The sequence below is a fragment of the Hydra viridissima genome, unplaced genomic scaffold, assembly GCF_058129835.1.
Source record: "Hydra viridissima isolate aposymbiotic clone 2 unplaced genomic scaffold, HvirCarnegie_v1 scaffold_16, whole genome shotgun sequence".
In the NCBI taxonomy this organism is placed as follows: Eukaryota; Metazoa; Cnidaria; class Hydrozoa; order Anthoathecata; family Hydridae; genus Hydra; species Hydra viridissima.
Genome location: NW_028324315.1, coordinates 1433443 through 1669080, shown reverse-complemented (window position 1 = coordinate 1669080; position 235638 = coordinate 1433443). Strand labels below are relative to the sequence as shown.

At 29.4% G+C, this 235638-nt stretch overlaps 16 protein-coding genes, 1 long non-coding RNA gene and 12 pseudogenes across 33 annotated transcripts; 14 read left to right on the top strand and 15 right to left on the bottom strand.

The window, feature by feature from the left end:
• The first annotated feature begins 8258 nt into the window (after nt 1-8258).
• LOC149877269 (NACHT, LRR and PYD domains-containing protein 9-like) lies at nt 8259-55998 on the top strand. 2 transcript variants are annotated; one of them, XR_016448023.1, is made up of 7 exons: nt 8259-8597; nt 12231-13553; nt 43154-43174; nt 43385-43405; nt 49463-49498; nt 50024-50325; nt 50464-50664. XR_016448023.1 is itself a non-coding variant. In XM_090074178.1 (7 exons), exons 1-7 carry the CDS (start codon nt 8528-8530, stop codon nt 55874-55876), a joined length of 1701 nt encoding a protein of 566 aa, XP_089930304.1. In that variant the 5' UTR covers nt 8259-8527; the 3' UTR covers nt 55877-55998. The 2 variants fall into 2 exon arrangements, 1 of the variants encoding a protein (XP_089930304.1); XM_090074178.1 differs by lacking the exons at nt 50024-50325; nt 50464-50664 and adding exons at nt 55552-55741; nt 55837-55998.
• On the bottom strand, nt 20808-23475 carry LOC149877272 (uncharacterized). Of its 5 annotated transcripts, none has more exons than XR_016448117.1 (5): nt 23335-23475; nt 22873-22992; nt 22355-22459; nt 21009-22222; nt 20808-20912 (listed from the first exon to the last, which is right to left on the bottom strand). XR_016448117.1 is itself a non-coding variant. In XM_090074384.1 (3 exons), the coding sequence occupies exons 1-3, from the start codon at nt 22905-22907 to the stop codon at nt 21802-21804; spliced, it is 561 nt and encodes a 186-aa protein (XP_089930510.1). In that variant the 5' UTR covers nt 22908-23236; the 3' UTR covers nt 20817-21801. The 5 variants fall into 5 exon arrangements, 1 of the variants encoding a protein (XP_089930510.1); XR_016448118.1 differs by lacking the exon at nt 23335-23475 and having other exon boundaries at nt 21009-21621; nt 21692-22222; nt 22873-23237; XR_016448119.1 differs by lacking the exon at nt 23335-23475 and having other exon boundaries at nt 21692-22222; nt 22873-23237.
• On the top strand, nt 51880-52834 carry LOC149877271 (uncharacterized). The gene is made up of 2 exons (XM_090074230.1): nt 51880-51994; nt 52038-52834. The coding sequence occupies exons 1-2, from the start codon at nt 51880-51882 to the stop codon at nt 52832-52834; spliced, it is 912 nt and encodes a 303-aa protein (XP_089930356.1).
• LOC149877270 (uncharacterized) lies at nt 52977-53936 on the top strand (annotated as a pseudogene).
• Nucleotides 55999-59732: 3734 nt separating the features above from the next.
• On the bottom strand, nt 59733-61089 carry LOC149877268 (uncharacterized; annotated as a pseudogene).
• Nucleotides 61090-61927: 838 nt separating this feature from the next.
• Nucleotides 61928-69095, bottom strand: LOC149877266 (uncharacterized; annotated as a pseudogene).
• Nucleotides 63035-64579, top strand: LOC149877267 (uncharacterized). Its single transcript, XM_090073983.1, has one exon. The coding sequence runs from the start codon at nt 63872-63874 to the stop codon at nt 64091-64093; it is 222 nt and encodes a 73-aa protein (XP_089930109.1). The 5' UTR covers nt 63035-63871; the 3' UTR covers nt 64094-64579.
• Nucleotides 69096-71286: 2191 nt separating the features above from the next.
• LOC149877265 (uncharacterized) lies at nt 71287-72635 on the bottom strand (annotated as a pseudogene).
• A 3147-nt stretch (nt 72636-75782) lies between these two features.
• LOC149877264 (uncharacterized) lies at nt 75783-80064 on the top strand. The gene is made up of 7 exons (XM_090074302.1): nt 75783-76713; nt 76755-77286; nt 77383-77792; nt 77850-77927; nt 78076-78563; nt 78663-78808; nt 79122-80064. Exons 1-7 carry the CDS (start codon nt 75783-75785, stop codon nt 80062-80064), a joined length of 3528 nt encoding a protein of 1175 aa, XP_089930428.1.
• A 10686-nt stretch (nt 80065-90750) lies between these two features.
• LOC149877263 (N(G),N(G)-dimethylarginine dimethylaminohydrolase 1-like) lies at nt 90751-91993 on the bottom strand (annotated as a pseudogene).
• A 6952-nt stretch (nt 91994-98945) lies between these two features.
• On the bottom strand, nt 98946-124972 carry LOC149877254 (uncharacterized). The gene is made up of 3 exons (XM_090074314.1): nt 124679-124972; nt 121962-122083; nt 98946-101847 (listed from the first exon to the last, which is right to left on the bottom strand). Exon 3 carries the CDS (start codon nt 99708-99710, stop codon nt 98946-98948), a length of 765 nt encoding a protein of 254 aa, XP_089930440.1. The 5' UTR covers nt 99711-101847; nt 121962-122083; nt 124679-124972.
• LOC149877262 (uncharacterized) lies at nt 101218-104475 on the top strand (annotated as a pseudogene).
• On the top strand, nt 106226-107766 carry LOC145185961 (uncharacterized; annotated as a pseudogene).
• Nucleotides 108816-109813, bottom strand: LOC149877261 (uncharacterized; annotated as a pseudogene).
• On the top strand, nt 110004-112401 carry LOC149877260 (uncharacterized; annotated as a pseudogene).
• LOC149877259 (uncharacterized) lies at nt 115367-117973 on the bottom strand. The gene is made up of 2 exons (XM_090074315.1): nt 116606-117973; nt 115367-116468 (listed from the first exon to the last, which is right to left on the bottom strand). The coding sequence occupies exons 1-2, from the start codon at nt 117098-117100 to the stop codon at nt 116259-116261; spliced, it is 705 nt and encodes a 234-aa protein (XP_089930441.1). The 5' UTR covers nt 117101-117973; the 3' UTR covers nt 115367-116258.
• Nucleotides 116951-118754, bottom strand: LOC149877258 (uncharacterized). The gene is made up of 2 exons (XM_090074301.1): nt 118747-118754; nt 116951-118714 (listed from the first exon to the last, which is right to left on the bottom strand). The coding sequence occupies exons 1-2, from the start codon at nt 118752-118754 to the stop codon at nt 117592-117594; spliced, it is 1131 nt and encodes a 376-aa protein (XP_089930427.1). The 3' UTR covers nt 116951-117591.
• Nucleotides 117258-119957, bottom strand: LOC149877257 (uncharacterized). The gene is made up of 2 exons (XM_090074312.1): nt 119710-119957; nt 117258-119571 (listed from the first exon to the last, which is right to left on the bottom strand). Exons 1-2 carry the CDS (start codon nt 119857-119859, stop codon nt 118795-118797), a joined length of 927 nt encoding a protein of 308 aa, XP_089930438.1. The 5' UTR covers nt 119860-119957; the 3' UTR covers nt 117258-118794.
• LOC149877256 (uncharacterized) lies at nt 120763-121775 on the top strand. Its single transcript, XR_016448079.1, has 3 exons — nt 120763-120828; nt 120984-121537; nt 121733-121775. It is a non-coding gene; the product is annotated as an uncharacterized LOC149877256 (long non-coding RNA).
• Nucleotides 121912-123797, top strand: LOC149877255 (uncharacterized). Its single transcript, XM_090074316.1, is given in 6 exon segments — nt 121912-122445; nt 122448-122471; nt 122474-122541; nt 122823-122887; nt 123091-123197; nt 123609-123797. Coding segments are annotated over 6 exon segments (357 nt in total). The 5' UTR covers nt 121912-122366; the 3' UTR covers nt 123623-123797.
• A 4677-nt stretch (nt 124973-129649) lies between the features above and the next one.
• On the bottom strand, nt 129650-130584 carry LOC149877253 (uncharacterized; annotated as a pseudogene).
• Nucleotides 130585-130637: 53 nt separating this feature from the next.
• LOC149877252 (uncharacterized) lies at nt 130638-133133 on the top strand (annotated as a pseudogene).
• Nucleotides 133134-139953: 6820 nt separating this feature from the next.
• LOC149877251 (NACHT, LRR and PYD domains-containing protein 1a allele 5-like) lies at nt 139954-163849 on the top strand. Of its 6 annotated transcripts, XM_090073835.1 has the most exons (8): nt 139954-140092; nt 140313-140662; nt 141278-144406; nt 145591-145928; nt 149374-150690; nt 154166-154213; nt 161656-161688; nt 163153-163849. In XM_090073835.1, exons 4-8 carry the CDS (start codon nt 145682-145684, stop codon nt 163695-163697), a joined length of 2190 nt encoding a protein of 729 aa, XP_089929961.1. In that variant the 5' UTR covers nt 139954-140092; nt 140313-140662; nt 141278-144406; nt 145591-145681; the 3' UTR covers nt 163698-163849. The 6 variants fall into 6 exon arrangements, with proteins under 6 accessions (XP_089929961.1, XP_089929965.1, XP_089929963.1 ...); XM_090073839.1 differs by lacking the exons at nt 139954-140092; nt 140313-140662; nt 141278-144406; nt 145591-145928 and adding exons at nt 148043-148346; nt 148674-148775; nt 148890-149227; XM_090073837.1 differs by lacking the exons at nt 139954-140092; nt 140313-140662; nt 141278-144406; nt 145591-145928 and adding exons at nt 148043-148346; nt 148674-149227.
• Nucleotides 163850-164678: 829 nt separating this feature from the next.
• Nucleotides 164679-165982, bottom strand: LOC149877250 (uncharacterized; annotated as a pseudogene). Its single transcript, XR_016448074.1, has 5 exons — nt 165855-165982; nt 165518-165697; nt 165168-165232; nt 164907-165001; nt 164679-164814 (listed from the first exon to the last, which is right to left on the bottom strand). The product of XR_016448074.1 is annotated as an uncharacterized LOC149877250 (transcript).
• A 2482-nt stretch (nt 165983-168464) lies between these two features.
• Nucleotides 168465-211451, top strand: LOC149877249 (NACHT, LRR and PYD domains-containing protein 9-like). 6 transcript variants are annotated; one of them, XM_090073834.1, is made up of 6 exons: nt 170732-171639; nt 172007-172344; nt 182639-183958; nt 189263-189307; nt 193489-193509; nt 211357-211451. In XM_090073834.1, the coding sequence occupies exons 2-6, from the start codon at nt 172098-172100 to the stop codon at nt 211362-211364; spliced, it is 1641 nt and encodes a 546-aa protein (XP_089929960.1). In that variant the 5' UTR covers nt 170732-171639; nt 172007-172097; the 3' UTR covers nt 211365-211451. The 6 variants fall into 6 exon arrangements, with proteins under 6 accessions (XP_089929959.1, XP_089929960.1, XP_089929955.1 ...); XM_090073829.1 differs by lacking the exon at nt 211357-211451 and adding an exon at nt 206307-208719; XM_090073831.1 differs by lacking the exon at nt 211357-211451 and adding an exon at nt 197906-198575.
• Nucleotides 211452-211530: 79 nt separating this feature from the next.
• Nucleotides 211531-212046, bottom strand: LOC149877248 (uncharacterized). Its single transcript, XM_090074299.1, has one exon. The coding sequence runs from the start codon at nt 212044-212046 to the stop codon at nt 211531-211533; it is 516 nt and encodes a 171-aa protein (XP_089930425.1).
• Nucleotides 212047-219790: 7744 nt separating this feature from the next.
• Nucleotides 219791-221928, bottom strand: LOC149877247 (uncharacterized). Its single transcript, XM_090073453.1, has 3 exons — nt 221737-221928; nt 221217-221321; nt 219791-221084 (listed from the first exon to the last, which is right to left on the bottom strand). Exons 1-3 carry the CDS (start codon nt 221769-221771, stop codon nt 220664-220666), a joined length of 561 nt encoding a protein of 186 aa, XP_089929579.1. The 5' UTR covers nt 221772-221928; the 3' UTR covers nt 219791-220663.
• Nucleotides 221929-222106: 178 nt separating this feature from the next.
• On the top strand, nt 222107-224591 carry LOC149877246 (uncharacterized). The gene is made up of 4 exons (XM_090073456.1): nt 222107-222229; nt 222411-222645; nt 223061-223165; nt 223298-224591. The coding sequence occupies exons 2-4, from the start codon at nt 222611-222613 to the stop codon at nt 223716-223718; spliced, it is 561 nt and encodes a 186-aa protein (XP_089929582.1). The 5' UTR covers nt 222107-222229; nt 222411-222610; the 3' UTR covers nt 223719-224591.
• Nucleotides 224592-228432: 3841 nt separating this feature from the next.
• Nucleotides 228433-231255, bottom strand: LOC149877245 (uncharacterized). The gene is made up of 2 exons (XM_090074330.1): nt 230749-231255; nt 228433-228717 (listed from the first exon to the last, which is right to left on the bottom strand). The coding sequence occupies exons 1-2, from the start codon at nt 230948-230950 to the stop codon at nt 228443-228445; spliced, it is 477 nt and encodes a 158-aa protein (XP_089930456.1). The 5' UTR covers nt 230951-231255; the 3' UTR covers nt 228433-228442.
• Nucleotides 231256-235638: the final 4383 nt, after the last annotated feature.

The following is a 235638-nucleotide window of genomic DNA, read 5'->3' as shown; positions in this document are numbered from 1 at the left end:
CAAAGTACTTTTAAGGTTCTTCTGACTGCCAGAAGAACTCAAATACCAAGAAACATCCACTTGTAAAAACTATTAACGTCTTCTGCCGAGGCAATTTCTTTAGCTTTTATGATTTTTTTTTGCTTTGAATAGCGTATCTTGTTACTATGAAATTTGTTTTCCTTAGTTCTTCAATCCGACTCTTAAAGCTTTTTTCAAGTAACAGGTAACCTTTGCTTTCTCTAATCTCGAAAAGCTTTTGATTTACATGAAATTCTCTTGCAACAACCAAATTATTAACAAGTTGTAAAAACTTCCCAAGAAATATTGATGCTGATGACCCTCTGCATTTCAAACCATTCCCAGTTCTAATTATAAGCAAAATATATTAAAGTTGTTTAAATATAAAAGCAATTTTAACCAGAATTTCTTTCTTTATATTAAGTTTTATATTAAGCAAAATATTTAACTAATATTAAGGCTAAATTTTATCTTCTGGAATTTTGAAAAGCTTTACACTGATTGTGACGATAAACCTTTCTGTTTTACGTATTAACGAAGTTAACAAATTTGTTGTATAAAAAATTCTTTTTGCTTTAGACCAAGTTAATTGTAATCTCTTTTGATCAGCACACTTTGAGTTGCTCCGTTATTTTACGGTTCTCAAAATAAATGTTTTTTGATGAGGACATTTATTTTGATGACTAAAATTAGTAATGAATGAACAATTATAATAATGGTATTTCTTCTTCAGATACAATGACGGTCAAGATGTTCATGGAATGTTATTTTGAGGCACAATCATTAATAACTGATGACTCAAAAAGGTGAACTGATAAACGACCATGGATGATTAAAATAGATGATGGAAAATCTCCTCAAGAAGTTTCACATGAGAAATACTTCATGGAGAAATTTATTGGCGCAGGATTCAATTGGATGTTTTGAAGGTTCTTAAAAAGATTATATCTGAGGATGAAAAAAACTTTTCATTTTATGTTCGACAAACGTTCGTCAGCTCATCTTAAGACAAGTATTGAAGATCGATGGATGGACACCGAAATATTTTATTGAAGTAGTGTTAATAGACAATGGGAGAACTTTCTTACAAAAGAACGATTTCAAAAATTTCGTCCTCCCGTGGATTCGACTCACTGATAATTTAGGTCTTACCCTTCACCACGATACGAACTTTATCGACGAGATTTAGGAACTGCTTCGTGGTTCGAACTTCAAGCGGTTAATTATCTTTTACCGTGAAAAAGAATTTTATAGCATCGAAGAGTTCTTAAGTGAAAAACATCAAAACATCTTAAATGTTTAACGATTTTGAATGCTAAGGTAAACACGTAAAATGAATAACAAATAATATTGTTAAAATATGTTTATGTTTTTTAAAAGAACTTGTTTTTGCAATAATATTAAACGTAAAAAGTTTTTCAAATAAGTTTTGTTTGTTTTTTATATAATTTTTACAGTGTGTTTTTAACAAAAATTACAGATAAAATATGAGAAACTTGTGTTTCTTTAGGAGTATTAACTTTTGGAATTTATAATACTTATTCTAACCACTGTGAGAATAAGTATTATAAATTCCGATAGTTAATATTTGCTGATTTTCAATAAGTCTTTCATTGTTAACAAAAAAAAAAACAACAACCATCTGAACTGCTTTTCCGGAACAAAACCTAATGCCATTTTTGGTGATGTAATCTGTATAATAATTTAGCATCTGCACTTGGTTTTTTGCTATTTTATAGAACAGTAACGAACAAAGTACAATTTTCTATATCAGTCATTTGAAATAAATTGAATTTATAAAGAAGTTACATATTTAGTTAAACAAAACGATAAGATTCCACAAACAAAAGCGTGATAACTCGCACACCCCAAGATTCTTTGTTTTAATCAAATAAGGTATTGCGCAGAAATGCCATTCCGCTAAATATGAAGTTTACGTATGAATATAACTTTGTCACACCAAAAGCCGTGCTGTTTTTAAGACAAAAGAGATCTTTTAAATTGAACTTCAGAAATTTCCTAATATTTTAATAGACTAAGACAGAACTTGGTCGCTATTCATTATTATCCGTAAAAAGGAACAAATAAACTCCGAAGCAAAGTTTTTCATTTTAGCGTTCTTCTTTCATTCTTTTAAACTTTTCTTTTTTAAAATTTGTTAAAAATAAAATTTAAAAATCAATTTCAATGCGAAATTCCTTGGTGGATAATTATTTGATTCAGAAAGAATTGCTCGATTTCTGATTTTTACACTCACTTTACGAAATTCGATATTATTTGATTAAACTGCGTGTCAGCAATGACCATTTGCATGTAGTAAAGAACCTATGACCATTTTAAGAACAATTATCAACTGAGTTTTATCAAACTGTAGGAGTACATATTCACTTTAAACATTTTAAACTGAATGTCCAGTAATTAAAAAAACATCGCGACGATCTTGTCGTCTCGTCTCGATATTTTCATTTTCACCACCGCAGTGTTTATTCAAGCAAAATATTATTGAATTCTATGCCGCCACTTTTCAGCATTACGGGTGAAGCATTTCTTATTTACTGTCGTTAAAGTTTCACAGCTCAGTAAAGTTTCCACGTTAAAATTTTGCTACGTAGTGTATTTTTATAGCTGAAATTTTACTGTTATTGTTATTATTTTACTGACTTTTTTATTTACAGTTAGTGGCGCTTATTTTTCATCCGTTAGTCAATGGGTTTGCAGAGAGAATGAATAAATTAAGAAAGCAATCACAAAATCTTAAGTAAAAATGTTAAAAGTTGGGTGTCAGTTTTAGATAGGACTTTGTTTGCTCTAAAAACGCATGGAACAACATTTCGTTGTTCAGATGGTACTTTTAAGAAATCTTAAAAGAGATGATAGGAAAGCTGCAAAAATTGTAGCTAGGTCTCATGGCTGGATCCGTTCGAGATTCTGGATGTTTAATCAAATTAAGCATGCTTATTAAGGAATAGTAAAAGGAAGGAGATTTTACAAAAGAAATAATCTCTACATCATCTTAAACCATTTGTTAAAAATGAAAGTAATTCAATATTGTGTGAATTAACGTTAGAACGTGGTATTCAAGATGAATTTCATTGTCACCTCAACCTAATGAAATATCCGTTCAAATATTTTGTTAGAAAGTTGCTGAAAAACAAGGGCCTAAAATCTTGTTATGCCTAATCTTACAGATTGAAAAAAAAAGAAAGATGGTACCATTGAAAATCCACGTATAAAAATCTGATGGATATTGTGTTTTTCCAGCAATTTTATGTTTTTGCTGACAGATTCTGAATGTCACCCTGTATGTGTTTGCGGTCTAGTTGTGAAACACAAATCAAAACCTTGCTCTAGTCTCTTATCAGGATATTTAGTTGATAACATGAAAAGGTATCACAATAAAATTGGAATGACTATAGATAAATATGGGCTACTGATGTAGATATTCTTGGAACTGCAAATCTTATTGGAATTGAAACAGCTCTGTGGTCATTTACAGGACAGAAACTTACATCGCTCAAATATTCAGTATCTACTAAACTCCACTAACTAACATCTTAGAGTATTCCTTTATAAAATAAAAAAAAAAGTTCTTTTGTCACTAAACTTTTAAGTGAGAAAAGCTTATACTAATCGAGAATGTTGTTTGTTCCACTTGCTTTTCATGTTGCTATATGAGTATATTCAACCCTAGTGTAAGTATATGTGAAACCATTCGTCATATAAAAGCGTCAATAACTTATGGCTTTCAGTTATTTGGTGAGCTTGTTTAATATGTTTTTCTAAAGGTAAAATTTTCTAATGCTAAGATATTGCTTAACTTTACATAAAAATTTTAATCTAAATATGACCTGGAAATTAGCCTATCATTTAATATATGCATTGTGAAATAAAACTTTCGTAGGAAGATAAATTGAAATAGTCTCAATTTAATAAATCAAGTAATTCTTGTTTTCTTCTCTTTCAAAATCTTTAAATAAGTGCCTCCTTAGACTACATTCTTTTCACCTACAAACATTAAGGTGGAACACCCTCTTTAAAAATTAAAAAAAACTCTTTCTTTGAATTTTGTTATTTTGAATATTGAAGTAAAAAGTCCTTATTATACTTTTACTATTATGTGCTTTGAAAATAAAAAAAAAGACAATTATTGTGATTAATTTAGTTTCTTACTCCTTAGCAACTCCATTGCAACTCCGTAGAAACCTTTTTTTAAGTGAAACTTTTTCTTTTCAATTTTTTTTAAACGTGATTTTTTAGACTTTCAAGTTTTAATGTTTTATTTACGAAAACGTAAATATCTTCATTTTAAATAGAGCTTTTGTCTTTTCACAGTATGATTATTGATATATCTATGAGGGCTGGGACTAGATTTATAAAAAATAAATAATAAATTAGTTAAAATCTAGTTTATCAAACCAACTCAGGCAATAAATCAAAATCTGTAAGTTTAATGCTGCCATTTTTGATTTACCCAACATTTGAAAAGCATTTTACTTTGTGTCCTTGAGCAACTCTCTTGGGACCATATACCAAAATAGGGTTGCTTTAGTGCAAACTTCATCCAGACATACATGTTTTAGCAAAGGTAAGATTTTAAACAAACTATGCTGACTCAGCATCAAAAAATGCAAATTTCATTTTTCTTTTAAAAAGTTTTAATAGAATTTCCAGGTATAAAAAGTTGATAACAAGCTTTGAACCAATACACAGGTCAACAACAACAAAAAAATTTACTGGTATCCAAAATATTTTAATGAATTTGGGGTATTTTTGGGGTGCTGATTCTGAATATGCTATCAGTTTTGCCAGATTGGCTCAAGTTTTTGATATTTTTGGTATCTTATTTATAGCACTTGTTGGTAAATGCGACGCATCATCTCATTAATTTCTTGGGATTAGTACTTGAACTGAGCAGTTCTCAATATAGTTTTTTGTTAATTAGTGTTCTAAAAGTTTGTTCAAAGCTTGATTTTTGCACTAACTTTATGTTGTTGTCTGTTTTCCAGTGAAAAGCATGAACTCATCAAGAAGAAGTTGTCTTATCGATCCAGACTCATTCTGTTACATTTGTGGTGAATATACAGTGCAAAAACATAGAAGAAACATAACAGACTTCATAAAAAAAGTGTATTTGGCCTATTTTGGGGTTATGCTTGGGGACCAAGACAGGTCTTGGGCACCACACATAGTGTGCAAAGCATGTATCGAATTATTACGAAAATGGAGCAAAGGACAAAGAAAAAGCTTCAAATTTGGTGTTCCAATGGTGTGCAGAGAGCAAAAAAATCTTCATGATGACTGTTATTTCTGTGCAGTGCAAGTGGAAGGATTCAATAATCATAAGAAACAAAAATGGGAGTATCCTAACATGGAATCTGCAAGAAGGCCTGTCCCTCATTGTGAAAATGTGCCTGTACCTGTGTTTACCATGTGACCTGAACTTCCCCCACCTGATGATGATGAAATCCAGGGTATGGAGCTAAGCATTAGTTCTGGAAGTGAACCAGAATATGAAGGAAGTTTCAGAACACCTACGCAATTTACCCAAGGAGAGCTCAACGATCTAATAAGAGACCTCAACCTCTCAAAAAGTGCATCTGAACTTTTAGCTTCAAGGCTAAGTGAAAAAAATTGTCTGACGCCTGGAACTAAAATTACATCTTACAGGACCAGAGAAGAAGCACTTTTTCAATTTTTCTGTGAAGATGACCTACTTGTATATTGTAAATATATTCTTGGCCTGATACTGCAAATGGGTTTACAAGTATATCGTCCTGAAGACTGGAGGCTTTTCATAGATAGTTCTAAAAGGAGTTTGAAATGTGTTTTGTTGAACAATGGCAATCAGTGTGCATTTCTTCCAGTAGCTCACTCAACTAAAATTGCAGAACAATACAAAAATATCAAAATGGTCTTGGAGAAACTGTGCTACCATGAACATTCGTGGCTGATATGTGTTGATTTAAAAATGGTCAACTTTTTACTTGGACAGCAAAGTGGATACACAAAGTATCCTTGCTTCATCTGCATGGGGGATAGTCGAGCAAAACATCAGCACTGGGAGAAACTGATTTGGCCTCCAAGGGACACCTTGACAGTAGGAGCATCAAACATAGTGAACGAATCTTTGGTGGACAGGGAAAAAATCATTCTACCACCACTTCACATAAAGTTAGGATTAGTGAAGCAGTTCGTAAAGGCATTAGACAAAGATGGTAATTGCTTCATGTACATCTGCAGATCTTTCCCTGGTCTTAATAGCGAAAAATTGAAGGCAGGAATGTTTGATGGTCCTCAAATTCGGAAACTCATTAAAGATTCAAATTTTCCTAAGGAAATGAATGAAATTGAAGCTGCTGCATGGTGTAGTTTTGTGTTGGTAGTGAAGAACTTCTTGGGAAATAAAAAGTCAGAGAATTATGAAGAACTGGTACGAAACATGCTATTGAGATTTAGAAATCTGGGTGTACACATAAGCATTAAATTGCATTATCTTCACAGTCACTTGGACAGATTTCCAGAAAACCTTGGAGATTTTAGCGAAGAACAAGGGGAGAGATTTCATTTGGATATTATGGTGATGGAGGAAAGGTACCAAGGCAGATGGGACAGACATATGATGGCTGATTACTGCTGGAATCTACAGCGTGACTGCCCGAATAGCTCACATAGAAGAAAATCATATAAAAAGCGCTTTTCCAGCGATTAAATGTCTCCTATCTTTCATGTCTTGTTCATTTTCGAAGATTACTTTCTAAAACTAGTTAAAATAAACTAAAGTCAACATTTACTTTGTTAAATTTATTGTATTCATGACAATATCAATAAAGTTAATGCGCGTGTAGCAAATTACGTCTTTTTTTTTTCACATTTTACGAAAAATCTCAAAAACTTGAGCCAATCTGGCAAAACTGATGACGTATTCAGAATCAGCACCCCAAAGTTACCCTAAATTCGTTGAAATATCTTTGGCCCCAAAAATGCTGTTGACCTGTGATATAGATTAAAAGTTAGATTTAATGAGAGTGTATCACCTTGAGAATTTCGGTTTACTTGACAACAGTGAAACAGTAACAAGTGCAGCAAAGTTTTAATGTTAAAATCTTATTGCGCAGTATAATTTTTAAGAATTAAAAATTAACATAACACCGGTTTTTCAAAACTTTAACAAGAGTATTAAAATCATGTAAAAAAAGCTGCGTCATATACATATACATAATATACATATACATATACATCATATACATATACATAATACAGTATATGAGGAAAGAAGTAAATAACGTTGATGACACTGAGTATTAAAGATGATATTTAACAAACTGCTGGAATTTTAAAAGTGTTTTTTTACACTAATAAGATGTACATAAAACCCAGATTGAAATACTCTGGTGGCAAGTAGTTTTCGACTATCTTGAATGGCTATATCTTTGTTCCAATTATTTTCTTATTATTCAGGAAGCTATGGTTTTGCAATATCAATGAGTAACAATTAGTAATTGTAAAAATATCTGTTTGATTCCTTTTTAACACTATAGATATTATGCATGGCAAAAGCAGCAACTGTTCAGCAAAAAGAAAAAAACGTTTTAACACTAATGGAAGTTTGTCTTTTTGGATGTTCTTGCGTTGTTTTTCAAAGTTTTTTCAGTTTGTAATTTTACTGCAAGTTTGAAGTAAGGCATGATAGAAGAATTACAACAGCAAATCACACTTGGAAGTCTACACCTTCTTAGGAATGCTTTGGGATTAAAAATGGATAACTTGTGATTTATTATTATTTACATGACAACCATCGCGTAGATCAAAAAACCTTTCATTATTTCAAAGTGAAATATTGATAGATCTTACATCCTTCTAAATGATACTGCTCATAATTTAAAATGCATTAGATGAAATTGGATCATTATAAAAGTTTAAATGTTTGAAAGATAGATTTCTATCTGATAATGGGCGACTTGCAGTGTGAAAATTTTGACCCAAGTGTATCAAAAAGTATATTGAGTGACACCTTAAACTTTGTATTTGACTTTTTATAGTTATTGTAAACATATTGTCCAAATTCTAAATTTAAACAAAACTTTCAACTTTAAGAGGAAAGTTTTTTAAATGTAGAAGACAGAAAATGTCTCATATTTTGAAACATGAGGGTGTTTAGAGCAAGTTTTATGTCGTTCTTTCCAATATAGTGAAGGTTTGGTGACATAAAATTGCATCCAAGGTTTTTCTTTTTTTGTTAATAAATGTTTTCTTATTTAGACATCAAATTGATACATTAGTAGCACTTTCACAAGATCTGGTGAGCAATATTTAGTAAAGTTAGTTTTCAGTTACTAATTGCTGTGACAAGATGGATGAAAGAGTGAAAAAGTTGCTAACTAATCTAGCATCAGAGTAGAAGAAATTTGCTTATGCCACAGGTTTTGGGTACTTTGTTGTAGACTATATTGATTTTGGCAATAAAAGTAATGAATTGAAATTAGAGTCATTTCTAAAAAAGCTCATTAAAAACAATTCATCAAGTTACATGGCTTTAATCGAAAAATCTTTGGCAGATATTGGGAAATTAGATATTCTAAATGAATTAAAGCTGTTGAGTAAGTAATTTTTTTTTTGAATTTTGGAAGGCACATACATACATACATACATACATACATACATACATACATACATACATACATACATACATACATACATACATACATACATACATACATACATACATACATACATACATACATACATACATACATACATACATACATACATACATACATACATACATACATACATACATACATACATACATACATACATATATATATATATATATATATATATATATATATATATATATATATATATATCTATGTATGTATATATATATTTATATATATATATATATATATATATATACATATATTTAAAAATGTATGTATGTGTGTATATATATATGTATAATTATACATATATGTATAATTTATTTCATACATCATATATTTTACATATTATATTTATATAAACTAATTTAGAAAGTTATATGAAACTATGTTATCCTCATAACATTTTGTAGAAACTTTACCACATTCCAGTCATCTTTAGAAAAAGGAGAGTAATTCCTAGCATAAGTAAGATATTTTTTAATTATCAAAGGCATAAAGTTTTGCTTCTTCAATGGTTTTCTCCACTTAAATTTGAGTTTGTACCTTCAGTTTTTTAAGGATCCAAGTGAGATGTTTATGCATTGGTTCTTTAAAACGGTTCTCAGTTATCTTACTGACATCCTACAACTTGGATTTTTAAAGATTTTAGCGTTTTTTTTAATTGAGATAATACTTTCTTTGAATTTGTCTTTTTTCAATCACAGCACTTCTTTCTCTGTACTTTCCATTCGGTCCCTTTTTCCATTTGAATTTAGTTTAAGCTATTCAACTAGCCAAGGAGATGTTTATAATTTTGGTACTCCAATGGGTATAATCTGTTTCTGTCGCAGAAGAGCATCTATTTTAGCCTAGTTAGGTGGGGAAATATAACCTACTCTTCCCATTACATTGTAATTCGATTTTTTAAGTTGGGGAGGTAGCCTACAATAATGTAATTATCTAAATTGAGGTCTTTTTTTTATCAAAATTTACATCTAAAACAAAAAACAAAATGACAGGAAGTTAAATTATATTGTTTCAGATGGAAAGATAGTCTACAACAAAGTATATCTAAGTACATAATTTGAGTTATTACAGATAAAATTAACTGGAGGTATTTCATTTTACATTTATAAAATTTTCTAATCCAAATTAAAAGATTATTTAAAGCTAAACATTTTTTAACAATATCCTTTATCGAAAACGAAAAATAAGTGCCAGCAAGGTAGATAACTCGTAAATAACAAAAAGTAAACAGCCATACCTACTATCTACCTAGTAAATACCAACCAAATGAATTCAAAATAGCTCTCAAAATCTGGAAATTTTTTTTAAGCCAAATAGTATGAGAAAGTGCTGTGTATGCAACAATTCTTTTTGAATAATTTTTAAGCCAACTGGAGTCTCATCTGCCAACATATCCAAAGTTTTGAAATGCTCTAATCTTTTCTTAACATCTAATTCAATCTCAAGAAATAGAAATTTGATATTTTAATTCCTACAAGTTCCTCAGTTATTTTATAAAAAAATTAAGGATAAGTTTTACAAATTCAGTATTATCGATAATAGCATTAAAAACTTGATAGAGATTTGATTGCTGTTATTTTTATTCAATTAAAAAGCAGTTTTCAAATCATTATTATCATAAGGTTCATCATAACACAGTATATGTAAGAATTGCTAATTTGTTGTCTTTGTTATATAGCAACAACTTTAGGATACTCTCATTTGAACAGTGCAACTTGTTTATTGCCATAGCTCCATTAGTCACTGTTCCGAAATTTTAACCGTGATTACTTAAATTAGGTATAAAATTTTTTAATGCGTTTTAATTTTGCCTATAGCTTTCATCGAAAGTACATTTTGAACCAATTTAACTGTTGAACACTTTAGCTGTAATGGCGATTAACTGAACTGATTTTTAAAATCAGTGCATTCAATCTATGTTTCGGATGATAAAATGCAACAATATATCTGCAAATGGGGCTAAAATATCTTAAAAACGGCCTAAAAGCAAATTAAGCAAATACATAAAAAGCATTTGCTAAACTTGAAACAGGCAGTTTTGCAGTAATTTTTAATTTCTCCGACTAACTTTTTTTTTTTTAATTACAGCGCCTCCTTTTTTTTTTCCGTAGTTAAAAGTTAAATATCTTTTAAACTTTACTACCTTTTATGGGCATATTTTTAGAAGTAAAGGCCTTGTTGTACCTTCCAGTCTGCTAATAATTTTTATGATTTTTTGGCTGGTAAAAAGAAGCAGCTTTTGCAATATATAACTGGTTCTTGATGTCTATTTTTATAAGAATAAAATTGACACAAAGGGTTAAAACAGATAAAATTTGTACAATGTTTTTAAAGATGAAAGTGTCAGAAACTAATGACTGCTCATCAAAACATATATATGCATATACATGCATATGTATATATGTTTATGCTTGTATAAATATGTATAGGGATTTAAGCATTAACTTTTCGCTCAAGCGAAAAGTTAAACTAGATGTATTAAATAACTGAACCCGAAATAAATTTTTTTTCAAAAGAAAAGGCAATTGCCTTTTCTTTTGAAAAAAAATTATTTAGGGTTTAATTATTTAATACATCTTGTTCAATGGTATAACTGTTGTGTAGATAAGGTTTAAAGTTATTCTTAGTTAACAAGACACTTGGTGAATTATTTTAAGAATTAAATTTAATAAGGTTCTTTTTGGTTTCTATACAAAGATTTTTTTTTCTTGGTTTTCCCAGAAAGATTTTGTAAAGTCAACTGGTGTCCATTTTACTTATAAATTTGAGCTGTAAAATGGCACCACAGTTACCATTTTACAGCTCAATGTGATACATCAAAAGAAAAGTAATTGATGTAAAAAATCAAAGAACTTTTCTCAAACTTAAAATTGACAGTTGTTCCCTAAAAAGATGGGTATAGACTTTTTCAAAGGTATATTCTCAACTAATGGATCGAATAGACTTGGTGTTGCTATATCATTTTTTTTTTTTAGCATAAGTGAAGCTCTGTAACTTAAAATTCCAAATACTATAATATCAAAAACGAATCATCTTCACCTCTAAATTTATGTTTTTATAATAATATATTATTATATTCTAAAAGTAATTAGGCTTGATTAAACAATATTTACAACCATTTAGCTTACAGAATATTTCTTTTTAACCTTTTTAGTTATGTACATTAAATGTTTTGGCAATTGTGCAAATATTTGATAATGACTTAATTTAATCAGTTAAAAACAACATGTTATTCAAAGTTATTTTATTACATACTACATATTGTATAACATAGTTCTATATATTATAATTTTGATTTGATTGAACAAAATGGACTTCCAAATTTTTTTTTTTTTCAACATTAAAAAAATATCAATAGTCATCAAATCAGCGAAATTCTTATACTTCCTAAGCATACCAAATACTAAAGATTATGTACCATTTCTTCACCCTTTTGGATTTTTTTCATGAAACTTTTGTGTTTGTATTTTTTAATTTATTTATTAATCTACTTTTTAATTAAATCTTCTGTTTATATGTCTTTTTGTTTGATTAGTGTTAAATATTAATTCTACTTTTTAGAAGCAAGTGATATGCTCAAATCTTACTATATGAGTTATTATGGTCACACACAGAGGTTTGGGCAGGTGAACACTGACCTTCTCATGAGTAATGTTGAGTTTGCTTATGTTAATGTGGAGGATATGTTAGCTTACACAGCTTGTGAAAAGTTTGATGAATGGGAATACTTTGTTAAAAAGCTTAATGATAGTAGATATACAATAGTAGCATTTGAAGAAATGTGTATAGTACAACCAAAATTGCTTTTGCTTTCTGGTATTGCAGGTATTGGAAAAACATGTTTTCTTCAAAAGTGTATTTTTTGTTGGGCAAAAGGTTCACTTTGGAAAAACGTTGATTTTGTTTTGTATTTCACGTTCAAAAAGTTTAACGAACTTAGTCATGTTTTAAATCCACAAGAGGTTATTAACAAGTTTTACAAAAATATTCTGAAGGAACTAGATATAATGGGTTCTCAAAAGACTGTTTTGTTTGTAATAGATGGTTTGGACGAATTTGTTCACTTGGAAGAACTTTATAAGTGCATATCTGGAGATTCTAGTAACCTTCCAATTATGTCTACATTAATAGATGTTTTCAGTGGAAGAAACATTAAGTGTGTTTTTGGAGGAAGAGTTGAATCTGTAATGAAATATCAGAGTTTATTTAAAAGGCATAATGATATTTTACACATACAGATCATGGGCTTCAGTAACCTTACAATAAAACTAAGTTTTGAAAGAAGTCTGTTGTGTAAAAATTTGAGAAGTGACTTAGCAGAATTAATCACAAGTTCTCCTGCAGCCAAGGCCTTGTTGTCTGTTCCTTTTTATACAAAGGCTGTCTGCTCAACACTCTCTTTATGTTTTGGTAGTTCTTTAAAAACCATGACCGAAATAAAAACATTAATCTTTTTACACTTAGTTCAACATATCAACAAAACAGCTGAGCCGTTATACCTAGTTATGCAGGAAAACAAGCAGCATATTTTAAATGTGTGTAATGTTGCGTTCAATATGGTAAATGAAGGAAGGGTGAAGGTTTTCGAAGATGAACTAGCCACAGTTCTTGATAATAATGGCTTTGAACCAATAGGTCTAATTGTAAAGTCTAACCTTACTAATGAATATCAGTTTGTTCATCTCTTTTTAATGACTTTCTGTGCTTCTGTTCATTTTTATTTTTACAAAAGACCTCAAGATGTATTACAACACAAACAGTTGCGCAGTTGTTTACCTGTTGCATATGGATTACGTTATGGTGATGGGAAAAAGGTTGTCAGTTTAATTACTCAATTACAAAAACCTATCCATACAGAGAATTATGGACTGAAGGATATTTGTGGTAAGCAAAACTTAATTTTACATTTAAATTCATGTTTTTCCAAAAGACTTTTAAATAATTGAGATGAAGCTAACTGAAGTTTCTATGAAGAATAAAGAGTAGATCATTATTTTGTAGCAATAAGTCAAAATGTTGATTCTCAATATAGAGCATCAACAACTTATTAAAACAATTAAGAAGTTGAAACATCTCGGAATTTAAACCATTCGTAATTCAAACATCAAATAGCCATCTTTATTTGTGTAATCAGTTCCGTTTTCAAGAATGGTAATATTTTTTCTCAGTAATGAAAATAAAATAAACATTTTAAAACTATTTAGTCATTTGTCAGTTAGAGCTAATATCAAAATGAAATATCACAATAGCCTTTTCTATTTACCTTGTTTTTTTACTAAATATTCATGAAGCTTAAACCTTAAGAGTTATATATACCATTGTTTTATAAGATTTTCGATATAAAGTTTTAGTTTTTGTCTTTACACTCGCCATCATATCTTAGAAAAGTGCTTTTGGTACTTATTTGATGCAAAACCCTTAATTTCTTCATACATTCAAGTTAAACCACTTGTTTCTTTCAAAATTAAATTGTAGAATTTGAAGGAGCGCTGTTAATGTAATAGGGACTGATTAGCTGAATTTGGAACAAAATTAGCTTTGCTCTGCTCATGCCACTCCACTTTCTTCATTCTGCTTAGTGACATATGGAGATCTTAACTAGAAAATCATTTGTACTTAAAGCAAATTTCTCATTCTAAAGAAAAATTAAATTGTTTTTAACATCTTTACCTTTAAATTTATTGTAAAATCCCTTTATAAACCAAGTTTTGTCGTCCATAAAGAAGGATTGATTTACTTGAAACAGCATTTTGTTCAACTGTCTTTCTTAATATCTTTCTTTTCACTATCCAGACAGCGTTTTTGTATTTTTTGTTTATGGTATGAAGAAAAACCACTTGATTGAAGCACTTTGTTATTTCAATCAATATTTAGACACTATATAGAATCCAAATAATGATTGAAATAAATTTTTTTTTTTTTTTTCATGAGTTTTTTATTGCAAAGTTATCATTTTTATATGGATCCCATTGATAAAGATTGATTCATGATACGAAATAAAGTATCATTGACATTTCTTGATCTATGGAATGCTATTATGGAATGAGATGAGTCAATCAAGTTCAAGCTATTAATTGCATGTATTTGTATATGCATACTGCAAATAAATGCAACATTACAAATTATTAAAATAAACTGCATCACATTCAAGTATCAGGCTATCAGTAATATACATTGTGTAGAAGCATTTAATGAAAATTTAAAAAAATAACTTGAAACTAAAATGTAAGATTTTACAGAAACAATGAATTTCCTAAAATATGACAATTTAGATGATGATATTTAAAATTAATAGCTTCAACAAATCAAAAACCATGGATATAATTAAAGTAGCTGCTTGTATCAACTTGACTTTCCAGTTCATGTCACACCCAAGTAAAAGTAAGTAATACACAAGACAGTACTGAAAACAGATAAGAAAATCTATACAGTTCCACTTTTGTAAAAAACTGTTTGAAAATCAACACTGCATTTACATATGACAATATGCAGCTAGTATACAGCATGACATACATCAATATTAAAACTCAACTAAACTTTATTACTTCGTGAAGCTCGTGGCATCTTGTTTTAACTATAATGTTTTTACAGTCACAAAATAGTTTGCTAAAAGTATATGCTATCATGTTCTTGTGATAATGTTTTTATCCTATAATAAGTTGAAGAATAATACCATTTTTTGTTTGTTTCATTATTAAATTTTGCTTCATGTTTAATCATGCCATATAGTTTTTTTCTATTTTATTACGTATATTTAAAAAGTCCGTCTATTAAGTGTAGCTAATTTTAAAAAAAAAGTCAAGAGTAGCAATTAAAATTATTTTGATTGCAAAGCTAAATCATAGGTTCAATATATTTAAATAAGTATTTTCAGAAATTTTCTTACATAATTTAATAAGTGCTTTAAATATATTTTCTGTTCACTATTCAAAAAAATGATTTTCTAACCAACCTTTCTGACCCAGTGAAAACCTCTGGTGGGGTGATATATACCTAGAGCATTAAAAAAATCATTTCCCCCAAAATCAGGCATTGGCGTCCGAGAAAGAAAAATGCATTTCAAGATTCAGCATAAAATACGTATTTAGACCCTTTTTCAAATCAATTAATTTGTCATTTTTGAAAATATATTTTAATTTACAAAATATAGTTTTAAATCAAATTTCAATTTAAAGCGTTAATATTTCCACAATAACAAAAAATTACTAAGAAAACAAATGAAATGTTTTTTTACAAAGTGATATTGTTCTAAGAGTGCATTAAAGCTAGTCTTTTTTTTATTCTAAAAGGATCATAATTTTGCTTTGCTCAATCTTAGTCATAATTGTCAATTAGAATGCGAAACGTTTTTTTTTCGTTTGCATTGCATATTGCCAATTAATTATGCACAGCAACACCCTAAAACTTTTTGCCACTAGTTTTATGAGTATTTGACCGTTTCAATTCGTTTAGCAGAAAATTCTGAGAAAAAGCTTGTCTAATTTTTCAAAAACTTTTCATCTGTTTCTTGTCAGTAAAAGTTTCTTGTATTTAATTACTTAAAAGTAAAGTTCTCAAAGATCAAAAATGTAAAATTTGCTCTATTGCACGACTATCAGCAAAAGCAAAACCTGACCTACAGGAAAGTTCTACCTCCTGACCAGTAAAACCCCCAAGTCCCAAAGTATTACAGAAAAAAGACTTCTCTATTGTATTGTAAAGTGCTTCTCTATTATTTAACGAGGTATTTCTCATGACTTTGCAAAAACCAGCCTACACAAGAACTTATTAGAAGTTTCAACAAAAGACGTAGTTACTGCTGACAATGTTATAGTGTCAGTTATATTTTCATCTTCTGCTTCTCCTTATGGAACTGTCAGACTTAAGCAAGCTCAAGGAGGCTCAATCCCAATATAAGGTTTCAAACGACTGTGGCTGGTATTCATCTGGAGAAGTCAATTAATGCAAATTTAATGTAATTAGTAGTACCTTTTTATCAATTACTTATTTTGTTTTTAATGATTGAGACAAGGAATCAATATATATTATTGTATTAAATATATGTATACATACATTCAACTATCTTCTGGAAAAGGGTGTGTTTCATCCAGGTTTGTTGCTCATTGCATAAATGTCAAATGCCTCCTTAAGCAAACCGTCCTAAAGAGAGGTATTTTACAAAACCATCTTGTATAGCTGGGGATTGACGGAGGAGGTGGTTTTCTAAAAGTCTGTTTTGGTGTTACAGACCTGGAGAACCTTTCTCAACTGCACAAAAGAAGGTTCTTGACTGAAAAAAACTCAAAAGATTCCAGGGTAAAACGAAAACTGCTACTTGCTGCGTGTGAAGAACTCCCAGAAACATATTATAATTTCAGGCTGATCTTTGGCTTGAAGAAAGTAAAGGATATACACTTCTTCTTTTCCTGTGACTTAAAACTTGCTATTACATTTTTTGGGATTCAATTACATTCAAATTTGCACCCATCCATTTGGTGTGATATTGAAATACTTTGAAGGTTTCATCTCCTCTGGTGGAGAGGGAAAATTTCCGAAGAACTTTAACAACACCATTTATGCTCTATTCATTGGCTCAACAGATAATCATCACTCTAATAATAGATCTAATCCCCCCATTGAACTGCATCTTTTGCTAGGGTTAGTAAGTCAATTCCTAAAATCACTCAAAGAGGCATGGTCAAATGCTGAGAAGGGGTAAGTTGGACATCCAAACTACACCCAACCAAATGGGTCAGATGGCAGGACCAGAATGCAAAAAGTTACTGAAAAATATTGGTTTGCTCCAACATTTCTCAGAAAGTGAATCTGCATTTAGATCAGGGTTGCCAGCCAACTGGAAATCAGGCCAATCAGGGAAAAGTCAGGGAAAAGTATTTGAGTCAGTGAAATGAAAGTAAAGTCAGGGATTTTCACTTTTTTTGCCAAAAGTCTGGGAAATATAAATTTTAAAAAAAATGAGTAGCCTCCTTGACTGAAATGGCCCACTTCGCCTTTGAGAGGTGAATAATAGAAGAAAACAAAAATTTAATTTATTTTAATATTTTTTTTTGTTATTGTGGTTACAATTCTCCTAAATTCTGATAAAAGTAGTAAATATGATTGCAATTATATCATTATCAAAAGTTTAAAACTTATTTTTAAAATAAATTATTTTTGTATTCAATTTGTTTAACTGTGTACTTCTATGTGAATTATATATATTATATCTATATAATATATTTTTCAACTGTATGTTTATATAGTGTAGATTTTTTCCAGGTAAATAGTTAAAAAACAGTAACAATATTGTCTAAACTAACTTATTTTGACAATGACTGGATCAATCATGAATTCTATCCATCATGGGTTGGCTAAACTAGTATCAATCGTTTCAAAAACTTCTTCAAGCACAGTAGTACCACCTTTCTCTCTATTTATGGCTCAAAATGATGTAACACGTTCTGAAATACTTTGGGCACTACACGTAACTCAGCAACATTTTTCATACAGATCATGTTCCAAAATTAGATTTTTATTTCAGCAAATGTTTTTTGACAGTTATACTGCTAAATAAATGACTATTGGGAAAACTAAAGTGGCCTATAATATTACACACCGACTTGCCCCGTATTTTCATGATCTAGTTTCAAAAGCTGTCTTCAACTCTACTCACATTGTTGTATGTTTTGATGAATCTTTAAATGAAGTTGTTCAAAAAGGACAAATGGATATTTGCATTCGATATTGTGATGTAATGCGTAACCAAGTGACTACAAGATACTTTTTGTCTGTGTTTCTTAGCCATGTAACTGCTTATGATTTGTGCAAAGGTGTTACAAATGTCCTAAATGAAAATCTCAAAGCTAAAATTTTTCAAATATCTATGGTTGGACCAAATGTAAATTGGAAGTTTTTTGATATACTCGATGATGAATTTGGTGAAAAATTTGAAACATCTATTCTTGAAATGGGGTCATGTGGCCTACATGTGCATTTCAAGCAGGTCATAAAAAAGTGAATTAGAATGTTAATGGAGTATCCAGGAGTTTTTATAAACTTTTTCTTGATAGTCCTGCAAGTAGGGCAGATTATCAATCAATTTGTGAAAGTGATAACCCAGTAAACATCGAACAGTTCGCAAGTAGTTGGCCCGATCCTAATAACCAACTATTAGCTACAGTTGGGCCAACAGTCGGCTATTTAGTTGGTACCGTGAAAAAAACGTAACGCTTTTACCAACACTTAGTCAACTGTTTTTAAACTATTGGTTGCCATTAACGGCCCAACAGTAATAAAACAGTTGGTTAACAGTTGGTACCATTACCGGCCCAATTATATGATTTTTTTTCGCGATTTCTTAAATTTATTTTTGCGCTTAAATTGAAAGTGCAAAAGTTATAAATCATGTTTTGAATATTGCTTAATAAAAAAGTATAACTTTGCTTTTTAATATTTTATTTTTTATTTAATAGTGATTGTTTGTAAATCAGATTTTACCAAACAGTACTACTGTCCACTCAAAATATTGTATCATTTATAGATAACTTAGTTGAATACAAAAAAAAGAACAAATTTTTTATCATTACACTTTTATTTCCAGACCATTAAAGAAAAATATTTACAAATAAAGAACTAAAAATATTCTATTATTGTAGTTAATATTATCAAAGGTTTGAAACTAATATTGGCAGCTTTAGTTAAAAACAATATTGTAAAACGCTAATATTTAAAAACGTGGCGATTTAATAGATAATTATTAATAATAATTAAGAAAAATTGGATTTATAAATAAAATCAAGATAAATAAGCTTTTATAAATTTTCAAAAGAAAATAATAACTAAATATTCTTTTCATTGATTAACTGCAACTGATTTTTTATAACGTTGCTTTTCGTCTGTCTATTTATTCGCCCTTCTCCTTGATCATTTGCGCCCTGAAACCATCTTGAAACGATATATATAAATATATATATATATATATATATATATATATATATATATATATATATATATATATATATATAGACACACACACACACACATATATAATATAATACAAATGTCATATATGCTTAATATGAAATGTATATGTCACATTGTATATGCAATTGCATATACCATTTATCTATACTAGCAATAAGCAACCCGTAATACGGGTTATGGTCGGTCTGTTACTTTATAGTGGCTGTTTTCCACAATTTAAAGTTGCGAAACCTTAACTAATAACCTTTTAGAAAAACCCCTTCAAATTAAAAAATTGAACCATCTGTAAAATTAAAATAAAAAGTATGCGGAGGTAAAATAATTTACCAATTATTTAACATTGAGTAATTTACAACTGACAGATCATATCAGTGTAAGGCAGAACCATTTTCCTCGATACTAAGTTCAACACAATATGTTTTTAGCTACTAACACAAAATAATAACACTTTATCATGCTTTATATTGACGAAAAAGTAAGGCTATATTCTTGTTATATTTTTTATAACATGAACTTTAATTAATAAGATTAATATTAAGCGAACGTAAATTATACATGATTTGTTAATTTTTTGGTATCCCCTTGATACATTTTTCTTTAAAACAGGAAATTGTCTTTAAAACGTTAAATGCACACAACCAAATAAATTTATTAAAAATAACTGACAATTATTATATATGGCACTAATCTGACCATTTTTATATATATGTCCTCTGTTTCAATAGCTTTTAGTAAACGGTAATTTACTACCATTTACTAAAAATTCCTTTTGTTACTCGAAATTTAATTCTCATAAATATTTTGACACTAATAAAGGACCTCCCTTCCCCGTTTTTGCCTTAATGGTGGTCAAGAGAATAGTTATTTTTATTAAGAGTAGTCAAGTTTTTGATCAAGACCTTTTACCAGAATAATGAAATGTAAAACAATGATTTACGTGTATAAGAATTTTCGTTTTTTAATATAAGAATTTAACATATATAAAAATTTTTTCTTTCCTCAAAAGTGTTGCAAATGCAAACTAAGCAAATTAATTAGTTAAAAATCTTATAAAATTTAAGTAACTCGATATTTGAAAAATGCGCTAAACTAAAATATTAACCACCCATTTAAAAAGATTCCCTAAATTACGTACAGCAAATTATTAGGCTTAAAATAGAGAAAACTTTAAAAAAATTGACCTAATTGCATACATTTATATCATTTTAACTGACCAAAATTTACAATAAAAGGTAATCAGGTTTCTTTTTATAAATCGTATAAATGCGTCAATCGTAAATCCTAAAGAAAAAAAAAATGGTATTATGATACTATAATTACAACAACAAAAAAACAAAAAAAAATAAAACACCACATAAAAACTGAAAATCGATTTACCTATTTATAGTAACCCATTTTGACATGGCAGTTAATATAAACATTTATCGAAAATGTAACAATAAAATCTGTTTCAAAGTACAAAAGGATTAACAATAGTATATATATTTATATAAAAAAACCAATTTAAGATATAAATTGCATTTTTAGCATTATGTTGTCTTGGCTTTCAGTAAATAAATAAAAGCAGTAAGTACCAATAATGAAACAACCTATAATTCATTTTTTACAATAGTCACCAACATGAAGGTGTCTATTGTTAAAAATGAATACCAACACAAAACATCACAACAATAACATAACAATAGAATATTTACATCCTTGATCCTAAAATCCAGTGAAGATAACAAACCAAATTAAAATATGAAAGGCAAAATTAGAAAACCAATTTAAAGTTAGCTATATCTATCTTTTTACTAAACATATAAATACATAAAAGTATACTTGTTTTTATGTTCAATATTAGTTATTCAATTACTTCAAATTTAGGACATGAAAACATCCTAGATTTAAAGATCAAGGTTGCATACTCTCATACACATTACGCTAAACATTAACAGACATTATAATATTTTTTTTTGGAGAATAATTAAAAAAGGCTAGACAACACAACCTAGCTCCAAAGCAGGTTGACAACACAACCTAAGCAGGTTGACAACACAACAAAGGCTAGACAACACAACCTAGCTCCAAAGCAACTCCGCCTGACACTAAATGCTGCCAAGTCACAACTCTGCTATAAGTACATCGCTTGGCTGGCAAGGTTATCAATCTTGCTCAACATAATGCCAAATCACACCACTTTGAAAACATGGAAACAACATAATTTAAACATATATACAACTATAAACAAATATGGTTTTATATAACACATTTGATTAATAATCTTTTCAATTTGATGAAGAGTAGCTTGTTCAGCTATTAGAAGTGGGACTGAGTGGTGAATGAAATCTTCCATCATAAAAGCTTTGCATGTATTCCAGAGATGTAAAGGATTGTCAGGTTCACAAAAGGTCAAAATAATTGAAAACAACTGTCTAATTTTCTTTGGCATATGTGTTAAAACCGCCTCAGAAAGAGTATTCTGCCATTCAGTGTCATCTTGCAACAGGCCTTTCAAAACACATGCTTCACAAAACGTTTCAAGGACAATACCATTAACAGTATGCACATCCTCCCAAGATGTTGCTCGTTTTGCTTGTAAAAGTAACAGTCTAAGAAAAAACAATTCTCCAGTTGGATTAACTTTATACATTCTTACTATCACCTTATTACCACCCCTTTATCTAACCTTCCATTTACAATGTTTATCATTAAATATAAAGTGATAAGGAATGTCTACATACGAATAGCAATGTACTCTTTCGTTTTCAGTATTTAACTTAATCCATGCCATTAGGTGCATATCACACTGAGCTGCACGATCTAAAGCCATATGTTCTGCTCTTTCTCTAAAATACAATAATTGATTTTCAGGTATGTGTTTACCAAGTCACAGCACTTTAAAAACACGGAAAGAACATAATATAAACATATGTACAAACTATAAGCACAATAAATGTATTTAAATATGTATATAAGGTTAAATATATACTAAAATAAATAAATACCTCATATACATATTTAAACACATTATTAAAACAATTATGTAACACATATTAACACATACACAAACAGTAAAAAAACACTTTACATTATTATAAAAACACATTGATAAAACAACTATAAAGCACTTATTCACACACACATACAAATCAAAAAAGCATATATGCAAACAATAAATGTGTGCAAACAAAAATTCTAAAAATGATGCAAGAAAATTTAAAAAGATACAAAATATATATTTACAAACAATTCTCTTTACCTTCTTTTTTTTCTCATAAGAACTGTAATCTTCATAACAACATTTAACCTTTACATACAATAACATGTGAAATGCATTGTCAGTGTTGGCACAAAATTTTAATTTATTTTTCTAAATTTTCTAAAAAAGAACAAAAATAGTTAATAGCATCACAGAAATTCCAAAGTAGTAATAACCATTTTATGGAAATAGCATTAGTATAACTTTAAATAACTTACATACCCCTGTTTTCCTTCTAAAAAATAAGATAATAAAAACAAAACTGCCAAATGAAAAACTAAAACAAACAAAATATAAACGATTTAAAAAATTAAAATCCTTTCTACTTTATCTAATAAAAATTTAAATCCTTTCTACTTTATCTAATAAAAATTTAAATCCTTTCTACTTTATCTAAATAAAATTTAAATCCTTTCTACTTTTTCTAATAAAAATGTATATACAACTATTTTATATACTTACTTCAATTATAAGATGATCTTAACTATTATTATTTATCTTCATATGATTCTTTATGTAATATATCTAAACTAATAATTAGATTCCAAAAGGAAGAAAGTTTTAACTCGCTTCATGGATCTTTCTCCTATGGCCGCGTGCATTTTAAGAACGCGCTCTTTCAAAGCCTAGTAACTAATGACGAAACGACGACATTAAACATTAATTTTTGTAGGAATTATATTAAGATACTGCTTATATTATGTCAATATTGTATATATGGCATATACTATATGCAATATATACAAAATACATACATATAAATTATTATATACAACATTTATATTAGAATATAACAACTTTTATGCATGCATGTTATGTAAAGGATGTCAGCCAATATTTTAAGCTGGATTTCTCTGACTTTTCCCTGATATTTTCCTGATCTTCTAGCTGTTTAATTTAAAGTTACCGAAAATCAACTTCACAAAAATTGACCAAGATTCATTTAGAAAAATGCTCTTCAACTGCAAAAATGTAAACATTAATACAACCCACACTAAATGTATCATGTAATGATACATTTAATATGGGTTGTATTATTGTTTATATTTTTGCAAGTGAAGATTCAAGATTCGCTTGATGCTAGAAAAGTTCATAAAACTGTTTGCCAAATAAACTTTTATATTACATGTACTATATACAACTTATTTAAGTTATGTAAGTTTGATGAAAAGCCATTTTCCCTGATTTCTCCCTGATTTTTCTAAAATTCGACCTAATTTCCTTGATAATCCTAGATATTTTTCAGATATCTGATTTCCCTGACTTTTCCCTGATTTCCCCTGATCTAGCAGACACCCTGTATGTATGTGTGTGTGTGTATATATATATATATATATATATATATATATATATATATATATATATATATATATATATATATATATACAGAAATACACACATAAACATACTAGTAAACACGCACATATAAATTTTAGCTGTATTTTAACTTTTAATAATAGTTAAAACAGAGCTAAAATGTCTAATACAAATACAAAAATGGTGTCATCATAAAAATAGATTAAAAACTCAACCAGTGTCAAAAATCATATCTGAATGTGAAACTAATGGATAAATGTAAAATATTTGAACTTACCAGCGTAACAGTTATATTAAGAGGTGTAGGAGAGTTTGAGTTTAAAAGTTTAGTTAAAAGGTAAAAAAAGCGTTTGAAAGAAAAAAAATAATAAAAAGCTTCAAACTAAACTAACTCTATTGAATAGTTTTAGTTATTGAATGAATCTGTTTGAATAGTTTTAATAACTAGTCGCATGGTCTAAGTGAATATGTTCACTTAGACCAGGGATGGCCAAAACGTGGCTCGCGAGCCGCATGCGGCTCTTGGAATGTTAATGCGGCTCGCGAGCCGCATGCGGCTCTTGGAATTTCATTTCGACTCTTTTCGTATTAACTTTACTTAATCGCAAAACTTATTTTTTTGAAATGGACAAAGTAAATACTAACAATAATCCACTTCGCTACAACAGTAAGAAAAGAAAAATTGATGACGAGAAAAGAATACTTAATGAAGATTGGACAGAAAAATTTGCATTTATTGAAAAAGAAAATAAACCGATATGTTTAATTTGTAATAAAGAACTTGCTCACAACAAGTCAGGGAATATTAAACGCCACCATGAAACTAAACATATAAATTTTTCCAAGGAATATCCATTAAATTCAGATTACAGGAAAAATAAAATTGAATTACTCAAAACAATAATTAACAATCAAATGAATGCTTCATCTTTCAGTAAAGAATCAACTATTTCTACAGAAGCAAGTTTTGTTATAGCATGGAACATTGTAAGAGTAAAACATTCTTAGTCTGATGGAGAATTTGTAAAGCAAAATATTTCAGATGTCCTCTTAGTTTTAGATCCTAAAAATAGCAAAATCCAAAGGTTAATTTCACAGATTCCTATTTCTCGACATTCAATTGAAAGAAGAATATCTGAGATTAGTGCTGATATTGAGCAGCAATTGTTGAATGACTTAAAAAACTGTGAAGCATTTAGTTTAGCTCTGGATGAATCAACAGATGTTCAAGATAAATCTAAAATGGCAGTATTTGTTAGGTATGTAACATCAGATGTAATTGTGAAAGAAGAATTACTAGATTTGGTTGAGCTAAAAGATACAACTCGTGGAGTTGATATAAAGGAAGCTCTTGAAACAGTTCTACTTAAAGCCAATGCACCTATCAATAAACTTGTTAGTGTTGCTACAGATGGTGCACCAGCAATGGTTGGCAAACATGTTGGACTTATTGGTTTGTTAAAAAGTGATCCTAAGTATCCAGAGTTCATTCCAGTTCATTGTTTGATTCATCGAGAACATTTAGTAGCAAAACATTTTAATTTTTCAATCGTTCTAAAATCAGTGACAGAAATTGTAAATTACATTCGATCAAATGCTAAAAATCACAGACAGTTTAAAAACTTTATTGATGAATTGGATCTTGCTGACAAACCAAATGACCTATCATTTTACTGTGCTGTACGGTGGCTTTGAAGTAGTGATGCTTTATATAAGTTCGTAGATTTATTAGAACCAATTAAATCTTTTTTGATTGAAAAGAAAAAGACTTTTGAAATTCTTGATGATATGAACTTTTTGCAAGATCTTTTGTTTTTGACTGATTTAATGCAACATTTACAAAGTCTGAATTTATCTCTTCAGGGAAAAGAAAAAATTATATCTGATCTTGCTCAGACTATTTTTAGTTTTCAAAAAAAAATTACCCTTTTTCAGAGAGATCTTACTTTAAAAACCTTTAACCATTTTCCTCAAATGAAGAAGATGATTATTTCTAATCCCTCAATTCAGTATAATGACCATAAGATTGAATCATACAGGGAAAAATTACAGAATTTACTAGAAGACTTTCAAAAAATGTTTATAGATTTGCATGCACTTAAATCATCTTTAGGATTTATAATAAATCCTTTTTTAATTGATATTATTGGTAATGGTTGTCCAATTCCATCAAACATAGTTGAAGAAGTATCTCAATTTGAAACAGAACTATTAGATCTCCAAGAAGATCAAAATCTTCTGATGCTGCATAAAACACTAACTTTATTGGAATTTTGGAAGATAGTGCCTGAGGTTAAGTATCCCCTACTGAAAAAGATTAGCATAAAATTTATTTCAATTTTTGGTTCAACATACACATGTGAATCTTTATTTTCCACTATGAAATTTGTCAAATCAAAGTATCGTGCAAGTCTAACCACTGATCATTTGTCAGAATTACTTAGAACAGCAACTACAAGCTTGAAGCCAGATTTTAAGAGACTTACCAGTAAAGTTCAGAATCTTAGTGCCTGATTGGAAAATTCATAACTTTGTAATTTTGTTACTTTTTTAAAAAATTATGACGTGAATATGCTTCTTAAAACAATTCTATAACTAGTTTTTCTTGTGTGAGAGTAAAAGGGAATCAGATTTTTATTTAACTTCATTGAAATGAGTTTTTCGAAACATTCAAGATAATTTGAAATTCTAAACAAGCTTACATTTAAAGTATAGTTTTTGACTTTGAAAAAAATTTTTTTAAATTTAGACATAAAAACTAGTTGCAAACATAAAATTTGTACACAAAAAGTTTTTTAGAAAAAGTTCTTTAGAAAGATTTATTTCTTTTCATAAACATTTAAGTTTAACTTTATGGAGTATTTTACAGCACTTTCTTGCCACCAGTTTCTAATTTTTTTGTAAGGCAAAATATCTTTAAAAAAAGAATGAAGAAAAATTTTCTTAACGAATTATTTAATGCGGCTCTTCGGTTCACGCAGGTATTTGAATGCGGCTCTCGTGCCAAAAAGTCTGGCCATCCCTGACTTAGACCATGCGACTAATTATTAAAATACGTCTATAAAACTTACGGGAAACTTTAACGATTCAAAAACACGCCGTACACAGTCGGTTAATGGTCGGCAAGAAATGCCAACAGTTAGCCAACTATAGCCAATACTGGCCCGTCAGTTGGACCAACTAAAGCGTGTTTACTGGGAAGTTTCCTAAGAAATTTTGTTCAACAAGATGGGTTGAAAATGTATCTGTAAGTCAGAGAGCTTTAAATGTTTACGATAATGTGAAGTTGTATGTTAAACAGTCTAAAGTACCAAACATTTATACTGTAAATATTGTTAATGATGCTGTCAATGATCTTTTTATGCTTGGCTAAAACTTCATTTTTTCAGTATTTGGCTTCAATTGCAGAGCCTTTCTTAAGACTTTTTCTGTCAGATTCTCCGTTAGCACCTTTCCTTTAGGGTCATTCCACACCAAACGGTCCAATTTCCGAAATAATTCCCGCACTACCATCTCCGATTTTAATAAAATTTTGACAGTATGTTGTTAAACATGTTTCATGAACATTGCCAAAATTTCAGATCAAAATAATTATTATTTCGGATTTTGTGGTACCTTTTGTAGAGCGTACCCAAACTTCAATATCTGTCAGTAGCTAAAATTCGTATATTTTCATATATTCCTATATTTTTGCAATAAAAGGGTATTATATCTTAAAAACGTGGTTTCTTAGTAAACCGAAGGTGCAGATCACAAATAATTTATTACAAGTTTCATATTATGTCTATATTTTAGTCTATGGCTCGCCAAATATCGTCACAAACGCAACACTATAAATATTTTTTATTTATTTGTAGGGTCATATCTCTAAAACTAAAAATTTTTGAATATTGCTATTTTGACAAAAGGTTCTACATACTTTCATAATGATATGGATTAAAAATTTGCTATTTTAAAAATTTCTCTGCTGAGTTATTCTGAGTGCAATATGGCGAAAAAAGTGAAAAACCCTAAAATAACGTGTGTTTGAACCCCTAAAACATGATGTGGGCAAATTTTTTTTGTTTTTTTTAATTGTATTGTTGGAAAGACCTTATTTCAAAATTTTAGAAACAATAAAAACTGTCTTGGAGAGATTTTTCTTATGAACGAAAAAAACTCGGTCAATATATAAATTTTTTGAATTTTACAATTTCGTCCTAAACATAAAGATTTATCATACTGCATCAAAATCAAAGCTTATTGTGCCAAAAATCAAAATATTTTAATGTTCAAAAAATATTTTTTAACATTTGCTTGAGTTATTTCTAGGGATTTTCGGGTCTGGTTACCTGGTTTTTTTCGGACGCGGCGAGTCTGTGGCTGAATACCCGGTCTAAGACTCGGCGAGTCTCGTGATTTGAATGCCTGGACTTATTTCGGACGCATCAGGGTGTTGTTTGAATCCCTGACCTCTCTAATCATCTGTATATGATGCATAATAGCATGCTTAGATAATGCTGTAGTTATATTATCGCTAGGGCAACCCACGGTAAAAAAAGTTCATAAAATTAACGGTTGGATCAAAACTGTCAATTACAAAATAGTTGGGTAAATCTAATCCAGAAAGAGGCAAAAAATAAATTATAATATTTTCTAATGTATTTTAAAACAATTTTGTATCATTTAAGAAACTCTTCAAGGTATTGGAAGTGTGCACTTTAAGATAATATTAATATGGAACATGAGTTGACAATACGCTAAAGCCTATTAAATTAAATGTTGAAGCTTTTAGTAGAAACGCTTCTAACCTTGCAACATCCCAATTAGCAATTGATTTTATGTTAAGAAAATTAAAAGAATCTAATGGTACTTTAAGTAGTGAGCTTTTAATGGCAATAAAAACTAGAATATATAGCCATTAAGTTCAAGATTTAGAAGAGCTATTTTAATCTCTTGAAAATGGTACTACGCCAAGGAAAAGAAAAAAACTTACAACAGATTTATTGAAGAGATTATCTTATTATCTATAAAATACTGCGGATAAATGCATGTTATTGGCAATTTAAAATACTAGAGAAGTTGAGGCAACTGACTATGGGCACCAACCAAAAAAGGGCGCTTGTTTTTTTGTTATATATGTATCTTTTTAAATTTTATTACGAAATTTTAGGCGACGATTATTCATATGCCTAAGAGCACCATCAATCCAACACGTCACAAATGCGGTCCTGGTTATAGATGCAAAATCTAGTTTGACAATACAGCTTTTACAACACATTTTCTGCAACAAAAAACTAAAAACAAATATTTTTATGTTAACATATTGTTTCTTATCTACAAAAAAAAAAAAATTGTGATAGAAAAAATTCAGTTGTTTGAAACTATAATCAACTTGATTCCAAATTACATATTTAAAATAGCTTCAAATTTGGAATTAATGTCTGAAACAACAATTGACGGTAAATTGTAATGTCGACCTGTTGCAGAACTGATTGGATTTGGAATGACTGCAATAACATGCTGCTCAGGAACCCAACAATTGTCCTTGGTGCTAGGCCAGTAAAATGACTGAGCCATACCATGAGGATGCATAAAATCAATGAAAACATCTTCCTGTTCTTCTGAAATTTCACAAACATTTCCAATCCACCAATGTGCATCGTAAATACATACAACAAAATTTCCAGGACTAAGATCAGACAGTGAAACTAACTTGGTTGAGTCATTTAAAATACGACTGACACAAACCTGATTTTCATTTACAGGCACAAATTTGTGATTATCGCGAGTACCTGCAACTGTGTTTCCAGAACTAAATCGTTTCTCTTGTGTATTGTCTTTAATATTGTCTACTTCATCACTATCAACATAAATAAATGAAATACCCATGATACTTTCCTTGCAAAAATCATATAAATTTAAGGGCGTTAAAATTTGATTATCAATTGGCCGTTGAAGATTGGCACGTGCTGCTAAACGCTTCACAGTTCCTCCAATTCCATCACAGGGAGATTTTCCATGACTAGTTGCAAAGAAATTCCATTCTGCTCATAGTCAGTATAATGGTTAGGGTGATTCTATTTTTTATTTTGTCATGCAAACCTTTTCTAAAACATGAATAGTTGTATTCTAAGAGCAACTAAATAAAAAATAATTAAAAATTTGAAAATTTTACTAGGTCAAAAAAAAAAGTTACTTTATGGAAATAAGACAAAATTATTTCTTTTTTTTAGTCTTTTTTTATTTTATACATAAGCAAAAGAAATACGACAAAGTTTATAAAGTGAAGTTATTTTTTATTCGACATTTGCATAAACATTTCTGTTAAAAAAAGTCTCTCAAGAGCATCATCAGACTTAGCCCGGGAACATCGGATGTCCATAGCTCGGAGCCCTCTCTCAGCTACCTCATTTGTTCGATGCACATTCTTGAATGAGATTTTGACACCAAGAATATGTCTTGTCAGAGCTTCTTGGGCTTTAATGCAACTTGATGTAGTTTCTTTTAAGTTTTCCCAGTTGGGTTCCTCTCTCATTTTAAACCATGCAAGTGACCAAGAACAGCTAATAAACTTAGCTATTTCTTTCAATAATGGTCGTTCTTCAGGAAGTAGAAAGTAGCCTAACAAGACATATATTGCTCTGCTGTTCCACCTTGCTGAGTGAGAACTTGGTAATTTCGTTGGTAGCTGCAGTTTGGGTAAAATATTGGTGTCCAAATAGTGCCTAAATGCAATACATAACCTGGAAAAATAAACAATAAAATGGATCAACGCATTCATCACATATACAAATCATTGATATTGAAAATAATAATTTTTAATAAAACAAACCTAGCCAATAGCTTATAATCATCTCTCCAGGTTTTTACAGTAGGAGGAGGATGAGGTGTTTTATGCAGGATATTGTATGATTCTTTCAATTGCGGATACTTATTTTTTAGTTTTTGAATGAACTTAAAATCAGTTAGAGTAGGCGATTTTGATGGTGTTGGCAAGTGGAAAATTACCATTTTTTTCAAAACAAGGTCCAAAATGTGAGCATTGCATCCATAATAAGGAACAGGCCTGTTAAATAGCTTAGATCTTAAAATCCCTACTACTCCAACAGAACCATCATAAGATCCACCTGAAGTAAAATGGAATAACTTATTTAATTGGATTTTTTTTATTATTTAAAAATAAATAATTTTAATTTTACTAACCTGTATTGACAGAGCAGGTGTCACAAATTATAAGGGATATTTTATGCACAACATTATACTCTAACAATGTTTCCGTTATCATAGCGGCTAGATTTTCAGAAGTTCCGCTAGTATGTAATGTTTTGAGGCCAATGTACCAAAATATTGGTCCATCAGACTGAAGGGCGATGACCATGCGTTCCACTTTTTTAATCCCATAATCATATGGTGCCACACCTTTTCCATCAAAGTGTAATATAAAGGATAATTGAACAGACAAAGCTTCTTTAAGTTTAAGTAGAGTTGTGACTTGCAACCTTTTACCAGCTTTGAAAATAGCCGATTGATTTGGAGTTGGAATGTCACTATGGAAATAACTTAATGAGCGAGTTACACTAACTCCTTTGTGGGTTGAGATACCAGCTTCTGCGCACATAATGGCAATTGACATCGCCTTAAACCAAAAGTAAAGTTAATATAAATTTAATAAAAAAACTTTTTATTTCCAAAAATTATTATTACTCACCTTTGATTTAAACTTCCGTTTGGGTCGTTCAAACAAAGGCTGAAAATCATCAATTATTTTTTATTTAGTTGCTCTTAGAATACAATTATTCATGTTTTAGAAAAGGTTTGCATGACAAACTAAAAAATAGAATCACCCTAATAATGGTGACATAAATTCATAAAATTTTTGAAATTTTTGTACTGTGCAGCTGAACCTTCACTGAAATAATGAATAAGTTCAAAAGATAAAAATGTTTTAAGTTCAGTTAATAATTTACTAAGAAATACATGAACAGAAATAGTATCGTGATGCATGCAATTACTGATAACACAATAACATTTACTTTTAAGTATGTCATTAAGTTTGTAGTAAACAACAAAAGGATGCAAAGTTGTTTGGCTGTTTTCCCAGTAAAACCCTTGAACAGCATCTTGCACAACAAATGAATAGTTTTCAGAAAAATCCATCAAAATGATCAACTCATTTGATTTCAGTTCATTTTTCAACAATCGCAAATAGTTGTTTTGGTTTTTGGCAATAAAATGATGCTTAGATAAAATAGATACTTTTGAAATTAAATCATCTATGAAGTCGTCTACTAGTAATTGCAAAGATTCTAAAGTTTCACGATCTACTTTTATCCGTTCCTTGAATGTTATAGTTTCATCAGATTCAAAGTCTTTAAATTGCTCTTCAAGATAAGCCTTTAACATTTCATTCCCTGGATATTTATCGCAACGATGAAGCATACATTCTTTAGATTCAATATCACAAACTGTTTTTTCAATTAGACATTAATAGTCTACCGTAACTGGGCTACTTGCAAGCATTAATTTTATATTCTGGTGAATAGTACATACACAAATACAATGGGTACCTGAAGATCTAACAGTTATACACCATTTTGGACGTAACTTGCAGAATTTAGAAAATCCGACTTTAGCTCCATTTTCTTTTTTATACTCCAAAAAATGTTCCTTTGAATTAACTAACAGTAATTTTTTTTGCATATGCACTTTCTTTGCACCAATGCCTACAGATACAAAATCCTTTTTCCCTGGACATGTTCTGCTAAAAGCTTCGTGTTCATAAAATTTCAAAATTTTTTCTTTAACATGTTTTGGCAATTTCTTTGCTCCATTTCTTTCTGGAAGTGCTAAGATTCCACTTTTTGCTTTTAACTTTTTTGCTGCTTTAGCCATTCTGTCTGATACTTTAAACTCACTACATATTTTTTTTCTTGACCAACTGTTTGGTATAAGAGTTAAAACTTGAACTTTTTCACGGGGATTACTGATTGTAGATATTTTATCTTTCAATTCTAATATGAAATCTGACCAGTCAATGCAATTCTCACACTCTACACTTGCACTGCTTAGTGGTAGGACACTAAGTATCTGCGTCTCGAAATTTTATTTCAATACCAAGACTACGACAAGACTTATGCTGTCTTGAAATGTTTCAAGACTTTTCAAGACTCTTTTACATTGGTCTTGAAATAGGTTTATGATTTTAAGATTAACAAGACTTAACAAGACTTTTCAAGACCTATCTAATGGGTCTTGTAATAGGTTTATGATTTCAAGATTAACAAGACTTAACAAGACTTAACAAGACTTAACAAGACTTAACAAGACTTAACAAGACTTAACAAGACTTAACAAGACTTAACAAGACTTAACAAGACTTAACAAGACTTAACAAGACTTAACAAGACTTAACAAGACTTAACAAGACTTTTCAAGACTTTTCAAGACCTTTCTAATAGATCTTATAATTGAAAAAAAAATGTTTTTCATAATAATACTTTCCACGACCCAAAGTATAAAGTGGTTCATTTTATAATATTTATTTCATTTTTCAAAAGAGGAAAGACATAGAAAAAGTTTAAGTGAAAAAAAAAGTTTGCCAAAATCTAAATAATTATTTACACCTTGCTGTGACCAGAAAATGACAAAAGTTCAAATGCCTCATCTTCAAATCTTGGCAATTCATCAAACTTATCTTTAGAGACGAGTTTCCAACGTCTAATTTCAACATTGTCATAATTTCTCTGAATATAAAGAAGTTTATCTACTTTTTCTGGTTGAAGTTTGGTTCTCTTGCAAGACAATGCTTCCACAAGAAGAAAAAGCTCGTTCTGATGAGGCTGATGATGCAGGAATGCAAAGCCAGCGTCGAGCAAGGCCTGCCAGAAGTGGAAACTTCTTCTCATTTGCTTTCCACCAATTTAAAATGTTTCCTGCTCCATCATCTTTGGTTGGCCTTTGCATTGATTTATACTCCTCCCACTCTGTCTCAATCGGAGATTTCGACAATGCTGCTTGACGCTGAGCTTCACAAAGGTCTTGTGAGAGTGCCAATGCCATTAGGGGATCCTCCTCCTCTTCATCAGAAATCATACTGACAAGACCTAAAAGCAAAAATTTCTTAACTTTAAATAAACAATAAGATCAATCATCTTATTTTGCTTTATAGGAATATCTTTTGAAATATCTTAAAATGGCTGCAAGGTATCTCTAAAAAAGAAATTATAAGGAATCCAAATAAAAAATGTTTACAATGCAGAGGGCAAGATGAAAATATATGTAAATTAAAAAGTGTTGTTTACCTTGATTCGTTTTTGTCAGCCACATTTGGTGATTTTCGTGATTGGTGATCAACAAAGAATATTTTTCCGGAAAATTTTGACTGATGCATTCCACACCCACACCACGATAGAAAGGGTTTAGCATGTTGCCAAATGCATAGGCCGCCACCATTCCACCACATTTTGGAAACCTTTTTTCAATTTCAGTGGTTAGGGCACTGAAGAAGGACTCAGCCACCGCTGACGGATTTTAGGCCAACTTTTTCTTAATAGTGGATTGAAGTTCAAACAACAGAGACATTGCCCGGTTGATAGTTGGATGATTTTCAGCAGAAAATGCTTCTGAGATTTCTGCTACACGAACCATTACATCCAAACACTCTTCAAACAGATCAAAATCTTCTTCAGTTGGAAAGACATCTGATAGGTTTCCATCCTCACGACATGGATTGTCCCGAATGTTTGAGAGCGCCCTGCGCATTTTCAACACACTTTGGAGCATCATGGTCACCGAATTCCACCTTGTAGCAACAGGCGATATGATTTGAGCATAGTTTTTACTCTCCTCTAAAGAAAAAACAATTCATTTTGGGGTATAACAAAACATTACCAAGCATTAATATAAATACATTACACATTTTTTTATGCATTAAATAATTGACTTAATGCAAACTGCAATTGTTGGAAACAATCAATCTTTTATTACCTATTCAATAGATTCTTCCTCACAAGCTACTGGCTTATTTATTCTCAAAAAGTATGCAGGGAATTTGATTCAAAGGATTATTTTTACCTTAAGTAACATCCATTTCATCTTTTTCAATTTCAAATTCCAACTGAATCCTTTCCTTTGCCAGAGTTGACTTGTGGGATTTGGAGGCCAAGGCAGTACAGCACTTTACCGCCTCACTCATCTTAAAACAGTCTGCAACAGCACCAGAAATTGCAAGTTGCAACAAGTGATCAGAGCAGGAGAGGGAAATGTCGATGATCTGGCTTCGCTTCATGGCATTCTTCATATTGGCTGCTGAATCGTAAACTGCAACAATGGGAAGATCTTCAGCACATGGGACATCCTTCATCAGCAGCTCAATTTTCTTTGATATAGCCTCTCCAGTGTGACGACCTAAACAAATTTTTATCAATTTTATTTGAATAAATGAAAAGTAGGCTACCTTTTTTGGTTAAAACTTTTAAGTCAGGTAAAATTAAAAGTTTGCTAGACTCAATAACCACATTAATTTTGGGCAAAAAAAAGTCTTAATGCATGTATGAAATAAAAGCTGATTGAAACTAAAATTAATTTGAATTTTAAATGATGGAATCAATGGAGTTGAAAATGCATGCCATGTAAATGGAATGAAAATATAAACTAGCCAATTCAAATATAATGAGATAAAAATTTTTCAAAGGCTTAAACTGCATCAGTCTTTGAAGGATAAGGAAAAAGCAGTATTGTAATAGATATTTTGTTGTATTTTGTATAATGAAAACCATAGAGAAATACAGGAAATATATACCTTTGATTTGAGATGCATTGAGAACGAAGTTTTGAAGTTTCCATGATGTGTTGATGAAGTGGATGGTCAATGACTGGTAATTATCATTTGCCCTTGAAGTCCAGAGATCAGTTGACACTGCCATGCCACCAGAGCCAGGTAATTCTTCTGAGAGAACCTTGTCAACAGCGAACTTCACATTTTCATACAAAAAAAGGTAGTTTGAACCGACTGAATGTTGTTGCTGACTTTAGTGTGAGCTTGGGGTCTGCAAAGTGAAAGAGGTCCTTGGTTGCTTGTGTGTTCACAATGTTGAAGGGAAGATTGTTCCTTGCGATGAATTTCATGATTTCCAGATCCCATCTCAGTTGTTTGGTGTCATAAGTCTTATACTTTGTGTAAGAACTGAAAAAAGAAAATTTGGAAAAGATCAATTTTTAAATTTTTACTTACAAAGTTTACATTGAATTTTTTATAATTTTGGTAAAAAAATAAAGCTTGTTTTAAAAATGTAATGCAATATTTTGAGGGGAAAAGTCAAAGATATGTTAAGAGTATAGTTATTAAATTACTTAAATAAGAATAGAAATATAACCTAACTGTTTGTTGACCTTCTCGGTTGTTGAAAGTGCTTGGTTTGTCAAGGCACTGTTTTTTGTGTCCTTGAACTTTTGTTACATTCTGCGGTGGCTCCTCCTCCTCCTCCTCATCCATTTCTTCAGCGGGCCTTTTCTGTTGGTCTTTGGACTTTTGTACTTCTTTGAAAATTTTTTAAGTGCTTCAGCAAACCGGATGTATTGGAATTTTTGATTGCAAAAGTTTTGAAACACTTCTTGCACTTTGCAGTAGCAGCTCCATCAGCTCCTTTGATGTGCTCAAAGTGCTCCCACAATATTCCACGGGGCCGGGGCATTTTCAAAATCACAAAATTCAAATTTTTAAAACTAAAGATGATCCAAACAAAGGTTTTTCACCGTTTATTTACAGTTCACCGGAAATAGGCCTGAAGCCTTATTGACATATTATAGTACAAGTTAAAAATTTTGCACTCATCTATACTATCTAATAGTTTCATTAACACAAACTTTGCAAGGTGGCTAAGATTTTTTTTTTTTTTTTTTTTTTTTTTTTTCAGGTTTACATTTAATTAGTCGTAATATAGTAAAGTCCGTGATATATGCTCTCGTAATACAACAAAATCCATGACATATGTTCTCGTAATACATCAAAATCCGAGATATATGCTTTCGTGATGCAATAAAATCCGTGATATATAGACTAATTTAAATAAAAACTTGGTATCTAATAGAAGATCTAATGATCTTGTCGCCAGAACCATAAAAAGTTATAATAGAATATAACTTAAGCCATTGATAGATATAGACAAATAAAAATGACAAAATACAAAAAACAAAAGAGCGTGTTTATACAAATTTCTTAATTTTAAAAGTATTTCAACATATTGTCATTAAAGAGAATGAATTTTTTAAATTTCTTTTTAAAGACTGGGAAGGTAATTGATTAATCAAAATTAGGTAAAACAATTTTGTTCCAGAGATTGGGTGCACGATAAGCTATACAGAACTGATTGAATTTTGTTCGACAAAAGGTTTCAAAGAGTGAGTTATCATTTCGTAGTGTATACTTATTTTTTGTTTTTAAGGTAATAAAATCTTTAAAAACATGTAAGGACGGATGGATTTTACATTGAAACATAAAGCATAATATTTTGTATACATTCACTTCATAAATGTTAAGTACTTTTATATTTTTGAATAAAAACTTTGAATGCGTAAATCGATTTTCAAAACAAACTAAGCGTAATGCGTGTTTCTGACGATGGTAAAGAGTACGCAACTTACTTTTACTTGTACTTCCCCAAGCAATATTTGCATAGTTAATATAACTATGTATAAATGAGTAATAGAGTTGGATTAAAATGGTTTTGTTTAAATAATTTCTTGACTTATAGAGGACTCCTATATTTTTAGAAACCTTTGTACAAATGTAGTCAATATGTGGTTTCCATGTAACATTCTCATCAAGATAAATGCCAAGAAAACTAGTAAAAGTTTCCTTTTTTTTTTCTAGTTCACCAATAAGAATTTTTGGCATGGTTGTTGGTAAAAAACGTTTTTTAGAAATAGGGTGAAATAGAATGTATTTCGTTTTATCAAGGTTTAAAGTCAATTTGTTACATTTAAACCACTCAGATACGCATTTAAGTTCTTTGTTCATATCAGAAAACAGCTCATTAATATTACTGTTTGATAAGAACAAATTTGTATCATCAGCAAACATAATACTCCGAAGATTAGCTGCTTTGCTAAAATCATTAATATAAATTAAAAACATAAGAGGACCAAGAATAGATCCTTGTGGAACACCGCAGGTTATTTCAGTATAGTCACTTTCAAGGCCATCATTATAGGTAAGAAATTGCTTTCTATTTGAAAAGTAACTATGAAACCATTTTAGCATGTTGTTTTTGATTCCATAGTATTCGAGCTTTTTAAGCAATATTTCATGTTCAACGGTATTGAAAGCCTTCGAAAGATCAATAAAGACTCCTAGGGTATATTGTTTTTTTTCGAAAGATTCTGAGATTTCCCTAACAAATTGAATAATTGCGTGCTCATTTTTTTTAAAGCCAAACTGTTTGGAATATAGTATATTATTTTGATCAAAATATTTAAATATTCTGTTATATATTATTCTTTCCAATAATTTTGAAAAAGATTGCTTATATAGGTAAAAAAGATCCAATAATTTTGAAAAAGATTGCTTATATAGGTAAAAAAGATCCAATAATTTTGAAAAAGATTGCTTATATAGGTAAAAAAGATCCAATAATTTTGAAAAAGATTGCTTATATAGGTAAAAAAGATCCAATAATTTTGAAAAAGATTGCTTATATAGGTAAAAAAGATCCAATAATTTTGAAAAAGATTGCTTATATAGGTAAAAAAGATCCAATAATTTTGAAAAAGATTGCTTATATAGGTAAAAAAGATCCAATAATTTTGAAAAAGATTGCTTGTATAGGTAAAAAAGAATTCACCATGAAAGACTTGTTAAAAATCATTAACAAGAAAAGTCTTGTTAAAAATTATAAACAAGAAAAGTCTTGTTAAAATTTATTTTTTTTAAAGTCTTGTTATTTCTTGATAAAGTAATTTTTTTAAAAAGTTAGTTTTGATTGATTCAAGACTTAACAAGACAAGACCATTATGGTCTTGTCTTGTTAAGTCTTGAAAAGTCTTGCTAAGTCTTGCTAAAAATTATCATAACAATACTTTTTGATTCAAGACGCAGATGCTTATAGGACACTATTATCTGGTAACAAACCACTAACAACAACTATTTTTTCTGCAACTGCTATTTGCACTTTCGAAATTTTGCTTTTTACATAACTAGCATGATCTCTCTTACTAACACGTTTTCTTAAAGGTGAAATACCAAGCTCAGAAAGGCTGGTATTAATAGTGTCAGTTGAACAAAATATATCATCAATGTCATCAATATCGTCAATTTTTTCATTTGAAGAGCTTGTGGTTGAATAAGCTTTTCGGCAATTTGGACACAATTTTTGACCCGGACAAATGCAGTCTCTTGGTCAATACATCTCAAGCCTTTAACTGAGCAACGATTGGCCATACCAAAAGGGTTTAAACAATGGCGCTGTAAATGCGTGTATTTAACCAACAGCAGTGATTTGTGGTGGAAACAAATTAAAGTAATATTTTTAATTAAATTATAAGTTTGCCTCACAATCAAACTCTGTTCCTCGTTGGAAAGTTCTGAGCAAAAGTCAATAAAACCCTTTTTTCGAGAATAAGTACTTAAATGACATAAACTTCCATCAAATTTTCCAATACAACAAGTAGTTAAGTTTTGTTCAACAGACATGTCAGGATAAATTTAAAATAAATCTTATTATAACATCTATTCTAAATTCCGTCTTCGATTATTAGATGTTAGTGATAAACTTAAATATTTGAAATTAATTTAGAGAGATTTGTCCCAAGAATAATAATATACTTACTAAAATTACCTCTACATGGCAATAGTTAATATACGGACCTTAATATCATTTTTAAAATATCAAAGACTTTGCAGACCTAACTTAGCTTATAAAAACTAGATTTTTTTCGTTCATAAGAAAAATCTCTCCAAGACAGTTTTTATTGTTTCTAAAATTTTGAAATAAGGTCTTTCCAACAATACAATTAAAAAAAACAAAAAAAATTTGCCCACATCATGTTTTAGGGGTTCAAACACACGTTATTTTAGGGTTTTTCACTTTTTTCGCCATATTGCACTCAGAATAACTCAGCAGAGAAATTTTTAAAATAGCAAATTTTTAATCCATATCATTATGAAAGTATGTAGAACCTTTTGTCAAAATAGCAATATTCAAAAATTTTTAGTTTTAGAGATATGACCCTACAAATAAATAAAAAATATTTATAGTGTTGCGTTTGTGACGATATTTGGCGAGCCATAGACTAAAATATAGACATAATATGAAACTTGTAATAAATTATTTGTGATCTGCACCTTCGGTTTACTAAGAAACCACGTTTTTAAGATATAATACCCTTTCATTGCAAAAATATAGGAATATATGAAAATATACGAATTTTAGCTACTGACAGATATTGAAGTTTGGGTACGCTTTACAAAAGGTACCACAAAATCCGAAATAATAATTATTTTGATCTGAAATTTTGGCAATGTTCATGAAACATGTTTAACAACATACTGTCAAAATTTTATCAAAATTGGAGATGGTAGTGCGGGGACCTCTGGACCACTTGGCGTGGAATGACCCTTTACCAAGAACTAGAAAAACTAATGAGATCTGTCATGCAGAACTTTATTCAAAAAGAAGTATTGGATGGGGCAAAATCTATTATTAAGCTAATGAAAATAGACCTAACCATGCATAAGTGTCACCAAAAAGAAGTAAAATTTGGTATTACAATTTCTTCGCTTCTTTGAAAATAAAGTAAGTAAAAATCAAAAATAACAATTTTGAAGTGATTTTATCCAGTTTTATATCAGAGTGGTTGATAAACTGAGGGAGAGAAGTCCTTTAAAATATAAACTTACAAGAGCTAAATCCGCTTATACCCCATTACTATTTGTTCTAGTTCTGACAGTAAAAAGCAGAATGACTGATATACTCACAATCCTTCACGAATCTAAATGGATTAATGCTATATTAGCTGATAAAGTCAATATTCAGTATCAAGATTTATGTGATCTTGCCAAAGGCATCCACAGATTACAGTTCACAAATTACAATGTTTATAAATATAGGTTGGATGTTTTTTTGCTTCCTTTTTTAAGCCAGAACTTTAGTTCCTTATTTGAAGTATCTAAAATTGTCTTCACTTTTTCACATGGAAATGCACAAGTTGAAAGTAAGTTTTCTATCAATTCAGATGTTCTTGTTGAAAATTTACATGAGAGCTCTGTAGTTGCTCAAAAGACAGGTATATGACGGAATTCAAAATATTGGTGGAGTTTGTAATGTTGAAATAACCAAATCAACCATCAATAGTTTAAATATGTCTCATTCACATTACAAAGATTTATTGTAACGAAAGAGAGAAAAGCAGTTGCAAGAAGAAAAAGAAAGTACTGATGAAAGAGTAGCTGTGCAGAAAATCAAGGAATTAAATGCTAAAAAAACAAAGCTAAATCAACATCATCAGGAAGATATACGTGAGATTAAAGTTGAAATAAAAATGCTTTCACTCAAAATGGAATGAACAGATTTACATTTTTTTGATTAGATAGATTTTAATTACTTTTACTTCCTTAAATTTAAAAATGATTTTTAATCTGAAATAAATCATTTTTGAAAAACAAAAAAAATATTTTTTTATATTTAAAATCTTTACTTTTTAACATTTTTATATGTGTGTGTTAACTCTTTTGAAAATTTAAGATAATTCTTTTAAAGATTTCTAAAAAATTTTCTGAACCCTAATCGGTAATATGCAAATCTATTATATATATTGGTAGCAGACCCAGTACAGTACCTTAAGTTATAATACAGTAGAAAAAGGTACATAACACAATCAACAATTCAAATTTTATAGACTAGTGATGTTTTATTAAATTAGCAGTTAATGTTTTTTTATAAGTTTATTACAATCTTTAGGGCTGAAGCATATAATACGATTGTATAACATAAATGATTTCTCAACAGAAAAACTCTTACTTGTAGCTTTTAAGTTATTTCCTTTATTGTAATAATCTATGATATCAAGCTGGAAAAAAAGTTCAAGTAAATCAGGGAAAAATATATTAAGTCCGGGAGAAGTCAGGGAAAAGTCAGGGAATTTGAATGGACAAAGTGGCTGGCCACCCGAAAGTTCAATGGTGTTGTTGAGACTTGTTTCGGCAATAATTTGGAACACAGCTATTGAGAAAAAACTCAAAGCTTCCAAGAATCATATGTTGCTCTCACAGCAGTTTCAATTCCACCCAAAGTCCATGCAGTTTTCCACCACATTAGACATTTCATAAAAAGGCTAAAGTGCTCTCTAGGAATATTCAGTGAATAAGCAATAGAGGCTTTGGCTTTTCACCTTGATTTAAAGCATCAATGGTAAAGATTTAAAGTCTCCTCCGGTCATCCTCAATACAAAGTGAACCTGATCAACTGCCTTGTGGACCTGAAAAGCAAAGGCATGTGAAAATCAAAAAAATATCTACTAGTTGCGCATTTTCCATCTTTTTAGAATAAAGAAGCATATTTACTTTGTAAAAATTGTAACCTGTTTTTATTTTCTCATTACTTTATGCATATTAATATGATATTTGTCAAAGTATGTAGTTTAAAATCACTAAATTGAGCAATCTTAAGGTTTGCATATATCAACAATATTAGCTTAACCTTTAGATACATTTTTCTAGCTCGGACGCCAATCCCTGATTTTGGGGAACTTTTTTTTTTTTCCTCTAGGCAAGTACTTTTACCCCTCTTGAGGTTTCCTCTGGGTCAAACGTTGGATGGAAGGTCATTTTTTTTAACCGTGTGTTGCTCTTCTAACTACATTTATATTTAACTGATGGCTGATAACCTTTTGAAATATTTGTTTGTTTCATTTATTTTGAAGCAACTTACTTTTTTTTCTGTTTTGAATTGTTTTCCTAAAGCAATTTTTCTAAAAATATCTTTTTTAGAACTAATACCAAAAGCCGAAGGTAAATACTTTTATATAATACCGGATTCTTATTGATAATTTTGTTGCTTGTCAAAAATTAAAACTTTGCTTATCACTTTTGTGAAAGTCAAGCGTATTTTCTCCTATTGCCCTTTAAAATGTTCTGAGGTGAGTCTTTTACTAAATTTTTCAATTTTATTAATATGGTTTTTCCATAGCAGTTTTGAGAAAGTGAACTTTTTTCATTTAGAACTGCAAATAGAAGATGAAGGTTGGTAATTTTGTTATATTTACTACAAGATGTTTATTAAAGTTTTTATAAAGAATATTGACTAGGTTAGGTCGCCATGTATGTTCGGTCACCATGTAAGTTCGGTCACCATCTAAGTTCGGTTACATTGTAAGTTCGATGACCATATAAGTTCGGTCACCATCCTAGTTCGGTCACTATGTAACTTTGGTCACTATGTAACATTGATCATGCAAGAATAATATGAAAAAAAGCAGAAAGTATGATTTTCGGATTTTTTTTTTTTTCATAATAATATTTTTTCTGAGTTCGTGAAAACATTCATGATATTAAAGTTCAAAACAAACAAAGTATTGAGTGATATCATCAAAATCAACAGTAGTATGATTCCGAATATTATAGTTTATTAAATAAAGAGATCTCGAAATAAATATAATTAAGAAAGTTAAAAGAAACTATTTTTAATTTTTCACTTTTTTTTTTGAGAAATGAATAAAAAAGATCTTTGATAGTGTTTGAAGGTATATTACATTTTCGATATATAACTTCGAATATATTGGAAGGCTCGTGCTTTAATATCCTTAAATGCGATTTTACACCTAAAATATTACGCATAATATTGAACCTTCAAATAAGCAAAGAATGGAGTGAAATGATGAAATAACATTACTTTTAATAAGAGTCACCTGAAGTTTTGAAAATGAAAAATAACGTGAACAGTGAAAAATTGAAACAATTTAACACGGGTAGATGATAGGTGAGTGAAATACAAACTAACATGAAAGTAAAAAAATCTCTATCGTAAATTAAAAACTAAGTATTTTAACTTTATTGACCATTTTTTGTTGTAACTTTACTATAAAATAACACTTTAAAACAAGTCCTGATAAGTTTTAAAATTAACCCAATAAATTTTATAAAACAACCGAGCTCATAAAGTGGTATTGAAACTTTGTCTAAATAGATATTCTCTTTTTATATAAATCTTTTTTACACTATTTTTCATTTATTTTTGTAATAAGATTTAAAAAATAACAAGATATATGGTCTCAAAAAAGAGCAAAATACTTCTTATAAATGTCTTAAACATAATGCTTAATTTTTTAATTTTATTTATATGGTTTTTACCCAAGCAGCTGGATACGTAGGGTTAAAAACCTATATAAACAAAATCTAAGCCTTATAAATGAAATCAAACCACATTAATAAGAGCTAGCTTTGCAAAATTTGATATTTCTTTGTTTAGATATAACAAATGGATTAGAAAGTAAATATTTTTGTTAAGATAACTTTTTTGTTAGAATTACTGCAAGATATTTATATAAACTTTATATATATAATTGCCACGAACTCTAATTCTGCTTTAGATTTTCGTGAAAATGAGCCATATTTACTTCTGTCGCTTGTACTGTTTTGTGGGGACTATTACTTATAACCTCAAAAGTCGATTTCTTTTAACTTTATTCATAAATCAATCTACATTTTTTGCATTTTTCCTAAATCTCTCTTGAGTATTCGTATATTTAGTTCTTTTTTTTTTTGGCGAGGAATGCGTGTGCGATAGATAAAAATGAGAAAGTAAAAGTTGATTTGAAATTAAGAAGCGGGACTCCCTGCCAGTGTTTGATGAAGTGAAATTGATAGTTTAAAGGATATGGAGAAATTTAGCCGATCTGAATATATCTGCAACCATAGTACCTCAGTATTCGGTTTCAGAAGACGTTAGACAAGAGTATGAGAGCCAAAAGTGGATATTACAAAAAGGTTTACAAAAGTATATAAAGTAAGAAGGTTTTTAAGAATATGATGAAGATGAGATGAGACCGCTGAAGGGCCAGCTTCTACTGATGACAGTAGTTCAACGCAATAAAAACAAAATTTGGCCAGTGCTAGACTAGAAAGAAGCCAATAGGTTCATCCAGCAGTTAAAGAGATTCGAACTTGTGCGAAGAAGTTGTGGCAGTAGAAAAGAATGGTTAACAAACTATTATTTATTTTTTTGCGCAAACCATATCTTCAATTAGAAGCAGATCAGACATTACAGCCATATGCAAAGGTGATGTTTCTGATCAAATGGACTTGTCTTTGGACTTAATATGACAGCTCTATGGTGGGTCTGAAACAATAAACAAAATATTAAAAACCAAAAGGTCAACCTCTTTACTGCTACTTTTATCAGAAGAAAAAGTGTTTTATTTTCTTAAAAAGCATCATCCTTTGTGCCATCAAATCCATAAAATAAAGAGCATTTTAAAAGCAGTTTTTTTTATAATATCTTCATCTTTTATCTCTTTTACTCAACAAGAAAGTTTTAATAAAAGTGCTGGTTTTATAACACCACTATCGGCGAAAGTGTTCTCTTCTGAAATAATCCTGACTAACCATATTTGCCATAGCCTGTCCTTGAATGGTTTTTTAATCCAAGTGCAAGCAGTTGAACAACACTGGTAAGACCTCCTCGTATCACTGCTAAATCAGTGTTACAATATTCTTTTAGTATTTATTTCACAGACTCAGTCAAATGAGCATTAAATGAATTCCATGCTGATGGTATTTGACGTGATTCTCAACTAGAATGACGGTTTCAGAACTTTTTAACGAATAACTTTATACATATCTATCCAACCATCTTTTTTCGTGTAAGTGAAAAAGTATGCCTTTCGAAAAATTTTGTTTCTTAGGGTTGGTTATTCCTTTAACTTTGTACCGGTAACTTTGTAAGTTAAGACAACTACAAAATTATTTTTTTAATGCCCAGGAGTTAGTGGCATTGGCGTTTAGTTTTTTGGTTTTTAACGGACATGAATATAGTACAAGTTCTCTATCGAGAGGAAGCTATTTCCAAAATAAAATATAAACAAAACGCCATTTGCAATTTTTTAACCACCCAAAACAACCATTAACATTTAAAATAAAATCAGGAGAAAACAATAAGACGCCAAAGCTCAAAATAATTTATGTAATTAAAAAACAAAAAAAGAAAAATTTAAAGAATAAAGATTAGGAGGCTGGTTATAAAAGTACAAAAGGGTAGACCCTAACCCATAATCTAAGTAACAAGAATCGTTCAACACGTAATAAGAACCGTGTCACTATCTGTAACTTTAAATAAATCAAATTCAAATTATATATAAACTAAGGCTTAAAAGCATTGAGATTTTAGAAGAGTCATACACTAAAAAATTTTTAAGGTTTTAGAGTAAAACTGAGATAACTCGCCTATCTTCAATTACTTTGTTTCGATCCTTTAAAATGCAAAACTTAATCTGTTAAAACCGTAAAACTTAATTCTAAAACAAATTTTAAATAACAAATACATGCATGAGTGTAAATGTAACACTAAAAATTTCAGAAAACTTGATTTATCTTAAAAGACTGATTTCAAACTTGGTCACTTTTCGTTATCACTCGTTAAAAACCGAAAAACCAAACGCCAAGGCTTAATATAAAGTTTTTGATATTGGCATGTCAAACCGCTAAAGAGGTTGCATTTTTAGTACCTACATGAAAGTTTATATGTATAAAATATGTTACTTAAAAATAAGTTTTTTCATAAAATTTTAGTTTTTATGGGTTTTTGATTATTTTTTGTTAACTTTAATTCGTTTATTCCTTTTTTTTTTAATATTTAACATGAATTTCAAATTAAAATTAAGCCTGTTATTCTTTTCTACACAATATTGTATTTAGACAGATAATTATGATTTATTATCTCTTGGAGTATTTTATAGTTTTTCATCAAAATATGAATATAAATAGGGTTAAGCTTACCCTGCCCCTGCATACATATATATAAAATCTGATATGTATTTATTAATGATGCAAATTAAACTAAGAGTTGTATAAAAATTACACAAGAATTCTTGGTCGCTTAATGTTTTTGGTGTTAATTGTATATTTATTAGCTGTGAGTATTTCAGCCTTTTTTTCATTATTAGTCTTTTTTTTTTTTTTGTAATCAAAGAAGTTTAAATGTTTTCTTCAGATCTTTCTTGGATCTTCTGGGGCATTTGTATTTTTTTGCAAAACATAAATCTCTAAGACTAAGAAGTATATATAAGTAAAAACTATTGTCTTCTGCCGAAGTGATTTCTTTTGCTTTTAATTGAATAGAATTTTTTTCTCTTACGTGGATTTTCTTAAGTTCTTCAATTTTTCTCATTAATTATTCTTTAGGTATAGCCTCTAAATAGCTTTTATACTATCAATTCTCTTTAATAGTAGAATTATTTTAATTTTTACTTTGGCTTTATCCTATCTTGAACAAGCTTTTCTTTTAATTAAAATTCCCTTGCAACTTAGCGTCTGCGTATCCTTATCGAAATATCGAAAGTAACTGATATTTGTTTCGATAAAGAGTTTAGATATGATGCAATACATTTTAACTTGAAATCGATAAAATATAGTTGGGGTTTCAATATTAGCAATATTATTGGTATCTCTATGGTTATTAACGATAATATTGATTTAATTATCGTTTAAAATGCTTTTTTAACAATATTTTTTTAAAAAAATAGCGTTTTTCATTTTTAACGATAAATAAATCGATTGTTTCGCAAATATATATCGAGACTTTTCGATAAATTGTATTAAAAGTAACAAGTTTTTAATACAATGTATCGAAAAGTCTCGATATATATTTGCGAAACAATCGATTTATTTATCGTTAAAAATGAAAAACGGTATTTTTTTAAAAAAATATCGTTAAAAAAGCATTTTAAACGATAATTAAATCAATATTAATGTTAATAACCATAGAGATACCAATGATATTGCTAATATTGAAACCTCAACTATATCTTATCGATTTCAAGTTAAAATGTATTGCATCATATCTAAACTCTTTATCGAAAAACATTACTTGTACCTGTTTTGAGAAAGATATTCTTAATATATTGGTTAAATTTTGATAAAAAAATAATAATGGCCTGTTTTTCAACATCATTTTTAAAATTAAGTTACTGAAAAAAGCTCAGCCGGTTAGGAGGACATACCAACTGTTTGTTTGTTTTTTAAAATAAAAACAAAAAGACTCAAAAAATTTATTCATATTTTAAAAGACAGTTTGTTTTTTTTAAAGTAATTATTACACTTGCGGTTAATCCAATTAAAATTAAAGGAAGACCATTTTTTAAATTTATAATAAATATTTGCCACGTTATTAAAATCGCTGTTAATTTTATTTAAAACGTTTATAAAAACTTTCTGGGATTATGCAAGTTCTAGGATCTTTTTTAAAAAACTTTGACGTATAATATTAAGCTCTTGAAGTTCTTTTTTTTTTTTATGAAGAGATGTTAAAATTTTAGATTAATTTTGTACTTATTTTGGTTCTTAATTCCAATACAATTTTTTTTTTTCTAATTTTAGTAATTTGCAATTCCAATACAATTTTTAAATGTAAGAAAAGTTAAAAATGTACATGAATATAAATGAGTACTAATCAGCACTTTAACATATTTTTTTTCCATAAAAAATCGTCCTATTTTTGAAGCTCAATTTTTCACTAAATGTGATGATTTATGGATACTAAAAACTTCCTTCTCGGCACTGTCACTACCACAAAAGGAGAATAGTGCATGGAAACCAGCAGAAATTTTCTCTCCATAAATTTTTTTTTGACATTATCCCTTTACTTCTTTATTTCAAGCCATTTTCAATTTCAAATGCATATTAGAAATGATCTCAGGTATTTACCAGAGAAATTTATCATTTGATCTAAATATAATTTATATAAATTAAAAAAGTAGTTTAATTATCTAAAAGTATTCTCTTTTAGTTTTAACTTAAATTTTTAGATATATCAGCAGAAGTTAAGTTCTTTTGTTATAAATTCTACAAAAACTGTTACTAAAACATTTATATTGACTGCTGCAAATTAAAAATGTTGCTTTATGATTTTGTGAAACCCGAGCATGTTTTTAAGTGTTATTTTTAAAATGTTTAGAAGGGATCTGAACACCTGTTTTAAACATTGCAACTGCAATTAAGTTTGCAGTTAAGCAATTAGCAATTAAGTAATTTCCAAACGCAATTAAGCGACTTCCAAACGCGATATGTTTTTTTATTTTTATTTAGGTATTATTTCCGAATTTATAGCAATGAACGAATACTGTAAGTATTAATACTTTGATTTTTTTAGTTTTATGTTTAATGAGTTTTTTTTCCATCATCGCGCAAAATAGAGAAAAATTCGACCACTTTCTTTTGGTGAATGTTTCCAACATGCTTCTTTCAATTTTGAAAATTAATATATATCGGCTATCTCTCTCTTAATATATATATATATATATATATATATATATATATATATATATATATATATATATATATATATATATATATATATATATATATATATATATATATATATATATATATATATCGGCTGTCTTTCGCTTATTTACGCGTTTCGAATGTTTCTTGATTGTTATAAATAATGCTTAAGACATCAGTTTTTGTAAAACCGTCTTTATTTGAAATAACGGAGTTGATGAGCCATATCATGCTTGCAATCAACGTTTTTTATAGTTTCTGTTAGTTATTAGTCATTGTTCCAGATCCTGATAATCTTATTTATAAGGTGTTACTAAAAAGTTGTAATGTCTTGCTTTACAAACTCCTAATTATTATCAATAGGGTTGCAGTCAGAAGAGCTCCCAAGAAAACTTTATTTGAAGCATAAACATTTTCCTGTTTCATATAAAGCATTACACTTCTCGGTAAACATATTTCAACATCTTGCAAAATGCATAATAACTGATGTTTTTTGACCAATCTGTTATTTTGGGAAGTGACTGACACTCCTCGAATTCTTTATACTAGTCTTGTCTCATCTTCCCAAACACTTTGTAGAGATATCCTCCTACTTGAACAACTATGATAAAGCAGACTCTTAATGGATCAAATGATAGCATAAATGATTAAGCAGACTCTTCAAGGTATGTTTTTTTTTCTGAGCGATGATTAATCGATATTTCTTCTTTCAGCATTTTTCAAACGATAAGGTCTGTCATAACAGCAATAGCTTCGTGGATAAGCTTAGCCCATACCTTTTGTGTCTATTTTCTACTTTTCAGGATGATATTTCTGATCATACGCTCAACTCTTGGAGTTTTTTTGCGGTTAGATGATGGTTATTTTGGACCAAACTCTTCTCCAGTATCAATGCTTTTTCACTTGCATTTCAGTTTGTTGAGAACTATACAATTGTGCAATTTTTTTCTGAGAATATTTTTGTATTTTGTAGCAGTCATCTTATTTCATAGATTTTCATGTTTGAGCAGTACTACACATCTTCATAGCTACAATTATAAGTTTGGAACCTCAAAAAGTATTTAACTTAAGTATCTTTACTTCAATGTTAAAGAAGAAGAAAAAAATTTTATTTAAAGATAAGCTTTTTGATTTGTAGACTTTAAGTCTACAAAATAAATCAATTAAATGAAACACCTAAGCTTTGAATTACAATAAAATATATTAAAAGATTAATCAAACCAAATATGTAAATAACCTCAAACTGTTTCTACAGAATTGTAATGACTCAATTCTTTTTTTCTTGCTTTCTGGTTCCAACAATCGTTTAATATTACTTGATAAAATCATGTATATGTATGAAATCTCTTTTTATCTTAATTAAATTTAGAAATCTTTTATTAATACAGATTTTTTTTTTCCAACGTTTATATTTTGGTTTTGGTGAAAAAAGTTTTATTAACAATAATCTAATAAACCATGTGTCAAACTTGTTTAATTTAAACATTTTTAGAGGTACAATAACAACCTCAATAAACTTATTCTGTGTTATAATTAGGAATTATACAAATCAACTTTAAAGAAAGACGCTAAACAATATGTATTTAAATGAGGAAAATCAGATTTGAGCTTTCCATAATGTTTAGCGTATTTAAATTACCCCTAATGTCAGAATAATACTCAAATAAGTAAAAAATGACTGTTATCCATGTCCAACTACCATGCCACCGATAACTCAAATGACAAAGCTAACTTATTCTTTACAAAAATGCTTAACAAGTTTGTTAACTCTGACATTTTTTTAAATGATCAGAATCATCAACTGTTTCATAACCAAACTATCTGTTGTGTCTTCTTGTATTAGGAAATATCCATTGAATATTGCTTGAATCAATTTCTGAAGCCGTTTGGCATACTGAAACTCAGTATAACAGTATTTGCAATCTTTTTCAACTTTTGACAAGGGCCGTAGCACAATCAGAAAAACCTTTTTTTTTTCATATGAACTAAATTGAAATTGAAAATTATTATATAATACACGCCCCCATTTGAAATTAAGTAGTTTTGTTTGCAAGTTGTTTACGGCTAAGTAAGAAATGTACTTTAATGCGCATTTAGCAAATATAACAAAATACTTAAATTCTGAATAATCAAATAGGGTACCGTTGCGGTTCTAAAAATAGATTTAATAAATATTTCGCAAAGCTTACTGGGATTGAAATGCGGACAAACATAACAAAATGCAAGTAAATTTACTATCAGTGCAAGTAGAAAAATTGTCTAAGGGTGCAACTAAACACTGTTGTTGGGGTTTATGCACATCAGATTCTCGCTACCCTGAAAGTTTGCCACCTGGTATATTTTTTTTAAGATTATAAAAGATTCGATGACAAAATGTGAAAGCTTCAGCAAAGTTTGAGAACAGATAAATGCAAGATATGGCTTCATGCTTGTGGTCGTAAATTTTTTCCTACGTATAAAGTTAAAAAAGACACCTATATTTGTTCTTTGCATTTTATTGGAGGAAAGGGTCCTTCTGAAGAAAATCCACATCCTATATGTGCGAGTCATTTAAAAGATCAGTTGGAGAAAAATAATAAAAGAAAAAGAAAATTACCGATTATTCGAAATAATGTTTCTAAACTGAAAAGTTTACATCGTGTAGATTTTATTGTCGAAAATGATAACAACAATATTAACATAGTTTTTAATCTCTCTGTTAGTTCTTATAACACTACAGACTCTGTAACAGTTACAGAGTGCAATATTGATGATGTTATTGCTGGGAATAGCCATGACTTTATTGTAGATTCTTCTGCATCATTTACTGCTACAATATATCATAAATCTACTCAAACTATATATGATAAATATATGCTTGGAGCAAAGATTGAAACAATAGTTTTAAAAAATAGTTTAAATCAAAATCAAGAAAATCACACTGCTCTTTTAAATCAGACTTTACCTAATTCGTTGAATTGTTTAGTTGCAAATACAATGTTTATGGAAAATATTTTATTTTCAAAAAAAAGTTGCAAATATTTTATTGGTATTACTGAATTTCAATTTTCTACTTTGTACAACTTTCTTGAATTTCAATTTTCTACTTTGTACAATTTCAATTTTCTACTTTGTACAACTTTCTTGAACCAGCGAAGTATAAACTTTCATATTGGAACAGCTCTAGGAGTGTGAGACTTGAAACAAAGTCTTTGAAGTTATCTGTAAAAGAGCAACTCTTTGTCACATTGTTGAGACTAAGAAGAGGTTTCAATATTTTTACTCTTGCTCATTGGTTTAATGTTAGTGAATTTTTTATTCGTTCTAATTTTACAACATGGATAATGTTCATTTTTATCATTTTCAGGAGCTTCAAATTTTCCCAGAAAGACAAGTTTATGAAAGAAATCGTCCAAAAGTATTTAGACTATTTAAGAATATCCGTGCCATCATCGACTGTATAGAGTTTAGGTGTGAGGTGCCAGAGAATTATGTGCAGCAAGGAAATACTTATTCTTCGTATAAAAGCCATTGCACAATCAAATGTCTTATTACAATTAATCCAAATGGTGCTGCATCATTTATATCAGATTTATACGAGGGTAGCATTAGTGATGTGGCTTTATTTCAAAAGTGTGGAATTATGGAGCTTATTAACTTTCAAGATTCCTTTCTTGTTGATAAAGGATTTACCATTCAAGACTTGCTTCTACAAAAGCAAGCAACTATAGTTATTCCACCATTTTTAGGTGACCGTGAAATGTTTACGAAAGAAGAGGTAATGCAAACAAAATAATTGCAAAAGCACGAGTCATGTTGAACGATTTAATGAACATTTGAAAAAGTTTAGATTACTTGATAGAGTAATGCCTCTTTTTTTAGCACCAATAGCATCTCAATTAGTCTTTGTTGCATTATGCTTGGTAAACTTTCAACAATGTTTGTGTGTTTGAATATCTTCGTATTAAATACATTTGGATGTTTTTACTTACTTTTTATTTTGTAAGTTTGTTAATAATGCATCTTATTCCATAGGATTTAAGAATAAACACTAAATTTCAACCCTGAAAACTGTATTCAAATTAGTGTTAAATAATTTTAACTTGCTTTTTTGTGTGTATTTGTTTAAGTAATTGTTGTTCCTTTGTTTTAACTTATAATAGTTTTCTTTGGTTGGTACTTTCTTTGGTATTTAAAAAGAAAGTAATATAATTAAGTTTGAAATTGTTTTTTAATGAGTTGGGGATTTTTGTCGTCGTTGTTTAGCTGATGGATATTTTCCTTGATTTGTTATATAATTTTTAAGTTAATTTTTAATTTAATTACTAAGTTGTTAAATAAACCAAAAAGTAGAAATAATACATACATGGTGTCGGCCAGATTAAACAGGAAATAGTCAGGGAATTCAGTTTTCTCCCAAAAAAATCAGGGGAAAAACAGGGGAAATGACTACTTGTCAAACTTGCATGACCTATGTCAGTTGTATATCATATACATAATGTAAAAACTTATTCAGCAGGTTTCTTTTCATGGCCTTCTATTGATACTTTGAATGTAGGTTGTAATGATATTTATATTTCCATTTAAAACCATTTTTCTAAGCGAATTTTAGTTGATTTTCTTCGTAGCTTTAAATTAAGCCAGGGAAAACAGGTCGAGAAAAGATTTTAAAAATTTAAAGGATCTTCGAATAGTTTTTTACCAGGAATATCATTTTCATTGAGAAAAACTAAGGCATTTGTTGCAGTCTTATTATACATTTTTGTGTTGTTTGTCCGCATTTCGATCCCATAATCCTTAGTTTTAACTTATTTAAAATGTGCGTGACGAAAGCAAAACGGTACCCTATTGTAACCACCCTATTTGATACTTAGCAACAGGTTTTAAAAAGCACTCAATGCTGTAGCTTCGTTTTTGTTAACAGAAATACAAAGATTGAGTCTTTAATGAGCTTTTTAACTTAATATCCTTGAAAAATATCCTCTACGAATGTAACGAAAAAATCTCTTTGTGTATCCAGGGCATCCTAAAATGGCTTCATCAGACCTAACTTCATATAAAGTAGTGGGAATGCAATTCTATACAATTGTTCGTCTTGGAAAAAATAATAAAATCTGTTCATGTCAATAACTAATTTCCTTAACCTTGTTGTAATTTGTTTAGTAATTTGTTAACACGTGTTTAAAATCAATAATAGAAGTTTTGAAGATTCTTTGAATGGATCTAAATCGTAAACCAAATCTTTTAATTCGTTCTGTGAAATTTTTTTACAGAATCATTTCTTCTATGTAACTTTTTTCAACTGTTTATTGTGTAACATTTTGTTTTCAGATTTAATATACTTATCACCCAGATTGTTAAGTTTCATTAAAATGTAAAAAATCTCAAATGACTGTTAAAGCAATGTGAAGGATGTTGGTGATGAAGTACTTAACTCATTTGATTTCTTATTCATATGAATAAATTTTGACCAGAGTTTAATTTCTTTTAGTTAGGATTTAGATTAAAAATGTATGGAGTATTTAATCAATATTGAGGATAAGTTTTTCTTCCAGAAGTTTGAAAAGTTTTAGATTAATTGCAAAAAAAGAAATTTTTCTTTTTTTACTAGTAATAAGTTTTTTGTAGGAAATATTCTTGTCGCTTATTGACAAAAGATTTTAGTTAATTGCATTCTCTTTTAATCGACACTCTCTTAGTTGTTAGGTTTTTTATAACGCTTTTACTGCAAATTAAAGTCATATCAAGCTGCTTAAACTGTGTGTAAGCGAAAAATTATTTACTCCTTGTCAAAAAACATCCCGCATGAAAAATTTCGGGCCATTTTTAAAAGAAAAGCTATTGAAGATAACTCTTATTTTGATGTTAATAAGGAATAAAATAATCAAAATGTGATTATTTGTCTTCTTCAGATACAAAGACGTCTGAGATGGTGGAGTTGTTCATGAAATGCTTCTTTGAAGCACAGGCTTTAATAACAGATGACTTGAAAAAATCAATCGGTGAACGACAGTGGATAATTGAAATAAACGATAAAAGTGCCGCTCCAAATGTTTTAGAAGAGAAATATTTCATGGAGAAATTTATTGATACAGGATTCAAGTTGGATGTTTTATTAGTCACTAAAGAAAATTTATTTGAGGATGAGAAAAAACTTTTCATTTCATGTTCAACCAATGTTCGTTTCGTCTACCTAGGTCAACTATTGAAGATCGATGGATGGACCCCGAATCATAAGGTTGAAGTGGTAATGATTGATACTAGAGAAATCTTCTTATCAAAAAACGAGTTCGAAGATTTCTTCCTACCTTGGATTCGACTAGCTGAATGTTTATTCCTTGGCATTCATGACGACACGAACTTCATTGACGACATTTATAAATGGCTTTGTGGGTCAAACTTCAAGAGCTTAAATATCTTTTACCGTGGCGAAGAGTTTGATAACATCGAAAAGTTAAAAGGGTTGAATTGAGAAAAACGAAAGAATTTTGAATGTTAAAATATTTAAATGTTTAGATAAATGTGTCTTAGAAATAATAAAAGAAGTTTCGGAAATACTTTCAATTGTTTTTAAAAAACCTCACTTTTGCAAAAATATAAAACGTAAAACTTTTTTCAAATGAGTTTTGTTTAATGCTTGTGCAAAACTTTTTATAGTATTATAGTATATTAAAACACTAGTACAGATAAAATATGAAAAACAGATGTAACTATTTGCTGCTGTTATTATTTGTCACTGTCCTTAAAGGAAACTTACGAAGAAACTTTTTGTAAAAGTCTAATCATTTTCAAAAAGTTTTATTTGATGTCGCAAAAAAAGAGAAAATGATGTAAGAAAGTCCTTAAAACTTGGCAATTTTTATTCAGAGCTGTCCACATTTTAATTGCTTTGAAAGGGGAATATTATTTTATTTCAATAAAAGAAGAATACAAAGATTAAACAAAAATTGTAAAAGAAGTTTTTTCATAAAATTTTTAATATTCGTCACTGCACTTAAAGGAAACTTACGAAGAAACTTTTTGTAAAAGTCTAATCATTTTCAAAAAGTTTTATTTGATGTCGCAAAAAAAGAGAAAATGATGTAAGAAAGTCCTTAAAATTTGGCAATTTTTATTCAAAGCTGTCCACATTTTAATTGCTTTGAAAGGGGAATATTATTTTATTTCAATAAAAGAAGAATGCAAAGATTAAGCAAAAATTGTAAAAGAAGTTTTTTCATAAAATATCTTATATGAAAGTTTACAGAATTTCTAGACATGCCACTGGGCAATATTGTCTTTTTGGTTTATCTTTCACTGGTAGCACGTACTTCTTAAAAACATTTTTTGAACGTTACCGTGTTAACTGGGATGTAAAATTGGATGTGAAAATTAAAAATATATAAAGAAGAATAAAATTTGAGGAAATTAAATGGCTAAAAGAATATATTGATCTAAAGGATTTCTTGAGAGTAAATGTTTAAAAGTAGTTTGAAAAAGATTTCTAAAACACACGTGTATTGGAAACGTTTGTTTTCAGAGCATTTTCCGTCTAAAGGAAACGGTGGTAGGACGGTTTTTAATAAACATTCAAAAAACGGTTTTTTCGTAGTTTATTGGAAACGTTTATTTTAGGAGCTTTTTCCGTCTAGATGAAGTGGTTTAACGCTAATTTCAAACATAACCTTATTAGATTCAATGTGTAAAAGCAATAATTTCAAACGTAAGGTAAATTATCTTAATGTTTAAGCTTTTTTACTTTCGTAGTTAAAGTATCGATTTTAACTACAAAAATTTATGAATAGGATTTAAAAAACCATAAGTTTATCATTATAATGATAATAGCATTATAAAAACACTTAACGCAAAATAACACAACAATAACTTAAAATAGATACTAAATGTTAAAGAAATTTGCATAAACTACATTACAAAAAATTGTGTTTACACTCTTTTTAAATGGTCTCTATTTAGTCGATCGACATTTTCTTTTGGTAGTCTTTCCGTCACCAGAGCACCTACAAAGTAACAAAACCCAAAAAAGTTCATATTTAGGTTATTGTCTATTTGTTGTTATTATAAAACTTTAAATCATATTAGAAAAAATTGTGATGTGTGGATTATAACATTAAAAATCAAATAGTAATTAACCACTCAAGAACCCCAGCAAAGGTGTGGCATTGCATGACATTATTAGACAAATATCTATGACATTTGTATTCAATTATTTTAAAATAATAATAAATACAATTGACTGTAACTAAATATACTCAAAACACAATCTTGTAATTCCAAACATGATCTCATAATTACTCTTATGCTTTTCTAAAAATTGAAAATTACCAAGCAGAGCTTTGTACAAGTAAGTAGTCTTAAACGGCCATTTTGCTTTTTTTCCTACCATACTAAATTTAGCTCACAGCTTTTTCGACATAGTCTTGTATAAAGCCTTATTTATAATTGATGATGGCGTGTTGCCACCAACCTGTTTCAGTCGTCTGACCAAAAAATATTCAATAACCCAGACTAAAAAAACAAGAACTGTTTAATAACAAATTAATAATAAACAATAGTATTTATTAATAGAAAAAAATTCTTATTTAATAAATATTAAAGCTCTTAATCTGTTAATTTATTTGCTCCATGAATATGTACATATGTATGTATGTATGCATGTATGTGTAATATATATATATATATATATATATATATATATATATATATATATATATATATGAATTTTTAATGAGCGTTTTTTATGATCGTTTATTATAACTATAAATTGATTTTTAAATTAAGAAAGGTTCAGCGTTTTGTCAGATTATGTGGTAAAAGTGATATAAAAAGTTAAACTGGAGCTTATTGGATTTTAGTAATGTCATTGTTGTAATCATTCTGTGTTTGATGTTTGTATTATTCTTCATTCATTGAAAATCTTTGAGTATTTTGAAATGTTTATATATTAAAAGCAATCATATTTTGATACTTATAACTTCATTTTCACTTTTTATAATATATGCGCATTGTTTATAAAGTTCATAAATTATATAAAATAATAAAAATATAAATATGAATTTTTTAGGAAAATAAAAGTTTTAAATTAGATTATTGAGAACCAAGTCCATATATTCATATTGTTATAGAGCCGTCATAAAAAAAAAAGTATTATTCAAAATCCCAACAAGATAGACAAGGTCTTTAAAAATCAGGTTTACTCATGATACTCTCTGACTTTGTGGGGAGATCTAAAGAAAACTTAGAAGTAAAAATTAGTTCTTTTAAAGTTGAACTCGCAGGTAAAAATAAGAGTAAATTACATAAAAGTTTTCAGGCTCTAAACAAAAGCTAACTTTTTTTATGTAAATATTTTTTGGTTGACTTTTTTTATAATATTGATAACAAAAATATTTAAAAGCAGTTTTATTATTTAAAAAATTGAATTTTTTAATTCAACTAACCGAAAGCAAAGACATTTGGAAATGAATTGTGTTAGTAGGAAGTTAATGTATAGTAACACACCTGAAACCTTTAAGACTCTTGATGAAAGAAGTATATATGAATATATATTTATATTATTTTGTTGCTGAAGTTTTACATCCATAGTTCGACACTTACCCAGCGGGCACGTGTACGTTAATTGTACATACATTGTACGTCCGGACGGAACTTACAATTTTAGATCAGTTATGGTTCAGATTGGAAATACTGAATGACGTCTAAATTTGAACCTGCAATGTATATTCAAATTGGACTTACAAATTTGGTCCAAATTGTATGTAAATTTTAAGGTCGATTTTGGTTCATAATGGATTTACTGAAAGACTTCCGAATTAGAACGTACAATTTACGATCTTTTGGACATATGTCCAATAAGATCGTTAATTGTACGTTTTCGTATATACGAAAAAAACAGATTTTGAGCCTATTATAAAAAGGAACAAAAATAGCGAAGTCAAATTAAACCATTCTTGTATTATATTTTATTTATTATATCTGTATTGTATTATATTTTGGGTAAATAACCTTACTTGATTTTTCTTTTTTCTTTAACTTAACTAATGTAAAATGACTCACAAAAATAAAAATAAATAAAACTAATGTGGGATCATAATGATTAATCATGGAAAAAGTCTTCCTCTAAAACAGCTTTACCACTACCACGACCACCACCATCTTTTCTGTCAGGAACACGATTCAGAACATTGCCAATTGAATGGTGCACTTCATTTATAGTGTACTTCGTCATAGAATCTAAAATATAAAATAATTACATACTAACTGGTTATAAACAAGTACAATTTTAAACAAAGTTTTACTTTTCTTTCAGATGAGAACAAGTTAACTTGCCCAATTATATAAGACATCAAATATATCCAAAGGACCGAACATATCTTCAAAATTTATTTAAACTTTAAATTGTTAATACTTTCTCAAAACTAAATAGACCATTTTTATTAATAAATACATTAAAAATTTCAAAATAACTTACCCGTAATTACTCTTATAATATTTGTTTTCTTGTGTTTACCATGTTGTAACAAACCATCAACTTGTTGGTCATAAGCCTATTTTATAAATTTTGTTTTAAGATAAAATTTCTTACTGCATTTGGATTATTTGAACTAAAAATTGCCAGTTTTTTCATATCAATTCTTTTTTAAAAAATATGATAAAATGTTGATATCAGTAAATTTTTTAAAGGCAAAAAAGTAATTTTATATAGCTAAGATTTTAAACAAGTTATTAACAACTAAGGTTTTAAAGAACAATATTTTATAAACTTACATAAAGAGAATGGCTTTGACATTTGCATGACAGGAACTGCCACCAACCATTGTTAATTGCTTTTTCTTAAATTAACATGATACATTATTATAATATACATTATTACATATTAGAAATTTTTCTTATTAAAACATATACATACATACATACATACATACATACACACACACACACACATACATACATACATACATACATACATACATACATACATACATACATACATACATACATACATACATACATACATACATACATACATACATACATACATACATACATACATACATACATACATACATACATACATACATACATACATACATACATACATACATACATACATACATACATACATACATACATACATACATACATACATACATACATACATACATACATACATACATACATACATACATACATACATGCATGCATACATACATACATACATACATACATACATACATACATACATACATACATACATACATACATACATACATACATACATACATACATACATTATCACTTACGAGAAGCTGATATTTTACTACATCAGAAAGTTCCTCATCAAACTTTTCAAATTCTTCTAAATTATCAAGTTTCTTCACATGGTATGAAGAATGCTCTGGTTCATAGTGTGCCTCAATCTTACACTGCTCTTCAAAAATTTGTGTAAGCAAATGAAATTACTTAAACAAACTTTATATTGGAACTCTGAAAATAAACATTGAATTGTTCTAAAGACGTTTATTATATTAATATTAATCACATAAACATCAAAAAAATTATCGGATTGAACCTTGAAATACTAAGGAAATACTAAAATTTTGGCTTTAATTACATATCGTGAGAGTGCCTTTGCTATAAAAAAAAAATATTATGGTATTTGAACAACTCATGAGTTCTCGTCGTAAAGATATGTAATTTGATTAAATATTTTATGTTCCTTGCATTTTTATCTTTCCAGATATAATCTAAATTGTATTGCAAGTTTGTGTAACAGCTGTTGGGCTGTTGTGGCTAAGTTTTAATAGAAATTAAATAAGTTTGAATACAAAAAATTTAACAATAAAATAATAATATTAACAAGTTAATGGCTTATTTTTATATAAATATTTGCAACATACCCAGCCGGCACATCGACATCTAAACGACGTCGATACAACGTCAAACGGTGACGTCGAAACGACGCCGAAATCATGTCATAAATGTAACAAATGCCAACATTTATACAAACGACGTCGTTTTGACGTAATAAAACAACGTTGATTTGACGTAAAAAAAAAACCATGATTCTATACAATATTCACGTAAAAATGTCCAAGATAAAAACCAACACAATTTTGTTGTTTTTTAACTTATACATTTTGCTGTTTTATTATTTTATTGCACATCGTACGAAAAAACCAACCAAGGTTGTTTTAATTAGTAATAAAAAAGCTATTTGGAAAAAGCAAAAATAACAAAATATATTTAAGATTTTTTTTTTCAAAAACATTCATATATTAATATAGCTGCTTAAATAAGCAAAGTTGTACAATAACTATAAAAAAAGTATCCCCGCAACGCTTTCTCTTTAGATGGAACTTTGCGAGCAATCGATCCTCCACCATGGGATCTTCGAGGTGCATGTTTAAGTTGAAGCAAAACTGCTTTGGATATTTCTTACTTAGTCGCCCCTTTTATTTAAAAGACCAGCATCTAAGAAATAAATATTTTTTCATATATTTTAAAGCACAAAAAATAATTGAATTATCGAGCGATGTTGAGTAACACATACAACATAATTACTTTTAAAAAAATCTCATAATCTGATTTGCCTACAAAATACCTAATTAGGTATTTAACTAGGCCTTGGGAATACAGGAGTCCAAATAATAATAAAACTAAAAATAGTGTATATAATAATATCAACAATAAATTTGATATTAATAAAAAGATTATAGCTCACCAACTATTGCTCTGTAGATATTAGATTTTATTAACCCAAACTTCGCCCCTGATCCATGCATATTACATAATGGTTGTGTAGCATTTGGTAAAAAACTGAAATATAAATATAGGTTTATTTACCAAGACAGACAGAAGAAAAAGACCGAAAACTATAAGTATTACTTTTATATTTTAAATTTATTACTATTTATTAATTAAATAGTATTAAATTTAAAACTTAAAACATTTTGGCAAATATTTGATTACATAAAAAGTTATGTGCTTCATTAAAACATAGTTTGGTAGTAATGCTCACAAGTAACATTATCAATAATGTACATTATTCAATTTTCTTGTGAAACTTATTCTCAATAACGTCACAAGTGACGTCACTTTTTTTCCAGCTTGGGGGAAAATGTATAAATGAAAAAAAATATTGTTTCTAAACAATCCCAGCTAACAAAAAACGTTCAAGTACGTTCGAAGAACGTTAGAAACGTTCTTAGAACATTTTTAGAAAGTATCCGACCGTTTCTAACGTTCTACGTACGTTTCTTGAACGTTTTGTGTTAGCTGGGATATTGTTAAGGTGGTAGTACACCAATAAAAGTGAAAAAAAAATTTTTTTTTTACTTTTATAATTTAACCAATATAATCATCGCAGATTTCGAATTTTTATTTGATTTAGTTAAATAAAAAAAGCTTCACATGTTAAAACTTGTTTATAATATATCGGTATAAAATATTTTTTATTTTCCACCTAGCAACGCTTTGTTTATTCCGTTGTTATGCGCTTCAGAAACAAGTTAAACCATAAAAAAAGCCATGAAATACTTACCTTGTCAACTCTTTTAAGTGCAAAGTTGTAGACTGCAACGACTTCTTGCTAATTAGTTTAGTATGATGGCTTTATTGACGTAATTCGCTTGTTGTTTCAAGCTACATTCAAACTTTATTATTTATGCTATGGTATATCTTTTATCTTTTTAAAGTAAAAATAATATGGGTGAATCAAAGAAAAAACAATTATGAAACAGAATATACAATAATAAAAAAGCAAAATTTCGTGGAAACATTTATACAAAGATTTCTTCTTCAGAAACAAAAACTTTATCTTTTGTTAAATCTGCTACACATTCTGCTTCTTCAAAAAAGTTAAATATTGCTGATAAAGATTTTCAAGATTTTCAAAGTACAGATTTTAACTTTGTTATGAACTTTAGTCTGTTGGAAAACGTTATATCGCTACTGAAATGCCCGAATTTACGTGAAGATAATGTTTATTTAATGTTTGATTCCTCCAAAAAGTATGGGTTAAGTATTGGTTTAAAAATATGTTGTAACAGTTGCAATTGGAAAACTGAGTTTTTTTCATCTGCTACATTTTGTAAAATAAATTTAATTGAACAATAAGAGCCTAGTAAAAGCATATGTAGTGGACAAAAACCATTTGATATTAACACACGTGTCATTGTGGCTTTTCGTGAAATGGGTAAAGGGTTATCATCATCAGAAAAATTTTGTTGAATAATGAATATGAAGCCACCTATGAACAAAAAAAGCTACAATAAAACTTTATATAAACTGTTAGATGTTTATCAGAGTTTAGTTGACCAGTACATGAAAAATGCTGCTAATGAATTAATCCCTGCAGGTGAAACATCAAGAGACATTATGTGTAGCTTTGATGGTTCATGGCAAAAGCGTGATTTTACTTCAAATAATCGAGTTGTTTCTGCAATTTCAGTTTAAAGTGGTAAATGTATTGACTTTCAAATAGAAACAAAAACATGTAAATTATGTTAATTCATAAGCTTAAAATAACAGTAGGTTGCAATCTACATAACTTTTGTCTTATAAATGACTCAAAGCGCATTTCTAAAGCAGAAAAACAATGTACAAGTATAGTGAAATAAGGATGCAAGAAACTAAGAGCTATACAAAAAGGTTTTTGTGATCAAAGCGAAACATTAGAAGGTGCAGTTTATGGAAGTGGGGAGTTTTGAACAATTTTTTTTTGTTTTTATTTTTAAATTGAGTTTTTCTCAAAATCATCTTTTATAGCCTGGCGACGGAGATATTTTTCAAACCGATAACCGATTTGATCTGAAATTTGGCATACTTGTTTGTAACACATGTATTTGCAACCTCTACTAGAATTATGTTTACAGCTAATTGTGTTCTGCTTTTGTGAGTGATTTTGTGTTCTCAAATATCACCAAAACTTCCAAATATGACTAAAATGAATATATTTTGACTTTTTTTGCTCAAAATCCAAATCTTTTAGTGTATGTTGTAATTGCATAAGTAAAGGATCACAAGCCAAAGTTTCAGTTCAAATTTATTTACGGTTGCTGAAAAAACCCTGTCGCCAGTTATTCATTTTTAGGCTTTTGTCTATCAATAATTATGCGCATAATTAATTTTTTTAAATTTTAAAGTTTTTACTTTTATTTTAATCATATTATATATGTTATGCACTATTATAGATTGAAAAAAAAGTTGAAATACAAGATTTTTTTTTAATGGTATACTACCACCTTAAGAAACAGTTTTTTATATGTATAAATTTTTCCTCAAGCTGGAAAAAAAATGACAACCCTTGTGCTAAGGTTTTTCTAAAATATTTTAACATATATTAAAATATTTTAGAAAAATCTTAGCACAAGGGTTGAATTAAGCGATTGTGAAATGAAAAATCTGGAAAAATATCTGGTCTTCAAAATTTTAGTTTATGCAAAACCGTGTTCTTTGTTTTCAAGGGGCGAATCAACTTAAACTTGTTAGCGAAAAAGTTATAAAAGATAAAACAATAAAGCTTACGACTACAAAAGTAATAACACTCTAGTAGCTAACAATATTATAAAAGTAATAGCACTATGATAGTGTTACTACTTTTATAACGCACTAATAACTTTTATAATTCATTATTTGTTCAAATAACATTAGTAATGCCAGTAATAACGCTATTACAGTTTTATTAATTTTATAATGTATTATTGATTTTGTAGTCATTTTGTTTTTTATAACAATTATTTTGTCTATTCGCTAACAAATTTATAATAATTTGCTTCTTGAAATCAAAGTACACAGCTTTGCAAAGTACACAGCAGATTTTGCAAATTGTGATCGCTTTATTCAACCCTAGCAGCATACCTTTGCAAAATATTTTTAATGTCTATTTTGATGAACTTTCCACCAATTCGTGATAGTTGTGTTTTCTAAAAAAATAAAACATAAGTTAATGATGATTAGTCTATGATGACTAGTCTATGATGACTAATCTATGATTAATTCTACTAAAATCTTTTTGGATTTGTTGCGTTAAGTTGAATTGTTGTTTCTACCATTTTGTTTATAGCATTTATACAATAAACAGTATCTCCTCATTTGTGAAAATTTCACAAATGAGGAGATACCATTACATTGTAATCGTTGTTATCAATAACTTTCAAAATAAACAGCTCAATTCTTATACATCAATTCTCATTATAATATAATATTACATTTGTAAACTTAAAAATCAATATTACTTACAAAAGAAGTAAAACTTGCATCATCATTTAAATCGCTATTTAACTTATGAAAATCTTCCATAGAATTAATATGGCAAAATTTGAAGACTTCATCATTTAATGGTATCTGTGTTTGAGTTAAGCTTCTACAGCTACAAGTTGTGACATCTTCAAGTTTGTTTGAAATTTGTGTTAAAAGATTAATCACGGTTTTTTGAAATAATAAAAAGAACTCAAAAGATTAGCTGACTAGTGTGAAGATGAAAAAAGCAAAGAAAGAAAAAAAAAAAAAGAAGTAAAATGTTATGATTACAAACAACAAATATTAGTTATATTTAATTATTAAATTTGTATTATACCGTAAATTTCCCTAATTCCGAACAGTCCCTAATTCCGAACAACTTTAGTTCACTTATTGTTACATCTTTTATTTTTGTGGGATTTTTAAAAGGAAAACTGATTAATAAATTGGAAGACTAGGGTAATGAGAATATGAAAAAATATTTTCAAAATATATATTGATACCATTAAATTTTTTAATTGCAAGAAAAACACTTTTTAAAACCCTGAAAAGCAACAAAAGTACAACCGACTTTAAAAAAAATAGACAATTTATATTGCGTACTGTTCGATGTAGAATTTGATGGTGATTATTTATCTGAAAAAAAAAATAGTCAAAAATGAAAAATACTTCGTAAAATATCTCAAAAACAGTACTTTTCTGCATAATTAAAATGTTTCCCAAATTCCGACCAGATTTTGAAATACACTTTTTTTTGCAAAAAAAAGTGTATTTCAAAATCTGGTCGGAAAAACCTATAGTTTTTGCGTGCAAGTAATTAACAATATTTAACAATAGTATTTTAACGGCATTAACTTAGAAACTAATAAACGCTTTTAACCTTTTTATTGAATTTCTTAACGTCTTGTTTATCTTAACGTTTGTTAATAAAAAAGAAATGTCAAAGTTTAAAAAAATGAAGATCGCGAAAGAAAATTTATTACAATTATTACAATAAAAAATTACAATGAACAATGATTCAGTCTTTGAATTACTGCCATTTCAAAATACAACTGCGTAAAGGATAAAACTGCATTGCTATATGATAAAAAAAGCACTACAAGCTTCCTATTTGATTAATGGGGAAGCATTCGCTAAGGCTGCAACCGACCTGATACTAATAACTGAGATTTCTTCCGGTTAACTGACAGAAACAGGCAGTGACTGTGAAGATTTTTTTTTTAATTTATTACAAAAAAACAATGGAAGACAGAATCTAATAAATAGATAATACACACTCTGTACCAACACAATGTTATACCCTTACATTAAAATAAAAGTAATTTTAAGCTTTAAAGTTCTTTTTACCTAACTCTAAGCTTGAGGTCTACGCTAGTATAAATTATTTACTTTTTTAAATTGAATGCCATTTTTTGTGATTTGATATGTACGTTCGGAATTAGGAACACGTGTTCCTAATTCCGAACGTAAACTTTACTTTTAAAATTTAAAAATTAACAATATTTTTATAACAAATATACTTGTTGCTTAATATACTTGTTGCTTAATATGGTTCGATTCAGTTTAGGTTCCAGTTTATTTATTTAAAAAAATTAATGAAATTCAAAAATAAAGCGAAGTTATTCAACTTTAAGTACGATTTTGTTCGGAATTAGGGAAATCTACGGTATATAAGATAAAGATGAAACCAACGAAAGCATAAACTCGAGTTCAAGTTCAACTAAATCATTAATGAATTCATATTACTTCCTTAAATAAAAAAATGCTGCTACATATACTTTGTTTAACACTGCCACTAATGTTATATTCCTAAATAATTAAAACAATATAAAACTTACTCTCATTTGTTAAGGGATAGTTATAGCTATTTCTACGTTTCACCTCTGGGTGTGTGATTTGATTTAGTTTCCGTGCTAAGGATATTAGATAAAAAGAATCTAATAAAGTATACAAAAAAACTTATCGTTTGATGCAGAGAGTTTTATTATTTATTTATAAAAACAAACAATTTAAGAAGTATAAAAGATGATATTTATAACAAAGAAAATAATAAAGAACAACAACACCAACAACTAAACTCAAAGAAATAATTTATACAATTGTATGCTAAGGATAATTATAATAGAGGTAGTTAAAATTAAATGTCATAAAAGAACAATCAGGAGTTTTTAAAAATTGAAAAATCTGTGAAAAAAAAAACTGTTTGATTACTTACATGGTATTGCAATCTTCCTCATGCTTTTTAAACTTGGAGATACACTTCTATCACTTTGAATTGATTTTTTCATTCCTAATTTTTTAATGCTGCAGGATCTTTTTAATGTTGATGGTTGGGGTTTAGATTTTAGAGTTAATTGTGGAGGCACAACTCTTGGAAATTTGGGTATAACAACTAAAAAAATGTACCAAAACCAGTTGCAAAATTGTTTGTGACAACTATTTTAAATATTTTAAAGCTACCCTTTATTATTGTAAATATAGCTTTTTAACAATTTAACATTTAATATATAATATAAATAATACATAATGTAAATAATATAAAATATAAATAGCATATAATATAAATAACATATAATATAAATAACATATAATATAAATAGCATATGATATAAATAACATATAATATAAATAATATATAATATAAATAATATATAATATAAATAATTTATAATATAAATAATAATTTTAATAACAATAAAACATTAAAAAGTGAAGCTTTCACATATTATTTATAACATACTATTGTCTTCTTCATTAGAACTGTCTTGCAACGATTCTTTGAAAGCATTTTTTTCCTCCTGTGTTGTTATGAACTCATAATCATGACATGCTTGTTCATCTAGAATTTAATCAAAAATAATAATTGTAAAAACTCTGCAACTTTTAATTCAGAATTTACAAATAAAAAAGTTGAAGGTTAATTATTTGAATTCTTCTTAGTTAACTTACAAATTTCTTTGTGGTTTTTTGTTTATACAGAGATTATGTTAAAAATAGTTTTCATGAAAGTAATAAACTACCAACCTCCTACACACTTTGTTGACAAATATTTGTACTGTTTCCATTTTGTGATATCCGGCTCACTTAAAAGTTGGAAATGTCTTATTACAGATTCACCATTGGACCAATACAATTTATTATTAATTATCCAGTTACATGGAGCAACACCAACTGTTTCAATACCATCTTCCATCCAAACACCTTGAGCATAAGACATTATTAGGTAATAAATTTTAACTGCTATTGCAAAAATGAAATTGGTTAATAAAATCTTAATTATACAAAGTTATTTTTCCATTAAAAAAAAGACATAAAAATACAATTTTTGCAAAAGTCAATTTTATTTAGATTTAAAGATAAATAAATAAATTTTTTTTTTCTGGTCTTACTCTTTAATAATTTCAAAAAAGGTTTATCAATTAATTTTTGTAGTGAAAAATTAGGAGAAAAAAAAAAGGTTTTACTAAAACTAAAAATAGTTACGTAATGCAGTTCCTAAAAAAGAAAAGGAAAACAAATATATCTATATTATTTCCAGTTGACATCATGAACAAGATGTATAAACCCTAGACCAAGATCACCATATGGCATAATAACAACTTTACACAAAATGTCATTTCTTTCAATCGGTTTACATGTAAGATTAAGTGATCTTTCCTTTAGAAGTGGAATATTGAAATTCTTGGAATCACAAGGTTCAAGAAGGAAACTTTCTATGCTATCTTTTCTGTAAGACTAACATATAGAAATATTGTTGTCTTTTATTTCTTTTATATTAGCATAATTACCACACTTCATTAAAAACTAACTATCTTTATAGTTTTTTCAGAATATCTAGCTCCGTAACTTTCCAACTCATGTGTTCGCTTGATTATTTGATTTACAGGATTTGTGGCATTACGAACAAGTTTCTTTAGGATTTGGAGGTGATTTTCAAAAGCAAATCTAGAAATTGAATCAAGTGGTAATTGATAACTAGCTACATCATCTTGGAGATAAATTAGATTATGAATATTATATGTATTAAATTTATTACCATAAATATTTTTTGCTGTAGAAACAAAGTATACAAGCAAATGATGAGCATATTCCAACCGAGAATTTCAATGCTCGTTATTTGAACTCAGCATAATTCTAATTGCTATTGAAAGACAAATGAAATAGGTGTAGACTTCTTTTTTTTTCACAACTCTTCAAAGTATAATAAGACCTTTATATAAAAGAAATTCCCTGAATTTTGTTGCTTTCCATCGTTTTAAATTACTCTAAAGATTGAGGTTGAAGAGCAAATTCACTAGGCATGTGATTATTTAATGATTTCATACTCTCTGATAAATAATTAATTTGCTGAATTGATATTTTACACAATCTTGGACCATCAGTCAGAAAGTTCAAAATTCGTCTCATAACACCCAAACAAACCAAATGCATATAGTCTAAGGCAAATCCAGTAACACAAGGGGAATTATAATCAACGAGAGGAGATTTATCTTTTTCGTGCTCACTTTCATATTTTAATAGACTAAAATCTAGGTCATTTCTTGTAACACAATTATTTTTGTGAAAGATAACTCGTCCAAATAAAAAAAAATTTTCACCACACATAGAATATGAAGCTGTACACCTTGGTATTTTTAACAATGTTCGCGAATCTTTTGGAAGTTCTGGATGCCCGTTTCTGCGAAGAATTACAAGAAGTTGGTTAAAAGAATCTCGTGTACACATACTTGAAGTACTCCAAACTGCAAGTTCATTCTGTAGGTCTACAACATCTTCATTGTTATGATCTTCTTGTAGCTCAACACTGATAACAGAATCAGACTCCGAATTTTCCAAAAAGTTTATCATAATGATCATCATTCAGTGATTCATTTAATTCACTCCCGTCATCAGTAAAAACTTCATGCGAATTATTGAACTGAAATGAAACAGATTCATTTTCAGAAGAAGAGGATGTTATAATACTTCCCACAGCTGATTGTAAAAATGCTTTTCTAGTCTATGCTTTCTAACCCTTTCGTTGGAATTCATGTTTTTATCTCGTGGTAAAAATATTTTTTTGCCGCAACAATTTCTGGACTTTAAAAAACTTGGTCAAAACCGAGTCAAAATCAAGTCGCACGACGTCGCGACTTTATATCGACTTAAAATCAAAGTCGATAAAGCGTCGAGATCCGGCTGGGATGTCTTTTGTTTATTGGCTTTTTTTTAAAAACAAAATTAAAAAAGAATAAAAATGAAAACTTACTAGCTTCAGGAAAAGGAAATCTAGACATGGAAATTTCTGGAAAAACTGTACACTTTGGTGGGGACGCTTTCTTTCGGATTGGATTTTTAGATACAGTAGGTGATGTTAAGATAGAACAAGATTTTTAAGCTAAAGGTATCAAAACTGCTTCGGGGGAAGTTTATGAAGCAAAAGATTTTATATGTGGTTGAGTGGAACCAGAAGCAAGTTTTGAAATAGAAAGAGCTTCAGTTTTTTTTTTTTTTTCACTAAATGTAGCTTGAATTAAACGCTTTTTTACTAAACGCTTCATGAACTCATTCAGTTCTAGAACTTGCACCTTTTAATATATTGGAGTATACATTAAAAAGAGATCGACACCTAACTCTGTTAAAAGTGGGCTTTTTAAGACATTTAGCTAAATAAATAAAAGTATATATATATATATATATATATATATATATATATATATATATATATATATATATATATATATATATATATATATATATATATATATAAAATCTTTAATATATATGTATATACTACAAATTTGAAAACGAAAGAAGTATAAACAACATAAATCAGTTAAACAATAGAGCATACGTATTATATATATCTTTCGGGTTTTAGCCATGTTCTGATTTTGAACTTCCTTCTTATTTGAAGGTGCTTCATATTCATCACTTGTGAAATCAAAAGCTTCACATACTGCTCTGTCATTTAAATTTTTTATTGATACATGTAATTGAATGTATTTATGTGTGTATGTATGTATGTATGTGTGTATGTATGTATGTATGTATGTATGTATGTATGTATGTATGTATGTATGTATGTATGTATGTATGTATGTATGTATGTATGTATGTATGTATGTATGTATGTATGTATGTATGTATGTATGTATGTATGTATGTATGTATGTATGTATGTATGTATGTATGCATGTATGCATGTATGTATGTATGTATGTATGTATGTATGTATGTATGTATGTATGTATGTATGTATGTATGTATGTATGTATGTATGTATGTATGTATGTATGTATGTATGCATGTATGTATGTATGTATGTATGTATGTATGTATGTATGTATGTATGTATGTATGTATGTATGTATGTATGTATGCATGTATGTATGTATGTATGTATGTATGTATGTATGTATGTATGTATGTATGTATGTATGTATGCATGTATGTATGTATGTATGTATGTATGTATTTATATATATATATATATATATATATATATATATAAATATTATAGATCATTTACATATAAATGGGATCGAGAAAATATCAATATCACTATACTTATTATGACGACACTTTTCCTTAAGGAGCGGAAAGCAAAACCAATCACTCTGAGGTATTAGCTGCTGTTTACATGCTTTTAAAACATTGATACCTTTAGGCCATTTTATAAAACGCTTTTCATTTGGAGTTCCTTCAATCCACACTGAAGGGATTGTAGCTCTTCTTCAACTGACCCTTCCAACCATACTGCTCTGCACCAAGACATACTTATTTTACTATAATAGAAGCTAAAGAGGTTTTATATAATAATAAAAACAAATACAAAAGAGTTCTAGACATAAAAAATAGTTTTTCTCCCAACTGTTTATATAAGTAAACTAATTTATAGATCTACATATCAACTTCAGAAAAAAAATTAAGTTAAATTCTTTTTTTATTGTGCAGTAATGAAAATACTGATAAACTTTTTTTTTCATTCAAACAAACACATTTCCTTTGAAAATCTGCGTAACTTAATGTTTTTTGAACAACTTTATTAAAATATTTGGTGCAAAACAATTATATGTTATACTGCATTGATGGAGCTGGAGTATCAAAGACATTTGCTAAATATTTAGCAGCAATAACATTAAATTGAAAGGTACCATTATTGTTTTTAGCCTTTACAAAAGTAATAGAAGAGTTATGGAGCAAAAACCAACTATCTTTTCTATTAGCTGAAACTTTAGTTTCTAAAGTTTTAGGTAATTTTCCAAAAAAATGTTGAAACTCAGATTGTCGTTTTGAAACTTGAGACACTGGGTTGGAAGAATTCCGTATGTTCCTTTTCATTCTTTGAAGAAAGTTTTCAAAAGGAAAACATGATAATCTGTTGAGAGAACATGAATGATTACGACAATCATCAACTAAGTGCGAAAGATTATGCACATTATAGACTGTAAATGTGTTGCCATATATATGTTTAGCTTCATTCACAAAATACTTTAGCAAATCACTCGCATAATCTAAATATGGAACACGTAGATGGTCATCATCTTCTAATATTATGGTCATTGCAATACTTAGGACCAAATAATGTTCATACAACTTATTTGATACTATACCTCTTAATGCAACTGGACCAGTATATAACAAAAATTGTCTAAATTCTGTCGCTTTCCATCTATCCAAGGCATTTAAACTTCTCGGTTGCCGAGCAAACTCACTCGGTATACATCCATCATTACCAACCAATACTTCTGAAATTTGAGCATCAGATATTTTCCCACCTAGTCCTTTTTTAGATAACTTAAGACGCATTACACCTAAACATACAAGATGCATGTAATCTAGTGTGAAAGAGTAAATGCAATTTCAATTAAAGGTGACATTGATCGTTGATGACTATTGCGATATCCAAACTGTTCAAAAGTGATTTTATCTCTCAATTGAAAGTGTTCATCTTCATTAAATACCACTCTTCCTTCATGTGTTCCAAGAATAATGCACCTTTCAGAGGAATAATAACTGGAATGAGGGACTACAAACTTTTAAAAGGCTCTGGAAGGTGCATCACAAACAAAAGATTTAATCTCTATGCTTAGCTGTTCTCCATTGAACATAATGCCAGCGTATCTTAACTCATTCCATTCGTTAACAAAATCTAACAAATATTCATTAATATTATCTGGTTTATGATCACCATAAAAGATTGCAATAACAATATATCAGAATTATCAAAGCATGCAAGAAATGGCCAAATCTGCATACTTGATGATTTAAAAAGAGGAATCCCATCAATATTTATTGACAACTTGATAATATTACCAATAACATTTTTATCACTTAGAACACTTTTAATTCCTTTACATATTCCATAATATGCATAATCCACACCACATTTTCTTTCCATTGGTATTTTTCTTGGTATTTTTAAAAAAGTCCTTGCATTTTTAGGAAGAGATGAACCATTTTCATGAAGGATAGATAAAAGTTCATTAAAAGATGAGTCTAACGATTTCTAATTGCACATTTAGTAAGCCTATTATTTTATGATGACATTTCACGGGGATAGACATTATTGCATTACTTTGTGATGGCTTTTTGTTTTTGAAGAATGCTATTCTTGCAACAGCTTCTTGTATTATAGGGAAGCGAAAGCATGCGATCTTTGTAATTGATTTTTTTAAATATATTACATTTACTTCTTGATCAAGAGCTGTCATTTTTAATCGTACTTAACTGCTTATTGTAAAAGGTAGTTAAACATGGAGCCCACGGAGTTTTGTTTGTGATTTAAGCTTGTTACAGTAGTGTTTATCCTGAAATTTTATTCGGCTGGATGCTAAAGATGTTTCCAGATACTTGCAGCTAAGTTGTTATTATTTTTCATCTGTAATATTTTAATGTTATATACGTTGTCTCTATTTGGAGTAATTATATTTCGAAAGACAAGTATTGTTATTATTCGAAGTGCATTTTATATTGGTCGGAATTTAAAAATAATTTAAAATTTTCTGCTATTTTGGACTTGCTTTCATTAAAAACATTTAAGTTAATGTGGTTGCTGGTAGGCAGTCCTAATGTGCTTTACGTTGACTAAAAGGAAATTTCATTATATGTGCAGATTTTAATTGTTATAATTGTTCTTTAGTACATACAATTGAGATTCATTTTTATCTTAATTATTTATCTAACATATTTCATCTTAACTACTATCAACACTTGCATTCATCTTAAAGAGTTGTGTATAAACTCATTAATATCATTATTCCCTTATTTTTTTAAAAAAATATTACTCCGTGAGATTCTAGATTTGCACCATGTCCAATCTTTCTAATAAACGAAGAATTCGTACAATCAACATAAATTCAGTTATGAGAATATTTAATCAAACTAATGAACTTATAAGAGCTGATAATCACATAGAAGTTTCAAATGAATTTATAACCTTACGAGACACTGCTGCAGATAAGTTTGAAAAAATCAAAATGTTAGATGAAGAGATTTCTGTTTTAATTGAAGATGTTGATGAGTTACAACTTGACGATGACAATGCTACTCAATTTACACTTAACTATAAACGTGAGATTTTGAAAATCAATACTTCCTTAAAACAGTTTGATTCAAAAAGTAATGAATCCAGTTCCGTTGCTACATTTCTAACTAACAAGGTGGTTAAACGTCCTGCATTAAACCTTGAACCATTTGATGGCAAAGCAGAAAATTGGCATTCATTTTTTGAAAACTTTAACTGTGCTATTAACCACAATGAAGAACTGTCTAATATTCAAAAAATGACATATTTACGAAACTTAGTCCAAGGCCAAGCATTATCTGCAATTAAAGGATTATCACTTTCCAATGATAATTATGTAATTCCATAAGATATTTTGAAAGATCGTTTTTCAAATAAACATTGATATCTTCTCATATGAAAAAGCTTTTATCTCTAAAGCGTGTAATCAACATAAAATATGTCAATTCTTTAAGAAGAATTTTAGATATGATTGAAATCCAGGTTCGTAGTTTAGAAAACCTTGGAATTAATTGCTCAATGTATGGCCCTTTTTTGATCCCAGTATTACTCGAGAAATTACCTGATGAACTTAACCTAATTATCAGTCGTAAATTAAATGATAATGAAACTTGGGAAATAAGAAATGTGCTTGATGTACTAAAATCTGAGTTAAGAGCACGTGAACAGAGTAGCAATTCTTCAGAACCTTCTAGTTTACCATTCACAGCCAGTACTTTTCACTCTACTGGAGCATCAAATAAAAGGCGATCAACCTATTTTGAAAGAAATAATTATCATGTTAATAATATACCCTTTATTAAAAATAATTCTACTGCTACTCAACTTTCATGTATTTTCTGCAATAATAACCACAAGCCTCATCAATGTCAAGTTAATACAAATGTTACAGCTCGAAAGAAGATTTTGAGCAAGAAAAGGCGATGCTTTTGTTGCCTTTTTGATGGACATTTTAGTCATCAATGCCCTTCTTCCTTTAAATGTTTTAAATGTGATGGTTTACATCATATTTCAATTTGTGATCATGACAATCGAAAGGATCATGCAAAATCTAACAATGAAAAACAAAATGCAAATTTAACCTCGGTTGCCAGTGCTTTTTTACTTCAGACTGAAGCTGTTTTGCTGCAAACTGCATTAGTATTGGTTGAAAATGAAGACCACTTCCAATCTGCAACCTGTCGACTCCTGTTTGATAATTGTTCGCAGCTCATCTATATTTCTACATCAGCATGTGCCAAACTTAAATTAAAACCATTGTGCAAAAAAGAAATCCATAATAAGACTTTTGGACATGGTAGCATTTCAGAGGTCTTAGACAGAGTGGGTTGTGTGTCAAAAGTATTTATGGTTATTACATTGTCATAGAATGCGTTATTAAAGACATTTGCTCTCCTTTAAATGGACAGCACATTGGTATTGCTTCTAGTAACTATAGCCATTTGAGAGGTCTAAGGTTAGCTGATGATAATAAATTAAATGATACTTTATCTGTTGATATATTGGTTAAAGCTATTTTTTATTGGAAACTTGTAGAAAATCAAGTAAATAGAGGAATTAGTGGTCCAGTAGCTATTAAATCAAAAGTGGGATACATTGTTAGTGGACCTATGACTGTTGAAAGGGATAGGGTAGATAATTCAACTGTTTTATCAACACATGTTTTAAAAATAGACTCTGAATTTGTCAATAGCCAATTAGCAATTAAAAAGGAGTTTAATTCATTATGGGACGATACAAAGTTTAATGTAATTGATGAGGTCGTATGTGATCAGTTTAAAAATAATATAAAGTTTGATGGCCAAATGTACGAAGTTGAGTTACCATTTAAATTAGATCATCCGGTGTTAGGTGATAATTACAATTTAAGCAAGAGTAGGCTTTTGGCATTAGAAAAAAAGTTTATGAAAGATTCAAATTTATTTACATCTTACAATGATATTATTAAAGATCAATTGTCAAAGGGCATTATTGAATGAGTGTCCAAATTTGAAAGCAATATTGGTGATGTTCACTATTTACCCCATCGTCCAGTTATTCGTAATGATAAACAAACTTCAAGAAGTCGAATTGTCTTTGATGCAAGTTCTTCTATATCTGGTCCCTCATTGAATGAGTGTTTGTTTTCTGGACAATCTCTTACAACTACTTTATTTGGAGTGTTATTACGTTTTCGTTCAAAGCGAATTGCTATCATTGCAGATATTGAAAAGGCATTTTTAAACATATCATTGGCTAAAAAACACCGTGACTTTGTACGTTTTATATGGTATGATGACTTGTTTGATTTAAATAACACTAAATTGAATTCAGCTGCATTAAGTACATATCGTTTATGCAGAGTTTTGTTCGGTGTCACATCTTCTCCCTTTTTATTGTCTGCAACACTTCTAACTCATGCAGAACGTTAGCTAAATAGCGATCCTCAGTTTGTTAAAAGATTTATTCAATCACTTCATGTAGATGATTTAAATGCAAGTACTGATTCTGTTGCTGAAGAACTTAGATTTTATAAAAAATCCAAATCATGTTTAAAAGAAGGTAGATTTAATCTGAGAAAGTTTGAGTCAAACTCAAAAGAGTTATGCGATTTGATTCAAGAGGATGACTTTATTTCGCGCAAATAAATCAAAAGTTTTAGGCTTAAAATGGAATAAATCAGAAGATTGCTTTATTTTTTCGTTTCAAGAACTTCTTACAACTGTTAATCCTAACCCAACAAAAAGAGACATTCGTAAATTTACAGCTAACTTCTACGACCCTTTGGGACTTCTAAATTGTGTCATTGTAAGATGTAAAATACTGTTTCAGTCTATTTGTAGGCTGAAACTCGGTTGGAATGTTGAAATAGATGGTGATATTTTGAATGAATGGGATCAAATTGTTCATGATTTAATTTCTGTACCATTCGTTTGTGTGCCAAGGTGGCATATAAAATTGGCTGACAAACCAGATAATTTTAAATATGAGTTGTATGGTTTTAGATATACAAGTCTAAAAGCATATGAGTGTTTTGTTTATTTGAGATGTTGTACTAACAACAATTACAATACTTGTTTGGTCACTTCTAAATCTAGAGTTTCTCCTTTAAGTAAAAGTACAATTCCAAGGCTGGAATTAAGAGCCATGTTATTATTAGCTAACTTAATGTCAGTTGTTTCCAAAGAATTATCTAGTGTTTACAATATTTCTCAAATAAAATTATTTTCTGATTCTATCATCTGTCTAAACTGGGTTAATAATGAAAGTTAAGTCTATGAATTGTTTATTCAAAAGCGTTTAGAAAAAATTCGGTTGCTATATGATGTTAAATTTTGGGATTATATTGAGAGTGAAAGAAACCCAGCAGATATTATATCACGTGGAAGTAAATTTAGTGATTTTCAAAATAACGAACTTTGGTTCAAAGGTGCCAAATTTTTGTATAATGATTCTGTTTCCTGACCATGCTTTGATTTCAAAAAGCAGGGATTTTCATTCCATTCTGATGTTGCAACATTGATGACATCTGTCGATTCTCCTTTAAATTTAGAGTTTATGCATATTGAGAGATTTAAAAATTATGACCATCTTCTGAGAGTCACTTCATTTGTTTTGCGTTTTGTCCGTATAGTTAAAAAGGAAATATATATGGGAGGGTTTTCTTCTACTCCTAATGTCATAGAGTTAAACCAAGCTAAAAACTCTTTGGATTAAATATATTCAAAAAAACATAAGTTTATTAAAATCGTATAGTCAGTTGAAGAAAGATTTACGTTTTTTCATTGAAAGTGGTGTTCGTTGTTTAGGTCGTCTTGGTAATGTCCCAATTCCATACAATTCAAAACATCCAATATTTTTGCCTAAAAAAAGTTTGTTTAGTGAACTATTAATATTACATTGTCACTCAATAGTAAAACATAATGGGGTAAAGAAAATATTAACTCAATTGCGTTCCAAATTTTGGATTCCAAAAGCTAGAAATACTATTAGGAAGCTTATCAAAAAATGCTATGTGTGTAGACGATATGATAGCAGACCTTACAAATATCCTATTTCACCTCCCTTACCTTTGTCAAGACTAAATGATGAATATGCCTTTAAATATGCCGGAGTAGATTATTGTGGTCCAATATTTATTAAAAATATTTATTTTGGAGATGAAATGTTTAAAGCTTGGATATTTATTGCAACTTGTTCTAGTACACGTTTTCTTCATTTAGATCTTGTACCTGATTGTTCTGCACAGCCATGTGTTCGTTGTCTACGTCGTTTTATTGGGCATTATGGTTTACCCTATGAGATTGTCAGTGATAATGGCACATATTTCTCAGCAGATGAAACCCAAGCTTTTGTTTCTTCTAAGCGTATCCGTTGGCATTTCAATGTGGCTGCAGCGCCGTGGTGGGGTGGGTTCTTTGAGAGAATGGTTAGGACAACAAAAAGAACTCTTAAAAAGATATTAACGACATCAAGGTTAAACTATGAAGAAATGCTTACAATTCTTTCTGAAATCGTAATCATAACAAACAACAGGCCTGTTACCTTTATTTATGAAACACCTGGTAATGAATCTTTAACACCTAATCATCTTATGTTTGGGGGTAAGCTTAATTTAGAATCGTCGCATTCAAATATCCTTTCTGATGAGGAACATAATTTAAGTATACAGTATTATCATAGTAAAACCATTCTGTAGCACTTTTGGCAGAGATGGAAAAATGAATATTTAATCGAACTAAGAGAATTTCATAAATATCGCAAATCTCAAAGCTCTGGTCACACCATTTAAATTGGTAACGTCGTTATGATAGATGATCCAAAAACGTCACGTTGCGAATGGAAGTTAGGTATCGTAGAGGAATTAATACCATCAAATGATAATCTGATTCGTGCAGCATCAGTTAGATGTATTTCTACTAATAAACCTCAAGTTATAAAAAGGCCAATTAATAAATTATATCTATTAGAAGAACATAAGCCTATTCAAGCTCCAGATATTAACAACAATGTAAATATAACCTTTATCGATGAAAAGAATGTACCCTTAGTGAATAAGGACCCTTAAGTGGGGGCCAGTGTTGCATTATTTATTAATGCAACGAACTATTTGTGATGGCTTTTTGTTTTTAAATAAGGCGTTTCTCGCAACAGCTTCTTGTATTATAGGGAAGCGAAAGCATGCGATCTTTGTAATTGATTTTTTTATATATATTATATTTATTTCTTGATCAAGAGCTGTCATTTTTACTCGTACTTAACTGCTTATTGTAAAAGGTAGTGAAACACTGGGTTATGCAATGGTACTCGAATGAAAGCTTGTGCTTTTCAAAATAATTATATTGATGCAGAGTTTTTGACAGGTGTTTCTGGTGGTAAACGGGTTTTTGTTCCTCGAAATCAGTTGGCTCCATCAGGTTCTAACTTACCTTTTGTTCTGAAACGTCGTGAGTTTCCTGTCAGACTGGTTTTTTCAATTACAATAAAAGTCAAGGTCAAACATTTGATAGAGTTGGGGTATATCTCAAAAAACCATGTTTCGCTCATTATCAACAATATGTTGCATGTTCAAGAACTAGGGCATTTAATAGTTTTTTTTTCAAAATTAATAAACATCTCATTCAAGGTGTGGTAGGTGAAAAGTGTTACACAAATAATGTTATATTTTCTAATGTTCTTAATTTATAGTCTTTAGATTTTCATTTTGAAAATTTACTGTTTGTAGTTTGTAAGCACATTTTCTATGTATAACTTTATTTATTATTTTAATTTTTTTCTTTATAGTTTTTGATAAATATATGTCATTAAATATTGTTATAAAATGTGTTTATATGTGTTATATAAAACCATATTTGTTTATAGTTGTATATATGTTTAAATTATGGTGTTTCCATGTTTTCAAAGTGGTGTGACTTGGCATTATGTCGAGCAAGATTGATAACCTTGCCAGCCAAGCGATGTATTTATAGCAGAGGTGTGACTTGCCAGCATTTAGTGCCAGGCGGTCTTACTGCTTCAGAGCTAGGTTGTGTTGTGTAGCCTTTTTAGTTATTCTGGAAACACATAATAATGTCTGTTAATGTTTAGCGTAATGTGTATGAGAGAGCATGCAACCTTGATCTTTAAATCTAGGGTGTTTTAATGTCCTAAGTTTGAAGTAATTGAATAAGTAATATTGAATATAAAAACAAATATACTTTTATGTATTTATATGTTAAGTAAATAGATATAAATACATAAAAGTATATCTGTTCTTAATATAGTTAACTTTTAACTGGTTTTCTAATTTTATCTTTCATATTTTAATTTGGTTTGTTATCTTTGCTGGATTTTAGGATCAAGGGTGTAAATATTCTATTGTTATGTGTTATTGTTGTGATGTTTTGTGTTGAAATTCATTTTTAACAATAGACATCTTCACGTTGGTGACTATTGTTAAAAATGAATAACAGGTAATTTCATTATTGAAACTTACTGCTTTTATTTATTTACTAAAAGCCAAGACAACATGCTAAAAATGCAATTTATATCTTAATTTGATCTTTTTTTTTTATTTGATTTTTTTTTTTATTTTTACATATATTAGTATTGTTGATTTTTTTGTACTTCGAAACAGATTTTATAGTTACATTTTCGATAAATGTTTATATTAGCTGCCATGTCAAAATAGGTTACTTTAAATAGGTAAATCGATTTTAAGTTTTTACGTGGTGTTTTTTTTTTTTTTGTTGTTATGGTATCATAATTCCATTTTGTTTTTTTCTTTAAGATTTACGATTGACGCATTTATACGATTTATAAAAAAAACCTGATTACCTTTTATTGTAAATTTTTGTCAGTTAAAATAATATAAATATATGCAATTAGTTCAATTTTTTTTAATTTTCTCTATTTTATTCCTAATAATTTGCTGTACGTAACTTAGGGGATCTTTTTAAACGGACGGTTGTAATTGTAGTTTTGCGCATTTGTCAAATATCGAGTTACTTAAATTTTATAAGGTGTTAAGCTAATTATCTGAGTTTGCATTTGCAACACTTTTTTTGAGGAAAGAAAAAATTCTTATATAAAAAAGAAAAAAATTCTTATTGTAAAATCTCGAGGATTAAAAAGCTGAACGTTTGGAGAGACAATATATTTTTGAACTAGTATAAATGCAAGAGTGTCTATGCTGCTCCACCAACAGAATATATAATAAAAAAGAGGTCTGTGGAGAGCACGCACCAATAAATTGACCATTACCAATAATAACATCAATTAAGTTACGAATACCACATTTTACAACATCCATTTTACAATAATTAATTAAAAAATATCACTTTCAACATGCTTCTTAATAATTAATTTTTTACTGTCACTTTTAACACACTCCCCCTGTGGACTTGTCAACAATATTTGTCTTTTAATTGTCTTAGACATTATCCATCAATAGCTGCCTGTCGGGTTGGACGTTTATTAATTGACCTGAGCGCCGCATCATTCTGCCCAATCTCGGTTTCAACTGCACAGACATTTTTTTTCGATTTATCTTTATCTTTGCTATCTTCTTCAATATCGATCTCCAGAGGAATTAATTTTTGGACAAGTCGGAAACACATCTTGGATGTTGCTTTATTTGATATAACCTTTAATTTTGCTCCACGAATTGCTTTGTCTTTTCCTTCAATAACTTCCACAACTCTTGCCATTCTCCACTGACTTCTGGGTGTCATATCTTTGTCATTAATTAACATAACATCATTTACTTTTAGTACCTTTTCTTGCTTATTATCATTAAACTTATTATATAAATGTTGTTGTTTTAATTCATTTAGATAAACCTTACTGAGACGCTTTCGATAATCATTAATTAAGTTCCTTAAGTAGATGGGACGTTTCTTGATATCAACCAAATCAAAATATAAATTTGATTTCACATTATTTCTTAACATATTTCGTCCATACATCAAGTGAAAGGGAGTAAGCGCTTCTTCATTATCATCTTCACTCATGTAGACAAGTGGTCTACTATTAATTACAGATTCAATATCGCATAAAACTGTTTGCAGTTCTTCATAAGTAACGAGGGATTTTCCCGTAACCTTTAACAGTGGTATCTTAACTGATCGTACCAATCTTTCATAAAATCCTCCCCACCAAGGGGAAACAGGTAGGATGAATTTTTGAATAATCTTATTATTTAAACAAAACTTCTTTACTTCAATTGATTTAAATGTTTTAAAATTGTCTCAAGTAATGCTATCAGGTATACCCCTGCGTGCAATAAAGCGTTTGAGTGCTCGGAGGAGAGCAGGGATCTTCATGTCAGGAGTTAATTCCACATGAGCAGCACGACTAGACGCACGGGTCATAATCAAAACGTAAATCTTAGATACAGCATCAGTTTTTAAATAACTTTTTACATATAAGGGTCCAGCAAAATCTACAGCAACAGCTTGAAACGAAAACATAGAAACATATACACGATAATCGGGTAAGTTAGGAGTTGGGGGAGGCAGCATTGTTCTTCAATTAATCTTCTTGCAAATAACACACTCACGCAGAACATTCTTGACAGTTTTTCTTCCTTTAATAATCCAAAACCTTGTTCTAACTTGACTTAATGTCATTTCAATGCCATGATGCATAAATCGTTCATGGGCGTCACGAATAATAACAACGTAAAATAGCTATGTATTCCATCACGTAAAATAATCGGATATTTTTCATTATAACTTAGTATCAAATTTCCTAATCGTCCTTTTAATCGCAGCTCCTCAACATTCCTCAACAATTCTTTCCACTTAAACTCAATCCCTCCACTCACACTCGCATCCAATCCTTTTTATCTCTACACAAAGCTTGAAAAATAATTTTTAGTCTGGTTGTTATAAGCAAAACAATGCTTAATGGATCGTAAATTGATGCCAAAATTTTCAAGATATTCCTTTTTGTTGTTTTAAGTTCCCGTGACATTTTTATAAAGTCATTAAATTGGAAAATAAACTCATCATTTTCCGAGTCCCATTCAAAAACTCTTTTATACTCATGATCACTTTTACCTAATTCTGTTTCTAAATAAGTAGTATCATCAAGATTGCTTATTGAATTTTTTATTTCCTAATTTCTTATCATTTTCTCATTAAAATCAAAATAGTTTTGTAGTTCTTGGCTGTTTGTTTTCCATTTCCTTAAATTGAAACCACCTTCAGATATAATTATTTTAGACTTTTTATAAAATTCTTAACCCTTCGTTACACTTTCCGTTCCAAATGTGACATCATCAATGTATAAATTTTCAACGAATCTTTTTACAAACTTTCCATTAGATTTTTCAGGTTTCTTAATGTGATGTCTTATTGTTCCATTTAATAAAAAAGAGCTACTAGTCAGTCCAAATACTACTCTAAAAAACTATAAACAATCAATTCTGAGTCCTGTTTTGCGTCAACAATTTTATACCAGAGAAATCTTAAATAATCTTTATGCTCACTAGAAGTTTCTATATTTAAGAAAGCTTGTTTAATGTTTTCTAATAAGGCAATATAATTTAAACGGAATCGCAGTGGTACAACAAAAATATTTTGGATAACAGATTTGGCCCTGAATAAAGACAATCATTCAAGGACAATCTATTGTTAGAACAGGAAGCATCAAATACTGCTCTTATCTTGGAAGTTTCCTTATTTTTTCTTACGACTGGCCTGTGTGCTAGGTAGTGTGTTTTTCCTGATTACTTAGCGATTTCATTGTCAGGTACTCTTTCAATAATTTTATTCGTTTCATATACTTTAAAAATAGCGTCATAATCACTTAACAAATTCTTATCGCTCAATTGCCTTCTTAACCTATTTAGTCTAATCTCACAAATTTTAGTTATCTGGTAAACAATCGTGATCTGGTTTAAAAGGAAGCTTAGTTAACGTATCTCTCACCGTTATGCATAATATCATTTTCGAATTTATGTATCACACACTCATCAGTTGATTCCATTTTCTCCACACTCCAAAATTTTTGTAAAACACTTCTTAGTTCATCAATCTTACTGCGCACATCTTCCACACTCCCTATTAAATTAGCATCAACGCGTAAATTCATGATTACTTTCTTATTAACATTATTTACAGAGGGCATTGGGCCACTTAACACCCATCCTAGAACAGAGGAAGAAGCTACAAGACAGCCCTCAACCCTTCTAACAACCTTACCTGTCATAAATTTATGGTACAAATCACACCTTACCAATAAGTCAATAGGAAAATCTTTGGAACCATCATCAAAATCAGCTAGAATTTATTTTGAAATATGCGGGTAATTTTAACACGCTCGAGATATCTTTTGCCTCTGCAAAGGGCTACAAATAATTGGCACACACAGAGCCTCGACATACACATACAAATTAGCATTTCTATGTTTTATCTTAAGTTGAACAACATCGAGCTTTTTAAGCCTGGAATTATTAAATTGACCGAATGTTTTTATTATTATAGCTTCTTTCCTTATAGTTTTTAATTTCAATCTTTCACATACATCTTTGGTAATATAAGACCTCTGACTACCGCTATCAAATAATATACTGAATACTCCACACTCACTCTCTGAATTAAAAAACTTAGCCTTTGCTGTCTGTAGCAAAATGCTATCAGACACACCAACAAGAGTTGCACTAGTGCAACTCTTGTTGGTGTGTCTTGTTGTTGTGTCTTGTTGGTGTGTCTTGTTGGTGTGTCTTGTTGGTGTGACTTGTTAGTGTGTCTTGTTGGTGTGTCTTGTTGGTGTGTCTTGTTGGTGTGTCTTGTTGTGTGTCTTGTTGGTGTGTCGATTCGAAAGGAGAGACTCAAGCAAATGCAACATTGGATCTCCTAGAAGGTTGGGATCTAAGCGACAATGTTGTGGCATTGGTATTTGGTACCACTGCCAGTAATAGTGGCATCCACAATGATGCTGCTAAATTGATTGAAGAAAACTTAGGTCAAAAACTTCTCTATCTTGCCTGTCGACATCACATTTTTGAAATCTTTGTTGGAGCAGTTTGGAAAAAATTATTTGGAAACATTTTTGGTCCAGAGAATAAATTCTTTGCTGAATTTAAAACTGCTTGACCAGCATTGGATAAACATTTGCCAATCGAAACTTTAGCTGTTGAAGGCACCTGGTTGCAAAACCTCAAAGAACAGACCATACAGCATTTGACAAATCTACTTGCTAAGCAAGAAGATGCTACAACATTTCCAAGAGATGACTATCGTAAATGTGCTGAGAACACACTGATCATCTTTGGGCAAACTCCACCGCGGGGTGTACACTTTCTTAAACCAGGAGCTATCCACCAAGCTCGGTGGATAGCATGTAACATTTATGCGAACAAAATGTTCATATTTTCTAAACAATTGCCTTATGACCAGAGGATGACGACCAAACCTTTTAGAATGAACAGATATCTTTCTCTTTTCCACACACCAGCTTAGACAAAAGCTAGCATTGGTGCTGATGAACCTATGAATGACCTGCAATTCATCCACCAAATGATGGGCTACAACGAAATAGACAAGGAAGTTGCTGATGTCATTCTTTCTAAAATAACCAATCACCGATTGTATTTGACAGAAGAGGTAGTTCCATTTGCTTTCTTCAGCAAACCAGCTGGTTCCACTGTGAAAAAAGATATGGCAGCCCAACTCTTGGAAATTCCAGTACCCGAAAATTTTCGTCTTGTTAAGCCAGTTTTTCGTCAAATCACTCGTCAAACAGGTTTGTCAAATCTTCTGGGAACTGAATCTCACTAATTGTTCAGCATTCTTGGCAACAATACAGATTGGCTTGCTAAACCAATTGAACAGTTGACAGAGCAACCAGGATACAAAGAAGCTGAAAAATTTGTTCGTACGGTAAAAGTTGTAAATGATACCGCAGAAAGAGGAGTTAAACTGATTTCAGAATTTGCCACCATCATAACTAGTTATCCAGAACAAAGAGAATGGTTGCTGCAGGGCGTTGAAAATCACAGGCAGCAATATCCTGATTTTGGCAAAAAAACTCTTGGACAATGAAACAACATTAATAACATTCAGAAAGACAGTCTTAATTTTAGTTTTGGGGTTCCCGTCGGATACTTTGACTATAACTGTAAACCAAAAATGCAGAACTAGCTTGGTTAAACTGGATAATTTAACATATATTATGCTAGCTGCTTTTGTTTGACTTGATTTCTGTGATTTAATTTCTAAAGACTTGAAAAATGAGATTCACAATAATTATATCTCTGTGTTTTAACTAAAAAAGATAGTTTTAAACAGGAAACTGGGGCTTGTCTTTAGGGGCTCTGAGGGGGCTCTAAAATAGTTATTAAAGTTTGATAAAAAAGTTTTTTACATTAAACACAAACACTAGAATGGGAAAAAATTCCATTTGGGTGGTTTTGAAAATTTTTTGCATAGTGGACACCCCTAATATAAATATTAAACATAAACGAACTTTTAGAAGATTTAAAAATAAGATAAAGAAATAAGACTTTTGAAAATCTGATAACTACTTAAAACAAGCAAGCTGCAACAAAAATTTTGTTCTGTTTAGTAAGGCCAAGCGGTTAACCGAACCGTTCTTTCGGTTAAAACCGAACTAAGAAAACCGAATCGAACCGAACCGATAAAAATATTTTAAATAATCAACCGAACTGAACCGAAACCGAAAAAAGCTGGAAAACCTATATAAAAATTTTAAAAATTATAAAACTTAATTTTATATTTTTTTAATAAACTTTATTTATGAAAGTTTAGTATTATTAAACCACAGGAAAAAAATAAGTCAAAAAGATGAGATTGTAAACTTAACTCCAAAATAGTCGTAAACAGTTGCCGCAAAACTATATCAAATGCTGCGGACCAAGAAGAATATTGGCTATTAACAGTTTTTGATACCATTGTACTGTAACATGTGAGTAAATTGAACTTTTTTTCTAAACTGTTGTAATTTTTTATTTTACTTAAAAATTAAAATATATTGTATAATATTTTTATTATAAGAACGTTGCTTTTTAATTTAGATAAATAATAAAACAAATAAGTTTTACTGTTTAACATATATTTATTTTTCATAATAGCTTGACAAACATACAAACAATTGTAAACTTTAAATTTGAATAAGCCTTCAATTAAGTTTATTTGTGAATATGCTTTAAATATAATTTGTGATTTACTTTGTCTTTAATCTAACTTTAACAATTTCTAATCTTATACTACTTGTTATCAACTTAGTTATCTATTACTTGACCAAAACAAATATGTATATATGTTTATTTTATTTAATTTTTTTTTAGTGCGGTCATACAAGCAATTTACACTTTATTGACATTGAAGATGCCGAAAGAAAGTGGTATTTGGCATTTCTTTGAAAAGCTGAATAAATTTGAAGCTAAATGTAAAATTTAATTTAAATCTTACAAAATAAACTGTGGCAGTTTTTCAACAATAACCAGCCATGTTAAAACCAAACATGAAACATCTTGGAAGGAACATCTTTTAAAAACCATAGAGGCACCTAATAAACGAAACTTTGATATAAAAAAAGACGACAAAATAACAACAACTGAAAGTAGTCTATTAAAAAATCAAAAATATGGGTTAAATGATCCAAAGCAATTAAAGTTTGACTTAGATTTAACAAAGTTTGTCTGCACTCTAGGTCTACCTTTTGAAGTTTTGGATAATAAAGGAGCTCAAGAATTTATCGATGAAGTAAATAATAAATTTACTGTCAAATCTGCATCAACATTTAGATGTCATAAACTTCCAATATTGTATGACAAAGTTAAGGAAGGGTTACAACTAGAATTTGTCAAAAATTTTCCAAATGTGACTGGAGTTAGTTTTACAAAAGATCTCTGGACAAGTCGAAACAATGATTCCTTCATGAGTCTTACAATTCACTACATTAATTCAGATTTTAATTTATTGAGTTTTCTCATTGCTTGCACACCATTTACTGGTAGACACACTGGGGTAGCAATCGCAGTAAACCTGGATACTTTTATTGCTAATTTGAACTTAAATGAAGAGCCTGCGTTAATGACAATGGCAGCAACATTGTTTTAGCTGCTAAAGAAAGTGATGAAATTAACTTAGAGTTGCGCTGCAACGATCACACAATCCAGCTAGTTATTCTTAAAGCAATTAAAAATTCAATTGAACTTTCAAAAGCAATTAAAAACTGCACAGATTTAGCATCACACGCACATAAAAGTTATCTCTCTACTGCTAAGCTTCAAGGTGCATGCGAAGAACTTGGAATTAAGGCCAAGAAATTGATTGTTCCGTGTACAACACGATGGAATTCTGAGTACATGTGCATAAAGTCAGTCCTTCAACTCAAAGAAGCGATCAAAACACTTGCAAAATCAAATGAAGAATTTGAAAGGTCATGCCCCTCAGATGATCAATGGAAGACATTAGAATGCAGCATGCCGTTTCTTGAAAAAATTTACAACATTTCAGTAGGTTTATCAGCTGATAAAAGACCAACAATCCAAGATGTAATACCTGAATTATACTCCTTGCACCAAGAACTACTTGCCCAGCAAAATCACAAAGACAAACCAACAAGAATTTTTATAAAAATGCTGATAAGTGAACTACAGGAAAGATATCCTCTCAATGGTGCTGAGCAGCTGATTAATTGTTATGCTAATTTTTTAGATCCGCGTTACAAAGGCCTGCATTTAATTGAATAAAAAAAAATTGATGATATAAAAGAAGCATTATTGACGCAGGAAAAAGCAAAAAAAAAAGAAAAACTTCCAATCACAAGTAGTAAAATAGACAATGAAAGCAATCCAAATACTAAAGTTAATCACCACGAGTTGCTTAAAAAAAGACTAAAACAAGATACTTCAGCACGCAGCGCTTTGACGACAACTAAATTGAATTTAGAAATTGAGCATTATTTAGGAGCCGAAACAGCAGACGAAAAAACAAATGTTTTAGAATGGTGGAAAATAATGAAGTTACAGTACCTAATTCTATCTGATTATGCACGAAAATACCTATGTATAACAGCAACTTCTGCAACATCAGAGAGAGTTTTTTCAACTGCCGGTAATGTCATAACCGCTAGAAGAACCACATTGGCCATTGAAAATGTCGAGAAAATTGTTTACATAAAAGAAAACATTAAAAAAATAAAAATTAATTTATAGTTGGGTATTTTTAAAAAAATTATATTTTAAAGTTGTAAAATATATATATAAATAATTATCTTTAAAACCATATTTTGTTTTTAATCGAACCGAACCAAACCGAACCGAATTTTGTTTTAAACCGAACCGGAAAAAAACCGAACCGATGGGTTTAAGTTTAAAATCGAATCGAAAAAAACCGAACCGAAAAAAACCTTAACCGCGTGGCCTTACTGTTTAGTACAAAATTGAAAAATATGTAAGAGCGCCATCAATTTTCATTAATACAGAACAGTTTAGTGATATCTTATTTTTTAACACTTTTCGGAAACTCATCAGCTGAACGGTGCATTAATACTTCATTAGCATAACTTGCATTGCATTGCAATCGCTGAAAAATCTGAGGAACAGGATAGATATTATATTTTTTGCAGGAACATCTTAGATATTATATTTTTTGGTAGCTTTGCTAATAAGTTCTTTTTTAACACGTTGAGAAACTTCACTTTTTCCAAAACCAATTCCGTTTTCGTCCACCATACTTGAAAAACTTTTCAAATGAACCTTTTCTGATCCAATATTTAGAGCTTGAACTGGAAAATTTAAAAAAAAATTTTTAATCGCATCCATCCCTTCCAAATTTGTTCTTTCTGAGATACCAAAAAATATCTCTCTACCAGTAAACAAAACATCATCGCAGCACGTTGACTCTTTCATTATATGAATTTAATCATCAAAAAAAAATGTTTTAAAACTTCATTTGTTTCCAACTTCGTTGAATGCGCGCCCGGATGCGTAATTAAAGTTGTCTGACCAACCACAATCGCTAAATCTTTAATTGCGGTTGTGGCAATTAAAAAAACAACTTTCAAAATTTTGCGGATTTTGTGAACAAATCCAAAGACGCAATTAAAACAGGTTAGTTGCAAGTGCGTCAAAAAAGATTAACAAAGTTAAGCAAGGACGTATTAATAGATGGAAGTTCAACGCATTGTTTTATAAAAAAGATATGCGTGTTACGGTATCGTTTAGATAACAAAAGCGAAACAATAGGTGATAACTGCGAAACCGGGGAGTATTTTTATTTCATTCGACGTCGGAAAAAGATGCTCTCGACTATCCAATAAATATATTTCTGAGCAGCGCACAGTGAAGTATTTCACTTGAAAAGTTGAACAAAATTATTGTATGTTTATTATCGATGTGATATGTAGTAAAAAGAAGTTTAGGGTGATTATATTGTATTAAAAACGATTGGTCACACATGAAATGTAAAAAATTTATGCATTTAAACAAAAAATGCATATTTTTATACATTTTACATACTTTACAAATATCTACAACTTCACAACTATTTAACATAATGACAAATAACTAAATTTATATTACTAAAAAGGATAATCACACTTGAAAGATCCATTTAAACCCATACTGAGTTTCTTAATCACTGAACTTAATCCTTAGGCATACCTGTTGCCATGAATTATTTTATTGAATTATTCTATGGTTAACCCGCTACAAGGGGCTAATGATTTGACAACCAAACAATTTGAAATTAACAATTTAAATTTATTATTACAGCCCTATATTTAATTCAAAATAAAATAAAATATTTTTGTACATGTTAATGCAATCATTTTTAATCAGAATCAATATCTGATATTGCTTGTGAGTCTTCTAATGTCTCCGGCATCAAGAGTCCTATAGTCTCACTGGAGAACGGTTTTCTTTTTTTCTTGGGTCTTTTTCTCATACTTCTTAGCAAAGGATCCGAAGTTAGCAGAAGTCTGTTTAAAATATCTCTATTGCAGTTTTCTCGCGAAGACTTCCTCGCATAATTCTGCCGATAAAGACGGAAATGTTTTTTTCTGGCTTCGGCTGCTTCTTCTGATGGCTGGCTAATAGGCAGTATAGCCTGTTCAATTATTGTGGTGCCATGTCTTAAAACCTTATGCATAGTTGGCGTCATTGGGCGCTATCCATATAAACTAACATAGAGTTTAGCCGTCTTATTTGCAAAACTTTCTAATTTTTTTTACATTAATTTGATGCCCACTCGAAATTGCTTCCAAAATGACATAACATTTTCTTGATGAATTATATCAGCCCCTGTGATGCGGGAAGCGGTTAAGGGAACGGCGAAAAATCTGCTTGTGTATTCCCATCATTACTGTTCCCAAATCCAGCCTTAGGAATATCAACCAACAGCCCTAATTCATCTTTAAAGGCATCTTGAATTTTTTGTTTTTTTTCCGCTACTATTTTTTTATTTTCTTCTGCTCTTACTTGCCATTTTTTCATTGGTATTTTATATGATATATGCAGCAAGGATTCAAAAGGTTTGATTCTTGCATGCATTATTGATCGCCCAAAATTCAGTGTTTCACGGCTTTCTGTCGTTTTTTTATTCAAGTTATTAAAATCTTTTGAAGTTCGGCCTCATATATAGCATCTTATTGTTGATATCGTATTTGTAGCAGCATTGTAAACTTTTCCATCAATCATAGTAAAAAGAAACACATGCTTTATTTGCAAATTACCACCGAAAGCGTTCATTATTTCACTTTTTCTCAAGCCTTTTATTTGGTTCTCTACGCATTCGATTTCGTCATTCGTTACGTCTTTGCTCTCCCGAATAAAACGTATTTTTATTGGTTAGCAATACCTTGTAGATGATTGTGCTGGGTTTTGCCGAAGCACCTTCTTTTGGTTACCAATATGGCATATGAGCCGTAGGGGCACAAAAGAACTTTGAAATATGTTAGCTTTGCTATCGTCGCTGTTTTGAAATTTCTGTTTAAACGTTTGTTGTTGCGAGCCATCACAACCCCATTTCGAAATCAATTCTAAATTGTTTCTTTCTTTTTCATTTAAAGTTTCAATAACTTCGTTCAAATAACAACGTAATCACCTAGACGTGTGATCCAAATGATCTTGTAATTTAATTTCTGAACAAGATTCTGTAACTGTTATCGGTTCTTCTGGTGGATAGCATTCCACTTAACATTCTATTTCACAGATATTCTTGTTGGCTGCATGAACAATTTCATATTGTTTTTTAGTCAGCTTCCACAAAAATTGACAACGCTTCTGATGGTGTGTGCTTTTTAATGATATCTTCAGTAGATGTGTCACTTTTTCTATATTGTTTGGCTTTTGTTGGTGTAAATAGAATTTCCTTTATAACGTTAGACGCGTCACTGTTCCCTGCAGCACGTTGACTCATTTGAGCAGCATACATCAACTGCTCACAAGGTATATGTTCCCTAAAAACTCTTGTTTTTCGCCTTCTCGTTGGTGAACTCGATTCACAAAATTCTTTTGACGGTTGGCTGGGTTTTGCCACCGTCCAAGTTGGTAGAGCTACGGTGGTATTGAGCCATTGTTTCTTATTTTTTAAAAAAAGCTCTCTTTTACGGCTAGCGTCTTCCCATTTTTGTTTAAATTGGAACTTAAAAAGTGAAAAAATGGTTTTTAGTGCACTTTCTTCATTTGTATGGCATTTAATTATGTTTTTAAGGTGTTCTAATAAAAACACAAATTTGTCATCAATTTTTTTCTGGTAACTTTACTCCAAGACTTCATAAAGTGATCGTCTAGTCATCTCTATTGTGATAGCTTGAGGTTCTACAATAAAAATATGAATTAAATGAAATAAAAGTTTTAATCACAAAAAAAATATTTTTGCCTTATTGACTAAAAAAATTAAAAAAATCCTGGGGCGCTTGCATGCACAACTTTTTTTTTCTTAAATGGTAAATAGAATATCTAAGCTTTACGTGAAGAACAAGCTCGTAGCTTAATAAGGCTTAATTGATATTCAAAAACACTTTTTAATATCGTGTATATAAAAAAAAAACGTTAAATTTTTTACATCAATATAATTGATGAGAAATGTGACAGTAACATATAAAATAGAGAAAATAAATATACCAAAAGTATGAGCTTACCTTCTTTTTCAATATCCATTATGATTTTTAAAATTTGTCACTAACCACAAACTCAAAAAAACAATTTTTAATAATGCTCGTCAACAGGAACGTTAAAATACAATTGAATTCATTACCACAATTACTCGATTTTTAAAGCTGCCCCAATAAGGTGGGAGGGAGATGGGTAACCGAAATGACCATTTAGAGATGTAACCTTTATTAACCTTTAACAATCCACCAATAAAAACAGATTTTGACAAAATTTTGAAAATCGACTTTTGATCAACTTTTTCCTATAACACTCCACTGTTCAGCGATACATAAAATGAGTATGACAGAAAACTTTGCTATTAATCAAGAAAATTATTCTTTTTTGCTTGAAAATATTGATAACGAAATTGAAATGGTTGTGGATGATTTTATTGAGATAGATATTGAAGAGTTAGCGGACTTGTTATCAAAGGGTTTTGAAATGGAGCTCATACCACCACCACCAATTCCTACAAAGAAGCTGATTACAGAAGAAACCAAAATGCTGAAAAAAACAGCAGAACGCTTAATAACTAAATTTACCTGTCTGAAATGTCACAATAAATATCTTAAAGAATCGAATTTTAAAAAGCATGAAAAAAAATGTTACATTGGTACTAAAGGTGTGTTTATACTCACATGTTGTGGAACTTAACAACTTAACTAGTGCTATTTTATATTTACGAACACTCCTAGATTATGAAACTATTTCAATAACTCTTAGTTTTGATTTTAGAAATTATTCAAAACCGTAAGTTGTTGTAATGTACTATTGAACTTCCATGTAGAAGAATGCAAGTTGTCTTTATTACATTTATTACATAAACTGTTGCAAGAAAATGTGCACAGTTAAAAAATGGCTAGTTAAAGTTAATAGATGATTGACTTTCTTTACTCTTTAACCTGCATTCCATTATACACAAGTTAGTAAGGTAGATGGTACTAAAATCACAACAGACTTCTGACCACATTTATGAATAATCTTTATTTCTAATAACTTTAAAGTTTTCAACTGTATTGCCTTCTTTCGTTTCAATTATTGTAACATCCTCATTTGATGTGCTTCGGAAATTTTTATAATCAGAAAATTTACTTCTGATTAGAAAAAAAGATAGTGGAAGTCATAATTACCTTTACAAATGTTTATGCATGAAATGTTGGAGAATATAATATTAGCAGATTGAAGATTTAGTTGATCTGGAAGGGGTTTGTTAACATTAATGGATAATAGGACTTTACGATTTAAAACAATTAGTCTCCACATGCCATTTGATTGGCAATAACTATTGACTTTAACTATATTACAAAACGATTTTTTTTATTTTCATTGTAATAGTCAAAACCATGTTTTGATGCAAATGCTTTTAACTGTTGATGAATACTTATCGCATGTACTTTATTATTTCTTCCAACTCTTGTGAGTGTGGTATATACATAACAGGCTTCTGTGTGTTCAGAAAAAATGAAGAGTTTATCACTCTTCTCAACTTCAAAGCCTTTTTTTGATTTTAAATCTAACCTGCATAAGACCATATAACATGATTTGCATAAATATTCAGGATAAACTTTTTGATAGTCTGAGGTTTTATCTAGCTTGTAAAAACTAAGAGTTGCTTGTTTAAAGATAACTACAGGTTTTATTTGGTAGTGACTATCCTGCTTTATTATGCAGCCACACTTTCTACATAAATGTTTTAAATATTCCTCATGAAGACTCATTATTTATCTAGTAATGTGAAAAAAGATAGGAATATAAGATTACTTCTTCTGATATATCTAGAAAAGGTTAAAAATAAGACTGTACATCACTTGTAGAAGGCTCAAGAATATACAACCAAAGGTATGGTCTTATCATTTTTATTATCACATGTTGTTACTATTAGTAACAACAATAATAATAAAAATAATAAGATCATTATAAGTTAAAGTAGCTTTACATGACTCACTGTTTAAAAATGCTTCATCAAAATTGCTCATTAAAAATACAAACTTAATATTTCTTTCCAACTTTTGAAATCAATAGTTTTTTTATGAACTTCAACCCTTTCATGCTCCAATTATTTTCCCATAACTAACATAACCCATAAAAAATTATCTACAAAATGACAGCGTTACTATGGAATGTTAAAGTAGACTTTTTCTACAGCCTTTTTCAACTCTTTTATAAAATAATATTGCTTTCAATCGATTAGAATGCACCATTTGAATTGGGGAAGTTTTGTTTAATTTGTTGTTACAAAACAGCCCTGTGCATGAAAGGCTTAAGATGCTTTTACTTATAATACATTTAGACAAAATGCGATTTAGGTATCGAAAATAAGAAAATTTATAACTAGGACGAAAATAAAAATCACAAATGCAAGAGAAAAAAAAGGGAGGCAAATAAGTTCGACATTTCCGACAAAAATAAGAAATACTCTCTGATTTGAACCTTAAAGTGGGAAGCATAATCTGAGATTGGCGTGAAAAGAACACTAAAATTATCTTTTTCGACCTTTAAACTATATCATAGCAATTTCAATTTAACAAGGAAAATTTGTTTCACTTTACTCTATCCATTCTAGTGAACCATACATTGCCTTTTTGCAAAAGCCTTGTTTTAGACGTAAAAGTTTAAACACAGTTAAATTTTCAACAAACAAAGTTTATAGCTCAAATCAACCTTTTTCAGATTTGTGAACTATTCTTGATTAATTTTTTTGTCTTTTATAACCATAAGCTTCAGTAAATGCTTAATTATAATGGGTTTACTGAGGGAGGTTTTTTGACAGAAATTTGACGGATAGAAGTCGGAATATCTGTATCATGAATTTAGAAAATTGACGGTAAGACGCATAGTCTTTGGCTAATTGGCGGCACCTTTGATCTATAACAATGCGTTGAACGTCCAAGGACGTATTAATAGATATTACGTCCTTGGTTAAAGCGACAAATAAGTTTTACGCCTTGTTGCGAGATCGACAAGATGGCATGCAAACATTTAGTTAATGCGCGGAAAGCAGTGTCACTAAAGTATGAAAAAGTTCATTTTTCGAATTTTTTTATATTTTAACTTAAGATTTTAAATTTATTTATATTTTAAATTTATATTGTACAGAAATTTATTTGACATTGTAAATTTATATTGTGCAGAACAAATTTAAATCAAAACATTTATCGAAATTCATTACACCATTTTAGCTACATCTTTTAAATTATTAAAGCGTAATAACATCTGTGCAATTACATCTGTGGATTCCACAGATGTAGTTACATCTTGTAAATTATCAATGTGCAATAACCTCAGTGCAACTGCATCTGTAGATTCTACAGATGTAGTTACACCTTTTAAGTTATCAAAGTGTAATAACATCTGTGCAATTACATCTGAGGATTCTACAGATGTTTAACCAATTTAAAAGTATCTAATTCTAATATATTATTAAATACTTAATTCCAATTTAATTTTAAATTCTACAGATATTTAACCATTTCAAAAATATTTTATATTCACGAATCCGTAAAAGTAGAAGAGAATAAACCTCCATTGAAATAGAAACGGCGGACGTTCGTCCTAAGACGTCCAAATCCGAAATAGATGTCTGAGGGCGTACTGTTTTTGGTTGGACGTTTTTAGACGTCCATTGGACATCCCAAAGCGTACCATTGTGGACTTAGACAAATGGAGCTAAACGGTACGTTCTTAGGACGTCCTGTGCTTATTGGGATCACTGCTGCTTAAGAGTTCGAAAAAAACATTTTCCAATCTTATTCGCTGCCTTGATTATTTGAATAATAAATGAACCAATCACACTTTACTAAAGTGACTTAAAAATTTACTACCGTGACTTTAAACAAATAAATCAGACTTAAATATAAAAAATTAATACTACCGTGGCTTAAAGATAAAAAAAGATATATAAAATATGAATTAATTAAATATAAATTAGTAAGTTATATATTCATGCCGTTGCCCTGTAGCCACAAAGTTTTAAAGATCTAAAGCGTTATATTTTGAATGAAAATCTCGGCGTATGAGAGCAAATGATTTCATCGTGTTTAAAAGTTACTTTAAGCGTGATGCACTTTATGGAAAAGGGTATTATATGGGTCAAACTAAAAACCTCAGACAAAAACAATCAATCTATTTTGTTAAAATTGGTCAAAGAAAAAGTTCAGAAAAATAAAAAAATAAACTCAAAAATTAGAAAAAAAAAATTGTATCGCGAAAATATTAAAATTGCGAAGGTGAAAAAAGCAATCGCAATCGGTGATCACAATACGTTAAATTCTAGGCCTGGATACATATAAAATCCAGTTATCATTTCATTTAAAAATTTCATGTAACATCGTTTATAAATGGCAAATTACGTTGGGTTAACACATTTTTAAATATAAACTTTTGTTTTACACTTAAATTTAATTCAATAAAAATAAGAAACAATAAAATCGAGACTAAAATAATTAATACAAATTAGAAGCTGTATCTCATCAAATTTTAAAGTTCACTGCAAAACAAAATCCAATTCCACAGCACAACGTCATAACTACATGAAACAACAAACATGACCTCCAAAACTCGTTATCCGCCTTTTTAAACACATCAAATGTCTTAGATTTTGTAACAAATGGCACATTATCCCCCTCTGTAATGTTTTCTTTTGGAAACTGAGTCACGGGAACACTTTTGTTCAAAAATTGACACAGTCTTTCCCAGCCTTCACCGACTTTGTATACCAACAATTGGTCTTTTGGAACAAGTTGTTTGACTGTCGCTTCATGAAGTTGAATGCTATTAATCCACTTCTTTTTATCAAGAGTGTTAGACATGTTTTGCGGGAAAATTTTGTTAAAAGCTAGTTTTTCCATATAATATATATTCGACCATGTGCAACTAAGTAACGATCGAAGGTATTTTTTACTTGTTGATATTTCAATTAAACTACACGTCTTTTCAAATGATTTGAACCAAACCTCGTGATTTTCTCTCGTTGTTAATATTACTTTTGAATCAGGAAAAGCTTTAAATATTTTTTGCCAAATAACATAGGTAGGGAATGCAATGACAGCATCTACTGCTTCATACATTTCTTTCAACAAATCATTATGCTCTTCGTCTTTTAAAAGTGTTATGTAGTTTTCTAAGTTGATATTATAGTGATCTTCAAAGTCGTGAACGACAAAACCTAACTCAGTTAGTGCTTTAGCCATTGACTTAGTTCCAGTTTTAGAGTATCCAACACATATAATTTTCATTATAATTATTGTTTTTCAAATTTCCTTGAATTAAAAAAAAGTGATAGTTGTGGTTTAAATATACAATAAGTGCAAATAAACAAAAACTGATGCAAAAATTACATAACCAAGGCTAGCTATCAGACAATACTATAAACATCATGTTGTAATTGATATTAGCATATGCCAATTACAATACAGCCTAAACTCGATTTTGTCATGTCAATTACCATAACATTTTTTTTAAGTGTCAAAAATTTTGTCAAAAATATAACAAAGTAATTTTTCATAACTTATTTTTTCATAGAAACAATAAATTGAAATGTTCCATAAAAGTACTAGATATTATAAACTATCACAGATCCTAATAAAGCATTCAAAAATCGTCTGTCTCATCTGATTCATTGCTTAGAAGGCTTTGGCTCATGAGATTTACTGTCCTTTTCTTTCTTTTCAAGGATTTCAAGGCTTTTCTTTTGTCATAGATTGCTTGTGAAGGGGTAGCTTCAAAGTAGGTTTGATATTGAGAGTCTGGAGATGATGGTATTTCCTCCATGGGTTGATCTTCAACATCCTTCTTGCTGAGGTACCACTTTTAAACAAAAGGTCACAGTCTGGAATAGTTGCCTTTAATGAATATGCACTGGCTTGCCAGCTCTGGTGACAAATTGAATCTTTCTCTTGTTATGACTTTTCCAGCCTGAGAAAATGCTCTTTCTGAGGATGCAGATGTAACAGGTTTTCCAAGGAATCCTCTTGCCAAATCAGCAAGGAGTGGGAGATGATGTTCATGTGCCTTCCGCCATGCCAAAGGACAGGTATGCTCATCAGCTCTTGGTAAACCAAAGTAATGGATGAACTCAGTAGTAATGGTAGTTTATTCAAGTCATTTGATGAAAAAATATCATTGTCATTGGGCCTTAACTCATTTAGAAAGAGATTCTCTACTTCCAAATCATCATTAGGCAGTCCTTGAACATCCTTGACTCTTTCTGGATGCTTGGAGATGTTATGTCTTCATTTGTAGTCTGCATTGTTGTTGGGTGATTTGCCACAAGCTTTTCCACTAAATCATCCTTGAACTTTGTAGTTCCGAAAAAGTGTCCTTTGCAGAAGGGATTCAGTAGTTGTCCAACTTCAAGTTGAAAGATTTCACTACCTTTCAAAGGAAATTTGGCATACAGATTTTTAAGTACTTCAGAGAAGAATAACTTAGCAGATTCACTGAAGTTTTCCTTAGCAACAAATCTTTCAATAAATCCAAAAAGTATTTTGAGCTTGAGTAATGCCTGATGCATCCTTGGTTGGGTGTCACATGACAGCCTTTCACTGAAATCTTTGATGTAGCTTAAAAAAGGTAGTAACTCTTAAAAAAGTTCCATTTGAGATCTATCTGGCATAGCATCATGAAAATCTACCTTAGCAAACTTCAGATTTAGAAGAGGGTTCTTCATTCTCAATGTGGCATCAATGAGTTGAAGGTGAATATTCCATTGGGTTTCACAATAGGTTGGAATCTTTAATGGAGATGTATTATGAGACATGCACTCATTTTCAAGGAGAGTAATGTAATTTGTAGAGTGATTTTTAGCTTGTGATCCTTGCACTGCATACTGTTTTCATCCAATTAGCTCAAGTATTTACATTTCCTTAGAGCTGCTGCCATATTGCTCGCTTGATCCACAACTGATGCAATAGAGAGATGTTAAAGCCCTTCTTTTTCAACAATTCTATCCACATAAAATGAAATATTTTCTCCTGTGTGTCTGACAGAGAATGGCTGTACCTGGTACACAAAGTTGTTGTACCTGAAATTTTATAAATGAATTTGTTTAAGCAAACAAAAATTTAAGCAAAGGAGGTAAATTTTTTTGCAATTATACAAACAAACAAAAACTATTGGCATAGGCCTTTACTAGATTGTCTGAATTTTTTAATTTAATTTAAGCAAGAAAATTAATTTAAGCAAGAAAAGTCGCAACTATATATGAAACACCAGCTTCTTCTTCAATTCGTTTTTTAACCTTTTCTTTTCTCTCATGAACTATCTGAGTAAATTCTTTAGGATGGACTGATCGCAGATGCTATTTAAGATTTGCTGTGCTGCTTTTTTTCACCTTAAATATCTTGTTACAAATAACGCATCCACATCGTCTACCTAAAAACAAAAAAGCCAATTAATATTTTTTATGGAGGACAATAATCATTAGATGTAAATCAACAATATAAAATATTTTTTATTTATTGCTTCGAGAGTATTCCCAGCAAGCACGTAAGGTTATTTCAACGATGCAATTTGGTTGAAATATGATTGAAAAATAACGATCTAAGTTTCAACGCTATTTCAACGTAAGTTCAACATTAATAATAAACGTTAAAAATTTCCACGTCTTTTCTAAGTTAATTTTCAGTTATTTTCTAACATCGACACGTGTTGTAATAATTATTGCTATTAATAGTAATAGTAAATGTATTTCCCCTACAGGCATTTGCTGATTTAAAACGGATTTAGATCGCGTTTAAATGATATTTAAATCAATCTGAACGTTTAGCAATCAATTCTAAACGGATTCCGAAAAGCGATTATTGCTTATTTTTTTAAAGAAATGTGTTAAAAATGCATTATGACTCAAGGCACAAAACAACACATTTAGAAGACATTCACAATTACTTTTTTTTTTTTGCATTAAAAAAAAGAATTTCTTTCAAATAAATATGTTGATAACGTGGAGTTTTTATACAACACAGTTTAATTAAACAATATTTTATAAAGTATCTTTTTTAACGCAACATAATAATGCAAAAAAATGTTTGCATGCTTTCATTTGAATAATTGTCAAATTCTTTGGTTTCCTTATTTCTGACTTCAATAAAAAGAAAATATTTTTAAATGAAATATCTACCTATAAGAACCTAGAAAAGAATAAACCTAATATATGTTTACTTTTTATACTTTTAAATTTTCTTTTTGATTGTTATGTATTTTGTTTATTATTTTGAATTTCGTTTTATAACCTTTGAATATTATAGCAAAACATTATAAGATCAAAGGTATGAAACAAAAATGAAAAATTAGTTCTATAGTTTCCAAAAAGATTTTTTTAAAAGAGGACCTTCAAACCTAAGGTCACCTTAGCTCAGCTATTTTTAAAGCTAAGGTCATCTTAGCTACACTTTAAAGGTGTAGCAATAATTTCATAATTGTTTTATTAAATTATCAGAATGAAAACTTTATAACATTAAACTTAATTTTTTTTTGTTTTAATAATCACTATTTTCTCAGTACTGCATATTTCTTTCTTAACAAAGTCACCTGTAAAAAAATTCTACATTTTCAAAATAATGACTCACATTTTGTTTTTTATTTAAAATAGAAGTACTGGTTTACCTGTTTAGTTTCATTACAATTAAAGTATAACTAATTTTATTTTTCAGATGATAAAGAAGTTGATGTTAATGTTAATGGAAAAAGTAAGAAGAGTGACAAATTAGATTTTGGAGATAACTAGCAATTTGTAATAAGAAAAAACAAAGGAATGATTATAATCAGGGTTAGATTATAATCAGGGCATCAGTACTTTCACAATCACTTTGTCTGTTAGCTATAAAAATTCAATTCCAGGTTTCCATTATTGAGGCAGTGAGCGCTATTTGAAAAGACAATATTGTGGATCAACCAAGTAATACTTATTTGTTTAGCTTGAGTTGGTGTTTGTATATATGTATATGTTTTTTATATATTATATATGTTATTTAAAAATAAATTTTTATGTAAAATACCTTTTGCATATTTATTGTAATGTTTTTTATATTGTGGTTTAACCGTCTGTATTTCCACAATCACCTCTAAAATTAAACTAAAACTTTCAAACAAACAGCAGTTGTATGTCAAATGTACCCCAAATCAATGAAATGGATCAAGCGAGTAATTTATTAAACTTTAAAAGTTTTTTAATTTTGTCTGATGTGACCAATGCAGTTGCTTAAGCTATAATCTTTCTTTTACCATTATCTCTGGATCTTATTACTGTGAAAAATAGACTTTGATTAAATATTGCATAAAATTTTTTAAGCCTATATTTTACAACATACCTTTTAAAATAGATTCAAAAAAATTAAGTTAGTGTACAAAAATTTTAGTAGTTTTTTAAAAATCTTTTTCTTATATGAATAATTTAATGTATTTTACAAAGTTCCAGAGAAAAATTCTCTATCAGCTAGCAAATATGGCAAATGAAATTAAAGATTTGAGAATAGCAGTTAAAATGATAAGCATACCAAGTTCAGAGCACTTAAAAAGTGGTGAAGTTCATCTGGAAGTTATTGCTGGACCTATTTAGACCTTGAATGGGTATAGAAATTTAGAGGAGCAGTGTGGAATACTTGCAAATAACACAACTTTAGTTAGTAAATAGCTCATGTTTTCTATTTCAAGTTCAATATTCTGTCATTTAAAATTTGAATATGATTTTAAATTTTATTAGTTAAGACTGTTTGTTTTGATGTCTTAAGTAGTTTTTGCTTTTACTGAATGAGCAGAATTTATATTTTAATCCTAAATTGGAGTTCCATATCTATTAAAAAGTGAATTTTTTGATAATTTATTTGTAGTTTCACCTTCTTTTACGAATTGGGGGAAAATCTACTAAAGATACTTCAAAAAATCTCTTGAAATGACTTCTTTCTAATTTTGTTATGTCGCATTTAAGTATGGATGCTTCCATTTAGAGACACTGCTTTATGTCAACTTGTTGTTGGTAAAGTATTAACTTTTTTGTTTAACTAAAATCAAATTCAGGTTATAATTCTATTCTTTAATGTACTTCAAATCTTAAATACCATTAAAACTATGAAAATAGTTTTGAAGGGTATGATATTAACCTATGACACATTGAATAGGGCTTTCAAAGAGCATAGCGCTATCTGATTAAATTTTTTAAGTATTTCTAAAAAGATTAGTAGAATATAAAAGTAGTGAAGCAATTTAATCGATTTTATTAATCCATTGGTGCTTAATCCACGGCTCCTCTTATACCACTGTTGATTTTTTGTATAAAAATATTTTTTGACATTTAATTCCTTTATAACTATTTAGACAACGCTTAACTTTGACGCTGAAATTAAGAAAAGTTAAACGTTGTCTAAATTTAGAAAACGATCGTTTTAGAATTACTTTTAAGTACTTAGTACGATTGTTTTATTGAGCTGTTTTTATAACAACTTATTTTCACAATGTTTTACATAAGTTAAGCTAGTTACAATTTTAAATACATAAATGTATAATCAGATATTTTCTTATTATTTTTCGGTATTTATTATGAGTGTTACACTCATACTAAATACTGAAAAGTAATATAAAACGATCGTTTCATTTATTACATTCGTACGGCATTTAAAACGAACATTTAGATGGAATTTAAATTGCGTTTAAAATTAACGGTTAGGTAGGGTTTAAACGGAACTTTCGAATAACTTACGTTCTAAATCAAAACAGAATTAAATTTAAACATTTTGGGAGAACTTTAATTAAGCGTTGATTAAATGTTAGAATGCCCGCAGGGTCAAGTTTTAAATTATGGTTAATAAATATATACGTTGAGTTGTATTTTTATATAAAATACGTAAAGTTGAGTTTTTTAGTAATTTAGTTTACGCACATAAAATAAGATTCCATATATATATATATATATATATATATATATATATATATATATATATATATATATATATATATATATATATATATATATATATATATATATATATAGGGGAGAACTTGCACCCTTGATCCGTATGCACCTTTGATCCTACAGCGTTATCTTTATACTTACATAAGTTATTAAAAATGGCTGATAGCCATCGTGTTATAAATACTGAATCTACAAATTTTATTGTGTTTTGGTAAGAAAAAGTTGTTTCTAAAAAGTTTTATTTTGGCGGCAAAAAGTATTTTTTTTACTTTTACAAAAAGCTCACATCTTTAACATTTGCTTGTGTTTAGTAATTTTGTTTATATCATTTTGTAACTAAAGTATTCACCTCTTCTATGGTTGTTTTTGTTATGTTGTAAAACCATCTAATATGACAAAAAAGAATTTTTTGTGAAAATGGACCGGGTTAGCACCCTTGATCCTAATGCGTTAATGCACCTTTGATCCTATGATCAAAGGTGCATACACAGAAAAAGAAAAGAACAAAATGTAAAAACTATAGTAACATGGACATTTCTGTACAATATGTCATATTGTATTTTAGTAATTTTTTTTAGGATAAAGCCTTTTGATAAAGATTTTTATGCTATTTTGTGTTTATTTTTGTGTTTATAATATCATTTTGTATTCATATATATATATATATATATATATATATATATATATATATATATATATATATATATATATATATATATATAATTTGTGTGTGTATAAATCTTTGTTTATGTTTGTATGTATTTATAAAAACGATCTTAATAAAAATTAATTTAACAATTTATGAATAGAATAAAGTTTAACAGATTTTTTTTAATTTACAGTTTAACATGGTGTATCATAAAATAAGAAAAACTGAAAGACTGACTAGGGGTAAAGTTAATGAAAATGAAATGCGAGCAGCTGTTGATTCAGTTCTTGATGGCCAGACAGTTTATCGTGTATCTAAGGAAAGAGGAATAAGTTTAATGACAATAAAAAGGTATGTTAGGAAATGTCGATCAAACCCAAATACAGTCTGCAAACCTAACTATGTTACAATGCAAATCTTTGCAATGAAGAAGAAACATCTTTATCAGACTATCTTTTAAAGGCTTCAAAACTTCATTATGGTTTTTCAACCAAAACAACATGAAAACTGGCATATGAATTTGCAATGACTCTTTCTAAACGCATTCCTAAGTCGTGGAATAGGTCACAAATAGCTGGGAAACAGTGGCTTCATGGTTTTATAATACGCAGGAAAGAATTATCTTTACGAAATCCAGAAGCTACCAGCTTGGCACGAGCAACTGCTTTTAATCGTTATACAGTTGGAGAATTTTTCACCAATCCAAGAGAGGTTCGTCTGCGACTCAAGTTTCAACCACAAAATATTTATAATGTAGATGAGACAGGTCTCACAACTGTACAAAAACCAGTCAAAGTAATTGCTGGTAAAGGAGACAAGCAAGTTGGAAGGATAACTTCAGCAGTAAGAGGGATGTTGGTAATAGTTTGTTGTGCAGTTAAGGCAATAGGAAACTCAATCCCTCCGTTTTTTATTTTTCCAAGAATTCATTTCAAAGGAAGCATGATAAATGGTGGTCCACCTGGATGTGTTGGGGTTGTAAATCCTTCTGGCTGGATGAAAGTTGCAACATTTTTAGAATGGATGAAACATTTTATTCAAAATGTGAAATGTTCACCAGTTAATCCAGTGCTTTTACTTCTTGACAATCATGAGAGCCACGTTTCAATTTCATGTTTAGATTTAGCAAAAAAAAATGGCATAACAATGCAATCCTTTCCACCACATTGTAGTCACAAGCTGCAACCTTTGGATTGGTCAGTGTATGGGCCACAGAAACGTTATTACAATGCAGCCTGTGAAGATTGGGTTGTATCTAATCCAAGACCAATGACCATATATGATATAGCTGCAGTTACAAGTAACGCTTATGCACAAGCCTTTACTCCATCCAACATTTCTGCAGGGTTTGCTGTGGCAGGAATTGAACCCTTTAATCCTAACATATTTTCTGATAATGAGTTTTTGGCTTCATCTTTGACAGACCGTCCAGAACCAGTCACTACTAATTCATTTCAAGATGTTGTTGATTCAGCTTCTGCTAAATTTCATGTCCCAGCCTTTAATCATTCAATGTCAAGTCTACCATCAGACTCACCTTCTAGTTTATTGCCTACTCAGTTTCTAAAAATAACTGACCCTGGGAGTCAACTGTCCAGTGTTACTATTAATATTGCTCATCAAGCAAGTTTAGAAAAAATCAAGCCTTTTCCAAAAGCTGGATCAAGAAAGTCTTCTAAAAGACATAAGCGTCAGCGCACCCTAATACTCACTGATACTCCTGTTCGAAATGAACTAAATAGACTTCAGGAAATGAAAAAAAAAAGTCAGTCTAAAAAGACAAAAAATCAGAAAGCTTTATGCCAAAAAAAAATCTTCATGACAAGAAAAAGAAAACTTGATGTAAAAAATTATGAAAGAAAAAATGATAATATTTTAAACAGCTATAACAGTGACAGTGATATATTAGAATCTACTCAAGGATATTGTAAAGAAGTAATTTCTTACTTTAACAACTGAGGAAACAGAGCCTCAGTAAAAAGAAAACATTTTTTATCATTGATTTTTCTTTTTTCGTTGCATTAATTTTTTTCTTTCATTGATTTTGCTTAAAGTTTTAATAAAATTTATAAAAAGTTAAATGGTTTTTAATATAGACATTGTTTGAATGACTTAAAAACAATTTTTACACATTCACGGTATAAATTTGGATTCGGATCAAGTATAGAAAAACAGGATCAAGGGTGCATATATGTAGGATCAAGGGAGCATACCAGTATGCACCCTTGATCCCAATTGAGTGTTATTAATTTTTATTATTTTTAATTTATTTTAAATATTTTGCTCAGAAAATGATCATTAAATCATAATAAAGTATAAAGTTTGCTATCATTTACTGTTAATTTAGAGGTTAAAGTGAAAACATATATTCAGTAAATTGGCCGGATAGATTTTTAGGATCATGGGTGCATACTCTCCCCTACATGGTAAATCTACAGTTAAGCGGCCTAAAATAATTTTAAATTTTTGCTTTTAAAAAATACGGCGGAGAGTGAAAACGTCATAGAGTATTTATTAAAAGCAAATTAGATAAGTTTCAAAGTAGTTTTTTTACTTTCTTTTTTTTTTCTAATTTTGGAACTGTGTATAATTTATATAACCTTTTTTATTGTGGTTATGTTATTTTTATGATATTGTTATCATCTTGTTACTCTATATGCTATGTGCAAAATTGTTTTTGATTAATTATAAATTATAGTTAAAAAATATAGGTTAATATAATAATTGTTCATGCTGATGTGTTTTTAAAAGAAATGTGGCTATGAAAATAGCCGTTTAGTTAAACAATTACAGTGGATACTGACGGGACACGCAGGAAACAAATGCTGTGAATATAGGGACATCTTTAAACTGTTGCCGCCAAATAAATTCGTGAAGATGGGAAGTGAACAAACCTTCGGATGTACCGAACTGTTGCCGCAATTTACGCTTAACCCGCATCCATAGATTTTCAATGTTTTGGGTGTGTGTGTCGTTATCTAGAGGGTTGACAAAATTGCTTTCATGGGTAACTACTGCATGGGAATAAATTCCATTACGTAAGTTTTGTATTCCAGCGTAAGATGCCCAGCCATCTGAAACGATATGAGTTGCAGGCCAAATAAACTGCAATACAAGGTTTTGAAGAGTTTCTGCAGTTCTATCTGGAACTTCTACCAAAAAATATTTTCGCGACTCCCTCTCAATACCGCCAAACACCCAATGACCTGGGCGCCAGTGTCCACGTTGATATTTTCTGTAAAAAAACTTGGACTCGTCAATTTCAACGACGATTGGTGTCCCTTCAGCATTGTTTCCTCCAATAACTGAAGGATTTGTCTCAAGATCTTGTTCGCAAATCTGTCTACAGAAGTTTTTTAATCTGCTAATGTATTGGGAGCGTCATTCATACCTGCTTCATGCTGGATTTCACTCTGTGGCATATTTCGACTCCAACAATATATATAACAAATTAATGTTTGAAGAGACAACCTACTCTTGCTGAAAAAGGAGCCATCTCTTACACTTTGGCGCTTATTGCATCCATTACATTTCCACCGGTACCTATCCATTGCATCTTGATAACTATGCAATCCAAACTGTGTGTTACAATTTTCACAATACACACTGTTTTTAATCAGTCTGCGTCGTGCTAACCACTGTAAAGCAGGCATTGGCTGTTTAATGCTAAACCCCAGATCCATCAAACGCCAAATCTCTTTCAACACAACGTCGATTGGAAGAATATCTTCAACGATTCTTGTTGGAGTACTTGGTCTCCCACGAGCAGCACGTTGCATTGCCATCTAATTGAGCACATAGTTAATAACATTTTGTTATGTTTTTTTAACAATTACTCTTTAAAAATTGATTAAAAAAATTATTATAACAATTAATTAAACAATAATAAAGATTGAAAAAATGTTTTTTTATATTACTTTATCATAAACTTATATATAACATACAAAAATAATTTTGTATGTTATATATAAGTTTATGATAAAGTAATATAAAATCAAGCGCGTTGCACTATTTTTATTTTATCTACTTCAAAAGTTTATTTCGTTTTTATAATCACTCATGCGTGCATACTATTAATCTATTTAAACGCATTTCTTCACTCTCCGCCGTATTTTTTAAAAGCAAAAATTTAAAATTAATTTATGCCGCTTAACTGTAGATTTACCATATGTATATTCATATATATATATATATATATATATATACATATATATATATATATATATATATATATATATATATATATATATATATATATATATATATATATATATATATATATATATTTATATATATATATATACATACATACATACATATACATATATATATATATACATATACATATACAAATACAAATACATATACTTGTGTGTGTATATATATATATATATATATATATATATGGTTATATATATATGCATATATATATACATATATTTTATGCATATATATATATGGTTATATATATATGCATATATATTTATACTATGCATATATATATATATATATATATTATGCATATATTATGCATATATATATATATACATTTTATGCATATATATATATGTATATATATATATATATATATACATATATATATTTTTGTTTCAGATACTTGATAAATCAAAAATGTAAAATTACGACTTCAAGGACTTCTCAATGGAGAAAAATTAATAAAGGTATAGTAAAATTAGCTTCTCGAACCAATGTTGCACCTATGAAAAATCTTGCTGTTGATGATGATGTTGAAGTGAATCAAGATTATGTTTAGGTTGAAAGTCCTAATTACAGTATTATTGATGAAAATTATTTTGAGGGAATAGCCAGAATTTCTAACAATGGTGCAGAGGATACATTTCAATCTATGTTAGCTAAATGGGTTGTACAAAATCAAATTTCCAACATAGCAACTAACGAATTACTTAAGTTGATGCTGTCATTTGGCCATGATAATTTACCAAATGATGTAAGAGCATTGTTAAATACTCCTAAAAGTATTGAAGTAAAGGTAAAGTGTGGTGGGGAGTATTTATTTTGGATTACACAAATGCATTCTCAGAAATTTAATTAAGCTACCCAACATTGATAAAATTGAATTGGTGGTTAATATTGATGGTCTTCCGTTATTTAAAAGTTCTTCTGTTCAAATATGGCCAACATTATGTAACATCTTTATGTTTGAATAGAGTAAAACATGCAGGGAAGCATAATCCTCTTTCTGTGATATATTTCTGTTGTGATGCTCCGGCAAGACAATTTTTAAAATTTATTATTAGTCATAATGGTTATGATGCATATGAGCGTTGTGAAATTTGTGGGCCATATACCAATGGGCGTGTTATATTTGAAGGACTAGATTATCCTTTAAGAACTGATTTGAGTTTAATTTATGTAATTACAAAGAGCATCAAAAAAGTTTTTGCAGTTTATCAACGATAAATTTTCCTTGTTGTTTAGGATTTGTTTTAGACATAATGCATTTAGTATATCTTTGTGTAGTTAAAAGAATCTTGACATATTTGTGTGAAGGTCCAAATATATTTAGACTTGCACCAACTGAAAAGGCGGCCATATCAGAGTATCTTCTACAACTTACTGGCAAAATGCCGTCTGAGTTAGTTGGCAACCACAAAGTCTGGCTGAGTTTAAGCGATGGAAAGCCACAGAACTTAAGAACTTTCTTTTGTATACTGGCATGGTTGTATTAAAAGATATTGTTTCACACCAAATTTATCATCATTGGAATTATGTGTTGCAGTGACCATAATGGTTGATGACAAGTTTTTTAAAAATGGTGAATTAGTGTTATACTCATATAAGCTTTTAAATTGGTTTGTAAGCACTGCTCCTGTTTTGTATGGACAAGATTTTATGAGTTATAACATTTATAATTTAACTCACATTGCTGATGATATTAGTAATCATTCCTCTTGCTTGCAAGAAATCTCTGGTTTTGCTTTTGAGAATTACCTTAAAACTCTTAAAAAGTATATTCCTAAATGTCAAAATCCATTGTCACAGATTGCTAAAAGAATCATTGACATTAAAAACACTAGTTCTTATATAAATGTGAAGATTATGAAAAATTGCATCTTATAACAAAGATAGCTGGTTTTTCCTTCATTCACCAAAAGTTATCTGCATTACAAAAATTTTAAATGAAAATGATATTGAATATGTTTACTAGTTATGCAGACTAGGTGGGTATTTTAGCAATCCATGTTGCTCAAAACTCTTGGATATTTATTTTCTGCATGCAAACAGCAGGTTTCAGAAAAAAGTCATTAAAAAAATTGAAATAAAAAATAAAGCATGTGCTATTCCATATAAAACTATGACTGTTTTTCTCAAAGGTGGGCACTTTCGATAAAAGTTCCGATAATCGATAATCGATAATTATCGGATTAAGAAAAAATTATCGATTATCGGACTAACCTAACTATCGGACTATCGATTATCGGACCGGCAAAGTTGAACTTTCGATAAAGCGATAATTATCGGATCAAAGAAAAATTATCGTAATAAAATTTTTTTTTAAACTATCGGACTAAATTATCGGACCGACTCAAAACTATCGGACTAAATTATCGGACAGACTCAAAACTATCTGACTTCTATTTTTTAAAATGTTCATATATTTAATATTTTGCATTTCAAAATTGGGGTATTTTTCACGAAAAAGACGACATTTAGACAGCCTTCCGCGGCATTCTTGGACAGGTGGCGCGTAATTTAAACAATTTATAATAGTAACTCCGCTCTCGCTGGGTCCTTGCTGCATTCATTTCATCGTTCTGAGTATCACCAGAAGAGTCTGAGTGTCTCTGTGCTTTTAACAGCAGTTAAGTCTGCTATTATTAAAATGGACAGATTTGTTATCCCTTCTACAAGGCGGCCTTCTAGCGCCATGAGCCTAAGTGATGAAGAGCAAATCTGTGAAGGCACTACCAGCCGGGAAGTCAGCCCGTTAACACAGGAAAATGTCGCTTCTTTAGCCAGGACTGACATATCCAGTCAGGGGGACAACCAGATTGCCCATAACAGCGGAACCAGCAGGACCAGGGCTCCCTTCACTAAGACAGATGGGAAGGCACAGGCATTGTGGAATTGTCAGAACAGGAGGACAGTGGCGGCCAATCAGATCAAGGAGGCCATCGGTAAAAAGCTTCAGACACCAGGGGAGACACGCTGGAACTCATGCTACGATTCCTGTGCTGCTCTGCTTGAGGTGCTGGAGGACCGAGATATGATGGAAAAGCTGAATGCTGTAATGCTTAAGCAAAGCTTGCCTTATTTGTACAGTACTGATAAGGACCTGCTCGCTCAGTACTGCAAGATAATGAAACCGGTTGCAACATGCCTGGACACCCTGCAGTCTGAAGTGAATGCCTATATGGGCATTCTCCTGCCTACTATTAAGCTGATGAAGGACCAAGTAGCAGGCTTGAGGAGGGATAACAGCATTGTTGAGGGGCAGGCGTTGATAACATACCTGCTGGAGAACCCTCAAAATCCACGTGTGGCCTTGAAGGGGAGGTTTGAGAAGATGTTTGAGGATAAGGACCTTCTAGTGGCCACTGCCCTCCACCCCCATTTCAAGCTAAGTGTGGTTGGGTATCTTAACCCAGCCTTGAAAGGTGACATCAAGAGGCAAATCGTCAGACAGATGGAGATCAGGGCCAGCCCTGGAGAAGAGACTGGTGGAGAGACTGGCCAGATGCAGAAAGAAGATGAGGAGGACCCCTTCAAGTACATGAGGGACGACGACGATCTGTTGGCAAGAAAGGGTGTCCTTGAGGAGGACATTGAAAAAGCTTGCAATGAGTGGAACAGAATCAGAGTGAACAGTAAATAACGTGTCTCTTATGACCAGTTCCCCCTGCTCCACAGAGTTGCCTGGTTGGATATGTTCCTCAAGTACAACACCCCCCTCCCCTCCTCCGCAGCTGTGGAGAGGCTGTTCAGTAGTGGTTCAGATATCTTGAGGCCTAAGCGGTCGAACCTGACAGCCGACAACTTTGAAAAACTTGTTTTTATCAAGGGTAACCTTCCCTTGATTTCTTAAAATAAAATTTTTTGTACGTTTTCTTTTTACAACTTTCTAAAATTTGTTGGAAAAATTACCATTCTCTTTTTTGTCAAAATTTTCTAATGCAAAAATTTTTGTGGTTATTTTTTTTATATGCTGGACAGCAATTTTTCTATATACCACCATGGCATACTGCTTTGGGTGACAAGATAAACTATAACATGCATTTAGTTATTTATGTTTTTGATATTTTGAGATAATTATGATCGGAACATGCATTTTGGAGGTCAACATGTTAAAAAAAAACCTCAGAGGAAATTTTTTTATTCTGGAATTTTTTAACATTAATACACAAGATCTTTCAAGAGAAGAGATAATTTCATCAATTAATTTTTTTAAGTAAGATTATCGGACTTAAAATTATCGGACTGGTATTTTTTTTGAACTATCGGACTATCGATTATCGGACCGGTGAATCTGGAAAATTATCGGACTATCGATTATCGGATTAAGAAAATAAACTATCGGACTATCGATTATCGGATTAAGAAAAAATTATCGGGTGCCCACCTTTGGTTTTTCTACCACTGCATTACAATTTTGAACTATACATTCCTTTTATTAAAAATTCAGTAGTTCATAGTTGTTTCACTTATATTTATATTATTACTGTTGCTGTAATTTAATACTCCTCCTGTTCTGAAATACTGTTCTGATTTGCATTCAACATAAAGAATTATGAAAAATAAGTTATGTTGTTAATTAAACACATTTTTACATAAAATTTAGACATTTTTTTATAATGTAATGAACATTTTTTTGCCGATAATATAGTCTACTACATTACCCAATTATTTTTTAAAAAATTTATTATTTTTTTTTAATGAAAAATTTTGTTTCAGAATACTGTTCCGATTTATAAATTGGAACAGTATTTCAAAACAGAGGGAGTTTAATTTTCCATTAAATATTCACACATAAAGTATGATGTGCAGTATCTTTTTTTTTTTTTTTTAAAGAATAAACCTGAAACAGTTCACAATAAAACATGATGTGCGAACTTTATTTTGTTTTATTGTATTGAAAGTTAGTCTAAAAGTTATATTTTCTGACGTTAAACAATTGATGCTTAAAAATATTCATATTTCTTTTAGTTATACTTCGCAAAATGTTTCCTAAGATAAAAAATATAATTATTTAAAAAATATTTACTATTAAGAGAATTAAACACTTTGAATATACTAGAATAAATTCTCTCCTCAAAATTTCTTGCTAAAGGTTTTACAGGTTTTTTCAATTTATTGTCAGCTAATAACATCCAACTTAGGATCAAAATCTTTGAACTATGGTGTGGGCCAGAGCAGTTTGGTTTGAGTATTCAAAAGAAGGTGTTGTTTGTAAGTACGAAAATACTATTCCATCAAATCGGATAAAGAATGGCTTTGTTTATTAGCCAAATCGAAAGATGGAATCAGGAATTAAGAGAAGCTTTCTGTAAGAATCAGGCAAGGCTCAATAGTGACCCTCTTCAAAATCATTAATTTTTTTATATGTTGTTGATATTCATATTAGAAGCTCAATTCCAAAATTTTTACAGTAAATATTCATTGGTTCTCTAGATATTAGATGTCAAAGTTTGTCTAAATTTTTAGAAATATTGACTAAATGGTGCCGTAAGCATTTTTAAACTTAAAAAAAGTACAAACTAAATACTTTAAATTAGGAATTGCACTTGATTATTGTTTATTGGCTAGTTTAGACTTAAAAATTATAAATTAGATAAAACAAAGACTTTGGCCTGTCTAAATATCATGCATCAAAAGTACGCAAAAGTTTATTTTTAGTCTTTTTGAATCTTCGTTTTCATCTAAAGCCGCGGGAATCCCATAATTTTTTTTTTAAATTATAAATCTTCAACTAGTTAATTAACTTAAAATATAAAAAAAACTATGGGCAAGTAAAGGCTTAATCGCAAAATCCAACTCAAAAATGAAAGTTTAGTCATTTGGCGCATTTTTCGTGACCACATAATGGCTAAAGCCCTGGGTTTACAAGAAATAGTATAAGAGAAACGTGAACATTGTTCTTTTAATGATCAGATAGAAAAATAATAGTTGTGGGGTATGCGCATATTTGATAGTTATTCAAAAAAACATACATTCTGTTTTACAGTTAATTTCTTAACTTATTTTTTAAGCTCATTTGTTCATTAGTTTGTTAGCTTCTTCAAAATCATTTGTTGCTAAGAAGTAATCCCCAGCTTGATTAATTGGAGTCGGGGGACTTATTTTACATAAGATGTTGTCATCAGAATATACAATGCTATCTTTCTGGTTAGGCCATCGATAACAATTTTTACCAAAAGATACACTTTTCATGCAGTCAACTACAATACCGTCTTCAGTTATCTGAAAATATTAAAACAAATTTTAAAAAATCTATGAATAACATAATGAAACATAATGCTTCTATAACAAATAATGATTTAAATTCTAATACTGTTATCAATGCTATTAGCTTTTAACTTTTTAGTTTTTTCGTTTACCTCTGCAATAACTCCTGGATACCATTGATTTTTGTGAACAACTGCCACCCAATCATCTTTCTTCCATATAACAGAAAGTTCAGTTGCAAGTTTATGTATTTCTTCTTGATATTTCTCGGCTTCTTCATCTTCAAATTCATTGTTATCATTTTCTTCAATAGTCGGTGCAGTCAATTTTCCAATTCTTAATAGATTACTCCATCTAGAAAACAAAGATCTTATTTGTTGACTTGAAACGAACTCATCCGCGGTAAGAGATTTTCTTATCAGTGTATTAACTTCTTCTGGTGACATCTTCTTTCCTGTATTTTCTCCATTTATGAAGTTTTCATAAAGTAGTTTTTTCTGCTTTATGGAAAAACGAAACGTCTTTCTTGTTGGTAATGCCCAACCTAACTTTTTGAACTTTTGAGAGTATATATTGTTTATTGGGGTAGGTGTGATCTTAACCAATGCGGTTATACAATTTGAATGAACTTGCGAATATGCTTTCATCTTTTCAGTTTAAATCTTTTTTACTTTATCTAAAGAAGAAAATTCTTCAGATCTTTTGTGCTGCCCTTTCAACATATGTTCCTCTAACTCGATAACTGTTTTAAAATATTCCATACAACCTGTCTCCTGGCAAAAATGTAGTGTATTTAAATCATAATTTCTTTTCTTATTTTTTCCTTGAGTTTTTCGCTGAAAGTTTCCTTCAGTACTTGTGAATGGAACAATCAATTCAATTGATGTTTCAAATGAAAGGTTGCTGTATAGCACTTTAACTCCTTCTCCAATTTCATAGTATCGCCACAAAGTCATGTAGTCTTCTTGGAACTCATAGGAGTGATAGTTGCTTATATTTGGAATTTTAGGACCAGTTAAAGTAACATTCTCAATTTTTGCAATGCTAACCATTGCGTTTTTGATGCCATATCCGTATTTCACTGCTTTTGCAACATCTTCTGCTGTTACTATGTCATTGCCAGCGTCTACATAACTTCTCAATATTGTTTTAGCGGATGCACTTTCCCTATCGCATTGGTCTTTTCCACAGCAAGGCTCATTAAAGTCGTACCGTAGAAGTTCTTATTTTTGCAGAGCTTGTACATAGATTCGACTGAATAATTAGCATGATAACAGTTAGCATTATCTGACTTCGCAAAAATATTTACTATTTCTGGCTCATCTAGGCGAAACTGATTAAGAACTGATTCAGCAATAGAGATAACAGAGGAAACACCTTGATCGCATCTATACACAATTGTTAGGTAAACGTGTTTTTTGAGAATGTCTTTTTTTTTTGTAAAAAAAACATCTATGTGCATGCTGATGCCTTTCTTTCCAAAGTAGTCCTTCTGGCCCTCTCGAAATTTCACGGGCAATATTTTTTGTGAATAGTCTTTCAACCAAAGTGCTGATTTGTCATCTAGTTGTTTATATGCATCATTCTTTGCTTTTTTTTGCTGTGCATCTCTTAGTAAGTGCTTCATATACTCTGTGATGCTGCTTATTAAAACTTTAATGTCATATAATACATCATCACCAACGTTATTTTCATTTCCTATTTGGTTGACTTCATCTAAAACTTCAAATAATTCATTGCATTCATAGCATACAGAATCATTCAAAATGCTACATGATTGCAATTTAATGTTTTCAGGATCAGAAAGGGCAAATCTAGTTGAATGTGTTGCAATTTCATTTTCCAAATCGCTGCAATGAAGCTTATATTTAGTTTTTAAATACCTTTTTGATCTTTCGAGTTTCTCAACAGTTGATTTTTTATTGAACATAGTTGCGAATTGTTCAAGTGTTGCAAATGCGTTCATCCCAGCAGCAGCCGTGTCATTTAAACCAGCGAGACATTTTCTATGAGAAGGTTTAATTGCATTTAGTATTCGCAATAAACTTGATTCGGACAGAGGTTCGTATCCAATTTCTTTGCAGCTTTCACAATATAAAGCAATGGTATGACTGTTTTTTGCTGTTAAAATGGCACGGGCTACAGTTTCAACATCACCACTGTCATACTTTATTTTGGAAATACCATAAGAAACGTCTTGTAATAATCCACTTGAGAAGAGAAAATCTAAAAAATGCTCACATTTCGGAATTGAAAGTCTACTTCTTGTAAATAAATTTTTTTGGGGTAGTACAAACCCATTTTGCAAGGACTTCCATTTTCTGGCAAGTTCTATTTTATATTATGTGCATGTAAATGTGTCGCATAAAAATTGCTTTGTGTATTTATTATGATCAATAAATGCCAAAATTACCAGTTGACTTGTTGCGTCACTGTTGTTATACATTTCCACGAGTTTTTCAATTTCATCCGGAATTTCTGTTTCGGTATTTTCATTACCTTCAAGCACTTTCAAAAACTCTTCTGATTGACCAGGTGCAATGCATTCTGCAAATTTATTTCTCAAGGCCTCTTCCATACGTTTATATTTCCTTCGCATTTGTTGCTTTGTGGATTCATTGATAAGCTCAAGTTTTCTTTTAAACTGGAATTTAATTGGACTGGTCCCAAGACAATCTGTAATACTTTTTCTGATTTCATTTGAAGTATTGAGTTCTTCTTGATTTTGTAAGAACTCATCTGGTAAAAAATCAATATCATATGCTGCTGATGTAGATTCAAGTTCAGTTTCTATGTTTGTTTCTTTTTTTTTTGTCTCGGAATAGTGTTCCTTTTGATGACGATCACATATTATTGAACCAATTGGAAAGTATGAATTATAACAGGAAGATATTTGAAGTGTCATAGATATTGGTGAGGGTCGCCCTATTGTTGCTTTCTTCCCTGTTTGTAGTTTGTGATCAGGGTGCATACATTTTTTTCCTTGTTTCCATCCTATTCCTAATGTGTAGCGATGATATGCACATATTTTCTCTACATTGTTAAATTTTCTGTTTAATCGATTTTCAATCAGAGATTTTTCGTTCCAATCACAAGCTAACTCATAACTCTTTAATACCTTAAAACCAATTTTATTATTTTGTTACTATCTTTTTTTATTATCAAAAATCTAATTATTAAAACCTAAATTTAGCATTTACAAGATATTGTTATAAATCCATTTAAGTAAAAGTTTTTACTAAAATTGAAAAATTACCTTTAGGTTTATAAGATGTGGTTGTATATTTTCAGTGAGTTGGCTTGTTTCAAACATTTCGTCTACATTTGGAGTAGATCGCATGTAAGGTCCACAATTATTCCATTCAAAGCAGCAACATGTTTCGTAAGAAATATTTTTTCCTGACATTTTCAAAAATGTTTTCGAAAAAGTCAAAAATATAAACTAACTATAAACGCACAAAATATCGGTTGGGTTTACAAAGTGATTTATCAAATAAAGTAATCATACTCAAAATCATACTCAGGAAAAATATTCAGAGTAAAAATCATACTCAAAAAACATGATTTGAGCTCCTTCTGTTTCTTACATTAAACATTTATTATTCAAAATAAGAAATCATCAATATGAGGCATATGTTATTTTTTAGATACTATTGCAATAACCCATAGGTATTTTTTATAAATAAGATAGGTTAAAGGTCAGTACTCATTTTTGAAAATCAAATTTTACTGTAAACCCAGGGCTTTAGCCATTATGAGGTCACAAAAAAAGCGCTAAATGACTAAACTTTCATTTTTGAGTTGGATTTTGCGATTAAGCCTTTACTTGCCCATAGTTTTTTTTATATTTTAAGTTAATTAACTAGTTGAAGATTTATAATTAAAAAAAAAATTATGGGATTCCCGCGGCTTTAGATGAAAACGAAGATTCAAAAAGACTAAAAATAAACTTTTGCGTACTTTTGATGCATGATATTTAGACAAGGAAAAACATTTTATTTACCTGTTTTGTTAATTTTTGGTCTAAAATAGCCAACAAACAATAATCAAGTGAAATTGATATTTGATAGCATATATTTTGTTCTATTTTCAAGTTTAAAAATGCACTTGACTACATTTAGTCAATATTTCTATAAATTTACTCAAGCTTTGAAATCCAATATCTAGAGAACCAATGAATATTTTTAAAAAAAATTTTGGAACTGAGCTTCCAGTATGAATAGCGACAACATATTAAAAAATTAGCCATTTTGAAGAGGGTCACTCTAAAAAAGTTGTATTTTTGCCTGATTCTTACAGAAAGTCTCTCTTAAAAAAAGATGTGACCCAACAGATGATTGGCTTAAGTTTAAACTAAGATATGTCAAAACTACAGGTATTTTAAAATATTGTGTTAACTTAAGGAAAAATGATTACAATAATACTTTTTATTTGTTAATTTTTTTTAATTTACTAATAATGAACATCATTTGTCCCTTTTTTTTTAATTTTTATTTTTAATATTTTGATTTGCTTAATTGAAATCTTTAGATTATGATAAAAATGTATGAGATGACTATGGTGACAATGTTACTGCTGGAGAGACCAGTGGAGTAATGGATGTAATAAGTAAAAATGTAATAAGCCTCCTATATCAGGTAAACCTTTTTACATTTCAGTAAATATCTTTTTAAAGGGTTCCTAAAGTTGGAGGATGTAAGGAGGATTTAGATTGCATAACTAAACATGAGACCTGTTGATTGTTAGTATTTTTTTGATTGTTTTTAATTGTAAAGACAGACAAAGTAAATTACTTACAAACTAGGCACAAACTTTGATTTTTCGTAACTTTTGATTTGTAGGTTAAGTTTTCCTATTTTTTAAAGCTCTACAAAGCTATAATTTAAAATTAAAAATTAAAACAACTAGGTGTAAAATGGCAAGATAAATTCTCCTTTGCTTTTGAAGACTTGTAAAAAACTGTAATGTTTGTTTTGTAAAACTTTATAAGTGCACAAACGAAGTTTTCCTGATAAGAAACAAATCACATTCCCATTCCTGTTCCTCCTAATAAGAAAATCGAGCGAACAAAGAATCTACTTTAGGTGAGCATTTGCATAATTTTGTACTTGCACCATTATTTTTTTTATTACAGCTTTTTATGAATTTTAAAAAAATATATTAATTTTTTTGTTAATGTTTATCAAATATTTAAAGATATATTGTAAACAAGTCAGTTTTCAGTTGGTAAAGTTGATTGTTAGGTCTTGTTAGGATTTGGTTGATTTTTTATTGTTTAGATCTTAAACAGTTCTTGAATGACAAAGATGAAAGTGAAAGTAGTGCAGGAGAGACGTCTCCTAAAAAGAAAAAGAAAGGTAACTATTTACTCTATATTTAAAATCAACATCAGTATAAAGAAAATGTAATGTTAAAAAAAAATATTCATAAAAATTGTAAGGTTTGTCTTTGTGAGTTTATTTTTTGTAATAGCATCTATTTTTGCTGAAATTATATTAGTTTGTTTACCACTTAAATCATTGTCAGGCAGTTCATGTGTTAGCATGCCAGAAAATAGCCAAAGAAGTGATTCTGTGGTTGAGCCAGAAAATGATTGTATGATATCTTCTGTGATCCCATTGATTTTGCCTCTAAGGAAAGACTCTGCAAGTGTACATGATGAATTCTTTTTAAACAACAATGATGATAAAGATAATATAGTTTCTGAGCTTACTTTTTTTGCCAGTTTTTTTTTTAGTTTTTTATTGTATTGTTATTTGTTATCAGCAATCTAGAATGACACAATAGTGTCATTCTAGATTGCTGATAACTTGAAAAAGTCTGATGCTTTGATATGCAGGCTGGAACATTAGTTTGATAAAGATTTTTGACACAAAAATCAATGTATTCTTTTCATATTTAGCATTTCAATTGATGGTTATTCAAAAGTTGGAACAGATCAATCTAAGGCTTGATAATCTGTTTAGATTAGTTCATACTTTTAAAGAAAATAAAATGATGTTTATCATCTTCCCCAACCATTACTGAGCTTACAGATTTAATTCACTTTAATGCAGGGTTAACAAACCCTAAAGAGTTTAAATCATTTGTAAGGTTTTAATTGTTTTAAACTAATTATATGAACTGGGTATAAAAAATAAGACAGCGTGAGCTATTCTAAATTTTATATAAGAAACATTCAAAACATTTTCATGTTTTGAATTTTTTTTTACTAGAGGTCTGCCATTTTTATAAAATTTGAATGATTTGTGTGTTTTCAAGTTATTAGAAGAATTTATATACATACACACCCACATATACATACACACCCATATATATGCACTGGTTTCAATATATATTGTAACCTGTAAAATTACTTTTCAATTACAGGTGAAAGAACTTTCTAGACTTGGTGGGAGCAGCGCTAAAAAATGTGTGATAAATGTATTAAACAGGTATATTTCAATACACCTGTTCAAATCAAATATAAACAGACATGTCTAGACATGTCTGTCTACTAACTACTCATTATATTCATGTGTGCTTTTTCAAATCTTAATTGAGATATCCATTGTTGTTTTATTGCATAACTTTATCATGATTTAGTTTATATAGTTTTAACTGTAATTTTTAAATTAAATTTATTTTGTCTTTACAGGTTAATGGCAAATAAACTGCAAGCGAAGTTAAATTTGACTGGATCTAACGCAAAACAAATAAAAAAGATAGGATTTCAAAGTTTAAATATTTACAGAGGAGTTATTGGTATGTGTGTGTGTGTGTATATATATATCTATATATATATATATATATATATATATATATATATATATACACACACATAAATATATGTTTTATTTGATGGATGCTTTATCCGAAAGAGATGTTATCTTGGACAATAACGAAGTAAATTGGATCAATATTAAGCTGTTTTTTCCCCACTATTGATCGTTAAATATTTACACTCACTTGTAAACAATGTGATGGTGAATATTAATGCTTGTAAAACGCACGAATATCTTACTATAACGTTTTGAGATCTCTGCCTTTCGGATTCATTCATGTTTATCGGTATTTTTATGTCATGTTTCACACAACTTATACAGGTTATTTTGGAAAACTTAGGTGATCAAATCAGAAAAAAGTGTTTTTTGTTCATTTTTTTGTCCATTTTAGAACGCCGTTTATAGTTGTTAAAATCTATAAAGTTGCTTTCATTTAAATGCAGTTACCCGATGTTTTAAGATAAAAAAAAACGCGATCTACGACGGTATATTGCAGACTGTTTGAAGTTTGCACCTTTTCGTTTGGATGGTGGAATGCGAGCATCAAATCAAAAGGAGAGTGTGATGATAGAAGGTGATACAGAAGATGTTGATATTTATGATCAAGAATGATTTTATCAAGATCGTTTTCCAAATAATTTTTGTTTTGTATAATTTTTTGTTTTAAAAATGTTTAAATTATCTTTGTGGTTTTATTTGCTTTCATTTACAATTTAGTTATCTGCATTTGCAAAATGACGAATAAGCAGATCATTTGTGAAACTATAATAAGATATACAAAATCAACTATTGCTGTCTTTATAATGTATTGAAATTTGATTGGATTTGTTTGTGGTCACAATTTAGCTTGACACAAATTGTATAAACTTTGAAAAAAAAGCACATACAATGATTCTTTTCACCCGCACAAAATTTCTTATCCACGCAATATTGTTATTGTGAGCAGAATATTCTACTCACAATAACATTATTATACATAAAAGAAATGTTTGTTGAACCATCGCTAAATCAACGTTAATATAACGTTGATCTGTGGTTTGTTTTCAACGTTTATCTAACGTTTGGTTTCAACGTAGATTTACGTTTCCATTTTAACCAAAAATTAACGGCTTTTCAACCATAAATTTCAATATTATTTCAACGTTTTTTCAACGTTGAAATGCTTGCTGGGTTGGCATTCATAGATAATATAGAGATGAAGTGATTTTGGGTTCTAATGCAGTTATAGATAGATACAATATGGTATTGATATTAAACTGTTTTGTATTCAAATCAATATAAAAATAGCAGATTTTGTATAGTGCTGAAAATACCAATGTTGCGTTTGTAGTTGCATTTTATAGCCTTGTACTTAGTTTATCGAAACTTGCCACATTTTGATATACATTACCCATTTGGCTTGTATACATAAAAAATAGTTAAACTAAAATTTAAATTTAAAAAACAATGAATAATTCTTACCATCAATTTTTCTGAAATATTTCCAAACAGGACGTGACATATTGAACTTGAAAAGAGTCTTCTTTTTGCTATGAAATTTTGTACACAACTAACAATTATGGATAAAAAACTGTCGATTATATATCAATTGTTCATGTTAAAATGCCCTACTTTGCTTTCTTATTAAATTTGCAATAACGAAAAATTTATGAAGAGATTTTTTCGTCTTTGTCATTTTAAAAGCAAATTGGCATAATTTCGTAATATTTATTTTTTCATTAGCATACTAATAAGCAGTTGAAAAAATTTGTCATTGGCATAGTATTAGGATATAACACTTATATGCTATGACGGCATGCCTAATGATATTTAACAATTACAATGCCAAAATGTAATTGAATTGCGTGAAGAAACTATTTACAGTGGATTTGATTGACGTAGTTTCTTTGATATGTTGTAAATATAGTTTAACACTTTCGCTGCCAACTACGAGTATACTCGTAGTAAGTTGGCGTCATTTATTTGCCAACTATGAGTATACTCGTAGTAAGTTGTCGTCATTTATTTGCCAACTACGAGTTTACTCGTAGTAAGTTGGCGTCATTTTTTTGCCAAGTACGAGAATACTCGTAGTTATACTAACTTATTTCAAATAATATTTATGCATGACTGGCTTTGTCTGCTCTTTTTTTTTTTTTTTTTTCTTAGCTTCACATTTGGTTTCAGAAAATATTACATTCAAGTTTTTATTTTAAAAATCCAGGGAACCTAATTTAAATGCGGATAAATACGAAATAGCTTTAAACAGATAAAATAAAACATTGATATTTATTTAATTTTATTTCATGAAAATTTAAGTGTAAACCTATTCTGCTGAATGATACGTTCTGAAACATTCGCCGATACATAACGGAGGTCTATTTTCACAAACAGCACATTCATATCGTGTTTCTTTACGTTTTATTTTAGAGCAGACTCGACATGGTTTGGTTGGAAATTTTTTTTTTTTCATTCGTTGGTATTGAAGGCAAGTAGTGGAAGCTATTATTGGTTATTCGAGGCACAATTTCATTCAAACGTTCACCCAATAAATCAGTAACAACTAATTCTCTAAACTTAAGCAAGGAAATTGTTTGATCTACCCCATAATTGCTGTTTAGACAGTAAGCATTAAACAAAAAAGTATCAAAGAGATGAAGTGCTACTTTTTTATACCATCTGATTGTCTTTCTTAGGCAATCATAATATGATACCATTTGTTCCGCCCAATCTACTCCTAACATATATTGATTGTAATCTTTAATAACGTTGGGTTTCATTTTCTTCTCTCCTTCTTCTGTTTGTCACTTCAATCATTTTCAACGAATGCAATGCTAATCATTAGCATGCCTCTTTTGTCTTTCCATTTAGTAACCACTACACCCTCTCTGCTTCTGCTTATAACGTCTCCCTGTTTCAGTTTTGCTTTTGTACACTCTTTTGGATTTGACTTTCTGTCAGTTCTTAAAGTACCTCAAATATATGTTTTTTGATTTATCATGTGCTTTGTTAATTCAAAGGAACTGTAAAAGCTATCGGTGTATAGGTGATAACTTTTTCCCAGATATTTTTCCATTAAATCTAAAACAATAGGTCCCGTTTGACCCAACAAATATTTATTGAGAGTTGTTTTGCCAGAGTAGATTTTTACTTTTAGTACAATACCATCTGATTCGCAAAGCTCATAGAACTTGATACCATACTTATGTCTTTTATTTTTCACATACTGCTTGAATACAAGACGTCCCTTCCAAAGCATCAATGACTCATCGATTGATATATTTTTGTTAGGACAGTAGATGTTATCCATTGCATTATTTAAGTGATCGAGAAGTCCAATAATTTTACACAAGCGTCCACTACCCGAATCTTCATTGTTAATAAAATGCCAAAACCGTAATATTAGTTGGAATTTATTTCGTGACATTATTCTAGAAAATAAGGGAAATCTATAGAGACTGTTCTTAGACCAATAGTGTTCTAAAGATGGCATTTTGACACACCCCATATAAAGAAGAACTCCAAGGAACTGCTGCATATCTTCTGAATTTATTGGTTTCCAATCTTTAAAACGTAAGCTTCTTCTGAGGGGACGCTGCTTATTTATTTCTTGCGTTGCGTAGCGATTAGCTTCAACTACCATAATATTTATAAGCTCTTCTGTAACAAATAGTCTAAAGAAATCTAATGGTTTCTTGCTCTCCATGTATATCTTCAAACCAGGATTGGCAGTTAATTGAATTTGTTTTACAATATTCGGCTCATCTTTCCATTGTTTTGAATTTCTAGATGGACCACCCGTTGTTCTAGCTCTTTTCGGTGGCATTAAAAGATCCTCTGCAGTGGCTGCTTGATGAACGCCTGTGTACTGATTGTCATCACTTTCTTCAGCGTTATTATCTTCAGAACCTGATTCTGATGCAGTCAAGCTCGAAGACGTAGTAGTATAAGCGAAAAATGAATCCGAATCTTCAATATCATCATCTTCACTATCCTCACAGTCTTCCATAATCAAATGTGCTGATCCAATAGTGGAATATCTGTGTTGAGCTAATAGGAGATAGATAAATTTATAAATTATCAATTTATAAAAAAGAAATTACTCATCTATAAAACACATTAGTTAGTATACTGTGTAAAAAATTCGAAGTGCACACTAAAATGTTTTTTGATGTATTAAAAAACATCTTATTGGGTACTTCAAATTTATTTTCACATTTTCAATAACATACAGTATAATGTGGTTATCAAATATATTTTAGCTTCTAGTCTAAAAAACACAATTTAGAATTAAGAAAACAAAATATAAATTACCTTTTTTACTCATGATAAATGTGCATGTGCATGTGCATGTGCAAAAAAATTGAAACACTATTTATGATAATAATGCATAAAATAAGCTACATTACTATACCTTTTCAAGATGTAAGTGAGAACTTGAAAGTTGTAATTAAGAAACGTTAGATGTAATTGAGAAATACAAAATATAATTTAAAAGTCGCAATATGTAATTTAGAACATGGAAGATGTAATTAAGAAACGAAAGATGTAATTGAGAAGATGAAAGTTGTAATTGAGAAAAGCTTATAATATATGTTTCAAATTACATATTACGATTACTTATTTACATGTTGGGTTTCTCAGTTACCTTTTAAAATTTCTTAATTACATGGTGTGTTTCTAAATTACATTTTGCGACTTCTAAATTACCTGTTGCATTTCTCAATTACGTCTTACGTTTCTTAATTACAACTTTCAAGCTCTTGAAAAGATGTAGTCACCGCAATGAGTTATACTCATTACAGTGTTACGAGTACTTCGGCACTGGAGAAAAAAGTTCCTTCGCCATTGCCAAACTACGAATATACTCGTAGTGCTTTTTTTTTGTCAGTTATATTCAGAATAAAAAATAGTATAGAACTATTTCAGATTAAAAATATTTTTTTTATTGAAATGTTGATATCTAGCCTTGGCAATGAGAATGAAACCACGCAAAACAGCCTCGGCAAAAATTAATCATTGCAGACATTATGGCTCGACAAAGAAATAACGCGTAGTTAAAAATAGCTCGGCAGCGAACGTGTTAAGCGGTTTATTTTTTGAGCATATTTGAGGTTCTTTGTATAGTATAAATTGAAAGAAAACTTTTTGTAAAGGGATTTACTTAAGGAGAAGAGAAAATGTAGAACTGAAACGTTGTGTTCGCTGCGAGAAAACAACACAAAATCACGTCAAAGAGCTAAAACCAGCATGGTATTTTCTGATGGCTACAAAAACCTATGCATACAATCACATACAAACAAAGTTTTAACATTTAAACTTTTTTTGTTAGTGCTTGTGTAAAAAAAAAAAAAAAAAAAAAAAAAACCAAAATAGTTGAGCATTTACGATTAAAATTATGCAAAATTTATCCAACAGCTTTCCGAGATTAGTAAAAATAATTTCTGACGCAAAATATAATTGATATAAATTAAAACTGATGTTTATGTTAGAAATATCTTTTAGTTAAGTATTGCGTAGGATATTGGTGACTGAGTCAAAAATTTGTGATTGAAATTGAGATTTCTTTTTGAATAAAGCAATCGCGCTCTAATCAAATAAATTTAGAAGAAAAAAAAGACATGAAAAATGGTGACATTTAAGTGTTATAAAATACACAACTTCATACTCCAACAAAATAATTGTTTAGCTGTAATTATTTTGGTGACAAAAAATTAGCCATCATTAGCAAAAAATGATTGGTGACAAAAAATTCTTGATTTTATTAACAATCATATAATGATCAAAGTTCTTGTCATAAGTCTGAGCAACGTTAAAAAACAATAAACAACTAAGTATTAAAGGTTTAAAGAGATTTTTTTTTTTTTAGAGTTCATAATTGTCTCTGACGCTCAGCAACAACCCAGCAAACATTTAGTCTAAAAAAGACGTCTTAAATACGTCTTTTAGACGTATTAGACGTTTTTTATACATCTAAAAGACGTCTTTTTTAGACTCGATGTTTGCTGGGAAAAGGGCTTTAATTTTATACTATTGCATTGTACTAGGTATGCTGGATTTTTTTAAATTTCTTTTGGTTTATAAATTTCATCAATTCATTCATTTATAGTAAGAGTTAATCCTGGAAGAAAAAGGGAAGATAACTTATCGAGTGCATTACCGTTCATAAATAAAGTAAGATCTGCACTGTTGCAATAACTATTAGCTGAAAAAAATTGAGTTTTATCTGAATTAAAAAAAAATGTCAATATCATCCGAGAAGACAGAGATTCTTTTTATGCTGCATACGTTTATTAAAAGATAACAATAGCTTGTATAAAAAAACAAAAAACACAAACGAAGAAAAACATATTTTGAACATAAAGTTTCATGTTTGTCAACAATTTGAATAACTTTTTTTTTATCATCTTCACTTCCAATAAGGCTGCGAGCAACAAATATTAGAGTTGGAAGTTACTGAAAGACAAAAGTATATAAAGCAAGATAACAATTAACAGACGACTTAAAAAGCTGTAAATTGTATGGATCAGGAAACAAGACAAAAGGAGCGAATTTCAAATAGCTGATGGTTGAGAAAAAAAACTAGACGAGTAAGAACTTTTGGCGCACTTAGAAACAGTCGCATTAAAAGAATGAGACTTAATTGAATGACGAGTGACACTTGAATGAATTTTAGTAGATGCCACAAGAGCCGCTAGCTCTTTAGAGCAGCGACCATTATAGTTATAGAAAAGAGAAAGAGAAGCAACACTACAACGAAATGATATTAGAGGTTGGTTGCAAGAGCAGGTCTAAATATGTTTACAATCCGTTTTTGCACCATATCTAAAAGAGAAGGGCATCATTCGAAGGTCCGCTCCAGATATGGCAACAATATTCCTTGCAAGGACGGATTTGAAACTTTTAGAAATAAAGAATAATATATTGAAAAAGAAAGTGGAGAGCACGATAAAGAGATGCAACCTTAGCAGATGCTAATTTTGTAATGAATTTGATATATGGATACTAAGATGGATTGAAAGTTAGAAATAATCCTAGAAGACGAAGGGTAGATAACTCATCGAGTACATTACCGTTCATAAATATAGGAAGATCTAGATTGTTGCAATAACAACCAGCTGAAAAAAAATTGAGTTTTATCTCAGTTAAAGTTCACCAGGCATGTAGAGCCCTATTGTATTGCAGAAGAATGATCTTTTACAAACTCAACTGTTCCCTCCGAGCAATCAGAGAGTGTTGGCTTCTTATCAAGACAAGAATAAATTGTAGTATCATCAGCAAACAATGCTACTTTAGATTTTCTGGGAGATTGTTAATGTAAATTAAAAAAAGTATAGAACTTTGAGAAACCCCTGATGTTTCAGGAAATAAAGAAGTGTGCTGTCCATCGAGGACAACTTTTATATTACGATTGGTAAAAAATTATTCAATAATCTTAAAGATGTTACCTGATAAATCGTAAGAAGAGAATTCATGGAAAAGATCATTAAGCCAAACTATAACAAAGGCTTTAGAAATGTCAAGAGCAATAACCCAAGCCTCTCCACACTTACTTAATGCACAATAAAACAAATCAGTTACTACTGTTAACCAATCAGTAATAGAACAAGAAGATCAAAATCCATATTGATTATCAGAAAGAAAGTTATTAGATTCAAGATGAGAGATTCAGTGTTTGTTTATTAAAGACTCAAAAACCTTGCTTGTTGTAACAAGAAGACAAATGGGACGGTAGTTAGATGAGCCAGAACATTCTCCAGAATTTTCGAAAATAGGGATAACAGATGTGGTTTTCCAGCAGGCTAGAAATCAAAACCTGATAAGTACTGATTAAATAGTTTTGAAAGTATAGACGACAAAAGTATAGACCCCTAACTGCCCTCTTCCTAGAACTACGTCTCCTTTAATCGTAAAAGTTTTATTTTTGCTCTATCATAAACAAGTTCAAAATTTTTCGACGAATTTCAAATTTCATCAAAAAAATCTCTTTTATAACCATGCAAAGCTTAAAATTACCCCCTGAAATAACTTGAAATGGTCTTAACTTTTAAACGAAAAGCTTTTTTTGATGTAATTTGAAATCTATCGATGAATTTTGATCTATTTTAATATAAAACAAGCAAAAAATTAAAAAGGGTTTTTTAAGAATCATTGATCTCTTGACTTAATTAAGGGCCCCAAGGCAGGATATTTTTAAATTGGAGTTTTTTTCTCCTAGACTTTGCTTAAAAAAGCAAACCCTACAAGGCAAATACCAAATCAATTTGCAAAAAAAACAACTTTCCTTTTAATTTGAAAAATATGACGGGAACTAAAAAAGTAATATCAACCAAACAAAAGTTATATGCAGTAAGCCACTGTCATGTGTCAGATAGCTTTTGGTTCAGCATGGGATTTTTGTAATATATATATATATATATATATATATATATATATATATATATATATATATATATATATATATATATATATATATATATATATATATATATATATATATATATATATATATGTATTATTTACCACAAAAAAATGCTAAAAAAACAGTAATCTATTTGCGAAACATAAAAGACAAACAGCCAAATTTAAGAGTAAATTCTCCTAACGTTTGAGAACAAAGCTGCACTTTTCAGATGGTAAACAGCTATTAACAAAGCAATTTACAAAAAAACTATAAAGCTCTGCGGTGAGTAAAAAACTATTAAGCAACTTAATATGTAAATTAATTAGTTTTAAATTGGATTCGTATGAAATATTGATTTAAAAATAAATTAGCTCACTAGTTACCTATTTTACAGCTGTTTTGTATTAAGTTACATACTCATGTTTTTAATAAGATATATAAAATTATTAATTACTTTTAATTATGTTATTTTTACAATCGGTGGCGAGTCACGGCAAGTGGAGGCCCTTAGCGTCTAAGGCCCTTAGCCTCAGAGTCCGAAGGTCCAAAGTAAAGGCCCTAAGTTGCTTTCTGCTTATCTCTTAAATTTCATTTTTGAAATATAATACAAGTATTATTAAACAATTTTTAAAAAATTACATAACGGCTCTATATGGAGTCTTTTACTTGCATTTGGTCCTCTTAAAAGCTCAGACTCTAGTCGTCGCACCTTATAAAACACCATATATAAAAAGTTAAACCATTTAAATAGTTAATTACATTTTTAAATTAAGTGAAGAGTTTGAGGAGCAAATAGTTAGCAAATGCAACTACTCAGACCTTACTGAAACTAAAGAAGAATTAGTATTAAAGTTTGAGTCTTGTAAAGATGAAATTGAAGCAAAAGGGCTTAAGATAAACATGAGTAAGACAAAAGTTATGCATTGTAAAGTCAAGAATGAGCAAGCAGAAAATACTGAGAGTTGTGTAGGAAGAGAGTTGGAGCTTACTATAGTTTGTACAGCTTGTATGCAATGTTTTCATAAGAGATGTAGATATTAAAGAGATGTTCTCTAAAGATTGTTGGTTTTGAGTATAGAAAATGTATTTTTGGTGAGTATTGAAAAGTAGTTTAAAAAGAGATTGAAATAAAGAGTGGAGAAAAGCTAGAGTGTGTTAGTAAATTTTTTTATCTTGGAAATACGATTGGATTAGCTGGTGGAGCAGAGCAAGCATCTAGGGCAGTAGTAAGGTCTGCTTGGGCCAAGTTCTGTTAAAAGTGGAGAGTTATTCCCACTTTTAACAGCAAGAGGTGCTTGATTAATGATTAAAGGAAAGTTTTACAGCACATATGTCCGAAGTGTTAAATGTTATAATGGCAGTGAAACATGGGCAATGAAGATTGATGATGTCTAGCTTTTGGAAAGAATAAAAAAGACAATGACTAGATGGATATGCGGTGTGACTTTAAAAGAAAAGAAAAGCAGTGATGAATTAAGAAAAAGAATAGGCGTAGTGAGTATATCTGATTGGGTTCGTCAGGGAAGATTTTAAAATTACTTACAGAGCAAAAGAATATAGACAAGCGATTCCGCCGCAATTTTCATCAAGAGCCATTAAAATCTTAAACCAAAATCTTTGGTTGTCGAAACTGGCCAAAATCCTTTACAGGTTCGCTAGAGACAAAAAAAAAAGGGGGGATTTAATAAAATAAAAAGTATTTGTAACCTTTATGAACATAATAATATGCTTTGAACATTATTGTTTGTTTAATTTGAGAAAAATTGAGAAAGGTGAGAAAAATATAAAATAATTAAGAATGGATAGTCTTTCATCGAGTGATCTTATGAAAAGGATTGCAAAGTTGAATCTCCAAAAACTGACATTAATTTAGAAAAGGACGATTCAAACCAAACTTTGATTGATAATTTGAAAACCAAGTTTCAATCGAATATCTTACTCTCGTTATAGATCGTAAGGTATGAAAACATTTTACCTTTAAAATATAATAGTAAAATGTATATTTATCTGTATAGATTTATCTGTATCTGAAAAAAATCAGTTAATTAACCAACTTTGCATTTCTAAAAATAGTTTTAAAAAATATACTAGGCTTATAGAAAATTAAAAAAAAAGCTGACACAATTGAAAAAAAGCTTTCAAAAGCTAAAGCTGACAATAAAAAACCAGCTAGAAAGTAAGTATACTTTAATATAATTAGTTGCTAAATTGAAGGATTACTTATTATGCTTATGCAAATTATACTGTGTCAGTTACCATGCTTATTTTTTAAACAGAAGAAAATGCTTTCTGCTAAACTTTTTTCACATCAAAAAACATTTAATATTTAAAAAACAAGTTCAATAATTTAATAAACAGATTAAACATTGCTCAGTTTAGTTTAAGTTCTATTTACAGCCAAAATTTTTAAGGTTCTTAAAAATATACTTGACTTGTTGCGTTAAATAATAAAGATTTGAAAAGAAGAAAGAAAATTAAAGGGTTTTCTAAGTACATTTTATTTTAACTTTGCATTTAACAAAAGATTAAATTATCTTAATTAAGGAAATTTAAATTTTAATGAGTAATTGCAGCCTCAAACCTGATATTGATTGTTGAAAATCATGTTTTCAATGTTAATAAATACTTTGTTACAGTGGCGGACTAAGTTATCTGGGGCCCCTAGGCTAGTGACATATTAAACGTTTATTCAAAAATGCTCCCTGGCGACAAGCTAACTTCCTCTTTGCTGACTTCATGAAAAGTGATTCCAGAACTTCTAACACGCTTACGTGAACTTTGCACTGAAAAACCCGGACATGACGTCACTCCCACGTCAGTGATCTCAGTGTTGTGCATAGAACTGTAGCGTATAACTAATTACAGCCAGCACTGCTTAGAAGGCTAAATAGAGGGTGGAATTTACCCGGGGGTCCGGGCAACAATAGCCGCCTGTAATCGCCGAGGAGCCCTTCAACTTAGGAACAAGATAATATTTGCATGATTATTGCATATCATCAAAACCTGAATCTGACTGATAGATTATAGATGATTGAAGCACGGGTATGTCATGGCCCCATGACATACCCGTGCTTAAAATCATGGGCCCTTAGGCTGCAGCCTAGTTAGCCTAAGGGACAGTCAGCCACTGATTTGTTACAAGTTATAGGTAAAAGAGAAGAAAGGTTATTGCGATGCTCCACAAGCTTTGAATGCTCCACCAACAAAAAAGTAAATGAAAAACTATCTGTTTAACCTTAAACAGTATAAATGAAAGCATCCAATAAAATCTCATTTTTTTAAAGTGTCTATTTTTTGATTTAATCTGAAATAATAACATAATCGTAATCTAAATTTGCTTCTGGAATACTAATGTCAAAAATATATCTTAACAATAGCTAATATATGCTTTTTAAGTGGAAAAAATAAAATAGAAATTCTAAAAAAAGAGATAATTTGAAAGTTATATTGAAAAGGGAAGCAAAAAATAAGAAAAAATGGAATCCATGTGAGAGTGATTTTAGATGCATTTTTCATTTTGTAGATGGAACACCAACTATTGCCAATCGAGACAGGGCTGGATTAATGGCCAGGTGGAACTGAGGCTGCAGATTTGAAGTGGACCTACAGCCTATATTCAAAAAAAATCTATAAATAATATATATATTTCTTTAAAACTAAAAATAAATTTTATATTTCTTTATCAGAATAAAATTATATATTTTTATTAAATTAGTTTAAAGTTAAGTCATATATTTTTTATCAGAATTAAATTACATTACAATGATCTTTGCTTCAAGCTTAAAATATTAGCAATTTTCAAGTAAAAATTTAATTTTTAAGATTTAAAAATTTAAATTTAATTTACCAATATACGTTTGCACTATATTTTGTTTTCGCTATGTATTATATTTTCGAAATGCTTTGTGAAAACTTCTTTTCAAACTCGTATTTAGCTTTTACTCTTAAGTTATTATTTAGATCAATATATTCCTTTAGCCAGATTTAGATCCATATATTCCTTCAGGATTTTTCTCAAGCTTTATTCTTTTTTGAACATGTTTAACTTTCAGACTCAATTTTACGTTTACTTTTAGACTCTTATGATGAACACCTTAATTATTTTTACTTTTTAAATTAAATGTTAGTTTATGAACATTACCTATTCTTAATATTTCAGGAGCTAAAGAGTGGTAAATGATGTTAGTTTTTTGGATTTTCCAAATCAACTTCTAAAACAAAAGCATACTCTTGCCATGAAATTAGTTCATTTTCTGCCATCCTCTCCAAACTATCTAGAGATTATTCATTACACATAGCACTTGAGTAAAGACCATTTGCATCTAGATAGGTTATACAGTTGAGCGGTTCATCTTTATTACATTAATTTCCCATATTTTTATTTGTAGCTTTTACATACCTCTTTAAAGCTACATATATTCCTCCTCGAATACCTTTTTCAAATATAAGCTACATATCAGGATCTTTCGTAATTTAAATATAAAATTAGTTTCATTAAGAGCTGCATCCCAAGCTAGTCCAGGAGCAGTGTAACACAATACATAATCTAAACCGTTCGTATTTAAACACATATCTCTAAAAACTTATCAGCTTTTGAATACCTCTTAGAAGCTACAGATATTACACCTTTAATACCTTTTTCAGACATGAATAACGTATTTAAACATGTAGTTTTAATTTAACATCAGTTGATTTAAGAGCAGCATCTCAAGCTAGACCTGCAGCAGTGTAATACCATTTAGGATCTAAACCATAAACTTTTATACGTGCATCTCTAAAATTGACAAAAACAACATCCAAGTAAGTGCCCAAGTGGAGTTGTCACCGAAGTTACCCTGATATATCCAATACTTAGTTGCTTTTTCAAAGTCATCTTTACCAAGTATAAAATCATTTTATCTAATACTCGTTATAATTTTAATTTCTTACTTTAATACATCTACAAACATCTGTGCTATATCTTTGTCATCGGTTGTTGCATTGTAAATAAATGGTTTGCTAGAGTATCATCAAAACACTTTATCTAATTACAAAGGCTAGTTGGTGCATGCTTATGATTTTGTTATGTATAACATTTTTCCGAAATTGTTTGTAAAATTCAGATTATAAAAGATGCCCGAATTTGATCACTATCTTTACCAGTTCGAAATCCAAACAAAATAAATCTAGGTATCTCTGATAACTAATGTTCAGCGAATCACCGAGAAAAGTAAGATAGTGCAAGTAGTTCCAATAGGAGATCCCAAATTTAGGTCCTAATATTAACTTCTTTTCCGGGAGAAACCCTTTGTTGGAAACAATGTATATGGTAAAATGTTTGATTTCTGAAAATTTGAAAAGTTATTCATTGTCGTTGGTCAAAGATTTTCAATTTTAATGTTTTTAGATAAACAAGCATAAATCATCTGTCATCTACTTTTACATATTTGCCTTGAAATGATATATTTCTTGACTCTAAACCAAAATAAATACCTCCGGTACAAAAAATCCACAAATGAAACGTTTTTCGTGAAAATATTATTTATTCACACATTCGGAGTCTTCTATAAATGTTTACTTAAATCAACAATAAAGTTTAAAAGCTGATTTCCAAATTCAGGATGAATAGAAGTTATTTTGCATCTTTGCCAGTTCATGCTAAAATTTGCAAGTGTAGCTTCCAGTGTCTGCTCGCTCACTAGTCCAAGTGGAATATTCTTTAAAATACTAAATAGTTTTATATGAAAAAAGACAGCATGCATTTTGGGTGTAACTGATGTGCAGTGTTAGATATTATGATTTGAACATTACAATTTTTTTTTCCAAAACATGTTGACAAAACATTTTGGAACTGTACTTGAAGAAGACTTTGTAGTGTTTCGATAAATGGAGCTGCTTGGTATGCTAAACTTTTTCAATCCATTTTCAATTTTTGCAAAGCTATTGTTTAGAGTTCTGACGGCTATATCCATTGGAGGGAAAAAGATCTCTAAACGAGTCATCTGGACTGTGCTGTGCTTCTTCTTCTGTTAGCTCAAAATGAAAATGTTTCGTACTCTTCTGGATCTATTTTTAGGAATCTTTTTCTCTATATCCATGTATATTATTTGTTATATATGTTATATATTATTTCTATATCTACATATATTATTTGTATTTCATTCTTCAACGATTACAGAATTTGTTTGACAGAAAGAAAGGTCATTCTTTCTGAAGCGCATGAGGTTTTTCTAGCACCTGAAAATTTTGTGTCAAATGTTTTACGAAAACAGATTAAAAGGAAGAAATTGGCAGGATTTTATTTTAATGTGTAGACCTTTGGCATATGATTAGGTTTCAGAATTCTTTATTTATGCTAAAAATGAAGGGTTGAGAATGCAGCAGCTAGTCGCGGTAGATTGTAATGCAACTCTATCACGATGTCTATTCGCATGTTCTCTTTTGTAATTGACAGCATTTTTATTGTAATTTTATTGTTGTTTTTAGATTACCCGCCAGTGTGCAGATGAACTCAACAGGTCATGAAGTGTTTGATTTTTTCTTAAAGGAACGATGAGGAAAGATGAGGACTGATAGCTGCGATCATTGACTGAGACTGAAAAACTTGCAGTTGCGCTCATTGGGTGTAACTGAGTGTGGCTCATAAAGGCAGTGCGTCCTATGTACTGGTCTGCATGGAGAGGAGTGCAACTGCACAAGTATTTTACAAGCATTTTAATACTTTTATGTGCTCAATGGCTTAAGGGCCCTGGGCAAATGTCCAGCTTGCCCATCATATCCTGACGGCTCTGATTGTCTTTATTTTAAACCTTTCAAATCTTGTTTCCAAAATTATAACGGGAAATCTCATTTGTGTTATAAAAATTGTTTTAGGAATATGAAAAAATAGCATATGAGTATTAATTGTCCGCAGAGTATCCAGGAATTAAAAAGTGGGATTCGGTGTTTTAGTGTCTCGTTCGTATTGTGGAAGAGCATACTTTCTACGCAAAACTGGAATGTAAAACTTTTAATATTTCAATAAATATATATTATATACTCATATATTCCATAGTTGATATGCTAATAATTTAGTTTGTATAAATACTATTTAATTTTATTTTATAACTGCAAATATCTAAAGATTTTCTCATTTTTCTTAGTCGTTTGCTAAACAGAATTTTTAATTGACTTTATCAAACAACAGTCAAAACTTTTAAAAAAGTATTTTCCTAAAATTATAAGTACATAGAATACATTTCAAATTCCTATCAAAATATATTTGCTTAATACTCCCAATCAATTTATCATTTAAAAAATATTTGACCAATCAGACGGTTTTTATAGAAATATCATTTTTCTTACTGATGACCGTATGAAATTTTAGTTAGAATTCCATTTCAGGACTACTTAATGAGTTTCAGTGCATTTACAATGGTCATTAAAGAAATTTTAAGAAGCTAGCCCATTTTATGCTCATTCTCTTTAGTTTTAGGCTGTCAAAATGGTATGCATGTATTACTTTGTTAATCTTGTTTTTTTAGAGGTGTTTCACTTTACTAATTTAAATTTTAAATTTAAAGATGAAATTTGAAACGTTTTGTGAAATCAATCTTATTATCGATCAGTAGAAAAAAAATTTCCTTGAAATATTTTGCGTCTTGTATTTTAACGCTGTGATGAACTTCAACGCGTAACAAACATTATTTCGCGTCCAAATCATCTTTCAATTTTGAAAATAAGTTTTTAACTGAAAGATTTCAGCCTTGCAAATATGTTTACATGCAATTCACAAAACTAATTTTGATAATTTTTTTTCATTCTAATATTTTGTTCTATTAAAATTTAAGTTAATTGAATTATCGGTGTTATAACCAATAAAACATATTTCCAAAGTCACGTGACCTGTTTAATTGTCAAAATGAAAGTATTTCATTCTATTACTTTGTAAAAGTAATTCTGAAGTTGTTATAAAACAATAGACAATAGTAAAAGTCATAAAAACCATTCCAGATATTTCGGCAAACCAAAAATTTAAACTTGGTTTAAAAAAAAGAAATTTATCTTCACCGTTAAGTGGTTATGTTGTTCTGGTGAGATTAAACTGTTTATTTTATGTTGACAGTACCTGGTATTAAAACTGATGTTGTTTAATGCTTTCGCAAACTTAACTGGCCGTTTAAGTATTTCTTTTATTGTGCATTTGAAAGTACTAAATAAAAATAATTTATTGTGCAACGCTTTTAGCTGAACTAGTTTGCGTTTGTTTCCTTTTTTTCATCTAAGGTAGCGAAAAGGTAAACCATTTTTTATAAAATATAATACTGAGTTAAAAACAATAAAGATATCAAATGTCAAAATAAACGGTGCTTTTAAGTGTCTATGTTCTTATAACAGAAAGAAACTACTGATTTTTATCGTCGGGTGAAAAGTCAAAAAATAAACTAGATTCTAAAATCATATACAAGTTTCTCTGTGACAAGTGGCTTTTTCATTCTTTATGAAAAAAGTTTCGAAGCACACTTTTGCACAAAGTAATTTCATAATAAAAATTTATAATAATAATTTTATAATAATTTTTAAAAGTATTTTTGTAATTCTGTGAAAGTTTCAAATTAATGGATAAAAGATTATAAAACTTACACAATTAAAACTAATCTACATCATAGAGGGAAATACATAATAAATACGTAATAAATAGATACATGCATAAAATTAGCCAATTATATTAATAATATTATTGTTTTATTTTAGATAAAGATGATCAAAATATTTTTGTTGAGTACATTTTTTAGCCAAAGGCTTTACTTACAGTGAATCCAGTTCGAAAAAACCATTAGATGTATAATGGTGGAGGATTTCGATTGACAAATTGTTCATTATTATTAAAAAGCAGAAATATTTCTTTGGAGAAAATCATTGATGTAGTAACTAACTGGAATTTTGGAATAAAACATGTTTTGTCTGAGGATCAAATAAATCTCTCATCAAATGTCATTTATTTGATGAAAAGATTTTCGTTATACTAGGACAAGCGTTTGTTTTATTTCTGTAATTCTTTGGTACTTGATTGAATCTTCATCATGATGAATCTGATAGTAGAGGTAAGAATAAACTTAAATGAAACTTTCATATAACGAGTGCACTAGAATATGAATATTTCGACTTAGTTAAAAAAAGTTAAATGTTAAAGAAAGTTAAAGAAAGATAAATGACAGTTTTTTTAGGCTTAAATTTTTTTAATGTGTTAAGAATTTGTTGACTTAACGACCAAATGAAAAAAACAATAACATGAAAACTTTTTTCAATAAAGGAGACGTGGATAAAGAAAATTAGATTTTTATGGCTACCAAGTCTGACTTTAGTCTTTTCCTCTGGTAACCTTAATCAAAAATTACATTCTGCTTAGGTTTTTTTAACAAATAAGTTGTTCTTAAAATTAAAAATATATATATATGGATTAATTAAGATAATCAATTTCTTTCCATTTATATTCCTTGTTGGACATCACAGCTTTTATAAATTTGGAAACTTCCGGTTTTGGTAGTATGATTTCATTAAAGTATTCTTTACTCATGTCGCTTAAGTGTGATATAGCTGCAGTACTTTTAGGAATAAGCATTTTTCAAACTTGAAACAATTGCTGCTGTTCAGAAACTCAACGTATTATTACACAGTATTATTCAAAATGTCATTTGATATTAAACAATACTTTATAGAATATCAACGTATTATACTGCAACACGAGTTTTTAAAGACTTCCCTTGATCAGCTGTCAAGTAAATAGGTATATATTTACTACTATTTATTATTAATTGTTAAATAGATTGATATGTACTTTTATACTGTATTGAAAAAAAGGTTTCATAATTTTTACTTTTAAGTTTAGATCTAGGAATCATAAGTATTTTTAGAGCCGAATATTCATTCATTTATCAATAAGAATCACTCAACGATGCACAATGACTCTAGGATTTTACTGTTAATTTAATCACATATTAAAAAACAAGTTTCAGAAGTAAAATAAGAATTTAAATCAACATTAATATACGAAATTATTTTAATTTCATATTGATATGCTTTAAGATAAAAAAAAAAAAACAAAAACACATTTACTGTTAAGTTTAGCAGATGAGGGGTGTTTTTAACAAAGAAAAAGTCCAAACTTTTAATTGCATTGGATCAAGCTTTTAAAAAAGTCCAAGCCTTTGATTGTATTTAATTGCGTAAAATCTCCACTAGTTGACCTGCTGATGACAAAAATGCTATCCAAATTTTTTATTCTAATGGAGACTCATTTACTTAGTAAAAATACAAATAGAATACAAAACAATAGAATTTACAGTGACCATGAAAATTGTTTGAAGTCCACTTTATCGTCACATTTGTGAAGTTAATGTTCCCAAACTCCGATTGTCATAACTTTTTATAAAGCATTATTTATTGTCACCACAAACATTATCAAAAAAAAATTAAACTTTTCATTATCTTTGGAAGTAAACTGTCTTAAACACCAAAAATCTTGTAAAAAAATCTTACAGTGTGAACATGCAGACCGTCGCACGATAGGAAAAACGCTTTTCAAAAATATTTTAAATACCTAACTAATCGAAATTCGATTTGCGAGACAACGGTAATAATTTTGTTTATATCTTTACATATATATTTCTAACATTTTTTTCTTTTTATGAGAAGTGAAAGACGATATAATAAATCAGTTTTTTAATTTCGTTTTTAGAATTGGTCTTTTGATTCTGATTTATTTTTTAGTTATATTGATTATTGATCTAAAATCATAAAAGGTATGCTTAAACTTTTTAATAACTTTTGATTGTAATAAATGTTTTGTTTTTTGTGTAAAATTAAAGAAGGAAATATATAAGTTTTAGTGAGCATTGCTTTGTTATCACTCTCATCTTTAATCGAACTTTTAAAAAGGTGTTCCGCACAGTTTCCTCAAATGTTAATTACATTTTTAAGAGAGGTTTGTGTACCAAAAGCTTGGTAAAAAATTAGTTGCTACCTGGTGCTACTTTCACTAATACTCTAACTTTTTTTATAGTGAAGATAGCTTTCAAATGGTGACGAGACAATTCGAAAAAAATTCAATAAAATCGAAGAGATAAATTTAAAAAAATGAAGGACGATTACTGCATGATTATTATAGTTTGACTTCCTAAGCGTTTGTAAGAGATGGGGGCGCATTGATTTACTGTGGTGGTATGAAATTTTAGCTTTTGGCCCGTTATGAGTGGCGTTGCTCTTTAATCAATATTTATGCTGTCTGAAATTATTCATTCATTACTTGAGTTAAAAAAAACTTCACTTGAATTTAAAAAATTAGAAAATTTAGTATATTTATCAAGTGATATTTTTGGCATGGTTAACTAATTTATACAAAAAAGTTTAAGCATAATTTACTCGAAGATTCAAATGATGCCAATTACAAAAATAAATAATACAGCTATTACAGAATTTATTTGTCAACTAACTGTATTGTGGGGAAATGTTAGAGGGCAAAGAAAAAGTTTGGAGAACTTAAAAGACAATTGTTGAATGAAGTTTTTTCATATCCTAAGTTAGAAAAGGAACACAATGAAGAAACAGTGGGGCAATCATCATAGACTCCAAGATTGGCCGACATTTATGGCCGTTAACGACAAAATATATGAGGGTGAGACAACCTGAAGTTGCTTCTCTTGTTGATGGTAATAGTTGGAAACAGGAAAAAGAGATGCTGCAAAACTCTTGGGCGAGTTAGAATCTACTTGTTCAAAAGCTAATCAAATAAAGGAACTTGTTTTTAATCTTTTGAATTATTTGATTTCATTCACGCTGAAGGTAACTTCACGGTATTATACGAGTCAAGGATTTACAAAGACTCAAATACAAAGATTTACAAGGTCTGAATATAAATTTAGAAAGTTTATATTCTAACGCAGTCTGGTGGGAATACTCATCGTGCTAATATATCACATCCTTTCATAACAGCTGTAAAAAAGAAATACTATCCGAGCGACCCCATTTTGGAATAAAAAATTACTTCAGAAAAAGTTTTATAAAGATTAATCAATTACACAGGTTTAAGAATGGAAAGTTTAAATTTAAAGGAAAGTTATTGAAAGTTCAAAAGGTGATACAATATCAAGGTGGGATGTGATGAAAAAAGTGTTCATTCTACATGTAAGCGAAAATTCGAAGGAGGTATTCCTAATGCATAAGATAAATATCTTTTCGAGGTTTTTATAACTCCTTCACCGTTTACAGAAGACAAAAATATATTTTGGCAACATCCGCGATCTTTGTGAATCCAATTTTGTAAACCACTGAAGATAGTATTTAAAAAAGAATCACAAGCTTTAACTAATTAAATATTGAAATGTTACACCAATCTTAATTTGCTTAGAAAGCAATATGACCAACTGAAATTTTATTTGACCATAGTAAAAGGTGAGACTTTTATTTGTACTAATTAGTACAAATAAAAGTAACAAAAAATTAATTTTTTGTTCATCGTTTCCTTTCTGTGGCGTTTATGGCGCTGCATCCAAAGCGATAAATGATTTACATAAAAAACATGATCCTGTATGAACACGGATTGTTTTGATTGCATCATAAAATACGATGTTTCGAGTGAATTTCGCTCAAAACCATTTGGCTTTCAATAAAGAAATGATATGAATCTACAACCACTAAAAAGCTGTTACGCAGCAAACAAAGCTAATATTAAAATATAAGATCACTAGTTGGCTGGTTTGTCAATATTCTGAAGCTAGGGAGCGGAACAATAACCAACGCAAATACTGAACTTTTCCATGACTAAATACATAATGCTGAAGGTGTAAAAGGTATGCATTTGATACAGTTAAGCATTATATAAACCTGTACCCTTGTAAATTATTTGATCATGGAGGAGGGGGGTGGGGGAGTTTTTTGAGGATTCTTAAGAGTCGAGAAATGAAGACTTCAGAAATATAAGGAAGTACAACATTTGTAGCAATAACTCTTTTTCATGCATCACTTGTGTCTTTAGATCCCCTTCTTTAAAAAAATAACAAAACAACTTTGCACCGTAAAATTCAAGCTTTTTTATGAATTAAAGTTATATCTTCAGATCCTTATATGCCAAATATTGAAGGTTTCAATAGTGAATCCAATTGTGACTGAAGTTATTTTGTTCTGCATTTGGCTGAAAAGAAGTTTAAATAAATGGAAATATGAAGTTATTTTATTTCTTTTGCTAACTTAATGTTTTAAACATTAAATGGGTTTTAAATAATTTAATGCAAATTAATATTTTGCACTTGTAGGATTGCACCACGCCTTCTTATCTTAAACCCATTTTTGGTGGCAAGTTAGCCTTGAAAATTCATTTACCTATGTAAAAATTAACTTTTCTATATCCTTTCAAATGACCTTGAATGCCTAGATCTTAGTTCCTAATATTTTATCATTATTAAAAGTTTAAATATATATTACCAAATGATAATCAAAGTGTACAATTTACAGATTGGAAACTTTTGACTTAACTGTGGCAAAGACTACACTGAGAGTGACATCTTACAATATGTTATTGATGATCTTAGGTTTTTAATAATCTGAGTTCTTGTGAAATGTTAATTATTGTAAGCAAATTGCCTGTCTTCTATAATTAAAAAAAAGAGCTTTTCTTTGAGAAGTTTACTTTTAACTAATAACAATAAAAAAGTGGTATAAATATTTTAGTATTTAAAAGTAAATATTTCTAATAAAGTTATTTGCAGTTTAAAATGTTTTTAAAATGCAAATAATACTATGTGATTAATACTCATGAATGTGATAATTTGATGCTCATTTGTGCATTGTAAATTTTGAAGGATTCAAATAGCTCTTGATTTGAACTTTAAAGAGATTTAGAATTTATTTAATTTTAGAAAAGTTGTGAAGTGTTTTTTTTTTCAAGAGGTTTTACTGTTTGTTTTATATTAAAGGTTGGTGATAGCAAACTTGCAATCAAGATTTTTTTTTTGATAATAAATATTTTACTATTTAGACATCCAAATGGTACATTAGTAGTATTTTAACCCAATCTTGTGTGCAATAACTGGAAAGGTTAGTTTTCAGTTATTCACAGATGTGACAAAATGGATGAAAGAGTGATGAAGTTACTAAATAATCTAGCATCAGAGTGGCAATTGTTTGCTTATGGTACAGGTCTTATGCGTTTTGTTGTAGGCAATAATGATTTTAGTGATAAATGTGATGAGGAAAAATTGGAGTTAGTTCTTAAAAAGCTCATTGAAATGAATTCTTCAAATTATATGGAGTTAATCGAAAATTATCTATCAACATCTGGGAAGTTAGATATTCTAAATAAATTAAAGTTGATGCGTAAGTAACTTTTTTTTTTTTATAAGTGTTTAAGGTATATATATTAATTACAGAGATGTAAAAATTTGTGTGGATGGACTGAAGGATGTATTTTGATATATATATATATATATACATATATATATATATATATATATATATATATATATATATATATATATATATATATATATATATATATATATATATATATATATATATATATATATACACATATATATAAATGCATATATTTTGACATATTTTAAATATGTAATATATTATAACATAAAATAACATAACTATAAAAAGTGTTGTAATGATATGCTGTCTGATGCTTTCAGATGCTTCCTTTACTCCATGCAACCTGTTTATTTACACCTTGATAAACTAAGTTTAAATACAGGTGTGCTGAATGTAGTCAACTGAGAGGTTTTCCTAAGAAGTGTTAGAGTCCAATCAAGTTGCTTAATAGCAGTCCTTGCTTGAACTATCTCATATGGACAAACTTAATTAGTTCAGGAGAGCTATGTGGCATTATAAATTTAGGCAAAAATTTTGTATTGACTCTGAGCCATCTTGAATAAATTTTGCTGTGTTTTAAGTTGCTGCATCCTGCATTAAAACAGTATTTTCATCAGAATTAAAACTAGTATATCTGGAAATCAACATCAGGCTAAAAAATTTTCTCTTGATATGTTTAAGAATCCATCTTAAAGGCAGATGGTGGAAACACTGCTTAACATTTTATGGCTATTTTAATAAAAAACTGGTCTTGTGTGATTTTTATGTCATCAAAAACTTCATCAACCCTAATGGTAGAGATAAGCCTGTTGAAGCTATTGTTGACCTGGCTACTGATAAAATACTTCCTATCTAAGATGACTAAAGTGTTAAGGGAAAATCAGGGGGGAATAGTTGGTTTTGGAAAAAATCTAGGAAAATCAGAGAACTTTTAACTTTTCTTTCTGTTTTGAAATGTTTTCTAATAAAAATTATCCTTTTCCAGCGTACCAGGGTTAATGTTTAACATTTTTAAAGAAAATTAATCACATTGCGTTTACATATGTATATGTATATGTATATATATATAAATATAAATATAAATATAAATATAAATATAAATATAAATATAAATATAAATATAAATATAAATATATATATATATATATATATATATATATATATATATATATATATTGATATATATATATATTGATATATATATATATTGATATATATATATATATATATATATATATATATTGATATATATATATATTGATATATATATATATATATATATATATATATATTGATATATATATATATATATATATATATATATATATATATATATATATATATATATATATATATATATATATATATATATATATATATATATATATATATATATATATATATATATATATATCCCCTTCAGAGTTCAAGTTGATGGGATTCTACTGTAGTTTTTATATTTTTTTTCAAAGAACAGTTTCATGTGTTGATTGAAGTATTTGATTATTTATTTTAATTTTCAAACAAATTGATTGGTTTGTTACTCATTGGGGGATTATAGTATTTGTTTTTTTAGAGATAAATGCTCCGGGTTTAATGGAGAAGTTTGTTTAGGAAGTTAAGTTTGGGTGTTTGAATGCTGGAAATATCAGGGGGAGATACGCTAAATTTTAGCAAAAATTCAGGGAAAATCAGGGAGAAAAAAGCAAAGTTTTTGCAAAAAAATCAGGAAAAATCATCTTCTTTAATAACGGTGGCAACCCTGTACTCACAATAATCCTCTTGCATTTTTAAGCAGTAATTTCTTGCAACTAAATATTGTTTAATTGTTGTAGAGACTGGTTGTAGGATCCTTATAAAAATAATAGTTTCCAAAAAAATCTATCATTTGAACAATTATATTAACAATGATGGGTAAATAACCACACTGTATGGGGTAACTAAAAGAGTTTTATATCCCAAAATGTTGGGCTCTTGAGTTTTTTAAAAAGCACAATGCAAAAATTTTTTAGTTTTTATATTGCAGTAAGTGAGCTGCCATTTGTATCAGGGTTAATTCTTTCTTATTTTCATTCTCATGTTTACCCATGTTTTCTTTGACATTGTGCACATCAGCTGAAAGTTGGGTGGTTTTTCTAAAGTTCTAGTGTTCCAGCTGATAGAAACATAATTTTTTGTGTGGACGCATTCAAGAATACTGAATCAGATTGATAGAGTTACGTTCTTTAGTTTTTTACTTAGACTTTTCACTTTTTAAATTTCCATGAATAAACTATGTTTATCTTCCTAGAACTATCTGATATTATTTGGCCATTCGGATGTGAAAATTAGTTACCTGTATGTTATTTGAACATTCCAAACCAATTGGGCCAAAGTTCATCATGGACTACTTTGGATTACAATAAAACTTGATGTGTTAGTATATAACAATGAGAATACCAAATCTTATTCCTTTATGGTCTATGATATATGGTCATTTGAATTTTCCAATTTTTCAAAAATGGATAAATATTAGTAGTAATAATGTTTTTTCCATTAAAGCTCTATATTTTTTTAAGCTCAACTTTATCATAAACAACACTGAATTTTCTATTGTAATTTATTGAATTTTTTTATGTAAGAATTTAGCCATAATGGTGGCCTAAAAAACATAAAAAGTTGTTCATAAAAATGAAAAGTTGATTTTAAGGGTATGATGTACAAAAATAGTAATTTTAGAAGTGACTAGATGTGTTCTTTTAGTTTTTATATTGATTCTGAGAAAAAGTTTGTGGCATTTTTGCAAACAGACAGCACCAATTGCAAAACAGATTGCAGTAACATCACTAAGCACTCCTAGGAAAGGTGACAGTTTGAGCATTACTATGTATGTCTAAACATAAAAATTTTTGCATTGGTCGGAAAGTTTTTTGTGTTTGAAAACGGAAAAAGGTTATGAAAAGTTGCATTATGTTTTAGAATATTATGTTCACAAAGGCAAGAATGCTGTTAAAACATGTAAAAAAAATTGTGCTTTGTACAGTGAAGGCACTTTATCAAAATCTACTGCATAGAAATGGTTTGACTGCTTTGGTTCTGGTTATTTTAATATAAAATATAACTCAAGCTTTGGTTTTCCAATCGCTGAAAAACTGATGAAAATTTTTAAAAAGTTTTGCAAGATAGGGATATCAGAGTGTCATATTAGTAAGGAGCATAATAATTGGTACGGAACTTACTCTCAATAAGTAAACTTTATAATCAGTTATCCAATCAGCAGATGCTATACTTCCCAAGCAAACAAAATGCCATAAACTGTATGGTATTTCTTAACTCTTCTTGGATTTTTCTTGTAATTTTTGTTTTTGGATTTTTCAATTTGATTATTAATATATTTTTTTAGTTAAACATGCTGTAAGTTCTTTTTTTTTAATTGATTTAAAATATCAACTTATATTTTTAGAAGCAAGTGATTTGCTCAAATCTTACTATATATCTTATGGTGAAAAACACATGTTTGAGCAGGTTTACACTGACCTTTCAATGAATAGTATTGAATTAACTTATATTAATGAAGATGATGTGTTAGCTTGTGCTAGCTGTGAAATGTTTGATGAATGGGATTACTTTGTTAAAAAGCATAGTGATGTCAGTAATACAATGAAAGCATTTGAAGAAATCTCTTTAGCACAACCACAGTTGCTTTTACTATCTGGAAACGCTGGTATTGGAAAAACAAATTTTCTTCAAAAGTGTGTTTTTTGTTGGGCAAAAGGTTTACTTTGGAAAAACATTGATTTTGTTTTGCATTTTAATTTCAAAAAGTTAAATAAAACTTGTCACATTTCAAGTGCACATGAACTAATTAACAAGTTTTACAAAAACATTCTGAAGGGACAAGATATTTTGGGGTCTCAAATGAATATAATGTTTGTATTAGATGGTTTGAACGAATTTGTTCACTTGGAAGAATTGTATAAGTGCATATCTGGAGGTTCAAGCAAGCTTCCCATAATATCTACATTAATGGATGTCTTCACCACAACAAACAAGTGTGTTCTCGGAGGCAGAGTTGAATCTGTAATGAAATATCATAGTTTATTTAAGAAGCATAATGATATTTTACACATTCAGGTTATGGGCTTTAGCAACCTTGCAATTGGAAACTATTTTGGAAGTACTTTGTTATGTAAAACTCTGAAAGATGATATAGCAGAACTAATCACAAGCTCTCCTGTTGCCAAGGCCTTGCTGTCTGTACCTTCATATACTAAGGGTGTCTGCTCAACACTTTCATTATGTTTTGGTAGTTCTTTAAAAACCATGACTGAATTACAAACATTAATCTTTTTACACTTCATTCAGCAAATCAACAAAGCAACTGAGAAATTATACCTAGTTATACAAGAAAACAAGCAGCATATTTTAAATGTGTGTAAAGTAGCTTTCAATATGTTAGAGAGAGGAATGGTAAAGGTTTCCAAAGCTGAACTAGCCACAGTTCTTGATAATAATGGTTTTGAACCATTTGGTCTAATTATAAAGTCCAGACTAACAAATGAATATCAGTTTATTCATCTCTTTTTAATGACTTTTTGCGCTGCTGTTCATTTGTATTTTTATAAAAGTCCTCAAGAAGTATTACAAGATGATAAGTTATGCAGTTGTTTACCAGTTGTGTGTGGATTAGTTTTCGGTGATGGAAGAAATGTTGTAAGTTTAATCACCCAGTTACAAAAACCTGTCCATACAGAGAAATCTTGGCTGAAAGAGACTTGTGGTAAGCAAAACTTATTTTTACATTTTTAACAAATGCCAGGGATGAATCCAAGTTTTGTAGCAATATATTACTCAAAATATTGATTCTAAATTAAGAGCAACTAATTTAAATTATTTGTAATTTAAAGAGTCTTCTCATCTAAAATTTTTATTATTTATTCCATTTTTGATCAATAGTATTAATTTTATCTCAAAATGATGAATGCAGAACAAATATAAATTTTAACAATAAATTGTCTGCTGCCAGCTAAAGGAAATAATTTATCAGGTGTCCACTATGAAATCCAGCTAACATTAAAATGAAATGTCTTCATAGAAACATGTTTAGTTTTTTTCATTTTTTTTACCATATTTTCATGAAACATCAACCTATAGTTCGGAATTAAAGCATTTTAATGGTTTACTAAATTTTCTAATTAAAGTGGTAGTTTTTGTATGGACACAATTATCCTTTTACAATTGAACATAAGAAATTGATGTTTAGCCCTTTGAGCAATCTGGAAAATTAGCTGAATTTGAAACAAGTTCATTCTATTGATACTATCCCATTAAGTTTTTAGTGTAATGAATCTATGCTAAATCTTACCAGAAAAGCATTGAAATATTGTGGCTAAATCAAAGACAGTAGTCTCTTTTTCAGACCTTGATGTAGAAATCCGCTATTATTCTGCTGTTTGAAGAATTGAGGGCAATTGAGTTCAGAACTGCAAATTGCTTGGTTTCATGAAGCATATTTCTCATTATGAATAATCTAAACTCATTTTTGACACCCTTTACCAATAATTACATTTGACGTAAGTTACAACATCCAGAGGCATTCAATTTCTTGAAGTAGCGATTCATACAACTTTCTTGAATCCTAAATACCTTTCTTCTCATTATCTAGACAGCCTTTTTGGGATTTTTTGCTTATGGTATGAAGAAAAACAACTCAACTAAAGCATTTTCTGGAGCACTTTCCCTCACAGAAAGTTTCTATGGGAAAATCAAAAAAAAAAAAAAACCATGTTATTTCAATTAATATTTGAAACACCATTGATCATGACTTTTCCAAGGAAAAAACCATGACCCATATATTTCTAAAATGGTTGTAATATCAATTGAAATTCAATGTGTTTTTTTTTTTTGGTTTTCCCATAGATAAGCCATGATCCATGTATTTCTATGATAGCCAAATATCAATTGAAATACAATTGTTTTTTAGGGTTTCTTCACTTAATCCAATGATTTAATGAAATTTCATGTTGAGTTAGTATGCAAACCCATGGCTGATGAGTTTTATGAGGCATCAATTTAAATATCTTTGATGTTTCTTGATCTATTGAATGAAATAAGTAAATGAAATTCTATTGAAATGCTGTCAAAGACTTTAAACTATTAAAAAACCAATACCTGCTATGCACATCTATCAATAAAAACAAAAACAACAATTTGAAAACTAAAAAAATGGAATTGACAAATGCAATAAGTTTTTTCCAAATAAGTTTTAATTAACTTTTTAATATTTAAAACTAAAAGCTTCAAAAAATCAACAAAAAAATTAACATAATAAAGTAACCATATGAAGTTTGTTTATTAAGCAACACAAAAAGTAAGTGGACAATATCTCAAACCTTTTATTAAAATATATATACAACAGAATTTTATAATTTTATCACTATTGGAGGTTTTATTTTACATGTTCAATAATACCTATCAACTTGTATTACTAATTCACATCAATTAAGCATGTCAATCACAGAAGTAAATAATTCATCCTGTAATACTTCAGATATGACCTCTAAGATTCTTCTTTTAAGTTCGTTAATGATTTGGGCACTTCCTCTTTGATAAACTCTTGATTTCATCACACCCCAGGAAATAAAAATCTAAGCCATTAAAATCTGGTGATCTGGTAGGTTAGTTAAAATCAAATCCACAGCAAATGACACGTTATTAGAAGTGCTGGAGAAGCACTTCTCTAGTAGAAAAAGAACAATGTGGAGATGCACCATTGTGCTGAAAGACTGTTGAGGATAATTTATGCTTTTCATGTAATTGCAGCAGAAAGTGAGTATCAATAATGTCTGCATAATTTTCTCTTGTTACAGTATCATCAAAGAAAAATGGTTGCAATTAAAATGAGGCTGTAAAATCCATCCAAACACAAGTTTTTTCTGCACGGAGCATTTTTGGTATTTTTTTAGAATGGTTTTTCATCAACACAAATGACACAATTGTGTCTGTGAACATGACTGTCCATGTAAAAATATGCCTCATCATTCCGAAGGATGCTCAGTAAGAGATGCTGATTTTCAATAGTTTTTTTTTAGAAATCGACACATGAAATCTTGTTAGCTGCTGTTATGACCTACGTAAAACACAATATATAAGGATATTGATGCAAATGATGTTGCAGCAAAGTGTAGACACTTGACTTGCATATTCTAGTTACTCTTGAAATATCAGATGTTGTTGCAATACCACAAGGATTATTGCATTAAAGTTCTTTCAGAGCATTGAACATAATGCCACTTTATTCATCTTTTAGAGATGGACCTCCCAATTTCAGAGCATCATTAACAGACCCACTTGTTGCAAATTTGTCAACTAATCTAGTGATTGAGGATACTGAGAATGGACTCTTATTTAATCCATGCTTTGTTTTAAATTTTCTGAGAGCTGCAGTTGCACATTTTTTGTTTCCAGAAAACAATTGTATTATCTCAATGTGCATTGCTAAATCCTTATTAGTTTTAAATTTGTAGAGACAAAAAATGTTTTTCTAAAAAATAAATAAATGTCCATATAAGCACTATACATTTATTTATTAAAAAATGTGTCAAAATTTAATCGTTCAAAAATATAGTGCTATGGTTTTTTTGCATTAATTAATAAATGCACAGTATATTAATTAGTAACTCAGTATAGTCAGTTGTCTGTTAAAGTCAAAGTAATTAAAAATGTTACTGAAAATAGATAAAAACATTTACACACAAACTTTGGTATAAAAAACTTTATAAAAGTCAAAGCAACTCACCATAAATAATAATTATCATTGTTAAAATTAAATTAAACCCAACTATTTTTTGAAGTTTGTTTGACATGTTGTTTAACTAGAATATTTTTGCGTTTATGGAATAATTTTCTGAATATAGATAAGTAATAATTATGCTTTTGTCTTTTGGTAAAATTATTTTTACACATAACAAGGGTACAAACTTTTACACATAACAAGGGTACACATAACAAGGGTGCATAAAAAGGGTACAAAAAAATAATTCCCATTTTTTTTGCATGTTTTTTTATTTTCAAAATAGAATGTGCTTTCAAGATTCAAATATATTTTCTGTTGTTCTACTAACTGCATTTATTTATAACTGATATTGGATAACTTTTTAAAATATGTTTTGGTTTCATTTATTGTCTATTTTTTTTTTGTTTTCATTTTAAATGGTTTTTCCTTTAATAATTTTTCTGAAATTATTTTTTTTTAGAGCTGGTACCAGATGCTTCTTTAGAATTGAAAAACTTGCTTATTGAAAGTAATTACTTTTGTTATAATTATTGTTTAGTTTTTATTTTCATACATGGGTGAAGACAAATCAGTAAGTTCCTCAGAACTTTCTTAAAGTACATATTACAAACATTTTTTTTATAAAAATATTTTTTGTGAGTTCGAGCATATGTATCTATAACAATAAGCTTGCAAAACTAAAAATTTTCAAAATATTTATAATATTAAAATCAAAAACAAAGTATCAAGTAATATAATCAAGTTTACTGTAGGCATGATTATCTGTCCCTGTAATAAATATAGCTGAGAAAAAAATTTAGATTTTCCATTTTTAACTACATTTTTTAGAAATTAATAAAATATATCTTTGATAGTATTTGAATATATTTAAGCTGTAATAAAACTTTGGATATATATCAGAAGGCTTGTATTTTAACAAATTACTTGTAATTTAACAGCTATAAAGTTATTTGTCTTACTGAAACTTCAAATAAAGAAATTAGTTTATTGATGAAATTAATATTAGTGATTAAGAGTCACCTAAAGTTTTTTTAATGAATATTAAGGTGAATTGTGAAATTTTAAAATAGTTTAACATCTTCATGGGTAAATGATATGTCCCAGAAAGGCAAAAAAACATAAATGCAAGGAACTCTCTATTGTAAATTACAGAAGTGTCTTTGACACTTAAAGATAAGTTATATTACCACCATTCCACAAAAGTTGTCACACGTGAAATAATTTTGTTCTATAATCCTTGCCCCATTTGATCAAACTTTTATAGCTACAGCTTCACTTTTGTTAGATCAACTTTCAAAAGTTATAGCTAGTTTAAAAGGGTTACTCAAGGCTTTCTAACAAGCTCTGGTACTTAAATGTAGGTGATCAATGGGTGAATAAAAAATTAGTAAAAATAAGTTCTTTATTAAATGTACGGCATATTCACAATGTAATACAACTAGTATTGTGTTGTGAATACTACTAATTTTTTTTTTCTTAAATTTGCACTTTTAGAAAATAATTAGAGCAGTGCAAATTTAGCATATCTTTAGAAAAAATATTCAATAGCATTCATTTTCAATATTCGGACCAAAAGTATCCAAATGTTAAAACTATTGTGGAGCAGAGGTAGTTATAAGTTTTAAAATGAAATTTGTTATTTTTATAAAGTTGATGAGCATATAAGAGGGTTTTGGAATTTTGTCAAAATAAATGTCCTTATTTTAAATAACGGTTTTATACTAATATTTTATATTTGTCATATTTTTTACTTACTTTTTTCTGTAAAAGTTAAGAATGTTATTGGGCATATGTTTTCTAAAAAGAAAAAAAAAATTATTTTTTATTCATCAGATATGAATGTTCAAAGGTTAAATGACAAAACTTAGGCAAAATTTCATTATATTGACTGCTAAAAATTAAAATTTTGTTTGACATTTTTGAGAAAGAGAAGCAGATTTTCTTTTGCAAATGAAATGTTTAGTGATGATTTTAATATAACACGTAGATTTTCAGCTTCATTTACCTTTTATACTGTCAAATAAGTCAACCCAGTGTCTAAGTCATCTTCCAATTTCTAACTTAAACTTTTGTTAAAGATTTGTTAGAAATTGTTTTTGTTGTTAAAGCCATTGAAATTGTTGTTACCACTATTTAAGCCACCAAAATATTGCTTACAACTTGTTTGATAAGTCATAAGTTATCAAAAAGTTTACCTCATTACTTTTTTTTTCATCAAAAGGAAGGCTGTTTTTATCTTTACAAATAGAACATCATTCTGTGTTGTCACCTGCATTAAATATGGAGTTTTTTAAAAATAGTTTGTTATAGTATCTGTAACTCATGCCTCTTTTACACAAGAAGAATATGTTGATTAAGATGCTGATTTAATGGCACTACTAGCTGTAAAAGTTTTCTCTCATGAAATTATCCAGGATATCTATACTTGCTGAAGTCTGTTCTTGAATAATTAGTTTATGCAAATAACAAGCAGTTTAGAATTGCTGACAACACCTCCTGGTATCACTACTACATCAGTGTTGCAATTATCTTTTAGCATTTATTTTACAGACTCAGATGAGCGTTAAAAGAATCACACACTAGCAAATGTCTTGCTAAGATTTTTGACAAGACAATTTAAAAACTTTCTAATGCATAAATTTGTATCTGCATTATTCACTCTTTTTTTTTTTGTGCATATGAAATAGTATGTCTTTTGAAAAATTTTGTTTGCTAGGACTTGTTTTTTGATTAATTTTGTACCGTTAGCCATAGAAGTGAAAACAAATTTAAATCAATTTTTTTACCATTAGTGTTTGGTTTTTCAATTTTTAACAAATAGTAAGTACAAACTTTTATGTCGTTAGGGAGCTAATTCTAAAATGAAATTTAAAAAAGAAATTATTTAATACAATTTTACACCATTAACAATTTATCATAGCAAGAGAATACAAAAAGACTCCAACAACTAAAACAGCCAATCCAATATAAAAAGCAAAAAACATGCAAAGAAAGTAAGGTTAAGAGTCACATTATGAGGTTATGAAAATGTTAGAAGTAGGGAAGCCAAGGGATATAAGGGTGGGGAAATTAACAGTAGGATATGTCATGATATAGGACTATTGAAAAAAGAACATGAATAAAAAGATAAAGTTTTATTATATATTAAAATTGAGATTTTATTGATAATAACTTTATCTAACAGAGAAGATTGTTTTATTTAAAGAAAATTAATTGTGTGCAAAGAAAAGTATGTGCATTCTATAATAAATCAGAATGTTACCATTAAACAAAGCCAAGATGCATTTCCACAACCTTCACACCAAATCCTCCTATCCTATAAATCTTTAACGCCCTACACCATAATATAAGTTGTTATACATTCAAGTTGAGAATTTTTTTATTGATATTTTCTCAAACTTAATATGTAATAAAGCTATTCTATCTATTCTATCTTACTATACTTTTTATAGGCAGAATTGCTATGAAAACCATAAAATTTATTTCCATTACAAGTTTCAAGCAACAAGTATATGTATGAGAATAAATGTAACACCAAAAACTTAGCTTTTTAAAATGCATTAAGATTTCTTCTTTAAGAAACTTCAGAAAACTGGATTTATCTTAAAAGACTTTTATAAAAGAGAGTCTATGGGGAGTAGAGGTTGGGTTTGGTGTTTTGTAGATTAGGCAGTTGGATGTATAGGGGTATGGGGATCCCTCTTGGTTCTGTGTAATGATAGCACTCTGACTTATTAATGTTAATACATATACTTTTCTGAATGCGCAATATTTCTTGTTAAAATACTAGTAATAACAATTCTTTTCCTTTAAGTATTGTTATTGTTAATAAAAATTTCTTTACTTTAAATAACATAAAAACTATTTCCTATACTCTCCTTTTTGTAAAACTAAAACTCTGATCTACTTCCTTCTAGTAGAACCTAAAAACTCTGTTATCAATTCTTCTTTTTGTAAATTTAAAGCTCTCCACTATTAACCGTGCTGTATTTATCCATCCATCTTTCTGTCTATTCCGTTTTCTTCTCTCTTTGTATCCCCCCACTTTTTGTAGTTTCTTGCTTTTTATATTGGTTATATTGCTTTGGGCGTTGTTGTCTTTTCATTTTTATTTGTTACTGTGTAAAATATTGATTAATATTTTTGGGTTGTTATATTGTTATAAGCAGCATCTGTTTCACTTAGAATTAGCTTTCTCACAATATTGAACCAAAGTCTAACCTTCTTTTCTCAATAATTTTGCATAACATATAAACAGTATATAAACAGAGTTTAACTTACTCCATCCCTGTATACATGTAAAATCTCTCATAGAGATGTTAAAAGTAATATTGGATGTGGAAAAAGTGTTGTTACTGATTTTCTAAAGAAGTATGTGGGCACTGGAGAAAGAGCCTGTTAATATAGATAAGGATGAAAGAGAAATACTACCAAAGAAGAATGTAGATTTGTTTTCTGAGCTTCTCTTTTAAATTGCTACATTTCTACAGATAAGCTAAGAGTAAAAGCCGGTAATACCAACATCACTTGTTTTCTGAGCTTCTCTTTTAAATTGCTACATTTCTACAGATAAGTTAAGAGTAAAAACTGGTAATACCAACATCACTGGAAAAAAATATAGGTTTTCTTTTACATGAGTGAAAAAGTTTAGATTCTCATTTGGCTGTCAGGAAGCCTCTTTTATCAAAGGTAAACTATTAAGTATTAAAAGTAGGTAAATGTATTGGGATTGATTGGCTTATGCTACTGGATTGATTGGCTTATGCTACTGGAAGGATTTGAAATGTTAAAGGCATTACTGATCAAAGTTAGTTTCATGGATCCCTGTTCATCATGAGTGCCCAAGTTACAAAGATTAATTTCCAGAAGGGTACTACCTTTTTTAACCAGATAATAATCCTTACCACACCACAAAATCTAGAAAGGCATATGTTGAAAAAAATATGCTTACCTTGAAGAAATGGTAGCCAAATCAATCACTGGACATTAATCCAAATTAAGAGCTATGGTCAATACCTTTTTAATTAGGCTTGATGATAAAATCAAAAATTCTTAGCCAGACTTTTTTGGCATTGATTGTTAAAAGCTATAACTAAAATACTTTAATGGCTATGAAGGAGCAAAATTCTCTTGGTTCATTAGATAAAAACTTAATTTCAAAAAGAAATACAATAGCATTTTAAGTGGTAAATTTATTTGCATATTAATTTTGTTCAATCAAACCATTGCGTCCTACATAATCTGGTTGGCGCCAAGTTGACTCAAAAAGACAATGTACAAGAGGTTTGTCTATTTTAGAAAGTCAATATTTTACTCTGTTGTGAAGTTTCTTGAGATTTTTTGCTTCACAATCATTCTCATAGACTTTTGTTTTGAGAACACTCTAAAAATCCTTAATCAGACAACAATCAGGCACATTTGCAGGGTTTCTTCTCTTTTGGGCAATATTGATTTTTTCATGTAGTTTTGTACAGATTTTTTGTAATGAGACAATGCCAGATCAGGCCAAAATATGTATTCACCATCAGAATGATGCTTTTTAATGAATTGAATTCATTTTTTCTTGATAAAATTATTTTTATAGATTTCCTGGTTGATTGCAAAGCCACTTTCTCTGAATATTGGAGATATCTTTTATCAGAAAAGTAAATCCAAATGAGTAGTTTCTTTTCAAACTTTGCAGTGGGTTGAATTTGATACATGCTGGTCTGTGAGGCACATCAGTTGAATAATAGATATCTTTTCAATTAATTGAAGAGTGGTTAAATGTTTAATATAACTCATCTTGAAGGATTAACAGTTTATTCCCTTAAACTTGTTACAGCTGACCGCACTTTGTTCTAGCCAATCCTATTTGGTCACAAGTTCTCAATGGAATCAAATTCTTCTTCTTTGGTCTGATTAAGGACTATGTTTTTAATGTTTTGCTGATATATATTTGGCTGTACTTGATTTTCTGAGCTGCCTGTATTTGAGATACGCCGTCTTTGTGGTCAAACATTGATTTAAGTCTTTGGATGTTCCTTTTTGTAACTATTTTAGCAATTCTAACTCTTCCAGGGACTCTCTGTTGCCCAGAATTATTCTCAGAGTGTAGAATAATATATAGGTAGTGTTAATTGAATTTTTTTCCGTCAGAAAGTGATCAAGTAAACTTTTTCTCTTTAAATCAATTTTAAAATAGAAGCTGTACAAACGTTCTTGTCGAATTACTATGAAGGACTACATGATAATATATGCATTACTTTGTCTTCAAAGTCATTATTTTTGTATAGTTATAACACATTAATAAGTTGCAATTATTTTAGTCTTTTTTTTAGTACTGGCCTCCTTTTATATATATATATATATATATATATATATATATATATATATATATATATATATATATATATATATATATATATATATATATATAATAAGATAGGTTTTGGTAAGTTTTTTTTCCAAGTTTTTTGCAAATTTCCAGATTTTTGTCTTGCTGTGAATTATTAAGTCATTGTGTTGTTTAAATCGTGAACACTAACAAACATCTCTAAGTAAAAACTATTCATTTTTTCTGCCATAGCCATTTCTTTCGTTTTTAATCAAATAGATTTTTTCATTACTATCAATCCAGTTTTCTTTAGTTCTTCAATTATTTAACTCCTTAGTTATTCTTCAGGTAATGGCCCACTCAATGTTTTTTGCATTCACACACACTTTCACATTGGCATTTGTTTGAATTTTTCCTTTTGCATTATCTAATATGGAACAAGCTTTTCATTTACTTGAAATTCCCTTACAGCATCCAAATTGTCATATCCTTCTGAGTATTTAGGAAAATTAAATATAAAATTAGTGGCATAAGATCCCTTTTTAAGAAGTGATTATTTAGAGAGGAAAAACTTAAATAAATTCCCTTACAGCATCCAAATTATCGTGTTCTCCTGAATATTTAGGAACTTTAAATATAAAATTAGTGGGATATGATCTCTTTATAAGAAGTGATTATTTAGAGAGGAAAAACTTTCATAAATTAAAAAATTTTCTCAATACATGCAAATGGTGCTCACCAGCTGCATTTCAAAGCACTGGGAATTCCGTAGGATTTTTTAAGTGTTAAGGAAAGTTTAACATGTGTATGACTTTTATGTATTTTTAATATTATAGTTTTTATGTATTTTTTCCATACACTCCAATAATCTTCCTTTATATTGTTGCACGATTTTTTTAATAATTGCGAGTATTTTTAAATAATAATAGTTTCCTCTGCAGCATTAAACCATCATAAAAGGAGAATAATGCACGGAAATCAGTAGTTTCAATTGAAGAGATTTTTAGTGTTGTCAAGAGAAGAGTTCTTCACATTAACTTGCAATCATATTCAAAGCGCTTTGAATATGACAAGTATATTAAAACTGACCTTAAATGTTTACTAGAAGATTATAATTTTTATCTAGATTTAAAAATGATTTAATTAAGCAAATTAATTCTCTCTATGCTTTTATTTTAAATTTTAATAGCTTAATTAAGTTTAAAATTAGTGTTATGAATTAATCCAAAAAAGTTAATCTTGGCTCAGGTACTATTTGACTGGATGTATTAGTTGACTAGGTTTTTAAGGGCACCTGATATATAAGTCGACTTACTGAATAGGTCATGTTCACTTTTTCGATTTAATCCTAAACAGCTTATATACACGGATTTACAGCAAACAATTTTTCCCAAAACAACTTTGCAAATATTATAACTTTTTTTAGATTTTGGAAGTTGCACTGTTTTAGTTTCTACTAAAACATTTTATTTATAAATTGCACATTGAAAAAGTTGCTTTTCATTTTTGTGAAAGTCTGTTTTCATTTGTATAAAATCTTTAAAGAAGATCTACACACCTTGGATTTTGTTTTGAAACATTTTTAATGTAAGGAGATTTTTTAAACATTGTTTAGTATTTAATAATTTTTTTAGAATTTCCATCACAACCTCCAACATCTAAATCTTGTAAGTGCAAGTTTTTGATTTTTTTTTTTTTTTTGTTTCTCAGTTTAATGAAATTATTTTTTATTGTTGCACGCAGTATAGAATATTCGAACACTATTTTTTGGTTGTTTCTTGGATGCCTCTTTTTAAAATATATTGCTAGCTGCAATCTTTTAAATATATTGATACATAAGCCACTTTTCTCTTAATATTTTTTTAAAAAAATAGCTTTGGAATGTTTGCTCCATATTTCAAGGAATGTTTAAAATAACCATAAATATTTTTTCCTCCACCCTTTGGTAGTATAACTTGATGTCAAGTTAGGCTCAAGTTAACTGCTTGGAAGAATAGTGTGGGGCCATTATATTAGGTCCATAGGTAATTTTTTTACATATCGAGTAAGCATAAAATTTCAAGCAAAAAGAAAAAGAATAGTGTAATTTATAGCAATTTCATTCGTAAAGTATTTCTTATAAAAAAGGTTTAAACATTTTTGTTAAAAAAAATGCGGTTTTATAATTTCTTAAGTACGTTGCTATAATAACCAAAAAACATAAATGTTATTTGGTTATTTTGAAGCAAAAAGAAAAAGAATTGTGTAATTTGAAGCAATTTCATTCCTAAATTAAGTATTACTTATAAAAAAAGTTTAAACATTTTGAACGTTTTTTGGTTATTATAGCAACATACTTAAGAAATTGTAAAACCGCATTTATTTGCTGTAAAAGCGCTGAAGAGCCGTGACATGCATGCTGTTGATTTTTTTATAGTTTCTGTGATAAATCCTGATAATCTTTGTTCCTTTTTCTTTTGCACTATAATCCCATTAAGAAAGAAAACATGAATATTTTGTGTATCCATTTTGCTTTCAAAACAAAATATAAATCCACGTATAAGATCCACTTATGCTGATCATCTGATATTAATTTCAAAATTCGTTTTACATTTTTACTTTTTTTGCCTTCACCGAATGGGAATTCGTTCTGCGTAAACTCCTGCTGAATCAATTTTTTTATGTGGCATTAAAGAATTTTATTTAGCAGGAGTTTAAACAGAACGAATTTTCCAACTGTTCAGCGTCTAGTATTTCATTTTTTGATTCGATATTTTCATCATCCCGGTTGTTAAGACTTATTAAAACGGGAACAGGCGTCTCATAAAACTGTTTGATAACTAAAAATTGCAAACGTCTGTTTAAATCTCTGTATAAACAATAAATAAATTCTCTTCGTTAAAAGTCATCGCGAAAGAAAAATTGGGCTCCATTTTTAAAACTTTTACACTAATCTTTCTGATTGGTTGACTCGTTATTTGTGTTTCTATTGGTTAAAGCGCAAAAAGTTTCTGAAAATAGTGTATGATACATCCTGTTTTAAAGAAATAAAAATATCGATCATCAAAACAAATGTCATTGCGAATAAAATTTATTTTGGTGACTGATATAAGTGATGAATGAAGAATAATGATGTAATTATTTGTCTTCAGCGAGTATAACGACATTCATGGAATGCTTCTTTGAAGCACAGGTATCAATAACAGATGAGTTGAAAAAACCGATCGGTGAACTACCGCGGACGATTATTATACACGATCGAAAAACTGCTCGTGAAGTTTCACATGAGAAATATTTCATGGAGAAGTTTTTTGATGCAGGATTCAAATTGAACGTTTTAATTGTTAGTAAAAATAATTTATCTGAGGATGAGAAAAAACTTCTCATTTTATGCTCGACCAACGTTTCCTGTGTGATCTTAAAACAACTATTGAAGATCGATGAATGGACACCGAGTCAAAAGATTGAAATGTTGGTGATACCGAACAAAGAAATTTTCGTATCGAAGAACGAGTTCGAAGATCTCCTCCTCCCGTGGATTCGACTCGCTGATTGTTTAGATCTTTACCTTCACGACGACACGAACTTCATCGACGACATTTGTGACTGGCTTCGTGGTTCGAATTTCAAGCAGTTTTTTATCTCTTACCGTGGAAAAAAATTTTATAACATCGAAGAGTTTAAAAAGTTCAATTAAGAAACTCGATAATATTTTGAATGTTTAAATAATTTTAATGGTTTGATAAAATAATGTAAAAACGTGAAATGTTTTTCAAATAAACGTTTGTTTAAAGTTTGTGAAGAACTTTAACAGTGTTTTAATAAAGTTAATAAAAATTACAAATAAAATGTGAAAAAGTTGTGTTACTTTATTTTCTATTGTTACCAATGATTTCAGTTCAAGAAGGATATTTACAAAATAACTTTTCGTAAAAGTTAAATGATTTTCACAAAGCATTTTTCCTGTCGGTCAAAATAAAAAGTTATTGATTTAAGGAAATCTAAAGTTGCTTCGATCAACGGACATTTATCTATTTTTTTTCAAAGAAGGAGTGATCAAGTAAATATCATCAAAGGATTTTTTTTCTTAAAAAAGCCTAAATAAGTATTTATAAATGTTAATTACAAAAGGTTTATAATAAAATTTAGTATTAAGAGTAAAAGAATAGTTTTAATGAAGAATAAAAGTAGAATTTATTTTAGACTTTCTTGAAAAAAGAAATATAGGTAAACATCTAAGTTCAAGGAAGCCTGACCCAGTCGGCAAACAGCGTTGAAATAACGTTGAATTAACGTTGAAACCTAACGTTGAATTTACGTTTAAGCAACGTTTAGAATGAAAGTTTTTTTCAACGTTGATTTATCAACGTTAAATCAACGTTCGGTTCAAACGTTAAATCAACGTTCAATCGACGCAAAATACGTTATAAGAACGTTGAATTTACGTTGAAACAACGTTTAGAATGACAGCTTTTTTCAACGTTGATTTATCAACGTTAAATCAATCTTCAATAGACTCAATTAATTGTGTCTATTGGACTATCAATGTATATTAAGCGTATAAAATATACTCAGTCTACAGTTAGACTATTTTTAGTTAAGTTTAGTTAGACATATATTAGTAAAGAAAAAGATAACATTTGTTTATGATATTTATATATTTAAATATTACATATATTTACATATATTTGAATAAAATCATCACAAATTTCTTTTCTTTACTGCCACCTTTTCTAAATGAGCGTATTTTAGGAAGTCAGACAATTTTCCATCAATCAAAGTTTCTGTCGCTCCATTGTATATAATAGTAGAAGCTGTAAAAAAAAAGAAAATATAAAGTAAAAATCAAAAAAGGAAGATTTTAAATAATGAATGGAAAAGTTTCACATAATTTATAAAGATTTACCTTTAACAATGCCATATAAATTAGTGTTCTTAAAACATATTTTTCCACATTTGCCTTTCATATTCATTGAGGCCATAAAATTGTTTGAAAATATTCTAAATTTTTAAAAGATTATGTAACTGTGAAATGATTACAAATAAATAATAATTTTTCAAATATTTAAATTGAATTTATTATGAAATAAATTTTTTCTAAAATTATTAAACAAATAAGTTTTGTAAAAAGTAATTATAAATGTGATAAGAGCTATCAGTTAATTACCTCAGCATAATTTTGTGTATTCTATCTTTTGAAGATGTTCCTTCAATTAATTGTAGCTGATTTACCTACAAAAAACATAAAGTAAATCTAACTTTATGGTTTGGGTCAAATATGATATCAAAACATTGAACTATTTCAGATCTCTAAGAAAAATTTTAATAAAGTGATCCAGGATTTTTCTAGGACAAATTCCAAGCTCCAAGTATTTTCCAAGACAATTTTTTTCTATATAATTCAAGAATTTTTTAATGTTTTTAAGGGCTGTTGTCCATCTTAACAATCTTTTTTTTACTAAAGGGTAATGTTCAATAACTAAATAACTATTTAATAAAGTACTTATTATAACTCACCCATGATGAGCGCACTTTTTCATCATCTAATACTTTATCCACTTCAGTGAACTCCACTTCTGATAAAATAACCCTTATTTGGCTTACAAATTCACTATTAGAAGCAGGCTCAGTCACTGTTTTGATTTCGGATCTCATTTCTTACATTGGTAAGTAGATACAACACTTTCTTTTGAAACTCTACAAATTTTGTTAAGTTTTACAAAATAATTTTAGTATTTGCATAGTAAAGAAATTTTTCAGTTTTTAAAACTTTTAAATCTTATATGAATTTTATATTTCTACAAAAAAAAATAAATTTAAATAAAAATTTACTTTAAAATATAAAATATCATACTGCCTTCAGACATTGGAAACTTATCAACTTTATCTAATTTCTGTAGTTTATTTCTATTTTTCTTAACTTCATTGTGTAGTAAATTGTTTTTAACTAATTTCTTTATACAAATTGAACTTAAAACACATAGATTAAAAAAGCTTTGTCAACACTTTGTATGACTATCAGTTGAATATTACACTTTATATTACAATTGTATCTTTTTTTTTTTAAATAACACAATGTTATTTTAAATTAATTAAATAAATTTAATGAGACAAAAACCTTTATCTTGAAAAGAAGAATTGATATCTTCTTGGAAAAACTTTCGGCAAGGTGAGTTTAGGTTCTTTCCATACGCATCAACTTTTGACTCTAAAATTAAAAATTGAAAAAAAAATTAAGTTACACAAACCATTAAAATATATATTTCATAAATACAACGACATGATAACATGTCATTGTATATATGAAATCATAAATACAATGTATATATGATTTCTTAATAAACTTAACATATATGTATGTATGTATGTATGTATGTATGTATGTATGTATGTATGTATGTATGTATGTATGTATGTATGTATGTATGTATGTATGTATGTATGTATGTATGTATGTATGTATGTATGTATGTATGTATGTATTGTATGTATGTATGTATGTATGTATGTATGTATGTATGTATGTATTTATGTATGATAATTCCAGCATATAAACTAATGCCTACTTGGAAAATAACCAGGAAATTCTCTTTGTTTATATTTTCTTTGTTTATATTTTCGAAGAAAATCAACATCCTCATTGTCACTTTTTTCTTCTGTGGTTGTGAACTCAAAATTTTCACAATCCTGTTTGCTTTCTGTGGAAATGAAAAAGTTATAACAACTCTTTCTCTTAGCCCATTAACTAAAAAAAAAATAACTTTAAGAAATAGATGTAATACCAGAAGAGAATTTAACTTTTATTATTGGAAACTTTTCCGATTCCGTGTCATACTGAAAGATTATTAACCGATTTCGTGTCATACTAAAAGATTATTTCAATTACTTTTTGGGCTTTACTTATTTTACTTTAAACACCAACACAACGCATAGTTATTTAAAAACGGGTTTTTTTTTGTCAACGTTGAAATAACGTTGAAAAAACGTTTACTGAGCAACGTTTAAATAGTAACGTTATTTTAACGTTGAGATTTGGTTAAACAACGTTGAAACAACGCTTCAACCAAATATCAACGTTGAAACAACGTGAAGATGCCGGCTGGGGATATACTGATCTTTATTTTACTAAAATGAGAAATTTTAGTAGAAATAAAAGTCTGTATTTCAGACTTTCTTGTGACATGCACTCTTACTAAAGTTTTTCAAATATAAGAAACTTTAAATGTGACAAACGTTATATATGAAACTTTAAATGGGACAGACGTAACATTTGAAACTTTAAATGTGACTGACCTAATAGTAGTGGCTTCATAAAGTTAGATTTTAAACATATTTCTGATAAAGTTTCTAATGATACTGGGTTAAAGTAATTATTATTTTAATGCTAAAGTTCAATCAGGTATTCAATGATGTATTTTTTAAACTGTCTTTCATAAGTTTTCTAATGATGTTTACATCATCGCTTTAAAGCTTATAAAATAGGTTGTTTGAAAAATTAACAAAAAAGCTTCCGGAAATATTGTACTTCTATTTCATGCCAAATAAATATAGTGAAAATAATTTTTGACCATATATTTCAATGGAATGTTACCCCACTATGCAATCAGCGTAATTTTGCTGATAATTTTATTTGGTGAACTTTTCCCTGTTAAAACTACATAAAATTATGACGTAAATAAAAATGCAACAATCAAATTTAAAGACTACTTTTTAAGAATTTGTCTAGGTGGAACATTTTTTACACTTGTTTTTTACTCAGTAAGACAAAAAGGTACGTTGATAAATGCGTCGTAATCTAAGTCATCATATCCATTCAATTACAAATAGTCAAATATACATCTTAATTCTATTTCTCAAATATACTCTTTTTTTTTCATTAATTTCACTAATGCTTTAAATAAACAAATGTACGCTTTGGTTATGTAATAGCCGTTTATTTTTGTATATATAATAGAATTTTGGAAATTTAATATTTGTCTGCATTTTCATATTTTGTACTTTTTGGAGGTACCACGCCTACTTGACCAAAATCCATCTTTGGTGGCTTGTTAGCCTTGATCAATTCATAAAACAGAGCACAATTTCAGATTTTTGTATACTTTAAAATGAGTTTTGACTCCTTTTGTGAAGCGTTTCTTCTACTGCGCCCTTGCTACATCAAACTGTAAGATAAGTATTAATCAAGAATAAACTATTGTTCTGCGCAACTGCTTCTTTCCCGTTCAATAAGCGAAGGCTCGCTTTCTTTTAGAATGGACATTTTTTAAAATTTAGTTATGTAAAGATTTTAGTTTGAAATCCGAAGATTCTGGAAAGAATTTGTTTACTGAATGCAGTGTATGTTTAAAACATTTCAGCTATCGTCGAGAAGATTTTTCGATAAGCCTGCAGTTAAGCTGCATAAGTTAAATTATTAAACGTTCAGCGCTCTCGTTCGTAGAAACTTTAAAAGTTCTTATTTACAAAAAACAAAAAGAAAGAAACTTTATATGAGGTAATTTGCATTTTATTTTTATATACGCTTTCGCTTATTATTTTTATTATTTGTTTTTATTGTTGATGCTTTATCATTTTAACATTCATATTGCTTTTATTTATTTTTATTTTTATTTAGATAAAAAAATTTTTACTTAATATTTTAAGATTGTTGATAACTTTAAACAATTTTGGATCAGTTACTTCTCAAAACTATAATTTTTATATAATACAACTGTTGTACTTGCTTATATGTGTTACAAAGACATGTGCCCAAGGAAATAGCCCTTTAATTTGTCAACTAAATGTTTAGAGGAGCTTTTCACTTTACATAAATGAATTATTCGGTGCAGAATAAACTATACAATATTACATTTTTAATACGTATAAACTTTGTATATATATATATATATATATATAAGTATATTTAATATATGAACATCAATAAATACAAATTCTCTCAATACTAATTTTTTACTTTATAAAAGAAATTTTTGCTAGATTGTTGATACTAGCATCTTCAGCTTTAATTAAAAATTGCTAATTAAGCTAAATTACAAACAAACGGTAACGTCACTTTTTAATGGCTTCTTTAAAGTTCGCGTTTTTACATATTGACCGTCATCTAAACTCATACCTCCATTTTTAGGTCCGCATTTGTTGAACTGAATTTCGCTTGCCTCTTGATCCCATTTTATACTACATGAACATTTAATTTTATGATGCCCAATTGCAGATTGTTCTAATTTTTCTTCAAAAACATTTTTATGGTGTTGTTTTGTTCTTGTTTCTATTTTCATTTTTGTTTCGCCGATGTATTTTTGTTTACACTCGCATTCTATTAGGTATACTAAGCTTTTCAGAAATAAAATCACTAATAGAACTGTGCTTATGTAAATGTTATTTTTTGTGGAATGAAGAAATTTACGAACTTGTAGATTCAGGTCCAATAGGACTTTCACTCTTGGTAGTACTTGCGGAAGGTTTCCTGCAATTTTTTGAAAATAAAGCAATCAACATTGGGCTTCATTCTAATCCACCGTTAGAAATAAAATCATTTTTCAGGTACTTTGGTGATAGCCACGCAAGGTTTACAACTAAAAATAATGTCATTCGTTTTCAACAAATATTAAACAGTCAACATCATGCCATCAATTACACAATTGAATTGGAAGATGAAATAAAAACATTAAATTTTTTAGACATCCGAATAACAAATAATAAAAAAGGAAATTATGATTTTAACATACATCGAGAAAAAGCAATAACAAATATTCAGGTTAAGCCCAATTCAAACCACAATCCAAAAATCTTAGAAGTGATATTTAAAGGATTTTTTCATAGAACTTTATCAATTTGCTCTAAAAAAGTTTAAAATAAAGAAATCGATATCCTAATAAATGTGTTTGCTGAAAATGGATACGAAAAGAAGAAGTTACATGACCTTGCATATATTGTTATAAAAAAACGACACTCAAATAATGAAATAGTTTTATCTAACAACGAAGCAACTATGCCAACTATATCACTACCGTGGATCCCAATATTATCACCACAACTTCGAAAATATTTAGGAAAGCAGGTTACAGGGCAGTCTTTAAATCTAGTGCAAATCTTAAATCTTTGCTAACTTCACACAACAAAACAAAACTACCATCGAATAGCCATCCCGGAGTATACCTAATAGAATGCGAGTGTAAACAAAAATACATCGGCGAAACAAAAATGAAAATAGAAACAAGAACAAAACAACACCAAAAAAATGTTTTTGAAGAAAAATTAGAACAATCTGCAATGGGGCATCATAAAATTAAATGTTCATGTAGTATAAAATGGGATCAAGAGGCAAGCGAAATTCAGTTCAACAAATGCGGACCTAAAAATGGAGGTATGAGTTTAGATGACGGTCAATATGTAAAAACGCAATTCTAGACGCCATATTTTTTATACCAACGTAATATTAAAGAAGCCCAATTAAAGCGAACTTTAAAGAAGCCATTAAAAAGTGACGTTACCGTTTCTTTGTAATTTAGTTTAATTAGCAATTTTTAATTAAAGCTGAAGATGCTAGTATCAACAATCTTGCAAAAATTTCTTTTATAAAATAAAAAATTAGTATTGAGAGAATTCTTATTTATTGATGTTCATGTATTAAATTTATTCAACTCTCATACAAGATATCGTCATTTAAATATATATATATATATATATATATATGTATCATAATTTGATTGTATAAATAGTAATTAAAATATTTATGATGTATAATATAAATGGAAAAATACAAAAATTTAACTAACTACTTTTCTTTTGTGTAACACTTTTCTTTTAGGATTTGTTTTCTTTTACGCTTCATTACGTTGTTTTTAGATTAATTGTTTTCATTTTCACCACCGTAGAGTTTATTTTAACAAAAAAATTAATTTAATTTACGCCGCGATTAACTCCAGGATTACCGGAGTTACGTTTTAATTTAATGTCGTTAATACTATACTGAGGAGTAAATTTTAAACATTAAATTTTTACTACGCATTAAAAGTTTTAACATTGGAATTTTACTTTAGCTTTATAACTATATTATCTTACTGACTTATTTTTAATTTACAGTTTGTGGCGTTAATTTTCCATAATCAAGCTAATGGCCTTGTAGAAAGGCTGAATCAAACACTTAACAAAGCAATCATTAAGGTCTTAAATGAAAATGTCAGCAGTTGAGTGTTAGTTTTAGATGGAATCCATTTTACTGTACGTGTTGATGTGCATGACTCAAGAGTTGTTCACCATTTTTCTTATAATTCTGTATAATCGACAACCCTGATGAAATCGATGTACAATTTATTGATTGACTCCAATAGTAATAAATGCAATCCTACATTAGATAAAGATGTTTCCTAAGAAACTTTAGAAATGAAAAGAGGAATTGAAGACAAAGCCATGAGTAACATTGTTTTTTCACAAAAGAAACCAAAAATAAAAATGGCTTTAAACGACTAAAAAAAGCAAACTCAGACCGTATCTTAAAAAGAAAGTGATTCAAAAAAAGGTGTGAGTTATCTCAAGAATGTGGTAATCAAGATGAATTTCGACGCCACCTCTACTGAATGAAACATCCTCCCAAGACATTCGCCATAAAATTTTTGCTAACAAAATCTGAATGTCAACATGTATGTATTTGCAATCTAGTTGTGAAACACATGATATCAAAACTTGTTCTAACCTCTTATCAGGATAATTAGGTGATGACATGGAAAGGTATTTCACCAAAAGATATCGTAAACATATTGTCCTTCTATTTCGTTATAAAAAACATCTATCTTTGAGAGGAAAGTTTTTAAAATATAGAAGGCAGATAGTGTCTCGTAATTTGAAATTTGAGGATGTTTAGAACTAATTTATTTTATATTGAAAATGTTGTGAAGATATTTATGTTTAACGTGATTTATATTGGCCTTTTTTTTGATAGTTAAAGATTTGGTGACACATGATATGCACCCGATATTTTTTTTTCTTTACAAATGTTTTCTTCTTTAGACCTTAAATTGATACTTTAATAGTACGTTCACAAGATTTGGGGAGCAATAGTTAGTAAAGTTAATTTTCAGTTACTCATTGCTGTAACAAGATGCATGAAAGAGTGAAAAAGTTGTTAACTAATCTAGCATCAAATTGGAAGGAGTTTGCTTATGCCACAGGTTTTGGACATCTTGTTGTAGACTATATTGATTTTGGTAATAAGAGTGATGAATTAAAGTTGGAGTCTTTTCTTAAAAAGCTCATTAAAAGGAATCCAACAAATTATATGACTTTAATTGAAAAATCTCTGGCAGATATTGGGAAGTTAGATATTCTAAAAGAAATAAAGCTGTTGCGTAAGTAATTTTTTTTTTGATATTTGTAAGGTACATATTTAAATATGTGTGTATGCATGAATGTATTTACTTAAATCTATGCTTATGTCATTACATTTAGCATATATTATATGTAATGTAATATTAATTTAAAAAAGTATTTGAAGCTATGTTATTGTCATAAAATTTTCTCCTTGGACATTTTTGTTGAGAAACCGGTTTACAGACCGTTAAACAGATAAAATGCTATCAGACATTTTCAGTTGCTTCATTTGCCCTATGCGATAAATTAGTTTACACCTTGATAAGCTAATATACTTCAAATGAAACAAAGGAATGCATATTGAATATAGAAAAACTACTTTTGATAGCTTTTATGGTAACAGCTTTGTTCTAGATGTAGAAATTTTTCTTTCGGTACTTTTAAGGATACATTCTGAAGGCAGATTGTAGAAACACTGCTTCAACTCTCAAGAAGCACTTCTTCAATTTTCAAGGTAGAGATGAACCTGTTTCAACAGCAATCGACCAAGTAAATGTTCATATTCTAAGCTGACTAGTGTTTTTTCTTCAGAATCCAGAGAAGCAACACTAAAAGAACACAGGCTTCAAAACTGCATGAGTTTTGAAGTTTGTGTTCTTTCAGATAAAGTATAAGGAAAAATTCCTTTTCTAGCTCAAGATATAAATCCTATACGGTTTTAAACAACCCATTTGGTAGAAACTGATTACTGACAATACTTATGGTCTTGCATTTTTAGGTTGTAATTTCTAAGCAACAAAATATTGTTTGCATGTTGTAGAGGTTAGTTTATAGGTACCTCAGAAAAGTAACAGTTTCCAAAATAAATTTCTTTATCATTCGAACTAAATATAATAACCATGGTGGGTAAATTAGCACACTGCTTCTAGTAAATCAATAATTTACCATAAGCGGTATTCTAATTTTGGTGATCAAAAGAACAAGAAAAACTTATGATTTATTTAGGTTCTTTGAAGATCTGTGGAAAAAAATTACATACTTTTCTATAGCTTAGATAGCTGTATGTTACTGTTTTCTTTAGCACGTCATTTTTAAAACTTATTAAAAAAAATGGAAGAGATTCAGGGATGTATGAATACATGGAAATGAGTTTATTAACTGCTTTTTCAACAGGATAAGGTTGATACGGAACACGTAAGCTGTTACGGTTTGGCAGTAATGTTTCATTATGCTGCTTGCTTGAGTGAATAATTTATATAATCTTTTGAATAATTATCTGCAAAAGAGGTGTTAAAAAGCACATGGTATGGTAATCCACTTTGATAAACTGTATTTTTAACTGTTGTATTAGGCACTCACTTATAACTAGACAACAAACTATTGAAGATTTTTTGCAGTTGAGATCATTTGCTCTACAATCACCCATGGCTTTATGCCGAACGATCTAATAACCCTTTCTGTCAAGCAAACAGTTACTTATTAAATTGTAGTTTAAAAGTTTCCGTTTATAAAAACGTTTCCAACGTTAACTCGAGGCAAACTTAAAACAATTTCAAGATCATTAAGTACTTATTATTACAGTCTATTTGCTGATTGCTCGGATTAACAATGTTGCAATATTTATAAATAGTCACATAAATCTTTCTTCTGTTTTTGAAATGTTACATTGAACTCGTGATTGCTGATATAATGATAATTACGTTGCTTGACTGGTGTATTGTCATTTTCATCACTATGTATTTTTCTCAATAGAATTTGGATGTCATTGGTACGTCTAATGTTTACTGGGTTAGAATCTTTTACACATGCTTCCCCCATCTTAATTACACTGGCAATTCAGTAGTTTATTTTAATTGGAGTAGTTTTTATAAAGTCTACTAGATTGAAATTGTATTTTTTTTATATTTTGTTTACAAGTAATCGTTTCAGCTTTACGCTTCCTAGATTTTCCACCATGATGTAACCTACGAGAAGGCGCAATACTAAGCGGCTCTAAAAGTATAAATGTTAGCTTTAACTCTTCCATTACCTTTTTTATCTGATTATCCAGGATGCATAAACAATAAATAACTTATTAAGTTTATTTAAAATGAACCTAGCAGCGGTCGGATTCTGCTTTCCCGAATATATATTTAACTGAATGTTCCACAAACCATCTCGAAAGATTACACCGCACAACACATTTTTTGCTTCTTGAACACTTTTATGTGTTTCTTAAAGATTTTTGGGTACTGATCACAATTATCGCATCAAAATTTACGTATCACGTAACGTTTAAGAGAAATCTTCAATTTTTTCAAAGTTTTTGCTTAAATTTACATCCAAGCATCTTACTCCAGTTAGTGGCTCATCAGCAACAGTTTGTGCAGAGAGTTTGTGTGTGCATCATTATAGTAAAGTACAGTGTCTGTATCAATATAACAGTAGCTAAATTTAATGCTTTAGCCGTTTTGTTGTCTAGCGATATGTCTCGTCAATGTTGTAACAGCCGCGATACATTCTGCTATATCTGTGGCAAATATACACTTGCGTCTCAGAGACGTTCTATAACTGCTCTTGTGAAGAAAGCTTATCGTCTGTATTTTGGCTGAAATATTGGTGACCAAGACAAGGAATGGGCGCCTCACATTTGCTGCACATCATGCGGTGTCTATCTAAGAGCCTGGCTCAGAGGCACTCGTCAGAGTATGCCGTTTGCTGTTCTGATGATCTGGCGAGAACAAAAAGACAATGAGACGGACTGTTTTTTTTGTTTGACTAATATATCTCTTCCAAAAACAAGAAGTCAATTTAATATCCTAATTTGCCTTCAGCAATGAGACTTGTGCCACATGACGACAGTCTCCCAATTCCGAAACCACCAGAGGATTTGACCTTGAGATGAACCAGATGAAGAAACTCCAGTGCAGGTTATTAACAGTGACAGTGACCCATATTTTGAACCTTGCTCATCAGGTGATCCACACCTAATAACATAGTCAGAATTGAACGGTTTGGTTAGAGATTTGGGTCTGTCAAAAGCAAGAGCCGAGTTGCTGGATTCAGGCTGCAAGGATGGTATCTGCTGTTACCAGATACGAAAATTTCTATGCTCAGAAGCCGGCACCATGATATCACCAAATTTTTTGCTCAAATCGACAGTCTCTGTTTCTTTTGTAACATTGAAGGATTGTCAATATTAAGCCTGAAAGCTGTTCTGCTACACAATAGCAACGTTTATCCGTCAGTACATGTTGGCTACGCGGTACACATGAAAGAAACAAATGAGAATATGGAACTGTTGCTCAAGCACATCAAGTATAGCAATTACAACTGGAATATCTGTGGAGATCTGAAAGTCGTTGCTCTGTTACTGGGACTGCAGCTTGGCTATACCAAGTACTGTTGTTTCATCTGTGAATGGGACAGCCGTGCCAAAGAGTCACATTATTGTCGACAGAGCTGGCCACTCCGCAAAAAGTTAGTTCCAAGAAAAATGTTGCTCACGAACCACTTGTCGACCCAGCAAAGATATTTTTGCCTCCTCTACACATAAAACTTGGACTCATGAAGAATTTTGTGAAAGCACTGAACAAGGAAGGTGATGGTTTTCGCTATTTAAGACAGATGTTTCCAAGAATAAGTGATGTGAAGATCAAATTTTTGTTGGTCCCCAGATCAGACATGTTATGAGTGACAAGCGGTTTGAAGAGCTGTTAGTAGGCCAGGAAAAAAATGCCTGGAAAGCCTTTAAAGATGTTGTTGACAATTTCATGGGCAGTAACAAGGCGTCAAATTACGTTGAAGTCGTAGACAAACTTATCCGCCCATACCAGAAAATGAAGTGCAACATGTCACTCAATGTTCATTTCCTTCACTCGCACTTGGACTTCTTGCCCGTAAATCTCGGTGCTGTCAGTGACGAACACGGTGAGCGGTTTTACCAGGACATTGCTACAATGGAGAAGCTATACCAGGGCAACTGGAATCCGTAAATGCTTGCTGCCTACTGTTGAACTCTGCAACGTGATGCACCAGAAATTGAATACAAAAGAAAATCAGGAGCAAAACATTTTTAATTCTGTTGAACTAATAGCTCATGCGGAACAGAAACATGATTAAGTAGGTAAACATATGAATGTCTATTTCTTAGAGTTCCTACGTGATGCAGTAAAACAAAAACTTTATTTGTGCATACCCTATAGGAACTTGTCACAATCACCCAAAACTTTTCAGGAAGCAAGAGTTTTTGATAAATTTGTTGTGCAGTGTTATCCAATACATTGTAATTTTTAAATTATTTCAAGAAGTTACCTTCCTTCTGATTTAGAGCAGGTTAGATTTCTTGATCAATATTTTCAGCTGTTATTTTCAAAACAATCAAAACAAAATTATTCCTGACAATTCTGTAAATAGTTTATATGATTGGCAAATCAGAAATCTAATAAAACAATATTTTCAAATATGATTATTGAGGAGATAGAACAATTTAAGATGGCATGCAACACCGCGTTTAATGTTTTATTTATTTTTATCATAATTAAAATAGAATAACATATTGCTAAATTACTCAAAATATTAAAATATCACTTTTTTTAAAAATTGGAGATAAAACAAGATTTTTCCAACATCGCGAAAATGATGAACTTTTTTGTGACGCTCAATGCTAACACTTTTCATCTTTATATTGCTCACAGTATATGGCTAAACATGACAATAAAGGTAAGTCTTACTTAACTTCATTTTCATGTTTAGCCATATTTTTTTGAGAGTGTACAATAGCTGAATGAAAGGAAGTTTGGCTAATGTTTTTGTAAAATCCTTATACAAGTTATAGTCAGATAATCTAGTTTTTGTAATTCTGGGACTTTGAAGACCTGAAGACCTGAAGCATCAACACGGAAACACTACACGGTCATTTAAAATTTCAGGTTTTTCAAAGTTGTGTGAGCCATGTAGCATTAAAATGATTTTTTTATAAATTGAAGCTCCATATTTTCAAGTTGAAATCTCAGAGATCATTTTGTTTAAAATCGCGAGCAATACTTGAAATTCTTTTTTAAAATATTGACATTACAGTTTTTAATTCCTTAACTTTTCCATAATGATGGCCTGGAGAACTTAAGATGTTTAAAAAACTGAAAAGTTGATTTTGAGGGTTCAGTATACAAAGCTAAGATATTTAGAAATGATTAGGTGCATTTTTTTTCTTCTATATTTAGTAGACTAGCTAATATTTTAAAGTTTACTGATGAGACACAGTTTAGCAAGTAATTACTGAGTCCAAAAAATGGTTCCAGCTTAGGCTTTAAAATATTTATCTCCACTTCAAACTACAATAAATGTAAGTTAAAATATTTCTTTCGAAGCTTTTGTTTATTAAACTTAATTCTTAACGCTTTATCAAACTTATTTCCTAACGCTTAATAGACACATATAGTATTTTTTTGATTTCCTAACGATTTATCAGAATAATCAGTGTTTCTAATGAAAAGGAGTTTGATTTAGTATCTGGCCATAAACTTTGTAACGAGTGAGAATTTATTTTATTTAAAAAAAAAACAAAGAAGACAATTAAAGTTATTCATGCTGCTAGAGCAATTATGATTTCAATGAGACTGACATTTTCAAAGAAAAACTTTAATTCAAGCATCAATAGCCTTGGTTGTTCACCACTAAGACTAGTAGCTTATAAAGAAAGAATTAGCTGCGCAAAAGATGAATAAGATCCACTCTGCAACCAAAAAATACTGTTTTTGTTTTGGAAGTTTCTCAAAACTGAAGTTATTTAGTTAGGATCGGAGAGTTGAGATATTGATGGTGCACATAACTATTTTTTTACCTTCCCAGATATTAATATAAAATACAAGGCTTTTAAAAAATGCAAGGGTTATAGATAGAACCATAAAAAAAAAAGAAGATGAAGATCTATTAGTGAGAAATCAAGGCCATGACTGCTACTAATTGGATAAATACTCTCAAATAAGTCTAGGGATGAAACACCATGTTTCATTCCCCGTCGATAATGAAAGACAATATTTAAAAAAAATCTTTTTAGTTAATACAAAAGAACTAAACTTAAAGTTCATTGAAAATGTTTTTGATGTCAAGATTAGTTTTCTAATATTTGTAAACTTAGACCAAAATGATGCATCTATGTTGAAGATAATTCAGGCCTCTAGTCTGCATGTGATTGTAGATACCACTAGAATACAATGCTTTCAGGATTAAAAATACTAGATAGTTTAGACTATTAAGATCTCTTTATATTAGTTGTTTGTGTCTCACCAAATCTAGATTGCATGCTGCTCAGTTGCAATGACTACTTGAGTAACTATGCATAAAAGAGTAACTTGATGCTTTGTGTGATAAGTGCAACATTGATGAAATAATGCTCAGTCAGTGACTATGAGTCAACAAAAAATCTGACTTAGTTCTTACAACTTTTCCCATAAATGATTTTATTGAATAATAGTAAAAACAATTTTATTGAATAATGGCAAAAAACTGTAAAAACACATTTAATATATGTTTCCATAAACAAGATAATAATATATCTACCAAGTAGTTGTTTTTGCTAAATCACATGGTAGGAGTTCTGCGTTGATGCTGTTGGCTCTCTCAAGCGACTTTGTAACAAGTGCAAGTTTACAATCACTAACCAATCTTATGAATTCACCTGAGTAAATTGTATGACTGGTAAACACAAAATATTAAAAGAATCCATTTTCCCTACATTTTAAATGAAGCAAATATTATGTATTGTACAAGTTTTAAATTAGAAGAGCGTTATGCTACTTACTCAATAATTACTGGAATAAATAAACCACCATTGTTTTACACAACAATTAAACTATTAAACTATTAATTAAACTATTTTACAGGTGCGAAGGGTGTCATTCAACAAACTTTATTCAAATGTAAATATTTTAACAGTCCGACAGTCACTCACAATGCGACATGCTTCTCTTTGATCAGGATTTTTTGTAGCATGTGCTTATTGCTCCAAAATGGATTTAGGACGAGATAGTTGAATTAAGGTTTCCCTGTGAAGTTCATGATGTGGTCTCTTTTATCAAACATCTTTACGCCACATAATGAAGACATTTGCTAGGTTCCAATTTTAAACGCTTTATGGAAAACTCCATGAAGAGTCTGTAATTGGAACCCATGGATTATCATTTCAAGAACTAACTGAAATTTTGTAATTATATGGTTGCATAAAATTGCAAAAAATCTTTAAAATTTTCCTTTGTTTTTAAATTTTACTCAGTTTAGCCAAAGTTGTTGTTAAAAAAAAAATTATTTGATTTATTTAATATTTATTGCTTATTATTTAACAAGGTTTTTGATACATAAAAAGATTTGCTTCATAAATACATAACAACGTGTGTATCCTAATGACACACAAAGTAGCTTTTAGTGACGGATTGGAAAAAATATTTTAAAATTTAAAGTCAGACTAATGTTTCTTTTTTGCTTCAAAAACCTATTAGCAATTTAAATGGGTTTGCATACTAAATTTTAAATATTGAGTTTTCAATTGGATTAAATCTGTTCCGAACTTGAGAGTAATTCAAGCTTAAATCAGGGTTTATTTCTAATATTGATTATGAAATACTCCTTTTCCTTTTATATTTTGTATTATAATAGAGAAAATGTATGCAAGTAGCTCTATTTTCTTTGTATTGAATGAATATTTTTGAAACCTGTTGATCCTACATTTTAGGTGGTTTAAAGACAAATTTTTTTAAGTTTTGCCTAAAGCCATTTTTAGGTCTGCATAGTTACTAATCTACCATATCTATAACTTTTTTAAAAATAAACTTGCTTGTAAAATATTGAAACTAAAAAAATAAAACTTGTCACCAAAAATTTGTATGCTTATCCATCCTCATTTTGTATACTGATCGAAAATCAACGTTTTAATTTCTAAACAACTTAAATTATAACATTAAAAAATTCTATATCGATGTATTTAAAAAGAAAGTCCATTGGTGTCTTTGACGTAAAGAACAAGAAAGTCTTTTGAACTTCATGTTAAAAACATTGAGTTTCGATGTATAAAAAAAAACATGTAATTGCTACTGACTTTTTTTGGAATAATGAAATGTTTTAAATATAAATTTATTGTTATAAATTGATTTTTGTTATAACAACTTATTGCTAAAATTAATATTGATGTTTTACATAAGTTCAATTGCAGCAACAGCGTCTTAAGTAGACTCAAAGTACTAAAATAATACTGATGCAATATCTGAAATGAAAAAATTTAAGCATTACCTTGTTCCAGTTATCTTGAGATTAAAATTAATTCTTAGCCCAAGCAAGATGTTTTTCAATAATATTAGGCATAAGCTTCGGCTTCTGCGGTTTTCTGCACTTAAATCATAGTTTGTAACTTCTCCTTTTCAAGCATTCAAGTGAAATGTAGATACCTTAGTCTTTTAAGAAAGTTTTTAGTTTTCTAACTGCATATTACAATCCAGTTCAATATTTATCTTGAATTTATACTTTACCAACTACACCGGTCAATTCTCTGTTCTTAAAATTAAACTCCTAATATGGGTTTGCTATTAATCCTTTTAAGTAACCTCGGAGATTTAGGCAATTTTTGGCAATACTCTTCTGGGTGTGAACTGTTTCTTGTAAAAGAATACCTTTCTTAACCATGTAACATGGGGAAATATCACTCTATCCATCATTAATTTTAAACAAACAGCAATTGAAATTGAATTCTTAAAGTTAGAAAGACAGTCTACAATTATATAGATCTCCTAAAGGAACATAACTATTACAGATAAAATTATTAGGAAGTATTTTATTTACATTTATAAAACTTACTTTTCTTTTATCAGGTAAAAAAGATTCAAAACCTTTTTCAAATACTCTTAATAAAAATTAAAAAAAAGAAAAGAAAAATGAAAGGAAGTTAAACAAAATGTAAACAAAAATTTAATAGAAATAACTCTTAACTAACAATTAAGTAGAAATCAAAAAAATTAAAATAACAATCAACGTCTGGAAACATTTTTTTGAGACTCATAATAAAAGACAGTATTGTATATGCAACAACTCCTTCTTCAATAATTTTTTGTCAACTTGAGTCTAATATGTCAAGATATCAAAAGCATTGGATATCTTGGCATACTAGACTCAAGTTGACTGGCTATTGATCCTCATCAGGAAATGGTGCATTTTTTGAAAGATAATTTTGGCAAAGGTGTTTAAAAGAGATAAAATTTGCACAAAAAATTAGGAGATAAAAGTGTTAGAAACTAATGATTACTCATCGAAATATGTATGTGTATACATGTTTATGCTTATATAAATTTGTAAAGGCATTTAGGCAGTAGCTTTTATCCTTCCTTTCTCTCATAAGAAAAATTTATTTGGGGCTTCATTGTTTTACATATCTTGTTTAATGGTATAATTGTTAAGTATATAAAGTTTAGTTGTGTATTACTTTTTTATCTTGATTTTCTTAAAAAGATTATATAACGTCAAATGGTGTTCTTTTCAGATATTACTTTAAGCGACAAAATGGCACTTCAAGCTCCATTTTACAGCTCAATGTAATTAGAGAAAAAACACTAATTAATGCAAACAATCAAAAAAAATTTTCACAGATCTAAAATCGATAATTGTTCCAAAAATAAATGGGGACAGACTTTCTCAGAGGAATACTCACAGAAAATGGATAGAATAGATAAGGTGTTGATCTATTTATTTCTTATTTGGTTTAGTCAAACTCTCAGACATGATATTGCAAACATAATTTAATTCTATTTCAATTATTTATTTCCTCAAGATTTATTTTTTTATTATTATATTTTATTATATTCTTTAAGTATTTAAGCTTAATTAAACAAGATATAAAAGCATTTTATTTAGAAACATTTGTTTTAAACTTTTGTTTTTTGCACTAGATGTTTTACGCACAATTGTGCGAACATTTGACAGTTATTTCATTTAATGAGTTAAAAAAAACTTTTTTTTTACAAGTTTATTTTATTATACACTATATATTGAATTAGACAATGAATTTTTGTATTAAAAATTAATTTCATTGAGAAAAATGGGGTTTTAAATTTTTTTCATTATTGAAAATATTAAGTCATCAAATCAGCGAAATATAAAAACGTGTTCTTCTTGTGTCATCTTTATAATCAGTTATCCAATAAGCAGATGCTATATTCTTAAACAAACTAAATTTCATTGAGTATGCCCCATTTCTTCACCCTTTTGGATTTTTCTTCTTGCAATATTCATTTTTGAATTTTTAACGTAATTAACTTTCTGTTTATAGGCTTAATTTCTTCTTTAGTATAAAATATTAATTTGGCTTTTTAGAAGCAAGTGAAGTGCTCAAATCTTATTACACAAAGTCTTATGATCACACACAAAGGTTTGGGCAAGTGAACACTGACCTTCTGATTAATGATGTTGAATTAGCTTACATCAATCCAAAGGAGGTGTTAGCATTCGAAAGTTGTGAAAAGTTTGATGAATGGGAATACTTTGTTAAAAAGCCTAGTGATGTTACTAATACTAAAATAGCACTTGAAGAGATGTCACTGCCAAATTCACAACTGGTATTGTTTTCTGGTATTACTGGTATTGGTAAAACATGCTTACTTCAAAAGTGTGTTTTTTGTTGGGCAAAGGATTTACTTTGGAAAAATGTAGACTTTTTATTTTATTTCGAGTTTAAAAAGTTGAACGAAATTTGTCACGTTTTGAATGCACAAGAAGTTGTTAACAAATTTTACAAAAATTTTCTGAAGGGACTAGACATTATGGGGTCTCAAATGAATATAATGTTTGTATTAGATGGTTTGGACGAATTTGTTTACTTGGAAGAATTGTATAAGTGCATATCTGGAGATTCAAGCAACCTCTCCATAATATCTACATTAATGGATGTCTTCAACACAACAAACAAGTGTGTTCTCGGAGGCAGAGTTGAATCTGTAATGAAATATCATAGTTTATCTAAGAACCATAATGATATTTTACACATACAGATCATGGGCTTTAGCAACCTTGCGATTAGAAATTATTTTGGAAGTACTTTGTTATGTAAAACTTTAAGAGATGATATAGCAGAACTAATCACAAGCTCCCCTGTTGCCAAGGCCTTGCTGTCTGTTCCTTTTTATACTAAGGCTGTCTGCTCAACACTGTCACTATGTTTTGGTAGTTCTTTAAAAACCATGACTGAACTACAAACATTAGTATTTTTGCGCTTCGTTCAGCAAATCAACAAAGCAACTGAGCCATTATACCTAGTTATACAAGAAAACAAGCAGCATATTTTGAATGTGTGTAAAGTGGCGTTCAATATGTTAGAGAGAGGAATGGTAAAGGTTTCCAAAGCTGAACTAGCCACAGTTCTTGATAATAATGGCTTTGAACCATTCGGTCTAATTATAAATTCCAAAGTAACTAATGAATATCAGTTTATTCATCTCTTTTTATTGACTTTTTGTGCTTCTGTTCATTTGTATTTTTACAAAAGTCCTCAAGAGGTATTTCAACATGAAAAATTACGCAGTTGTTTACCAGTTGTGTGCGGATTACTTTTTGGTGATGGAAGGAATGTTGTAAGTTTAATTACCAAGTTACAAAAACCTGTTCACACAGAAAATTCTCTGCTGAAAGAAATTTGTGGTAAGCAAAAATTGCTCTTACATTTAATTTTAAGTTCTTCACCAAATTTCCTAAATAATAGAGAAATTGCTAAAGTTTTTATCAAGAATAAATAAGAGATCAACGTTTTTTTGCTTCCTCAAATTTTGAATGCAATAAATTAAAAGATTGGTTCTGAATTTTTTTGTATGAACAATTTATTAAAAAAACTAATTCGTAATTTAAACAATCATTATACATGGTACTCGTTTTCGAAGATTATTATGTTATGATATTAAGACTATTAGGTTATTCCACGTCAAGTGGAACCACTTTTTGGTCTAATTTGACATCACCGACTCGGATTTTGATGAAATATGGCTCACATGTTGGGCATATGGACAGAAGAAAAACATGTAAATTTTTTTGACTTAGGTCAATTATTTCCTGATATATGACCTTTCAAAGTTTTGACCTTTTCACTTGACCTTGGTTATTTAAAATGTTATAACTTTTTTGCTATTATACTTAGGAAGTTGATTTTGGTGGCAAACAGAAGCTCTTGCATAGACGGACTAGTTTGTATCTATACAAAAAGTGATAAGTTCAATAAAAAAAAAAGTTATTGGTCATTTGGTCATTTGACCTTTGACCCTGGTTGATGGTAAAGGTCAAAGGTCATAGTTTTTTTTTTACAAACTGCTTTCTCTAGTGTGGATGTCCGATGAACAAATCTTTTTGGGATTCCCATAAACAGCTTTGGGATTAACGTTAAAGTATAAGTAGGTTCCAAAAGTATAATATTTATCGGCCTTATAAATGCGAAAACTTGAGGTTATTTTCTGTAAATAGCCTTTTATAGATATATATTATTAACTATTTCCTTTTTTCCTTTTGTATTCTAGATTGTAATTTAATTACTAGCACTATATATACATACTAAGTCAGTATTAAATGATATGAGATTTAAAGCTCTATATATTTATATGAAATAAATCAATTCATTTCGATTGAATTAGTCATCAAAAGACAACTTAAGAAGAAGTTTTTAGCAACTTTCAAATTAAATTTAGATTAAAAATGGCATTTCAAGCGCAGAATTAAAGAGACAACACTATTATTATGATCCTTTCCAACACCATAAGAAAAAACAATATATGACCTTAAGCAAAGTTATTAGTCGGCAGGTTGCTATGTATCCCTCAAAATTTATGGCTGGAGCAAAATTATGTGATACTTGCCGAAAGAGGATCACTGGCTTACCTTCCGAAATAGGATTAAGTGATGATGAAAGTTCTGCAAATTGTAATACAGAGTTAGATTCTCAAGGCAGTTCCAGATCTCAAAATATTTGTAGTGACAAGGGAGATGAAAATTATCAGTGCCAGGAAGTAGAAATTTCAATTTTTAATAAATCCTTGTCGTCATTGGGTACGTCACCCTTGGATAAACGCAAGTTACAAACTGTTAAAAGTTGTATTCCGGAGAAATAGAAAAAGCTTAAAAAACTTGTAAAAAGGAAGTTAGACCATTTATCTCCTAATTCAAATGCTATCGCCATTGATACTTCAGAGGCAACTAAAAAAAAAGTTTTCAACACATGTGCTGATGACATTGTTAAAGTGCTCCAGGATAAGTATTAATCAATACAAAGTAAGAGTGAAAAGATCATAATTTTGACAATATTTGTTGCTCAATGGAGTAATCGAAAAGTGATGAAAGAATTCAATTGTTTTCATCGACTTGTATCTCAACTAAAAGACGTTTTAATAACCAAAGGTGTTTTATCAACCCCTAACCCAAAAAAAGGGAAATCACTACCTGTACTTGTGAAAGATATTGTAAAAGAGTTTTATCATTCTGACACTCTTAGCCGTGTATTGCCTGGAAAAAAAGATTTTCTATCTGTTATGGAAAATGGGGAATAAAAACATATTCAGAAAATGTTTGTTTTAAGTAATTTGAAGGAAGTTTATCAATTATTTTCAGAAAAGTATCCGAATATCAGAATTGGGTTTTCGAAGTTTGCAGAGGTACGTCCAAAAGCATGTGTCTTTGCAGGAGCATGTGGTAATCACTGTGTATGTGTATGTATCATTCATCAAAATGTTAAGCTTATGAAAGTCGGATCGCATGCGGGTGATTTACAACTAGAAGATGAATTAGAAACCCCTATTAAGAACTACAAACATGCTTTGGCTAAAATCCAATGCAATCCTTCCTTGCCAGCATGTCCTCTAGGCGATTGTAAAAGTTGCCCTGGAGTTGCTATGCTAAAGGAATGGTTTTTGCAATCCTTTGAAATTAAAGGAGTTAAAGAAATTGAGTATAAATAGTGGTCTACAACAGATAGGTCCCAGCTTCAAACCTTTATACAGTCCACTGATGAATTTGTTGAAAGACTTTTAGGGAGCTTGAAAACACTTACTAAACAATTATTTTATTGCTTAAGAGCAGGCAAAATATTTAGAATGGAAGAAAAACAATTTATCTGATGGAGAATTGCGGGTTATTGATGGTTTCTCAGAAAATTATGCATTTATCATACAAGATGCAGCACAGGGATATCATTGGACAAATAGTCAAGCAACTTTACATCCTTTTGTTTTTCATTATAACTATGAAGGAAATTTATGTCATAGAAGTTATGTGCTGCTTTTGGAACGAAATACTCATGACACAATTGCAGTTCATCTTTTTTAGCGTAAACTAATTAATTTTTTAAAATTGAAATTTGAGGTATTAAAAATAACATATTTTAGTGATGGCTGTGCAGCACAATACAAAAACTTTAAGAATTTAATAAATCTGTGCTATCACAAAGTGGACTTTGGTATTCTAGCCAAATGGCATTTCTTTGCCACAAGTCATGGTAAGGGGTCTTGTGATTGAGTTGGAGGAACTGTTAAATGTGAAGCGGCAAAAGCAAGCTTACAACCTCCATACCATAACCAAATAATGACCACTTATCAATTATATACTTTTGCTAAAGAAAATATCCATGAAATTTCCTTTGAATACCTCACTGCAAATGATTAGCAAATTGAATCCACAATATTAAAGGAAAGACTTTTGAATGCTAAAACGATTCCTGGTACCCAAAAACTTCATTACTTTAAACCATTATCCACGAATGAACTTTAAGTATAAGATTGTAGTTCCAGTTCTGTGTCTAGAATTGAAAAAGTTACGTTACAGAGAGTTAGCCAGCTCAACTTTAGTTCAATTACTGGTTACATGGTTGTAGAATATGATAAACATTGATGAATAGGTTGTGTGTTGAAGAGCAATCCAGAAAAAAGAGAAGTAACCATGAACTTTCTTCACCCTCACGGTCAAAGTCAACTTTTCTCCTACAGAGATCCTTCAGATACTTTTACTGTTGATTTGAATGATCTTTTGCTAGCAGTCGAACCCAAAATTACAATTGGTCGGTCATACTCACTGATCTCTATAATAGCTGGATAGCGCAACTCCGAGCAAAACTTCTTATTTTTTGACGCCAAAATCCCCATATTGGAAAGCCCCAAAAATTTTAATCCCGTAAGCTTTAAGTTCTGTTTTTCGGCTTATCACTTTATCGCTTTATCGCACATATCAGACTTCATTGTTCTGGGGCTTTCCAATATAGCGATTTTGGCGTCAATTTTGATATTAGAGATGCGCTATCCAGTTATTATAGAGATCAGTGGTCATACTTCAATACTTCTATAGACTCTAAAAGAGCAACCAAAGCACTTAACTTGCATCATCGTTAACTATTATAGCTTTTTTAATTTATTATTAGCTAATATATATTGAAATGGTTATGGTGCAAATATCATACTGCATTCAGTATTGTACTGCCATGTAGTTAAAACTGCTAAATAAGGGATTTTTGTTACTTTTTAACAGTTTTATATATATATATATATATATATATATATAGGCAAAGTATCACCAAATTATAGCATATTTGGTATATGGTAGCTATTATATAACTTAGGGCCTACGTTCAATAAATAACCTTGAAATACTGTATAATTATAAGGTATCTACATAATAAATTTTTAGAACCTATTTATACTTTAACGTTAATCCCAAATTGTTTATGGGAATCCCAAAAAGATTTTTTCATAGGACATTTACAATAGAAAAAGCAATTTGTAAAAAAAAACTATGACCTTTGACCTTTACCATCGACCAGTGTCAAAGGTCAAATGACCAAATGACCAATAACTTTTTTTTTATTGAACTTATCACTTTTTTGTATAGACACAAAGTTGTTCGTCTATGCAAGAGCTTCTGTTTGCCACCAAAACCAACTTCCAAAGTATAATAGCAAAAAAGTTATGACATTTTAAATAACCAAGGTCAAGTGAAAAGGTCAAAACTTTGAAAGGTCATATATCAGGAAATAATTGACCTAAGTCAAAAAAATTTACATGTTTTTCTTCTGTCCATATCCCCACCATGTGAGCCAATTGTCATCAAAATCTGAGTTCGTGATGTTGGATGGGTGGTTCCACTTGACGTGGAATGCCCCAATTACTTTATTTAAATAATTACAAAAGTAAAAATTTTAAGTTTTACATTTAAAAAAGTAATTGATCAGGTGTCCAAGTTGAAAAGTCATGGAGGTATATAAATGGGTCTTTTATTAACTTAAAAGTTAATAAAAGACGCATTTTATACCTCCATGACTTTTCTTTAAATGTGTAGTTTTTCACATCAATTCATCAATTGGTTAAACAAAATAGTATACTAGATTGTAATATTTACAATATTTATTCACATTAACAGGTTAAATAGAGAGGCTAAGTTGCTTCACCTTTACCTGGAAACTCTAATTTGAGAAGAAGTGCTTGTATTTGAACTTTAGCCAAAGCTTCGGAATATTTGCTTAACCGCTTTAGCTGTGAAATTAATGATTTCATAAATAAATAATCTTCATTCTGCTCTTTTTCAGTCGGATTTTCAATATTGGAGTTAATTATTTCTAACGTTTTTACTAAAGTTTTGTCAAGTAAATTATTAGAATCTAATTTTATTTTTCTTTTAGTTTTGTTATTAGTATGAATTGTCGATTCACTTGACTCTACATGCACACAAGAATTTATATAATTGTTTTTCAGTCACATCTTCAGATAAATGATTATTTAGCTCCTTGTTCAATGGATGATGTTCTGTTGCTCTTTTTCCTATATTTGTTCTGTTGCTCTTTTACCTGTATTTATATATTTATGATAGTTGATAATTTTTTCAAAGTATTTGTTGGTTTCATTTATTTAGAAGCAACTTTTTTTTATTACTTTTTGTTTTAAATGCCTTTTTCCTTAAGTAATTTTTCTGAACTTTTTTATTTAGAACTTTTACCAAGTTCTTCAGAAAGAATAAAATTTTATTTACAAGGTAAAATCTTTTGCATTATTTATCTTTTATTTTTCTTTATTTATCTTTTATTTTGCTTTATTTATCTTTTATTTTGCTTTATTCATCTTTTATTTTGCTTTATTTATCTTTTATTTTGCTTTTTTAATCTTTTATTTGGCTTTATTTATCTTTTATTTGGCTTTATTTATCTTTTATTTTGCTTTATTTATCTTTTATTTTGCTTTATTTATCTTTTATTTTGCTATATTTATCTTTTATTTTGCATTTGTATGCACTGGTTAAAACCGAGCGGGAAATGCCTTACAGAAGAAACAGTATAAGCTATAAAAATTGGAGTAGTAAAAATAATTTTGAATAGTTGTCCAGAGAAAACAAAAAATCACGAAGAACAAAAAGTTTAATTGCTATAAAGTATACTTTAGATCGTTACCAAACCTATCTTTGCTCATTGAAGATTACAACATGTATGTAAACTTTTCTGCCTACATTATTAACAATTTCAGAAAGCTAATGTGCGCCATGAAAAGAATGAAAAACTGAAACAGCTAAAAAAAACTTTTATCTAGTGTAGGGCTCGCTGAAATATTGTTTGCGCTACATGGATTTGAGCCTTTCCACTATGTAGAATTAACAGTTACAAAACTAACATATATATATATATACAAATTTTTCTAATAAAATATTCTTTTACAATTATATTGTAAATGAACAGGACTTGACTACACTGGACTACACTTGCTATATCATATACACAAAATTTTTGATAATGCAAAATTTTATGCTAATTAATGTGGGACAAGATTAGGAGAAAGAAAAACATCGGTTTAAGGTGACCTTCTTGAAAGGGTCATGATTATCACCATGGTATTTCGAAGTCCCTTAACCTATACAGCCATTAATGCCTATTACTTAGGGCTTAACGGGGGCCCCGATGATCAAGAATGTTAGACAAGGTGAAAAAGAGGTAATAGGTTGGAGGAATATCCGATATCAAGAAGGACGGTGTTTACTATTTGTTGACGTTTCGTTAATCACTTACCGTTGTGCAATTAGTTTCGCCTAATTGCATTGGTTTCATCTTACTGCATTCTTGTTAAGCGGAAGGGAATTTATTTGGCGTGTGGGTGGCATGACGATGTCCATAGTATGGATGTGAGGTGTGCACTGTAAAAACTATTAAAAAAGGAGGGAGAAAACGATCCTGTTGGTGGAGAATGGGAAGCACTTAGTAAAAAGTCACCACTGAAGATGCAATATGACTGTGTTAGGTCTGATAGATAAATATGCACAGTATGTCATTTAGAGGCCGTACTACGTTGTGTTAATGTTGATTTAGCTTGATGCTGAATAAACTGCAACTGTTCACGGACTCCATTACGGTCTTTCACTGGAATTCTTTTTTATGGAAGTGAACACTGAAATCAAAATCGCAAGCTGAACACTTTATATGGCTAAGGGTGAGTGTGTTTTGGGAATTGGTCGACGGCAAAAACTTAAAAGCTGATATTGCCTAACAACTCAACAAAAACATATGATCAGATAAGAATGATGAAACTTGAGAACCTTTCAAATTTTGCCGGAACTGCATTGATAAATAAGCAAATAGTTCTGGAAAAACATGAGCAGACAGGGCTGTTTGGAGTTTTTTTTTTGAGTGAAAATTTCCGCTGCATCAAAGTAAGATATAAAGAAAATAATCCAAGAGCGTAAACCATGTCAATTGCAATTATTTTATACTGGGGCGTCAACTGTGAGATTCGCAAGATGAGCACCCAAGTAAATGATGTCAAACAACGCCACATAATTCAGAGTTTTAAAAGCAAAATGATTATTGGAGAACTGTTGTGTGCATTTGAAGCTTCGAGTTGTTTATTGTCTTTTTGGGAATGTCTTTATTGAAAGAATCTACCACAATCAAAAAATCGACAGAGCGATAAAAGGTTTCCATACAGAATAGTGATACTAAAGCTCTACTACGGTATATTGTATTATAAAATGGCGTCTAGGCACTATTACTCGGGATATATCAGAGCAAATGGTCCTGACAGACAAGATGGCACGCCATGTAAAGCACTTCAGACGAAAAAGGAATAAAATGAAAGCAGAAAAATGCTTTAAGGCCAAATTTGTGATATACCAAATAAAGAGTTAGAGATTACTATTGACAGTTTAAGAAGTGACTAAAAAGTAAAACATGAAAATCTTGGTAGAAATGTTGAGGATAACACATAAGAACGAGGACGCAGATCTTCGAGAGGTACTTCGAGATCCAGGACTCCAAAATACCTCTGTGATTAATATATGTTCTTTAAATACTCTGAACGTTGTTAATCTCAATTATAATCCAGAAGGATCAAATAGTAGCACTATTGTATTGCCTAGAAGTAATTATGGAAAGGGGACATGAGGGCAGGCATGAAGGTGTTGGGAGATTTATAGTTAGATACGTCAAGTTATAAGAGAATTAAAAAAAGAGAAAGAAGAATAAAAAACAGTTTTATTGCATAAAAAAGTTGAAAATTTACTAATGATGATAAACCGTTAATAACAAAATATATGCATGAATATAAACTGTTTTAAACTTGGTTTAAACGCATAAACAGTTCTATTTTAATAACCTTAACAAAACTCGAATTATCTTAGAAGACTGATTTAGAAGTTAGTTCCTATTCGAATTCACTTGTAATAATAAAACCTATACACTAAGGTTTAGCCCCACAACAGTAGGTTTTTCACCCTTTGTATTAACTATTTTTGAGGTCGGCACGTCAAACCCTTAAAGAAGTTTCATCCAGATTACATATCAGTAAAATATATATATATATATATCTATTTATGAAATATATATAATTATAAAAATTTTTTTAAGAAAATCTATTTTTTTAAAATATAGATCATTTAAAATGTATTTTATCAAGTTGAATTAGTTAACTCTTTTTTTATTATCAGTCTCCTATTTTATCATAAACAAAATTTTAATAAATTTTTACTCCTAATATTTTGGGATTTTCTGGGACATTTTTGTTTTGCAATGAAGAGTTAAGTCTTTGCGCTGCTTAAATCTGGAATACCAAGAAACATTCACGAGTGAATATTTTTAATATTTTTAATAGCAACGATTTCTTTTGCTTTTAATCAAATAGAGTTTCTTGTTTTTATCAACCTAGTTTTCCTTAGTTCTTCAATCCAACTCCTTTACTTTTTTCCAAGTAACGGGCCACTCACTTGTTTTACTGCAGTTATCTCGCATTAATATCTTTTTTCCTTTTGCTTTTTCTAATCTCAAACAAGCTTTTCATTTACTCAAAACTCTTTTGCAACATTTGATTATATAATTACTTTGAAAGTAATGCAAGGTTCCAATTATATTCAAGGATTTTATTATATTTTATTAATATTTGATTATTGTTTGCTTTGAGTGTTAAGTTAGTAGTTTCAGATGATCTCTTCTTAGAAGGTATTTTTTAGAGAGGAAAAGTGTTAAAAAGTCAGAAAATTTTTCATTATGTGAAAGTTCTGCACACTGGCTGAATTTCATGGCACTTGCATTTCCACAGCATTTTTTAAATATTATAAAAATAGTACATGACTGATAATGGGAGCTTATTAGCACTTTCAAAAATTTTTTTCCTCACACTCCAAAAAAATGTTCCTTATATTGTAACGTATTTTTTACGATTTAAGAAAGGTTTCTGGATAAAAACAGTTAAAAATTAGTTTTTTCACGGCACTAATTTTACTACCAAACAAAAGAAAATGGTACCTGGAAACCAGCAATTTTAACAGGAGAGATTTTTGGTGACGTCAAGAGATCAATTCTTCATGAAAATTACTTTTGACCTGCGACTTAATTTAAAGCTCTTTTGAATATAACAGATATATTAAAACTAAACTTAAATATTTACCAAAGAATTAACATTTTTTGAAACGGAAAAAATAATTTGATTATGTAAAAGTATTCTCTTTTAGTTTTATTTTTAAGTTTTGTTAAAAAGTTTTATGAAAAATTCCTCCAAAAAAATCTTGACTTGAATACTAGCTGACAGGATTTGTAAGTGCACTCGGTTTATATGTTAATTCAGCGAAAAGTCAAGTTCATTTCTACGACATATTATAAACAGCTTTTTTACAGGGGTATATATATGGCGAATGTTTCTCCCAAAGTAGTTTTGCAACAGTTTTTTTTTATTTTTCTCTAGATATGCCGCTAGCACTTGCCGGTAAGTACTTTTTTTATAATTACTAAAAATCGTTAACCTAAATCTTTATGTTGATTGAACGTCTATTAGTAAAACAATATCTATTTCAATTAATCTTTATGGTCATTATTCGGTTGTCCAATAAGTCCCTGCCACAAAAGCATTCAATTTCAGGAAACTACAAATTCCCATTGTATTAATTTAACACTGCAACGTAGCTAGTCCAGGTAATTAATTATATATTCCACTTCCTTACTACTTCGTCTCAAAGTTCTATAAAATGTATAATAAAATCTATAAAAGAAACTTTTATGAAGCAAAAATATCAGAGCTCAAACAAATATGACAGAACAATAGAAAGCTGAAGAATGTTACACTACTCCAATTGAAAGCCAATTGTTTTAACAAAGTTTTTATATAAGCAAGAGAATACCAAGAATTTCTTGCACAACCCAATACAAACATTTGACTTTGTTTTTTTACTTTAATGAAGTTTTTTTACTGTTATATAAAATATAGAAAATTATATCACTTTTCTCAGTGAACGTTTTCTGTATGCAATTTTGAAATTAATGATATATCAGCTACTTTTCTCTTAATGTTTTTGAAAACAAAAAGTTTTCAGATTTTTTGTTACTTCTTTCAAGGAGTGTTTAAAATGGCATTAATTATTTGTTTCTCCATCCTGTGGTGGTATACCTTGACGCTCAAGTTAGTCAAAGATCATTATAAGACAAATATTTTGTAAAACTGCTTTTACTTAATGCCTAATACCAGCGTCAATGTGTCGCTTGCAATTTAATTTTTTAAAGTATATGTAAACTCTGAATTGTTGTTCCAAATCCTGATAATCTTTTTCATTAGATCTTGCTTGTTAGTTGAAATCTTATCCAATCTCTTGCTTTACCAGCTCCCAAATGTTATTGATGGGATCGCGATCAGGAGAGTTGAGTGGCCATTGGTATTATAGCAATTTTTTTCTGTTTTCAGTAAACCCCAATAAAAGTTTTGCTGTATCGCTAAGTTGAATCATCTTGCATAAATATATTTTTCTTGGCGTTTTTTTTGATCTGAGAAGTGGCTGAAACTCAAAGAGTTCATTTAACTGGTTCTGTCTGATCATTTTTATCACTTTGTAGAAACATCCTCCTCCTTGCTCATAAATGATAAAGCATGCTCATCATAGAAAGATGGTTTCTTTACAGAGCGATGATACATCAATCCCTCTTCTTTCAGCCCTCTGCAAATAATCTTGTCTGATATAACAACACCAGTTTCGTGGTAAGCTTAGTCGACATCTGTTGTGTCTATTATTTGTTCTCCAGGCTGAAGTTCCTGATGATGCGTTCAGCTCTTAGAGATGTTTTGCGTTTTGGTGGTGGTTAATTAGTAAACGTGTGTATTGATAAATATTTAAAAAGTAAATAAAGTTTTTCGTTAAAAGATGAACATTAACTGATTAACTTTTAGATCACAAAAAAGTTAATGAAATGAAACATTTAAAGTTTTGACTTTGAATAAAACACATTAAAAGTTTAATTACATCAATAAGTTTAAATAACTTCAAACTATCCCAACAGTTTCGTATTTACCATAACAGTGATAGTTAAGTTTTTAAGAAAATTTACTTAGAATAGAAAGAACTTGACATTTAACCAAAAATAACATCATTTTTATCATATGTGAATTTAAACCCTTTTTTCGAAATTTATTGTAAGAGAAATGTTTTATCCTAATGTGATGGCCGACCACTGATGTTATACTATTGATTTGGGATTTGAGATTTTTAACTTGGAAGAAAGATGTCAAAGAAGACTAGTTTCACAAATACGTTTTACAAATCCTCTTCAAAGTGCAAAAAGGTTACTAAAAAATTTTTTTTTTTTTTAAATTAAGAGCCCTTTATGTGTAACTACTAGAAAGGATAAAATACCCTAATACAGCAAATCATTATAACTTATTGTGTTTATGAAGATATTTCCAAGAATTAAAGAAAGCCATACATTTAAGATGAGCCTTCATTTATACTAATTAAACTCTAAAGTGAAAGAGAGTGCAGTATTTGACTTTTGTTGCATATTTGGTTCTCGTATCAGCCTTTTTCTAATTATGACGCAAGTGTTTTTTGTTTTTTTTTAACGTAATTCTTTTTTGTATTTGAAATCTTTGTAGTTTAGGTAACCAAAATAGTTATATTTATGTTTTGATGTACACTTACTTATAATGATATACATATAGCGGTTGTAGCACTCCAATACCTCCAAAAGTAAATCTTCTGCCAGCTCCTTCATAATTACTTCTGCATTACTTTTACTCCATGGTCTTGATATGACCAGAGCTTTTTGAAGTCGATTATTCATGGATTTTCTTTTTTTTGTAGTTTGCTCGTACAGATATTTTTCTCAGTAATCTTTTGCGTTACTTTCTGGTTTCTATTATCATTTAGCGTTATTTCATAAAATCATATTTATGTATTAAATCTCTTTTTTTTGACATTGTTTTAGAATGAGGTTTATCTTTTTTAAATAGAAGTAGAGTTCTTAAAGATACGAAAAATGCTGATAAACTTATTTGGTGTTGCAAAAAATATTTTATTTAGTTATTTTATGCATAAATTCAAACAAGTTTTAACTTTGCCAATTTTTTTTAAATGATCAGATTCATTAATAGTTTTATAGTAAAGCTGTCTGTGTCTCTTCTTGTATTAGAAAGTATTTATTCAAAGTTGCTTGATTCGACTTCTGTAGCTCTTTGACATTTTAGTAGTAACAATCCCAATGGTTACTCAAGGCCTTTTCAAATTGTTTTATCAAACCCAAGTTGAAATGGAGTAGTGGGAATACAATGTCAACTTAAGGTTCTTTTAAGGTTCCTTTTTCCAAATTCAACTTTTCTCTGATCTGCCCCTGCTCTATTTTTCCTTATTGTTCATTTTGCACTACAACCCTTTCTTTCCTATTGTTCATTTTGCACTATAAACAAAGAAAAACGTTTTGCATTACAATCAGTATAGCTAGTATAAACTTAGTATTGCACTACCGTCCAGTTATACTGTAAAAACCGTCACAAATAAGGAAAACCATATTGGCCTTATGTTACAATGTTATGATGAAAGAAACCGGTTTAATCACGGTTTTAAAAAACTAAAAATGACTTAATTGATAAGGTCATTTTAGTTTTCAGTTTATACTTCAAGGCGTCATTAATCAGTTAATAAAAGAGATTTTGGCGGATATTTAGTTTATTATTTAAAGGAGATTTAAAAACAACATTCAGTTCTTGTTCAGCATTCGTAGTACACACGTAGAAAAACTAAAGATGCCGTCATGATTTGGCAATACAACACAAAATATCTAAAAGCCCTAATCCTAATCCACCATCACAAGAATCTCCTTAAAGCTTTCACAAAAGTAAACTAATCCTGTGATTTACATTTTTGTACATGAAAATATATCAATAAAATTATTTTAGCATAAACTTTGTTTCTTAAAGCAAAGTAAATGGCATACAACATTAAAAGTTTACTTCTATATGGGATGATAATGACATAGTTATATTTCACGGATACAAGGTTGTATTTTAAGGCGAAAAAAAAAAAGTCGAATCAGTCTTACAAAAAATTTGAAAGTTGATTTAACCGTTTTGATGTACGGTTGCTTATGATCAAGGCTAAGCTGGTTTTAAAATAACTCAAATAAAAATAAGTTATTCGATTCAAGTAAAACCTGATCGAAATCGAACCTTGAAATTGATAGTTGTCCAATTGTTAATATAAAGATTTTAAACTGTACAAACAGCATAAACATTTTCTATTACAATCTTACAAACAAAGAAAACATAGATATTTTGTGTATCCACTTTGCTGTCTAAATAGAAAACAAATATATGATCCACTTATGCAGATCATCTAATATTTACTGCCTTTTCATAAATTTATTTCTATCTTTAAATTAATATTTATATTAAAAAAATGATAAGAAAAGTTTAATCAATATAAAGTCTAAGTTTTTCTTTTTTTTGAAGTATGAAAAGTTTTAAATTGATTGCGAAAAACTTTTTCTTTTTCATGACAAAACTTGTAAATTTTTTAGTGAAAATATTTTTATCGCTTGTAAACAAAAGATTTTGGTTTACTACAACTATTTTAATCGATATAATATTTTTATCTTTTCAAAACAAAACGTATCATATACATTTTGCTTTGAAAAAATTAAAATATTGGGCATTTAGTTTACTGCAACTATTTTAATCGATTTGATATTTTTAACTTTTCAAAATAAAATGTATTATATAGATTGTGCTTTGAAAAGTTTAAATTATTGGTCATCCAAATGAATGTTTTTGTTGGGAAAATCAATTTTGATGACCGATACTGTTAATGAACAAACAACACTAGGTTATTAATTATGTTCTTCAGATAAAGAGATGTTCATGGAATGCTTTTTTGAAGCACAGGCATCAATTACAGATGACTTAGTAAGATCAATTAGTACACGAAACTGGACAATTTATATACACGATCAAAAAACTCCTTATCAAGTTTCACATGAGAAATACTTTATGGACAAATTTATTGATGCAGGATTCACATTGGATGCTTTATATGTTGGTAAAAATGTTTTATCGGAGGATGAGAAAAAGCTTTTCATTTTATGTTCGACAAAAGTTTGTACGGTCTACTTATATCTTTCAATGAAGATTGATGCATCAGAAATCTTTTTTCCAGGTCTACTTATTTCCTTATTGTTGAAACCTATTTCTCATATTGCTGAAAAACCGAAACAAAAAGTTGAAAAAGTGGTTGTATACAGCAGTAAAACTTTCGTATCAAAAAATGAGTTCGAAGATCTCGTCCTCCCGTTGATTCGACTCACGAATTGTTTAGAACTTCACCTTCGTGACGATTTGAATTTCATTGACGATATTTATGAATGGCTTCTTGGTTCGAACATCAAATACTTATATATCTCTCACCGTGGATATATCTTTCAAAACATCGAAGAGTTAAAAAAGTTTGTTTTCGGGAAAATGATTTGAAATTTAAAACATTTTGAATGTTTAGATAAATATGTAAAATAAATAATAAATACGTAAAATTAACAATAAATATGTAAAATGAATAATGAATATGTAAATCAAGTAGTAAATATGCAAAATAAATGTGTAAAAGAAATAATATGTAAAAGAAATAATATTAAATATTTAAGATAAATAATAAATATCTAAAAGAAATAATTAAAGAAATACTTGAAATATATTCATGTTTCTTTTTTTGTTTTTTGTTTTCCTTTGTTTTGCAAATTTATGTAATGGAAAAAGATTTTCAAAGAAAATTTGCTCAAGAGCTGAATTTTTTAAGTGTTTTCATAAATTTGTAAAAATTACAGATAAAGTATGAGTAAGCTATGTTTCTTTATTTGCTGTTGTTATACAGTCTTTGAAAAATATTTACAAAAAAATTTTGAGGTCAACAAAAAAAAAAAAATATTAAAAAAGTTGATTTGAGAAGTACGAAAATTCGGGACTTTCTATTCAAAATACTCAACACTTTGATTGCTTCGAACGACGGAAATTTTTTTATTCCGTGATTTAATGTGAGAAAAATGAGAACCATTTTTCTCATGACACATCGTAAAAAAAACCTAGTATGGTATATAGTAACACTTAAATCCCAGTAAGCACACAACGTTGAAATAACGTTGAATTAACGTCGATCGACGTTGATCAACGTTATTTCAACGTTGTTTCAAAGTTGTGTGCTTGCTGGGATGCATTAATTTTTTATCCTTTTGGATAAAATATATTTGGTTGCTTAGAGTGGTATTAGAATAGAAAAAGTAATTTTAAAAATATATATTAAGTGGTAGTTAATATTTATCATATTTAACTGTTAGTGCTAAATTTAACGCACCATGCATTTGCACTATATTTAGGTGATATGAAATAATTTGAAACAGCTTATTACCTTTGTTAAAACAATATGCAACTTTACATTTCTCACAAATAAGTTTTGTAAGAACTTTACAACCAGGCCTTTTACCTCTACCTTGATGTTCCTTCCAGATAGGCCTAATGAGCAATATTGCCTCTAAGGACATCTTTCACTTGTCCCACAGTTGTTCGACCTCAATTGGCTACGTACCGCAATTCCCTTTCCATATTGTTTGAAGAAGATCTTTTTTACATAAAGTTGAAGATAGCAGTATTCTATACTTAATTAATGTCCACAAGTTGGAGATTTCTTTTTCTCCATAGGCGCTGGAAGTGTTTAAAGACTGGGGGGTGGGGAGGAGAAAAGGGTGGGGCTTGGGGAGGGGTACCCCTCCCCGAATGGGGTGTTTGGGGGGCGTTATCCCACTATTATCTATCTTATTAATATATAGAAAATTTTTCTACATATTTTATGTGGGCAGAAAAGGTCTCAGATATAAAGTTATGTTAAAATATGTGGACAGAAAAATATTTCGGACATACAGTATGCAAAAAAAGTAACCGTAGACTTAATAAATTTTAAAGATTACATCAAAAAAATGAGTTTTCTGTTAAAATATCAAAAATTTGTTTTTTAGATATCTTTTCAAGTATTATTTTAAGAATTTATTTGTGTATTGGTGAATTAATTGCTTTTCATACCTATTGAATTTTATTTTATTAATCTAATGATGCATAAAATTGACTGCAAAAAAAAAATAATCGTATGCTGACATAATAGGTCGTTATTTTAGCATAAATTGATAAAGTTGAACGATCAAACTAACCAGTAAAATTGAAAATAGTAATTTTTTAAATACACTTTCCTTCTAGAAATAAAATGTAGTGTTTAAGCGAAATGGCGTCAAGAAAACAACATTTGTCTGTCCATCAACGAAGCCTCGTTGCTGATTTGAGAAATCAAGGAAAATCCTTACGTCAGATCCAAATAGAAACAGGATTTCTTTTTACGACGGTGTCATTAATTGTTAAGAAGCATAATCTGATTGGAACCGTTGCTAGTGTGGCTAGCAGAAGACGAAAACGCATGGCCACCAGTGAAATGGATTGCAATATCATCATTAATGTGAAGAAAAATAGATTTTTTTCGGCAGCTAAATTAGCTATAAAAGTTCAAGAAGATCATAATATCAAAGTAACCCGTCAAGCAATTAGAAATCGTATTAGAGAACAAGGATATAGAGGTAGAGTTGTTCAAAAAAAACCTTTTTTAACTGCAAAACAAATGTAACGTCAATCAGAATTTGCAAAGAAGTACGAAAAAATGCCGATATCATATTGGAAATAAATTTTGCGGTCAGATGAGTCAAAATACAACCTCGTCTCATCGGATGGAGCTCAAAAGGTGTAGCGAAAAAAAGAAGCTTATAAATTAAGGTGTTTGCGAGATAGTGTAAAACATGGGGGAGAAAATGTGATGGTTTGGTGTAGTATGAGTGGGGAAATTGAAATTTATTGATGAAAAATAGATCCTTCAATAAATTGTGTAATTCTCAAAGCCAACTTGCGACCATCTACTAAAAGTTTGAGAATGGGAACCGATTTTATACTACAGCAGGATAACGATCCAAAACATACCGCTAAGAAAATCAAGCTATACTTTGAAACAAATAACATCAATGTTTTGGAATGGCCATCGCAAAGACCGGATTTGAATCCTATAGAAAACTTGCGGTATATTTCGGACAGAAAAATTTGTGACCGAGCATTTAAACGCAAAGACGACTTAAAAGAACCTCTATGAGCGCATGGGATAATATAACAACAAAAGAAACTAAAAATTTGGTCAACTCAATGCCAAATCGTTTAGCTGCGACCATCAAGGCTAAAGGAGGCCTCACTCGATACTAATTTTCATGAAGTTTGATTAGTATGAAATAATTTTTGAACTTTACGATTATTTTTTTTTGCAGTCAATTTTATGTATCTTAAGATCAATTGTGTAAAATTCTATAGGTATGAAAAGCAATTAGTTCAACAATACACAAATAAATTCTTTAAACAATACTTTATAAGATATCTAAAAAAAATTTCAAGTATTTCATCTGAACTTTTTTTTTGCAAACTTTAAAATTATGTTTTTATATCAAGTGTACGATTATTTTTTTTGCATACTGTATACCCAGATAACACATAGGCATCGGGCCGATATCGGCGCGACGTCCACATTCGATCGGCTTAAGATGTAATTTTTATATCTTTTTGATGGGCGGCTGCTCATCGGCAGGACGTAAACAAAAATGTCAAAAAGGCATCGGCGCGACGTCCGTATTTGATTGACTAAAGATGTAATTTTTACATCTTTTTGACGGGCGGCTGCTCATCGGTAGAACGTAAACAAAAACGTGAAAATAACATCGGCACAACGTCTGCATTTTGGTTCATATGTAATTTTTACATATTTTGGATAAAATACAAAACGAAATAATAAAATTTAACAGTTTTTAGTAATATTTTTAGTAACATAATAACATCTAATAATAAAATAAAAATATAACTGACAATATAGTAAAACATTACCATAATTACGCGTCCAATAAAATAAAAAGTTAAGCAATAAAGAAGTTAAGTATGTACAAAAAAAAAAACGTATGCTTATAAACAAAACAAAAAAACTTTTTGAAAAACGAAATAATAAAATTATAACATTTTTTTAGTAGCAATTGCTAAAAGGCTTCTGCATTAGTTTTGGCTTCGGCTCTTTTTTTACGACCTCCACCTCTATCCGATGAAACACGAAGCCACGTTTTTATAGCCGACTCAATTTCAGCATTTTTGGCATCTTTTGTCATGGTATTTGCACGAACGGAATCTGTACAATATACAAATTTATACAAATATACTTTAATCACCTCATATTCAACACAAACAACATATACTACTAAAATCACTAATTAAACATATACTATTAAAATCACTAATCAAACATATACTACTAAAATCACACTGTGTTCAATCAAAATTTACTTTAATAATACTTAGCGCAATACAAAAATTCCTTTAAAAGATTAAGAATCGGTCACAAATCAGCATACGTCATTTGGCATATTGTGTATGCACAAAATGTGTGGAACTTTTGTTATGTATAGTATATGCTTAACTCAATATAACCAAACAATTTCATGCAATGTTTCTAAAAAATATAACTGTTATGCAACAATGCATAATAGTTGAGAAAACTTCCGCTTTTAGTAAATCATGTTTAATTTTATATCAATTTACACTATATGCAAACCAGTCTAACGTCAAAGATACTCTTTTACAAACAGTAATAACAAAAAATATCAATTAACTCAAATAATAGGATTAGAAGTGTTTACTAACCACAAACAATGTCCTTAATATGAAGGGCTGAAAAGGCGTGTTTGTGTCCATGGCCCATGAAATTAAATTTGTTATTTAATGTTGTTACATCAAGTAATGACTAAAAAAAACTTAAAAAAGTAAGAAATGATAAAATTAAAAAAAACAGAGGTATAAATTTAACAAACCTTAAACATTTTCCAGATGGCTTCAATAATAAATGGATGAACTAATGAAATTAATATTTATTTCAACCAGGGTCATAAACACAGTCTTGGTCAATTATAAAACTCACTTACTTTTTACTTACTAGCATGCAGCCAAAAAAAAGTTTGTAATGTAATTTATGCAAAACTAGTATATTTAAACACTACAAAAAAACAATTAATATAATCAGAAATAATTATAGCAGAGAGATGTAAAAATTTGTAATACATGTGTACAAGTGAAATATTTTCAAAATATAAGTAAGATGGATAAAAAATAAAAATTTTTTTAAAATTATGCATTGTTATTGGTCATCAAAGTTGTTAATTCTTTTAAAAAACATGCCTTTAGGAACTCCAGAGCACCATAAAGGTGCTTTTAAGATCCAAAATGGTTGATTATGTCTTGGTTTAGATTAGGAAAATAATTCACAACATAATATAACAACCTCTAATTATGAACCAAAAGGAAAACATGCTAATATATTACATATTCATAAAAGTAAAGTGTATACACAAAAAAGTGTATACTTATACATTCATTTATATTTATACTAAAAAATTAAAATAAAATTGGTCAGACAGCATTAATGTTACATATACAAAAAAGTGTATTTTCTAATATTACAACTAAATTATCAGTTGTACAACCTTTTATGAGTCTAATAAAAAATTGTGTGTAAAAAAGGAATAATAACATATGAATTGTTTCCATAAGGCAAACATACACATTTTTGATAAAAATCATCACTGTTAATAGTTTCATAAGAACCACAAGGTTTGGAAACATGTAAGACATTTAAAGTAGATGATGGCAAAGGTGATATATAGAAATCCTGACTAAGTTTGAAAAGTTCAACAATTACTTTATATTTAAACTGGTCCACACTCAATATGTTGCGTACCAAACATGGCTGTCCGTTTAACTTTAAAAAGCAATTGTTCCCTGGAGATGTTGACAAAACTAATCCATTTGGAAGACTGAGTTTACAATATTGTTTTAAACAACTTACACCAAAAGGCACTGGTCCAATATTGTGTTCTTTTTGTGGTGTATAAAGTTTTTTATTGACAGGCAACAAAGTTTTTTTACTATTTCGTCTCTCCTCTAAACGCCTCTCAACCTGTTTTAAAATAAATGATGGCTTGCGAACAAGTTTTTTTAGAGTACCTAGCTTATTTTCAAATGGAAAAGCAGAAAAGTTATCTAAAGGGCCAAAGTTCTTTACATCATCAGCCAAATGAATTAAACAATGAACATTGTATACAAGCATGCCTGTACCATATAAAACTTTCATATTTTCTACACATACAATAAGAAGTTGTTTTGCATAATCTAAATACTGCCTACAAAATTGTGGACTTGCTAGAATAGAAATTGCTACAGACAAAAATAAAAAATTTTCATACAAATTTGTTGGTAAAACGTCACACAGTACAACGGGACCAGTATAAAGAAGAAACTGTCTCAGTTCAGTTGCCTTCCACCTCATAAGTTCAGACACAGATCTAGGCTTTCTGGCAAACTCTGTAGGCATGTGAGCAGCACACCCCACCAATAAGGAAGAGAGTAATGTAATTTGCTGAGCTGAGCACCTAACACTTTTAGGACCCTTTAACCAACAAAGCAAAAGTCTTCGAACAACTCCTAGACACACTAAATGCATGTAATCAAGGGGAAAACCTGATACCATGCAAATCGGTAATGCACTCAGTGGTGAAAGCCCTAAATGATGAGATTCGTCTACTTGCCTGTCAAACTGATCATCAGTTCTCAATGGTGCATTTAATTCCTGAAATATAACCTTTCCATTCCATTCTCCTTCTACTCTGCATTTATCACACCCAAAGTATCCACTATGCGATTTTATACATTTGATCATAGCTCGAGCAGGGGCATCACATACAAAACTATGCAAAGCAATTTTATAATGTTCACCTGCAATTAACAATCCATGGCTGACTAACTTCTTACAGTCTATTACAAACTGTTCAAAATAATCAGTTAAATTTACTGGTTTGCTATTACCACTATATATGCCTACAACAAAAGGCTTCTTTTTTTCACTCTGTCTTACGATGCATAAAATAGACCACAAACAAGAGCTACTACTCTTAAATAAAGGAAGACCATCAATACTAAATTGCAATTCAAGTTTGTTGCATTGTGTAAGTTCCCCACTTCTATATAAATCCTCAATTCCATATTGGATACCTAAATGCAAATACTCTCCTCCACTTCTAAGAGCAACAACAGAACTATTTCGTGGTGTGTGCAAAAGAGTACGAGCATCTAATGGCAATTCATTGTGATAATTGTTTAGCAGTTTTAACAGAGCAGTTAGAGCAATACTTTTAATGTCAAATAATACAGCCCAACTACTGAGTTGTTCAATTAATGAATGTTCAATATCATTAACTTCTTTAATAGTTTCTGCGTTACTGTCATTAACTACATTATAATAGGTATTATTATCACATATATCAAAATCAATGTCAAACTCCCTTGTCTTATATTCACCAATGTTTAAAAAATTACTATCATTATTATTATTAATATTGTCTGCAACACAGCAACTTTCATTAGAAATACTTATCGTATTTATTGTATTAGCAGATATACTATTTTTATCATCCATTGCAACAAAATTTTATTTGCAAGTTTTTTAACATGTCGAGCACGTGTCCAATAAGATTAAGTTTTTACTTTTTCCATTTTATATCTTCTTTTTTATTATATATTATATTAATATTGTATAAAAGAAAGAAATATTTCAAAATTATTGTTTATTTGTTTGACAATTACTTTATATATATATAAATATATATATATATATATATATATATATATATATATATATATATATATATATATATATATATATATATATATATATATATATATATATATATATATATATATATATATATATATTAGGGTGGGTCATTTTTTTTTTTTTTTATGAAACATGGAAATAAAGTTGCATTTCGTTGTCTCTATTAATGATATGTAAAAGAAATGTAATAAAAATTTTATTTCGTTTTGCCAACTTTAACTTGAATTTTACTATATAAGGTCAAAATGATGCTATTTTACAAAAGTCGTATAATTGCAGGATAAAAGCATTAAGATTTAGATTTTTTGATGATTCATGTTAATAATATTATATTAATAGTATACAGAACTTTGCAAAAGTTTAGAGCACCCTACGAAATATAAAACAAAAAGCTGTTAGTGTTGTTTGTTGACTTCCGATTAACATGATCCTTCACTTCGTTATAAGATATATACTTACGCTATTTGTTTTTTTGCTTTAGTTTAATTAGTTAAAACTGAAAATAAAAATGGCTACTGTTAAAACACGAAGTGAAACTGAACATGGTATACTTGGACAACCAAGACCATTTCAAACAAATCAACTGCCAACTTCTGCTGATGTTTTTAAAGCATATGACTATTTACTAAAAATTAACAATTGCACAAGTGTTACTGAAAGAGCAACAGTCATAGCTAATGAAATTAAAGCATTGTACAACAAAGCAAGTATTCCTACCATTGCAGTCAGCAGCTTAGTTATTCGCATAAAGAGACTAATCAACAAAGTACATGAGCTTGGTAAATACTCTGATCGCAAGAAGTCCTCTGCAACATTTAAATCAAGTTTGCAGATGTTAGACCAACTATTCGATATTTGTCTGTGTAAGTGTTTTGATAATGGTGTTCGAGAAAGGTCAGCTTGTTTATGTCCACTGCCAAAAAAAATTCCAACACTTGAATGGGAGTTCTGGATAGATCAAAAAACGGTACGGAAGATGGTAATAGGAAAAGTAGACAAAGAAGAAACAATTAAGCTGCAGAAGAGAGAAAAAAGAGGAAGTAAAACATGCAATTTACCAATTACAGATAAGAAAATGAAATTTGATAAAGAAATTGATCCAAATGAAACATATTGTAGTGATAACGAACAGTCAAAGTCAGATGAAGAATTTTTGCCAATTGAGATGTCAGATGATAAAGTAATGTCAAGTTATGAAGTGATATCAAGTGATAATAAGATGTCAAGTGATGAAGAGATCAAAGTTTACAACACTAAACAATATCCTAAGTTGTGTAAGGCCATGGATAGATGTAAAATCAGTAACAGAGATGCTTGCTTAATAGCAAATGCAGTACTAAAAGAATTAGATCTTATAACACCAGAGAATGCTATTGATCCAGCAAAACTTCGTCGTCAGAGAAATATGTGGAGGAAAAAAGAAGTTGAAAAGCATGCTGCTGAAGTTCAAAATGTACTTTGCATTGGATTTGATGGGAAGCAGGATATCACTTCCGTTAAAGCAAGTGGTGTCCGACGAAATTTCAAAGAAGAACATTATGTGATAGTGTCATTTCCGCAAAACAAATATGTCAATCATGTCATGCCACAAAGTAGTAAAGCTATTCATATTGCACAAGAGATATTATTGAGCATCAACAACATCAAATCATCAGACACTTTAGCAGCAGTTGTTTGCAATGGTTCTGTGAATAACACAGGTCAACACAATGGAATAATCAGAAAATTAGAAGAAGGTCTTGGGAGAACATTGCAATGGTTGGTCTGCTTGTTACATGCAAATGAACTACCTTTTAGAAAATATTTCTCGGTTGTGGATGGTGGACATTCAACAGGTCCAGCTACTTCAACAGGTAAAATAGACATTGCACTAGATTTTGATCCAAAAGATTTAGATATTGTGAACTTTAAACATATACCTGGTAAAGTTGAGGATGTAAGTGTTGATGTCAAGAAAGATTTAAGCTCTGATCAGATATACCTTCTAAAAGCTTGCTTAGCTGTTCAGCAGGGATACACTGCTTGTGATCAAATATTGTTCCTCCAGACTGCTATGCCAGGAAATTTGAACCATGCAAGGTGGCTAACAAAGGCCAATCGTATTTTACGTTTGTATATGTCTAAAGGAAATCCTTCAAAACCATTGCAAAGAATTACAAGATTCATCGTAAATGTTTATGCGCCATTGTGGTTCAACATAAAGCGTCATTCTTCCTGCCTTGACGGAGCAAGAAACTTCTTTTATCTTATGAAGCAGTGCTATGAACTAGGGAAAGAAGAGTGGAAAATTCTTGAACCAGTGTTGCAAAATAACTGCTATTTTGCTCATCCTGAGAACATTCTTCTTGGAGGAGTTACAGATGAAAATGTATCAATTCGTCAGTTTTCGTGTGACAAAATAATTGACGCACGAGCTACATCACAAAGTAGCAAGATACGTGTCTTTGATAAATCAAGCATCAAGCTTAATCCGGAAGCTTCGTCATTCATAAAAATGATCGACTGGTCTGTTGCTATCGCAACCCCACCACCGCTTTTATCAACTGTTTCTAATGATGATCTTGAACATTTCCAGTTCCACTTTGATGTCTTGAGTGGTATTCCATGCCATTCTCAGGCAGTTGAGCGGACTATTAAAGACATCTCTGCTACAACTATGAAAGTTTTTGGGCACAAATCACGACATGGAATGATTTTGCAGTGTCGCAAATCTCGAGCAGAATTACCGAAAATTGACTCTAAATCTGACTTCTTGAGCCATAACAAATAGCAAATAACTGAAACAAATTGCTGTTATGTGTTGCCTACTACACTCTGACTATTTCTCCTTTAACAACTGCTTGCATTTTAAAATTAATGTAACAAGATGTCGAGTAATGGAATATAGCATTAAACCACATGTATTTACATTATACGATTATAGAGTAAATTTAATTCCCAAAGTTGCGGATCCAAGACACGCTTTAATTTTATTTCAAAAGGAGTTTTTTTCATAAGTAGACTGTAATGCAACATTTTAATAATGTTTCACAGCCCCAACTTAACATTTACATCATAATGACCCACCCTAATATATATATATACACAATAACAATAATAATAATAATAATAATAATAATAATAATAATAATAATAATAATAATAATAATAATAATAATAATAATAATAATAATAATAATAATAATAATAATAATAATAATAATAATAATAATAATATTATTATTATTATTATTATTATTAACAATAATAGTAACAATAATAATAATAAGTACAAAAAAACTTAATTGTGGATTTTATAACTTTTAGAAATTTTTAGAACTTTAAATCAAATTTAATCCAAAAATATAAAAACATGTTTAGTAAAAAATATACAAACGTGTTTTAAAATACGCAAAATAATTTTTTTTTTAACAAACGATAAACAAATGTGTTTTGTTTAATGTAATTTATTTCAGCTAAAAATATACAAATGAATTTATTTCTGCTAAAATATACAAACGTGGGTTTAGAAAACCTCAAATATATGAAATGCGTCATTATGAGCGCACATGAGCATTGTTATGATCGTCATTAGTATCGTTAGGTTTGCGCACAGTAAACATTCAAATTGCAGATAATTTTACTATACTTTCGCAGACATCAAGCCGACGTCTTTAAGCGACGGAACATTAGTAAATTTATTTTGCATATCGGGCGAACATCGGCCCGATGAAGTAAAACGATGCCGATCTACAGCTGATATAAAAGACATCGGCAAGACGTCGGGCCGATGTACGTGTGTTATCTGGGTATTATATCGGCAGAAAATTTGTCTCACACATATTGGACAGATAACAACACTGATCTTAATTAATGATCTATCAAAAAAAAAGTGACGTGAGCATATTAATTGCAATTCATATGAACAGGTTTTATTATATTGGAATGTTACAGATTTTTCGATTAAAAGGTACTTGTAAAGTGAAGCGAAGAGCTTCAATTGCGACGTTAATTTCAACTTTTTCTGTTAAGTTTTTTTTTATTGCTATGGAAATGGCAAGTATTAATTGACTAAATTTATACTAGTTTTTAAAATCAGTCAGCATTAATGATTGGAATTACAATAAGAGTATCTAATAAAGTAGGTAATATCTTTTAAAAATAAACGCTTTAAAATCTTCGCCTAAAAATATTTACGGACGATATTTTTTCAATTTGAATTGTTCACACCATCACATTTCTTTTCATGAGATCCACATTTTGCGATAAAAGATCAGATGACAGCTAATAAATTGACATTCCTAAAGATCAAAAGAGTATGTGTTGTAAAATTTGAAATCCTTCAGGTTTTGAAATTTCAAATGGATTTTTCACGAAACGCAAAAAAAGTGTGTTTCTTAATTTTTCACAACGCAGTTTAACGAATATCTTAGCTAAATCTTTCAAATTTAAAATATACCGCAGAGCTGTTGTGATTCAACAAAAAATGTTTAAGTGTTTTTAAGTGTAACGTAAAAATTTGTATATAAAAGATCACGTCACAGATGATGTGAAGAAGTTTCAGTCGATTAATTTTATGCGCGTCGATTATTTGCATATAATCGACAGATTATTGGTTAATGCATTGATTTACTTCGTCAATTTTCCTATAAAACGAAAACAAGCTCATTTCTTTAATTACTTATTTTGCTGATTTGAAGTATAGCTTTTGAAATGAAACAGTTGCGTTATTAAAAAATGACGAAAACGAGTATCAAAAAATATTCATTTATTAAAAAAAAATCGAAGGCAAAAATTTCTTGCTCCCTTTCTTTAATTTACTGACATCATTTATGGATTACCACTAACTTCAATAAGAACACAAGAGGCTATTATTTACTTGAAATGCAAAAAATAAAAGAGGAAACTGATATTATTTGTGACACAATTTCAAAATAAATGAGAAATGTACTTGGCAAGATGCACATACATTTATTCAAAAATATAAGTGATAACAAATTGAGATTTTGAGTAACATAATAGAAGACGTTCCTACATGAATAATTAAAAATATGGTACTTTTTATTAATTCATGAACTAACAATTTTTATAGCAAAAGTATTGCTTCGAATAGTAGGGGAAAGTGGGGTAATAGGGATACTTAATTTTAACGACCTATAAAAATGAAATTTTTAAAATTGATGTTGTTGCTAATAGTCAATTAGTTTCAATAGCTATCAAATATCATTTCTGTAAAAGATGAGTTTAAAAGCTTCAATACACTTTGAGAAAATTTAATAAACAGAAAATGTTTGGGTATTCCATATTACCCTCAAGGGTGGGGTAATATGGGACACCTGATCAATGTCAGCTAAGGTTGGTAATAAGTTATGCAAGATCTTATTAATCAATAAAACAAAAACAAAAATTTATAGAGAAAAATAAAAACAGCTTTAATATTACAAAAAAAAGAAAAAATTAATAAAAAAGAATTTCAATTTTTAATCGCTGTCAATGCAATCAATGTTTTTTTTTCAGTTTTGATTTTCCTTTTGTTATTTCATTTTTTTCAGGCTTCTGACTAAGCGATTGTTTGTAAGGGGAACTTGTCAGCACAGCAGTAAAACCCTTACGCCTTCTGGTTCTGTTCACCCTTTCTTCGGCTACGGGGTAAGAACTTATTTCACTAGCCAACATGGGTGTATCACTAGAGGTGCTGGCCACTGGCGGATATTGCGATTGAATGGTTATCTCACTTTCAGGGGCAGGCATTTCTGTTGTTTCTGCCGCTTTAAACTCCCACTCCTCAAATTTCTATTTACTGGCCAAATTCCAGTCTTTTCATATCCATTAACTGCTGTTGCGAGGCTGGCAGTGCGCAGATAGACCTTCGCAAATATAGAAGTTATTTGGAACTCTGTGACGATTCGCCCGGGATCTGAGCGGAGCAACATCTGAATCTCGGAGTCATAATAAGTAGTTAACGGCTTCATAAATGCAACATCAAGAGGTTGCATTCTGTGAGTGCAGTGCGGTGGGAGACAGATAATTGTTATAAAATGTTGTCTAGCCAAATTGATGGCCTCCAAATTCTTGGTATGTGAGGCATGAACATCTAATATAAGTAAAGCAGGGCTTTCCTGACTAGGCTTTACACATTCAATGAAATGTCTGAGCCATTGGGTAAAAAATTCAAGTTGAATCCAGCCAGTCTTATGACAGGCATAAGTATATCCTGCTGGTGCGCCGTCCATTAACTCCATTTTAAAGCGCTGTCGAGGAAAAATAAACATAGGTGGGATATATTCCCAGATGCACTCATGCAAAGTATTGTAGCAACCAACCGTCCTTTTTCAGCTGAAGAAAGGATGCCAACTTATTTTTTCCCTTTCAGTGCTATTATTTTGCCATTATTGGACTGGACAGTGGTAATGCCCTTTTCATCCAAATTAAAAATTTTTTAGGTTTAAATATCTTTTCATCGATTTCCCTTTCCGAAAGGTCAAAAAATTTGCCCACATTTACTTTGTTAAACGCTGTAGCTCTTGCAATGGAAGTGGATTCTGGGGTTCTTATAGATAAGTGTGAATGTCGTCTTAAAAATGATGCTAGCCAGTTTTTTCCAGCTCTTTCTTTTGCAGAGTTAAAACGTTTGGGAATACCGTTAAATTTTGCAAGCTGAAAGGCCAGTCTACGGACATCTAGGCTGGTATGATCAAAAAGCCTGGCTTCCATTTCTACTATGTAATCAGCCAGATCTGATTCAAATTTGGAAGAGAAAATGGGTTTTCGTCCAAAAAGGAGACTAATTTATTCTTGTACTGGATGATCGTTGTATTTTACCTTGCGTTCCAGAGTTGACCAAGAGATATTGAAGACTTTGCTAGCTTTTATTTAGCCCATTTCTTTTTTTCTAACGGCATTAATAGCTGCTGTCATAGCTTCTGCTGACCACTGCTGCCTCACTTTTTTTTTCAAATGTTCTCGGCATCTAAATAAATGACCAAAAAAAAAGAGTGAGAACTTTTATACATTTTATTTTCTAGAATTTAAAACCTCTTAAGGGTTTATAAAATAAAAACATAAAAATGTAGTTTTTAAAAAAGAGTTTAACAAATAAGAGTCTATTTTCAATGTGCTATTTCTGAATGCGACCCTAATCAAAGATGTATGAAAGAAAAAATATCTAAAAATGATAAAGCTTTTTTAGCGTAAAAAGAAATTTTAAAAATTAACACATTTATCATTATGACTAATAATATGACTTAAGGAAGTTGTTAGTGTCTATTCAATTAATGCACTTTAAAATTCTGAACATTTTTACAGAGCTGTTGGATCTTAAGGTGGTTTATACTAATGAGAAACTGTTGTTGGTTTTTTAGCTTTTTTTATCACGAATAACAAAATTGTTTATAAATTGTTTATTTTTTAATCTCAAGTTAATACTTAACACACCCAGACTAATAATTAATGTTAATGAAACTCCTGGCTAGCTCAATTCTGACAATACAATAAAAGCAGAATTAGCATTGAAAATATAATAAGATGAAAACTAAATAATGGAAATAACGTGGGTAATATGGGATGGTATCCCATATTACCCCCATTTAGGTATCTCATATTACCCCAATTTATAGCACACATCTAATTTTGTTTTTTCTTTATGTACCACGTGGAATGGACAACCCTTAAAAGGTATTTTATGTTTAATAATTGGTCAGTTACTAATTAAATTCTGAATAAAGAAAGATATTTTACCTTTTTAGAATTTTTCGGCCTCTTGTAACAAAGTCGATGTTATATAAGGTTCACTGGTGAAAACTTGCAAGACTTTTTTCAGACCCAAATAGTTCGAAAGAGAACAACTTATACTTGCGGAAGTAACCTCCTGACATTAGCCTCGATTCCAATTCAACAAATATTTTATAACACTGACCTATAAGTAGATAATAGGGGTATCCCATATTACCCACTATCCCATATTACCCGACTTTCCCCTAATTTAACTTCTTCCGGGTCATTTTATTTCTTAAGTATATCTTCATTCTTTTTAGCATAGAAAATGATCGTCTGTAGTACATGTTGTTATTGGAACTGTCATAAGTAAGTGCACGATCTTTATTCGCTCTTTTAGATGAATTATGCTATTTTTATGACGTTTCAAGGCATTTAAAACGCCCATGAAAGACGCTACTTTAAAATGTTTGGCACCATGAAACATGTTCTTATGCAATTTAAGTCGATTAATATTTAGATCATCTTTATAAGTCGCAAATTGTTTTTGAAGAGACTTCTAAATTAACCAAAAAAGACTCTTCATTCGACTACAACAATTGGGAGCCAGAGGTAAGCTTTGATGCTAGGCTTAGGCTAGGCCGCTTAGAACAAAGTCAATGATTTCTTTGTAAACTTTATTGTAACGCTCTTTTGCAGTGAAAATGTGTCGCTCTGTTAATCCACAGTAAAATCTTATTGGTGACTTTCTTTTCCTTGGTTCTTTAGGTTCATCTAAACCAAGAAGTTTCCATTCCTCTTTTAAATCCTTCCCACATGAAAGTATTAAATTTTTCTCTAATGTTGTAAATGGTGTCTTTCAATATATCAATAATATCATTGCATGTTTTTAAATGTAGACTTTTACTCTAGATAACGGTATTAGCTCTTTCAAAATGTTTTAGGATGCTACTAGTAATTTTCAATATGATAAATGTATCTGCCTTATTCAGTTGCTCCATAATTCCGTTTGCTTTTGCCCCCGCCTTATCTTTTTCAGTATTAAACAGTTCTGAAAAGAATTTTCGTAATTCCTTTCAATTATTTAGCATTGATGCAAGCAATGTGCTTTGCAACATCCATCGTGTAGGTCAAAATGGTCTAGAGGTCACTTTCTTGCTAAAATCCCTTGAGCCAAGTCAGTCTTTTCGGTGATTAGTGAATTAATGAAATTAACTCCCTAGTAAACTGAAGAGTATCTCTCAGCTATATGATGAAATAAGACTAACAATTAAACAAATTCCATAACAGATACAGTATTGGACAAAACATTGGCAACCAACATCAAACAATGCTAAAAAGTGTTTCTAATTTTACATGTCTTAAAAACGAAACGAACTATACTACCACAGCAAACAGTTAAGGAGTCTGGAGTCATAGCATGCCATGACATGTGCAATCAGCTGACAGGTGACAGCACACAGGCAGAACTTCGTTGACAAGTGCCATTTTGCAGCGGATAAAACAAGTGCAATTTTTTGGTTTGTTTCATTTTCTTAAGTCTGGTCCGTGTCAACGTGACGGAAGTTTTTTAATAATTAAAGGAAGTATCCAGAAGTTTCCAGAAGCATGCAGAAGCTTCCAGAAGTTTCCAGAAGAAGCATCTGGAAGCATCCAGTAGCATCCAGAAATAATTATTACTTTTATGACTTCAAGTGCAAAAATGGCTCTCGACAGTCTTGGATTGGAACAAAGAAAGAAAATTATTGGCGATTACGTAAGTGGAATGTCACAAAAAAGTAATTGTGATAAATATCGCGTGAAAAAATGGACTGTATCAAGACTATGTTCCAAATAACGTTCTACGGGGAAGTTGGCAGCAGATAACAAAGGTGGAAGACCGCGTTCCACCACTTCTAGAGAGGATTCTATGATCAGATCCGTCAAGAAGGATCCCTGGAAATCATCAGTCAAGATACAAAAGCAATTAGAGCTGCCTGTATCGGACCGAACAATCAGACGACGTGCTGTTGAAGCCGGATTGTTTTCTCGACGTCCTGCAAAGAAACCGCTGAATTCACTAAAAAACCAGAAGAAAAGACTCCTGTTTGCTACATCTCATATTGACTGGAATGTGCAGTAATGGCGAACTGTCCTGTTCAGTAAGGAATCGAAGTTCAACATCATTGGGAGCGATGGCATTTGCCGTGTACGTCGATCGGCCGGAAAACGCCTCGATTTACGTTATTGCCATAAGACCGTGAAGCATGGTGGGGACAATTTTAATGGTCTGGGGGTGTTTTTCTGCTAACGGTCAAGGTCCAATACATCGAAACGATAGAATAATGGTCCGTTTCATGTATAAAAATATCCTGAAAGATGTTATGTTACCTCATGCTGAATGGAATATGCCAATAAAATGGGTTTTTCAGCAAGACAACGATCCGAAACACACTGTAAGAGTAGTCAAGCAGTGGTTTCAAGACAACCACCTATCAGTGATGGATTGGCCGCCTCAATCTCCGGATCTCAACCCTATCGAGAACCTGTGGGAGATCGTCGACCGCAGAAATAATCGTGAAGATGTTCGTAATAAGGATCAACTGTTTGAACAAATCCAAAAGGCCTGGGCAGCGATTCCACAAAGTTTCATTGAACACCTGATCGAATCTATGCCTTGAAGATGCAAGGCTGTGATCGACAACAAAGGATTCGCCACGAAATATTGATAGCGAAATACAGCTTGGTCAACATTTTGTCGAGTTGCACTTGTTTTGTCCAGAAGGAAATCAACTTTTTTAATACTTTTGATTAATTTATTAATTTTCGTGTAGAAATAATGAGCTTTGTGATGAATAAAACTTGAAGAACTTTGTCTCTAAACAGTTACATAGTTATTTCTCTAAATTGAAAAAATGCAGCACTTTTATATAAATAAACTAAATTAGCATTATTTGGTTGCAAATGTTTTGTCCAATACTGTATATATATATATATATATATATATATATATATATATATATATATATATATATATATATATATATATATATATATATATATATATATTGTCCTCATTTTGTAAAACAGTTCAAAAGCAAGCTATATAATTTGCTTTTCTCAACTTAAATAGACATTAAACAAAACACTCATCGCGTTGTTTCAGTACAATTCCTTAGTAAATATCAGTATTGCTTGGCAAATTTCAATACTGCTTAGTAAATCTCGATGAAATTACTGTTAAAATAACGTTTGTTTACGTCTTTACTTCCTTTTCTGCGCGCACATAATTTTTATATTGAAACTATAAAAAGATCCATTTCTTCTTAAGCCTTTTATTTTAACTAGCAATAAGCAACCCGTAATACGGGTTATGGTCGGTCTGTTAATTTATGGTGGCTGTTTTCCACAATTTAAAGTTGCGAAACCATTACTAATACCCTTTTAGAAAAACGCCTTCAAATTTAAAAAATTAAACCATCTGTAAAATTAAAATAAAAAGTATGCGGAGGTAAAATAATTTACCAATTACTTAACATTATTTGAGAAATTTAAAACTGACATGTCAAATCAGTGTAAGGCAGAACCATTTTCCTCGACTTTACTAAGTTCAAAACAATACGTTTTTAGTTACTGACAGAAAATAATAACACTTCATCATGCTTTAAATTGACGAAAAAAGCTAACTTTTTGTTATATTTTTTTATAACATGAACTTTAATTAATAACAGTAGTATAAAGCGAACGTTAATTATACATAAGTTATTAATTTTTTGGTATCCCCTTGATACATGTTTCTTTAAAAAAGGAAATTGTCTTTAAAACGTTAAATGCACACAACTAAATAAATTTATTAAAAATAACTGAACATTTGACCATTACTATTTATGGCACAAATCTGACCATTTTTATATATGGCCTCTTTGTTTCAACAGTTTTTAGCAAACGGTAATTTGCTACAATTTACTGAAAATTCCTTTTGCTACTCGAAATTTAATTCTCTTAAATGTTTTGACACTAATAAAGGACCTCCCTTCCCCGTTTTGGCATTAATGGTGGTCAGGAGAATAGAGTTATTTTTATTAAGAGTAATCAAATTTTTGATGAAGACCTTTTACCAGAATAATAAAATGTGAAACAATGATTTAAGAATTTAACATATATAAGAATTTATCTTTCCTCAAAATTAAGCTAATTAATTAGTTAAACACCTTATAAAATTTAAGTAACTCGATATTTGACAAATGAGCAAAACTACAATACTCACCCCCCGTTTAAAAAGATCCCCTAAGTTACTTACAACAGGGTGCTTATTCACAACTTTTCCGTAACTCTTGCGTAGCTGAGCAAAAGTTATGAAAAACTTACGCAAACTATTTTTTGCGTAACTATTTGGTATTCACAACTTTTTCGTAGCGTTTGCGTAAAGTTAAGGTTGCGCATGAGTTACGCAAAACTTACGCAAAAACTTACGCAAATATTTAAAAACTAGTTGTATAGAATAAGTAGTTAGTATTACTAAATTCTTTTGTTTTGATAGGTATCTACTAAAAATATTATATATATATATATATATATATATATATATATATATATATATATATATATATATATATATATATATATGTATTTATATATATATATATATGTATATATATATATATATATATATATATATATATATATATATATATATATAAATACATATATATACATATATATTTATATATTAATATATATATACATACATATATATATATATATATATATATATATATATATATATATATATATATATATATATATATATATATATATATATATATATATATTTATATATATTTATATCTGCATGTGTGTCTTATATATAATTATATAATAACTAAGTTATTATATAATTATTTATACCTAAGAACGTTATATATAAATTATATATAACTAAGAACGTATATTTTCCCAAAAAAGGAAGTGAAGATGAGATGGAGAATTAAGGAGAATGAACGATTGAGAGAGAGATGTTTCTAGTAATTTCTTCCTTATTTGGGGAAATACACGTACTTAATTTAAATTTTAAATGTTTCTTTAACTAATTTCTTGATTAATTAAATTAAAATAGTATACTATTTACTCAGCAAATGATCTAATAAGGAAATAATTAAAAATTATAAATGTACATATTAATTTTTAATGCCTTTACTGATTACTATAAAATATCTGCAGACTTATTTATTATATTTTATTTATTATACGTATTTTTGTTAACAAAATAAAGTTCTTCAAAGTAGCATAAGTAATAAATAAATATTGCTGCTTAGAAGTAGGTTTTTATTTTTATTAACTCTTTTTTTCTACTAAATATTTTACTAATCATTTTTAATATTAATAGTAGTATAAATTTATATTAAATGGTACAAAAAAGTAGTTTAGTGCTTTAATTTATGTATGGCGTTTTATTTATTTATTTTATTATGGCATTATGATAAATATGTTGATGCTAAAATTTTTTGAGAAATTATTTACTCTAGTGTCAGAAATCACGAAAGATTCTAAAAAAAGAGCTGAAAATTGGACGCTTGAGCAGATAGGACTTTTGGTCAAGCTGTATAACGAGAATAGATGGTTCAATTTAGATAATAGATGGTTCAATTTAGAGTGAACCATCCATTATATAAAATGTTATGTATATATTTTTTTCACCTTAAAACAAGCTTATGTAGTACTTCTATATTTTTGGTAAATATAATAATATATTTTCCATATATTAACATACGTTAAGTTATTTCTTAAATAATACAACTATAACCTTTTTTTTTACAACAACAATAGCAATATATTATATTTCTATTGTTGTTGTTGTTGTTAAAAAAAAGGTTATAGCTGTATTTTTTAAGTAAATAACTTACGTATAGCAGTATAATATTAATATAAGTATATAATTTATTGGCAGTTACAAACAAAATCTGAAATCTTTTACAATAATTAAAACGCCATTTTTTAATATTAGATGATTTAAAGTTACGCCAAACGTAAGTCAGAAAATAGCAGACGTAACTTTTCTTGCGTAAACTTCGCTGAGCACTTTTTAGGAAAATGTTGTGAATACCGTTTTTTAGACTTTTTGCGTAAGTAAAAACTTACGCAAAAACTTAAGTTTTTGCTTAGGCAAAGTTTGTGAATATGACTTTGCGTAACTTTGAACTTACGCCAAAACTTACGCAAATTTTTGACTTACGAAAGAGTTGTGAATAAGCACCCAGATTATTAGGCATAAAATAGAGAAAATTAAAAAAAAAATTGAACTAATTGCATATATTTATATCATTTTAACTGACAAAAATTTACAATAAAAGGTAATCAGGTTTTCTTTTTATAAATCGTATAAATGCGTCAATCGTAAATCTTAAAGAAAAAAAAAAAAAACCACATAAAAACTGAACATGGATTTACCTATTTATAGTAACCTATTTTGACATGGCAGTTAATATAAACATTTATCGAAAATGTAACTATAAAATCTGTTTCGAAGTGCAAAGGATTAACAATACTAAAATAAATTTTTTAAAAAAAAAAAAGTCAAATTAAGATATAAACTGCATTTTTAGCATAATGTTGGCTTTTAGTAAATAAATAAAAGCAGTAAGTTCCAATAATGAAACTACCTATTATTCATTTTTAACAATAGACACCAACGTGAAGGTAAGCCAAGCAGTCTATCAACACAAAACATCACAACAATAACACATAGCAATAGAATATTTACACCCTTGATCCTAATATCCAGCGAAAATAATAAACCAAATTAAAATATGAAAGGCAAACCTAGAAAACCAATTTAAAGTTAACTATATATTTATCTTTTTACTAAACATATAACTACATAAAAGTATATTTGTTTTTATGTTCAATATTAGTTATTCAATTACTTCAAATTTAGGACATGCAAACACCCTAGATTTAAAGATCAAGGTTGCATACTCTCATACACATTACGCTAAACATTAACAGACATTATTATGTGTTTTGAGAATAATTAAAAAAGGCTAGACAACACAACCTAGCTCCGAAGCAGTAACTCCGCCTGGCACTAAATGCTGCCAAGTCACAACTCTGCTATAAATACATTGCTTGGCTGGCAAGGTTATCAATCTTGCTCAACATAATGCCAAATCACACCACTTTGAAAACATGGAAACAACATAATTTAAACATATATACAGCTATAAACAAATATGGTTTCCTATAACACATTTGATTAATAATCTTTTCAATTTGATGAAGAGTAGCTTGTTCAGCTATTAGAAGTGGGACTGAGTGGTGAATGAAATCTTCCATCATAAAAAATTTGTATGTATTCCAGAGATGTAAAGAATTGTCAGGTTCACAAAAGGTCAAAATAATTGAAATCAATTGTCTAATTTTCTTCGGCATATGTGTTAAAACCGCCTCAAAAAGAGTATTCTGCCATTCAGTGTCATCTTGCAACAGACTTTTCAAAACACATGCTTCACGAAACGTTTCAAGGACAATACCATTAACAGTATGCACATCCTCCCAAGATGTTGCTCCTTTTGCTTGTAAAAGTAACAGTCTAAGAAAAAACAATACTCCAGTTTGATTAACTTTATACATTCTTACTATCACCTTATTACCACCCCTTTATCTAACCTTCCATTTACAATGTTTATCATCAAATATAAAGTGATAAGGAATGTCTACATACGAATAGCAATATGCTCTTTCATTTTCAGTATTTAACTTAAACCATGCCATTAGGTGCATATCACGCTGAGCTGCACGATCTAAAGCCATATGTTCTGCTCCTTCTCTAAAATACAACAATTGATTTTCAGGTAAATGTTTACCAAGTCACAGCACTTTAAAAACACGGAAAGAGCATAACATAAACATATGTACAAACTATAAGCACAATAAATGTGTTTAAATATGTATATAAGGTTAAATATATACTAAAATAAATAAATACCATATATACATATTTAAACACATTTTTAAAACAATTATGTAACACATATTAACACATACACAAACAGTAAAAAAACACTTTACATTATTATAAAAACACATTGATAAAACAACTATAAAGCGCTTATTACCACACACACATACATATGAAAAAAGCATATATGTAAACAATAAACGTGTGCAAACAAAAATTCTAAAAATGACGCAAGAAAATATAAAAAGATACAAAATATATATTTACAAACAATTCTCTTTACCTTCTTTTTTTTCTCATAAGAACTGTAATCTTCATAACAACATTTAACCTTTACATACAATAACATGTGACATGCCATATCAGTGTTGGCACAAAAGTTTAATTTATTTTTCTAAATTTTCTAAAGAAGAAAAAAAATAGTTAATAGCATCACAGAAATTTCAAAGTATTAATAACCCTTTTATGGAAATAGCATTAGTATAACTTTAAATAACATCCATTCCCCTATTTTCTTTCTAAAAAATAAAATAATCTATAATATAATTAGTACAGAAACGTTTAACGTTTAACGTTTAACGTCGTTTCGTCATTAGTTACTAGGCTTTGAATTAGTTACTAGCCTTTGAAAGAGCGCGTTTTTCAAATGCACGCGGCCATTGGAGAAAGATCTTTTGAGCGAGTTAAAACTTTTTTCCTTTTGGAATTTAATTATTAGTTTAGATATATTACATAAAGAATCATCTTAATCAATTATATATCATATTATAATTGAAGTAAGTATATGAAATAGTTATATATACATTTTTATCAGATAAAGTAGAAAGGATTTAAATTTTTATTAGATAAAGTAGAAAGGATCTAAAGAAGAAAGGATTTTAATTTTTTAAATCGTATAGATTTTGTTTGTTTTAGTTTTTCTTTTAGCAGTTTTATTTTTATTATTTTATTTTTTAGAAAGAAAATAGGGGAATGGATGTTATTTAAAGTTATACTAATGCTATTTCCATAAAAGGGTTATTAATACTTTGAAATTTCTGTGATGCTATTAACTATTTTTTTTCTTCTTTAGAAAATTTAGAAAAATAAATTAAACTTTTGTGCCAACACTGATATGGCATGTCACATGTTATTGTATGTAAAGGTTAAATGTTGTTATGAAGATTACAGTTCTTATGAGAAAAAAAAGAAGGTAAAGAGAATTGTTTGTAAATATATATTTTGTATCTTTTTATATTTTCTTGCGTCATTTTTAGAATTTTTGTTTGCACACGTTTATTGTTTACATATATGCTTTTTTCATATGTATGTGTGTGTGGTAATAAGCGCTTTATAGTTGTTTTATCAATGTGTTTTTATAATAATGTAAAGTGTTTTTTTACTGTTTGTGTATGTGTTAATATGTGTTACATAATTGTTTTAAAAATGTGTTTAAATATGTATATATGGTATTTATTTATTTTAGTATATATTTAACCTTATATACATATTTAAACACATTTATTGTGCTTATAGTTTGTACATATGTTTATGTTATGCTCTTTCCGTGTTTTTAAAGTGCTGTGACTTGGTAAACATTTACCTGAAAATCAATTGTTGTATTTTAGAGAAGGAGCAGAACATATGGCTTTAGATCGTGCAGCTCAGCGTGATATGCACCTAATGGCATGGTTTAAGTTAAATACTGAAAATGAAAGAGCATATTGCTATTCGTATGTAGACATTCCTTATCACTTTATATTTGATGATAAACATTGTAAATGGAAGGTTAGATAAAGGGGTGGTAATAAGGTGATAGTAAGAATGTATAAAGTTAATCAAACTGGAGTATTGTTTTTTCTTAGACTGTTACTTTTACAAGCAAAAGGAGCAACATCTTGGGAGGATGTGCATACTGTTAATGGTATTGTCCTTGAAACGTTTCGTGAAGCATGTGTTTTGAAAAGTCTGTTGCAAGATGACACTGAATGGCAGAATACTCTTTTTGAGGCGGTTTTAACACATATGCCGAAGAAAATTAGACAATTGATTTCAATTATTTTGACCTTTTGTGAACCTGACAATTCTTTACATCTCTGGAATACATACAAATTTTTTATGATGGAAGATTTCATTCACCACTCAGTCCCACTTCTAATAGCTGAACAAGCTACTCTTCATCAAATTGAAAAGATTATTAATCAAATGTGTTATAGGAAACCATATTTGTTTATAGCTGTATATATGTTTAAATTATGTTGTTTCCATGTTTTCAAAGTGGTGTGATTTGGCATTATGTTGAGCAAGATTGATAACCTTGCCAGCCAAGCAATGTATTTATAGCAGAGTTGTGACTTGGCAGCATTTAGTGCCAGGCGGAGTTACTGCTTCGGAGCTAGGTTGTGTTGTCTAGCCTTTTTTAATTATTCTCAAAACACATAATAATGTCTGTTAATGTTTAGCGTAATGTGTATGAGAGTATGCAACCTTGATCTTTAAATCTAGGGTGTTTGCATGTCCTAAATTTGAAGTAATTGAATAACTAATATTGAACATAAAAACAAATATACTTTTATGTAGTTATATGTTTAGTAAAAAGATAAATATATAGTTAACTTTAAATTGGTTTTCTAGGTTTGCCTTTCATATTTTAATTTGGTTTATTATTTTCGCTGGATATTAGGATCAAGGGTGTAAATATTCTATTGCTATGTGTTATTGTTGTGATGTTTTGTGTTGATAGACTGCTTGGCTTACCTTCACGTTGGTGTCTATTGTTAAAAATGAATAATAGGTAGTTTCATTATTGGAACTTACTGCTTTTATTTATTTACTAAAAGCCAACATTATGCTAAAAATGCAGTTTATATCTTAATTTGACTTTTTTTTTTTTAAAAAATTTATTTTAGTATTGTTAATCCTTTGCACTTCGAAACAGATTTTATAGTTACATTTTCGATAAATGTTTATATTAACTGCCATGTCAAAATAGGTTACTATAAATAGGTAAATCCATGTTCAGTTTTTATGTGGTTTTTTTTTTTTTTCTTTAAGATTTACGATTGACGCATTTATACGATTTATAAAAAGAAAACCTGATTACCTTTTATTGTAAATTTTTGTCAGTTAAAATGATATAAATATATGCAATTAGTTCAATTTTTTTTTTAATTTTCTCTATTTTATGCCTAATAATCTGGGTGCTTATTCACAACTCTTTCGTAAGTCAAAAATTTGCGTAAGTTTTGGCGTAAGTTCAAAGTTACGCAAAGTCATATTCACAAACTTTGCCTAAGCAAAAACTTAAGTTTTTGCGTAAGTTTTTACTTACGCAAAAAGTCTAAAAAACGGTATTCACAACATTTTCCTAAAAAGTGCTCAGCGAAGTTTACGCAAGAAAAGTTACGTCTGCTATTTTCTGACTTACGTTTGGCGTAACTTTAAATCATCTAATATTAAAAAATGGCGTTTTAATTATTGTAAAAGATTTCAGATTTTGTTTGTAACTGCCAATAAATTATATACTTATATTAATATTATACTGCTATACGTAAGTTATTTACTTAAAAAATACAGCTATAACCTTTTTTTTAACAACAACAACAACAATAGAAATATAATATATTGCTATTGTTGTTGTAAAAAAAAAGGTTATAGTTGTATTATTTAAGAAATAACTTAACGTATGTTAATATATGGAAAATATATTATTATATTTACCAAAAATATAGAAGTACTACATAAGCTTGTTTTAAGGTGAAAAAAATATATACATAACATTTTATATAATGGATGGTTCACTCTAAATTGAACCATCTATTATCTAAATTGAACCATCTATTCTCGTTATACAGCTTGACCAAAAGTCCTATCTGCTCAAGCGTCCAATTTTCAGCTCTTTTTTTAGAATCTTTCGTGATTTCTGACACTAGAGTAAATAATTTCTCAAAAAATTTTAGCATCAACATATTTATCATAATGCCATAATAAAATAAATAAATAAAACGCCATACATAAATTAAAGCACTAAACTACTTTTTTGTACCATTTAATATAAATTTATACTACTATTAATATTAAAAATGATTAGTAAAATATTTAGTAGAAAAAAAGAGTTAATAAAAATAAAAACCTACTTCTAAGCAGCAATATTTATTTATTACTTATGCTACTTTGAAGAACTTTATTTTGTTAACAAAAATACGTATAATAAATAAAATATAATAAATAAGTCTGCAGATATTTTATAGTAATCAGTAAAGGCATTAAAAATTAATATGTACATTTATAATTTTTAATTATTTCCTTATTAGATCATTTGCTGAGTAAATAGTATACTATTTTAATTTAATTAATCAAGAAATTAGTTAAAGAAACATTTAAAATTTAAATTAAGTACGTGTATTTCCCCAAATAAGGAAGAAATTACTAGAAACATCTCTCTCTCAATCGTTCATTCTCCTTAATTCTCCATCTCATCTTCACTTCCTTTTTTGGGAAAATATACGTTCTTAGTTATATATAATTTATATATAACGTTCTTAGGTATAAATAATTATATAATAACTTAGTTATTATATAATTATATATAAGACACACATGCAGATATAAATATATATAAATATATATATATATATATATATATATATATATATATATATATATATATATATATATATATATATATATATATATATATGTATGTATATATATATTAATATATAAATATATATGTATATATATGTATTTATATATATATATATATATATATATATATATATATATATATATATATATATATATATATACATATATATATATATATAAATACATATATATATATATATATATATATATATATATATATATATATATATATATATATAATATTTTTAGTAGATACCTATCAAAACAAAAGAATTTAGTAATACTAACTACTTATTCTATACAACTAGTTTTTAAATATTTGCGTAAGTTTTTGCGTAAGTTTTGCGTAACTCATGCGCAACCTTAACTTTACGCAAACGCTACGAAAAAGTTGTGAATACCAAATAGTTACGCAAAAAATAGTTTGCGTAAGTTTTTCATAACTTTTGCTCAGCTACGCAAGAGTTACGGAAAAGTTGTGAATAAGCACCCTGTTGTAAGTAACTTAGGGGATCTTTTTAAACGGGGGGTGAGTATTGTAGTTTTGCTCATTTGTCAAATATCGAGTTACTTAAATTTTATAAGGTGTTTAACTAATTAATTAGCTTAATTTTGAGGAAAGATAAATTCTTATATATGTTAAATTCTTAAATCATTGTTTCACATTTTATTATTCTGGTAAAAGGTCTTCATCAAAAATTTGATTACTCTTAATAAAAATAACTCTATTCTCCTGACCACCATTAATGCCAAAACGGGGAAGGGAGGTCCTTTATTAGTGTCAAAACATTTAAGAGAATTAAATTTCGAGTAGCAAAAGGAATTTTCAGTAAATTGTAGCAAATTACCGTTTGCTAAAAACTGTTGAAACAAAGAGGCCATATATAAAAATGGTCAGATTTGTGCCATAAATAGTAATGGTCAAATGTTCAGTTATTTTTAATAAATTTATTTAGTTGTGTGCATTTAACGTTTTAAAGACAATTTCCTTTTTTAAAGAAACATGTATCAAGGGGATACCAAAAAATTAATAACTTATGTATAATTAACGTTCGCTTTATACTACTGTTATTAATTAAAGTTCATGTTATAAAAAAATATAACAAAAAGTTAGCTTTTTTCGTCAATTTAAAGCATGATGAAGTGTTATTATTTTCTGTCAGTAACTAAAAACGTATTGTTTTGAACTTAGTAAAGTCGAGGAAAATGGTTCTGCCTTACACTGATTTGACATGTCAGTTTTAAATTTCTCAAATAATGTTAAGTAATTGGTAAATTATTTTACCTCCGCATACTTTTTATTTTAATTTTACAGATGGTTTAATTTTTTAAATTTGAAGGCGTTTTTCTAAAAGGGTATTAGTAATGGTTTCGCAACTTTAAATTGTGGAAAACAGCCACCATAAATTAACAGACCGACCATAACCCGTATTACGGGTTGCTTATTGCTAGTAAAAATAAAACTGCTAAAAGAAAAACTAAAACAAACAAAATCTATACGGTTTAAAAAATTAAAATCCTTTCTTCTTTAGATCCTTTCTACTTTATCTAATAAAAATTTAAATCCTTTTTACTTTATCTGATAAAAATGTATATATAACTATTTCATATACTTACTTCAATTATAATATGATATATAATTGATTAAGATGATTCTTTATGTAATATATCTAAACTAATAATTAAGTTCCAAAAGGAAAAAAGTTTTAACTCGCTCAAAAGATCTTTCTCCAATGGCCGCGTGCATATGAAGAACGCGCTCTTTCAAAGCCTAGTAACTAATTCAAAGCCTAGTAACTAATGACGAAACGACGTTAAACGTTAAACGTTAAACGTTTCTGCACTAATTATATTATAGATGGTTAGGGATGCTTGTATTTAATTATCGAGGTATGAAATATTCTTTCACTTGGTTTTTTTGTACAAACAAAAACGTTCATCAAAGTTTTAATGTTGTATATATATTATATATATATATATATATATATATATATATATATATATATATATATATATATATATATATATATATATATATATTCTTGTTGCTTTTATTTTTCCTTTTTCCTCCCAGTTTTTAATGTTGTCGAGATATTTAAATTTAAAACAAATATTTTTAATAGAAAAACTTTTGACGAAAAATCGTTTAAATCTCCCTAAAATGAGTATAAATTCTAGTGTTTTTTTTACCATCTAGCAAAATTATTTCATCGCCGCTTTTAAACTTATACTTTAATAACAAATTCAAAGCTGTTGGTTTTTTTAATTGAAATCTTTTCTTCTTCATCATCGTCATTTGTCTTCTTCATATTCATATTTTAGTTTTTATTCGTCTTATTCATCTTCATCTTTATCTTTTTCATCTACTTCTTTATCTTTTTTACCTTCTTTTTATCATCATCTTTATCTTCATCTCCATCATCTTCATCTTCATGATCTTCATTTTCTTCATCTTCATCTTCATCTCCACCATCATCATCTTCATCTTCATCGTCATCTTCATCTTCATCGTCATCTTCATCTTCAACTTCATCATCATCTTCATCATCACCCTCATCATCATCTTCATCTTCATTATCATCTCCATCATCATCTTCAGCATCATCTTCATCATTATCTTCATCTTCATTATCTTCTCCTATAAATAATAATATCAATAACAAAAACAAAAATGTTAACAATAGCAACAATAATGATGACAATTATAATAATAATAACAACAACAAAAAAAAAGATAACAACAATAACAACAATTTGATTTAAAAATGATAATAATAAAGGAATTATGATATATGTTGCGTTTTATAAAATTATAATAAAAATGCCACCGAATTAATAATAATTTTTTATATTCTTAAACTATTCTGAAGTTTACTTTTTTATTTTTTACAATTTTGTCATTAAGAATCAACTTTGTTGCAAATTTGTAAGATTATCAAATCAACTAAACCAGAACAATTCTTCTATTCAGTAAATACATGCAATATAGCAGTATTTTTTTAAGTTGCTTTTCAGGCAAACTAAAGATTTGAATTTGGCAAATTAAAACAAGAAATGCACAATTAATCTCAGGTTGGAGATACGGTACAGAAATATTACTAAGAAATTAATAAAAACTGGTGAAGATTTTTGTTCAAAGAAGGAATCCAACTAGAACTATGGAAACATAAAAAGATTTCTTTGAAGAGTCTAAGTATCTTGCTAGAGCATTATTATTTTGACCTGCACAACTATTAGTATAAATAATTTTGCAAATGACATCAGCTGCTCTCTAAAATTTTTTTAGCAGTTTGCTGCAAATCTATTTAAGCGCACACTGCTCAGCGCAGTATGTGGTGCACATTGCAGGAAAAACGATACTTATTTGTCAGTAAATATCACGAGTTTAATTCAGTGGTATTAGATTTCCATGGAAATTGGTTTACAAGCCCTGAAATCTTGGTAAAAAACCTCCGAATTGCATCTTTTTGACAGTTAAACGCTAAAAAAAACATTTTTTACATTCCCCATAAAAATGATATCTTAAAAGTAATGTTTGCGTAGTTATAAGAATATCTACAGTGCGAGAATCTTTAGGTATTACGAAGAATTTACCTTCTCGTGCTTTCATTACGAGATCTTGGAAGAATAGTTATTAATTTATTGAAATTTGATTCTAGGATCTAAATCTGTAAATGAAAACTTCTTATTTTCTCTGAAACAAAAGTTTGCTTTCCAACTTTTCCCTATTATTCTAATAAGATAATCTATGAAACGAAGATAAATAGAGAACGCTCTGAGATTAAGCAGTTTTTTCATTCAACACTCCCAACAAAGATTATTTGGAGTAAAGAAATTTTATTGAAGTTTTTTAAATAGTTTTCGCAGAGACAGAAGAGTGTATGACTCACAAAAATTTTGTTTATTTCATAATTTTACTAATTGTGAATGGTCATTGGAATGAAAATCACAACTTTTTTAAAGTAAGTGCTTTTAAATTTGCCTGAGTAAAGAATACATTTCGTTTGTTAGGTAGATAAAATGGTGAGGTCAGTTGCATCATTTGCATTAAGTATTTTATTTGAATTCAAAAAAAAATTTTTTGACACATTTTGAAAAAAAAATATTTCTTGCCATGTTTAAAAAAAGGAGAAACAGTAAGTTGAACCAAAATGTAAGGAGGATGACGTAATTTAACATGTTTATCATATTTTCTTCTTATTGTATAAAAATAAGGCCAGGATTGTGTCGCGAAACAGAACAAAGTCCTTATTTACAGAAATAAGAAGCTGAATATAGCTTTAGTTAAAATATTCGAAAAAACTCCTGGCCTGCAATAGACCTTTCATATATTATGGGTTATTTCAATACTTACTGATATAAAACAAAAAGAATTTCCTGTTATAAATTCTCTAAATTTTTCGCATTAATATTAAACTGTCCGAGATAATGAGAATTAGAAGCGACAATCAAACAAAAAAGAAACAGCAAACACGGAGGAGAACGGCCTCGCCTACACAATTCATTACCGAAAATAGATTAATGAAAAAAAATGTTCTATATCAAACCGAGAAATTAATTTAGTTTCTTACGAGTCTTGAGAAAAAAAATAGAGTTAAATTATAATAATAAAATAAATCAAAATAAAAAAATGATTTAAAAAAAAAATTTTTTTTAAACCTTTACGTACCTTCGATCGAGCTTCTTTCTCCAATATAATTCTCAATTTCTTTTAATATCTTCTTCATGTTTTTTTTCTTATTTTCATAAAGTGGATAGTATATCTTCCCTGAAATGATAAGAGCTAAGTTGGAATCAGGTGGAGGATCATAATTTTTAACCTTGATTGGTATGATCTTTTTTCTGCAGGTGCTTGCATGTGTGTACTCCATCTTACAGTTATGTGATTCCTGGTATTCTTTTGAAATAAGTAACAATATATTTGAGAGTTTGCGATACCTTTTGCCATTTCGCTTTCTAATTGACCACTCATGTTCTTTTTATCAATCCAAACTTTATAGCCGTTTTTAGTTAAAACTTTATATAGATACTCAGCGATTTTTTTACCCGTTTTCCAATTATACGACACCATTACGTCCCATTTTTCGTTTTCTGCAGTCATTTTTGAGTTGTCAAAGTATGAGAACCTATGCTTTAACTCTCAACGTAATAGTTTAAATCTATAGAAAATATGAAAAGTCTTTATACGTTAATGACGTTGTTACCAACTCTATGGATTTTAATTGGTTAAACAAAGCCCACAATGCAATTTTAAAAGTTTAAAACTAAATACAAAACATAAATCAGAAACAACGCCCTAATATTGCGAGACATTTTATCAACTTGCAAAACATGTTTTATTATCTTAATCTTATCTAAATTTAACTATGTTTTAAACTTTTGTGTTAATTCAAACTTAATTTGATTAGTCAAAATGTATATTATCATGAAGAGGGTTGTAAAAATTTGGTACATACTGTTTGACGTATTAGTTTGACTTAAAGGTTTTTAAATGCGCATCTCAAATTGTAATGAGTTTATTCGAAATTCAGGTTCTTTCTTTTCGCTGAGAGTATTAAAAGTCAATTTCACAGAAATTCGAGATGTTTTTTTAATAATGAAGCTTAATCAAGATAACAGGATTGCACTACTAATGTCCGGCTTTAAACTATGTGCAAGTACTTCAACTTAAGTCGCAAAGGCTGTTCACAGACTACTCTATATTGGTCTATTGTATTTATATGGAACTACACGTCAAAAATTTGAAACTCATGTGCTACAAAATCTGCACATGAGTTTCAAATTTTTAGTTTGACTTTGATTTTTTGAATGGGCATCCCAAAGTTTTTTTTTCTTTTTTTTTTTGATAAAGCTGTAGGACCGCTAACTTTTTAAATTGACTGTGTATAATGCTCTCAAAAATGAAAATTATAGGAGAACGGCTGGAAAGCAAACACATGTGTGTAATACTCTTAAAAAATAGAACAAAAAGTTTCATTTTACGAAGCAACAAGCAAAATAATTTAAATAAAAAGAATCGTAAATTCAATGTAAAAATTCTCTTGAATGAAGTATTCCCTACTGAGTATTCAAAGATTCCGTTTTAAAATATTCTGAATTTTTTTCTTTATTACAAAACGTGCAATGCAAGGTAATAGTAGCATTGACGAACTTAAACGTGCAATCAAGGTAATAGTAGCATTGACGAACTTAAAACTTTGATAGCAATATGATTTAATGCGATTAAAAAGCTTTCAAGGTAGAACTGATTAAAATATTTTTCTTTCTTAATTTGGTCTTAATACTTGTCATTTTCAGTTTTATTTCAAGCTTTATTAAAAACTTGAGATGATCTCTCAAAATATAGAATTAATCCACTAAACAAATTTTTAATTTGAACTTTTTTGCCTGATATATAAAAAATATATTTTCGTTTCTCATTTTTTCTTCTTCACTCAGATATTACTTTTTTTTAAAAAAAGTTTTATTTGAAAGAAGGTGTAAAATTATACATAATAGAAAGCTATTTTTATCCTTATCTCATTACGATAACAAAATCAAATCGGCTATTTTTATGCACTAAGATATCTGAATTACCATAAAATTTTCAAGCGTATTTGTTTATATCGTAACCAGACATACAACCAGACAGCTTAATTTGGTTGTGGCTGTAATTTCACGGATTAAATTGAAATAAAAGATCTATTTGCTAAAAAAAAATTTATTCGCGTAAAAATTAAATAAGGATATTATTTTTTTAAAGGGTATTGTAGTTTCGTATTTATGTATTGTTGTATGTGTGTTAACTTTTCACTTGATTTAATTTTATCAATCTCTAATATTATTATGATACAGATCAATTAGTAAAGAGATATCTTTAAAAGTAGTTTATCTTGTAAGGATAAGTTAATTACAAAGATTGAGCAATGCGTATGAATATCATTCATAGCGGTTTTTTTAATTCGACCAAAATATCTGAACATTGAACCTAATTTGCTGTATCATATTAGCTGTATGTAGTACCACTTCATTAATGTTTCCTTTTTCTCATTATAGTGTGAGGCGGGTCTTTTTTGTGTATGATTATATTTGTGTATAAGGGTAAGGGGTTTTCTTTTAGGAATGGGATGAGGTTTAGTGGTTTGTATTTTAGGAGGATAGGGGTATGGATGTTGGGATGCCTCTTTTGGTTCTGTGTAATGGTAGCACTCCGACTTGTGCTATAATGCGTACTTACTTTTCTTGGCGCGTGATATATTTCTTTATGATTAACAAATCTTTTCCGTTATTAACAAATAATATATTCTCCACTTTAAACTATATAAAAAAAACTGTTTCTTACTAATTCTTCTGTTCCTTCTTTTATCGTTTATCATGTAACCAACTATAAATTTCCCTACCCTAAATGCCCACCCATATATCCCTTATGTCTATAATTTGTCTTCCTTTATTTAAACAATTTTCGTAACTTTCTCAAAGCCTTCTCGTAACCTATCTCTTAGGTTCTTTCTCCTCTTCTCTCCACTTCTTCCCTTTCGCTGCTCCTCCAACTCCCCTCTTTTTAACTCCTTCTTTAACTCCCCCGTTTAACTCCCTCTTTTCTCTTCGAGTTTCTCGTTTTTATATTTGTTGTTTTGTTTTTGGGCGTTGGCGTCTTTTCATTTTCGTTAGGTAGCGTGTAAAATATTAATGGTTGATTTCGGGTGTTTTGATTGTTGTGAATAGCATCTTGGTTAGTTAGGTTTAGCTTCCTCACATAGCTTCATTATTCGATAAAAATCGTCCCTTGATTTTTCTTTTAGCTCGGTGGAAAAAGGGGAAGGGTGGGGTAATAGTATTGTGTGTTCTTTCTTAACGACACATTAGTGGTGAGTTGACGTTAGCGTAGGACAGTGGGAAGGTATTGGGTTGTTTGGAAAATGGGAGTACGGTGAAAAGTAATTATCGATTGTCTTTGTTTACATAATGTTTTCTCGGTTTGGGAAAGGAATTTATTAAGGATACTTTCTTTTGGTTCACTTGGTAGGTATGCGATTTGAAAGTGTTACGAGACGGCCGTTTGTAACGAAAAACGTTGTTCACGAAGTTGAAGTTTTCATTCAGGCTCGCAATAGTTTAACTGACTTCCTCTTTCTTTTGTAAACCTTCTTTAGCCATTGTAGGTTACGTTTAAATATTAAAACCCAATTATAAATTATATACAATTATAGACTTGCCGCATCAGTCTTTATAAAACTAATAAAGCATTCACATAAACATAAAAAATGAAAAAAAATTTTAAATGTCACATCAAAACAAATCGCTATTTAAAAGTGTAACACCAAAATAAAAAGTATATACTAAATCAATAGCTCGGGCTTATACCAAAAAAAATGTGCCCTGTGAAATTACTCAATTAATATTAAAATTTTTTTTTTTTTTTTTTTTTTTTTTTTTTTTTTTTTGTTGTTTTTGTTGTTGTGAAGAATAAGGCCATTATCTAATTGGATAATTCCATCTTGGCTATCAAGTGATTGTTGGATCGCCCCACCAGCTTGTAAACTTGAAATTAAAACGTATTCGCCTGCTTGTTGTATGGTATGCATTCCGAGGGAATGCATTTCTTCGTAGTCATGGTGAGGGTCTTCCCACACAATAACTTTTAAGGAGTTCTTGATGTAGCAAATTCCTGCTTTGAAAGTTTGATCTATGGTTGAGGGGCATTCTGTGTCAGTGACATGTTGTTCAATGTGGCTTGAATTACCTACTAATTGGGCGGGAAATCGGCGAATTTCAAACAGATCTTGGGTTAGTATATTTGTCTTAAATATTTGGCATTTGTATTCCTCAGAAATTTTATTTTTCCATTGACCTTCTTCAATTTCAAAAATTAACGGTTGTTCAATATTTACGATTTCGGTTGGAGTGGGTAGATCGTCTTTTATTTTGTTGTTGTTATTGTACAATGCGTGAAAAATGTGTCTTACACTTTCGATCGGCGAATGTTCTCTTATCTTTATTAATGAAGTTTTAAGAATTTGGTTATACACCATGGCAAGGCAAAGCTCATGTGGGACTCGTATTTCATCATCTTTACGAGATCTAATACTAGAAACGAATATATTTTCATGATTACATGTTAAAGTTACTTTATAATGGGTACAAAGGTAGATAGGAAACTTAGAAACGGTTGGGGAGTGACGAAACACCTCCGCGGTATAAGTTTTTAATTCGTAATCTTCTTTGTTCATTTGATGTTCGCAGTTTTTTATTGTGGGGTATTCGTAAATTCCCATAGGCGTGGTTTTAGCGCAGTCATATACCGGCCCAATGTCAATACTTAGAATATGTGGAGCTATTAATGTGAAAAACACGAATATTTGCGTTAGTAAATAATTAACACTGTATTTTCTTCGTCTATGAGAGCTTCGGTTGAAAGTTGTTAATAAACAATTTTGGGGTAAACTGTCTGCTGAGGTTCCAATGTTTTTATGAGGTACTTGGAGCTGTTCAAAATAGATTCGTACTAATTCCGGACTGAGGTTGTTTTCTGGCTCCCAAGTATTATTTATTTCGTCATAATCTTTCCATTTTATGAGGA

What these genes read in the sequence shown, in the direction of transcription:
- LOC149877269 (XM_090074178.1), top strand. Translation starts at nt 8,528, where the DNA reads ATGGCTTTAATCGAAAAATCTTTGGCAGATATTGGGAAATTAGATATT. An exon ending in ACTAATACCAAAAGCCGAAG is followed by an intron (nt 43,175 to 43,384) that starts GTAAATACTTTT and finishes TTTTTCATTTAG; the next exon opens with AACTGCAAATAGAAGATGAA. An exon ending in TTTATTGATACAGGATTCAA is followed by an intron (nt 55,742 to 55,836) that starts GTTGGATGTTTT and finishes TCGTCTACCTAG; the next exon opens with GTCAACTATTGAAGATCGAT.
- LOC149877272 (XM_090074384.1), bottom strand. Translation starts at nt 22,907, where the DNA reads ATGAAGATTACAGTTCTTATGAGAAAAAAAAGAAG. An exon ending in CTTATGAGAAAAAAAAGAAG is followed by an intron (nt 22,460 to 22,872) that starts GTAAAGAGAATT and finishes ATTGTATTTTAG; the next exon opens with AGAAAGAGCAGAACATATGG. An exon ending in GAAAGAGTACATTGCTATTC is followed by an intron (nt 22,223 to 22,354) that starts GTATGTAGACAT and finishes GTTTTTTCTTAG; the next exon opens with ACTGTTACTTTTACAAGCAA.
- LOC149877271 (XM_090074230.1), top strand. Translation starts at nt 51,880, where the DNA reads ATGCAAGTAAATTTACTATCAGTGCAAGTAGAAAAATTGTCTAAGGGT. An exon ending in CCCTGAAAGTTTGCCACCTG is followed by an intron (nt 51,995 to 52,037) that starts GTATATTTTTTT and finishes ATGACAAAATGT; the next exon opens with GAAAGCTTCAGCAAAGTTTG.
- LOC149877267 (XM_090073983.1), top strand. Translation starts at nt 63,872, where the DNA reads ATGAATATGAAGCCACCTATGAACAAAAAAAGCTACAATAAAACTTTA.
- LOC149877264 (XM_090074302.1), top strand. Translation starts at nt 75,783, where the DNA reads ATGAAAAAGCTTTTATCTCTAAAGCGTGTAATCAACATAAAATATGTC. An exon ending in CTTTTGGCATTAGAAAAAAA is followed by an intron (nt 77,287 to 77,382) that starts GTTTATGAAAGA and finishes CAAATTTGAAAG; the next exon opens with CAATATTGGTGATGTTCACT. An exon ending in ACTTCTAACTCATGCAGAAC is followed by an intron (nt 77,793 to 77,849) that starts GTTAGCTAAATA and finishes CACTTCATGTAG; the next exon opens with ATGATTTAAATGCAAGTACT.
- LOC149877254 (XM_090074314.1), bottom strand. Translation starts at nt 99,710, where the DNA reads ATGAAAATTATATGTGTTGGATACTCTAAAACTGGAACTAAGTCAATG.
- LOC149877259 (XM_090074315.1), bottom strand. Translation starts at nt 117,100, where the DNA reads ATGAAAGCATATTCGCAAGTTCATTCAAATTGTATAACCGCATTGGTT. An exon ending in ATCCAGGAGTTATTGCAGAG is followed by an intron (nt 116,469 to 116,605) that starts GTAAACGAAAAA and finishes TAATATTTTCAG; the next exon opens with ATAACTGAAGACGGTATTGT.
- LOC149877257 (XM_090074312.1), bottom strand. Translation starts at nt 119,859, where the DNA reads ATGTCAGGAAAAAATATTTCTTACGAAACATGTTGCTGCTTTGAATGG. An exon ending in CACATCTTATAAACCTAAAG is followed by an intron (nt 119,572 to 119,709) that starts GTAATTTTTCAA and finishes ATTGGTTTTAAG; the next exon opens with GTATTAAAGAGTTATGAGTT.
- LOC149877251 (XM_090073835.1), top strand. Translation starts at nt 145,682, where the DNA reads ATGGATGAAAGAGTGATGAAGTTACTAAATAATCTAGCATCAGAGTGG. An exon ending in AAATAAATTAAAGTTGATGC is followed by an intron (nt 145,929 to 149,373) that starts GTAAGTAACTTT and finishes TTATATTTTTAG; the next exon opens with AAGCAAGTGATTTGCTCAAA. An exon ending in TTGGCTGAAAGAGACTTGTG is followed by an intron (nt 150,691 to 154,165) that starts GTAAGCAAAACT and finishes ATTTTTTTTTAG; the next exon opens with AGCTGGTACCAGATGCTTCT.
- LOC149877249 (XM_090073829.1), top strand. Translation starts at nt 206,334, where the DNA reads ATGGCTACTGTTAAAACACGAAGTGAAACTGAACATGGTATACTTGGA.
- LOC149877248 (XM_090074299.1), bottom strand. Translation starts at nt 212,046, where the DNA reads ATGGAGTTAATGGACGGCGCACCAGCAGGATATACTTATGCCTGTCAT.
- LOC149877247 (XM_090073453.1), bottom strand. Translation starts at nt 221,771, where the DNA reads ATGAAGATTACAGTTCTTATGAGAAAAAAAAGAAG. An exon ending in CTTATGAGAAAAAAAAGAAG is followed by an intron (nt 221,322 to 221,736) that starts GTAAAGAGAATT and finishes GTTGTATTTTAG; the next exon opens with AGAAGGAGCAGAACATATGG. An exon ending in GAAAGAGCATATTGCTATTC is followed by an intron (nt 221,085 to 221,216) that starts GTATGTAGACAT and finishes GTTTTTTCTTAG; the next exon opens with ACTGTTACTTTTACAAGCAA.
- LOC149877246 (XM_090073456.1), top strand. Translation starts at nt 222,611, where the DNA reads ATGAAGATTACAGTTCTTATGAGAAAAAAAAGAAG. An exon ending in CTTATGAGAAAAAAAAGAAG is followed by an intron (nt 222,646 to 223,060) that starts GTAAAGAGAATT and finishes GTTGTATTTTAG; the next exon opens with AGAAGGAGCAGAACATATGG. An exon ending in GAAAGAGCATATTGCTATTC is followed by an intron (nt 223,166 to 223,297) that starts GTATGTAGACAT and finishes GTTTTTTCTTAG; the next exon opens with ACTGTTACTTTTACAAGCAA.
- LOC149877245 (XM_090074330.1), bottom strand. Translation starts at nt 230,950, where the DNA reads ATGGAGTACACACATGCAAGCACCTGCAGAAAAAAGATCATACCAATC. An exon ending in AGAAAGAAGCTCGATCGAAG is followed by an intron (nt 228,718 to 230,748) that starts GTACGTAAAGGT and finishes TATTATTTATAG; the next exon opens with GAGAAGATAATGAAGATGAA.